Source organism: Manacus candei, unplaced genomic scaffold, assembly GCF_025592945.1.
Source record: "Manacus candei isolate 608988 ecotype Guabito, Panama unplaced genomic scaffold, ASM2559294v1 h1tg000014l, whole genome shotgun sequence".
NCBI lineage: Eukaryota > Metazoa > Chordata > Aves > Passeriformes > Pipridae > Manacus > Manacus candei.
Genome location: NW_026138062.1, coordinates 2,379,887 through 2,668,244, shown reverse-complemented (window position 1 = coordinate 2,668,244; position 288,358 = coordinate 2,379,887). Strand labels below are relative to the sequence as shown.

Here is a 288,358-nt window from a genome sequence, read left to right as displayed (position 1 = left end):
TCCATTTATTACCTTCTTTCCTTTCTCCACTTTCTATTTCAGGCTGTCAAGGAGAAAGCTGAGTCCAACTCCCGCAATGAAATGCTTCACCTGCGGAGCCTGCTGAGAGTGAAATTGCTAAAGGACAGCACCGGCCCAGGCAATTTCACTCACAGCGGGCACTTGCAGGTGAAGCACTACCATAAAATGGAGCAAGGTTACTTGCCCGCTGCCTCCCAGCACAAGTCACCTGCTGATAGCTGCTTCTTTCGTGATCTTTTCACTCATCTCCTGCCAGGCACCTCTTGCTCCGACCCCGGTGCAAGAGGCAGGAATTGGCCACGTAGACCAGCGTTTTTGCTAGTGGGGGCTGAGCCCAAGTAAGTGCTCCAAATGTTGAACATTGGGCTGAAGCGTGGCCTGGCCATAGGATTCCTGAAGGCCTTCTTCAGGCCATCTTCCCACCAGTGGCATCCCAGGGAGGATGCCTGAAGTCCCACCCGCCTCACTGGGTAGGACAACTGCAGGGTTGTCACCACTGCAACCACCTAATAGGACAACGGCAACTTGTAGATGTTTCTGTAACATCTGTATAGGTTACCAATCTGATGCTTGACGCAATTTAGGACAATCCATATATCATTTTAGCTGGTGGCTCCCATCGATTTATTTCAGCACAGGTTTGATCACAAAGGGCAGGGACACTATCAGTCCAGCATCACTCTGCCCCAGTCCTACTCTCTCCACTATTTGAAAAACTCATGTATTAGAGGACACTTTTTGTCCCACATCAGGACTTTTTATTTTGATAGGAATATTCCCCAGAGCCTGACTGACACCAGAGCTGAAGTTTTTCCCTAAGACGGGTTAGTATAAGGAGTAGTCATAAGGGAAATGTAGGGAAACTGGGCTCTGTCATCCACCCCTGTTTTCAATACTAGGAGTAGAGGATGAAGCTTAAAAGCTCCAGATTTGAAACAAATTTTAAAAAAGTACGTAATGCATCAAGTATTTATTAAGGTAATTACACTATTTCATACCCACGACAAAAATATTTTGAAATCTAAAAGGGCTTAAGCCTTTAAGGGGAACAGTCATAGCTGCAGTTAGATCACATGGATAAAGCAGACTTAAAAGTTATGACAAATAACCTTTCTCATACTTCAGGGCATAAAATTCCAGGAACTGAAGGGATTATTGAGAAACTCCCTTTCTAAACAGTCCTTCTTATGGAGTGCTCTATAGTCCTTCCTAGACACCTAAATACCCGGCAGTGACAGACGTGGTAAAGCAATTTCTGCAGCACTGGACAGGAAAAACATTATGACAAATACTCTTTCTATGAGTCAAAAAATACTCAGCATACCATTTACAAAATTCAAGGACTAAAACTAGGACCTAAGGAGCATGGTGCAAACTTAATGTACATGAATATCCAACTCCTAATTTGGCACATAATTCTCAATTGAAATTAGTGGAAAAATAAGTCTCAGAAGAATTTAACTACCTCAATACTGTCATGTCTAGATTTCCAGCAGACGCATCCCAAATGAGCTCTTCAGCCTTTACTGTGTTGTTCCAGCAGGCTTCCCTAAATCTGAATTTCACAAATGTGTTTTGCTTTACAAACGTGCAAGATTCACCACCGGCAACCAGTCTTGGGTAAAGACCTTTATCAATGTGGCTGATTGCAGGTGTTAATATATCATGCCACAGAAGGATACAGGTCTAGGGAAGAATAGTTGAGAAATGTGACCGCAGATTAACTGCTAATAACCAAATGTGTCTGTGTGTATGTGTTTCTCTGTGTGTTCACAAGTATGGGCTAGAAGCAGATGATCACACTTTTTTTTTAAATTATTTTTTCCCCAAAAAATCTAGTTTTACTCTTGTCAAAGATCCCGATCAGTCTCTTCTTGAAGGAAAAAAACCCACAATATATTCTTCTTTTCCCAGTTGATAGAAACAGTGACCACCGGGAGTTATATTTAAGCTTGAAAACTTCAACAAGCTTGGATATTTCAGCTTGCAGTGGAATCATTAATCACCATGCACACTGCTGAACAGATAACCAGCTCAACTGATTTGGGGCTCATAGAGCTATAAAAAGAAGCATTCCTCTTTGTTTTATCAACAAACATATTTCTGTGTAAAGGTTTGTTTCTTTGCAATCCCTATAATTGGTACTGATGTTAAAAACATTTATATTCTTACACTCTGAGGGCTGAACACTCTAATTGGTGCAGCCTGAACCAGACCCAAACATGGGAGACGTGGGCCAGGGAGGCAGCAATCTTCCCACACTTCCTTTTGTGCTGGTTTAAAACCCACCAGGGACCTCACAGAAACCTTACCTATAGCAACTGCTGGAGAGACTCATAAATGTAGCTGCTCCCAAAGCCCTTGGTGCTCAGACCTCACTAGCTGGTGCCATGTGTTCCTTCTCCCTCATGGAGGAGTCTGGTTAGTGTTTGTTGCAAGGCATAGCCATGTCCCTCTCAGCACGCTCATTTCTCCAAAGGCTCTGCCCCATCGCTCGGGCAAAAGAGTCAGCTGAGCTTAATTTAGCCTTAAATATACAGTGATAGTCTCAATATTTTCCTTTAAGATGTAATTCATTAGCTGCTTTTACCTGACAGAGCTCTTTTTTGCCTATTTTATTCAGTAAGTTCCTCTTTTTAATTTGGTGAGTCAGGTATTGGACAGTTGCATATTTCTAGTGCCCTAGGAAACAGAGGGAGAAAAGGACATAGGCCTCTATAGCATACCAAAAGCCTGAAAGAAGTTATGTTAAACATTAATTTGAAGTTGGTCATAAAGTCACAGGAAGTGCTGGATCTAACACCTGAACAAAGATTAAAAAAAAAAAAAAAGGCACAAAACCAGACTTGCAAGTCACAAAAGCCAAACAAAGTCAGCAATGGTACAACGAGATGACGTTCTACACACTCTGTGACTACTCTGAACGCTGCACTATTTACTTAGGTAGTGAATTGGCTGCTGCACTAGAATATATGCTTTTCCTGAAACACTATAGTTCTACTCTGACCTGAAGGAGAAGCACACCTCACATGCCACCAAGCCCTGTAGAATATTCACAGGTTGCAGTCCTGAGCTGCCGGAGGCCAACAACTACCCGCTGGAGGACTGTGCCTTCAGAAAGAGGCAAACCAGCAGGACCTCTGCTCTGGTACCTCACAGATGATGCTGCCATTCATCTGCGTGGGCTGATGATATGATGCCTCCACTCCCCCACGTAACCTGGTCAATCATAAGTTTCTATTGCCATGAAAGCTTTGGATCCACAAAGGACTAGGGCACTCAGTGTGCTCAACTTTGACTTTAGACACAGAACCATAGCTCTCCTGTAACTGTGCTCTGCTGTCATCCCACCGAGGAGGAAAGCAGACCCCTCTGTTTTTAGGCTCAAAGCTCCCTAAAGGTTGTTGTTCAATCACTAGCAGAAGTACCTTATGCTTAGCAGGACGTTTTTGTTCAAATGTCCTCAGGCCAAAGCAGAATGAGCCTTCACAAACCATAATCCTTCACCTGTTTAATCTGTGAGAAGTTCTTTGACACTCTTGATACTCCTGCTGCGGAAGGAACAGAAATTATTATGAGCAATGATTGTTAGCACTGCCATCAGGGACTTTAATTCAGCTTCCACCTCCAGCTGATGAAATCTTCATCCTTACTTCTCATTTTATAGAAAAATGGCCAGTCTACCACTGTAGGGGCTACTCAACAGCAGGGGATTTCCACACAAATATGAAAGACAAATATGAAATTTGTCATTATTATTGCCAGTTGTCTCAGGAGAGAAAAAGACAAAACTTTTTTACAAAACTCTGAATTTTAGTTGGTAGGGGACATTCCGGTTCAAGGCTGCAAATAAATAGTTTATAATAAAAGAAAAAAAAGTTGAAATGACAATTAGCAGCAAAGTGGATGTTAGTTGTATCCAGTTAGCACCCTAAACATTATGCAGCAGACTATTATTTTGCACTTCTGGTACTAAAATTGTAACTGAATTGTAACCTGTGCTTGTAAAACCTGTAGTGGAGGAAACAACTGTGTGCTTGCAGCTGCCGCACCAAGGATTATTGATCTGTTCCACAGCAAGTGGAACAGCCCCACAGCTTGCCTGCTAAGGCGCTATAGTGAGAAAAGCGGGTTACAGTGCCTTCAGGCAGAGGAGGGAATATGCCAGGAGAAGGCATTAGCCCCTGAGCTGTAGGATACAAGGGACTTTTAAGACTTTGAAATGAAGAACTGAACCGTGGGAGCTGTGAATCCTCAAACGAAGGTGGCACCCCTTGGAGACCAGATATGAGCAGCAAAAGGTGGAACCACCGCAAGAATAGCAAAAGTTGTTCACAACAGCTTCTGATAAAAAGAAGGGTAAAACTTTTCAAGGAGTGACACTTACTTTCCCAGCAGTTTCTGGCCTCTATATTCTTATCTTCATATTTTCTTATCACAAGAATTTATCAGGAAAAAAACCCAGGCTGTTCTTTTGCTTTGGCTTCTGTTGGTTCATTAGTGTCTGAAAAAAATATTTTTTTTGTGTGTTTTATTTCACAGTCTCACATAACCTTGGAATTTCTGATGATAAAAACCTGTGGCACTTGTTCTTCCGGTACTAAAACCACACACCCTGACCTGTAACCTATGGCTATAAAACCCATAGCAGGGGAATTTAAGAAGAGAAATTACCAAGCAAAGTACCATTGAAGTTCTCATTAAATTAGAGAAGATGGGTTTTGCCCAGCCCCAAGTTAGATCTCAAGGACCATGGCTATTCCTGGGATTATAACCCACTGTTATAGTTGCTCCAGAATAACACAGCCTACAAATGGTCTTTCCACAACACCTTTGCAGAGTAGAGAGGAGGGAGCATCACAGCATATGGCACCACATCCACTGAAATGCTGTTTGGACCAAGTGGCAGAGCATCCCTTAAAATGGATGTGAGTCAGCAGGTTTGGCAGTCACAAAGGCATAGTAAAAGGAGAGATTTAAGCAGATCACAAAATACACCACAACTCCTACCCATTGTGCAGTTTTTGGAGCGTTCTCAAGGAAGAAGAGGATTAAATGGGCAAATGCTTTTAAATATTCTCTCATGCGAAGGAATGGAATTAGGCCCACAAAAGTAATTTGCTTGGAATATTAACCTGGGAAATGGGAGATATGTTTGAACTCCCTTGTGGCAGAAAAGAAACTGAACTTGGGTCATTTACAACCTGATTATCCTAACCATGAGTAATTTTAAATAAAAAGAGGGAACTGGGATTTCTTCTCCAGCTGTGCTTGTCATAAGGCTTGATCTTATAATTGTGCTCTTAGGATATCTACAGGATGAGACAAGTAGGAATTGGAATGAGAAAGGTAGATGAACAACTTAAATTTTAAATATATGGAGAGTTCAAAAATATCTAATGTATATGCTATAAATTAACATGCATTCATCTCAAACTTGAAGAATGGCTTGTGTAATGTAGAAACTATATGAAAATTTATTACAATTATCTCACCTAAAGACTACATTATGTGGCCTAGGTATTTAGATGCTCAACCCTTTATCTAGTCAGATGCTGTGTGAATTGACCCACCTGAAGCTTCACCCTGCCCTAGACAGGTTGGCCACTGTAGCCTGGTATCTCTCTTTGTGCTTTCTCAGGCACTGGAATATTGTGTTGCAGGACACAGACCTTAGGCAACACCTTAGCTGCCTAAAGACTTTGGCTACATATAGGATCGTGTGAGCAACAGGTGTGTTCCCCCAACCCTGTAGTAAATAGAAGAAAGGAAATAAAACATGTTCTGAGAATCAAGGAAATTAGTGGAAATGCTGCAACATTTATAAATATAGTTTTTCGTGAGAGGGTGTTTCTGAAGCTGCACAAACTCACACTGATGGAAAATATTAGGAAGCAGGGAAAGGTGAAATGAGAATCTGAGCAATGTCCTTTTCTACCTTATCAAAACAGACTTTTTATGTCTGCCCCTTCTATAGGTTTGTTTCTTTTTTTGGTTGGGATTTTTTTCAGTAGATTGTGCCACAGGACGGCAGCCATTGGTGAAATGGAGGTAACATGGACTCGGGTTGTTCTGAACATTCAGTTGACATGGGAGTCAACCACAGCCAACACCTACCTGTCTGTCTGTTTTCTCCCCGGCTCCACTCAGCCAGCAGGTACGTCTCACCTGAGAGCTCAGTTTGAAAACAGTGAAGAGTTGTCCATAGCAAAACCCTTGCGAACTAAAAAAAAAGACAGGGATGTTGTTTGCTCCAAGTCTGTTGTGGGCAATAACCTGCCATGGCCACGCACCACCTGGGTTTGGAGACCATCCTGCCCCCTTGACTACCCAGCCTTCAGGGGCGATTGCTCCCTGCCTAGCTGTGTCAGTCATCATTTCCCCCCAGGGGCCTATGGGAAGAGGAGTGACTAATAGAGACTGGATTATCTATTTGAAAGAGATTGGTTTACATTTTGCATGAAAGTTTTCATATTTTTGTAAAAAATAAGCCTCCTTACCCCTCCCCTTTTCAGACTCCAATCATATTCCACTGAGGAAGCTTGTGTTTTATTTCAGTGCTGTGAAATTAACTTTATATTCAAATAACCCCTTTCACACTTAGAAACTCTTGGATTGCAAACCGTAGGGAACTCAAGGGTGTTGGCATGAGTGGCTGGGTGCGGCAGATCCCTCCTCCCGGTGAAACCCTTGAGAACTAAAAAAAAAAAAACAAAAAAAAACACAAAAAGAACCCAGACAAAATTTATTTTAAAAAAGACAAGATTTATTTTAGAAAGAGCAAGGACCGCTGGACAGGCACAAAGCCAGTGCAGCCTAACCGGGATCAGTGGGCTCAGGCCTTTCTGGGACCGCCCAGGCGAGGAGTCCCAAACAGCTGCTGGATGCTGCTCCTGTCACCTGTGGACATTCACAGAAACACTGAACAGGTCAGGCTGGAAAGGACCTCAGTGGGTCACCTGGGCCAACCTTCCTGCTCAGGCAGGGTCACCCCAGAGCACATGGCACAGGATTGCATCCAGAGGGTTCCTGAGTATCTCCAGTGGGGGAGACTCCATAACCTCTCTGGGCATCTGTTCCAGTGTTCGGTCAACCGCACAGTAAAGATGTTCTTCCTCATATTCAGGTAGAACTTCTTGTGTATCAGTTTCTGCCCGTCGCCTCTTGTGCTATTGCTTGACACCACTGAGAAAAGCCTGGATCCATCCTCTTGGCACCCTCCCTTCAGACACTTATAGTCAGTGTGAGGTCCCCTCTCAGTCATCTCTTCTCAAGGCTGAACAGGCCGTGGTCTCTCAGCCTATCCCTGTAAAAGAGATGCTCCAGTCCCCTCATCATCTTTGTTGCCCTCCACTAGACCCACTCCAGGGGCTCCGCGTCTCTCTTGCACTGAGGAGACCAGAGCTGGACACTGCACTCCAGAAGTGGCCTCACCAGGGCTGAGCAGAGGGGGCAGGATCAGCTCCCTCGGCCTGCTGGCAAGCTGTTGCTAACACATTCCCGGTATCCCTGCCTCCGGGCCGCTCCCGGCGGGACGGCGCCGCGCTGCCATGGCAACAGGGGCCGCCACACCCCGGAAGAGACGGCGCGCGCCGGCCCCGCCCCCCCCCGCCGCTCCGTCGGGCGGCCCCGCGCGCCGAGGGTGACGACGTGTCTCGCGCGCGCGCGAGGGGGAAGCCGGAAGCGGCGCGGCCGCGTCAGGGCGGGCGCGCGCGGGGGGAGAGACGGAGGCGCGGCCCCGCTGCCGCCCTGCACCGCCGGGCCCGGCCCGCCATGGCCCTGCCGCCGATCCTCCTCACGGCCGCCGTGCTGGCGGCCGCCGCCGCGCCCGCCGCCGCCTTCTACCTGCCAGGCCTGGCGCCCGTCAACTTCTGCGAGGCCGGCAAGGAGAAACCCGAGTGCAAGGTGAGCCCGGGAGGCGCCGAGCGGAGGCCCCTGGGGCCGCCCGGGGTGCGGCTCGGCCCCGGTGTTGTTCCCCTGCGCGGGGGCTGCGTGGTGGGTTTTGCCCGGAGCGTTCGCAGCCGCTCCGCGATGCCGCACCGGGGCTCCCGACGGCGCCGGGGCTGCGGGGGCTCGGAGGGTGGTCCAGTTCCCGCTGCGCTCACAGGATAGTTCGGGTTGGGAGAGATCTCTGGAGATCACCCAACCCCTCCGCCAAGGCAGGGTCACCTAGAGCAGGTGACATAGGAACATGTCCAGATGGGCTTGGAATGTCTCCAGAGAGGGCGACTTCACGACCCCCCTGGGCAGTCTGTTCCACTGCTCTGCCACCGTCAATGTAAAGCAGTTCTTCCTCATGTTGAGATGGAACTTCTTGTGTTTTAGTTTACGGCCATTGCTCATTGAAAATGAAATTCATGAGACAGAGGACCTAGGGGAGTGGTAGAGCTGCTGTCCTGACTCCTGGCTCAGCTCCGGCCCTGCTGGAAAGTGCCTGCGGTCCCTCCGAGGGAAGGAGAGAGCTGTCGGCTCACCCCCTGAGTTACGGCCACGTTGGGGAAGTAGGAAGCCCAGGCCGTTCATCTCTCGGGCCCTTTCAGATCCTTATAGGAAAGCTGCAGTGAGTAAGGAAGGTCGTGTCGGGGGGTGTGTGGTTCTTGGCAGGAGCGAGCAGCTGGTGGCTGCGAGCAGCTGGCAAACTAGAGTAAGCATCCAGTGACGCTTTCCTTTGCTCTGTCTTCCGGGCAGCCGGGACCTGAACTGTAGGGGCTTCTAGGCCCCAGAGTCTCAAGTGAAGCTTAAACTTGGTTTTATGCTTGCAGAAGTAAGAAGCAAAGTTCACATAACCCGATTACTTGTTTGGTGGATGTCGGTGGGTCAGGGGTCTGTACTTAAAATAGTCTTTGCTGCCTTGGGGCACGTTTTGAAGTTTTTTGCTGTTGCTGTGATGGAGATTACACCAGACTGTTCTTTAATACTTGAATGAGAAAGTTCAAGACCAGTCAATTTAATGATCCATGGTCTTACTGCTGTGGAAAGTGGCTGTCTTGCACTTTCTGAGCTCTCAGCTCCTGCAGTACATGAAACACTGGTCTGTGATTCTCCAGAATATGAGCCTGTTTAAACTGTATGCTTTTGGTAAATGTGCTTACTTTATCCATTTGCTATCCTGAATCAACAGATTAGGTAATAAGCCAAACATGTAATGAAGGTGCTTTGGTTGTAGTAGTAAAGCATTCTGTGGACATTCTTTTATAGGACCACAGAAATGGTGAGACCTGAGGAGGTCACATATCGCAGCCTCATGCTTGAAGCACAACTGTTGTAAACACTAGGTCTGCTCAGCTCTACCTTTGTTTAAGCCAGCCTTGGAAACATCCAAGCATGGAGCATCCATCTCCTCCCTGGGTGACCTATTATGGTGCTACAGTACCCTCTTAAGGAATGTTTTTTCTTCAAATACAGGCTAAGACTTTCAAGCTGCAGTTTGTATTTTTTCACAACATCCTCGAAAAAACATTGCTATGTTTGGATTATTCCTGTTTTAAGCTTGTAGAAAAAAGATTTATTTTTTTAAGTCAGGTGAGCCACAGTGCCTACTGTCTTTTGTAACCAACCTGAGTCACCTATGGGGTGACCTTTCTCAGATGTCTCTGCATTTTTATTCCTCATATAATGTGTACAAAATGTTTGTCTCCTCCTGAGAATTTATCATTTAATAAATGTGACATGAAGTACTTGGGTAATGTAAATGTGCCATCAGTGGGCAACTGAGCACCCCAACAGGTGTAATATTGCAAATATTGGCCACCTCTTATCAATTTACGTACTAAGTGAAACACAGGCATATGGAGAAGTCTAAATCACTCCTCACATATGGTTCCCTCCACGTAGTCTGCAACAGAATGTAGTCTGGTGAGGAGAAACAATAGATGGTCACATAATTGCTATATCATAATATTTATATAAGTGAATAAAACTGAGCTTTCCTGGACAGCCGTCTTTTTTCACATGTTCTCACGGAGTTCTTGCAGTTGTCACTGTTGATTGCAATGCCAGTAATAGCAGTGAATTTTTCTCTGCCTTGAGGACTTAAATCCACATACCAGATCTCTAAATGATACTCTAGCTATCATGATCCCTGTGGATCTCCTGTCCTGTGTTGGTGAGAAGGGATGGGATGCTGTTAATGGAGCTTGTAGGTAGCAGCACAAGAGTGATGAGACTCATGACTTTTTTCCCTTCTTTCAAGTTGCCTGCTAATCTGCTTGGGCAAACTCAATTTGGCTACTTTCCGTGGTTTTGGTTGGAATATCATCAGAAATGGAATGTGATCTGTGCAGGCTGAAATAGTAATTCTTGCCTGAAGATTAAGAATCCTTACTTAGTTGAAAAAAATACTGATGGCTTCAAAGGATACTTGCTGTTGTATGGGAAATTATCAAATATGCTGATCTGCAGGAATGCATATACTTCTTATGAAAAATTGGAGCATTCAGGTAAATCCTCTCCAATGAAAAACAGCTAATCTGAGGCCATGGTTCTGTGACCAGCTGAGGCAGTCTAATTCCCTGCTGCTGGGAGTGAGAGATTTCATTCCTGTCTTCCCCTGGGCAACGTGTTCCTGCCCTCTGTGCTGACCCAGCTGTGTTACTTGTTATATCCTTTTTTGAGCTTATTAACATGGCAGGAAACTATCCAACTTTTTGCCAGTCCAGCTTTTTGCAGTGTTAGGAAGTTGACGTGGCTCACAGAATTACACCAAGCCTGCATTACCCAGAGGTGAGCAGCAGGTCTGCATGGCTGGGGGGGTGAAAGAGGAGCCCTAAGGTGTGTCTTCACTTAGTCAACCTAAGAGCTCACAGCTGCCTGCCTCTCACAGAGCTGCATCCTGACTTGTACAAGAACAGCTAGGGTATATTGGTAAAATACAGTACCTGACTGAAGTATCTGAGCTACACACAGAGGTGAACAATTCCATTTTTTTTTTTTTTTTTGCTTTCCTCCAGAATTTCTTGGTTTGTCTAAACTTGAGTGAATTTTCATAGGGACGAAAAGCTCTTCTGTTGGTGAGAAAATAGATGACTTCTTATTGAAAGGGAGAGGTCTTGTTCTTGAGGGCACTCATCTTCCTTTTGCTCTTCAGCTCTTGATTACACAGTAAGACAGCTCAACTTCTGTTGTGGTTTAACTCCAGCTGGCAACTAAGAACTTTGCAGCTGCTGTCTCACTCCCCACTGCCCCTGGGGGGATGAGGAGAATCGGGGGAAAAAAAGTAAACACTTGTGGGTTGAAATAAGTAGAGTTTAATAATTGAAACAAAATAAAATATACTGATAATACTAATTATAATAGTATCCATAATAATAACAATAATTACTTTAATGAAAAAGTGAAAGGCAGAGGGAGAGGAATAAAACCCAAGAGAAATAAGTGATGCACAGTACAGTTGCTGACCACCCACTGACCGATGCCCAACCTGTCCCTGAGCAGGGAGCAGTGGCTCCTGGTCAACTCCCCCCAGTTTATATACTGAGCACGATGTTCTATGATATGGAAGAGCCCTTTAGCGAGTGCAGGTCAGCTTTTCCTGGCTTCTTGTGCGTTTCCTCACTGGCAAAGCATGGGAAACTGAAACGTCCTTGACTAGGGTAAGCACTACTTAGCCAAAACTAAAACATCAGTGTGTTATCAACATTATGCTCATACTTAATGAAAAACACAGCACTGTAGCAGTTACTAGGAAGAAAATTAACTATCCCAGCTGAAATGAGGACAACTTGCTGTGCTACTAAGAACTGCTCTTTAAAATTTTTTGGGGTAAGTCTTTTGCTGTTTTAGCCAGTTGAAGTGGTTTACCGTGCAAGCAGATAACTGCCAAAACCAGTGTAAGATAAACACTTGAAATACATTGGGACTGTGGGGCTAGAATAAGGGAAGGGATTTTGAGACTAAGAGGGAAGAGTAAAAGAGCTCTCCCTTTCCATAGCAGCAGGCTTCCCTGTCTGTAATTAATGTGTATAGACCAAAGTAGTCAGAAACAGAGCAGACTGAATTTTGGGTTCTTACTCAAGAGTTGGTAGAGTTACTGAAAAACTTTTATAAGTTAAATCTTTGTCTTCTCTTTGGAAAGAGCTTCTGTTGAAATTTGAAGTAGTGTATCGATCTGAAAAGATTGTTTAAATTCTCATAGGTCAGTTTTCAGCTGGAAAACATAGTTAAAATTATCTACTACATAGATAAAATTGCAGAGTACCTTAATTACAGGAAGAAGTACTGATCTTATCTGTACTTTTATTCGTGTTCTTTTAAGACTTTTATTACACAAAAGTTATGGTGATGACTAATATAGCTCTAACATGGTACGTAAAACTAAAACACTGGCAACTGTACTAACTGTATTATCTTTGTGCATGATTCCTTGCTGTCTTGTAGTTTGAGTGGTTGTTAGCCCTAAAGCAAGTTTGTCATGTGGTCACTGCTTTTGTGATGGTTTTACTTATGTTCTCAGCAGATACAGTTCATTACACTTCCAAGATGTACAATTACATGTCTTACATTTCCAACTTTCCTTTTATCTTATTCAAACAAACCTATTTTTATATATCCCTGAGAATTGAAGGAGTGCTTTAGTATAACTGCTGATTATCTCTACTCTTTCAGTCTGGAATCGAGCTGTTTGTGAACAGGCTTGACTCTGTAGAGTCTGTCCTTCCCTACGAATATACCGCGTAAGTACATTATTCTGTTTGTGTTGTTTTGGTTGTAAGTTATTGCAAAAAGACGGATTTAGTTTATCTAAAAGTTTTATCTGTATCTTGCTACAGTCATTTGCCTCTGAGGAATGCCTATTTATTTTGTTACCATAAGTTTGCAAAAATAGAACTATCAGTGAATAGAGAGGTGTTAATAAGATAAACGGAAATTAGACTTTTTGAAAGAAGTATGATACTGAATTATTAACATCAGTACATTACTTCCTTCTCAGTTGTCTTTGCTCTTAGTTTAGAAGTAGTGCATGGATTCATAGGCCCTCATGTAGGTTGAATCACTGCTTGAGTGTAATTTAAGATTAAAATGTGTGTGTATATATATATATTTATATATAGTATTCACTTTTCTGCATTAGTTGTCATTTTGTAGATCAAAGTATTACTGCTGTCTTTAGTAGCCTATAGCCAGCTGAGTTAAAGTGGTTATGAGGTGTGAACATCCCATCAATTATCTTAATGAGGTGTTAAATGTTTTCTTGGTACACATCATAGGAGCAAACAAAATGTATCAGTGCCTGGTACAACTAGGTAAAGTTTTTGCTTCAAAGAATATTTTGACTGTTAATATTGAAGAGATTAAACACGGATTATATCTATACTTTAGTGAACACAAATGTGATATACTTAAAAATAGACTGGAAAAACTTGGAGGATGTGCTGTGAAATGTGTTGGTGAATAAAACTGCAATAACCTGTTTAATAGTGCTTGTTGTAAGGGAGCTGTCTGTGTGTAGGTTTTTTTGGTGGTTTTTTTTGCTATTATCACGTCCCCTGCCTGCCCCAAGAATCTGGCCTGCATGCTTTTTTCTCACAGTCATCATGAAACTCTATGTAAAGGTTTAAATTTTGGCTGAAATTCCTATTGAAATGGGAAACTTGTAATTACTCAAGGAAACTTTTATGCTACACTATTCTGAAATAGCCGATTATGAGATTTGATTGTTGGTTCTGTTTTGTTTGGTTTACTTTCAAACCGTGCAATTTTCACACTTTGCTTTTACAGTTTAAAGGAGGAAACTGTTGATTACAAGGAAGGCTGTGATGTAGGTGATGATTAGGGAACATTATTTGCAGCTGAGAATATTTTATTAATTTTTGTATCTTTTCTCTAATTCAGGTTTGATTTTTGTCAAGCAGAAGGAAAGAAACGGCCCTCTGAAAACCTTGGCCAAGTATTGTTTGGAGAGAGGATAGAACCGTCTCCTTACAGGGTTTGTTCTCTGTCAGGGGGTGTTTGGTAATGTGTATGTTCAAAGGTAACCAGAGGAGATAAGAATCTTGGAGAACATTTTCAGGAGGGCTTTATCTGAAAGACCTTCAAAATCTGAAATTCCACATAATAGAAATCTCTCAGTTTAATCTAATTGTAACTATATGCTTTGCACCATGGAGTTGTAGGCTGAAATGGTGCAGAGGTTGTCTTTTCTCTTTGGAACTGGACAAAACCTTATTATTGCTCCTCAGCACTGCTGTTTCTTGGAACCATATCTGAAAATACTGGATCCATAAAATGGAAGAATTAGAAATGGTGTTAGCCAGCTTGTCTTATCTGGTGACTGAAGCTCTCAGGTTCAGTCCCACGGGCAGTAGGCGAGAAAGTTATCAGTTGAAGTTGCCTGTGACAGCATTGCTGCTCTGAGGTCAAATGACTTGTGTGGTAAATCATGGCAGAAAACATGTTTTAGTCAGTAACAAGGAACTCTTGGTGCAGGGCTCCTACAATGAGCACAGGAGGGTTTTATATACATCAATATAAAAACCTCCTATGCAGGATTAATATACCTAGTCTTGGTAGTTTGTTAGGTGATTTTATTATAATAGTACAGACAATTAAATGCATAGGGGAAATTGTTAAATACTGAAATAAGACAAAATTTGTTACAACCTTATTGCTTATATGTGTTTCATTCTTCTTAGTTCACATTCAACAAGAAGGAGACATGTAAATCTGTTTGTACAAAAACATATGATACCACAAAGCCAGAAGATAAACAGAAATTAGACTTCTTGAAAAAAAGTATGCTACTGAATTATCAACATCATTGGTAAGTTGGTATCAAAATTCATAGATTGGTTAGTCTAGTATGTTGGTGATAAATTTTTTTAGTTTATAATTTTTTATTTGCAAATTAATACAGATTTAACACTAGATATTTGCACTGAATATATTTCCCCTTCTGGTTTTGCAGATTTTGTTTGTTGCCTTCATAAAAATACTTCTTTTACCTGGAGGATAAACACCAGGCATAATGGAAATTAATCTGTTTCCGAACACAAAGCTTTGTGCTTACTGTAAAATACTATTTCTTTGCACCTGTAAATGTAGAAGTTAGTCCTACCTTAGCTTGAGAAAAGTCTTAAGGGACTTCTATTCTGTTGCTATGTTGTCTTTGGTTTCCTTGAGAACCATTGCACTCCCCTTCAAATATTGTGTCCAGGAAACAGGATCAGTGGTTCTGAAAGAGTTTTATGCAATGTTTGTTTGTCTTCTAGGATATGAAAGGGAAAGGTGGACAATGAAAATTTAATTAATGAAATCATCTTGAGGAACACATAAACGCTTGGTCCTTTCCTATTCTCTGAGTCCCTCTGTAACCATCTGAGTCACCTTGGAGCCTCTTGGGGCTCTGTTTCTGTTTGGACGTTGAGGTCCTCTTCCCATGGTCATTAAGGGTGGGGCAAGGCTGAATGTGTGTGCTGAATCTCATGGAGATTTTCAGTTGGGATGTAGCCATGTGCTCTGCACCCACATCCAAGAGCTGCAAAATGTTTACCAGCAGGCTCGGTCCTGATGTTGGAAATACCCAACCACGCTATCAGTGTTTGTTTAGTGTGTTGCATGTTGGTTTGCTCTGCTAACAGCAGCCTTCAGGTGCAAGGATAAAAGGAACAACCTGGGCATAAGTTCCTGTGGCATGTTTTTGCAAGGAATACATAAGCATCATTAACCAGTGTTTACCATAGGTATACCCCAATTCCAATATGTCCTTCCTGCCTTTCTGGAACAAACATTTCAGTCTTCATCTAATTAGATTAAAACTGTCTGAATATATTAGTAAAAATGCAGGTGAAATGTTGAATATTGCCACTGTCATTAACTGTTTTTCTGTAATGTCACATTCTATTTCCTCAATTTTGTAACAGCCACCCATGCTGGAAAGGCAGCAAGTGCATTTTCTACTGCTCTTGGGAACTGATATGGGATATCCCTTTGTGGGGATAAACTATGGCTCACCAATGTAAATATTTCTGGGAATCTCTTGAAATTAGTCCTGTAGGAAATTGATAGATTAGGTCAGAAGGGTTCACAGGCAATAGCAATATGTTTGGGTAGGTGAGCAAAGAAGTAATAAAAGAAACTCTGAAAGGTAGTTACTGTTGCAGGGATTTGAAGTGTAAATGGCTAATGCTAAAATAAATAGAGCTTCAGACATGCTGGGCTTGGGTTTATATTCCTGTTAAATACTGCATATATTTATAATATTTACACCACTTTGAATTTTAGTGATGCATGTGGGTCTTAAAGCTTAAAGCTTCAACTTTAAAAGTTTGTGTATGTCTTGGTTTATAAATTAAAAATAATTTCCCAAAGCTATGATACTTGAAATAAATTAATTTTTTTAGGAAAACCCATAGCTTAAGCTGATAGAAACTGAAATAGAACTTTGTAAAACTAATCACACAGAAAATTCTTCAGACTGTTTGGGTTTTTTTCCCCCATAGATTAAATTGTTTTACAGATATATTTAGTGTATTTAAGTAATATTTTTAGCCAGTATAGGTAACTTGATATGACTGTTGAGATTTAAGTAAGATATAGTTCTATTTTTCAGTGTGAAACCTTCCCTTGAAATTTAGGGTATTTCTGGTATTCTTAGTCCTTTTAATGGCATTTCTACTATTTTTTTTTTCGCTAGGCCCACTGCCCTAAAATTTTAGAACCAGTGGCATGAAAAATCCCTGTTTATGGCTGTTAGTCCTCCTTAGCCTTAGCTTCACAAAGTGGCAGTGGCTGGATTTTGTGAATAATGATACATGCTCCAGGAGTATGGTACAGAGGTATGTTGAACAGGGATCAACAAGGTAGCATAAGCAAGGATTTAATAGAGGTTTATTATCCAACTTCAATTTATCATGAAATTCCCAGGGAACACAGATGGTGCAAACCTACTTTTAAGGTTTAAAAGCCACTTAATAAGATTAGGAATTGACAGACTGAATTGGACTCAACAGCTATGCTGATATCTTGGCTGACAATGTTCATCACCAGATGTTCTTGAGAGACATATAAGAGCACTGTTGAATAGCATTTTTGCTCCACATGTATAATCTCTTCAAGTCATTTTAAATTTGAAGATTAACTGTGAAAAATGATTTGGTGCTTAAACTATCAATTTGCTCCAGCATTGCTGCTTGAAGGCAGCTCAGTATGTCTTTGCTGCAGAAGATGCAAGGGAAAGCCTTTACCCCAGCCAAACTTACTTGCAATATGTTAATGTTTTACCTGGGTTTGGTTGTGAAATTAAAATACTAACAAAAGCAAAAGTTCTCTCTAGCATACATTATGGAAGTAAAATTTCAAATATATAATCATAGAGTTGTTTAGATTGGAAAAGACCTTTAAGATCATTGAGTCCTGCTGTGCAGTGGGTTGACCCTTGCAGGTTTTTTCCCCCTTCTTAAATCTGTTTCCCAGAGGTGCTGCCATAGTCGCTTAAGGGTAACCCAGAGGTGCTACCACTCGGCCTTGGCCAGTGGTGAGTCTGCCTTGGAGCTGGCTGGCACTGATTCTATCAGACATAGGGAAAGCTTCTGGCAGCTTCTCACTGAAACCTACCTCTGTACCCCCCTGCCAACTAAAATCTTGCCACACAAACCCAATACAAACATTAACCTAACACTGCCAAGTACACCACTAAACCATGTCCCAAAGTGCCACATGTAGATGTCTTTTAAATACTTCCAGGGTTGATGACTCCAGCACTTCACGGGCAGCCTGTTCCAATGCCTGACTACCCTTTCAGTGAAAAAATTTTTCCTAATATCCAATCTGACCTCCCCTGGCACAAATCAAGGCAATTTCCTCTCGTCCTGTCGCTTGTTACCTGGGAGAAGAGACCAACCCCACCTCGAATATCCTTTCAGGTAGTTGTATAGAGGTATAAGGTCTCCCCTGAGTCTTCTTTTCTCCAGATTAAACACCCCCAGCTTTCTCAGCTGCTCCTCCTAAGCCTATGCTTCAGAACCTTCACCAGCTACATTGCCCTTCTCTGGACATGCTCCAGCACCTCAATATCTTTCTTGTAGTGAGGGGCCCGGAACTGGATGCGGGGTTCAAAGGTGTGGCCTCACAAGTGCCAAGTGCAGGGGAAGAATTAATGCCTTAGTCCTGCTGGCCACACTATTTCTGATACAGGGCTAGGATGCCATTGGCCTTTGTGGCCACCTGGGCACACTGCTGTTTTATGTTCGGCCACTGTCAACCAGCACCCCCAGCTCCTTTTTCACCAGGCTGCTTTCCAGCCACTCCGCCCCCAGCCTGGAGGACTGCCTGGGGTTGTTGCGACTGTGGTGGTTTGAAACTCCCAAGAATCCAATTTCTAAGTTCAAGCCCCCTCCCACAATTTGCCCCTGTGAGAGGGTTTAGTGATGGCATGCACTTGATATCTTCCTCACCTCATGTGGAGAGTTTTCAGACAAAACACAACTATTCGATATTGGGGGAAGGGGAAAATATTTACAATGGTTTATTTACATACATATATATATTTACATTAAATTAAATTCCTCTTTTCCTTCAATAAAAGTCTAAGAAGAAAAGAAAAAAGTCTTTCTGTCACTCCTCAGGCCACAGTTCCTTCATTTCAGCTTTTTGTGGCACTGGTTAGTGTCCTTCATTTTTCTGAGGCAGCAGATTTAAGTATGGCAGTCAGGATTTTTGTTCTTACTTTGTGGAAATTCCAACTCCGAGCCCAAGCCTTCGGGGGATTTTCCTTGGAGACCTTCACTTCTCTTGGGCTAGAGCATTTAAGGCAGCTTTCAGTTCAGTCTTACCAGAGCTCCTTTGCTCTGTCTCAGCTTGCCAGTATGGTAGCAGCAGCAGCGGGGTCAAGGCCACCTCCTCCGCATTCCGTCCTGGTTCAGCTCTCAGGACGACTCCGAGTTTTTCAGCTCCTTTCTCCCTCTCTCTCTAGCTGCTGCTGCATTTTGCGACTCCGTAAGGGTTTAGAAGTCCACCCCTCCTCTTCAGGAGGTCTCTGGGTTTTGGGAAAGTGATACAGTCTTACCCCAAAACAGCTCTGTTGAGTTTTCCTCTGTTTTGTTGCCAGCTCTCCCTCCTGCAGGAACATCTCTGCATCTTTCAGCCAGCTTCACGTTATCTCATTGCTACTGACTATCTTTTTGGCTTTTAGCCACCGTTGTCTCTGTTCAGGACTGCTCCGCTGCCGCTTTCAGTGTCTTCTGCTGCTGCTGACAGTAAGGAAACTCTTCCAGCTCTTGATTACGGGACCAGCTTTGACACTATACCAGGTCTCCCGTAGCCTCAGCTGGGGGCTGGGGGCCCTTGGCCCCCAGAGGGGCTCACTGACCCCCTGCTTCCTCCTGGCTCAGATCATGACTACCCACCTTCTAAACGATCTTCACCACCTTCTCTTCCATTTCTGTGGGTATGTAATTTCCACAGGGCGCATGTGGACTATTGATTGGTCCAGAGTTATCAGTGGGACAAACCATTACTACCTCAGAGAGAAGGTTTTTCAAACCACCACGTGCGACCCAGGTGCAGGACCCAGCCCTTGGCCTTGTTGAACCTCATACCGTTGGCCCCATACAGTATGGTCCAAATGTAATCAATCTGCATCTGGAATGGCTCCTAACTAGTACCTTAACTGTACCCTGTAGTAGCATGGTGAAGTTAGGAACTGGTGGGTGCTGCTGCTGCTTGCAGCTGTGATAGTCTATGGAATCTCCTGAGAATCTGGAAACTGTTTTTGTAGGGTATCTTCACCTTTTCTGTTGTGTCAGTATAAGCCAAGAACAGTGCTACCTATTTCTGCTGCGTAGCTAATGGTAGGGATGATGCAGATCTCTCTCTGTTGTGTGAACAAAGGCAGCATGTACCACTCTTTACCCGCATCTGTTGGGGTGCTTTAAAAAGTAGTGCTACTTTAGAGACTGTTCCAATATGCAACAGACTAGATAGTTCTTTGGTTTTGTTGCTTAAAGTCATAATTCCTGTGTTTAATTAGGTATTTGGAAGTATCTAATGAGGTATTATCAGGTAGCTGTTAACATTAATAGCCTAGTGGTTATAATGATGAGTGCCATGAAAAATGTATTTTGCAATGGAAGAGCAATGAGGAAGCTGGACAATGAATAATATGTGATGCACACTTTTTTATTATTTTGTGCTTTGTCTTAAACTTGAAATAAATTTTAGCTGGTTTAGTAATGATTTTGGCCATTTTTTAATGACAAAATAATGAAATGTTAGACTGTTGTGACTTTGGAGTGGGGGACTTTTCTGCCTGGGCTATTTCTGTAAGGGGACTTCAGAAAAGAGTCCAGTGAATAGAATAGATTCAGTTGAAGAGCTACATGCTCGTAACTTGTTTGGAAACTGGATTGGCAATCAGTGGAATTCCATGGGTTAAGATGTGAAAGAAGTATTATTCTTTTAGTTAATTTACGAATAATGAATGTTAGCAGAGTTAGATTAATGTTAATCTGGTGTTGTTTCCGTTACACTGTGTAGTTTAGGAAGAAATTCTTTACAGAGAGGGTAATCAGGCATTGGAATGGGCTGCCCAGGGAAGTGGTGGATTCACCATCCCTGGAGGTTTTTAAGATGAGACTGGATGTGGCACTTAGTGCCATGGTCTAGTAACCATGGTGGTAGTGGATCAAGGGTTGGACTTGATGATCTCAGAGGTCCTTTCCAACCCAACTGATTCTATGATTTTGAAAAATTGTCAAATGTCACTGCCATTTACAGGATTGTGGACAACATGCCTGTGACCTGGTGTTATGATGTGGAAGATGGCCAGAGGTTCTGCAATCCTGGTTTTCCTATTGGCTGTTACATTACTGAAGATGGCCGTCCAAAAGATGCCTGTGTTATTAACGTATGTTTATGCAATTATATATATTTTTAATATCCCATTTTTACTAATTTAAAGACTGGCATTTCTCCTATGTATGTTTCTATGGAAAGTCCTTGCTGTCTTGAGAACCCGTGTGGCCCAAAACCAACTAAGTGTTTTGATATCTCTGCAAGTACCACAATTTGAAATCCTGATCTAAGCCTAAGAACCTTGTCTCTTATGCTGTGGAATACAGAAGGGCTCTGAAAGATCAAGGGATGAACATGCATAGCATATCATTTAGTACATGTGAAGGGTAAAGGTGAAGGAAAGCACGTTATCTTCATTACCAAAGAAGCTGAAATATTTGAGCACTTGAACTTTACATTTCTGTGGGATAGAAGTGTTTTCATGGTATCAGATTTGCATAGGTATGTTTGTAACTGTGCAGAAATTAATACTTTTTGAAGGATTCCTTCCCTAAAACTGGGAACTAATGGAAGAAGGCATAAGGTAAGATTTCTGCATTAACAAAATTCTCCTCTGGTAGATCTATTGGATTAGGTGGTGGAGGTCCGGATAAATGCACTGAAAGCAGGGGATAAGAATGCTGTAGAAAGTCCAGGAGGTCTTTAGATTATCTGAGACCTCCTCCATGGAGAGGTCAATAAGAACTTGGAATAGCGTTTGGTTTTTTCAGAATGGCTGGTTTTACTTAATAGATCTTACCAAAGACAACAGTTTCCGCAATTTCCAGTTTTGTTTCCTTGCCTCCATAATAAATTGGTTTTAGAGGCTCTATATGAATGGATGCATTTATGATCAAATATGTAATCTGTCAGTATTCTTTTAATCTTATTTAAATACTTGCTTTTAATAAAGAGAAAATAAGCCTTGAAGAGGTAACTGAAGGAGATTTATAAAACTATTCTTATAATTAGGGTGGAAAGGGTGGGGATAGAGCCCTTAAGAGGTACTAATTGAGTTTCAGTAGACATAGCTGTTAAATCACAGCTGGTGATTTGAGAACCTCTTTTACTGACTAAATTCCAAAGCAATGTTTCCCTTCACCTGAGGTTTGTATTTAGCATTCCTGGCTGCTGCATGCAGTTCATCCCTGTGCATCTTTGGTTTCAAATGTCAGGGTGGTTCTGTCACAGAGAGCATTTATTTGCGTTGTTTGTCTTGGAAGGTTCTGTTGTCACAGTTATCTATTCAGTTTGCTACTTAAATAAAATAGGACATCTTCAGTTACAGAAATATATTTTATAAATACTTTAAATTCATTTTTCTACTTTTCAGGTATAGTAGACTGTTCTTAGCATTAACTTTTCTAGCTTGTCTTTTTAATGCAGGGATGCACTTTACTGTCTTTGTATTCACAGAATCTCACATTCATACTGTAGGAGAACTTGACAGAAAATGGTATGCAATCTGTGTTATGTAAACTTCTGCCTAAGGCTTTTAGATGTCTATATCTTTTTGATTGTTTAATGTCATCTTTTATCATTGCAGTCAGAATTCCATGATAAAGATACCTTTTATATTTTCAACCATGTTGACATAAAAATATATTACCATGTTGTGGAAAATGAAGCTCTAGGAGCAAGACTAGTTGCTGCTAAACTTGAACCAAAAAGGTTAGTATTCGGAAGTAATTTTTCATCAAAAAGTCATCCATCCCAAGATATTTGCTTTGATCTGGGGACCTCCTGGTAGTCAGAAGTTTTTCAGATATGTGACCTGTAGATTAGATGTAGTGTAGTGTAGGACACTCTAATGTGATTTTGTTATGAATTCAGTGGATCTTGGTGAACTGTTTCCTGTTTGGGCCAAGAAAAGATAAAATAAAACCTGGAAGTATTGGTGGGGTGTGGGGGGTGTGTAGTGCACGTAGAACCCTCACTTCCCAACTGAGGGACATTTGTGTTGTATTGGATGTTCCACCAGTACCTGATGGAAGCGTAATTGAAGTGCAACATTTCATGTCTTCAACAATCAGGATTTGAATAGAATGATTTCACAGATATACTTGTCAGTTGTTTTGGTGTTTTATGTGGCTTTTGCAAAACTGATATCTGTTGTATTATTTCTTAGCATGTTGTTTTTCTTTTCGTCTTATAACTGAACTTGTGGCATCGTTGGTTCAGTTGAAAGTATTCTTTTATTACAGAAGCTAGTAATTCTGGTGTTGTAACTTTTTGAGTGTTTTGGAGTTCTTAGCAGTACTCAGACCTGTTTCATTTCTGGTATGCTGCTTTAGAGACTGTGCTCTCTATATTTTTCATTTTAGAAGAGATAACTCTTGTTTAAAAAGTTCAAGTTTCAAAAAGTCCTGAGCTTATGATACCTTCCTTACGAGTTCTGAAATTTTTGAGACATTAAGAACAATTTCTATATTTAAGGGAAGAATGCTTGATATGCTTTTGTAAGATGAATGAATTCTTTCTTAAGAGTGTTGTCAGTGAAGCAGCTTTCATTTTGTGTGTTTTCTTCCTGCAGTTACAAGCACACTAATCCAGACAACCCCGACTGCTCAGGAGTACCTATGGATATAAATAATAAGGCTAGTGGAGAAGTAAAAATTGCTTATACATACTCAGTTTCTTTTCAAGTGAGTACTAAGATTTCTCTGGTAGTTACCTCTTAAAATCATGCATTAATACTCTGAATTTTAAAGATGGACAACTAAAATTAGCTCAAAATAGTAAATCTGTAGTTTCAAAACTTTATTTGAACTGGAATATCAGCGGTGACTTGGAATTTAACCACATGCTTTACAATTCTGCGTAGCACCACACACAGATTGAGTGAGAAATGTGGTTTTTAAAAGAATCCCATTTGCATGTTTACCTAGGTTTTCTGGTAGATTATTTTTCAATCCAGACTCTTAAGTCTGAGAAACTGTGTGTTTCATCAAATTACTCTTGTACGTAGGTTGAAGCTGATCATTTTGTGCTCTCCTGATGCAAAAGCCGCCTTCTTTCTACGGTCTTAATCCCATGAAAAACGACAGAAGAGTAGGAAGCTGGTATTTTTTGTTCTGCTACTCTTTATTGAAAAGCAGAGGAGCAGTATATCAGGCAACTGCAGGGGAGCAGTGATACTTGAATATGTCTTCTTCTGGTGACAAATAAGACAGGGGTTCTTTGTTGATTTTCTTTTTTTTTTAAATGAGTTTTGCTGAACAAACTGTTTCCCAAAATTTTGTACTCTTAATCTAAGACTAAGTTCAAAATACAATAAATGGTATAAGAAATATACTCTAAAGGGATTATACTATGTATGATGTAATAATTGTATTTTGAGAAATTATGTCAGTTATGATGCTGAAATGAATTTGTATACTGAAAAGCAAGTATTTCTGAAAACCTGTGAGAAGTTAGTAATTAAGAATGACCTTATCTTCATGCTATTATATTGTTCTTCCTTAAAAAAATGACAAGCCCAGCTTATTTGTATGTGTTGCTGTACTGTGCACAATGTTACATCAATTGGAGGTAGTCTTCTGAAATTGTGTTGGCAGATCAGGTCATCTCAGTGAGACAGAAAAAAGACAGTCTAGGTATGATGAAAAATGCAGTTCTATCTTGGAATCATTTATACTGTTTTAGAAACTTGTTGCTGGCTTTGAGACCTAGTTTCATTACCTCAGTGAACCAGATATTTGACCTTGGCTAATTTTTTTAACCCATTGTTTTTTTTTTATTTTCAAAAACTGACTTTTCTGGAAAGCACTCTTGCTCTTGCATAAATTACTGAAATAACATCCCATCAGAAAGACACTTAACCAATCTTATTACTTGATAGTAGTGTTTGTGGTTTGCTTAGTAGCAATCTTCAGGTTAATCAGCACTGTCTATTCCTTTTTTTCACATTTACTGTACAAAATAAAACAAAGAAATGCTCTTCTTGAAGTGTTTCTGATTGATGGTTGAAATGCCTGAAGGAATAATTTGTTTCCCTCTACTAATAGTATAAGTTCTGTAGTATTGTCTCCCCATCTGTCTTGCAGTAAAAGCTGTTTGTAACTGGATTGATAGTTGGTACTGAAATGAGGTTGTATGAAAGCAAAGGATAATTTGGACAGACCACTATCTAGAGAGTGAAGTTTTGTGCTGGAGACTGCATAGCACAGCTTAGTTTCTTTGTGTGGACTTATGTATGCTAAAAAATGCATGTTCTTTTATTATTCTGCTGGTCATTTGAATTCCAGGTGAACTCATATAATTCTTGAATGGAGGAAGCAGAATTAAATTAATTTGATAGGCCTTTATGTCTTAAGAAGACAGGTGCTCAAATTCAGAAAATATTTTGTTTCAATTCTATGGTCAAATCTTATGTTTTCTATAAGGTAGTCATTACTAAACTATTTTAGGCATGGAGCACTAAATTCACTTAGTCACAAGATTTAAGACTGCTTTGCATGAACATCAGCTTGTAAATGTGCAAGTTGGATACTAACTGTATCTGAAACTCATGTGTTTACTCTTTCAGGAAGAAAAAAGTATCAGGTGGGCATCAAGATGGGATTATATTTTGGAATCCATGCCTCACACTCACATCCAATGGTTTAGGTGAGAAGAAAATTTGCCTTCAAGTGTACTGTACTGAAGTGTTTACTGAAGTGTTTACATTGCAGTTTGAATGATGATTTTCTTTTTTTTAATTCAGTATTATGAATTCCTTGGTGATTGTACTCTTTCTGTCTGGAATGGTAGCTATGATTATGCTGAGGACACTGCATAAAGACATTGCAAGATACAATCAGATGGATTCCACTGTAAGTCTAAAATGTACCTCCTAAAAGTTATTCGGAACGTAATTTTTTCAGCTATATGTACAGCTGTAACAGGCTATTTAAATGGCAATCTACTGTGTTAAAATAGGTGTATTTCTTTTATAGGAAGATGCACAAGAAGAATTTGGCTGGAAACTGGTTCATGGTGATATTTTCAGGCCCCCAAGAAAAGGAATGCTGTTGTCTGTTTTTCTAGGCTCTGGCACACAGATCTTAATAATGACTTTTGTTACCCTGTGTAAGTAATTAATCAGTGTAATCAGTTGAATACAGATGATTTTTCACTGCTAGTTGCGTGGTACTAGTAAAAATAGCAGTATAGTTTTTTCTAGAAATTTCTTAAAAGTCATTAAAAACACCTGAGCTGATATAGTAGACATGCAACTTAGTATACACAGATTTTAAGATAACTGATGTACTAGTTTTAAGTTACAGACAGTTTATACAGGTGTGCATCTCTACTTCACAGTTTTTGCCTGCCTGGGATTTTTGTCACCTGCTAACAGGGGAGCTCTAATGACCTGTGCTGTAGTTTTGTGGGTACTGCTTGGAACTCCAGCTGGTTATGTTGCTGCCAGATTCTACAAATGTGAGTAAAAGTTATTGAAAATGACAAGGCTTAAGTTCATTAAAGTAAATTATCATCACAGAACTGATTTTTATTTTGCAGCACTGTTTGTAGTTTCCCTTAGGGCAAATTGGAGAAGTGTGCTTACCGTAAGAACAGAAAATACATATAGAACACTAACATGGTTACACTCATTTGGATGTAAGCATGACCAAAGACCTTGAATTGCTCTTTCTACTATGTATTTGTGAAATTGGGAAGCAAATTTCATTTTGCTAGTACTGAGCTCATTATGTCAGACAGTTTTGTACTTCTGTTTCCTATAGTTGGGGGGATGATGCAAACCTGCATTTAGTTTTAGTGTTGCTTGGTAACACTCACCCTCACCCCCAAGTCATGAACCTCAGTTCTTGCATGCCTGTGACTGTCACCTCCTTTTAGCTAGTTGCTAGGTCTGTAGGAGAGTAGTGCTTATCAGACTGTGGCAGGAAGAAGGATTATTAGGTGTTCTTTAGTTGTAGAAATCAGCCCAACAGTGTTTAGGCCCCTGACAGGAGTTAGTGGATACTGCTTTCCTTCACTGGTCCCAGCTATTGTTTCAAGAACTGTCTACCAGCCTCAAAAGGTTGACTCCTCTACCCTCTGGTTTGTTTCAAGGTGAAGCATGGCATTCTACATACAGCTTGTTTAATTACCTTGCTCAAGGTAAAAGACTCTTTTGACCGAGAGGGGTGAATCTTTTAGACTACTTTAGTTCTGAATATACACAAATAGAGAAGGAGTTTATTTCTGAACTTCAGCCTGGCAGTAGACATTGGAGTTGTTTCTTCTAACTATTTTGTAATTTTCATGTGGGGAGAACCAGTGGGAAAAGTGGGTTTGTATCTTGTAGGGAGTTTTACTGCAGTGGTGGTGATGTGATAACAAGCTATTCCTCTTCCTAATCTCCAAGCCAGTTAGACTTAAACAGAAGGAGATTTTAGTATGAAGAGCATAATTGAGGACAGAATTATTCTTTACATCGTGCTGTATGTTATGTGTTTTGAAGGATATTTTGAAGTGTATTGATGATAAATTGAATCCTGTTTCTTTGGTGGAGATCTGGCTATTAATGATTGTATTTCATATTATACTTACTGGGAATCACTTAGCTGATCTTTGAATGTTGTGTTCAACTTCTAAGATAGTGAGTGACTGATCCGGTGATGTTTTTGTTATAACGTGAGGTGGTTCATACCCTGGATAGACCATGCAAGCATGAATATTTTTCCTTATAGTATACAAATAAAGTAACGTGAGACAAACCAAAACGCAACTGAAATGGATATCCTGTTTTAAAAGTTGGTTTTTTTTTTTCAACATTGCATTTAAAAAATGAAACCTGACTTGAAATTAAATGGTTAATCTTAATAACCGCTACCATGTTCTACCAAGTTTTTATGAAGAAATAGAAACTTAATTAAAATCACTCTAACCATAATCACTTCTGACTCTTGAAATAAAGAAGCATGTCATTATGGCAGTGCTCATATGAAATTATCAGCTTCACTGAATTCCAGCAGGATATTTTCATTTGAAAGTATACTGACTAGAATTTTTATCAGCACAGTGCAAATTCATAAAGATTTTCTTAATAAAGCTATCTTTGGTCTTTTGGTATCACCACTGCTTAATGCTGTTAAGACTCAAGAGAACATCACTGGTTCTGTAAGCATGTTAGTCCTGAGTCTCTTGTAAGATTCACAGGCAAGAATTATTTCAAGAAAACTGTTAAGCTTGCTTTTCACATATTTATGAATCTTTTCCTACTGAAACCTGCAGTCAAATGCTAGAAAGCTTAAACTTCTTAATCACTCCAGGTTTAAGATGTTTTTTAAAGACTTAAAAGAACTCCAAATCTATGTCCTTTTAGCAGATGAACTGGTCAGAGACACAGTTGTAGTTGGATACATTTCCTGACCTTGGTCTGAGACTTTTCTTTGCTTTGAAGCTCTGTGGCTAAGCAATATGATAAGGAAATTTAGTTTTATTACTGAAGGTTTAGTTTACTGTTTTAAATTTGGGCATGATAGCACGTTATTTGAGTATTTGCAAGCTAAGTATAACAGGTAAATGGACTGGAAAATTAATAGTTGTGAGCCTAATGCATGTTTTGATATCTGTCAAATGTTTTAATACAGCATTTGGAGGTGAGAAATGGAAAACAAATGTCCTGCTGACATCATTTCTTTGTCCTGGGTAAGTTGAGAAATACCACCATGATTAACAGAATTAAATTGCGTCTCTGACATGCATAGCTAATTTTTTAAGTTTCAGCTATACAAGTAAATCTTATTACATCGTCCCTTTATTTTGGAAGTTACAAGAGTATCATCACAGTGTTTTTGATAAAGATGAATATGTTAGTGGTATTTATTTTTGTAAGCATTTGTTTACTCTTGCCATATGAAAATGTTGATTAAGAAAAAGCATTTTGATAGTAGAAAGTTTTAGACAGACTAATTTTTCATTGCTTTCTTCTGTTATCTGGGCTCTTTCTCTCACCACACTGTAGTTGGTCTTATATAGTGTCATATACTGTATAACCACTGATAAATTTTTCTACTTAATCACAGCAAGCAGTCGTACCTTTAAGTCTAGTTAAGACAAGCATATATTTGAAATAGCTTAATTGGAACGTCAGCTCCTGCTGGAGTTCAGTCCCACTGGATTAACAAAGAATTTCTTGTTTGACCTCTTTGTTTTGATATTTCGTGTGTCATTTGGTTTTAACAGAGATTTACACTGAAATCTTAGTACAGTGCTATTCTTCTGTTAACATTATAAAATGTTAAGGAGTATTTCTGTGCTCTGTGTATTTTTCAGAATTGTATTTGCGGATTTTTTTATCATGAACCTCATTCTCTGGGGAGAAGGCTCTTCAGCAGCTATTCCATTTGGTACTTTGGTTGCTATTTTGGCACTCTGGTTTTGCATATCTGTACCGCTGACATTTATTGGTGCCTACTTCGGTTTTAAGAAAAATGTAAGTGTTTCTGAGAAGTTGTTTTGTAAGTGTATATACATATATACACACATAAATATTTTTCACTGTATAGGCTATTACCCCTAAGCTAGTTGCATTGTCGGTTTCAGTTCTGTTCAGTTACTTTAGAACTTTTAGATATCTGATCTTGGAAGTCTAAGGCTTTGATATTCAGTTGGTTGTTGGGGGTGATACTTCTCTGCAATAGTTGGGGTATTGTATTTTTTTTTGAGTGACTGCTACAGATTAGTCAGTATTTTTAATTTAATTTTTATTTTAATTAGAATCTTTTTCATTACTGAAAAAATTAGTTGACTCAGCAAACATAAGGGAACGTAGGCATTTGTGGTTTTCCTCATGTATTTTTTGTTCCTGTTTGCCCACTACACTGAGGATATTTTCTGATAAAATTGCTAGAGTTCTCCTGTAAATTATCCTCTTTGCATAAGTGTTCTGTAAATGGTTATCACTGCTTGGCAGACATTGACTGGGATTTACTCCTAAACTGATCAATTTTACTTATTTATATGAGGGCTCTTTGTGCCACTGGTGACCAAACATTTCATAATTGGGTGACCAAATCATTAAATAATGAGATTGGTGGTTCTTTTTTTTTTTCCCTTAAAAACTGGTTTACTATCCCCCACAAACATAAATAGCTCCAAGTTTGCATATTTTTATGGCTTTTTTCCTGTATTGGAAGCCAGAGTTCTATCTTTATAGATCTTGTATAGTACTTTCACAGAATATTACGCTAAAAGGCACTTTTTAAGTCAACTGTGTAGTTATCCTCATTTTCTTAACCAGAATTCAGTGGTTTTTTTCTGATAACCATGTTGAAATTCCAGCAAGTCCCCCTGCACTGTACAGGGGCACTTCCTTTAAGAAAGGATGATTTGATAAACTAATAAGGCAACATGATAGGTGCCACAAAAACGTGAAAATCAAATCAGAAAGCAAGTACCTAGCTAGTATCTATTGATGCTTCTGATGTAATCTTTATGAAAGGGGAAAGATGGAAAAGTATGCATTTATCTGCCTTTAAATTTTTTTCTCCCACCATGCATGCATCTTAAAGTAGGATTTAATTGCTAGGTTGAATCCTCTCCATTTATAAGGATTCACATAAGAATCCTTACGTGATCCTTGAAGTAAATCCTGAAAAACAACATGAAGAGATTTTTAGAAGGGGAAGGCAGGAGTCTGCACCACCACTACTACCAGCTGAAAAGTGATAAATCAGGTCAGGCTCTATAACAGAGGATAGATAAGTAAAAACAAAAAGCAAAGTTCAAAATATCTGTCATGTTTTCAGTAAGAGTTGTCTGTAGCTGAAAGCAAATGTAGGTAGCTGGGTATGCACATGTTCAAAACAAAGTGCAGGCTTTTGTCACCACTCATTTTAAAAAGAAAGCAAAAAGGTAGTCATGTAAGTTGACATTTTATTTATTTAGCAATTTTTTATTTTGTTTAAAGGCTATTGAACATCCCGTTCGCACAAATCAAATTCCTCGTCAGATCCCTGAGCAGTCGTTCTATACGAAGCCATTACCTGGTATTGTCATGGGAGGGATTCTTCCTTTTGGATGTATCTTTATACAGTTGTTCTTTATTCTCAATAGTATTTGGTAAGTTAACCACAACCTATTTGAGTTTTCTCTATCACAAAAAGTGGTAATTTCTTTGTTTACGTTTTTCTTCAAGATGCTTTGCCTGATTCTTGGTGATGCAGGGTTACCATAATATTGGTTCAATAAAAATTTGAATGTTAACATCTTTTAATATTTTGTGAGTTTGAAGATACTCAGTGCCTGTTTTGCTTGTTGGTGTGTGTAGAGAGGTGGCTTAGCAATTTACAGCTGACCTACAATATTCAGATAGTTCATTTTCTCGTGCTACTCCTCTGACTTCATGTGGAAGTGTTTCTGAAGGTGACATAGGGCATATAACTTAAAAGTAGTAAGAATATTAGAATTGACTTGAGGGGTTTTTTTGTAGTTGTTGTTAGGCTAGAAAAGTATTAATACTCTCAGGAGAAAAAAAACAAATTGAGAACAAATTCTTGTGAAATCATTATAAAGGAACGAAGAGAGTAATTATTTTAAAAAATAAAGCACCAAAGACTAGTCCAGTATAAGTGAATTTTGATGTGAGCTCATAGCACACTGACAAACTAATCTACTGTGAGGAATTTGTCTTCCTTCTGGCACAATTTAGTTACTGGATCTTGCTAAACTGCTTCTGAACCTTGAATAGGTGCCTCTACCCAACACAGACAGCTACAGCATTTGACATTTCTTGTTGTTTTGCAGCTCTGCCTCTTTGATTGAAATGTGAGGTGAAATCCAAGTTCTGCTGAAGTCAGTGGAAGAGGTCATGCTGACTTCACTGGAACTATAGTTTCACCATTATGTAATTTCTTTCCTAAAATCCCAACAAGGAGCATACTTTGGGATTGCTTTCTTACTGTTGTCAGACTGAGCTGCCAAGGCACCTCTTCTTTAGTTTGAAAATAAAGTAGTCAATTGTATGGCCACACAACTGACAGTACTTCAGTAGGAAGTGAAGTACTTCATGTGAAGATGATATTACTGCATATGAAGAGATAATATTACCACAGTGACCATTTTAATTTTTTTTAACTCCTTTTTATAGGTCCCACCAGATGTATTACATGTTTGGTTTCCTGTTTCTGGTATTCATTATTTTGGTTATTACATGTTCTGAGGCTACAATATTGCTCTGCTACTTCCATCTATGTGCAGAGGTAAGAAATGCTCTTCAGTATTCAAACTTGATATTGTTTTAAGAATGCTTAAAAAAGAAGTTAACACTTCTGCGATTGAAAATAAGTATTCCAGTATTCAACGTGAACAACATTACTGGATGAGATGTACTTTAGCCATATCTTTCAAAAGCGAAGGGGGCAACTTATGGCAAAACTTGTAACAAATATTAAAAGCCTGCACTAGGTACTGCTAAGTCAGATATCACATCTTAAGGTTCTAACTCCCTGTTTTTTGAACATGCTAAACTAATCCATTAACTTTTTTCAGTCAGAGTGCATTTTGGACATGCCTACCCTTGGGAAAAAAAATCTCAGTGGCTGGAAAAAAGTACATCTGGCTTATTTGGGGGGTTTAGTATTTTGATTATTTGATATTGATCCTTAGGTTTCTTATCTTGAATTGTGAATGGTGTAATAAAAGCAGTATTGATTATATATAGTTCTTTTTCCTGTAGATAGAAAAACCTATAAAACCTCACCTTTGGACAAAGTTATATAGAAAAAGTAGCTCTGCATTGAGTAGTAGAGTCAGTGCATTAGAAGTGCACTATTACTAATACTTCTTTTTTCCTCACTCCTTCTAGGACTATCACTGGCAGTGGCGTTCATTTCTCACTAGTGGTTTCACTGCAGTTTATTTCCTAATATATGCAATACATTATTTTTTTTCTAAACTGCAAATCACAGGAACAGCTAGCACCATTTTGTATTTCGGTTATACCATGATTATGGTTTTGATCTTCTTCCTTTTCACAGGTAAGTATTGAACGTTAACTTTAAATTTTGAGTCTACCTTTAGTTTTGCACAGTAGAATCCTTGGCAAAATTTACCTTGATACAGAATTAAAAATTACGTATGTCTTTGATTTTTTTTTTCCAGGTAGTTATGTGGCATATTGCAACTCTGATCACAAATTTTAGTGAAAGAGATTAAATGAGGATGAGGCAAAACTACTGCTAATTTGAGGTGTGGCCAATAATTAGGTCTTCAAATATGTGATAAATACTTCTCCAGATTTCATTCTTATGTTAGTCATGTGACAAACTCATTTTTTAAAATTAGTTGTCTTCGGAGAAGCACACTTTAAATCACACACAATCAAGTATGTAAGTTACAGTGTCAAGATAAAAATTGCAGCTTTTGTGGAGTAGGAGGAAGGAAAAGAGGAAGAGAGAGGAATAAAAATTGACAGAGAATGCTTTTTTTCTTTATTGCATTGAAGTGACATGAAAAGCAGACAGAATTTCTCTGACATTTTTTGTATCAATCTCGTCAGAACCTTGTAATCCTCATTGTGAGCTTCTGGAAAAACACCTGTCTTAGGTGCTGCCTTTTCATTTCCTCTTCAGTATGTGAGATGAGGCCACAAAATCATCCATTGTCATCTTCAGTACTAAGAAGGAACCTTTAGTCAGACACATATGTCACTTGTTTAGGGTGGAAGAATGGCAGTGAAAATGCAAAAAGTCTCCACTGAAACTGATGCAACCTCCAACTCCTAAAAAATCTCAAGAATTCTGTTTTGCTCCAGCAGAATACAATCTGTCTTTGTATACTTTACCCTATAGAGCAATATTTTTTAAACTATTTTGAACCAATGGTTTAAATAATTTCAAGTTTTACAAGTTTATGATGACATTTAATGATTCTGAAGGCTTTGATGCATATTTATGTATGTACACTATATTTTGAGGCTTCCTAGAATACAAATGGCTTGCCATCAGAGCTTTTAATACAGATCTCACTGTAACTATTAAATAGAATTTTCATTTCCACTTACCACAGGAGAGCAAAAATGGTCTAATGAGAAAAGAACTGACATTTCAGAATGGAGTTCATTTTAAGTATAACTGAATATTATTCAAAGACATTGCCACTTCAGCTAAGGAAATATTGAAGCTGTTTGTGCACCATGACAATGCAGATGATGATGATGAACAGGAGCAATGGCCTGCAAGGATTTTCTTGGGTCATTGCCTGTTAAAAGGAAGGAATGGGACTTAGGTACATTATATAATCTCAAAATGAAATGAAAACTGATCAAGCTGTGTTCCAGAAGGGGTTAGTTTTATCTTCCATCCTTCATTTTAAGTCAGAGATTCTGCCTCCCTTGCTCACTTTGTTTTCCTTCTCACACTGCTTTTCTCTTTAACCGTGATTTCTGTTCTGGGTTTACTGATAGTGTCATTGAACTAAGGAATCAAAGAATGCATGGTTGTTCAACTAGAAATGAATGGGTAGTGCTGTATGTAGATCGATTTTTAAATGCAGTACAAACTAACAAAGTAGCGTGAAAAATAATTAGGCCTTACATAAGTGTAAGGTCAATTAATTTAGTTTCACCAGCTTTTCCCACAGATGATCAGCATGTCTGCCTTTAATAGTAGTTTTGCCCAAAACCAGGACTGTGTTTACCCTTTCTCCTTTGTTCACTCTGTTTACTTTGGATGTGTGTAGTAATTCTGGAGCGCACACATTCAGGGGAATTTACAGTAATTTTCTGTGCAGAGATTTGATCGAGCTGCCTTTCTGCAATTCAGGTACCCATATAATTTCCATCTTTTGCCCATATTCTTTCAAGTCAGTCATGTCACATGACATTGTCTAGAGGCATTAAGATGTGCCTGGTGCATCCCCCTTTTCCTTTGCTCATGTGTTCACTTTCTGTTGACCAAGTGGCTGTGCAGTGCCTGCCAGCAGATTTGGGGAGTCATTTTTAGGGTAGGTTCACAAGCATGCAAAGAGGAGGTAATTTATTCTCAGCCCCCTTAGATGCTTTCTGTGGCAGTCACTTCTTTGTAATTGGGACAGTGGAGATGTGAGTTGTGCTGTGCAAGTTGAACCACGCTTTCAGCGTTTCTATACTCTTGGGTTTTTAAATTTTCAGTTTCTATATTGAAATCGGGAGAACACATATGAAGTTAACCAGATGGTTAGAACTTTGAAACATCATACACTTAATGATTTTTTTTGTCTACTTCCCACAAGGTTAAGTGCAAATTATCTTCTAATTTCGGGGAATAATCCTATTCCTTAAATTTAAGAATAATTTTGTTCATTTAGGTTGATAAGAACTCGAGAGCAGGTATGCTCAGTTCTCTGAGATTTACGGAAGTGCCCTGAGATAAGGTTTTACTGAAGAAGTTAAGACATGGGGTAAAGAGACAAGGAATTCTCCAGTTTCTTAAACAAAAAAGCATATTAGTAGTTTAGCAAAAACTGTTCCCAAAGGCAACTGACTTTTCCCATGTCAGGATGATAAAGAAGCTAAAAGGAAAAAAATCATAATTGTTGTATCAAAACTATTCTGCTGCTGCTTACTCATCTGTTAAAAATTGTCAGTATCAGGAAGGGTTTTGACAGTGCCCTGCTGCTATGTAACACATGCTTCAGGCACTTGCATCCATACTGCATTCCAGGTCATTGATCAGACTCAGCAGGCAAAATACCGGGAGCTACATGACAAACCTTTGATTCACAGCTGGGACCACAACTACGTATCATAGTAAATGAGTCAGTTAAACATCAGTAGTTTAGGAAGCGTAAAGGGAAAACGAAAATTACCATGATATCATTCATGGTTTCTTTCAAGGTTTTATAGCAAGTGAGTTACCACACAAATTTTGTTGTGCCTCTTGCCAGATCTAAAATAAAGGCATCTTTTTCCTTTAAAGAACTTCCTTGGCTCTTGCATAAGTTAAGGCTATGATTTTAGAAGAAGTACTCAGGCAAAAATCAGATAATCTTCAGGGCTTTTTTCTTGTCTTAGTTTTTGTGGGAAATTAAGGTTCCTGTAACAGGTGTTCTGAGCTGCTATTTAGTCCAGTATCATCCTGGTTGAGGCTGAATTTTGAAGTAATCCAGTTAAATTAACAAAGCCCAAGTGCATTAACTATTTCACATCCAGAAAAATATTTTTATTAAAAGCTTCTGTTGGTGTTTCACCAAGAGAACGGATAAAGCTATTTTTATTCTGCTAAGTTATCAGGGAAATGGTTTTCATCCTTAAAGTTCAGTTCAGATTTGTGTATACCCTTTGACTGCCTTAAGTATTTCAGAAGTGTTTATTGCTGAGGTACATTACACGTTTTCAGTAGGAACTACAAGTTGTGTAGTAACTACACTATGGTTTAAAATTTCTATTATCTTGATCTTTGTAGAAATAAAGGTGTAGTGCTCCAATTTTCCGGGACCTTAAAGTATAACTAAGAAATGAGAACTCCCTTTGATGCTGTCAGTTTAATTGGTTTATTAACTCTAATAATATTCTGACAATTGAGTGTGTGTGACTAGTCACTGAAGAAGGGTGAAATGGAGCAATGTGAAGGAGCTGGACTGCAGCATACTGAAACAACAAAGAACGAATATGTAGTAAGACAAATAACACAGAAACATCTTAAAACAAGAATCTTCCACATGATCTGTGATCGTAAAGTTATTGAGATACTTTATATAGAGTAGTTGATGCTTGTAAAGACCAGGTACTGTCTGTAACTTTCCATTATCTTTTCCATTACCTGATCTGATTAATATGAAGACTATGGATAGCAGATCGCATATACGTATGTCCTGATTCATGAAGTACAAGTAGAAATGGGTGTCTCCTGTGTCAGTGTTCCTAACATGTAACTTTTATCTTTTTTTTTTTTTTTTTTTTAGGGACAATTGGATTCTTTGCATGCTTTTGGTTTGTAACCAAAATATACAGCGTAGTGAAAGTTGACTGAAGAAACCAATGTAAAGAATAACACAGAAGAGGTTTAATCTTCATTAACGTAACTTAAAGACCTGGTCTTGCTGATGAACTTGAGCTTTATCAGAAGTATTGGCTTCCTGTTCTTTGAGAATGATACTGAATATGCACCTACTTTTACACTAACACGTTTGTATTGTGACTTAACAACCTGTTTTCATTCAAATCTCAATGAAGATCAGAGTTACAGTATTTATGCATTTGTAAATACAATTATACTTTAAAAGAAACGTTAAATTCTAATTGCAGGGTAGAAGTGGCTGTATTACACAACTTAATGATACTTCTGATCAAAGTACAACTGTAAATAGGTTTTTCTAGCTTGGTAGGTGGGATGAATTATTTTTCTTTGAGGGAAATGAGAACTTTTTATTATGCTGACTTTGAAGGATGACTCTTAAGAAGTGTTGCTTTTAGGCTGGATGTGATTTTTATTTTTTACTGGCATTACATCCATAAATATTCTGATTTTTGTGACTTAATTAGTTTTGGTGTTCTCGGCCTTTTAAACTATGTGCCTCTTGAGTCCTTGAATTTATAAATTCATAATCTAATAAACATTGTAAAAATGTCTTCAGTGGCTTATTACATAAGTTCATTAAAATATGTAAATACAGTTATATTGAAGATAGAGGCTTAAAGATTGCATAGAGTATTTTATGGCATTTTCTATGGTTTAATGTATATTGACACACCCTTAGATCTGCAAGAAATGTTATTTGTGCTACATGGCTATAACACGGAAATATGATTGTGGCGCATGAGAACTAAATTATACACACATTTAAAAAAACCACTTTGCAGCATTAATCCAGTCCTTAACCTAGAAACGTTTCCAGAGTTGCTATGGAATTGTCAGTATGTTGAGAAGATCTTACAATGCATGAGTCAGCATTCTCTGCTGATCTTGCTTTTAGATCTCGATGATGCATATTCTACAGGGCAACTATTGCTGATTGTACTTACTGTAGGTTAAAAAATAAAAGAAAATTACTATTTTTGCCTTATATTAAGAGACTAATGTCGATTTTGGATGACTGGCATTAAACCTATATTTGCTTTTTTTTTGAAATGGAGTATTTTGTTCAAACCTTGTTTGGTAGTTTTAGATTCATAACACGATTTGGCTTTTGGCGTGTTTTCACAAGACTGGTAAAATTTTATTTAAAATTAAACTTCATGTACCAATTGCCATTCATAAGGTTGGGGGGGTTATTCTTATCGGTTTACTTTTCTTAAGAACCTTAACCTGGGCACTTGTGCTCTGCCTGTCCCCAGCCACAACTCTGTTCAGATGTCATGAACAGGTTTTTTCTTGCACCCCTCCCAACATGCAGTCTCTAGGAAATGCTGATTTTAGATAAATCTTCCGTGTTTTATGCTGAAAACAGGAAAAGGGTGAATGTGGTAAGGGTTTGCTCTTTACTAGTGGAGTGAACTGCAGTGTGACTCTTGATTCAAATTTTTAAAACTTATAAAATTGAATATTATTCTTATCCCTGGTTTTGTGATGACCTTCTATATGTAGAGTCACTGCCTGAAATCTTCAGTAGTTATTACACAAATGGGAATACTTAGTTTGAGAAACATGAGATATATAGATATCTATATATGTGAAATATAATGGATGGTCAAGAGTTTTGGTGTGGATATATGAAAACGGATTTTTCTGATGTATTTACAACTGCTGTTTAAAAATCAGATTAATAGAAGTGACACGAAGCCACTGTGGTGTGTTATACGGGTTTTAAACTGATGGGTGTATTTCCCTGGGGTTTTTTTCTTACAGACTAGTTGACGAGTCATGGTAGCTTCTTAAGTATCTTATTTTCCCCTTTAAAGGCAGTTTGTGAAGTGTGTCATTATATTCTGGAATCTAAACCTACTGTATACGCAGTTTTTCAAACAGCCTTGCCTTGTAATAATTGTAGCTGGTTTGCAATTGAAATGTTAAAGTTTCAGCGTGGAGCACTTGAGACAATCCAGAAAGTTATGTGTCATGGTTTTTGCAGAAGACCCGTTCTAAACTTGTCCCTGCCCTTGTAACTCATTATTGCCTTAGATAATTTTAAAAGATTTTCTATAATTTAGGCTTCTGGTGTGTGTTAGGGCATCTAAATTTCTTCTGTATACTGTACCTGTTCTTCAGATCTCTTGGGAGGCCTGTGGTTTTGTCTAAACTTTCAAAATAATGGTCCTTTCCAAAATCTTAGTGTACTACCTGGTATTTTCTTAAAATGGACTTACTGCATGGATATCTGAGAAAATGTGAATTCATAGGAGGGTTAGGAGGTAGGACAAATTGCTGGGCTGCATGAAGACACAGCAAATTTAGACAAAACGTAACAGTTTAGAGAAGTGTCACTTTTTGGTGACACTGATTCTTTGGAATCTGAAAAGAAGTGACCATCACTGACAAATTTAGTCTGAAAGGAATCCTTGGTCCAAATCGCGTTATGAAAAAATGATACAGGAGTTAGTGGCTTGGTTTTCTTTCTCTAAGAAAGAAGAAATAAAAAAGCAGCTTTAGAGCAAGCTGTCTCTCATGGTGAGCTCCCCAGCCCATCTTTAGCCTTGTAGCTTCCCTTCTTATTCAAAAGCTCGGCTGTGTTTGAGCACACATAAGAGTCCTCAGATTTCTGCAGTCATACAAGATCATGTGTGCCCTCAGCTGCTTGGCTGGAGTCTTGCAACCATTACTATAAATATTAGGTGACTGTAAGCTAGTTGTTGACAGTATCTTGATGCTCGTGCAATTCTCAGGTAAAAGGCAGTGAGGGATGGCTTCAGAAAAAGTCTGGAAGTGAGGACGAGAGGTGAAACAGGATGGAATTTAGGCAGGCATCCAGGGCACTCAGTTATACTGATTTGAATATCTATTTTGAAGGAATGGGAAACACCAACCAAGTCCTGTTTGAACTGACTTACAAATCCAAAATGTGAAGTGGTGTGGATGTGAAATACTGTTTTGTTAATACTAGTAAAGGCAAAAATACCAATCTAAGAAGAGTAGGCTGGACAACATCTGTACTTCAGGCAAGACGGGAGAAGTGAGAAACCTTGAAAGGGAGTGGTTTTGGTGTATCTGACTTTGGTCAGTAGAGTTGGAAATTGTGACCAAATTTTTCTGCCAAGCTTTGTGAGATTGTTAGGGAAAGGCTGCTGCAGCCAGTCCTGATGACATGGGTAGTGCAGAGTAAGTAAAACTGAAGTTATGTGAGTTGTTACTCAGCTGATAAGAGATCTGGAGTAACTTACCTGAAATCTTGTAATGGAAGTATGGTAAAACCTTAACAGCTGGTAGATATTTTTGTACTTGATGATTGACTAAACATAGTCCTAAGGATATAATCACAGAATGTTAGAACAGTCCAACTGTTGATTTTTTGGTGTTGTTTGTTTGTTTGTTTGTTGTGTGGGGTTTTTGTTTTGGGTTTTGTTTGGGGTTTTTTCCTTTTGATTGAATGATACTGCACTGTTTGATTTAGTGTTCGTGTTCCAGGAATGCATGAACTAGAACTTTAGTCAGCTTAGCTGGTGTGGGACATATGTGTCCATGAGTTTATGCCATGAAGTTACAGGCCATCCTCTTTCTGTTTGGACAACACCTTTATTTCTGGGGGCAGCTGCATCTCCAGCTCCAACAGCACATGACCATTACATATTTTCTTAAATGAAGGAAGTTTACTTGTGCAGAGATGTTCTAGTCTTCTCCCAGCTATGCTGTTTCCTACTAATTGAATTTTTCATTCTCCATATCCCTCTGTTTCTCCTTATGTCAGACAGTTACTAGTGATCTACTCATTTATGTATCTCCATAAATCTGTGTTCCTCAACAGACTCCTGAAATATTTCTGCTGTTACCTCATATATTGACTTCAGGTACATGTGCCTACACAAGTGAGTGACACTTCAGATTAAAGCACAAACCTTCGGGGACCACTGAGGACTTAATTTATCGGTTGATTACTGTATAACTGCCATCGTGCACTTTCTTTCTTCTTATGGGAAACATCTGTAACTCACTGTTGATGAGATGAAAGTAGTTAACTGCTTGTAAATCAGGTAAGCCAGAAGATTACAAATGAAGCCTGTCATGTTTGGGTGATGGCACATTCTTGCCACTTGACAGGATTGCAGCACTTTCAATGAAAATACAGTTGAAGTTCTTCCCTTGAAGGTATTTGAGCATCGCCTGCTGGCCACAGCACACACACAAGTACAGGGTGCAGGAGCATAGTCAAGGGGATGACAGGAAAGCTTTACCAGAGCAATCTACAGGAGGGGCTTATCCTTGGCATTAGATCTTTAAATGTATGCTCACTTCAAAGTTTCTGGAAGTGGGCAGCCAAAAATCATGGCAAAGAACAATAACAGTAATTATACAAGTAATTTATCAGTGAACGTGCTGACATTGTGTCCTCTCTGTCTGGTATGGGCACGCTGCTAGCAAGGGTCCTTTACAATTCACTGTATTTCAACCTTGCTTTTATTGCTTTTTTCAACCTTACTCAGGAACCTGTTCTGATACCTTCAAACAGTGGTTTTAAGTTCACTAGAAAATGGTGCTCCAGAGGGGGGCCCACAGGGTGTCCTGAGAGGCTAGACAGCCTGGGCAGTGAAAAGGGCCAAATGCCATGTCCCAGCTTCATACATTCAACAGTGTCAACTCCTTGTTTTTGAACAGTTCAGCATGACCGTTGTTTTGCTGCTGCAAAACTTAGTGTGACTTGTGTGGGGTGGTTTTGTTTTGTTTGTTTTGGCTTTGGTTTTTTTGGAGGAGGGGAGAGGGGCTGGAGGGGGCTTTCTTTAGGGTTGGGGTTTTTTTCAGTGATTATATCAAGTCAAAAAGGGCATTTATTTTTAAATTTTGTCTCTATTTTGAGAAATTATTCAGGTAGAGAAGACATTCTTCCTGATATTTTTACCAACTTTCCATGACTGTCTTTTGATTTGTTCACTATTATGCATTTGGTTGAGGTACGTGAAATCATTAAACTGACTCAGCTGTAACTATGCAAAGAAAAAAAAGGTGCCTGTGAGAAGTGTCATCCCAGCAGGGCAGGCACACACACATACACAGTGTGGCCTCTGCTTGCCCTTGGTGTTGCAGATGAGTGAGCTTCTCATTCTCTGAAGGTCGGTAAAGGCAGGTGGGCCATGTTCTGCTCCCGCCTGTTGTACACACTAGGAATCAGTTGCTCTGGGATATTACTGAGAAGGCCAGTGGACTTCCAGGGAGGCTCATTCTCTCTCTTCGTAGCCCAAGGATACAAGAAGTAGTAGGGTTGTGACATTTCTTCTCCAACCTTGCTTAGGAGCGGCAAAATGGAGCAGTCAGAAAGTCAGATGTTTCCTACCCTTTTCTGCAGGTTCTCACAAGGAGTGCTCTCCACTTTTCCACTGGAAACAGCTCCTCTGCCCACTGCAGCAAGGCTAGCAAGACAGCTGAGAGGAAATTAATGTTTTGTTCTGTAACCCTTCTCCCGGTGCCTGCTGGCTGTAGTGACAGCAACAGAGCTAAATCACACAGTTAAGTGTGTTCTGCTGCTGCAGACCAGTGCAACCCTGAGGCAGGTGGAGGGCAAGGCATAGGGGAAGCAGCAGGTGCCCTTAAATTTGCTATTTATCCCAGAAAGCTGGGTGACTGTAGTAACACTGGACAAAAATTACAGAGAGGAAAAAGGTCTTCCTTCCCTTCAAGAAGGACAACATCCATGCCCAGGAGGGCAGAGCCCAAATGAATGTACCAGGACATTGATGGTTTATTAAACCCAAGTCTTTTCTGTCAGTCTGTTACCAGGTTCAAGTGGGAGTTTTTGCTGGAAGAGACATGTTAGGTCCAGAACTGAATTTCTGAATAGACCAAGACAAGCAGATAAATTTAGGCAGATTAAGATGTGACTCTAAATCCCCAGAGATTTTCTTGAGCAGTGGATCATTTTAGGGTTACCATGTCTATCTTTTCTGTCTTTTGAAACAGCTTTACCAACAGGTTTGTGAGGCTGTTTACTGTACAGAATGGGACAGAACTTGGAATCTCAGTGTTTAGTTGGAGAGGACATTGTCTCCTGTTTCACTCATCCCTGACACTTCTGAGGAATGCTGGTAAAATAATCTGAGCAAGCCATCTGCCATATAATATGATGCAGGAAGACACGATTGCTGTAAGTGCACAATGTCCAGATAAACAGATACCCAGCAGAAGCCCCTACAGTCTGATGGGCTGTCTCTGTGCAGGACTGGGAAGGGAAAATTGTAGCCACGGAGTCCTCAGTGAAAACACTGCCAGAGAAAAAGGAGTTAAATAGGAAACAGAAATTGCATGAAAAGTGTTAGAGTTCTAGGGCTGCAAATAGATGACAGCAGAGACAAATACTCTCTCTTACACTTTTTCTCAACTTTGAATTTCACAGCCTGAGCAAATACAGATAAAGCTGCAACACTGCTAGTTCATATACAGTATATAGCATAAATCCATCTAAGTCAGGGCTAGTCACACCAAAAGAAGGTCATGGAAGAATAAATAAATATGCTCTTGCAAGGTTTACAGGAGTCAAGTGCTCTATTTACTGCAGTTAAGCTTCAAAAGAAAATCTGAGCTGTCTGGAATGAAAGGGAAAAGGAACCGGGGTAATTGGAAAATTTAAGATGGTATAAAGTGTAAATTGTATTAAAATGATGTTGCTGCTGCAAAGAATTTGCTGAATATTTTTTCATGGGTCTTGGTAAATTTATTTGGAATATCAAGGAACTGGGCATTTTCAGAAAGTCATGATGCAGAAGTTGATATTGAAGAAGTTTGTTCTTGTTAAAAGGACAGAGTACATGAAGAAAAGTGCTGTCATAACCCATCCTGAGCAAGACCGTTGTCCAGCATGCTGGTACACAGCTCTCATGCCTCCTTGAGTTACAGATCCTTGAGAACTGTAAAAATCTTGAGATCATGCCCTCAGCCCCACCAAGTTCTGCTCTTCTGCAAGGCTGTGATCTGATCATATTTCAGACTTTTTTTTGGCCTCCTCTCTTCCATCACCCAGAGAGGCTGGATTTTCCAGACAGAGCACTAGCCAGAGGGCCCAGTTTGGTAGGGACATGTTCCAGCCCTTTGCATTTATTTGTGTGGGTGCAAACAGGTTTTTTTCTTTTATTTTTTAACACAGCTTCAAAACAGTAGCCACATGTTGATGAGTGAAGGCACGGGAAGAAGCAGGTATGTCTCCTGCCTCCACGCCTTGCTGGCAGTGGCAATATCCACAGCAGGGGCAAAAGACATTTGATAGGGCTAACAAATCAGAGAGCAGTAATTATTACCCACCCCTTTCATTATAACTTTGGGCCATTTGTTCCACTGCCTGTCCTGGCAGTTGAGTGGGGTTTTTTGCTGTTTTTCCCCTCTTTCTGTTGTTCATTGTCACAGAAACTCCTGTAGAAATTTTGGTTAGAATCTGCAGGTCACTGTTAGTAGTTTAACACCTGGAGGTCTTTGGAAAGCAGTGCTGAAGTCTGTAGTAAAGGATCACAGATTGGTATCAGTGAATTGGTAACATTACAAATTAAATTTCTAAAAATTGGCATTTTCGAGGGGCTAGGTTTATTCCTGTAGATGAACACTGACAAGATTTTTACACTTGGAAGAGATTGAATTCATCTTATGGTCACCAAGCATAGCAGTTCTCATTTTCAACTATTCTGTTAAAAAGTGAGTAACTAAAGGCCACTCCTAAATAGCCCAACGCCACGGTGGTTAATCAGGCCAGCCGTCATTATCTGGCAGATACAGAGGCGGCTGTCATAGTAGCTGTCACTCACAGCAGCATTAAGTATAAACCACAGCATTAAAATAACAAAGAGAAGAGGAAAGCTGGGCTGCAGAAGGATTATCCTGGGCCCTGTCCGTACTGAAAACACCACATGACCTTCTTCACAAAATGGTAGTCAATCACTTGGTTGCGTGGCAGTGAGTGATCCCCTGGTGAAACTCTGGAAGGCAGCCTTTTCTCAAAGTTACTCTTGATAGAGATTTTTCTTGTCTGCTTAGAGCACAGATTTGGAAGTATTTTTGAAGATGATGATTTTTTTTTTGATGACTGTGTGCTTCCACCATGGATGACAATGGCTTTCTGCGTGGTGTATGGTCTACATCTACTGGCCAAAATTATTTGCATTTTTACTTTCGGTTTAACTTAGGTTTAATTGTCTTGATTTAAGCCTCTTGCACTAACACTAAGCTGCTTTTGTTTTTACTTTGGATCCAATAATTTTAATGTTTCCTCCATATGGCAGTGGGTTTTCGAAGGAAAAAACAAGGTCTGAGATGGAGTTACTTGAATGGATTGAAATTTGGAAAGTGAAACTAAAAACATAAATAGGAAATACCAAGATATTGTGACATATATGTAGGAATTCCTGTGTGATATAAACATATTCAAAAATTTGACAAAATTTTTCACTTTTATGTTCAATCCTTTTTTATCTACAGTGGGTTTTCTACACCTTCAGCAGCTGGAAAAGCAGCACAGCTACTCCTTTGGGATGAATGCCAGAGAATAACAGTTATAAAATACATTTCAGTGATTCTAAACAATTAATTACACCTCCTTGTCAAAAGCATTTTTGTCAACCATAACTGGCCTGTGGGCTTATTCTTGGAGTGTGGTGTACTTTGTTAGCCAAGTTTCCTTTGTAGTCACTTGGATTATTAGCACAGGGAGAAAATACCGGTTTGTCAACCCAGTTTTTTAGTCTAATAGGTATATTTATTTTCCTTCTGAGAATATTTAACCCTTTGTTAAATTGGTAAACCCAGTATTGCTTCACTGGGGTCTGAAATCTGGGTCCTCTTCCAATTGTGGCTGTGTCCTGTGAGGCCAGACTAGGGGGCTTCACTCCTAAAGGTGGTATGTCAGAGACTATATCTGAAATGCTCATGTGACCACCCTGAACTCATTTCATTTCAAACACGCTTGGTTAGCCAAGGTCTCCTACTTAAACCAGCTGATTTCAACTAAACACCTTGTGGAGTAATCATATGATCCTTTCTCTCAAGTCACCCACCAGGCAGTTCAGGAGGTCCTGCAGGTCATCTCTGCTAGCAGTTACAATCTATGCTTAAGGACGGGTCTAACATAATTATGTCCCACTATTCATCTGATGAAGATTCCGTGGTTTTTGCTGGGATGCACTGGTACCTGAGTTATTTGAGGAATACAAAATAATAAAACTTGATGTTTCACACATTGAAAAACATTCATGAAATCTTATCACGCTTGCCACATCTTTTTGTTCTCTTTATAAAAATGAGAAAATGACCTCATTGAAGTGACGTAAGACACTATCCTTTGGATGTGTAATGGTCTTTGAAAAACTATTTTGTTTTGAGATACGCTGCTTTTTGACATGACAAAAAGCAGTAGCATCAAAATGATGTTTCAGATTCTATAAACAGAATAATATATTCAGAGTATGCACTGTATTCAGAACACGTGTTCTTACCTTCTTGATCTCGGCAAACTTACTGGTTGAGAAAATCTTACTAGCAATCAGTGAAAGCTGTATTTTTGCATTTTCTTTTTCCTACTTTTTACCTTTTGCCATTAAAGAATAATGTACTACATGCAGTCTTTTATATACAGATTTCAGAAATGTTTAAAAATTATGTAAAGTCAGTCAAAGTGGTAGGTAGGCTGGTTATATTTAACTTCTCTATGACTTCTTTAAATGTTTCTTTCATTTACTATTATAGTAGAGCATAACTTCTGAAGCTAGCAAATCCAAATAGCATAAATTCTGAAACTAGTACCACTGCGCTAAGTTATAAAAGACTATTTAACTAAGGAGATGTAAAGGCTAAATTGTACAAACCTTTAGATTAGGATTACACAGAAATTGGACATTCCTTAAATGTTGCCTCCTGGAGAGCTGTGCTGGTAAATCAAGCTCACAACCTTTTTTCTACATATTTTCCCCTCCAGTTTCCCAGAACTGGTTCCTCAGTTCTCTGACCACAACTGCTCTTTCGGAGATGGACTGAAAGGCTGGCAAACATCCTTCTTTTATTTCATGTTGATTCATGTGACACTTTTTAGAATATGAAGGTTACCTGGTCCCTGCTACACTACCCTGTGCATGAGCATCACGGCCTACAAGTGCAATAGTCTTCCTGCTTGCAAGTCACACTTGCTCCCAGAGCAATGCCGCTGTGGATGCCTTGTGCCGACTCCATTTGGCGTGCCCTTCTGAATGAGGTTTCATAAGCTTCTTACAAACCACACCATCATATGCCTTGGGACTGTACGGATATAGGAAGCGGACCTCAAAACTAACAGATAGGATCAGCTGATGGATAGTTTGTGGAAGAGAAATGTCCAGCACCGGCATGCTTGCAAGAGTTTAATTTGCATGATATGAGTGTCTGAACCCCTATTCAGAAATATCCAGACTCCTCTGTAAAGTACAATAGGGACCTGGACTAGCAACAACAGGATTAAAAAAAAAATACCAAACAAAGCCACAGCTAAAACTGGGATTATAAACAATTTGCAGTATAACTGAAATTAAGTATAAACACATTCCACCTTGGGAAAAAAAAATGGCTCTGTTTTACTTGTAAATATCATGATTTCTATACACAATTTTTTCTTTTCATGTTGGCACTTCACTACTAAAATTTTACTTTGCCCACTAGTTTGCCTGAAAACAAGTGTCAAACAGAGTTCAGCTCCCCGTTACACAGAGCGAGCTTTAAAGACAGTGATCCGTGGCAGGCACACAAACAAACACAAGGGTCTCTGCCTTTTAGATAAACCCATTTTCCTCCCCCTTCAGCCAGTAAACAGCTTCTGGCTGCAGATTTGGTCCTATATAGAAGAGATTTTGAAGATGCCAGCTGACCTGTCCAACAGCCTGGTAATCCTCAAATCGTCTGCTCGCCATGCTCACATGGAGATGTCACCAAAAAGACATGTTGACAACCTTGTGTTGCATTAAAGATAAGTCTGTAAAACTGCCACTGTGTTACTCAGTTCAACCTCACCACATGGTTGAATAAAACTTCCCCTTCTGACAAATTCAGAAAGACTGTTGACAAAAGAAGATTGTATGAAAAAAAAACTTTTGATTTCCAGTTCGATTTACATTACATTGACAGTGATCTGTACAACAGCTAGTGAACCCTTTTTACAAAATAAAATAAAAAAAAAAGTTATTATTTCAGAATTCTGAATGTTCTTTCCATGCACATTCTCATGGAACGCACTTTAAACCATCCAAATACCATATTTTATATTAGTATGAAGCTAAACTATTTTAATCAGTAACAGATTTATGTCAGTTATTCAGTTTTTACTTTTGTCACGGAAAGTGACAATTCTCAGGTCTTAATAAGAACTCGTATGGTAAAAAGTCAGTAATTTAGTGATGAAATACAAACTGTGATATTATAAGCATCTATGAATCCTTCAATCAAATTTTGCATTGAGTAATAAATACTAATCTCAGCTAAACTGTTTTGTTACACATACAGCATGCTCTGATCCCAAACAACTCCTTAATCCACTATTTTAATAATAGTCTATGGATTAAGGGATCTATACTGTATACTGATGCAATGTATTGAGTTCAGGTTCTATAGATGAATATTTCTGTGATCCATTTTAATGGCACACAAGCCATGGTAGCATTATGGTGTCAACAAGCCTGCAGATTATCTCCTGACTTTCAAAGCATCTTGCAGGAAAGCGAGTTTAATGGATCTCCAAAAAGGTGAAAACATTATCAAATCTATGGGAGGAGAGGACTTTAAAATGAAAGTTGAGATTCTATAATTACCAACAAGCATTTATATATTACCAGCTATAAGATATACAGAATGTTTTGAGTTTTGAAATCTGTCAAAATAACAATGTTAAGAAGGACAGTCTGCTTTCTTGCCCCCCTCCTCCTCTACACATGCATCACAATTTTCTCCTAGCATCCTCATTTTCTTCTCACAGCTTGCCAGTATTTCATGTAGGAGATCCATCACGATGGACTTTACTCTTTTTTAAAATAAATTTGCTTCAAATAGCTCCATGTCTGTTCTGCTTCTGAACTGTAGTATCACCTGCCTCACATTAAGTAAAACCGCTTGTGCTGGTGGCAGAGGTTTTCCAGCACCACGTAAGGCAGGGAAGTGTCCCCACCACCCAGCTTCACCTGGCAGCCTCACTAGGTGTTTAAGGTTATTTTTCTCAAGCCCTGCCTGTAGTCAGGGAAAGGACACACTCCTGCAGGAGTAGGAGTTGTTGTTGCTCTGAGGTGCCCTCTTCTCCTTGAGCAAGAAGGGTGTTGAGGATGAGCCCAGGCAGGCTGGAGTCAGTGCCCATAGTCAGCACCACATCCTCTGGGAGAGGCATCGGCACTGCTCACAGTCCTCGCTCTGGGCTAAAGTGCTGGGACTCCTTCTCCACAGTGGGCATTGTGTTAGCAAGGCCAAGATAACACATGCAGGGGAGAGCATCTTGAACCATCCCCATGCATCAATCATCAATACATGACCAGCTAATACAGGAAATACAGCCCTGCTCCAGTCCAGTGAAAGCATCTACTCAGTGTACAGCACCAAATGAAATGTGGGGACTTGTGAAGAATGAGGAAGAAACCAAATACAGAAACCACACCACTTTTGTAATAGATCACCGTCTCCCACTTGGAGGATTGTGAAGCACATCCCTCCAAAGTCTCTGAAAAACTGTTATCTCTTTTCCCCAGTTTCATCCCCCCACCCGCTTCTAATCTCCCCCATCTAATGTACAGAGCACATGGGGTGTGTGCTGCTTCCTAGCATGAAAATATTTTGACTTTTCTGAATTCCAGTGATTTCATAGAGCCACTTTTCAATAATCTCCTCCCAAAGTTGCTTAGTACATAACAGCGGCCAAACTGTATGGCAAAACAATTCACTGTAATGTTCTTCTGATGTCGGAAATTCTTCATATCACTTACTGAGCATTTTCTTTAGATTACACCTAGACCTGTTCTTGTAGTTTCTACTCACTGCAGCTTCACCTCAGCTACTGGCCCTTTGTTTTTTCCAGATGCTTCTCCCTTTTTTTTACTTTCTTTTTCCATCTATTTATGATACTTACCAGCATCCCCAGCTTACTGGGGAAGAGTTTAATTTCAAAGGTGGTGAACCAAACTTGGACAAACAACCTCCAGATAACATCTCTGGTGAGGAGGTTGGGACAGGCAAGGGATATTTATCTTTCTTGAGGAGCTTCCTGTAATCTGGGGAGGATCCAAGAGCATAAGGCTGTGGATTTCCTCTGGTTCAAAAGGATGATGGTAGCAGAGGCTCTCTGCCCTCCCCAAGAGGAGGAAACAGCTGCCTGAGTGGTGCTTTGAGATGGCTGAGAAAGGGAAGCTGGGATGCTTTGGGCCCTTCAAGACTGCAGAGAAAACTTTTCTTGACGAAATGATCCTGTCTCGATACACCAGGGCTATTCAATCCGTTTTCATTAAAATCCACTTTCCATCCCACTAAATGCACAGATGTACTCTACGTGGATTTATGGTGGATTAAAACACTACACACTGCAGAAATACAATATGCACTGCACTTGTGGTAAACATAATAGTGCAATGAATAGAGACTGGACAATTTTTCACCCATGAAAGCTATACAGTGTTTGCTGGCTTATATTTAGTCTTGTATAAATAAAGTTTTGCAGGAGGTCCCTAAGATTTTTTTATTGTTGGAAAGCAGGTCCTTCCTTTGGCTCTCCTTCTCCTATGGGAGTAGATGTGTAACTTGAGGGAGTGCTGTGAGCTGCCTGGTGGCATAGGAGGCACTGCAGGAGAAAGCTCCCACTGGGTGACAAGTGGTCTCGGAGCCAGGAGGCAGCAAACACTTGGGCAGGTAGGAGCTCAGGCCCAAGGTAGCATGTTCACCACAGGAGCACTTTAACACTGCTGGCCAGCAAAAATGAGTGCCTGTCAGAAGGAGGCACAGAAATGTCAGCAACAGTGGTGCCAGCAGTTATTTATTTCCCATTCTTGCACAATGAGCTGAGGAGGACACCCCTTGGTGTTCAAAACACCAAGAGGAAGGCACAACATGCCTTGGCTGTTACGATGCTCATTTCTTTCTTGAAAATCAAAGTAAATGAGTGTAAAGAGGACACTGGACACTGACATGCAATAGCTTCAGGCAGCAGCACAGGTCTTTTTTCTGCTCAGATTCCAATAAAAAATTATTTATTTTTATCAGCATGGCTTATTAATAGTTCTACAGTACTCCTGTTCTATACTGCTTCTTTTTTCCTTTCTCATTCAAAAATACTTTCTTTAGTCACTAATCATACCATTAAGAGATCATTAAAGAATTAGAAAATGACTGTAAAAAAATGACCACCACATATTTTTACAAAATATTTGATTTGCACTTTCGTAGCAATCTTATGCTTTCAACATTTCAGAAGATACAAGACCAACATTACAAAAAAGGTGTTTGAAATATGACAGTTGAAAAAAACAGTGTAAATGAAATGTATGTTGCAGCACTGTGGCCGGTGGGATGCTTTGTTGAAATAAGAGAAGGAAAACTGGTAGGCACTTACCTTTTTTTTTTTTAGACTATTTTGCCTAATCCATTATAGTTGCTAAATTATTTTCAACAGCACAGTCTGTGAGTAACTCAACCTTTGTAATTTGTTTTCTATCTGAGAAGATGCAGGATTGCTCTCTAGTTATCTCACATTCAGCTGAAACACTTGTGCAGATGAGTTTTTGCAAGGAAACACAAAATCCAATAGCACCCACAGAAGTATCGTAACACCGATGACCAGCCTCCAACAAGCCCAGTGACCCTTTCCTGCACATATTCTTCATGTATGTATGGTTCCAGGGGTCTTAGCCCCAACCATACTGTTGCTATAAGACTCACATCCTCACAAGCACCTGCTACTTAACTCTTGAAGATGTCAGTGGGAGTTAGGCTCATAAATACTTTCTGAGCATCCTGGAAAATGTTACATTGGCTTGATCCAATTAAGTGAAAACACAGCATCTTTAAAAAGTCTTCCAATTTTAAAAGGGCAAGACAGATGAACGGTATTTTTCCCAGAATACAGAAAGGAAAAGACAGTAATGAGATTTAATTAGTGTCCCTGTGCTCCTATGATCATTTACAAGTCAAAGGGGCATACATCGTTTGGACAACGCTCTCAGGCACATGGTGTAACTCTTGGGGCTGTCCTGAGCAGGGCCAGGAGTTGGACTTTGATGATCCTTGTGAGTCCCTATCCAATATAAGGATATTCTATGATTCTGTGATTTGCATTTTGGGGGCTCTTCCCCTGTCTGGTTGCACCTCTGCTCACATCCTTTCCAGGCTGGCATGGGGGGTCCTAGAGTGACATAAGCCGAGAGGGTCTGCCACGTGCCACACATCTCTTTTTTTCCCCCACTGCAGGCCATCCTTATCAGCAAAGTGGGGAAGGAGAGCATTTTGTACACCTGGGAGTCTTGGAGCTGGAAAGGGAAAAGACAAGTGGGGTGCCAGAAAAGAAATCCCTTGTTCCTACAGAAGTAAGAGAGGGGCAGGAGACAAAGCTCTCCTCCACCACCTCATGCCATATCATCTCTCATGAGGAAGCTCCCCAAGGAGATAAGACTGGTGGGAGCAGGGGGTGAAGGGAAGGAGGCATTAGTGATAGGAGGGAGAAGAAATAGTCTCTGCCACACAGAGTTCACTGGACCTGTGCTGAGAAGGGTTAACCCTGTCATGCTGCTGTTGATGACAAGAAATGTTTTTTTGTTATCATGGTATGTCAGATTCAAGTGGTATCACCCATGACTTGCACGCAAGATTACAGAAGGAAGGGAAGCTGAGTGCAGGTCACATTCATGGTTCAGCACAGCTCTTCAAAACAGCGTATTTCATTTTTGCTAGGAGGGGAAACTCACACTTTGCTGACACCACTTCATACTAAAGTGATTCTAAGCTAAACCGGAAAATTTGTACACAGCCCTCGGACAAAGAAAAGCAAATCATGTCTCGGAGAAAGAATAAAGATATACAGCAAAATTCAGTGACCCTAGGAAATAAAGAAGCTCTTTCATGAAGACCTGAACTTGACCCACATGGATGTGAACCTGGGTTTTCTGAGGGGTGGGGGCTCTGGTTTGGGGTTATTTCATTATCTTTCTCCTGTTTTATAAAAGCAGTAGAATCTGAGTGCCTTTGGGATGTCTCTCACGTGGCCAGACTTGGTCCGAAGTGGGCAATGTGTTCAGCGGTTGTGGGAGGGTGGGGATGGCAGATGACAGGACAGAGAGGGTAGCATGACCCAAGCTCCTGTCTTTAGAAAACCTGGTTGAAATATCGACAGTATTGGAGGAGCTTGCTGGGACTATGCTTTGTGGCCTCCTGCACATTCAAGCACAGCAAGGAAAATGATATTCTCAGTCCAGTTTTGGACTGATGGAAAAGATAATCAGAATCCTTGTTTCATTTTCAGGACCCTCTTCTCAAGTTCATTTCCTTCCTGACCCCTCCGCTGCTACTTCATACATTACCCTTGGTCTCAGCTCTTTATCCTCTGCAAGAACCAACTACTCCCACTCATGGCAGTAATTCCCACACTGAGAGGTACGGAGCTGGAGCATCCCAGCCAGAACTGACCCCTGAAGCTGGGGGCATCTGTGCCAAAGGCCTCTGCTGCAGTCACAGGGCTGACCCACCACTAAGGGTCAGCCAGAATTACCCAAGCATGTGCTGGCTCCAGCAGCCTCACCACAAACACAGTCATAGGTGTAAGTTTTGCTGTGCCAGAGTGCATATCCCGGCGGGCAGCAGACACTGGGCACAGCTGACAGCCTCACCACTTCTGTCCCTGACAGAAGCCAGAAGATAAAGGGCCATTGTGTACATCTCAAATTCCAATAGCTGGATGGCTGTGGAGGCAACCAGGGATGGTTGGTAATAACAGACAAGGTCTGTCGGTAGTAACGCTCCATCAGAAAGAACATAGCCTCACCAAGTCCAGGAGGCACCTCCAGAACTCCAGACATCCCATCACTGAACCAGGACTGGTGATTTCCTTCTTTCCTTCCTTCCTTTCTTTCTCTCTTTCTTTTTCCTTCTTTCTTCCTATCTTTCTTTCCTTTCTTTTTCTTTTCCTTCCTTCCTTCGTTTCCTTCTTTATTTCTTTCCCTCCCTCCCTTTTCAGTTCATCCCTTTCCTTCTCTCTTCCCTTTCACCCTAACCCTCTATCCAAAGCCCACCGCCGTCTGCTTAGATAGCAGCTCAGCGGCACATCAATTTCCATTCCAAGTGGGTAATTTACTAAAAAACTTCGTGGTTTTTTTGCGGACCCTCTGACTTCTGTCGTTCCTTTCCACCACGAGCATTTACGGATCCTGGTTATTCCCTCCCCCTTAAGGGCGCTTCATCACAGGCAGCTGCGGCGGACGCAAGCCCTCCTGCCCTGCCGGCCCGTGGGCTGGTTGCCCTGGAGCAGCGGGGAGAGGTGGGAGCGGTCCCGGTGTCCCCCGGGGGGACGAGAGCGATCCCGACATTCCCGGCGTTCCCGCCAGGAGCGTCCCCGGTCAGCCGCTGTGCACGCCCCGCCCCCTCGGTGACGTCACGAGCGAGCACGTGGGGAGGGGGCGTGGCCATGGGACCGCCCCCGCCGCGGCCAATGGGAGCCTGGGGGCGTGGCCTCGGCGGCGGCGATGGCGGCGGTGTGGCGGGCGCTTTGCCGGGCCGGGCCGCGCGCGGGGAGGCGGAGACTGTGAGTGACGCGGGAGCGCGCGCGGCGGGCGGGGCCGGCGGACCCCCGGACCGCCCCCTCCCCTTCCCGGCTGCAGGCGGCGCTTGGGGGTCTCCCCACGACACCCTCCGACAGCCGAGGGGACCAGGGCGGGGGGGCAGCAGGGCCCGAGGACGCCTCCCTGAGGACTGGGGGGCGGCGGCGACTCCCCACAGCCGGAGCCCCGGGGGCTGCTGGCGGAGGACTTGGCACTCGGGCACGGGGAACGTAGGAATGGAAGTCTGCTTCCTGGTGTGAGCAGTGTCCCTGCCCACGGCAGGGGGGTTGGGACGAGGTGGTCTTTAAGGTCCCTTCTAACCCAGACCATACTGTGGTTCATGCAGCTACACAAAATCCCCCGTGCCTGGTTGTCTGCTTTGGTGCAGCTCCTACATGGGAACTGACCTGGGTCTTTCCCTTTCCTGCAGCCAGCCTTGGATTCTAGTGGGCTCCACGTGGCTACCGTGCCCCATTTTCCGCAGGGCAAAGCGAGGAACCGGACGGGCTGGATCCACACAGTTGGCTTTCCCCTCTCCTTAAGAGCATCCTGTGCTACCTCCTCTATCAATGCCCCGCTCTAGATGGAGCTGAGGATTGCTGAGGATTGGTCGTTGTTTGGGCAGAAGCCAGGCTGTCCCAAGCCCCCTCAGCATCCCTCATACTGGCCTTTGGGAGACCCTTGTGAGTCCAGAGCGGTGCTGAGACCCTGTGCTCCTGCCGTGGCAGTGGTTGGATGAGGGAGGGTTTTGTAGGCAACACATCTGCTTGTCAAGGGACCAAAATCACCAGGTGCTTTCCTACAAGTGGGTGAACAGATGTCAGGGCTTGGACTTTGGGCAGGATGCTAGGAAAACTGTACTGTAAATACTGGATCCCCATGCCAGACAGTGTGCAAGATCAGGCTCTGAGTGCTGTATGCTGTGTAAGATGAAGGCTTCGCCACACCTTCCTCCTGGAGATCTGTGTAGGTTTGATGTCCAGCTTTCTGCCTGAAGTTGTGGGCCTGCATGTTCCCTGTAGACAGAGAGTGACTTCTGCCAGAGTGAGTGATTTAAGGGAAGTTTTCAACAGCACTTAGAGCACTTTTTTTTTTTTAATACTGATGTCAGGAAGGCAATCAAGTGAAGCTTTAAATTCTTGCAGTCTCTGCTGAGACCACAATAGTGTAAATATTTCATAGTTGAGTGACAAAAGCCTAAGCAGTCTATAATAACTGTAACATAGATGTTACCAGGAACATGCAATATTGATGCTGGTGTTCTTGGAGAACCTCAGGGACAGTTGGAATGCCTTGTGTTCTGCTAGAAGCAGCGTGAAGAGCCCAGAAAATCCACATCAGCCATTCCTGCCCACTATGTCCTACATAGTTCCCAGCATATCTCCTTTAGCACAAGATCCAGCCAGTTTCTGAAGACAATACATCCATGTACATGCCTTTTTCTTTCTTACTTTCCCCCTTTTTATCCCCCCACGTTAGTGCAGAATCAGAAATGCTATGCCTTGATATTTCTGATTATGAGGAATTTTGAATATTTATACTGTGAGGAGGAGTCTACGCAGTGTGAGGGCAATTGGATGATCACGTTTATATGTTCATAGCACCTGTTTAGGGCTGGGAGAGGAGGCTGACTGCATGCCCATGGTGAAGCTGCTCTCTTCCAGCTGTGGTCGGAGGGGGCTTCTTTGTCTGGTGGTGCTAAGGAATCACAGTCCCATTGCTAGACTCACAGAAGAAGTGATGGCCTCCCTGCGTTGCCCCTTGTCATCAATGCTTCTGTGGAGCGCAAGAGGCCACTGGGCAGGTGGAGACCACAGAATTTTGGGCATTCAAGCAGCAGAGACCAGGGCAGGATGAGGCATGAGGAGTCCTTGCTTACCTTTAAGCTAGGCATCCATGTGGCTGTGTGCAGTGGGGAGAGAAAATACAGGAACAACTTCAAATGTCAGCAATAGCTGAACATGTTGGTTGGATTTAATTAGCAGCTTCCTGATCTTTAGCAGGAATTGGCAGGTGCCACTGTGTCCAGACCGTGGTGCCTGGGTCCTACAGTGCTCACTGCCATGTTGGGCTGGGACCCTAATTATAGCAGGTACCTCCAATGTAGTGCAGCTGCCCTTTCCAGCCACTGCCATTCTCTCTTCACTTGGATGTTGCTGCCCCTGTGAAATTGCTGGGCAGTGCTGCCCTGGAAATGTGGACCAAGTATTTATGTCATTATCAGGCAGGTGTAGCGTACCTGTTTTTGATTATTTGCAATGTTCCAGAGCCTATTGAAAGGCTCTCCCTGCCTGTGAAAGATTTTTGTCATGTTGGAAAAAGTTAAAAATCCTGCTGTTTTTTAACTTTAACCATCAACTGTTTTTTAATAACAAATGCATCTGTTTTTTTCTGTTGTTGTCAAGAGCTTCCAATGTGTTTTTAAAGACAATGTAAACATTAACTATGAAAACTTCCTTGCTGACAGATCTTTGTGAAGGATTCTCTCTTTGCTTGGCAATTATGCTGCAAGAGAAGAGCATTGCATATTTAAGCATGATCACCTGTGTGCCCTCAGCAAGCCAAGGGCACTTCTGCTACACCCATGTACAAAAGGGGTTTTTACAGGTATTCATTTACATGGCATATTCCAGGCAGATCCATATCCACATGCCTGTACTAAATCTATCAAAAACGGTGTCCACATCTCAGTGGAACGCTACAGAGTATGGAATATACAGTGTGGGCACATAGAGTGTGTTGATATCAGCATGCCTGCTAGGAACAAAGGACCCTGAAAAGAGTAATAACCCCGTGTCAGATCTTGTTTAGGGACTGCGCCGATGTCATTTAAAATTTCTATCATTGGGAGTTTCTTCTCTCATCCCTGATTGCCATCTTCCCTCTGAGGAATCCACCGCTTCTCTTTCTTGTGTTTCATGCTCCAAGTTTGTGTCTGCTTGGCAAATTAGTGAAGACATTTTTCATGAGTTGGACACTGGAGGGTGCTAATGCAATGGGAGCTGAAATTATTCTAGCAAATTAAAGGGTACCCCTTTGTTACTTGTGAAATACTTTTATTTTTTGTTGAAATGTTTAAATGGAAAGACATGAATCGTGGTCCTTACCAGTAGCTGATCCTACTCGGTGTGTGTAGAGCTATGACAAAGAATATCAATAAAGTGATGTGTATGTGAGGCATTTCTTCCCTGAACCTCTATCAAAAAAAATCACTCATTTTATGTTCTACACATTTTTAAGTGTGTCTTTTGAGATTATGGCCTCGGGGTGAAAATTATGTGAAAGTGTGACTTTCTAGTGATAAAACCACTTTATCTGGGAGAATTGTTGAGATGTTTCTACGCAATCTGCTTTTCTACAAGGTCACTTTGGTTCACCTAAACTAATACTGTCGGATTGTTAGTGAGGTGAGAGCCTGATAGTAGCTCACACTGGGGAGGGAGTGGACACCCTGAACACTGCTAATCAAGTCCCTGGCATTGTGATCCTCTCTCTGATAGAGCCTCAGTTTACCTTTCAACCACCATTGCTAGGCCATGTGTGAGGGAGCATGCAGGATGGAGCCTTTTGTCAGCCACCGCTGCTAGGGCAGGCGAAGCACGTTACAAAACTGAGCCCTAGCTCTGGTGTTTCAAATTTGCTCAAACAGTTTTGGCAGGTTAAAATTACACTGGGAGGACTTACAGCAAAGGAGGTATTACCTGTTTGCTCTGCTCCAGCTTTCTGCTGAACCAAGTCTCTGCTCTCCTCTGCCCTTGGCAGAAAGACATGGGGGCAACATAAGCTCCCCATTGTGCACTCTGGCAACTCCATACTCGGCTTTAAGGACTGTGAAACTACTGCCTGAGCCAGTTTTCATCCTGGCAGCAGCAGAGGTATGATGATGGGTAATTAATGCTAATGAGAAGCAGGGTGCAAAGCTGAGCATGTCCAGCTAATCACCACTGGCACCCCAACTAGTCTGCTTAAAGCTTACTCTGTTCTGGACAGTCCTGCAAACTCATTGCCCACATGAAAGTTGGTATTTGTAAAATATGGGAGCAAAACAGAATTGGCTACAAATACATTTTGCTTAGAAGCCTTTCTTGTTCAATATGCATGGGAAATGCATTACTCCTCTATCTCATTCCTTTTGCAAATGGATTGCGCTGTCCTCTCCTGGAAAATGTTTTTATCTTGCTGTGTGATATTGGCCAGGTTTTGTTCTCTCCCGGGTGTTGCAGTTTGCTTACCTATGGCTGCTTCAATTTTTATTTCTTTTAAAAATATACCTTTTTTTTCTGAATTCTTCCTTAAACCGAAGATGTGTAGGAGCATTGGAGAAAGAGCCTGTTGATGAGAAAACCAGAATCTCCTGTTCTGATACCACTGGAGACCTGCTGTTCATCTTGCAAACAGAAGCATGGACAGTTTCACAGCAAAGTTACTTAGGTGTTTATCAGAAGCAGCAAAAACATATCCAACTGAAAGTTTACACTTCTATTGCAAAGAGTTTTAGTAGCTTACCAGAATAGGATTATAAGGAAATGTGAGCCGAAAAGCTTTTAAAAATCATTGTAATATGTGGTGGTATTGAAGACACTCTGCTTAAGGGGAGATAATGTATTTATTCTAAGCAAACAAAAAGAGATCTGCTTGACAGTGTGTTCATCTCGTTTACCAGCTTCTAAGAGAGGTCTGCTTCTTCCATCACACCTCCACTTGCAAGCAGAGAGCCAGGCCACACATCCTGGTGTCATTTCAAGAATGGACATGCTAGCTGTGGTGCCAAAAGGATTTGAATATGTGCATTTTATGTAGGTGGTGCCCTAATTTATCCTGGGAGACCTTTGGGAGAGAGGCTTAACAGACCTTCCACCAAACCTGTGTGTGTGATTGCATTGAGTTAAACGCTGCCAACTGCAGGATGGCATCTTGAGGTCCAATGCCACCCCTGCGTGGTGGCCCTGTATGAAAAAACAGGGCACATGTTCCCTTGGTGGGTGCTTGGTACCTTCCAGCATTGAGCCTTCGCTCACCTGTGCAGTATTTCTTGACTACTCATAAAGGCTGGGTGAGTGGGGTCCCTGGGGTTTTCATACCTTTTGGGGAGATTGGGCTGCTGTACTTGAAGTCTCTTTTCTTAAGAGCCATTCTAGCGGGCAGAAGCCCCTTGATGCTAAGAGCTTTGTAGGGTTTCTGCTGATGAAGCCCTGTGTATCTCCTTGTTTGGAAAGGGGAAATACTCAATTTTCACTTACTTTGTTAGCCGGGCTGTGCATGGAGGTGTTTCTTCAGCCACTGCCTTTTTCACACTTTCCTCTCCTGCCCCATGAGGCCAAGGAGCACATCAAGTCTGCAGAACTTCGACTGCAAATGGGTGTGGAGGTCAGCTGAGTGGTTACTGAGCCCCTGGATGTTGAATAAATCCCCTTCATATTTTTCCCTTATTTTCTCTTTGGACCTATATTTACTTCTCAAGTCTCCCTATGCCCTTTAAATCTCCCGTCATCATTGGTGTAAATAGGATTTGCCTGTCCCTGTGAAATGGGCATCACTGTTGACTGCCTGCCTTGCCTTCTCTAACTCTTCGTGGGCCAGGGTTGTTCAGTTTCATGGGCTGAGGGGCCAAACCTGCTTTCTTCTCTGCCTTTTTAATTAAAACTGGTTGGCATCAGGGACTTTGCAGCAATGAAAGGGAAACGATGGAACTTTGAAGAATTTGAGGCATAAAGTTGATCTCTAAATTTTAATGTACTCATTGCACTTAAACAGTTGATACATTTTATTATTGAGCATTCAGGTGACCTAATTTCCCTTAGTACTGTACTTTTAGCTTTATACATCTGCACCTAATTTGTAAAAAAGGACTTAATGAGAAACTTCAAACAGTTTAAATGTCAATTACAAAGAAAGCGAGGTTTTAAAGTTCCAGTAATCTGTCCATATTGGTCATCGAAACATGATCCCAGGTGGACGTTAATTCAAGACAGATGGCATTCCAAAGGCACAATTACAAAGAGCTTATATATTTTCAACACTAACAAGCTGTCACGCTATGTTGTAGCTACACTTCCAATACTGTATAAGCACAATTGCTGCTTTATCTGCAGTGGACTCAGTAATAAAGGGGTTTGATTCCCCACTCTTGATAGTGTCAGTGGGATTTTGGAGGGGGGCTGAACTGGAGAGCAGGGTTAGTTAGTGTGAATATCTTGCATTTACTCAGTCTGTTGGGTCGGAGGCTTATGTTTGTTTTTATGGTTTTTGTTAAGTTGGTGAAATGCTCTTCAAAGGGGAGGGGAAATATTGAATATGGACATAACACGACTAGCTCATCACAGTTATATTTCTATTTCCTAGATGTTTGCAGTTAAAAAGTCATCTGAAAGCCTTTGGAGTAATGCACATGTTACTTGGAAGACTGAAGTCCGGGGGATTAATAGTGGCTTGAATTGCAATGGTGTAAATGGGCAGCAGCTTGGCTGCAGCCAGGCAGGAGTACTACACCCTGGGTAAAAGGCAGCTTGAATTATTTTCAGTTTCTGAAAGTATTCCTAGGTCCAAAGGCAGAGGTGGAGGAGCTGGATGAAGCATGTTCAAGGTAGGGCTTCCATTAGACTGAAGAATCAACATGTGGTATAGTTGATCTCGTTGAAGTTATCCCTGGCCATGGCAGGGGGGTTGGACTAGCTGGCTTTTAAAAGTCTCTTCCAAAGCAAACTATTCTATGTGGTAGATGGCAAGGATGTTGTAAAAGGATGATGTTTGAGTTGAGCTGAGAAGTGATCCGTGCAGCTGAACAATGAAAGCTAATTTAGCAAAATTTCCACTAATTTTTTGTTTGTTTCTTGAAACCAGGTCACGAAAAAGCAAGACTTGCATGTCTATGACTAGACAATGTTTTAATAAGCTTTAAAAATTCTGTGCTGTTAGCAGCAGGATTAATAATGCTCTCCAGGAATGTTTTTAAGCTCCTATGGGCATGTGTATCCTCTAAGAGATGCTGAGAATGAAGAGCTTATATTTCTGCTCATTTATTTACCTTTCATTGGAAAGTGGAGAAGAAAGCAGAAGGGCTAAGATGTTCATCCTCAGAAGACAGGAATTAAATGGTGAGCTTATACTCTTTAATTTTTGTTTTTCATTAATGAATGTGGTAAATGTGTTTTTGAAAGCATTTTACCTGGCTTGCATTTTTTGATGAAATGTAAGTGCTATTTGAAATATGCAGCTCGCCAACAAGTGAATTGGACTCCTGAGCCGCACTTGAAACAAAATGCCAATTTTACCTACAGTTTTACTAGGTTTCCTGGTTTATGCAGTGGCATTTGAATGGCCTCTAGTAATTGTTTTTAGCAGGAAAAAAAAATCAAACAAAAATGAAAAACACAACCCAAAGCTCATTAGCACTGTATTTGGCATGCCATGAATCGTTAAATCTTTATATAAATGCAGAAGTAATTTGTGACAAACTAAATCCTTTCTTTTTTCGGAAAGACTTTCTTCTGATTTTTTGTTCATACTGCTGAGGTGCAGTGTGTTTTCCAAACATTGGATATTATTACCAGAATTGGGGCGTAACCAATTAATGTTTTAATTAAATATTATCTATAATCCTTGAGTGTCAGGTATGCTTAGTGGTGATAAGTGAATAAAATTAGGTGGAAAACAAAAGGCAATAGATAAATAAATGCTTAGATAGGGTCTTTTTTACCCAAATTTTTTCTAACCTAAATTTGATGCTAGCGTGTGTTGCTCTCAAGTGGTTTCCCCATGGATTTTCCCAGTCCTTATCAGGGTAACATACTGCAGTCTTTTTATTTAGATCAGGCTTCACTTTGAGAGTTAACTAATTGTTGAAGCCCAAGTGGGAAACTTTCTTGCACCTGGAAAATTAGGAAAGCAAAAGATGTCCGCATCCTTTCCCTGGTGGTTCTTCACCTGCAAATTTGAACTGCAGTGGTAATAAAAGTTTTGTGGACCTCATTTTATGTGAGATCATTAAGCGACAGGAGAATTCAGGACTAGTTGCCCTTCATAATTCAGGACACTGAAAGGTGCCATTTATAAGCTCGAAGTGCCTGCAGGAAGGCAAAACAGGCTTGTAAAACCCATACTTGAAACCCTGAAAGGGAACCGGTTTGTACTGCTGGCTGCAGCCTTGGAGTGGCAAAATTGCAAAGGCAGTAGGGATTTGGTTTAAAAAAATGAAAAAACACCTGCCTCTAATAGTTAATCTAACAGCCTGGATTTTCACACTTCTTGTGTTGATATCTCTTTTGTCCAAAATGACCCCAAAACATCCTGAGCAATGATGCCAGTAAAAGCCTTATCAGTTGTACTGCCCAGCTGTTGGGCTTATTATCTTTCTTGCTATAGCCCACTGTTTTGCTGAGCTGTTAATTTGGTGATAAAATAAGTTTTTCCTGACCTTTTAGTAATATTTTGCAACTGGTGACCTTTGCCCCTGATGGAGGCCAGGCATTTTGTAGGGAGAACTCTTGCCACCTTTGCTTGAGAATGAGTAGCAGCATGTGCAACACTTCAAATAAAAGGGGTGATATACCATCATACCCAGTCATAAAAGTGATTGTTACAACTCTAAATGAGCAGTGTAATCTGCAAAATTCACAATATACTGCAGCTTTATGGACTTAGAAAGCCTGAAAGGCAGCTCAAGGAAGCACTGAGCCCAGCGTTCATTTTCAGAACAGGTACTGCTTTCCTTACCTGCTCCTCTGTTACTCCTCAAATAAGAGCTGGAGCCATAATTTCAAAGTTTATGACCAAAGTGTAGCAATTTCTACCCAGAAGGAGGTATCTGTATCTGTGATCTTAAATGGCTGGGGCTCAACTCTCCTAGTCCAGCCAACGTAAGCCAGCTATTTGTGGTCACATTAACGTCCCATGACTGAAGTTACTTGGGTGCCCATTTGTGCCATCAAAGCCTAAATTCCAGTGAAGACAAGAGCTGACTGCTCATCAAGTCTGCCTGTAGCATCTTTGCTTTATTAATCTGTATTAGTTCCATACCTGTGTGCTTATGCACACCAATTTCAGCAGCATCTGGCTATACAGTGTGGTATCCAACCTGTCATCCCTCCTTATGTCAATCGCATAGGAACTGGTGAAGCTCTGGCTATGCTTCAGAAGCGTGTTGGTATTATTCCATGATATTTTCTGATGCTGTTTTTGTTACCTGGATTGATGTGCTCGGGATCCCAGACGCTGCACTGAGCTTAGTATGACCCCAGGACCTTTGCAGGATTGACTGCAGGACTCAAACCTTTATATCCACTATTAAAAGGCAGTTATGTGACTGTTTATGTTAGAACCAGTTGCTTCGTTGACTGTGCACGTGCTGTTCCTTGACAAAATTTAGTATTTTTTTTTAATTTATGGTCAAAATGTGATGCATATACTTACTGGAGTACCTTGCTCTGCATAAATGGCCTGGCTGCCTTCAGTCACCACTCAGATTTCTGTGGGAGAACAGGAGTTAGGGTTTTCTGGCTTTCTGTAGAGATGTGTTCATGGCAGCATTCCTGTTATTTCTATATTTTCTTTGTAAAGGACATAAAGTTTCTAGATGGCATGTTGTCAGTATATTTTTAAATGACATTTTGGGGGTATTTTTCATATAAGTTCTCTAATTTGTAATACATTTCTAGGTTTTGTGGGTTCTTTTATTTAGGCTTTATATATGAATGCGTGCTTTGTGGGCTTATTGCCTTAAACATTCACTGGCTTTTGTTAAATCTCTAGCAATACTAAAGTACCGAAGGTGCTTTGGGCTGAGTCAGTACCAAATAATGTATTTGGCATACTAGAAGTATAAAATTTGTTTTCTTACTGAGTGGGGTTTTTTGAGAAGTTGATAGATGTGAAAACCATTTAACAGCTGGGGTTTTTTCTTCCTTTCCTGTTAAACTAAGCTACTGAGGAAATCTTCTTACTGCTACATGCTGCAATATGTCAGAAACACCGTTATGTTATAGTTCCATCATTATCTAAAGGAAAAATTGAGTGTGGGTTTGAAGTCGACAAGTGATGAAAGTAGCCCTGAGGTTGTCAATTAGAAAGCCAGGGCCTGGAACTGATAAGTTAATGGCTAGTTCCCTTCACACCCCCCTCGCTTTGCTGCCTGCTCCCGCCTCACCCTGCAGCAACTTTACTGCTTGAAACAGAAATAAAAGGCTCCTGTTGCTTTGTGTCCCAAAATTTATCTCACTGATATGATTCACTTAAATTCTTGGCTGGTTGCAATGTTCTTAGTATGAACAGATAGTTAAACAAGGAGAAATGAGATGTAACAGAAAATACAAACTCAAAATCCTCCCACCCCCCCGCTTTTTTTAATTAGTTTGTTTATTTTTGTTTAAATGTTGAACTGTTAACATGGTGGTTTCAGACCATCATCTTGCAGTACACACAGCAAATTTAGCAGCAGTGCAAAATTTTAACTTCTACCATATGTTTGTTTGCAAGTTTTAAAACCTGAAATTTAATGGCAGCCAGTGGGAATCCATGTGTTCCTGTTAAAGGCAGAGGGCAACACATGTGGTTTTTCCTGAAGGGAGATACTGGTTACCAAAGTTTATGATATAATGTAATATAATACAAAGTGTTTCTATTTTGCTTGGGCAGGAGGGAACGAACGTGTTGGCATTTCTCCTAAGGAACACATGGGTTTAGATAAATAGATAAATTATGGAAAATAACAAACGGGATTTATTCAGATTTTAATAATTCTTGGTGTTCTAAGTTGTGAGAACAACAGTAACTTTATGAAAAGAGCTTTAAAGTAGTATTGGAAGTAGATGTAATTCAAAAGGGCATTGTGCAAAACAAAACATGTAATTCATCTTCAGTTTTTTAAACTTTAGGTACAGTGTGAGATTTTAGGGCTTGTAAAAATTTGCAGTTGGGCACCGCCTCTGCAGCCTGAGGTTTCTGCTCATGACCCAGCAGCTTCAGTGACAACAGAAATCCAAGATTTTTTCCACATAGCCCTGTCTCAACCTAGAGCAGATGAATAATAATCATGAGTTTGTGAAGGCAGCTTAATTTGTAAACACAGTCACGTTTTTGACCTTTCTGGTAGTTTCACCATAACCAGCAAACATCTACTGAGTAATAAACAAACTGCAGTTGCTACTTATCCACCACAATCAAATGAAACTGGGTGCTCTGAGCAGGGACTGCTGCTCTCGAGTCCTTCTCTCCTCCAGACAGATTTCAAAACATGAAATAAATATTTTTCTAGCTTCATTCACAGAAAAAGAGGTGTGACATCATATTAAACAACTCAGCATGGGATGACGCTCTCTCCTGATGTGCTAACTTGGCCCAAGACCCATGTGGTTGAGCTTTTCCAGGGCTTCACCAGAGAAGCAGTGTAGAAGAGGTAGCCCATGATTTTCCAAAGACACGTGTTCTATCTGTGCCCTACTTTGACTTACTCCTTGAGATACGTGTTTCACAGTACCCATAAATAATGAAAATATGCAATGACATTTTTAATCAGAGGCTTTGTTTTCTTACACATTGTGACGCTGGTGTTTCTGGTGCTACAGGATAACCTGCTGTGGTTGGCCTGCTGCAGGAGAGGTTGTCTCAAAATGAATGGCATTTTATCTAGTTTAGCTTGGCTTGTTCAGATATCACACCTACCAGAAAGCAGAATTCTGTGGTTTCCTCCTAAACTGATCCTTTCCTTGGATTGCAGTTTTGTCTTTGCAGGAATCTTCTGTAGTTATTTTTTGAATGAGGTTCTGGAAGTTAATGGTGGTGTGTCAACAAAGCTTATCTTCCAGGGGAAAGTCATCTCTATCTGGATTTTTCTTCTCTTGACCTCTTTCATATACTTTTATATACCTGTCGGCCCAGCAGGCTGTTGTGCAAGGTACATTCACATGCTGTATGGAAGCCAGGCAACCAAATTTTGGTTAAGCCAATCACTGCTCTGCAAAAGGCAGATGGATGCCAAAAATCTCCATCTCTTTCAGTGGGTTGCTGCAGGATGCTGATCTCTGCTTTTCCCCCACTTTTGTTTTTGCTGTTGGTTAACTGCATTTTCTCAGTCATGGTACTCTTTCAGTCTGAGAGACACTCTCTTGCCATGTGTTTCTTTACTTTTGTCATGCCTTAAGTACATCCATGTCTTTCAGTGTGGATGACCATTGGACATGTGTGCTGTCTGTCCACCAGTTTACATCAGTTACTTCCTTACTTCCAAAACACATGAAGCAAAGTGTGCTAAACAGTGCCCACTGTTTAGGGTAAAGGCTGTGGTGTTCTACAGAGAGGTTACAGGTTGAACTGGCCTTTTTCCCCCTTTCCCTACCTAAGGAGGAAGAGTCTCATTTTAGGAGGAAAAGTTTCTTTCCTCCCTGCAAGGCTGGGTCCACATAAACTCTTCAACTCTCTAGAAGTTTGGTTGCATTGGATCACTTCTGTCTGCAGGTACAGAAGCCTAGTGCCAGAGCTTTTGATGATGTAGAGCTTTCTAAGGCTAAAAATCAAAGGGGCTCCTTTCCACCCACATACTTTACTTTTTCTGACAAATAGAGCTGGAGCAGTGCTCCTTCCTTCCCGTATGAGCATTCTAAAGCCCAAAATTCTTGCCTTCAAATGAATGTTGGAAAGAAATGAAAATTGCTTACTAAAAAGTGGTGTGGCATTTCCTAGTTGTTTTTCATTCCCATAGGGAACCTTAGAATAGGGAAAAGCTTGTCTAGATTCAGTAATTTGGAATGGATAAACCCATTTCTTATACACAAGGAATTTAAAAAAAAAAAAAAAAGGAAAGGAAAACACAGTGACAGAGTGATTGCACAAAGACATGTTCCAAGTGAGAAAGCTGACTTGGCATTTCCAGATTTTTAATTTCTAAAATAAAATTGAAGTGCTCTATTGTCTTTATGCAGTCATGATAGATTTTCTTTAAGCATATCTGAAATTATATAACAGAGCTCAGTTAAGTCAACTTTGTCTTTAATGACACTGTCATCATCTAAGACATATTTATTAGCAGGATGTCATCCCATAGGAACTCAGCCCACTGAACAAGATAAACCAGAAAAGGAATATGCTATCAAAGGGCTGCATTTCTTTGGGTAGCTGTTGGATTTTTAAAATCAACTTCTTTGACCACTTTTGCCTGGAAAATGGTTTATTAACATTAAAACACAACTGATAAACATCAGAATATAAAAAATTAAAATAAAAGATGTGATGGTTTAGGCTTTTTATTGTATTGTTTATTATTGTGACTGTATAAAATGACATATTCATTATGCAATGGTAGTGGCAAAATTAAATGGTTTCGAACCAAGTGTAAACTTGTTGGGGGAAACCAGCAACAGTTTGGACCATTTTGGTACTGTAGACTGCAGATATGTTGAGAGGCCTTGACTTCAGAGACTGGAATATTCACCCCCTGCCTGATGGATCTGTTGCAATGCATGGTGGGGTCTGCAGTGTGGAGTGTGGTGTCTGCAGGATGTCTTCACCCAACAACCATGAAGGGAATTAGTTTAGAAGAGACAGACACTGAAGATTTTTAACACTTTAGACACTGCCAGTTTCTTTTTCAGACCACTTCCAGCCTGTTTTGCAACTGATAAAAATATATATGTTCTGGCATTTTTATATAAAATATTTGAGATGTAGGTGTTGCTGCTTTCTGCCACTAGTAATGGTAATGCTGGCACATTCCTCAATTTAAAAAAAAATTATTCTGGAACTAAATGATAAGCAAAGAACTGAACCCTGAGTTGATGAGATGGCAAAAACTTTGTGATCAAGAAATAAATAAGAAAAACAGTTTTCAGAATTTATGCTGAGTGTATTTTTTCTTAAAAATTTGTCTATTAAAATTATGCCAAGGCCTAAGCTTATTGTAGTCTGTTTAAGTCATAACACACCCCCCCCCCAAACAAAATAGAAACAGTGCTTCCAGGATGTGGATCAAACCATTCAGCTGATGATAGTCAATGCCTAAACTCTGGAAACCCGAAGTGTTTGAAGTACTGTGTTGGCCTTTGAGATCAATAGCCTCCTCTGCTAGTACCAAGAGAATATTTTCTTCAATATATTCAATTAGCTGAGTTAAATGACTAATTTATTCAAACGTGACCAAATGGGAGTTGAAAGAAGCAGAAAAGCTTGTTCTTCTACACCAATCTGTGAATAAAAGCTAATTATGAGAGGATTAGATTTGCTAACACTATAATATTGAAGGATATTAAGACAAAATACTAGATTGGTGCTAATTCTAGCTAATACAGAGTTATTTTAATAGATCAATTTTTAAATCTAATCACAATTTTTTTAGAAGTCTAGCCTCTTTCAGATAGTGTTATGCAAGTTAAAAACTGTCTCATTATGTTTTAAGTTGCATTTGTTTCCATCCAAAGAAACATAAATCATAAGTAAACACAAAGGGATCAACTAGTAAATAAAAATGGTGCCATACACGATTTTCTAACAAAAACAGTAAAATTAATCTGAAAAAATGTATAATGAGGTATAGAAAAGTTTAAATATATAGCAGCAGAACTACTCTGTCCTTCTGGCTAGCAATAAGAAGTGCCAAATTTAGTGTAAAAGCTATATTTAGTTACAAAGCAACATACTTCAGTGGTTACAAACTGAGAATTAACCTTTCTCCAAGAAAATAACTAAAACCTTTAAATGGGTAAACAAGATTCAAATTAATTATTTAACTCAAAGTTTCCCACTCTGTAGTTTAATTCATTATCTTTAAGATAAGTAGTTTGAAAGATTTAATTCTGCTGAAAGTAATCAATAACTGAGGTACGTACAAGTGAACATAAATATCAGTGCAAGCTTAACATAAGCATTCAGAAATTCAGCCAAGAGCGTGATGTCAAGAAAATGTGAAGATACAATTTTCAATCCTGTCCATAAACATTTGGTATATGGGACACCCCACAATGAAATTTAATTACCTCTTCTGCTGATAGGATCATGAGAAAAACATTGCTTCAGGCACCAGCAGAATGAAGTACGGAGGACAGGATGGAGAGTGTCTCGGTCACTATGTCTTTGCTGCAAAGATTCTGAGTCCTGCTGCTGTTGGTCCTTGGTGTCTCAAACACTGAGACAGACACCATCGTGATTCTTCTCCATCTGCTGGTCATGTTGGAAGCTGTTCCTGTAAATGCCAATTCAGAACCTTTCATCAAATTGCTTAGAAAAAACACTGCTTTCTGTGCTAACTATTTAAAATGACAGTTTGGCAGTTCCCCCACAAACAGTGGTGCTGAGTTTCCGGGAGGTGATCGTTCTCCAACAGTTTACTTGACAGTGGGACTGGCTGACTCTTCTTCTCCTCCTCCTAGCCAGGATGAACAACCAGGGCAGTAGAGACAAGTACTTGGTGCAGGGCTGCCAGACCAAGAAGCAAATCTTGGGTTGCTCCAACACTGTAGTATTTCTGCTGCTGTGTGCTTGGGTAGCTTCTTTAGGTTTTAAGCTCTCATGAACCTGGGTTCCTCATCTTCAGCAGGTCCATAAGACCTGCTGAAGTAACTTAACAGCTGACCTGCTGAAGTAACCTGCTGTGTAACTTAGAAGTCACCTATTAGTAAGTAGAAAAGGAATTTATGATTGAAAGTTTTGCTGGGTATAATGTGCTGTTTCAGCAGATCCCCATTCTCTTCATGGTTATTTCCCAAGGTAGCACTTGTGTTGTCTGTATGTTCTGAGTCTCCAGGAGCCTCCTGCTAAGCACTTGCTTCTCTTGTTGACAAACCCAGGAGAGGATTTCTCTTAACTGACCACCCAACCCACTGCTCACTACTGGAGGCACAGGGATGTAGCAAAGACAGGTGTGTCTTTGGATGAAGAACATAGATGATCACGTTTGTGTCCCCAAAACTAAGATGAACAGGCTGTGTGTTCATCCCAGCCTCAGTTCCTCTCTGCATGATCTGCAGTCTCCCTCATTGGACTCTGGGGTCCACAATCCTGCTTGGGCATTCACCGTGACAGCGATGAGGCTTTATGTGTTTATTGAACTGTAACAGCCAGTATAAAGGATGCTGAGATAAAGGCTACATGTTACCTGCCCTGTTTGTCTCTCCGGGGTCCAGATTTTTAAATATGCTATTTCTATTTCTTTGTAGTACCCTTCAAGTGAAAATCCAGGTTTTGCCATCAGATGCATCCACTGTGAAAGATTAGCACAGTGTTTAGGTTTTCACAGACCAATTTTCAGAGTAACTTGGACCTTTTTTTTTTATGTGATGTTTCTAAAACTGGCAGAAGAAGAACTTTTTTTTAAGCCTGCATATGCCGCAAAAAGTATTTTAAAATACAGATTTTTTTTTTTAAATCTTTAAGCATGTTAAGCATGTTTAATGCTTGTATAAGGTGCCAGATTTTAATTACAGTTGGCATTTATAAGTGTGGTGCTGGCAATGGCAACCATATTGCTGAAAAAAGGCATAAATTTTGACACTGGCAATATGGGAACCCAGCATATGAGACTGTAAACCTCATTGCTTTCTGTTTTAATATGATGGTTTAAGGGAAGGACTTTTAACAGTTAATATTTAACTAGAACATTTAGGGTTTGATATAAAGTTGTTCTAATTTCAAACTATTTACTAATTTAGGTCCTATCAAAGATCAGTTTAGGTAATAACTTTCTATTAAATAGCCTTTAAATAAGCATGCTTAAAGTAGGGAAAATAAGATGCTTCATTACAAGAAATGAGGTTGGCATCTACCAGGTTTTCCATTAAGTTCCAGGTCACAGACAAATAAAGAAAGTATGTTAGGAAAAAAAACCTTTTTAAAAATAATTAGGGAGATGTCTGTTTTGTTCACCAGATGGAAAATCAGTAGTTGTGGGTGGTCTGTGCTGGATGGGGCATCTCACAATTGGCAGAACTATGCCTTTAACTTTTAAAGTCCTGGGACAAAATGTGAAAGTAATTGACTGTTCCGAATGCTCTCTCTCTGGATACCTAGCATGCTTTTAAAACCAAGATTTGGTGAGTTTCTGACTTTTTTTTTGTAAGAACACTCGAGCAGTTGTGTCTGGTATTAGGCCAGTTGGGTATATTTTTGGTAGCTGTTTAGTGGGGCTGTTGTCTTTTGTGTTTACGCCTGCGTGTGCCTGGACCTGCATGCACACAACTGAAATGCCACAGCTTTATAATTCTCCATTTGCACATGAGCTTCATAATATTGTCAGTGTTTGCTGTGTTCAGGGTATATGTAACTGTTGGTTAACATAATTCATTTCTGTCCTTTAGTTCATTCTGGTTTAAGGAATTTAAATCTATCCATTTGCCAATATACTAAAGAATACAAAGTTGCAACCTTATATTCACAAAGAAGAAGAAAATTCCTGTTTTAAAATAATGCAGGTGTTTGCAAAAGTATTAAAAATCCATAGTATTTTTAATCCATTTTTTTTAATGTGAATAAATAAATCCAAATGTGCATGTGTGGATAGTATGTGTACAGATAGGCATATTAAATGTGGTCATTTATGAATGTGTTGGAATCTTCTTAGTGCAGTTTGTAAGTTAGCTTGCTGTTTCAGAACTCATACTTTATAATTTCCAGATTAATTTGAGAAAACAGTATTTCAAGTGTGGAAGATAGGTTAGAAAATCCTTGTATTCACATTAAGAATAACAGATTTTGTTATCTGAGCTGCCATAAGAATGTATTGTGTTCAGTAGTCACCTCTCAAAGAATGAGACAGAGCCCATTTGCAGCATAGGAGGCAATTGCTTTATATTTACCTTACTTTACAGACGATTTTTTTTCAGTTATCTATATGAATGGTCACAAAGAATTGTGTGTGTGTTATATCTATATTGTAGCTTGTGTTAAACTGATCCCCACTCTTACTATGTAGAAGCATTCTTAAAGATAAGTGAGGCACTCAACTTAGTGCCTTCTTTGTAAAATCCCTTTTGCTATGCATGACATGTACTCTGTATTTTTTCCCTTGCAGTAAATTATAAAGCTTTTTTCTTTCCATGAATCTCCTTCCAAGAAAACACATACAGCCTAATAACACTCGCCTTGAGAATGGTGCATTGCCTCCACTACAAAGCTGTGTTTTCATTGAAGAGATAATTATAATATGGTTTAATGTTCTTGTCAACCCTGAAACACTGTCCCTAAAGAGTGCTATTCTGGTGGATGTCTTTTTGAAGAGAGCTGAATGTGGCTAAGAGAACATACACGTAGCCACGCACTTTTCTGATAAACCAGGACAGATTTTTAATACAACAAATGCTCTCTGAAAAGAATTATACATTTTCTAAGGTGCTAATTCAGAGCTGCTTCATCCACCAGATTCCACTTTTAATAATACGGAAAATTTTCTTGAATTTATTTATTTTACTTTCTTCTCTCCTCATCCCCCATTATATTTACAGACTTTAAATCTATATGAGAACATAAACTCACAATAATAATTAGAATGTTTTTAATGCACTTTGAGGCGCACACTTCAGATGAGTAAAAAAGCCCAAACTGGAACACAAATGGTTCTTTCCAGGCAGCAAACACGCTTGGCTGTTGATATGCTGTAATTTTCTGCTTTACTTAGTAAAAACAGCAATTACTTATTTGTTCCGTATCCCCCCCAGCACAGATGCTCCTCAGTCTGTCCATTTTCTGAGCACCAAGCGGGCTGCGGACGCGGGGATGCGTGTGCACGCATTCTAGTGCGAAGCAAGTCGAGTTTTCCCCTTGCACGCTGCACTGTTAACAGCATTTATTTGCCACTGATGCTCCTTTACCACCAGCCCAAGACAATGGTGTGCTGGAAGCAGCCGTGGCTGTGAAGGTCTCGCTTTTAGCTGTCTCTCCTGCTGATGGCAAACATTTCCAGGTGCAGCTTAGCAAAGCATCGAGCTGACCTTACAAAGCAGAGCGAGGAACAGATAAAAGCCAGACGATCGCACCAGTTAAGACTGAAGTCCAGTCAAACAAATCTTTAACATTGTTTTTGCTGTATTGTCTTTTGTGGTGGCCTGGTGGTTGTCAACAGTGCCTGATGCTGCTAAAAGCTATGCAGTCTGAAGCAAAAAGGCTTTCAGGGAAATTAAATCACAGGCTGGCTGAAGGCGATGCAAAATTCCCCTTGGCTTCAGGCCATCTGGGATTTCCCCCTTAGTTGCAAAGCCCAGTTAAAGGCTGCTGCACCACAAAAACTGAATGTGACGAAAAAACCCCCGAAAACCTAAGAACAACCCAACACTTTCACTCCTCCTGCAACTGTTAGCGTATACAAGGAATTGCGTGGCTCAGCACAGTGCAACCTGACGCTGAATCAGGTGCTTGGGATCTTGAATTTAATACCTAGTTATTTTTAAGAGCTACTATTAAATGAGGAATACGAGTAAATATGTTAATTAATGAATGGTATTTTATTATGTATTTAATTAGCATAATTCTGGAGAGAGAGTATAAAAGAAATACAATCCCTGCAAAAGTGTATAATTTGAGTCTTCATTGCCCTCATCATTTGCAATCGATTAGCTTGCTCTGAAGTCAATGGGATTTATTTTTTTTTCTTGAGGAGAAATTACAAATTAAGGCCTTAAATTAATATTGTAAATAATCTCTCTAGAGAAACTTTTCACTGCAAAAACTTCCTCAATAGGCAAGTGTTAAAACATTTCTGGTGCTGCACAGTTTAAAAGTATCCTTGAGATTTTTACCCACAGGTTTATATATTCAAGATAGATAACCAACATTCAAAGAATAAGCAAGAGTTTCTGGCAGAACTGACATTTTACCGTCATGTCAAGTATGTTTCCCCCACCATTTTTCTTTCATTTTTTTAGCCAAAGAAAAAGATAGCCTAAAAATACAAAATCCTAATTAATGAACATAAATCCAAAGTGGCATGAAAAGAAATTAAAAATGCCGGTTTCCCATTGCCCCTTCTTTTCATAGCTTTGAATTTGTTACTACACACACTATTTTAGAGTTTATTATCTTTCTACAAGATATGTGTGTTCCTACCTAACTCAGCACCTAACGTTTTGATGGATATTGCTTACCTTAAGTCTTAGGTTTGGTGTTGTTTGGGTTTTTTTACTAAACTACCACCCACAGTGGTATTAAATATTTGATAAAAACATATTAGACTTTGCCAATAAGTGAATATACATTAGTTTGGTAATTTTATTTCCTCTTTTTTTTTCAGACTATATATTCAATTTATTTTAAAAAATCATTCTTTTGTTTTAGCTATGATGATGTCACATATAAATCCATTGCCACATTAGATGCTGTGGTTATCACAGCTAAGGCTCAGTGATCTCTGTCCAACAGACAGAGAAAGACCCTCCTCTCCTCTCTGACAAAGACTGCGTGGAGGGATACTTCCAGGCAACCCATTTTGTGCAGTCCTCCTCCTGCTGCCCAGAGGCACTCTTGCACACACAAATGTTCCTGCTCTGCTTGTAACATACCCTTAATATTCCACTTGCCTTTTCCATGGACTGTTGCAGATAAGGAATTGTTAAGCTTTAAATATCCTCTCAATGTTTTATTTAAAGTAATCTTGATTTTTAACAACTAATGTTTTTGTAGTCATTTAATTCCCAGTTCACATCCAAATGTTGAGATGGAGAGAGAAATGGCATGGAAGGCTGCATTGTTGAATGTTGTTGACCAAATCTTGTTTAAGTGGGTAAATACTCTCACCCCATTTCCTCTGGAAATTCCCATTGGTTTCATACTATTGTCATGAAATGTAAACTGATTCACTAGTATTTTGTTGCCTTTTAAAAGACTGGAGCAAAATTTTGCTGATGTTCTCTTTTGATATTATTAACATTTTTTTCTTTTATGATTCTGGCATTCTTTCAGCCTCTGTATCTCCCTGCACACAGCATTCTTAGAGGTCTTTTCTTATAGGATGAGACTGCAAAGACTTGCAACAGCTCAAAGCAGCTTCATTAAGGCTGGAAAGTAAAATATTCAGGAGCTGGGAAATGTCAGAATTAAGAAAGCTGATGCAGTTGAAGTTCAGCCCCCTTATACATTTGCTTCATACCACAGTCTTTTAAAATCAGGATCATACATAGGTTTTTCCACAGGACCCCTGCCTCAGTTAGCAAACAGGATGGACGACGCTGAGTTAATGAGCAGTTATTCAATATTTTGTTTTCTCCTAATTTTTCAATGTGTAGCCCTAGGCCTTATTTACTGCACACTATTGAAACCCTGCTGTGAAGACAGAATTGTTAATTTCCTCATGAGCTTTTCTATGGCACTTATTGCTATAAATATCTGAATGCTTAGCAAACATTAATTAATTTATCTTCAGAAAACCCTCATGATGAAAAGGGCTGGTATTACTACTGTTTTACAAATAGGGAGCTAAGGCATAGGGAGATGAGAGTTGTGAATGTCCCATAAATTTAGGTGCTTAGTTGTCAGCTTACAGTTAAGGAAGTAGGGATCTCTTCACTTGCACCCTTTTACTTTTGAATGTTCAAATAATTTTAATTCTGTGCCAATAGAAGCTTCTGAAGAGATCCACAGAGCATCGTGGCTGTTGACTTCACTTGAGAAGAGGTGGGAATGCTTAGAAGATACAGTGAGCAGGGAATCACCTAAACCTAAACAAGGGGAAATACTGCAGAATACCATTCCTTAAATCACAGCCTTTTCATGGATTTAGTATCCTTACTGTGGGTTTCAGGAAAGTGCTGTCTTCCGTTCAAAAAGCTAGAGCTCCTAGCCCTTTATTAGAGTCACTTATCTAAATTCTTGCATCCAAAAGCAGTTTGGAATTTGATTTAATTAGGTAGGACCCTTCCAGAAGAAGACAGAAACAAAGATGTTGACAGGAGTGTCCTCTTACTTTAGAAAATGGACTGTGATAAGAAGCAATGGCATGAGTTCATTCTTATTTTTGAGATGATTCAAGCCTATATTTCCAAAACACTGCTTTAACTAGTAATGAGTTAAACTGTGACTTTCTATCTAGATGAATAGATATAGGAATTCACTTGGTAGGGGGCAGACCCAGTTTCCATCCTTGCTCCAATTAGTTATCAAAGTAGTTGGTATTAATCAAGTGTTGGTTAAAATAAGAAGGTAGTTTTTGGTTGAGTCTCGTAGATTGGCCTTAAAGGTCATGCTTTGTTTGTATTGTCTCCCTCAGAAGCAGTGAATATGTAACTATGCCAGCAAGCAGCACTTCTGCAGTGTGTCCACCAGTAAGGGCAAGACCTTAAAAAGCCTTAAAATGAACTCACAAACAAATAAAAAACCTCTCAGGTTCCTACAGACAATTATCTTCCTTATCCAGTCATGATTAAGGTCTGTCCCATAAAACATCTCTGCGGGAATATATTATTGAAGACAGTTTCATAAACTGTGTGCCCTGAGGGCTGAATTTGGATTACACAGAAAAGTTAAATTGGCTGTTTCCTAACTTTCTATTAGTTTGCCTCGTAGTCTTTGCAGTACTGTTTTAGTAAGGTTTTTGCAGATTGCTAAGAGGACATTTTAACCTGAAATGATACTGGACTACACATAGTTTGTCAGTGTGGCTTGTGAACTGGAGAGCACTGAGTCACAGGGCCAAGGTGCAGGCAGTATTGCAGTATTGCCCTTATTGGTATGCATATGGCACCAAGATATTAGGCACTGATACACTGGCAGTGTCCTCTGCACAGGCATTCTGTCTACTTGGTGTGGCCTGAGGTCACTGAGCCACTGCCCCTGCCACTTTTGTCTCCAGAGCATTGTTGGTCCATGGCGCTGTCCATGGGGTGGGAGGGTGCCATGCTGCTACCTGAGCACACAGCCAGGGCAGGCAGACAGGAGCCTTGTCCACATGAGAGCAGGGGTCAGAGAACAGGACTGCAGGGCGTGGAAGGAAAATGGGGATTGCAGTGCCTTTAGGCCTACTTTCTGCTGCATTTTTTCATCAAAATTTATGATCCCCCACTGTGAGCAAATCACAGGAGCCACACCCTGCCAGAGTCCCATTTATTGTCTAACAACTGAATTATAATTGGTGGTGCTATGACACTTTTTCTGGTTTGGGGTTTTTTTTGGTGGTTTTTGGGGTGGTTTTGGGGGGTTTTTTTGTTTGTTTAGGGTTTTTTTGTGTGTGTTGGGGGGAAATCTCTGCAACTAAAGATGCCCAGGTGCATAGGGGCCATCACAGGTGATGTGATGCTTTCTACTGCCTGTCTCTTCATCAGTACGTTGTTTCAGTCCCATTCCCCATCTGAGGCTTCTCATTTACTTCATCTTTCTTGCTGAGCCAATACTAGCGTTCCTCTTAGTGCTCAGCATTTGGGGGTAAGTTTTGGGGAATACATAAGCAAAATGCCTTCTTCCAAGATTTTCCCAGAACTGCTGGCAGTCACCATCCCAGGGCTAGAGGTTTGGGGTTCGTACTCAAGCTGTGCCATGGAGTTCCCTTGATGGGACAGGGTACTGCACAGTCTGGTCTGACCAAGGGCTGCAAGTGGAAGGAGCACAGCAAAATATTTAGGTTACTACCCTCTTAAATGAAACAAATCTTCCCAGCCTATGCTAAACTGGAATTTTCCAGAGGTTTCTAAATTGGCTAAGTTTGGGTGATATCTAAGGAACATGACAAAGACATACATAAAATAAAAAAGACATCCGGTACTCCTTGCTAAGTTAGAAGTACTTTGAAAAAGAACATTCTTCAAGGTCTTGGTCATTCCAGTATTCAAAAGAACCTCACTCTTTGAAATTTCCTGTTACTACTGTAAAGTTCTCAGAACTTCAGCCTGAAATGGACCTGTAGCCCAGGCAGTTCCTGTCCCTGCTGTCAGCAGAAGAGCGTGCAACTGAAAATGAGGACTATCTGGCAACTAAGGCCATAACATGATCCTACTGTAGATAGCCCACTTCCACGATGTGGAAGGTGGAAGGTGGATGTGGAGAATGATGTTGCTGTATTATTGGAGAAACAAAACTTTCTACAGGGTTCATGGAGAAGAACGACTATTTTTCCAGTCTGCTTAAGTTGCAAATTCCAGAAATTTAGAAGAATAAATTCAAGCTGTAGGCAGGCATATATCCCTCTCCAGTGCTCAGGTGCAGAGCTAACTAAATGTGGATGTTTGAGGGTTTTGTTGACAAAAAGACCAACATGGCTAATGCAGGACCCCTGCTGTTAGAACACCAGCACATTGGACTAACAAATTAGCACACAAGAAATCTGCAATTGTGGAAAAACTCGGGTGTCATGATTGTAACAATCATTTACATCTTTCTACAGCAAAAATGTTTAATCGTGTTGAATTACAACCTCGTGTTCAGATGGTGGGCTTCCACATTATTGTCTTTGTGAAGATGAGTTGTCACTTCTCTGATCTAGGTTGCTCTCACTACAAAGAGGCGGTAAAACTTTTTGTTTGAATTGGAGAAATAGAAAAATTTCATTTGGTTGAGCCTTTACTAATTGGTACTGAAATGAAAATTAATCTGTGTGAGAGAAGGGAATTCACAGCTGAATTCTAATTATTGCAAAGAAAGTAAGCAAAACTGTGCTTGGGCTGCACGAAAGAGCAACTTAGGAGTGAAATCCTCAGCTTGAGCTTATTAACTGGAACTGATGTTCTGAAATAGCAGCTGGTAGCTGGGTCATAGTTGTGCATTTTGAAGCCAGCCGTGGTGGCTGAGAGTGGTGCTGCTTCCCCATCTCACTGCCAGTCCAGGAGCAGCGATTGCTCCCACAGGTCTGCTTTGGAGAAGTTTGATATGCGCTAATGGGGATAACGGGGTTGGGGGCACTCATGCAACCCCTTCCCACCAGTATGGTTGTGGAAGCAATTGCATCCAGCCCGTGGGTGATCCCAAGAACCCCAGGCTGATGCCATCCCAGGTTAGGCTCAGAAGAGGGCATCTACCAGCAGCTTTCAATCACTGAAAGCAGTAGGTGTCCTTCTGGCAGAGGTTTTATGGCTCCTGCTTAGCACAGTGCTCCCTGGAAAGCATTTCATGTCCCTCTTTTCCCTCTCCCCAGCTGAACTGCATAGGCTTTCTTCCCACATGGGTAGTCAGTTAGTGGAAACAGATACCTTACCAATATAATGAAAGTGTTTATTTTTTACATATTCTTCCTGAAGAGTAAACTCATCCTCTGATTGATGTGCTACATCTCTACTAAGCTCCTCTTTAGATAACATTAGAGCTGGTTGAAAAACCTAAAGCAAAATATCCAGAGTTTTGGAAAAGGACACTTTTTTCCTCTTGATATTTCTGTTGTTTAAAGTAAAACTAATGATTTTTCTTTTGGTGTTTCTTTTTTCTTTCTTTTCTCGCTCTCGCTTCCTCTTACCCTTCACTTCTTTTCCTGTTTCTAGTTTGCCTTTTTGAAAATAGAGGGCCAGTAAAATTAAAATACTAGATCAGGCTGTGCCTATATTTCTTTGCCTTCAAATATTTACTGGAATAGCAAAATACCTTTGACGGTGTTTTTGGTGGGGGGTTTTTTGTGGGTTTTTTGGGGGCTTTTTTTGTGGGGTTTTTTTTGGTTGTTTTTTTTTAATTAATTCTTTCTTAATACAAAACAAAAAAAATTCAACCAGCTCTAGTGAGTAGTGGCTTTAGAGTACTCTTGGAGGTTGTTCATAAGCAGCAGTAAGTGGCGATGAAATTCTGAAGCAGCAGTACATAGGCCTGTACTGTTCTGGTTTGTGTAGTGGTCATGTGCTGGCGCCTAAAATCTTTTCTGACACAGCCATGGGGAAACACGATGCTGAACTTGTACCCCCCGTGCATTGTGGAGTTACTGTTATCACCAACTTCAACTGTTACCGTAAGGAGCAAAACCAACCAGAACTAGAACTGTACAGAGTAAGAAAAGATCATGCCTTTTGCAATGTCTTTTCTGAAAGACTTGTAAGATTTGATTTATATTAACAAATGGTGATAAGTGCTGATTTTTACAAAAATGCTTTTTAAAGGACTTAAAAAAACTTGAAAATCTGCTGACAAAAATACAGGTGTCCATCTGTTTCTTCAGCATACACTCATTTCTGCTCTTCTTCTGCTCTGGAACTGTGGCACTGTCTTTGCCCTGCATATTTAGAGGGACTTAGGCAGAAGAAAACAAGAAAGGCTGAACTTCACAAAAGCTGTTCTTGGCAATTATCTTTGGCAATGCTAAAGTCTATTAACTGTTGATTTTTTTTCAATAAAAAGTAGAAATTAAATCCTACTGTGCCCATTGGAGACTTTTTCCAAAGGAAGAGTTACTGATGAGCTATTCTTCCATGATTGTGCTGGTTTCTCCAAATAACAACATCACCGTGTGTTTTTCACAAAGTGAGTAATTTTCATAGCATGCTTTTGGGAGTTTCTGCTGCTGCCAAAGCTAATTTAATACTCATTAAAGTACTGAGCAAGTCTAATCCAAAGCCTTATGGGTCTTCAATGCGGCCTGTAAAATGTGCAGATTTGCACTTGCTGGGCAGCTCCAGGGAAGGCGTACTTTGGGAAGAGGGGGTTCATGTTCATCCTGCTATCATGGAGCTGCCACTGCATAAGGGGGAATTGGGAGAAGATTCCCATCACCGTGGGCAGAGGCATCTGTCCTCTGGTAGCAATCCTAACTGCCAGGGCCACAAATGGAACTAAGGGCCAGCTCTGATGCTGATTGTCCTGTCCCTGCCCAAGCCATGTGGCTGGTTGGTCCTGGAGTTCCATGAGGGATAGCTGGTGCGATGCCACGGCTGCCCTTCGCCTTGTGCCTGCAGAGGGGCTGGGCTGCTCAGCTGTGCCACCCACCAGCCCTGCTTCTTAGTAGTGGGCCTAACGCCTGCTTGCCCACTGACATTTCCATCTCATGAGGAGTCTCTGCAGTGGATGAAATTATGATGCTGTCACTGCTTTACGTGGGGCCAGGGATTTACCCAGCTTGTTGAAGCTGCTGAGCAGCCCAGCTGCCCACACTTACACCAGGGATCAGGAGATCCGCTGCGAGCACAAAGCCAGAGGTGGCACATGCATCGTGCGGGCAAAGCACATGCCTGGGTGATGCCAGCTGTGGCTTCTCCTGCTGGCGTGGAGCCACTCAAGATGAGTGCTGCCAGGAGTACAGAGGGGCCGTGACTGCCATCTCCTACCCCTGCCTGCTGGCAGCTGTGATGCCGATCCCTCTGTTGGCTCGTGTGTGCGCCCCACACCTGGAATAGTGTGAATTAGGACATGGCAGGGCTATAAACACCTGCACAGCTGTGCGGTGACGGGAGGAAGCCAGTGGTTGCTCCAGCTCCTCAGTAGTGGTGGGCTCACTCCTGACAGGGCTCTAACCTTGTCCCGCACCGCACCTGCAGCTTCAGGGTTGTCTTCTCACAACACATGGTTGTTTTCGAGGCTGAGAAACTGGGAGGTGGCCGCAGGATCTGTTCGCGGGCAGCACGGGTGGGTCCGGCCCAGCGCCCCGTCGGGGCCAGGGGGTTGCCGCTAGATGGCAATGCTGTCCCGGCGGAGCCGCCTCGCCCCGGCCAAGTTGCTTCTTAAACCCAGAAGCTCCTTCCATCGCTTTAATGCTATTTTCTGGGGCACAACTGCCGCGAATACTTGCTTTTTATTTTATTTATTTATTTATTTATTTGTTACTACGGTATTGTGAAGCATAGATAAATTGGTCACAGCTAGTCACAGAAACAGCAACAATTCAGGGTCCTTTCTAACCAGCTAGGAGCTTTTAGGTCCCTTTCAACCCAAGCCATTCTATGATTCCATGTAAACATTAATTCCAAGACTATTGGCAGCCAGTTTGGTGGAGAAGCAGAGACAAAATGTCAAGGGATACTGTCTAAATGCCATAGGCCTAAGTGTCTTGTGCTGTAAACTGAGACACTGACATTTAATCCAAAAGAATTACACACATTTATTACATCAGAGATTAGGGCTGGAGAATTCTAAATGCCATCGTAGTCATGTAATATTCAGGAAATTCCAAATTTTCTGTTGGAAATGAAGGAACAAGTCTCTTTAAGCCATCACCTCTGTGAAATGATGGCTGGTTGTCTGAGGCAGCCCTGCTTCTGCTGCTTAGTGAGATGTTCAGAGCCTACATGTGAGAGCGATTAATCTCTGTGCTTCTTGGTTGAGATAACAGCATCACAAACCTGGCTGTTAAGGTTAACCTGTACACTACACAAGGACAACAGATGGAAATTCTGGTTTAGAGCCACTGCAAAAAATAAAAACATGTTCCAAAGGGAAAAGGAGCTTGTATTTCTGTGTTTGAACCTTTGATCTTCAGTCACATCTGAAGGGAAGAGTAGACCTTTTGCTGAAGACACATGGTTTTGCATCTGTGAAAACACAGCTGTATAGAGCAAAACAAAACTGGTGGAAAACACAATGGGTTTGCTGTGTCAGTTTAGCTCGTGGCATTAAAATGCTTTAGAAATAGTGGGGGTTTTTTGAAGAACCTTTCTGAAAGTCTCTGTCTTTACACAATTGTTTGTTGAGATTTTACTCTGTGGATCTTAAAATTTGTCAGTGATCAAGAGACAGCTGCTACCTAAATATTTAAAGCGAAGTCATGGGAAAGTCTGGCAATCTCTCAACAATCCTGATGTAACAGTTTTCTAAAAAAAAATATAAATGAAAGCATCAGAATTTACAGGAAAATCCACACTGGCAAAATCACCCTGATTCAGAAAAAAAATAATCCATGTTTCATTAATGCTGAAATTCTTAACAACGTACATGCAGTATACAGTTATTTTATGCTAACATACTGCTTTATCAGAGTTGCCCCAAAGCATGCCCTCAAAGTGAAGGGACCCAGCGTCCTCAGTCACATCATTTTGCATTTGAGCGTGGTGGCAAAGCCTGCTCCCTTATGCCTGCCTGTTGTCTCCTGCCTCCCCACATTTGCAGTGACACATCACTGTCCCAGCAGTGTCCCCCGCAGCCCTGCTGCCTCGCTGCATAGCCCAGCACTACCTGTCCCCCCCCAGCACCTCTCTGTGTCCACCCCCTTAGCGCTGCCACACGCTCACTTGTGTCAAGAGCCTGGCAGTGTCACTTGTTTTCTGCCTTAAATCCCTACTCACTCCAGTTGGTTTATTACGAAAGACAAAGAGAGGAGCTAGAAATGAGGAAGGCTAAGTGTGAAAATGCAAAACTATTTTTTTGAATTGAAAGAAATATTCCCCTATATCTTAACCAACAGATTTCTTTTGGGGTAGGGAAGGAATCTGGCTTTGTTTTTTAACTCTTGACATCAGCGCAACAGCAGTTTACTCTTAAAATGTATCATTCCTGAAGCCTTGCAATAAATTTTCAATTGTGTTTGGGTTCCTAAACATGCAGCTGGCACTTAATGGGATTTTCAAAAGAGCATAAGCAGGTTAGACGTCCTCCCATCCACTGAAATCAGTGGGATTTAGGTACCTATCTTGCTCAGTTGCTTTTGAAAATCCTACCAGGTGCCTGTTTGCATCTTCAGTTGCCCTGGAAAATCTGGTCCCCATCTACCCCTGTGACCCCCCCCTGCTCCCATCAATATTTGTCTTCTGTCTCTGTCTCCCACACTCTGGCCTGTATTGATGCCAGAGTCTCCTCCTTTGTAGTTCCTAATGTCAGAGACATCCCTCTCCTTTCTCTCTACCAAACTGGGTCTTCAGCTGGTTAAAGGTTCAGTTGAGCAGTTATGACCGTGCCCAGATTTTTCAAATTAGTTTTCCTCTCCTCCTAATGGTTTTTAATTCTATCTTGGTGATGTTTTGACTGTGCAAAGCATTTGGGGTTAAAAGATTGGTGCAAACAGGCATGAATGTGAGGGAGCTCCCTGTTATACCTCTCTGTTAGGTTTTGTGTGTCTCTAAGCTGAATGCAAGATGGGGAATAATTTCCCCATTAGCCTGTGTCTCCCCTTCCCTTGGAAGGGTGAAGTGGTCAATGGGTTGTATATTTAAAGATGAGAAAATTGGCATTTTAATTTCTGTCTCAACCGCAGTGACTCATTGAGTCTCCTTGTGCAAGCAGTTCCCCATCTGTAAAATGGATCCCCGGGTCCCCGTTTGCACAGATATGGAGCACGAATAATTAATTAATGTTTGTGCAGCCCTTTGAAAATCCTCAGACAGAAGGTGCTGGAAGGTGCTGTGGGTTGGCCTGGGGCTGAAGAGGCTCACCCCGGAGCCCTGCTGCCATCAGAGCCCCACGGGCCGAGCATGGGAGCTGGGGATGCAGAGAGAGCTGCTGGCCAATTCCTTTGCTGGAGATATTTTCCATTTTTTTCAGGGGAAAACAAATTGGAAAGGGAGTTATCCGTGAGCACGCCTCCCTCACTGCGTGTTCCCTTCTCCTTTCCCAGGAATAACAACAGCTTCATTAGCAAGCTGACAAAAAAAAAGAAGAACAGAGCAAAAAGAACGGAGAAGAACGAGAGTATTGAAATATTAATAATAATAACAGTCCGGGTAATGGAGAGACACAACAACTCTTGTCTTTGCCTCATGCAGAAAGTGTCCTCTTTGAAGTGATTGCTTCCCTCCTCACCCCACTAGGAGGGAAGGGGGAACAATTGTGGAGAACTAAAGCCAGCCAGGAATGCCGAGCTGATGGTTTTCCTGCCTGCCCCCTGCCCGCACCCCTGCACACATTCCTCTCTGCCCCAACCCGCACTCTGCCCGAATCCCAGCCTGCGCGATCCACATTTCTGCCCGCCCCTTCCCTACCCTCTCCAAGCGCTCTGCCTGCCACAGCCCACACCCCTGCCTGCCACTGCCCGCATTTCTGCCCGCATCCCTGCTTGCCTCCTTGCCTGAATCCCTGCCCGCATCCCTGCCCGGCCGCTGCCCGTCGAGACTGGCGGCCGGAGCTGCACTTCCCGGCGCTGCCGGAGGGTGTCACCGCAGCCCCTGCTTTCCCGGCCCGGCGGGACCGGGGCGCCGGACGCCCGGAGTGGGGGGGGGTTACCCCAAAGCGAAGGGTGACGACCCCAGCCCCACGGAGTGTCCGAAAACAGGCATTTCCATATAGACATATCAGGGGTTTAAAGGGTCGGATGGTTTGCTTTTGGTTTTTGTTCTTTGGGGTTGTTTTTTGGGTGTTTTGTGGTTTTTTTTTGGGGGGAAGGGGGTTATTGCTTGTTTGTTTGGGGTTTTTTTTTTGTTTTATTTGCCGAGGGGATTGTCGAGCTTTCCCTCGCATGGAGAGGATTCCCCTCCCTTTTGCTGAGCATGACGGGCTCCCTCCGACTTGCGCTGCCAAACCGGCTGCTCTTGAAGGGCGCGATTCCCGTCTTGCTGCTTTCTGTAGCAGCTATAGATGCCACTGGTAACAGTGAAAAAGGGATTTTTTTCCCTTTCGATGTGCAGGTTTGCAGGTGTCTGCCTGCCATCGGCAGCGAGGACAAGAAATACTTCCTTTGGCTGAAGATCATCAATGCACATGAGCGAGAACTCCCTGTCTGACTTTGACCAGCCAGTGAGATAAATGAATATTTGTTCTTTTACAAAATATAAACTAAACCATTTTTATCCCATGAAGTTTCTTGCATATCTCACGGGCACAGTTTCCTCGCAATCCAGGATTATTTTCCTGGAGGGTATGATTTCTCTCTCTCCTTTTCCTTATGAAAAAAACCCAAACCAAACCAAACCAAAACACCACCCCCCTCAAAGATATATACTTTAAAACATCTTCTAATGTTATGGGCTATCCACATTTTGCAATGTATTCCCAGTAATTTGCAACTTTTGAAAGCCGAGCATTGTTTCTCTCAACTTATTGAAATGCACAGATATGTTAAATAGAAGGGGGGGGGAATCCCAACCCCAATGACTTCTGTTTGGCTGCATATGCAAAGAGGGGGCAGCTTGACTCTTCCCTCGGCGTTTGTTAGTCACATCCTCTTGGCCATTGTTTTGCTGTTTGCGCTGGGAATCCAATTTATTTAATGGTAAAGAGCCAAGGCTCGGTTGCGGTTTTTTTCTTATTCCACTCATTCTGAGCTGATCTGAGAAAGCCAAAAAAAAAATAAATAATTAGCAGTGCCAAGGGGTAACCCCCCAAAAAAGCTCCAGTCTCCTTGAGGGAGGGATGAGGATGTCCCAAGTGACTGGATACAAAATATACAGAGTTATTACACTTTCTTAGTGATTTTTGGTTGCATATTTAATTTCTGAAGATCTTAAAACACATCTCATGGATAGGTGGTAAAAACTTGGTCGTTTATTTCAGACCCTGGGCTGCATATACGGTACTTCTCCCCTTTTAGTAATCCTTAGAAGGTGGTCCCCTGGCTGCTGTAGGTTGCCTGTTTCTTGAAAATCCAAGTCCCCCAGAAAAATTGTTTATAGCAACAGGCCTGTTTCCAAAGTTAAGGGGGGGAAGGAGGGGGCATCGTTTTCAAATTACCTTTTCTTTCTTTTTTTTTTTTTTTTTTTTCCGGGAAACAGAAACAAATAGGTTCCTTTTGAGAAAGGTGTGAGCTGCCTAAATTGAGAAACTGTCCCGCCTTTGAAAGCTCCCAAGTCCCAAAATTATTTTATTAAAAAGGGCATCGAGGACCAAATTTCTGATGTTGTTATGGCAACAGAAATAGTTGGGCGGCAATGTGGGTATCCAGAACATCAAGATTGTAAGAAACTAGCAAAATAAGCGCACTGTTGTATTTGGAAAAACAAACTGAACGGTGGTGGCCAAATCTTACACTTCTTTCATTCGGTGTAATCCCCATTTTCATCTGTTCAGCCATGCCGACAGTGCCTTAACGAAGGTGCCAGCAAGTCATCACAGTATTTATTGCCCTTAAATGCGACCTAGGATTTCAGTTTGTTATTTTCCCGGTTGACATACTAGAAGGAGAATCTTTCCTTATGTTTTTTATTTACTCCTTCTTCAGTGCCTCCAACTTCTTTTTTTTTGCTGCCTTTCTGTAGTGACACGTGCTCCAATCCCTTTTTGTCCCTGTGCTCCCTACCTCGCCTGCCACAGGACCGTCGGCAGTCCCCCTGTAAAAACAGCCAGACGTACTCCTCTTAAACCTCCGCGATATTAAAATTTCACCACCGCTTTCATTTCGTTCTAGCTGAGGGAGCCCTGAAACCGCAGCCCCGTATTCCCTAGTTTAGAAACAGCCAAAGTATTTGGGAAGCTCACGGGTCTCTACTGTAACACGCTTCAGGGACCTTTTGTATAGCAGCCGAATGAGATGAATTTGCCAAGTTTCAAATTTCAGGGGCAGGAAAGACATTTGTAAATCGGTGGTTTTGTTATTCTGGAAAAGTTCTTTGATTTGCAGGCTTTTTTTTTCTTTTACCTTACTTTTAATAAAAAAGAGATGGAGTGTGACATTAAGCAATTTTACAGCATTAGCAGCTTTGGGATGTAAACAAAGACAAACGAATCCCGCTTACTTTAAGTCTCAGAAGTTTGCTGTCAGTCGGTCCTAAACTGGGGACTCGATCCTACGGGACATTATTCAAGCAAAACACGGCTTGAGGTCTCGGAGATTTGTGTCTGAGTAAGTACCCTGGAATCAGCCCCTCTGTCTGCTGGAAAAGAGAAGTGCTGATTATATGCTTTTAAAGTTCTTTTCTGCGGTTGCAGACTTCATCCTAAAGCTTTTGATTTGCTTCGAGATTGCCTTGCTAAGGCAGCGTTCTTGATGCACAGACTGAAGAGCAAAAGAGAAATCGTTGTTTTTTGAGTAAGGCTGGGGTTTTTTCTTTGTTAGATTTTTTTTTTTCTACTTGAAAAAATCTCCCCCTCCAAATAAAACAAACCAAAAAAGACTTTTATCGAAGCATCTGATTTTAATTTGACATGAATTTTGTTTCGAGGTCCCTGAAAAAAATTAAAACATATTCCCTTCAATGAGTTGAGCTTCAATTTCAGCATTTTACAATGTAAGATTACTTGACATTATTTAATTGGACATGAGGGTGTAATACAGGAATTTCCGTTATGTGATGGATTAATTGTTTTCCTAATACTTTAAAGGCTGAGATCCAAACATTTTTCCATTCTATTGCAAAATTAACTGCAATAAATCTGTCAGACCCAATTATTCATTTAAAACATTCCACACTGATTAAATCTGCACATTTGCCTGCGTGCAAGCGCGAGCGAGGGAGAGGAGGTGTGCACGGAGGGGGGAGTCCAGGTTTATTCCCTCTCCTTCTCAAAACGGCAGTGGTGTTAGAAACGAGTCCTTGAAATTTAACCTGGAAAATGTGAATAGCTCAATAGTCTAACGAGAGGGTGAAGAATATGTGGACACATGTCCCTGAGCCTCCCTGCCATCCTTCCTCCTCGGTACCAGGTCCGAACACGCAGAAGCGTCACGTTTGGATGTTTGATGCTGTTTGAAAAGATCGTATTTTACTTCTAGTGGGGGTGGAGTTCTTGATTTTTTTTGTTTTGTTTTGTTTTTTCTTTAGTTTGTTGATGTTTTCAAAGTCTCTAAACAAAGTCAGATGTGTTAACAGTCTTATTAACAATGTTAAAATGGAATTAACAGCTTGTGGATACCTCTGGAGTACAATAGCATGTCAGCCTACCCTGCCCCCTTATAAATCGCGTCCCGCTGTCTTTCTTTTGTTTCGTGCCCAATCAGCAAACTAAAGTTTTGTTGAGACAGAAGGGCAGTTCAAGTGTTCCTGCTTCGGCGGAGGGAGGAGCGGCGGTGGGGTTTCTCCCTGGCCCCGGCGAGGCCCCCATGTGAGCGAGCGACTGAGGAGGGACACGGAGCAACCCCCAAACCTGCAGGCAGGGCTTTGCTGACCCGCCTGCCTCCCTGACCTCTGCCGTCCTGTTTTGTCAGTTTAAAAGGCTTTGCCGAGGTTGTAGTTTACTTTTATGGGCCTTTCAACGCGGCTACAAAAGCTTTTGTTTATTTTAGATGTAGCGTGGTTCAGATTTCTATTAATCTTCATATAATTTCGGTGGCTTTGCCGCTTCTGTAAAGGTTCGTCGCCGAAATGGTGCCGTGCCTGCTCTGAGGCAGCCAACATCGGCTGGGTAATCACAGCGAGTTCAAGGAATTTCAGAAATAATTTGTCTCTGAGAGTTGAAATTAGCACCAACACATGCTGTTGTTTAACTCGATTTCACCATAATTTGGGTTCAGCACTAAGGACCGACTTTTATTTTGCCTTTTACTCCCTTAAGTTTTACTTCTTGCATGCAAACTCTTCAGAAACGTCACCCAGCCAATTTCAGTGTACAATGCAAAGCAAACATTTAATGAGATCTAATTTTTTTAACGTGGCTAGAATCATTTCGAGTTAATTTGTATAGAAAATTTATGTAAAACAAGAGACATTCCCCATAAGGAAAATTCTTATGTGTTTTACTTTATGGTAATTATATTTTTAATCCTTTCATCCAAGAATTTCCAAGTATTTACAATTTCTCCTAGAAGTACCGAGCACTATCAGGCGGATGTGCACTTCAAGCCCTTTTACCACTCAAAAAACTGCAAGGCACAGACAGGTTGCAGTTCACCCAAGGGCTGCAAAACATTCTCACACCCAAAGTAGAAAATGGCATCCCTTTTTCGGGAGGACTCAGGCCCCGTGTGCTCCCGGCTGGCTCCACAGGCTGCCCCAGCATTGTCTGTCCCACCCAACTCTGGCTCCCTGGCCCCACAGCTGCCCTCTGGACAGGGATCGTGCCCGCTGGAGACGCAACTGCCCACTATGGCACCCAGGCAGTCTCTGTGTCCAAAGCCTGCTATCTGGAGCAATGGTTTTGTCTCTGGCAGCCCATTGGGCTGTGTCCTCTCTGAAATAATTTGGCCAGGCTAGGCTACACTCTTCCCCTGCTTTCCCCAGGCTTCCCAATGCTGGCTCCTGCTGTGTCCCCATGTGCATCCCACAGCCCAAACGCTTTGCTTTTGCTTTCCGTGGGGTTAGCAGAGGGATGCTTGTTGTCCAGTGTCAGAGCTGCAGCTGGACTGCCTGGCCTTTCTTTCCTCTGTCCCCTCTGATGTGTGTTCACCCCCTCAAACCCCAGACTAAATCCCTGCTGCCTTCCCTTCCCTTCTCTTCCCTTCCCTTCAGTTTACACAGCTGTTCTGTAAAGGGAGGAGATGATACCAAATGCATTGCAAATGGATCAGTAGCCCATGGGCCATATGACTCCACTCTGATCGGCATCAAGCATAGCTTGCCCTCGCCACCACAACACAATCTGAAAATGTTTACCCTTTCTGTGGACCATGTTCCCAAGAAGGTGTGTAGTGATGAGGATTGAGTTCATTATTTTCTTACCTAGCTGGTACAAAAACTCTCTCGCAGGGAAACTTGTACCAGCTTTCCACATATAAACCCCAATATATGGTCTTAATAATGAAAGAACCAGGATGATAAACACCAAATTATAGAGAAATAAAATGTATGTTATTTATAGTATAGCTTACTTTACCATATTGTAAAAATATTAAATATTTTCTTTCAGCTTATTTGAAATGCTCTGTGCCTATGTTTGCACTCTAAGGGTTTTGCAACACTTCAAAATTCTACAGATAAAAAGATATATTTTCATCTTATTTTAAGGCTGATGAAACTGATAAAACAAAGAAAAATTTGTAAGCATGTCCTGGTTTATTTTTAGAGAAAAAATAGATGCCCATTTTTGGGATGTGTATTCATTTTTATGGAACATCTGCTGAGGGAACAAAAACATCTTTTGTCTGTCTACTAGAAAATTCATAAATAGTGTTTATTGAGAAAATATTTGTTGCTGATTGAAACTGTGCACTACAATAACTATGACAGTACTTTGCATTTGTTGTCATCTTCCAAAAACAGGGATTCTCAAAGGGTCTCAGATAAACAGTCCTTCCGGGAAGGATGCATAGGAATGTCAAGGTGAGCTGTGCTGGTCACCCGCTAGCCATCAGCCATCCCCATCACCTGGGGCATAGCCCTCCCATTAGTCACTGTGCTTCTGTTATTATGGCTGTAAATGTCATTTATTTCAGTAGCAGATCAACAGCAATGGAGGAGTGCAGAGTAGCAGGGCAGTTCTTGCCAGCTCACCTTTACAGGGCCCCAGAGCCCAACCATCAGAGGTGCTGAGACCTTCCCGTGGAGCAGCTTCAATGGAGCAGCGGCTGCTCCCTGCTACTTCCCAGCATCAGGCCCTGGCATCATTTTGTTGTACAGAAGCTTGCTCTTGTGTGTGATTTTTCCAGATTCCTTCATTTCTGTGGTTATGCAGAGATCATCTTTCTGTTAGACATCTCCTGAGAGAAGATTTAAGAATAATCACATTTCCTCCTTTTTATTTCTATTCTTTGTAATGTGTAGCGAATTCCTAACGAAGATTTTATGGAAAATCTGCAACAGTTTTGTATATAGAGCTGTATGGAAACTCCTCATATTTATCATAGTCTTGGTGAGTTCTCGGTGATGCCTGCAGGAGTTTGCAGGAGTTTTCTGAAAGGAGAGCCCCACAAACTACACAACAAATTTTAAAAAAAAGGAAATAATAAACAAACTTAATGCCATTGATTTAAACCAGTTTTAAGTGACAGAATATATTACCTATTTGCTCACCCATTTGGGTCCAAGTAACTCTCATTTGTTCAGCAGAAATTGAAGCATGAGAACAGGGCCAAAGCAGCGTTACACTATTAATGAAAAATGTACCCACATATTCAATATTGCAAATGCAAAGAGATCTATTGAAGGTAAAATCTGAAAAAAAATCTTTCCAGGATTAAGCCTTCATACGAATGTCTCTATTTGAAAGAAGCTGTAATATTATACAGTATAATGATATCTGTTATTTAAGTCTAAAAATACTAAATAGTACTTTTTGGACATATTTCCTTCTGATTCATCTGAGGAGTTTCTTCAAGCTCCTGGAGGTAGGCAGAATGAGAAGGAGGATTCAGTTTTAGTGAAAAGTGGCTGTGCAAGAGAGGTGGTGGTCGCTTGTTGGCTGGAGAAGAGGTTGAGGCATAGTCAAACCCCTTGGAGAAGCCTCTTCCCCAAGACCTCAGAAAAGTCCCACAGATGTCTGTGGCAATATGTCCTTTGCCTTTATCTGCAGGAAAAGTGAGCCTTGGCTTTGGAGCAGGAGAAGAGAGTGTGGCTTCAATGGGTGCCAATTTTGTGGTTTCTCTTCCTTTGGGTGAGCTACATATGAGCTGAGATAATGTGAGGGTCAGGGTACATGCCAAGGGCAGAAGCTGCCAAGGATGGAGAGTCCCATCTTTCCTGCAAAGCAAGAAGAGGCTCCTTGACACAGAAAGCACTGTCCTGAGGGCTGGGGCACAAAGGTGCTTGAGAACCAGACATTGTCCATTCAGTCAGCCTAATGCTCATTCAGGTGGAGAGAGGCACTTGGACCAGACTCCTGGGAACTACACCAGAGTATTCCTGGGGTTCACCTCTGTGCTTAACCCCCACCTGGCTAAGCTTTTCTGAGGCAAATAGTTGTGTTCATATTCTGTGTTCATCTGTCTTGAATGATTTATTTATTTCCCTTTCCCATGCCAGGCAAGTTTTATTGAAGAAATCCTGCAGGTTAACTAGTTGCAGGTGACTTTAGTTTGTGTGGCTTCTGCCCTTGCAGCGAGGTGGCCAGAGGGAGGTCTCTTGGGAACCGAGGAGGCTGCATTCCATCCACAGGCAGAGCTGGCATGGGGTGGGTGCAAGTGAGCAGTGCCTTGGGGAAGGAGCTAAGAGAGTTTGTGGGTGCCAGAAAGGAATTTTGAATTCCCCAAATCAATGGAAGAGTCTTATCACGCTGATTCTTTACTAGCATTATATTTTTATGAAAACATACTTTTAGTAGGAAATGCTGTCTCAACTCAAAATGTGTCATCTATATAGGTATACCTATATAGAGGTTTTTCTGTAGAGTTATAATACATTAAAAATATATGTAAAAGGCATAAGACACATTTTGAAGATGTAATACCTTTAATTTTTTATTCTTTCCTATTGCAAGTTGATTTTTAAATAGGGAAACTTGGGAAAACCTTGTAAATGAGGCTGCCGGTTTATTTATTTATTTGTTTCGTTTCAGCTGAGACAGATGGGATTCTCGGATCATGCACTGGTAAGCCTTCCTTTGGAATTCGCGCCACTGTGGCCACAGAGCCCAGATGGTGCTTAAATCTGTCATTTTTTAACAACCCGACTTTCTTAATTTTATATCCAAACACATTGAGCATTCAGAGTGATTAATTACTGTCCAGATATGTCTGTGCTGCAGCAATTTACTCGTGTGTGCCAAAGATCATTTTGTTTTGGAGTAGGTAGTTTGGTGAGGGCTGAGTGGGTGGCAAGAGACTCACCAGAAAATACTTTATGTTGGAGGTAGTAGCAGCATGGGGCTCCTTGTATCGCCTTCCCACAGCAGTGGCTGAGCAAAAAGTTTCAGTAAGTAAAACAGAATTTTGGTGCACATGGACTTTTTACAGTTTCCACGGGGAGTTTTCGCTATTGCATATATGCTTCATTTTCACCAAATCTTCCATTTCACATCAAAAAAGAGGTTTTTGATGCATGACAAGTACCAACATTATCCTTTCAGGATTTTATATCCAGACACCAGTGGCATGGCCAAGATTATAATGGCCAGGTATTTGGTAAGAGAAAGCAGAAGAGTTTTTGTCAAGAAGCAGAGCTTGCTCCCAGAGGTTTCAAGAACTAAATTAATAGATTACTGTAATTCTTCGGAATCAGATGTTTCTCTGAGTCTTCTCCTCAATTTTGGGAGTTTTTTTAAGTGGCCATTTTTCTGGAGGAGTTTAAATATTATTTGCAAGTCCAACACTTGCATTAATTTTCATGCTTGCGGCAGGCTACCATCAGTTCCTCAGTTTTGGAAATGAGGGAAGGGCTGATGCTGCATAGTTCATGCAGCTCTAACTCTAGCTTCACAGTGGACATGAACATAGTCCATCAAAATCCTTGAACTGCTGCTGCTGTTCCTTTGACCAAGAACCATCAGACAACCACCTGAAGATTATTCTTGGATGTTACTGCATATTGTTTATTTGGTTACTTAGATTTGATGCAGGTGGAAGTGTGGCTTTCAAAAACCCAGAGAAGTGGGAGCTTCCTCCAACCAAGAGTCAACCAGGGTTTCTAGGACTTCCATCCCCTCTGTGAAGGAATTGTATTGCTCGTGGTATGTTTAACACCAGCAATGCAAATGTCTAACTCTTTTCGTTACTGGGGGACACCGGGCAGAGTCAGGCTGTGTCACACCTTCTTCATACAGTCTTTATACCTTGTACAGTCTTAACTGTTAGCACCACTGTTTCATGTTTTACCCACTATGCACACCACTGCTGAGGACCAGTTCATGCTCAAGAACAATTTGCACTAAGGAGTAGAAGTTTAGCAGTGATAAATCTGGGTTCTTCTTAAAAACCTAGAGAAGGGACTATTCCTCACCATATGAGCACACTTTAGAAGGAGTCTGAATGTTCCCATTTTTGAATGTACTGTTATTTAACACTCTGCTGTAGAAGGGTTTTGTTCCGTGAGTGCTACATCTTCATGTAGACATTTCCCTTGTTAAACTTCAGTAGAATTGTTACTATTAGTAATTACTGACTGGTAGTCACTATTGCAAAATTGATAATATTAAATGTACAGGATTTTTAAAAACTAATCTACAGGATTTTTTTTAAAAAACCTTTTGAGCAGGGAGGCACCGAAGCCCAGTGCTGTATCCCAGCATTGCTTCTAGAGCAGTGAACGTTACCTCTTTCACATCCAAATTTTGCTCCCATCTTCCAACGCAGTCTAGGAGGTCTTAGAGTAATTATATGAAGTTGCAGCAATGCTTTGATGTTTGTTTGTGCTTTATGATTTAATAAGGCAGTAGAAGACTGAGAGAGCTCTGGTTTTTAGAAGGAGAGATTAATTTCTTTCTGGGGAGGGAGTTTGAGTTACTGTGTGTTTCTTCACTCTTTTAGTGGCGATATTGGTATCTAGGATGACATTTTTCAGACAGGCTAAGAGTTAGAAAGGAGTTTTTCTGTCCTTTCTGATTTGTACTTTACTGTATACTAAGAGCTCCTTACAATGTCACCTTATATAGCATTGAATGTTCAGTTAATTTTAATGTAAGTTATGAATCTGAAGTTTATATAAAAAGGACTGATAAACCCTTAACCTGTGTACCAGTATAAAAAAACCTAACTGCTCTGCATTGCTAGTGTTAGATTAGAAGAAGCCTGGTTAGTATTTATTTTCTTTTTTTTCCTTTGATAAATAATTCATCTTGGTAGAAACTCTATAAACTGTTAATAAAATCAAACTAATCAAATCAAATAAAATCGAATAATAAAATCTTAAGCTTTCATTAAAATGGATCCTGGTGGTGTGGTGGGAATTCATTCCTTCACTAAGGAGGTTCAGTTCTCTCCTCACCTTGTTCCTGGGTATCATAATAGCTTTGGTAGCCCATTTAGTGCCTTTACTAAGCATCAGCACTTTCTAGGTGCCCCTAAAATGTAATAATTGTACTTTCTTAGACAATGAAAGTGATAGTTTGGTGGCTTTTTTCACTGCCTTTATTAAATACCAATAAAGGCAGATTTACATCTGTAGCTCCAACTCTATGTTGTCTTTCCTGTATAAAGAAAATGGCCTAAATTCTGGTCCTGTTTTCCATTCACTTTATTTCCAGGGAGACATAGAAAATGATGGTACTATAGAAAAAGTGCTACTTGGTTTGCACTTTTCAAAATACTTCAGGGCAGTTTCACCCTTGCGGAAATTACTGCTGTTGCCACGTTAGTATTGCATGTTTGCCTTTGGAGCAGAGATTACTTGGAATATCTTTGCACCATCTTCCTTAAATCTTGTTAGCCACAGAAATACCTGGCACTTCTCACCACCTTCTGACACCTGACTGTGTCTTCTCCTTGGAGTGTGCTCCTTAGGAAATCCAGGGGTTTGATTTGACTACTCAAAATATAGAAATGAGTAAAAGTTAAACTAGGTTATCTGATCAAAATCCCAAAACACACTCAAAAGGATGAAACTCCCAAGATCTTGGTTCTTATTCACCTTTAAAAACCAGTGTACTTCATAGACGCATAGAATCACAAAATGGTTTGTGTTGGAAGGGACCTTAGTTCTAACCCCTGCCGTGGGCAGGAACACCTTCCACTAGAACAAGTTGCTCAAAACCCCATCTAATCTGGCCTTGAACACTTCCAGGGATGGGGCATCCACAGCCTCTTTGGGCAACCTGTCCCAGTACCTCACCACTCTCACAGTAAAGAATCGTCAGATTCATCCGATTTCAAATCTATATTCCTAGTAAAATATATGTTTTTAGGCTATCTGGCCATTTTCACCGGCTGTCCTCTATCAGGGCAGGATAAAAAATTTAATGGAAAAAACTGCAAAACAATTCCTTTTTTCTGGAATATACTTTTGTCATGGACTCAAAGCATGATGAGTTTGGTACCCACCCTTCCTAGGACTCCTCTCTCCTTTCTGCAGGAGCACTTCTTCCTAACACCCCAAATGCTGGACTCTCCAGGATGCTGCTCTAATCACACAAAAAAAAGCCGTCTTTCACAACTGAATCTTTTTAACCTTTTCCTAATGAGTTCCCAAGTGCTTTTTGGCCATAGATATTAAAGCTTGTGTGTTTGCGATTTCCCTGGCAAGCTGCCGTTCGTAAAAAGGATATAGTGTTTTCTTGGTCCTTTGCCCAAAGTAATTTTGCAAGGAACTGTAAGTGCATTTAGTACATGTCATTCATTGGAGAGAAGTCATTGTAATTGCATTTGATCACAATCAGTTTATGGCTCTTTTATCATGTTTTCATGCTGCATATCTACTCAAACATTATAGCAAAACTTAATGGCTACTGTTTTACTTCTGCATAAAACATTTTATGGCCTTTTTGTGCAGCAGACATTAGGTTTCAATCACCGTTGCCCCATAGAGAGAGAAAAAAGTTGGATGAAGAACTATCAAAAGTCCTTAACTACATAAAATTTTATTTCAGGTCAACTTCCCATAAAAGATATTAAATGTATTTTGTGGTTTATTCTGCACGTTAACAATTCTAGAGGAGCTGCAATATTTGGGGGAAAGCAGTATGAAAGGGGGAAGTTAATTCACAGAAGATGTTTTACATTTGGGGTAGTTTTCCTTTGTAAAAGGATGGATTTGAATGTGGAAGGGGTGGCTGGAGAGTGCTGCCAACATATTTGAAGCAGCTTTAAAAGCTCACTGTTGCCTCCACAAAATTCAGATTTCTGACCTTCTGCTCAACCTTTTTAATCATTGCTTTAAATTTTTGATGTTCCATTCATAAAACCTAGCACAATTCATGTGCCTTAAATTATATATTTTGCTGCCTGAGCGCTGCCGAAGTTCCCAGCTGAAAAGTTTAATTAAAAGGGAAACTTTGACATGCTGCTGAGAAGATTAGTTCGCATTAGAGTGTTGAGATAAAAGAAAATTTACTTCTAATCTAATTAACACCAATTAAAAGATGTGAAAGAATTTGCATTGACCAATTGTTAATTATGCATCAATTTGCCTTTCCTGTGACAAAAAAAGCAAAATGTGACCTGTTTTGTTTTAGGATACCTATAGTGTGATGATATTGCCACAGTCATTTTTCATGTGAATTGGTTAAGATGGTAACACTTGCTTTGCATCAACCCAGTGCTTTGGTTTGTGTTCAAGACTTTAGCACAAGGTTATTTCAGCCTAATTGGTCTGTAACTTGACAACTCTACGTAGGGATGATGGAAACACAAACAAAACCTCCAGTTTTACAGAAACCATTGCTTGCATGTATATGCTTCTCCTTAAATCTGTGTATGTAATAGCTTGGAGGCATTAGAGGGGCATGCTTGTCCATTTCAGAGTTTGTCTGTGTATTTACACATGCTTATATTTTTCTGATTCATGCTTTTTAGGCTATAGCTGGGATTATCTGGTAATAAATATGGGTTTATTCCACATGCCTTGGCAGAGGTTTTATGCAGGATGTAGTATTTTGGGAGAATTGGTGTGGCTAGTGAGCTTCTCAGTTTGCTTCTAGGTGGAAGGCTGAAGATATTTCATCAGTGTATGGTAGACACTGCATGCTTAAAATGTTCTTTATTGGTTTTATGTGCATTGGCTTTTTTTTCTAGTTTTGCTTTTCAGCTTTGGAATTTAAACATGAGATGTTTAGTTCAGTATGAAGAAAGGACCCAGGGAAGACTAGGGTCTAGAGAGTAAGTACTATCAGAAGCAGCTGAGGGAGCTGGGGTTGTTTAGCCTGGAGAAAAGGAGGCTCAGGGGTGACTTTATCACTCTACAGCTACCCGAAAGGAGGTTGTAGCCAGGTGGGGGTTGGCCTCTTCTCCCAGGCAACCAGCAATAGGACGAGAGGAAATGGCCTCATGCTGCGTCAGGGGAGATTCAAGTTGAACATCAGGAGAAAGTTCTTCACAGAAAGAATTGTTAAACATTGGAATGGACTGCCCAGGGAGGTGCTGGAGTCACCATGCCTGGAGGTGCTCAGGAAATGACTGGACTTGGCACCACTTGGTGGTGATGAGTCAAAGACTGTACTCAATGATCTCAGAGGTCTTTTCCAAACTAAGTGATTCTGTGTCATTTGGAGATTCTGTGACTGTGCTGTCTCTATGTTCTCTTAAGCACTTTTATTTTTATTGAGATTATTATATTACTAGATGATTTTGTATATAAATACCATTTTTTTTGTAACACCACCAAATGAACAATTAGTTTATGATGTTGGTTGCTGCTTGTGCCTTCAAAAACATGAAGCGAAATTCAGTACAAGTTTCCTGAATTCATGTTTACTTCATCATCTTTCCTAGTGCTTTCACTCACTGTCTGTACAGCTGATAGTGTAGATACAGTTTGCCTTCAATGTGGCAAATCTAATGGGTTTATGAGGATGTCAAAGCTCTAAGCAGAAAGAAGGTTGTGTGTTTCCAGTAACCCTCTACAGAGGAGAGGAGGTGCATGCTGAGGTCTGAAAGAGCAGTTATGTCAACCCCACTTTAGGCAAGAAATATGGAAATGGAGTTTTATGGCCACATTGTAAATTATGGGGACAAAAGAGAACAGAGAACATATGAAAGGGAATAAAAATATTTGTGTTATAGTATTGCTTGCAATCAAATAGTATAGAGTTGCAACAATGTCTTAATTAAGAATTGCCCTGAATTTGATCACCATATTCAAAAACATAAGTAACTCTTTACCACTGTAAACATGTATCAAGTAGCTCTTCTGTATGTCTTCGTGTTATACCTTGCTGAGCTCTTCTTTATGCTTTATATTGCCTTTTGTGAAAAGCATCACAAAGGTTCTTTCTAAAGAAAACAAACCAGGAGCTAGAACATTAAGAGTATATTATATATTTGACCAATCACTTTTATAAAGTCTGATGCAAGTCTTTAATCTGAGATCCTTGGAGAATGCTTTAGTTTTTAATATTTCTATGACCTTCTCCAGGGGACTGAAAAATTACTTTGAAGTATCAAAGTGGTGCATGGAGTTTTAGCTGTGTGATTCCCATTAAAGTCAGTAGGAGCCAGGTAGCTAAAACTCAACACAACTATGAAAACACACTCCTTGTGCAGTGTTAAGTAGTTAAGCAATTCTGTGACATGGCAGTGACATTTTACTGCATTTGCTGGCTTTATAGGTCCACTCAAGGCTTGTATTTTTACTGGAGTTTTACTGTTCAGTGAAAATAGTAAAGAATTATTCAAAAGCAGGTGTAGGCTATTCTACTAAAAGGCACAGCTGTTGGGAAAAGCTGGAAAATTACCTATATTTTTAATGTGAAATGGCAACATCTGTTTTGCAAACTCTGAGCTCATCACTTGCAGACTGGCCATACTGTAAGCATTTGTTTGAGGTGCCTGGAACTATTTTGCGTACTCTCAGCCCAGGACCAAAATCAGCCCTTGGTAACCCATGGTGCTGGCAGGTGATTGGTAATTCTCAGCTCAGCCATGCTCCTGTCAATAAGAAAGATGAACCAGTGCTTCCCAGAGGTACTGACAGGCAAAGCAACCATCCAGAAGAGAAGCCTGATCTAATTAATACAGTTTCTTTTTGAAATATCTCTACATTTGTCTACATGTGTCTATGAAGTTTGATTTACACCGATGTGAGGCAAGAAATCAGCTGTTCTGTTCAGCTTGCCTAAAATCAGAAAGGAGGATTTAAAGCTTCCAAACTTTGCATTTCACAGCAATGTTCAGTAGCCATCTGGACAGCCTTCTACTGACATTCCTACCTAGGCCTGCCACGCCCTCACAAGCAAGGACCAGAGCTGTCTACCAGTGCTGCTGTCTGGTACGTGCTCCTCCCTACAGTAGCGGCTCACAGATGTAGCTTCTGAGAGGACTCCAAGTTGCAAGAGATGAGTAGAATCCCCGATGAGGTGTATTGTCATATAAGGTTCTTGAGGAAGTAAACTTAAAGCTATCCTATCTGTTTCATAGGCAGCACTGAAAAATCAAAATTAATTACTCCAGCGTATTGGGGCCTGAGTTCATCACCAATATGACACAGCCTACAATACTCAAAAGATAAATCTAGACATTAATATCTGACTGCAGCTTCTTGATATGGCAAATGATATGCAGACATTTACCTTTTCACCAAAAAATCGTGAGATGCATATAGTGCATCACATTACCTGAATAATACCGCAACTTTTATGCAGCTGGGAAAGTATATTTATAGTATCCAAGTTAAAGCATATCACATTTCGTAGCAACAAGTGCTTCATCATTAATGTGGTCATTTCAGTTTTTCTCAAGCTGACTGAAAATTTTCAAGAATTAAGTAACATAGAAAGATAGCGGGTAGTGTCCACGGACTAATATGTCCTTAATTCCCAAATTTTTGTTATGTGAGTCTCAGCACAGTTTACCAGGATCTCCCCTAGTACTAAACAGGGATTTCAGTGGTAAAAGTAGTGTTAATTCATCTTTCATATGGGCATATAGCTCCCAGAAGCTACAGGCTTCAGGATATAAAATGACAAAGCAGAAACTGCAGAGATAAAAAATCCGTATCAAAGAGGAGTTCTGCAGCCCTTCTGTTTTGAAACAGGGCGCTGCATTTGGAAGTCATAGTGTTGACTTCCTTGGGTCCATCATTTATATGACATAGATGTTCTGAGCTTCCTTGGGTTCTTTCTAAATACCATTTTCAAACCCTTTGAGAAGACCATAGTGATGGTCTGACCTATACTATAAGATGCAGGCACAAGGCCAAACACTTGCTCGGTTTTCCTCCTCTGCTACCCCATGCATGTTTATACTGAACTGTTGGGAAATGTATAGTGATATTTATTGCTACATGACAACAGCGAGTAACTCTTCTCATATGGTTAATGTAAAATTTTGTTTCTGAAATTTTTTAACAACACAGTGCATGAGTGTGCATCTGTATTTGCATATTCAGTTCAATTACTAAAAAAATCTTGCCTTTGACTTGCAAAACATAGCAAACATTTGAAAAACAGAAGAAATAATAGTATCATTACGTTAGCTTTATTAGACTTTTCAGGCCTACAGATGTAAATAGAATATGATTTTATTTAATAGATTATTATTTTATTATTAATTTCTCTTTAATTGAGAAATTTTTTGTAGTATGCAGGGACTGAATTGAATTTTCATTACGTACCTAGTCAGGGACCAGTCCAAATAATTCTTTAAGCAGTTTAGAAAAAAAAAAAATGCTCATTGAAGACTTGTTAAGTCGTGTGAGAATATGCATTAAATGCTTATCTCTCCTGTGGGTATGTAGGTATCAGCTACTTGGTTTACTGTGTGAGGTTTAATGCTTTTCTTCTAATTTCTAATGAACTTTACCACCAGACTACTTGATCATGACTAAGCCTATGAACAATGCAAATGGAATTGCCCCCTGATGGTGAGGAATGGGGCCCAGATGGCCCTTAAAAGGTGATAATTAGGAAATATAGCATATCTGAGTAGCTAGAAAGAGAGAAATTTGTTGAAGACAGTCAATCTGTTTGAAGCAATGGTCTTTCCCTTAATTATATAGATTTTCATTTAAGGCTGCTTTCAAGTAAATTTTCCCAGAAAATTTTATTTGCAACTGGAAACTAGAAACCACTGATTCTGCTTCTCTCTGTTTCAAATTCTCTGTGGAAACTTTTTGTGTCATATTGTCTTCAAAATATGAGTGACAGGCTGGCTGTATATATTGTCATAGTATTTTGGGTTGTAGGTATCCTTCTGCTGCAAAATGGCAGCAAAATGAGAAGCATGAGAGATATAGATATTAGTACATTGTAAAACATATGTATTACCAGAATTCAACTGTAAATTCTGCTGGATGAGGATTTGCTTGCTTCTAGAAAGATTTGCCACTGTTCTGAGCATTTCTTTGCCTTTTGGGGGTTTCATGAAAGCTCAGATTTTTATTTCTCTATTTAATTTTATAACTTTATTAAAACACTGTAATTTGGAAATATATTGTTTCTTTATATTATAGATCAGATGGTAATGAAATAGTACACAGGTCATTGAAGGCTTTCCAGTGTAGCTCTCCCTTTACAGCTGCCTTATGAAATGAGGTTTTATGTTGATTACATTTGCTGTGTTGTGAGAAAATTGCCAGTGGGGAAAGGACATCCTTCTGGGAGGATGTTACAGGGGGAAGAGACAAGTTACTGGTAAATCCACTACTATTAATTTTGTAAATTTAGTAAACTGTGTCCCTGAGAGTAATGTGACTCAAGCAGATATCAGAGTTTCAGACAACAGGTAGATAGATGTAAAAGGAGAGCCATATCACAGATATTAGTTTTTTGAATATGAAATTTTGACTTGAATTCAAGTGTTGAACACAAGCCTGTGACAGGTATTTAGCAGTAAAATCTGTTGTGATGGCCTGCTTGCCTTAAGCTTACATCATGATTCACCCCATCAGAAATAATTCTCCAAAACACGGGTTTGAAGCCTTGCAGACTGTGTTTTATCACTGTAAAAGAGGATAGACTTGCTGACAAACTAGGGAAGGTCCTCCAGGAGGACTTTTTGTCCCATAAAATATTTAATTTTTTCTCATATTCTGTCTTTTAGGAGACAGTACAATGTTCTTATCCTGTCACATTGAAATGGAAATATAGGGCTCAGCAGCCACTGTATTGCCTGGGCCCAAAAGTGCTCTGATTGTCATTGTCTGTGTTAGCCTCCACCTTATGTTATGTATTGTCCTCAGTTCTAAATGCATTTTCCTCAACTTCTCCTTGGCTGAATTGGGATCATTAAAAGGTCAAGTTTCCAGATCTTTAAATATCAATGCGTTACTGGTTTCTCTTTTGCTTGACCATCCTCTTCTTGCTAGGAACTAAAATCTAGTGCTAAAGGAAAGTCAGCCTGCTGAGAGGGAAGCTACAGGAAAATGTTTTTTCCATAATGTCTTTTGATTTTTTTTCTTCCAAGTCTAAGGTACTCTAGTGAATAGGATGATATCTATTCAGCTGTTGCTTCTATGTCTAGAAGTCTTATTGCAGAAAGTAAAAATATTTTCAGGACTTTGAATACACTTATCTTGTTTGATGATGCAGCTAATATTAATGCTAGTACTAATAGGATGTGTAATTAAAAAGTAGTCTTTTTTGTCGGTTTGCTATAGGTTGATCTGACACTGTTGTAATATATCTGTAAATTGCTCCTCAGGCAGATAGTGGTTTGTCCAATTTTTTTTTTTTTAGTTAAGAGTTTTTTTAGTTAAGAGTTAAGAGTTTTGAAGCATGAAAGCAAAGTTTATGAAATTCTCACATTTTTAGGAGAGTTTTAAAACTATTAGCTATTACATAGAAAAAAATCTAAATTGTTAAGAATAGCTCTGACTGACAGTATTTAAATTCAAATCAGTATAACTTTAGGAGACGTGTGACTACTGAAGTGCCAAAAAAATACCAGCTGTAAGTGTGTGTGTGTGGGCGGAAATAGTAAATAAACACAGCAGATTTTGTCCTCCCCACCTCACATATCAGAGCATACTGTAAATAAAAACGTAACTTCAGCAAGGCCTGTGGGATTCACCATGTGCCTGATTCAGGAGTGATCCAGACACAGACCCCACCAATCAGCATCCATGTCTACAGCCAGATCCAGCGTGCAAGTGAGAGCAGTCACGATTAGAATTGTCTGTGGCCCTTGCATAATTTAGATGATTTTCTGAGTATTGGAATAGCACTGCATATTTGGATAAAAGTAGTTTAGCACACACACAAAAGAGGATGTTTTTCTTCTCAATTGTGAGTTTTCCATGTGCTCAGCTTTACACCCATCTGAAGCAACTAGCACGTCCAAATGGATGGAGTTAAAGGTGTGTAAAGAGAAAGCAAAGGAGACAGACAGTTGTTTGCACGTAAGAAGCTGTTTGCCTGTTCATCACTTCCAGAAGTGACTTTCCATTTGTCAAGCCACATGGTTGCCTTCCAGGAGGCTCCCACCTTTCCTTCCTTCTGTGCTACCTACTCCAGGAGGCTGTGCTCCCTTTCTTGCCATAAGGGAAGGCTTTGCTGCCACCCCATTTTATCTCCCAAGTCTCCCATGTGCTGCATTTCTTTTTGTTCTGTCTGCTTTTAGCCAAATAAGCAAATCTCACCTGCTAGGCATGATGGCACTGCTTCCCAGCATTTCTGTAGGGTCAACATTTTGGGTTCCCTTCTGCTTTGAATGGAATAGTTGGAGTTATTCTGCTGCTCTTTTGCAGCTGGTTAAAAAAAAAAAATAGAAAGACTCTTACTGCCATTAATGTTGTATGTTATTCAAAAAGTTGTTGTAGTCTCTCTATCCATCCCAGCCTACCAAAAACCTTCCAGAACATTCCAGATTCTGTCATTTTACAAGTAATTTATTGCAAGGTTAATTTTAAATGGCAGGAAGGAAAAGTTGGAGGTGGAGGGTTACTGCATGGCACTCTGATGCAATTCAGTGTGCTTGCTCTGTTTATTATAATTGATTGGGAATGGTTAAAGTACCTAACAGCTGCCTACTATATTGTGCTGATATTTATATGGTACTTTTATATTCTGTCTGAAACCATAAGCACAAAGGGTTTCTAAAGATTTAATATAAAACTTGCTTGTAAAATTCCAAAGTTTATAGCACAATTCATTTGATGCAGACCTGTTTGGTTTATGTGGGTGGATGCTACTTAACTCAGCGCGATCCTTTTCCATCTTTCTCTCACACAGAAAAACTCCACATTTTGAAAAGCTTAAAACCTTTTATCTTACTGAGACAAGCTTAACATCTCTTTGTAAGGAATTATTTCTAGAGTAGGTGACAGGTATACATGCAAGATTAATGTGGCATAGATATCCTGAAGTACTTTAAGTCACTTGGATAACCAGTGGCCGCTTTTCCTTAGCACTTGAAACCTTTTGTTTAGGATTAACTCTTTAGTAGTTAACTTTTCCCCCCTTTCAAACAGACAGCCTATGGCTTGATCTAGGCCATGAAACCGGTGCAAACTTGCTCAGGACCATCTTTTCCCTTTATCCAGTGACCACACTTGCCACGAGATGGGCCTCTTCTGATACTTTCTCCAAAGTTGAATTTATAGTTTCATGTGTTTTACACCTAACCTTGGGTTTGTGGCTCGTGGTTTCCTGCTCTAGTTGGGGTAAACCATAAGCCCTTTTCCTCCTAAGCCTGTGACCATTGGAAGGCTTTGTACCACCTTCATTCAGCTGCGCTGGCCTGTCAGTGAAGGAACATAATAAGTTGGGGGAAAATTTACAGCTCTCTCTAGTTATTGGCAAACATGAATGTCTCAAATGCTTGCTCTGGAGCCTCTTCCACTACTACTGTGGTTGCTTCTACAATTTCAATGACTTCCTGGGAGTCACTGTATTTCAGTCCCATAAATAACATTATTCTAATGCTGCCTTCTGCTCTGCATATATTCTGATTAACTCAACTGGGAGCGCACAGAAGCTGAGCTGGTTGGGATAAACTGAAGGGACTGGGAGAAAGAAAGCAAGTGTATTAGTCCAAAATCAGTGGCTTTGCTAAGGGCAAAGAAGGTGTGATGTGAATTTTTTCCAAGTCATTTCTGACTGCAGATGGTGGTGAGAGTGTCCTGGACATCTCCACCTCCCGGGACACTGGTCTTTCCCCAGCCCATAGCGTCTTGGGACTTGCCTTGCCTTCAGACTTAGTGTTTGTCTGTGGAAGAACACCTTGCAACAGGTGGGCCAGCCCTGTCCCATGACAAACTGATTATGGCTGGGAAGCAAGTTTTCTTGGAGCAGTGTCAGCTGTGTATTGCACTGAGCATTAGTCCTACCTGATGCTATAACCTCACCCAGTTGCCTTGCTTTCGTGTTGTGCCTGCTGGGGCACCTGAGTCTCTAATTCCCTCCCTGAATGAGGTTTCAATGAATTTACACCTGAAACATTAAAACCCACAAAGTTTTAACATGTATGGTAATAATGCTTAGAGTATTCTGGTTTTGAACAGTGTGGTTTCCACATTTCTAGACTTTTCTGTGCTAGCAGATGGCCTTGAGATTTAGCATTTTTTAAAAGTTGTCATGTAGGTCTATGACTCTCAGAAAGTCAGGGTGAACAAAAGACAGCATACCATGTTTTATAATGCTGATAAATCCCAAGGCCACAGTTAGCATACTGAGTGTTAACAAAAATGAGAAGAGGCAAATGCCTCTATGAGTGTGGTTATTTGTGCTCATTTTTTTTCATGGGCTGGATTTAGCTTTAATGAATGCATCAGTGTGGCAGGAGCATCAGAGGCACTCCCTGCCCCTTCCCACCCCTGGTCCGGATGTTATTACACAATGTTAAGCATATTCTTTCATGGGCATTTGCAAAAGAATAGGAAGATTACCTTATTTTCATGTCTATAGCCTGCATCACAGATAACTTGTGACCTGCTAGAAGTACTTATACTTGAAAATACGGCTGTGGTTAATCTGCACCCGCAGAAAAACCTGTATTAAATAAGGAGTCAGAAGCAGGGTGGGATTAGAGAGATAAAAAACTAGTTGGTCACATAGAAGGAGCTCTTGGGCCACTGGAAGAAGAGTAAACTCCCTATCACATGCATTCTCCTTATTTTGTTTCGATTTGTATTTGAACAGTTAAACTGTGGATTGCATATATGAAAAGAGGAAACTAGGAATTCATGGTTTGGGAAAGGAGTAAAGCTGCTCGCTTTAACACTGTGCTTCGTAGTGGGATATAAGGATTGCCTTCACTTTGCAAAGCAGTTATGAGTTCAGGTAGCTAATATACATCTGCTGAGCTCAGGTAAAAACACAGTGAAGAGGAGGCACTTCAGTTTTGTTCTGAGGTCATACCCTGACTCTACATGGAGTTAACCTTCTGACAAAAATGAAGTACCTAGTTTCCAGTGTCATTCTACCTGCCAATATCTGCCATGCACAAGTTATTTCAGTGGGGAAAAAAAAAAAAAGAGCAAGCTGCTTTTTTATCAGGGAGAAGCCTGAGGTGATGGAATCCTCAGCCTTACAAAAATATAAATGACCAGGCTTTGATTCCTGCAGCAGGTTTAAGGCTGATTATTTTAAGAACCATTGAAACCTGAAGCCGCAGCCCTCTGATTACAGTCCTAGTCTATATTTGACATAGTGCAGTAATGATTTCTAACATCTATTTTAGTTTGGATTTAGAGAGAGAGAGGCAACCTACACTGAAGTATATTACCATGCTCTGACTTGTGAGCATTGTGTAGGAGGTTTAAGTCAGATTATTTTAAGAACTCAACAAGCCTGAAACAGCGTTTTTATGATTATAGCTTTTCCCCCCCTATCCTTTCCACCCAGAGCAGTAGTGAATTCTAACATCTCTTTTAGCTGGCTTTAGAGCGGAGCCAGCCTACACTGAATTGGCCTCTTTTGATGCTACAGTATTGACTGAGGGGAGGGACAGATGGAACAAAAATCCTAATTGCCCAAACTTACAATAGGTTCCCAGCAGCAGCCATCACAAAAGAAATGTTAATGCAGTAAAAGGTAAATGGAAGGAAGCTAAACCCAACTTGTGGACAATTCAAAACCTACATCAATTTATTTTAAACTGCTTCCTGCAGTTTGTGAACACCTTCCTTGTCATAGTAGAATTGTATTTGTTTTTACATTAGTCACTGCTCTGCAGAAGTCTTATCATGTTTCTGCATGATTTGTAAAGTAACTGGAAAATACCATCTTGGGATGAGGAACAAATTACTTCCTATGGTCCAGGCCAACTCTGTTGAAGTTATTTGTTGCAAATGGTCAACTTGCCCTGCATAGTTTTCACAGCTGCAGCTGAACACTATCTTTTCTAGTAGTGAGACTTGAGGGTATCTGCAAGCACAACAGATGGCAGCAGTATTTTGATGTTTCAGCCTCAAAATGAGGGGGCAAAATGTCATTACTCATCCATCCATCCGTCCGTCCATCCGCCTGTCCATCTCACAACAATTCTGTTAATGTGTCATTCATCACATTTATATTTGCTGTGTTTTCTGTTCCATTTCTGTTTTTTGATTCCCTTACCTATATGTCTGCCTTTTAAAATGTAGCTCCTGTGGATGATGCTACAACTAATTAAGAGCATGCTGTAAACTGAAGAGTGCATTGCAAGAATACTTGATCCATGCCATGAAAAACTCCCCCTCATTAAACAGATTTTAATAGTTAGTTTCTTTGACTGACCATCACTACGTTTTCTAATAATGGGTACAGCTCAGGATTGGTTTGCCAGTTCTCAGACTTCCAAAGTAGGCATTAATTCAAGATACAAGTTTAACATACTTTTAACCAGTGTAAAGAATCTGTAATGACAGAGCAAACCCTCTTGTGTTAGACCAAATAGTTGCTATTTGGGAAAAGAATCCATTCTCTAAAGAAACATCAGTCATAAGTAATTAATATCTAATTTTCTAACTTTTTGAGGGATGATTTTCATAGTCTGTTTGGAGTCCACTGTTCTCCAGCTGATGGATACCTGCAATTACACTCCCAGGAGAAGCAAATACAACTGTCCTTTAAAATTAAAGTAAGGTGGGAACTGCTCCATATTTAGCCTAGAAGATTTCAATTTTTTTTCTACTGTGTTAATAAAAAAATCATTAACAGTAAGTTGACAAGGACCATGCCTGGAAACTAAATCCTGTCATGACTGGCTTAGTACCTTATTGAATTTGGCAGTCAGGTTCCTCCCTGGCATTCTCATGACCATACGTCACACCAACAAAATCTCTCACGTGGACGAGAGCTGCACAGGACAACATCTTCAGCCAGTGGGCTGAAGGAAGTATTTCTGCGATTGTGTGTTTAATCAGAAGCTTTCTTAGTCTCTATATATACAATTTAAAGTACTCTACCATCGAGATAGTTTTATAAAGAAAAACAAAGTTCTCAGATGCAACTGCATTTGTCCAGCCATGGAGTCATATTCAGTGACCTGCTCCTCTGCACCCAGAAGGAGGCAGTCAGGGTGGCTATTAATCAGAAAATGCTTACATGAACATACTTGTAGGATGATCTGTGATGCTTCTGTTGTGCAAAAAAACCTCCGAAGTTATCTATATGGTTTGACATTATTCTGACATATTTTGGCAAAAAACATGGAAGTTCCAAGTGCCCAAGTCAGACGCAGAATTGGGCTTTGGGGCTTACCTGTACGTGCCTTGTCAATAGTAAAAATGCTAAGTAATAAAGCTTCTAGAATTTCCTGCAGAAAACCATGCTGCAGCTCCCTGCAAGGCTCCTACCCTCCCTCCCAAGGTGCCAAGGTACAGCTGGTGTTTGCCACTCTTGCTTTTACCTTGCTACTCCAAAAGCCCCCCTCCACTCACATTACAAAATTGATGTTCATTTTGGCTCAGAAACCTTTGATGGGATCATGGTCAGTTGCTGCAACCAACATTTGTGACCATCGCTTTTGTTCTGGAAAACCTTCTAATTTCCCTCTCCATCCGCAGCATGGTCTCAAGGGGGTGGATGGAGGAGGGCAGCTGCCAGGTCCCTCCCTCCCGTCCCTCATCCAGCTCCAGCTGGGTTCAAGATTTAGCTTTTAATTATAAAGTGCTTTTTCCCACCTCTGCCTGATTATTAACCCCTTCTTTACCTGACATGCGCATCACTTGTGGGAATGCTGTAAAAACACCAGCCTAGGGTCCCTAGGGAGATGTATCTGGCGGTGCTCAGCAGAGGGGTTTTCGTTAGCAGAAACATCTCCCCTTCTCCTGTTTCGCTTTCTGCCTCCTTTTCCAGGTGACAAGGAGTGAAACTTGGGTTCTTGTGAGCCCAATTACTTCCATCCTGTAGCCACCCTCTACTGTGGGGCACTTGGCTTCAACGCCTGGCAGCAGTGTCGCTTGCTGTTCCCGTCCACAGTAACAATTCAGGGTCTGTATGTTTAGTTATAAAAGTCAAAGGTTAAGTGATTTGGGAATAAAATGTCACTTAATGCGACAGAAACGCGACAGAACTGAACCCGCTGATGCTTGCATTACTCCTGGGGTTTTCTTTTCGCTTGCAGGCTCAATGTTAAGTAATTTTATTAACTGAGGAGGGGGAAACAAATTATTTGCTAACATTTTTATCCTATTGTGAAATTTATTGCGTGTTGCTTCATAAGGTTTTGAAAGCAACACAGTTGTGAAGACAAGGAAGGTAAAAATGGAACATGTTTGGGTTTTTTTCTTTTGGAGGTGTTATTTAAAACATTGTGCAATTAGTCAAAAAGATTAATTGTTGCTTGTGGCTAAACAGATGATAAATTTTAAAATTATATTATTACAGTGTGTCAGCATAAAAGCTCTGTGTCCCAAGTGTGTCGCCTTTTTATGTTTCTGTTGACAAGGTTCACATTTTATAGCACGCTACCAGAAAGTGTTGACACATATTCAGATCACTGATTAAATGTTTTTAAAACGTGCCACTCAGAAACTAACCCTGATGGTCTTGGAGACAGGCATTTTAGAAGTCTGAATGCATTTCTCTTCATCAGTTAGGTTGTAACACAGTGAGCAGTATTAATTAACGATTCTCTTTTTTTTCTTAAATTTTAGTACATTACTTAGGAACAGAGCTATTTATAATATATTTTTAGGCACATATTTTTAAGGTTGTCTTCAATATCGTGTCACAAGTGTACGTTAAATAGTTACTTAGATGCTGAAATGGGCAAAAAATCATTTTCTCATGTAGCAGTTTGTGGACGTGTTTTTTGCTTTTGCTTGTTGTTAACATTTTGATTTGTCTGTCTCGAGACCATTGGATGATGTTAAAAAGCACAAGGCGGTGTGTTTATAATTTCAAGCTGAGGTGCTCTCCTTACTTTGGAGAGCACTCATTACGTGAGCATTTCACTCATTACGTGTTCCAAGTCCTGCAGTGTGATTTTTCCAACTCAGACATTTTCTCCTGCATGGAATTGCCTGGAGATGGATAAGCGTCCTCCCGACCCACCATTCAGGTTTACTCAACCACTTTTTATTGTCTGGTGTCACAGGTTTCTGGGCAGTTCCCATTGCCTCTGCTTTCACAGAAGGGCTGCTTCTTCCCTCAGAAAACTCATAGGATAAAAAGCAAAACCAGTCCTGAAAGCACAGGTGGTTCCTCCCCAGACCTGCTCACTTTTGCAAATTCAGGCATCTTTGTAGTTTCTGCTCTCATCTATCTTCTTTTCTTGGAAACCAAACGGCCCATTTGCAGGGATAACCATAGATGTAGTATTACTTGGTTGTAAAAATCCCTCCTGTGAGCTGTCATGTGTTTCAGCCTCCTGAGCCTGAGCTTAGCATGAGTATCCCAGCTCTTGCTCTGGGCAGTAGCTGCTGGGCAGCTCCTTCACAGACTGAAAATAATTAACTCTCATTAGAAAAATATTACTTTTCATTGGAGATATGCTGTGAAGCTTAACTTGATATTTTCCACTGGGTTTGAGGTTTTTTTAGAGAGAAGATGTTACTGAAATATGAAACATGCCATCTATTAGTGTCCTTTCTCAGCATTTGTGACTCCAGCCTGAGTGAAGCTGTAGTATTTCTGGAGTGAAAAGTTTAGTCAAGTAGGAGTATCAGGTTTACAAATTACCTTGCTATTTCATGGAATAAAAATGTTTAAAACACTGTAAATGTATCTATAATTATCTCATCTCTTAGTTCACTGGTAGATTTTATTGTCTGTCAAACTCTACTCATATTATGAGTGCTGTCTCTATTCTGTTTTTTGTCTTGCAATACAACTATTCAGAGAAATTATTTTTTTTTCCTGGAAAACACTACTAAAATTTTGGGCTAACGGGGAAGCTGACTGAGTGGAGAAGGAATTTTTAATTGCACTATTTAAAACCTTTTGCATACTTCGTTTCATCCATCATTAAAAAAAAATGTGGGGCTTCAGGTTCCGTTTCTAGTGAAAACTCCCTGTAAACATTTTTAAATAAAAAATATTTGAAAGAAGACTTCCTCCCATCTTTATGAATTGAAATAACCTGTTGAGGGGGAAATAAGTCCTGTTTTATGTCTGTAAGTCCTGGAAAGCATCACATATATGCTCAAATAGAGCAGATGAAAGAGACCTATCAATCTCCCTTCTGCTGTCGTGGTGATGTTGACTCATCTCTTGTTTTCCTTTCCTGTTAGGCTACAGAGGAGCATTTTTCTAGTGTCTGGACTGTGAAACAAACCTGTCCATGCGGCTGTGGTGCAGCCACGTGAACAGCAAGTCCCTCCAGTTGCCGCCTCACCTGGGAGCCACCCTTCTTGTTTTGCTCCTGCCATCTGGGGCTGCCACGCTTACGCTTGTCCTCTCTGCCAGCTGGAAAGTTGGTAGAGCTTGTACAACCCAGGGTGGTAGGAGTGTACTAAAGAGAGATAAATCGTGATTTTACTCAAGAAGGTAGTTCAGCCCATCCTTGAGACAGCAGTGATGAACCATCCCATAGGGAGATGCCTCTTTCTCCACAGGTTTCCGAAAGGAAACAGGTAACTTATGTGGGCTTGAGACCTTATATGTAGTTGACTAAAGAATTTTAGAAGGCACACTAGCAAAATTCCTGGTCTGTTAAATCAGTGACTTTTTATTTCATTGAATTCAGTAGTGCCAATATAATTCACACAGAGTGCTCCAGAAAATTCCTCTCTGGCAGTCAGGTGAATGGCCAAGCACAGGGCACCTGAAACTGAACCTCCCATTTGGTGAAATGACATGGCTGACACAGAAATGCAGGATCAGTGACCTCAGCTTGGGGTTCCCCAAGATAAACAAGAAAGAATTACCTCAATATTGGCTTAATTTATATTCTTGAAAAATAAAATACCTTCCAAGCAGTAACAAATGGAGCCTTCACAGCACAAACAGACGTGAAAATGCATCCATTGCTCTGCTTATGCTACAAAAAAGCCTGCACCCAAACTCCCAGTTGGGTATTATTTCCTGGATTTACTACAAAAAGAACAATGCATGTTTATTAAAAACAGAGTGGCTTTTAGCAGCAGCAGTAGCACCGCACACAATACACCAAAGCACAACAGGGGCCTTCTCCCGGCAATTGATGTGGAGAAGACCTTTGGCAGAGCAATATGGAAATTCACATTCAGTGGCTTGATTAATTTGGAGTTTGGAAGCCACCTTCCCGAGATGGATGACAGTAGCTTATTAAATAAATAAATAAGGAGCAAGCTGAAGTCGTGCTGGCGTTATAGCATCAGATTTATGTCATCTGCGCAGGCAGAAAAGGCCTTTGTGGCCGCTATTGTTCGGGCTGTCAGCAGAGGCCTTGGCAGCAGCCTTTTGTCGGGCCTTGTGTCGGGGGTAATAACAGGGAGATGATGGCGGTTGGTCTGTTTGATGTAACCCAGTTTTATGGATGCCGGGCTTGGCATCCGCACACGCAGGCGGAAGAAAATAAGCGTGCCGGGGCGCCGGGCCTGCCTGCCCTCAGCTCCCCTCTGCAGCGGCTGGCTGAGGTAGGCACCGGCTGGGGTTCCCGGGGTTCAGCTCATGGCCTCGGGCTGTCACCCAGGGAGTTGAACCGGGAGGAAAGGTGTCCCTTGAGATGGCTTGGGTCTGCTCCCCACCACCACAGTTCCCTCCTCCCCAGGCTCCAGAGCTGGGGAGCCTGCACGGGTGCTGCGGGAGTATCAGAAACAAGTGATGGCTTTTGGAGTACGTGTACCTAAATTTGCGTGGAAGTGATTAAGAGTTGTTTGGTACAAACCAGAATAACATGATATATAATAGTAATCTGGCACACTCAGGCTAGAAGTGGATAGGAACATAAGAAAAAAATGCTGCACCACAGGTTACTTACTAAGTGACGTTTTTAGAAGGGTGAAGGAACCCTGATTTAACATCTTTTCTGGAGATGCAATCTGCAATCCATTGGTTTTTGCTAAGGTCTTTGTAATTCTTTTCAATCTGATATTTTAATGTCTTATCCTAAAAAGCAGAAGATTTTAAAAAACAAAATGCTCTTTGGAGTGCTGTGTGATTCATTTTCTCTACAGAAACATAAAAGAGGTTTATGCTGCTCACGTCGGAGTCACTTAGCTCTTCCACACTAAACATGAAAAGTAGATAGATCACTGCAAGTCATCAAAAAATGTAAGCACACTTGAGCTGAAGGTGGAAGATAAAAAAGAAGACTCTCAGTTTAGAACCAACTCTAAGAGCAACCCACTTTATTATGCCACAAAGCCAATATCATTGGGTAAAAAATTAAAGAATATTTGGTACCCACTGAGAGTACCTGTCCAGTCTGAGCTCTGTGGCTGCAGATGAGTTTGTGTGAGGACTGAACAGTTGCCATTCACATTGGAGGTCTCAGTTTTCAATTTGCAGGTAGAACGTGAAAGTCATTTAAACTCCACTAATGCAGAACTGAATAATAGTGAATTTATTATAAAGACTTCTTGAACTTCCTACTTTGGCATTGCTTCACAGGAAAGTAATTAAAAGTGAACTGAGTTTGAAATCTGTGAACCCAATGAGAAAGACTCTTCATCTAGAAACTTTTTTTGGTGGGGGGGTGGGCAAGGACATTAAGAACAAAGTCATCAAGTTTCCTACTTTTTTGAGGAGTAGATTTTACACACGTATAAATTTTATGGTACACAAGTAAGAGGTTCACAGTATTCAAACAAACAAACAAACAATAACCCTGGACAAACTCAGGTCTTAGTGCATCTTGTGTCATTGCTAACTACATGCTAAAGAGATTTGCCAGGGTGGAATTACAGCACAGGAGTTTGCTATAAAATCCACAGAATTTAATCTCCTTTGTGTAATAAAAAAAATCTGTAAAAATACTGGCCATTATTCTGGATTATGCCCAAATTTCAGTCTTTTTGGAAACAGGGGTGTTAATTCTTTGTGTATGCATGTAATGGAGAAAAGTGTTTTCTTGAACCAACTTATTCACTCTTAAATTTGAGGGGGAGCTGAATGTAAAGAAGTACATTTTACTGGCTAATACTGTCTCATTAGCTATACGTATACTCCAACTGGGCCACTTTGAATGAAGATTTCAGTGTTTGATATGGTCAGTGATGTTATTGAGATTGCACGGCATTGATTTGGTAAGAACTGAGATCTGTAATAATGTGATTTCATTTAAGAAACTGTACATTCTGTTCACCTTTATGTGGCTGGCTGAGCTCAGTGTAAGCAATGCAAATTTGCTTTGAAAAACTATGTAGATTGGTAGAACAGAACTGCTGTGGTAAGCTAAGAAGGTCCATACTACATGAAACATTTAAAATTTAAGGGCTAAATATTATAGGTAACCATACAAGTCAATTTAACCTGAATCTTGTAAATTCGAGTTATATATCTGTAACTTTGGAATGTATTTTATTAGTATTACATATATCCTTACATGGCTTTTCATTAACTCCTGCACACACACCACTTCTTAAAGTGGTTGATTGTGGCCTTGATGCACTGAACACTGCATTGGCAACTTTAGTGGGGACAAGTTTTCATCCCCAGTAACCTTCTAGAAACAGAAAATCCTGTTTCTAAGAGGTTTTCTTCACTTCTGCGTGACTTCAGTTGGTGAATTGAGAGCTTCAAATATTTCAAAAGAAGCAGACCTCATTTTGCAGGATTTATCTACCCTAAATTACCCATGTAAAAAAACCCACAAAAACAACAAGAACCCCAAATTTGTTTTTGAAACATCCTTTTGCTGTACATTGTGTGACTTCTTATCTCTGGAGATACTCTTTTGTGCACTCAGTTGTGAGTGCAAATTAACATTAGACAATGTCTTTAGGTGGTATTCAAAGTATTTTAAAGATATTATGGCATTTATCAAAAGTAGGACACCCTGCTATGGTTTGGACTAACAGAAAATAATACACCAAAACCTGAAATGCTTTTTGAAGTGAAACAAAGCACATAGTTTTATCTTGCAAAAGTATCAAGAGCACTTTCTAACCCATTCAAATATTACTCATCTACTGCTGCTGTAAAGATGAATATAGGCCAGACAATCCCTCTTATTACCAGTGTAACTGTCAAACACCTGCACGCGTGAGAGATTTAGCTTGAGTTTGGCGGGCTTTGGATATACCATTTTCTGAAAGTCTGATTATCACTGATTTAGCCATGCAGTCTCATAGATAGAAAATGTATTTAAACAAGGTGCTTCTCTTTAAATGCATACCAGAAGTTAACTGGTAGTATTTTGCTTTTTCCTGTTTAGTCATGGAAAGCAGTGGGGTTTTTACCAGAGCAGCGGTTTACCAAGAATGGTGGGTATGCGGATTTCTAAAATGTTCTCCTTTGATAAAATGTTCAGCTTTGTTTTCTGCTCTTATATTAACTGTATGGCTCTGGCGTCCTTCCATCAATCTTTTCAAATCTCCTTTTTTTCTCTCTATTTGACTGCATTTCCTTTTATACCATTTAATTTGGTAGGATTTACTTCTATCTTGTTTGCTTGTTCATAGTAAATAATTCCAGTTACATTTCTTAGGGGAGAGCAAATATTTTTGGGTGAGGATCTGATCCCCAAAGTATTGAGATCACCATTTCAGTTAAAGCCTGCATTCTTAAGCAACCCTTAGAGTGTGGTCAGATATATATTTCAGGAAACTGAGTTTGTTCCACTAGTTGGATGCAAAAAGAGAGCAAAGCTGTTACCTTGACATTTCCTTTGTAGTTTCCTGCACCCCTCTCATCTGGCCAATCTGACTGAGTTTTATTAGGAAGAAAAATTTAGCAGCTACGAATTAGTATTAAAATGTTTTTGCTAAAACTGTGTTCCAGGTCCTTGATGTTAAGGGACTAGAAGAAAAATTAAATTCCAAAACTCCTCTTTGACCCATACATTAAGATACCTGAAGACCCAAGCAACCCATAATTCATGGGGAACTAGTCTGAGAAGTAATGACCTCTGCAGGTGTGTACACCAACTGTTAAAATGTAGCTCTGAATCAGAAAACTGTGGTTAAAACAATACATTTGGAGATCTTTCCACCACTGTTTTGTAATGTGCTGAAGTGTTTTTTGCTTATTTCTGAGCTAAGTTTCTGGATCCTAACCAGATCTTCCAAAAGAGAATGAAAAAGAGAGAAACCTTTTCGGAGTTTGCCCTGACCTATAAAAGCACTGCTCTGCAGGAGTTACAAATGGCTTTCTGGCTAAGTTCAGCTGAAAGGGCCTCTACTTTTGTCTCCAGCTCTGACAATAGCTGTGGAGAAGAATGTCTTCTTTAAAAGTTCTGGGGATCAAGCTGAACCTTCAGCTGCCAGAGTTTTGTCTTTCCTCTTCCCTGCAACACCCCCCCCCAAATGTTAAAGGGCCTAATCCTGCTGCCATTGAAATTGATGTAACTTTGTCTCTTTTCAGTACTTTTTTTTGGTAGACTCCTCTTTTGGGCTGCTGGAAGTATTTTTTAGGTTACTTTTTAGTATATTTTTAGGTTAAAACCAGGTTTCATATTTTACAATATAATATAAGAACAGGTAAGCAAAGGAGACAAGATTTAATTTCTGAAAAAAAACCTGTTTGGGTTTGATAATAAACAGTAGGAAGCTGGTGTTTTCTACATGGTTGCAGATGGTGTGAGCTCTCCTGGTTGCAAGGTTCTGGGCAGCTGTCCCCCAGTACTCAGGATCCAACACCAGTAGGCTCTCTGGAGTCAGGTAAGTAAAGCAGTTATTCCAAGAAATAGCTGAGTTGTCAGCAGGTGTCCTTGTTTATTTCTTTAAAAAGGAGTTCTTTGGTGCCTACAGTCTTTCTGATATTCCAGTGCTGCCCTACCTGCCCTGACAGTGAGAGCTGGGCTCATTTTACTTATAAGAGTCCCACCATCACCCTGACCAGGTTCAGACTCCAAAAATGCTAAAGTCATCCAGCCACTTGCTGTTTTGGTGGAGGATCCCTTATTCCTCCTTTGGAAGCTGAGCAAGAAAGAAATACCAATCACTTTTTATATAGCAAAAATGTACCTATCCCTCAGTCTTCCCCAAAACAGCGGGTATCCTGGAAAGCAGGATCTCTTGGACAGCATGGATAATAGGGGGGACTCAGGCTCCCCTTTCCTAGGACAGACTCTTATACACAGTGACCTGCCCCTCCTTTTGTACAGCGATGTTTTAGGACAAAGAAGTACTTGTGAGGGAGCTTATGCTGGACTGGAGATGTTCTGCAGCAGGGTGAGGGCCTGTCAGAGCACACTTTGTTTCTCAGTCCCTGGTCCTCACAAAGAGCTGCTGAGGACTGAGGACAGGGCAATACAATAGGAAGGGTTAAAAGCCTCCTTAATTGCAATTATCTTAAATTGCTAAGACAGAAGCCTTGTGATGTAGCTGCAGCTTTTAAAGTGCAAGTTGTTTGGGCAACTTCTGCAGTCAGTAAAGGGAGAGAGGCGCATTGGGAGGGCAGGTCCTGCAACCCCAAGATACCAGGCTTATTCTTTGGAAATATCTCATTCTCTTGGTTCATAGTAGTGATCATCTACACAAGAGATGCTTTAGATTCCAATGTGAGATGAGATTACATCTACTCCTGAACTGGGAAATTATTTAAATTGAAAAAGTTGTGATACCACTGAAGAAGTTTCAGTCCCAAAGCAGCTAGGGAAGCAGAAAAATCATTCTGCACCCAAAATAAGCCTCACAGTTAGCTGATGAAAAAAAAGACAAATGATCCTAAAATATGTGGATTTCCAAAGGACTATTTCTCTGAATATGTATTTGTGAACTTGTAGAACCATTACAAAAATATATTATGCTTCGCAAAGGAATGTAAAACCGGCATTAAATTGACAAAATAAGATTTTGAGACAATCATTACAATGCCTTCTTCCTTTTCATTATTTGGATTTTTCATATGGAAAGCACGTATCTTCAGTTTAACATCTTCTGGGGTTTTGCTTAAAATGGAAAAAGTACACATAGAGACTTCCAAGATACTTACACTGTAGCAACAACCATTTTGAGCGGAGGCTGTATTTGCTGGATACAATGCAATGTCACATAGAAATGCTTAAATTACTTCTGAGTGAGCTGGCTCAGGAAGTCAGAGCAACGTAATTACATTAAGTGCTCTACTCAACCTAATGTTTTTTTCTGCTTGTACCAGAACAGCTTTGGTATGTCTGATGGTATTACATTAGGTGTGTCAACTTTCTAATGCACAGAGTAATGCACAGTGCTAAAGAACGGGAAGACCAACATAGATGTCATGAAAAGAAGAAACTCAGTGCTTCTGACACTGCATGATAAACTACAGCAGGGAAACATCATGTGTGTGTTTGTGGGTGCTGTATAAAATCTATATGATCTATTTCATATATTGTCAGGCATAAAGAAGGGCCTTAGAGTAGGATTAAATCAGAAAGAAAAAGGAACAAATGTGGGATCATTTGGCCTCCTAAGGCCCTTAAGAGAACGGAAAACAAGTGTAACAATGTGATGATTGTAGCTCCAAGTTGTCTCCTTGGTGCGACACTGTTGTAGGGCTCCCTGGTGTACCTACAAACTGTGGGATTTGCCTTTGCACCCCACTGAAGGCAGCCTTGGATGCACCTAGCAGCACTCCAAAATCACAGCTCACTGAAATGAAATGGAGACTAGTGCATTTCTTTAAGGGTAGAGAAGCCCAGAGGATAATGCACTCGTTTAACTGCCTTGCCTGACTTGATGTATGAAGTAGATTCACAAGTAGTTCCCATAACATTTTGCTGGTGGTTTAATCATTACCAAGAAAAAAGCCTAAAGAATGCAGAGAACAGGACACTGTGCTTGTGGGTTTTTTCAGGAGCAGTGTTTTCTTCTGTTTCTAAGAAATGCATGTCTTTGATGAGATATGGCTGCAGGCTACCATTTTACATTTTATGGCTGCAGGCTACCATTTTACATTTTATGTCGGCTACCTTTTGTCAGCAGCTCATTATTGATGCTGTATTCTGTTTTAATTCACACTCCTCTGCTAATCAATTACAGCATTTATCCATTAATCAGGTATTCTGACAGGGTCAATAACCGCTTTGCAGTTTTGTGGGATGTTGCACATTATCAAGCAGGTAGCAATAGTCGGTGGATTAGTTTAGCATGGTGTTGTTTTCTCAGGCTGGTGGACCTTCAGGGGAGTAAACACTTAGTGAGGCTTCTGGCAATTATTTGGGTTTTTTTGATTCCTTGTCGAAAACCTCATCTGTTTGCAAAATACATCTTCACTGGTGGGTGTGCGAGAGCATGTGCATGAATGCGTGCACTCACGCATGTGAGCCTGCATGCACCCATGTGTGCCTGCCTTCCCCCATCTGTGTGTGTGCAAATAGACGTAGGTACCCTATAGCCTAAATAGCCACCTTATAAAACGTGCCAGTTCAGCTGTGTGGCTTGCAACAGCTAAACTGGTGGTAAATCGCCACCAACATTAAAGGTGTTTTTTTTTCATTTTAGCAAGTGGTATAGATAACAGAGGGGGCAACACTTAATTGGACAGTTACAGTTTTGGTAGTTAAGTTACCATCTATAATGATGGTAACAGGTTTCAATTATCTTTTTTATGACAGATGTACCAACATTTAATTGTTTCTCGTCAAGTGTGGAAAGAAAAGACACTTCTGTAGATTTTTCAATTCTTCTACATGTCACTTAGCTGTCTGCACCATTGTTTGAGCTCCTTTCTCTCATCCTTTTTGCAGCAATGAGTTGTGTCATTCCCTCATGATCAGCACTTTTGTTGTCTTTGTTTTTTGCTGTACCTCAGAAGTCCATCTTTTCTTTCATCTCCTTCCCATTCATGCATGAGGGAACAGTTGTGCTCTGTTGTGGGGATGTTCCGCTGGATTTCAAACAGTAGGGTTTCTTTTTATTCTCTTCTAAGAAGTACAATGGGGCTGAATGTCTGTTGCAGAATGCACACACTAATATGCCAGGTTATTTGGTTTCTAAGAAGTCAATAAAAATGCTACATTTAGGTTCAGTACTTGGCTTGCTTTTTTTTTTGCTGTTTGCCTTTCGGTCTTCAGTTATAAATCTGTTTGTTTGTTTCTGGTTATAAAATATAATCCTCGATATTAAATCCAGGCATGGAATCAACAAACACTTAGGAAAAAATGTTACTGGAGATGGAGTATTTTCACACTAGCAGATTTGGCAGACTCTATCTTCCCTGATAAGGAAGGGAAAATTGCCGCCAAATCTAATTAATGGGTTCTATAATGGGGAAGGAGAGAGAGGGAGTACAGGGCAGGGGTTAGATGCAATCATGAGTTCACCTTGGCAAAACTTTCTTGTTTCTTGGAGACTTAGCTAGTCTTTGCATTTAAGAAAAGGAAGCTTTAGTATATTTCATTTTTAAGGACTTTTTTTGCTTATGCGTATACTTAGTTTATAAACACTTGTTCAAAATCCGTTTCAATGGCAAAAGGCTAAAGACATAAAAAGCTAGAGATATCTTCAGACACTTTGTTCTCATACTCAGGAACAATCTTCAAAATCCTTCTTAATGAGGTCATAAAAGAAAAAAAATCGAACAAGTGGTACTTGTGTACCTCTCTAGGATGTGTCATCAGGGTCACTTGCCACTAGGTTATCCTATTTAAAAAGGGATTGGGATAGTTCAATCAAGCATTGCATTAAGAGAGAGACTTTGATTAATTCCTTCTCTTCTCTATTGTGCTATAGATAATTTCAGTAAATTTGTGATACTTTCTTCTTAGCCAGTGTTGAGGCTTAGCGTTCTCGATGCGTCATGCTGAGTATTAGCATTTATTGGGCCTATTTGGCTGAAGTAAAGAGGAGTGTAGGCTGCAGACAGCCCTCTAATCTTTGACAAGTGAGGCCATTCTTTCAACATTACCGTTATCTCAGGTCATAGAGAGAAAGTGTTCTCTTACAGGTTTGCTGCAGGAACAAATATGGCATGTAAAGGAAGGGGAAGAAGAAAAAGTAAGTAGGCTGATGATTTATTGCAGATTTTGGAAAAAATAGAGGTGACTTTTACAGAGAAAATCGCTGTCTCGAATAACTTGTTCATTTTGTGACACAATGGGAGAGAATTAAAGGAAAGCAAAGCTGAGCTGTGTTACTAACTTGTGCTGTGGCTGGAGACTTGAAATGCAGCAGAACTGCAACTCAGAACCCAGCTGTGATTGCATTATTTCTATATTTTGTGAAACCTAACTTGTTTTTTTAAAACTGATTGGTTTTGGTGGGAAATTTCCTTTTTCACTTAATTGTCATTTAAAGAAAAAAAAAAAGGAAAAACCTAAAAGGACCTGTTTTGACAATGAAGGAATCGCATTACATCCTATTTCTCAACTTAACATGCACTTTTTTTTCCATTTAAATATAAGTCTTTAGAATTTGCATGATATGTCTTTTATTCATTGTAAAAAATTTCTGTCTTTATGTTGTTTGGTGTAATCTCCCTTCCCTTCCCTAGCTCATTTTGAAAATGTGTGTGATAGTTGCTTTGGAAACTCAAGGCCCTGTTGGGTATACACATATTTAGGCGCTCTTTAAAAAGTGGATTTTTGACCTGATAGACCGTAACGGCTCCCAGGGAGCCACTATGGTCATTGTGTAAATCCTTCTTAGTTTTCGGTTTACTCACTTGATATACCGTAACGGCTCTTAGGGCCGTTATGGTCTTTTGTGATAATCCAGCTGCTGCACATGCGTGTGAAGCTTTTGTGCCTAAAAATCCTGGGGAAGTTTTGTTAGAAGCGTAGCGGGCACATCCAGAATTGCTTCCTTTCTGCTGCGGGGGGATGAAATGGCTGGAGGAAAAAGTGGTGGCTCTTCTTCCTTTCCCTCTGGCAGCAGCCAAAAATACTGGGGCACCTGAAAGACTAAACAACCTGCCAAAAAACATATATACAAAAGATCCACAAAACCTACTGTTGGATGCTCAAAATATCATCTGGAAAGACTGATTTGATTCAAAATGTTTACAAGTGTGAAACGACTGATTTTTATTTCATTTATGCAGTTGTTTAATGTATGTCTAAGATGTGTCAGGCTTCTGCCCAGTGGGATTTTTGACAACTGAGTTATTGACCCTTGAAAACAGGGAGTTGTAAGTGAAAGTCTGATATAGTCGTAACTATAGCAACACTGTCAGTGTTCCTGTAATTATTAACTTTTTTTTAATAAAAAAATTAAGAAGCTGCTTCTTTTCTTAAAGAAAGCTTTATTAGAAGCTGATGATGCCACCATGGAGATGTGATATGTTGAAATAATGTGTGTCAGCTAATTACTAAAATAATTAAAGTACCAGAAAGTATGGAAAAGAACCAAACATCACTTGCATGTACAAGTAAGGCCTGTTGGTTCGAACGGTTTGTATGAGGCAGTGATGGTAGACAGGTTTAGCCATAATTTTGTTCTGTGTAAAGATGATAGAAGGCTACGTTTTCATTACTTTGCAACTTTTCATGGGGTGCTGCCCTGAGAGAGTCCATGTTTGTACTGAGGCTTCAGGCAGAGATTCAGACATTTATTTGGATCTAATTCTCTGTTGTTGGGGACCAGGTGATTTAACTACAATGTGTGTGCCTGCTCTCAGCATGGAAGAGCGGCTGCGACTCCCACAGATGGAGTTTTACGTGGGCTTCATGGCAGAGAATGCTGCAGAATGTGATGCCAGTGGGCTGTCCGAGCCACACTAGCCTGTGCTACACCCTCCCTCTACTAAGAGTTACCAGAGGTTGCAGGTTCTTATCCTGGCATGTCTCTAAGCACGTGTAAGACATATCTCCGTTGTACCACTTCCCATGCTTTTCTTCCAGCTCTTGCTCCATGGTGGCTGTCAGCTGATGTGGTGCAGGTCGGGCACCTTCAGAAAATGATGCTGTTTTTCTGGAGTAACCCTTCACCCACATGGGGACACAGCCAAAGCCTTCTCATTTGAGTATGGTTTTCCAGGACCATATGTATTCATGTTTTAAGGGGGAATCAAGAGGGGAGGAAAACACTTCAACAGAATATCCTAAGCATCAGATCACTTGCAGAACCCTTTTATGGTTTCCTAAGATTGGCAAGTCACTAAAGCTTTTATTATTGGCCTAGAGTTTGCATTTTATAGCTCATCTTCTCAGAAGGATAGGAAATGTCCATTCTGTATAAAACTTGTGCATCTTAATATTTAATGTGAGAACAGCAAGTATTTAATACTGCCACAAATGGCAGCAAGTCCTCCATTTTCTTATTCCTTAGAATCCAAACTATTGATTGTACTATATTTAATTGAGTTCTTTAATTCCTTCTGTTAAACAATCAGTTGCTAAGCTTTCCTTAGCCAGGTTTTAGATAATGGCTTTTGTTTTTGCTTAGCCATCTGTTCCTGTATTAATTGTCCTTTTCCCCTAGCATTCACCCATAATTTTGGCAAACTGGTTCCCAAGGTTGGTCTGAATTCCTTTTGCCTCACTGTCTGTTGTTGGACACTGTTACCTTTAGCATTTCACACATTTAATGGATGCAGTTCTGGCTACTGAAAGAAAGTTCAGTCACTCGAACTATATTGCAGGGAGCTGAAGTTTCTTTGTTTTTGTGCAACATCAAGTGCTGGCAAAACAATGTAGAGGCTAAATTAAAATGATCACTTGTGTGCAGCAAATCTGTGTGTAGGTCAGGTAAAAACATCTTTCTGCTTTCACTGTGAAGTGAGGTGACAGGTCACAGAGGGTTTCAGAACAACTTCTGGGGTTAGCATTGAAGTACCCATTTCATTTCCATTCTGTGTGTTGAACCATTTGTTCTGTGTGTTTTACACATCTTCTTTCCCAGTCTGTCGCTGGAAGGCTCCTGAACCAGGCCCTGATTCAGAATGGTGCCTAGTCAAGTGATATTATTAGAGTACTCAGACTCTTCACATTGAACTCAGCTACTTGGCTGAATCAAAACCCCAATGTCTCATTTTTGCTTCCTCCTCCTCCCTTGTACTCCCATCCTTGACTGCCTTTTTACTACCTCATCCTTAAAGATTTGTGTCAGGCTACCCTTGTTTTCCTTAAGTGACACAGCTGGCCGCCCTGAGTTAATACATTTTCTCTGTCTGTGGTGTTGCATCAAGAGATTCCTCAGTCCCTGCTTCATTGATGCTTCCCTCACCAAAATCTCCACTGACCTCATCCTCTTCTTTTTTCTTCCCCCCTTTTTTTTTAATTACATCTTCACCCTACTCCTTTAATCTTGCCTTTGACGTTGTTTTCTTCTGACTTTCCAAGTGAATACCTACCATGTCTCCCTGGTTGACAGTGTGGTTTCTGTTCCACAGTCTCATCTCTTGTCCTTGTGCAGCTCTTCCACAGTCCTCCTGTGTCTTCTCCTGTGGTGGCTCGGTGTGAGTTATATCCCAGCACTGTCTGCCTTGCCACTGGCATGAAACCAAAACCCATTCCTCCCTTTCATGCCTGTGGGCCATCTCACCAAGACCCTATGCATTTGTCACCCCTCTCCTGGTCAACTGGGCCATCCTGCCTTGCTGTGTGCTGGCTGTTCAGAATCACCTCTCTTGCTTTGGCTCACCTGTAGAGCTGCCTGTTCCATGAAGCTGCCAGCTTCAGTTTTCATGTGTATAGTGCCCAAGTTCTGGGTTTTCCTCACTCTGTCAGACCAGGCTTCTTGCAGCCTACAATTACCCTTTCATTCTCTTCTTCCTGTAGACACTTTTTAGTCTTCTTCCTTACTGGCCCTCAGACTTGAGCAGTCTTACGAAAGTCCTCCATCTTCCCTGCATTCAAAATGACCCTAGTATTCCTTATGCTAGGTTAAGCATCAGTTGTTTGATTGCTGTTTCCAAGCAATGGAAAAGGTGTATAGAGTAATAAAAGTATATTTTTAATCAAGAGGTGCACATCGTCTAGTTAAATAACAGGGTAACAAACATACTGCAGCCACTTGAAGCCTTAATTATCTCTTCAGCCTCTTTTGTCTTCACTTCTCTGTTATTCGATTGATCCTGGTCTAGAATCTGTCTGCTGTTTTCTTTTTTGCAGAGGCTAGAAGATAGAATATTTGAAGGTTACTATAACTATAACCACATAGACTTAAGTACTGGTTATTTATTTTTTAAACTAATAAGGTCCTGAGGCATGAATAAATGTACTTACTAATATTTATAATAACCTTTTTGTGGATTGAAATCTAGCAATACCTTCAAAATGCTCGAATCAGCAAGCTTGTCTGTTATCATGGTGGGAAAACAATTTACATTATATCTGCATAGGGCAAGAACAGAGGCAGTCTATCTTTAAAAGACCCCAAAACATAGCTCTATTTTATTAAAGAAAAAGCAAGGTTTCAGACCAGATTGCACCAGTTTTTTTAAATTGAGCATGCTGAATGCTGGGACACATTTTGTAGAACATCAGGAATGTCCAGCAATGGAACAACATTTCCTCTGATGAAGTGAATGCTTTAATACATAGTGGAAGAAATTATTTAAACTCAGCACTAGCACTGGTAGTGGTGGTAATTACCTTTCAGCGCTTTTAAAGCTATACAAAACAGCTAAATACATATCCTTTCAGATTCAGGTATCTAAGATAGTCTGTCTTCACTGTTTCCACAGGGATCTCAAGTCTGTTTTGCAAACAGCTCAGCTGTGGTTTTCACAGCCCAGCCTGGGTACAGGAACCGTGCAGCTTCAGGAGAGGGATGAAGAACATCATTTAGATTGGAAAAGACCCTTAAGATCATCATGGCAAGGGTATGCCCATCCTTCTCCTGGTGCTTCTCAAAAGAGAAGAAAGAATTTTTGTTTATTCTCACCAGTCCACCCCTCTTTTGTGGTGTGGTTTAGTAGCTCTGAGTACTGCTGTAAATGGCTGTTTTAGCTGTTAGTCTTTTTCCCTGCCTATTAATGTGTACTGGTAGAGTAGTGGTGAAACAACCCCTCAGTTCCCTCCTTGCCCTCCAAAATAGTCTGAGCTGGGTCAAGGAAAATACGATATGAGATTGTTCGCTTACCTTTTTGTCTAAAAATGTTGATCTCCAAGAGCTCAAGTGTCACTTGTGGGAAATAGTATGTTGCTTACTTTGTTCTGGCAAGAATTTGGCAAAGACAGAAAGCAGTAACGGTGAAGGGAGAGCTGCTTTGGGTCACTGAGAGATAACTTCAGTCTACAGAAGCTGTAAACCAGCAGGGTCACACCTGAACTTGTGAGATACGTGGGATGCCCACAGCGTGTGGATGCAAAGTGTGTGCAAAGACCACAATCCTTCCAAAAGCAAGGCAGTGTCATTGATAACTAATGGTGGAACGGCCTTTGGTCTAGTATCCATGAGGGCCTGGGCAGACTTCATATTCCACTGGAAAATTCCCACTCTAATGCCATTGCTGGAGATGCAGGAACAAGCAGTTTATTTCAGCAAAATATGAGGAATATTCAAGACTAAAAGTTGTGGACAAACCAGCTTTATTATTTCTTGGATTTATGGAATTTAATTCTTTTTTCTGCTTTCCATCATTCAGTGCCGCTATTGTACTACACCACATTGGGTCTTTTCATACACATACATGTGTACATATATGCACATTTATATATGCACATTTATATGTGCATAAATAAATAAATGGATAGATTGTATATGTGGATATATATACAGGCACATAAAGATGTAAACATAAGCATGCACACATATAAATGATGTTCACCCTTGATTATTGTGGTTAAAAGCCAAAAGAAAATCTTGACTTTAAGAATGGGCATATTGTAATGTCTGTTCAGAGTCTCACATTTTTTCCTTGCTTGTACCCAGGACTAGTGAGGTTATTGTTTTGCATTTTGTCTTTTAACGCAAATGACACAAAAAAGGAGGAAAGACTTTCCCTGCTGGATACGTGCTAGAGAATAGAGTGGATATGCCACAATTTATTTTTTTTTCCAGTGCATCTGAAGACAGTCTCTGGCAACAAATCTTACCATTACTGAGACACTAGGTCAACTAAACTGTTATTTGGGAAAATTAAAATTGAAATACCCGTTACATTCTTCCTATCAGCAAGGAAACAGATGATGACAAACAAGGGGCCATGTGAGACTAAAACTGATGGTTCAAACCGTCCAAGTTCCTTATATATAATATTGACTTTGGTAGGTACTGTGTTTCTTATTATTAGTACAGAACTGACATGTACTGCAGAATTAAAATGTATCTCAAGGATATTATTTCCCCTTTGTGCTAAAGTATATCTAAAATGTTACCCAAGCAAAAAAATGGTAGGCAGATTCAGTAATGGAATATTTTTTCTCTTTATCCAGTAGAGGATAAATGACATGACAACTAATTGTCTTATTTCCTTAAGTCTAAACTTTTTTCATGATATAGGTTGTTGAAGAACACTCAGAGGTAAGCCAAGTGGTGCCTTTATGTATTTTCAGAGGAAAGTTTTTTCCTCATAAGGTTATATATCAGCGAGTTCAAAGAGTCTGTGTGCTTTCAGGTTTTATACAAATGTGGAGTGCTATAACACTTACTTAGAGAAACACAGCTGCTCATTTAAATGTCATAAAAGCTGTTATATAGAGGTAGACTTAATCCTATTTCTCCTTAGAGATTTTATTTGCTGTAGTCCAGGACTTTTGCTTATCTACTACATATCATCATTATGAACTAAAAGCCATTTTATTTGTGCAGATTGCAAAGGAGGCAGTGTATTTTTCTTCTTCACTTATTTTTAAATAAATATTGAACAGTCTTTGTCAAGAATTTAGCTGGAAAAAATTCCTCACCCTTAAACTGGGGCAGTCAGAAGAATTTCTTTTTTCTGGCTCTCCCAAGAGTGCTGTGTGCTTGGTGACATCTTCTCCTGCCTCTCTCTTCCCTTCCCTTCTCTTCCCTCCCCTCTAGGTAATCAGGGACAGGTCTGTTTTCTAAAATTTAGTTTTAAGAGAACAGGACCGATGATGATGATGTGTGTTATGATACAGTGAGGTAGGAAATCCACATTTAACAAAACTGAGGTGTTTGGGAGAAAAGGGGTATCCTGTGAAACAGGGCCATTGGCGAGGAGAGCAACTTTGATTCTAGAGCTTTACCTAAGTTTTAGTTGGCTTTTTTATGTGTTCACTAGCCACAGTAAATATATGCTGTAGCAACACAAGGAATCTCACCTGGGAAATACAGATAAGAAACTCCCACAGAGCGTGTAATAAGAGTGCTTGCACTTGCACAGGCCCATCAGGTGCTCTCGTTGCCCCAAAAGGGGTTGCTAGCTGATAATTCAACCTTTTTTTTTTTTTTTACGAAAATAAAATCATACTAATTTGCAGGGAAGTTGATTTTCACCCCATCTCACTTTCAGTCTTGATGATGATGATTTTTTAAAATGTCCATGTTGGTAACTAACTGACTATCAAATGGGATGGGACTTACCAGGTGGAGGGTCTGCAGCGGGGACCTGGGGGCCATGATCTTATGGCCGGTTTCTAAGTTTCCTGGGATGTGGCAAAGCTGATCTGAAGAGTTCTGTGAAAATGTTTAGATAATTAAATAATAAAAGTGGCTTAGGAATGGGATTTTCTACAGAAATCTTCTGATTGTCTCTTGGCCAACATTTTTCTTCCATCACACGTTCATATTATCTGCCTGGTAGATCCGGCACCTTTATGGTCTTTGAGCTTGCCTACACAGCAAAGTTCATCCTTGGTAAGACAGGCTGTGATGATACTGTGATGATATGACCAATGTGTTCCATGAAATTAGTTTCCTGCTGTGGACACCCCTGGGTGCGGTTCATCTGCCCCAGGCAGATTACCTCCTCAAGGCACTTAATGAACTGCCTGAGTCAAGAAGAGGGTTATGGCTGAATTCCCACTTGGAAAGTGCACCCAGGGCTTTGACCACATACCCCAAATATGCACTCATGGGGGTGGCAGGACCTGACCCACCATCTCAGTAGAGTGAGGGATTTGTCCCTTTCAGGGCAGCAAAAGCTTATTACTCACCAAGGAGAACTCAGTGGCTAGAGAGATGCTGAGCCTGAAGAGACTGGTGGGTGCTAAATTTACCATTTTTAGTTTACTGACCTTACTAAGGAGATGATTTTGGAGAACCATTGTTGAATTAGGGTTTGTTACGACTATTCCTATGTGATAAATTTATCCTTCAGCTGCTTAATGTGAAAGATCAAAATGAACTACCAACTACCACTTATTTATCAATTATGTCCCAATATTTGCTAATTCATTTAAGCCTGGATTCCTAAAATCTCACTTTTAATTTTTTTATATTTTTTTAAGAAATTTTTTGTCTTTGGAAAAGCTTGAAAATACAAAGCCAGGAACACAGAACCAGAAAATAGTGTTTCAATGTGCACTTTAAAAAGTTGCAGTTTTTAATGCATCATGTTGTTATGATTTTTTGAATTCTTGGTGGTGTTAACAAACAAAAAATGAACAGCTTTTTTTCAAGCAATGTATGGAGTAATGGGCAGATGCAGGACAAATACTGAAAAAAATGTAGGTGTTTCATTTTCATCTGTGCCAAAACAGTAATAATGTTAACTTTTGTAATGTACTGAAAAAGGCAGAAGAAAAATGATGTTTTATTATTGGATAATAAAGCTTTTCCAGGCGTTTATTTACTAGAGATCATGAAAGTTCTGTCTTCGTAAGGTTGTTTAATCCAACCACTGCTACTATGAAAATATGGAAGTCAGAATTTTGGGGCATTCCCTGCTATCTTTTGAATTTAATAAAGTAATAATCTGGTTTTCAACTGATGTCATTCTCAAAGGAAACATTTTGCTAACACTGAGTAGTGATAGCATAGAAAATTCATTTGATCTTATATAATGTTTTCATGGTTAATAAGATTTGCATATGACATTTTTACATGATTAAAAGTCCTGGAATTTCATTGCAATAGGCATTAACTTCTGTGATTGAAGTTAAGGGAGATTTTTTTTTATTATTTTTTTTTAATAGGTAATCAAGAGTTTAACTGCCTCTGGGGCATTTTAAGAAAATGTTATACAGTACTTAACGAACATTATACTACAAATAAGAGTGATATTCCTGTAATTAAAACAGTCTGGATATTGCTTAATGAATGTTTTTCTTATCTTAATGCATAGGCAGTAAGGATTCATGTAGTTGCCTTTATTAACTTGTGGAGTTAGTTAAAAAGCTGGTTAAAACAGTAAGTCCATATCAGGTCAATATAAAATGCTTCTGTAGGGATTTCATTGCTCTTATAAATCTGACTAGTTAAAAAATAAACACAGATGCTTGTTTGTGCCATCCTGAGCCATGTTGCAGGGTAGTATTTCTGCCTGTAGACATTTCTAAAGTTAAATGTTGCCTGGAGCACTACAGGATTTGCAAGAGTTTGTCTTTATCCTCTGTTTAGGAAATATTTTAAAATTTCCACCAGGCTTGTATTCAAAAGCAGAGAGCAGTTGGTTTTCAATTAGTGTAGCCACAATTGCTGTTGTGCATTCGTTCTTTTTTTCTGTCATATTGCATCAGCTCTGATGTAATTACAACACTTTCTCTTTTTTTGTGTAATTGCAGTGCATTGTAGTTTTATAGTTCTGTTCTTCAGCGGTTTAATATTTACTAAGTGCTCGCTAAATTGTTCTTCGCTGCTCAGTTGTTTGGCACAGAAACCATTCTGAGTAAGTTCAGCTTAAAACAAAAAAATTCTTTGATGTAATTATTCCTCTGCATAATAATAATTCTTCAAAATAATGCTTGACTGAACATAAATCATATTTTTACTTTTAATCTTTTTGTGAAAATATCATGCAGGGGTTTTTTTCTCTATCTGAGGTTGAGCATCTTTTGTTTGAAAGATACTCGCCAGCTGGATCGCATCTGCATACATCTAAGACTCAATTTTGCACAAGTGTCTGTGCCAAAACCTGAAAATAGCAGGTTGACCCACGTGTAGCCTAAGAATGCATGGAAATAGAATAGTTTCATAATCCAAAATTAATCACTGGTCCTGCAGGTCCTTAAGTACGTGGTTAACTGTGTTTGACTAGTCCTTGATTTCTCTGGGCTAAGCACATGCTCCAGTGGATTTACAGGAAAAATCTCAAAATGCAGAGAAGACTGCAATATTATTTTCTTTTTCCTATGTGGTAAAAATGTCTATGCTTTATTTAGTAGTATAATTTATCTACATTTCTAAGTACAGGGATCATCAAGATGATTGTGCTTTTGGTAAATGTAGACTGCCATAAATTGCAAATTGAGATAAAATATGGTCTATTTAGTGAAAAATTCTTAGAAGTGTGAAGGGACCCTCAGTTTGTAAAATATCCCCACCATGACCAAAACCATAAAGATGACAGTTTGTAATAAAAAAATCAGAAATTCTGGAAGACCAAAAGTGCATGACAAATTTCTTCTTTCTTCTGATTTCTGCAGCACCAGTATATTGATACTCCATTCATTTCCTTCTGGTAAATATTCTCAGGCACATCTTTAATGTGATTTAATTTTAACTCAGATGTAAATCAGAAGTGATTTTAAGGACTGTTTTCCTTTTCTCTGACACCGTGCAGACATGGATATCTAACCTGTGCAGGCTCTGGTGAACATAGAGGCTCTCTGTTACGGCAGGGTCATTTTAACAGGCAGGAATGGCACTTTATTGATTCTGACTTTATCAAGTGCCTGTTTCTTATTTTACATATAACTCGTTAGCAGCCTGCTCCTAAACTGCTGAGGAGTCTTTGGCTGTTTGGGACTCAGACTTTAATCACAGTAATTAGCGTGGAATTTTTGAGTTCTGGTCTCGATCTTGACCTTGTAGCATTTAGCCAATGCGCACACAGCTGGACTGGTGGCAGGAGCTGCAAGAGCTCAGTAGTGGGGATGCTCCTTGTGTCCTGGTGTGGGAACTGACGCGGGGGGAATAGAGGGGAGTGGGAAGAGGGGGAAAGCGTGTTCAGTAAGAAAAGAAGTTCTGTCCAAACGTTCTTACCAATTTTTGTGTGTGAACATAGAGATGTGGGTGGGTGTGTGAAAACGTAGGGGCAGAATTAGGAGGAAGGGAAGTACCTGATGGTGAGCCAGAGGGGAGAACTGGAAGAGGCAAGAGTGGTTTTGCAGTGAAATAGAGAATCTCTTCAAAGTTCAGCTTTTCTGCAGAGGCTACCAGAATGGGTTTGACTATATAAACAATTACAGATTTGTGGGTTTTATAATATTCACTTCCTAAGACAGATTTTGGCATCGGATGTTCCAGGATATCTTATTGGTGATATGTACTTCATCCTCCTCTTGAACTGGAAGATACTTGACCCCCAAAGACATGCTTTTTCCTTTGTGCCGTGACAACACTTTGTGCATATTTGTTTGTACATAAAACCCAAAACCAAATAAACCAAACCTAATCATACATCAATGGCATACATCCAAAGAAATATCTTCTTACTTCTCAATGTGCATCTTAAAAAAAGCTAATATATGTAAAGTGTTTTCTGAATCTCTCAATATTGATATTTGATCTTCATCTTTATTGTGTGATGTTTTTGTTATTTAAAATGTCTTGTAATTTTCCGTCGCAGCTGCAAATTTAATTCTGTAAAAAAATATATAATGCAAAAGCTTCTCTTGGGAAGATGTATAACTAAACAGAATTTTACACGATCTCTTTAAAAATGGAAATTAGAAACATCACTAATTAAATAAATGAAAGCACTTAAAATTTACTTATAAAAACTAAAACTTACAAACTGTTTATATTTAGTGTTTGTTTATGTCTATGTCTTCATATTTAGGAAAACAGGGAAATGAATTGTTATCTTAACTACAATGTTCCCTAGGTTTAAGTGGCAAAGTGAACATGTCACAGGCAGGCAGAGTGCTTTTCCATTACCCTGCAGTGCTGTGGGTTTGATTTAGCAGCAGAAAGCATCCCAAGGAGTCAGACACTTTGTTAATGGTAAAAGCAAAGCGAGGAACAACTCAGCTCGAGAATACTTTATGGGCATGAGGAGTTATCCAGAGTTATCCACACCGTAAGGAAGGGAGCGAATCCTCAACTGTATGTCACATATGTTAAAGCTCCCCAAGACAGGACACCAATTAACCTTGAATGATAGCAAACACACACACACAGGCTGCCTGAGAGAAGCAGCCTGTTGCCATTAGTAGGAAGCAGCAACCCTTGTCACCCTGAGCCATTATTTAAATTTCTTTTAAAATTCACTTATTAATTCAAAGAACAGTAGCACTCTCCTCTTCCTCACAAACAGACTACTTTTGCTGCCCTGAAAACAGGAGACGTTAGTAACATGAGAAGCCAGTGGTCCTTTTATTTTTATCCTTGCTGTCTAATTTGGCCATTTTGAATTGAGAAGAAAAAAACCCCTGATCTTCAGTCAAAGCAATTTAAGGCATGATGGAGCTCAGAGTGAACCAAAACAACAGGGTCAAATGTAGTTGAAAGAACATGGTGGGGTAAATAAAAGGTCTTTTTTTTTTTTTACATTTAGTGCTGGTGGGAGGAGAAAGTTTGGTTAACTATTTAACCTATGATAGCCTTTTATCATTTTATGACTTAGAGGTCCGTGATTTTAAGCCTTTGTCAGTAAGTTCCTGGTTTCTATTCGATCTTTTCTCTAGTGTCTAGTTATATGACTTAAATTGATTTACTGGAGATAGGAAAAAGCTATAAATAGCAGACAGACACATATTTTTCCTAAAATTACTTTCCAGCAACTTTAGATTTGGTGCTCAGTTTCCATTTAAATCCTAAACTGCTTTCTTCCACTCAAACTTCCCTCTATCATGATTTTTTTTGATCAGTGGGGCTCTCCTTCCCCATTTGATTCACCTCTCTATTTTTTGGCTAAAATGCTATGTGTCCTGGTCAGTTGGAGCAAGTGCTTGTGAAAGGTCACTTGGAAGCCCCCTTTTCATTTCTCCCCACTACAGTTTTTCCAGCAGGCAAGCATTCTCAGGAGCAACCCCCTCCAATCTGTCCCTTTTGATATCCAAAGCTGGTTGTTACGGGGGTTAAATTTCTTAATTCACTGAGTTTTTGTGAGCACTTCTTCAACCCACCACGCTCAATGCCCGCAGCTGGGTGCAGACTGCCTGTCTCCCTTAGGATGCTGTGAAAGTGTTAGGGTTTATTCTTTCACCTTCTCCAGACTTTTGGGGGGCCAATTCTACACCTGTGTACCTTCCATCAGCTTCAGGGGAATTAATCTTCATGTTACATCTGTGCTAGATAATATCAGCCTTATGGTGAGAAGTTTAAAATCAGACAAAGCCTCCTCTGGTAAGGAAAACTGCTTGTCAAGAGATCTCAAACCATGAGAGCTGGTGGCTTCTGCCTGCCCTGACAGGGGGTTAGGTTAGGTTAGGTTTTTAAACTTAATTAGTTTTTTGAAGGTCAGGGAAATGACCGTACTGAGTCTGGAACAAAGGGAGAAATCAAAATGTAAAGCTGAATGCTCAGTATGTTGATAACCTCCCAGTTTTAATTTCAACATAATTGGATCAGAGTTAGTGGCAGTTGTTATGTAAAGTTCCTTCCCTTACTTTTAATTCAAAAGTAAATATCATAGTTCTTCACTTTTAACCAAAGTATTTTTCTTTGTTTTCTTTTTTTCTTTTTTTTTTTTTCCCAAAGAAGAGTTGCTCAGTTTACCTCAGATTTCTTTCTACTAGGAAAGCACTAAGATTCGGGGACCTGTATTTTGATGGTAAATCTTGTGACATGACCTTTTGTTTTCCATGTGAGGAAACGTTAGCATTTTTTCACATGTTAACTTCTAAACAATTACGGGGAATTTCTTTTCCTTGAAAACTGCTATCCTTTTCTTTTTCCTCCCCTTTTCTCTCTTCTTGATATTTTTATTTCCCTTTTATATGGAGACTTGTAGATTTTGTCACTTCAAACGTTAGCTGTTCCTCCTCTTTTCTTTCGCTTTACAATACACACTAGGAGATTTTTTTTTTTTTGCATATTCCTCCCCTTTCTCTGTGAGATATTGTAGTTCACCAAATTTAAAACACTACAGTATTTAGAATCCCCGCAGTGCCATTTTAAGTATTTGGACCTGGAAAATGCCCCAAGCAATAACTACCTGAATTGCTTTTAATTACACAATATAGCTGCATCATTTTACTTCAGATTCTTTTTGATTGATGCTGTAAGGCAATTGTAACCATGGATGATGGGATTAAGTGCCTCTTGAAGTGACTTTAGCTTCTTGTGGGAACAAAGGGAAAGAAGAGAACACTTAGTCCCTTTTTGAGTGAACAGCTTTTTTTCACTTGCTATATAAAGAAATACAATTAACAAACATTATCCCCAGAGGTGAATTGAAATGTACATGCGGACAATAACCGCTCTTGACTGCAATTAGACATATATGATCCGAGGTATTTTGGCCATTCATTAGTGCTAATTGTTTGAGAAACAAGCCCAGAGAACAAATGATTAAAATGTTAGTGCCATAACCAGGATTATTAGCATGTGTGATAAAATGCATGCGCCGCAGCTGTACCAATAAAACTCTCCGGCGAGTCGCTTTGATTCGACAACTACTCAGCTCGGCTGTGAGCCCTTGGTATTTGCACAGGGCCTGCTGATGTTTATAACAAACAACTTGTATCTTCTTTTCTTAATTAGAAAGAATTACTATGCAAATTGCGGGGCTGTGTAATTCCATAGAAGTTTCTTTGTCTTTGGCAGATTATTTGTGTGTGGCTGTGTGCTACTGCCTAGTGACTTCAACATATGAAAACCATTATATTTACTCTGGAGTGGGGTGGTTTTTTGCACATATCAGAGAAACAATTTGTAGATTTTTGCTGCATTAGCTGGGTCTTGTTCAGGAGGCATTGTGGGTCTTGGGTCACTTCTGTCCTTCTCCCACAGCACCACAGACATCCAGGATTGTGACTGGTATGCATGGAGATCGTAAACTCATGCATAGATATCAGAAATACATGTTGTGGCAATTATCCAGCTTTTTTAATGGTTTTAATCAAATGCCTAAAAATGCGCTTCAGAAACACTTGGCCAACACTGTGCCGAAGATTGTAGAAGAAGAGATTTGGCCTTTTGAGCAATGTTTTAGGCAGTTCCCAATGTAGCATCTCTTCCAGAGGTAATTTGATTTAGCAAATAAACAGGGAACAGAGGAACAGGTTAAAGTGCTGAATATCACTTGTGGGAGTACTTTACTTCATGAGCTATATGTTGTTGACTCCAATGAGACCGCACAGGTGTGTGCAGTTAAGTATATGTGTGAGTATGAGCAACACTGGAATGTGAAAATGCAGTTTATAGCAGGGAAATTTGCATAATTGGGAGTAATTTCACTGGCTGCAGTCACAGTGTACGGCTGCCATTGCAAAATGCAATGTCTCTTAGTAATCAAAAAGGTTTTCTTTTCTCATTCCCAAGGATGAACTATTCACTCTTGGGTGAAACGGTTCTCAGAGGACCATGAGTAACTTTAACTTGCCAGCTACTTTTACATATTTGATGAAGACTTTAGTAGAGTGTTATGTTTGCTGAAGAAATCTAGTTTTATTTCCAAGACCCAAGAGCACTCAGTATGCTGTTAAATGCTATGAATGAAAATATGCTGCTGTAAAACAATTTAATGAGCATTACCCAATAGCCTAGTCCTTATTTTAACTCACAGTGCTTAAAGGAAGAAACATTGTCTTAGCAAATTCACTTGGCTTTTGTCCATGTGTTTAGTTTAAACCATAGTCAAGCTTAGTTTGAATCATTAAAATGCTTGGAGTCAGGAAACATATGTAAGATTTTCTTCCGCTTTATGGCGCAGGGTTAACAATATAATCGAGATCACAGTGCTGTGTGGGTTTTTTGTCCTAAAAAAGTAACTGCTGGGGAGTTTTTAATTCTATCAAAAGAACAGAAGTCAAGATAATCAGGATAATGTTTCCTACCAGAGTGGCTAACTGCTCATATATACAGCACCCCAGGCCTTGCCACTGCTTTAAAAAGGTCTATAGGCAGATGGATTTCTTAATAAATCCATGTCTTCCTCTACTTTTCATTTTATTGTAGAACATAAAATACGACTATGCAAGGAAAATGCACAGTAATGATTTAAAAATATATATCAAAACAATAGCATGTGAAAACATTTACTGCAGTCATACCTAAGCATAATTGTTGAAAACTCCTTTTTTACACAAGCATTTCTAGAGCTCTTTGTTTTGAAAGGAGAAGGGTTCTGTGCTGGTCCACTGACACCAATTCTTCCTGCACATTTTTTTTTTCTGACCATACCTCTTGAAAAAGTTGTTGCTTCTTAAACTTGCTAAAATGTCCCATAAGACTAATAATTTGCCATATTTACAGTATATTTCTTCTAATAATTTTTGTCCTGAGAAACCTGTGTTTTGAGCCTACATGGCTACAAAGTTGGTTAGCTTAGGAGAAGATACCAATAGTCAGCAGGCAGTGGTTTTTCTAACATTGAGCCTATTAAGTGATGGTATTTCAATGGATTAAATCTATCACTTCTTTAGAGTCAGGTGGTCTGCTTTGGAAGCTGTACTGTTCCATCTAAACACAAGTTCACAGACCTCAGTAGTGACACCTGACTATATCTGGCCTTCAAGTACTGATGCTTTTACCTACACAATACTACACGCTGTTGTGTGTGGTATGCAGAGCAGGGCTGCCTTTGTGGGGCTAGCAGCAGTGAGAGGGAAACTGGCTGGTCATACAGTCCTTCGCTTGATGACAGCCCAGAAGAAATTCCGGGAAACATGTGTGACAGGAGATACATCTCATCTCAGCATGCTCTGAGATTATGGTGTTAGCCATGTCTATCAGGTTTCTGGCATGTTGGAGGGTTGGTGAGAGGCAATCATTAAGAGTGCTTCAGGGGCTGCTTGGCTCTAGTCTGGAGTTAACTATTAATGGGCTGAGCTCTTTGACTCCTTTGTGCCATCGGGAACCACAAGATTGAAGCCATCAGAGAAAGCGAATAGAAATTAATCACTTTTGTCCCCTCATATATGTTTAGCAAAGGACAGCAGACCTCTTTACTGACCTCTATGTCACACTGAAAAAAGACTCTCCTCTTTCCATTTGAGGTAAACCACTCTTCCACCTCCTCCTTGCTCTTCCAAAGTGTACTACTGCAAGAAAATGTGATTAAGTGGATTTAACTAGCAGGCACTTGAGTTACAACAAGTTTTTTTACCATCCCCACTTCAACCTGAAGCAGGGGACATGAAGTGGTTTGTGGGAGAGGGGCGAAGAGAGTACTTGGGATACACTCAGTGGATGTCAATGGCGTGTCTCCAAGTGTTGTTAAAACCTCCACCACCTGAGTCTTGATGTTATTGCACTTCGAGATGAAAAAGACTTATCAACTTATCAAGGGTAACACTTGCACTTGTAATAAAATAATTTCTGTTAAACAGCCAAGCTACCCCATTTCTTAGGCTGCAGGAAGCATTACCAGGCATGTTACAAAGAAGAGTGGGTTTTTGAGGGCTCATAAAGTCACTTCAACCAGGATGTGCAGAAACACAGCAGTGGAGATAGCGAAATAGTTTTCTTTTTCCGTTTTGTTTACTGAGGTAAAATATGATAAAAGCTTTCTTCATCTTTTTAACCCAAGGCTTATATTCAGCTTTTAGGGTGCACAGTCCAGAAGAGAGGGTTCTTCGACAGATTCAGCTTAGAAAGGCAAGCATTATAGCTGCCCATCAGTGACATACCATCTTGGCTCTGATTTAGATTGACTGAACTCATTTCCAAGCATTTGAGAGCTTTAGTCACGTTCACTTTGAAGAAAACCCATGTGCACGTGTAGCCACGTGTCATCCAAGTGTAGCAACTTGGGAAGCATTATTAAGAGGGGCATAGGAAAATGCATGGATCCCTGATATAACGCCATGACATGTTCAGCATGGTGCTAGAAAAACCATACATTATTCAAAGTGGCGAATAATATACAAGATAATGCATAATGGTGTTATATGGTAGGATTATTCTGTGGCATAAGTGCCTTGTGCTGAGTATGAAGGCGAATTGTATTATTTTGTCCTCATTTTTGGTGTAGCAGAATAGACCTGGGGGTTACAGCATGAAATGGGGAGAAACAGGAGCAGGCAAGGAGTTTTTTTGGAAGGCCATGAATCACAGTGGCACCCTCTGCAATTTATTTCTCAGTGCTTGTAATTGCGGAGCAAAGCAAGCTCCCCACCACCCTTGAGAGCAGCCTCACCCAGCAGTCCTAGTGCCTCCAAGTGCACTAACCCAGCTCATGCCTGAGGTAGGTTAGCTGGGTCCTCACCAGCACTATGTGCACAAGGTGGAGACCACCACAAACCTGATGCCTGTGGGCCACATATGTCACTCGCTCAAGCCATGTGACACCACTGAAATGTGGTGCACAAAGCATTTATAAATTTTAAAAGGCACCACAGCCAATGACCTGCTGATGATGTTGGTGGGTTTTTAAGCTCTGTCAGTGGAAGTCTGTGCTGTGGATCTGAAGGTCTGAAGGCTTCTGAGAGAACGTTAGGATTAGTGAAGTTCCACATTACATGGGGTTTTCATTCCTGTTTTCCTCATTTCCCCCTCCATCCATTTTGCTTATTTAAAATTTGCATGCAAATATGTTTGTTGATATAATGCCAAGGTTGCAAAATCAACTTCACAAGCCCTTGTTTGTTTTAGTCAGCACCCCTGCTTCATTCCTAGCATGACGTCCAGCTCCTGGAGAAAATAGCAGCAGATAGCAGCCTCCTCTCTAAAGCAGTCCTGATCTGTTCCCAGCACAGTTTTCATCCTACGGAGTCCTATGACAGCAGAAAAGCCAAGCACCACCCTTCTGTATTTCATGCTTGCCATAGCACCCAGAATGGCCAGCATAATTAAGGCTGAATGGATAACCTCAGCCTTGGCAGGTCTTCAGTTGTGACTGTTTATGTTTGCAGCTTCTGTTGAACATAGTAGTTTCAGAGTTTTATACTGTAATTAACTGTAATACAGGTATATCCTTACCTTAACTCTTCCTAAGGTGGGAAATATAGGTAACCAAAAACCAGCCACTATCTACTTAGAAATGTTTCACTTTTAAAATATAGTCAAATAATATTTATAGCATTGTAGCCAAAAGTCTAATTTTAACAATATCGTTTACAGGGTGAATTCTCCTCTGCCAGCTGGTGTTCCTAAGCTTAGTTATCACTTTGCATCATCTCACAAGTATGTTCCCAGACGAGCTGTCCTGTATGTACCTGCGGATGATGAAAAAAAGATACGAAAAATCCCATCACTGAATGTAGATTGTGCAGTGCTGGACTGTGAAGATGGTGTGGCTCTGAACAGAAAGGTAACTAAAAATTATCTGTGTGATACAATCAGCACTAAGGAGAACTTGTGGGAAAACATTGCCTTTGCCTTGGGGAAGTGACAACCAGAGAGACAAAGATCTTAATCTCAAGATATACAAAGTAATGTCACAGTGATAGGCTTTGTGAAGGTGTTGGGAAAGTCTGGTTACCCAGAACTCAAAGACGTTCCGTGTGAGTAAGTGAGGAGGGAGTTTTGAAGTAATACAGAACTGGGTGTAAGCTCCCATCACAGAAGAGTGGAAGATTCTGTCATTCTTAGGGAAGAGGACAAAAGAGTTTGTAAGAAGAGAAGCGGGAAAGGAAGAGTTAGTTTGGAACCACCAGGTGGCCAGTTTATTGTTGAAATGAGAGCAGCTTCAGATTGCAAGCAAACCAGCGTGGGCCTGGGTTTGAGCCTTGGAGTGTTTGGAAATATTTATTTCCTGAGATTTTGGGAAAAAATGCTGTTAGGAATGCTTTTCAAGGAGAGAGAAGATAGATTCTGGCTGTACTAGTGTTTGGAACAAGAATGCAGAGCAGAGTGGGAGATAGATGTAGATGTGTAAAGTACCTATGCCAAGTTTTCATTAAAATTGAATTGTGAAAGAAGAATGATCTAGCATGCATTCAATTTCACTTGCAAGCAATTTTTTTTAATATATGTAAATAACCATTTTAAAATGTTTCACATCTTAGAATCATAGAATCATTTAGGTTGGAAAACACCTTTAAGATCATTGAGTCCAGCCTTAAGTGTAACTGCCAAGTCAGACGTCTTAAACAACGTATACAAGACATTAGTGTAAATGTTTCCTAATTAAAGCTATTTCTGAACAGGAATGTAAGTTTGCTGTCACATCATTTTCATATTTGCCAGTTTTCCTAACCGTGTTTCAGTGCTTCAGACTACAGCAAACAGTGTTTAGGAATTGAGTATGAATGTGTTGTCCAGGGAGTTAGGAAAATAGGTGTGAGAAGTTTCCTGTGTCATCTTAAAAATGTGGATGAAATTTTATTCTTTTTTTTTTCTTGTGAGTTAATGCTTTCCAGAAGGACTTTCTTGGATAGTGCTCTCTTTAACCTTCAGCTCTTTACAGGTATGTTGGAAAGGAAGAAGTTTACAGAGTTTGCATATGTCTATTTTAGTTCTGAAAAGGGAAAATAGTATGTTCCTGTGTACTGCTGAAGATTATTGGAAAACATTTTTCAGTTGCTAAAATTCTGTGTTGTAAGACTAGGATTATATCTGCTGTCACAGTGAATTAGTACTGTTTCATCCTATTTGGGAGGCTGCTGCTGTAAAATGACACAAACGTATTAAACTGTAGTTTTTTTAGATGCAGCTTAATTAGATCAAAAAATAATTTATAGCGGAAGCATCTATTTGTAATAGAGGATAACAGCAAAACAAAAAGTTATGATCAAGATGACAAATTTGACAGTAATAATTTCCGAAGGGTGGTAAAACTCTAGCTCTGTTGAAGTGAAGTTATGCCACTGAATATAAGATTTCAAATAAATTAGGGGAAAAATGGGTGATAGAAACTTGAGACAACAGATGAACCCCTGACTGAGCTAAATACAAAAAGAAAGCAGACTGGAGGTAGAAATGGGGACAGGCTACCAAGGAGCAACACAGAAGTGTGGTCCAGGCATGTATGGGCAGAATGAGGAAGGTTAAAACTTGGCTGAAATCAAAACTGGTGAGGGATGAGCAGAACAATAAGAATGGCTATTATAAGTGCATCAGTAGTAAAAATGAGAAGGAAAACCAGTAAAAGTGTGGATGCACTGCTCCATGAAGCCTCAGGCTTTACTGTCAGAATCTGCCTGCCATCAGACCTGCTAGGTTGTCTGCTAGAAGCAAAGCTTGGGGAAAAGAGATAGCAGCCACAGTAGGGGAGGATGGAGTTAGGGTCTATTTAAATAAGCTGGTCTATGGGATCAGACAGGACATACTGAAGGCCTCTGAGGGAGCTGACTAGTGTCATCATGAAGCTGCTGTCTGTCATCACTGAAAGGTCAAGGTGGCTGGGAGATGTTCCTGACGCCTGGAGAAAGGCACCTCTGCCAAAAAGGCAGTGAGTGCTGTTGGACAACAAGCCGAACGGGGTCAGCAGTGCGCCCTGGCAGCAAAGGTGGCAAACCACCTCCAGGGCTGAGCTGGCACAGGTGCAGCCAGCAGGTCCAGGGAAGGGGTCTCTCCCCCCTACTTGGTTTGGAGGGTCTCCTTGTGGGGTGGCTGTGCTCAGCTGTGGATACCAGGATAAGAGAGAGGCTGACCAATGGGAAGGTGCCTGATAAGCACCATCAGGGTGGTCATGGCACAGGAGGAGAGGCTGAGGAGCTGGGTTTGTTCATCCTGGAGACGAGATGGCTGAGTTGGATCTTGATGGAGACTTTGCTTCCTGAGGGGAGCTGAATGGGAGGCAGAGCCAGACGCTTCTCAGAGGAGCTCAGAAACGGGACAAGAGCAATGGCCACAGGTTGCATGAAGGGAGATGCTGACTAGAGACTTGGGGAAAATGAGTTCCTCGTGCAGGTGAACCTATTAATCAGGCGGAAAAGTTTCCTCTTCATGTTGGAGTAAGGAATATTTCCATGCCAGTGCTTTCATTTTCCAAGGGTATAGTGAGCTGAGATTTTCTAGTTAGTTCCCATGTGTCATGCAAGGTTACCACCCTTACAAGAGAGTGTTCTAGAATGGCATTTTTTCTATTTCTGATCTTGTCTTAGCACTTCTATTCTTCAGAGCCTCAGGAGGTGTTAGCTGCCAGGTCAGCCTAGCAAGAGAAAAGTTGGTGTTGCTACTGTAGTGTTTATGTCTCTCTCTGAGTCCTTGACAAGAGTTTTGGAGACTTTTGTTGCCTCCAGACCAATGCTGTTAGTGGCTTTATCTTCACTGTGGTCCATATGATGGTTTTGAAGAATTGAGATATACAGCACCTTACTTTGTAGCTCCCTTCAGTGTGCAGTCAGACCAGGAAGGGCACAGTCCCTTCTGCGAAAGGTGATCTTTGAAAATTATCTCAGGCAAATTTTGAAAGTGCTAGGATTTGGCCTTTTCTTTGCATGGGGAATGCCAGTGATATAATTAAGAATCAAAACAAAGCCCCATGTTCCCTCTCCTCATGTGTTTTGTATCAGAGGTATAAAAGCAATCCCTTGGAGTCTACATATGGCTGAGAAATGTCTGTGCACTACTCTAACATAAACCATTTGAAAATAGGAAATTTTGCTATTGTTCCTCTGAAATAAAATAGACCTCATTCATCCAGTTAAAGATTATTGATATTCAGGGCTGCACTGTAAAATGATGTAGGACTGATTAGGGTTTAAGCTCCTAAGCCCTATTTGCTGTGAATCGTGATCGTATCGCTCTGTCTCTTTTAGAAAAAAGTTGGTCTCTCCTCCAGCACTTGAACAAGAGAAGTTAGGGAAGAGGAAGCCTCAGCTCTCTCCTTTTCCTTCCTGAAGAGAGGAAGCGGTGGCCCCTGAGCCTTTCCTCTTCTCCCCACTCCCCTCAGCAGTGACAGGATATTTGGTTGTGTTAAGAGGATGGATAGAGAAGGACCTATTTTGCTTATCTGCAGCATGGCATCTTGAAATCATAGCATAAATTTGTTCCTACTTAATATCTTGGAGCTACTTAAAAGATCATTGCTGTGCTGTATCATGGAAGAAAAAAAATCTGTTAATTCTTTTGAATCATCTGTTTTGAAAAATAGGATTAGAGTCCGACCACTTTTCCATGTTCCATTATGAATAACACATACGTAAGAGATGACTCCGAGTTCATTACAGTTAAGAGCAGATCATCCACATACATGCTGATTTTATGGAGATTTCTCTCTGTGAGAATGCCTCCTCCATCTCTCTAGTGACCTGATCCTGGGGCCAGAACAAACAGCACACCAAAGAGAGAGCATCTTTGCCTGCCATTTTTCCCCTAATCTGAGACCTTCGGACCCTTTTATTCCTTAACACTGATGAGAAGAGGCTCTTGCATATAAAACAACACTTCAACTAAATTTGGGGGTGGAGATAAATACATAAAATAGGTCAGCGTGGTATACAAAAAGAAAATTCAAGGCTTTCTTTGTTGAAATGCATTTCCTTTTTGATCTTACTGAAGGATTTTACAGTATTAGTGGAAGAAAGCTCCAGTTGGTTTCTATAAATCTCTAGCTACTTCAATTAAAACCAACAGGTTTTCTGTATTATATGATGATAATTTTTTTTTTAATAAACCCATGTTGGTTAGGATTTATCAATGCTGCAGGTATATCTCTAGGCTCATAGTGAGAATGTTAGCTAGTACTTCATAGGCACAGTTGCATGAAACATTGATAACTAGGTTATTTTACCAGGTCTTTGCTTTATTTATAATAAATTAGTACTGTACCTAATTGTATTGGTCCTACAGGGAGAAGGCTCGCTGATAAAGTGTGTAGAGAATGATTAAATGTACACAGGCGCATAGTAGGGTGACTTCTCTTCAAAAGATGCACAAAATTAAAATGGGAATGCTGCTTTCCCCAGTGGCTTGCCATTATTAAAAGTCTCAGTAGCATGGGAAATTTCTTCTGTAGGAATTGGGAAGTCCAAAAGTCTCTCTGGTTTATTGTAGGGAAGCTGAACTGTACAGTGAAACTCTGCAAGGCCTTTTTGATCCTTGAAGAGTTCGATGAATATACATTTTTATGAAAGTTGTAAAGTGTTTTCATTTCCTCATTAATCCCACCATGGTCCTGGAAGAACTGCCACTCCTGAGTACTAACTGTGACAATAAAAGTTTTTGTTCTTATTGTTTTACTCTACAAGCCAATCATCTTCCTTACATAAAGATTTGAGGATTCATAAGGAGATCACAATATTCAGCAATTTTCTTCTTAATGAGCTCAGTAATGCCTGTGTCTCTTCGAGCAGAGCCTTTGAATTGCCAGTTATTTCTTTTCCACTGATTCAGATGTATCCAATTAAATTTGACTTGGACGTTATCTGATATAACCATTACTACTGACAGAATGGTGTCTAGAAACGTAAGGAAAATGTCTTGGCTCAATATTAACAGGGATTTCAGGCAGGAATACAATAATAGACCTGGGAAAATATTTTAAAACATAGTTAATGTTTGTATAGACTTGTAATTCACAGTACTTCAGTTCTTCATTTGCAATCTATTGTTCACAGGCACACAGCATACCTGGGTACTGAAGGCTAAATGCAGGAGTGGGATGTGTTGCTACACATTTCTAGGCCAGTTTTCAATATTTCATCTGTTCTCCTAGCAGGAAGGACCTGGCTACACAGCCATTGAGCATCCAACACTTAGTTTGAAGGGAGATGTTATGTTTCAAGTATGCTACAGAAAAATCAAGCTTATACAAAAAGTTCAGTATACACATGTACCTTAGAAACAACATGTGGGATGAAATTTAGGCAGTTTTGTTTGCATGCAGAGCCATGTGTTGGGTTGGGCTGTCATGGCTGCAATGGTACCAGGGGTGAGGAAAACATAAAGATATTGCCCAGATCACAGTCACAGGGGTACTCAGCACTTAATACCATTTGCTCCAGGTCTCCCTTGCTTTCTTCATTGGCAATGAGCAGGCAGAGGAACATGTTCGTGTGCCCAGGTTTCTATTGCAATTATCTTGAAACCTAGTCTTGAACCTAAGATTCCATTGTGCTTGTGGTGGTGCACCCTGCTTCTTCTTCCTCATTGCAAAGGGCCACACTTCGAAAACAGAGAGACAGGTGAAGTGTGAGAAAACCCACAGATCCCATCTACAGGGACATGGATCAGACAATGGTAGGACACACAGACAATACAGCCCTTGCTCTCTTTGATAAAGTTTTCCAAAAGGTATCTCTATGGTCACAGTCAAGGTAGTGGTCTAGTGGACCTACAGTCTGATGTGGATAAGTTAAGTAGGGAAGGGAAGGTGGAAATGCATGGTACTTTTCCCAGCACATTATTGCCGTCAAAGCTGGACATGTCCCAGGATGGTGTGGAGTGGAAAGAACCTTAGAGATGCTCAGAAGATTATGAGCAAAATCTGTGGTTTATTTTACCAAACTGTTTAAACATTACCTGTTTACCTGGGGCTTAGTAGTATTATTAGGTAGCAAAACAAGGAAATGTGGTAAGATGCTGGGTAAGAGAAAAGAATTTCTGATGTCGGGTGGAGAAACAGCATAGCCATAAACATGGAAGTTGCTGATGAGGTTGAGGATGTGTGTGACCATGGCTAGGCCTGGGAACCTTGTCATGTGTCATCTGAATGCATGATATTTTACATCAGTACCTTTGGGTTCATCTATTATTATTCTTCTGGAAACCAGATAAAAGGATCCTAGCACTCAGTAGTGGGAACTAAGCCACCAGTACCCACGCAAAAGCATGATTTCCTTGCCATCTCTGACCAGTTAACAGAAGTCCACAATACTTACAAAGGATTCTGCAATCCTTGTTCAGATAACATGTCACAATGAATTAAGGATATTTGTGTCTAAATTAGTGATTCAGAATTAAACCCTTCGGGAGCTTGAGCTTCTTCCTCATATACACCACCATATATTGAATTGAAGGCATATGTACTGTGCTAGTTGCAAAATAAGCACAGAACCATCTAAAACCAGTCTTTTATTTCCATCATGAACTAAACCCATGCGATGACATCCCTTTAACTTAGAGTGGAAGAATTTATCTCTGTTCAACAGAAGACAAAACGCATGGATTACGATTGCCTAAAGCCCTGGTTTTTACATATTCTGTGAATTACTTTCCTCTCCGAATTGTGAAAGACTGTATGTTAAGCTGTGCTTCATACACCAAAAGAATACACTTTCATGGAAAAAGCTGATACCCAAAATCTTTAGCTTACTTATAGTGGAGAGCATCCAAAGCCATGAATTTATTGTGCAGTTACATACCAGAATAGAACACAATACGCAACTCTTGCAACTTTTCTAGGCCGTGTCATAAAAGCCATAATAAACAGGGACAGAACATTAGGAATAATATTTGTTTATTTCTTTATTCCCTAAATGTATAAACATGTATAAACTCTGCTGGCTACGTTGTATGCAGTAGGCTCAAGGGGCACAAAAGCTCTTAATGCATCCCCAGGTTACACATGCCACGTCCAGAGTTTGGGCTTCTAAGCAAGGAATTCTTTTGCAAATAAGCAAAAATCTTGCCAAATTTATTTCTTCATTATGAGTAAGCCAAAGCATGTAGCTGCATTTGAATGTTGCTCTTTGACAGTGGTTTTTATATCTGTATGGAGCATGTGCAGTTGTTAGCACATCTAAATGTACTGACTGGAGTATATTAGGTAACTCCAAAATAAAATGCACACGTCTCCAAATCTGGCCTGCTACAGATTTTGGTGTTAATGTCAGCTGCTCTGCTAAGGTTGTCCTTCTTTCCTTTTGACTATCATATCACAATATGATCTGTCTTCTTATTTATCAGTAAGGAAAGTGATAAGCTGACTGTGGAGTCTGATCAGCACTTTGCATCTTTTTTGAAAGCATAAATGAAATTTTAGTGTTTTCTGAGTTTGACTAATGATTTCTATCTTTAAGACAGCTTGGTTGCTCTGAGATAGCTGTTTTAACTCCTGCATAACATAGTGCTGCCTGTGGATCACTGTAATGGCTCTTTTGCTATCCATCTCTCACTGCAGTGCATTAGGGCTACCCTCTTCAGAACAACGTACTTACCAGTTATTTCAAGACTGGGAGAAAATAATTATAAATATTTTTCTTTATTCTGATCACTGAGCTCTAGAAGACCATAAATCCTTGTGTTGTTCCTCATTTGGGAGCAAATGGTTATAAGGATATGCATGGTTATAAAGATCCTGGCTGTTCATTTTAGGATGGTTATAAACCATGGCTTGCTCGTTCTTTCCTTCTTACTTGTTACAGTCACTTTCTAGATTGCCTCAAACTAACTGCTCCTAAGCCAGACTTAAGATAACTTCATCTTCTAAGGTTCTGCAATATAATTGTGCGTTAAAAGACGCTATGTTGAACAAATTGGTATTTTCTTCCAGCTTAGCCAGGTTATTTGGTTACATTTTAAGCTGTGATTCCACACAGACCTAGTCTTCCACTTGTTAACCAATTATTTTTAAATAGGATAATTATAGATCATAATTTAGTATGCATTTTCTTGAGAAAAAGGGCAAATTAATAAGTGTAAACATGGATTAATCTATTTAAATACACTGTCCACAAAATCCTTACAATATGTAAACAACATTTGTTATGCCTTGGAGATACCATATGATTGGACTCATGAGACCCTGTTTATCCTACTGAACAGTTTCTTTTATAACTTCAAAGGGAATTTTATATATTTATGGCAATAGCAGGGTGTTAAGTGCAGCTATTTAGTTAATGCCAATAGGGATTAAATTAGATTTTATAGCTGTTAGTAGAAGTCTGTTTTGTAACTAACAAGTGGGATTTTTAAATCCTGGAAAGCATAATCCTATTATAAAACTGGCAGCTGAATTAACATTATCTAGGAAGCATGTCTTCACAGATTAACATTTTTTGACATTAACAAAGAAAAACTAGTGCTACAGGGATATTAGATGCTTTTCCCAAAAGTAGGAAAAAAAGAAAGTGAATATAGGACAAGATAAATGGCACAAATACTGCAGGAAGGAAAAATGGATTGAAATATGCATGAGGTGAAATCTGGGAGTGGTCATGTTCTGCCTCAAATACAAAGGAAACACACTGAGTAGGAAAAGATTCCACAACTGATAATTCGTAAGTTATCCACATATTGATTTATATGTGCCTTGTGACTAATTCCCAGTCATCCAAATGAGCATGGGATAGCCACCAAGACCTTCTCCTGTCCTGAGGGGCTGAGATCTCTGCATTCCAGCTATAGGAGCCAAAGACTGGCACCAGTGCAGAAGAAACACTAATCCCTTTACTGAACAGACCCATAAAAATGTTCCACAGAGACCCTGATAAAGTTCCTCTTACATACCTTGAAGAACAGTTCTGGGACAGCTGCTGTAGGCAGTGGTACAGGAAATGAGCGGGACACTGAACTTGCTTGGACTGCAATACCTTATTCTAAGCATTGATGGACTGAATAGCTGTAAGAGTATATACCATGTCATATTTCAATTAAAACATCTTTGTCCGCATCACAGTTGCAGAATAAGCCTTTTGTTACTTGAAATTGTAAAGTATGCGTCTCCTGTATATTATTTTAAAATCTCTGTGTTTAGAATCCGAGGCTTTGCTTATTCACAGTTGCAGCATTGAAATAATGAAATGAGTATTTTATTGTGTGGTGGGTTAAGAGGAATCCACTTCATAAACTTACCAGTTGGGTTAAGAGGAATCCACTTAATAAACTTACCAGTCACAAAAACATGATGATCAATTTCTTTTAGATTTTACAACATCATATTCAGTGTTGTTGACCCAGTACAGATTTTACAGTAACTGTGTCTTTTGGCTACCATGTTGTCTCACAAATTTCTTCCTTTTTATCAAATAGAGAATTTCATTAATTACAAATGGGAGCTAAACTGAAACAAATTATTTTAACTTTGCCTTCCACCCTCCCAATTTCTTGATTCAAGTAAAGCAGAACTTTCATACTGTCATACTGGGGTCATACTGGGGTTTTGTTGTCAGATTTGCAAAGCTGTGGCTTTGCAAACCTACTACGTGACTTCACAGGTTGATTCTTGGCTTGGTGCTTTTGAAATGCTGCATTTTTCCTCCTTGTGGGTTGCTACTTCAACCATTATTACTCAGTGGCTTTCATTTTTACTGAGCATGTTTTCTTCCAGAGCATGCATGTGTAGCAGTCATTGCTCTGGTTAAATCTGTTACCAGGGATGTGGCCACAGCTGCCTCAATGGCTTTCTTAAATCATGACTGCATAGCATAGACCTTACCTTGCAAAGCATATAACAACATCTAAGCTGTGGAAAGAATGTGAAATCTCTAAATTACCAAACTATCCCCCTCTGAAGTCAGTGCCATGAGGAAGGACCTTGGCACCGTTATGTCAGTGGGAAAACTCATCCTGTGCCTGCTATGACTGGCTGCTGCTTGACTGTGAAATATGTCATTGAATGTGGAGGGAGGGATGAAGGATGCTTGGCTCTGCCACTGAGCACTCTTTCATCTAAGTATATGTTTTTCTGCAGTAGATGCTTTGTAGAAGCTCGTTCAGGGCCAGCATGTGGCAAACAACAGCAGCACCACTTGACCATTGCCAGCCAGGGCACCTGATCTCAGAATTTGGCTTCATGATGACAAATTTGCTTATAATCCATGAGGTACAGTGGAAGTGCTGAGAAGAAAAAGAAATGCCCAGAAACGTGAAGGTAGGTTGTGGGTTTCAGTGCTTGAATGTTGTTACAAGTAGCCCTGCACACACATGCTCGATTTTGTAGCTGGACGTGATTCATACACTGAGCAACCTCTGAGTAGTGCTTGATGTGAACTGACAGAAACTAGCAGAAAGAGCAACTGGCTCCTAGTCTGTGACAGCAATCCTGATTCCTGGTCAGCAGATGCCACCTCTTCCTACATCCACCTCTTCACAGAGGTGTGGTGCTACACAGCAAAGCATTGCATGGGTCATGCCTCCATGGCCGTGACATTTCCTGCAAGAAGAGGGGCAACTCTTTGCCATAAACACAACCAGCAGGTTAAAGAGCTCTCAGGGACCTTCCCTTTCTTTTTGCCATGGAAGCTCTGAGCTTTCTCTCTGCTGCTACTGCTGGTGAACAGACCCACAAGTCTCACCTTTCCAAGCCATAGTCTTGGCAAGCAGCCTCCTGCTGTCCTGACCAGGGTCAAAAAATAGTACATATTGTGCATATTTAGCAGGCAGTGGCAGGAAGTCCAGGTAGTGGCAGAGGGGACCTCTGTGAGCTTGTTGTGGCATGCAGCAGCTGGAGCTGGAGGTAAGGGAGCTCTTCTACAGTGCGGTTCAGGAGTTGGTAAGTGGAAGACAGGGTGTGAGGAAATGCTAATGAAGCAAAAATAAGGCACTGCTGAAGAACAGTGGAACAAAACAGCAGCTTCTCAGCTCAATGAAATCTTGCCTGGGGTTTCACATGGGGCTACCTTAGGCCCTTTTTTTACTCTCACTGTTCAAGAAAAGAGAACTTGTGCTACCTTTTAAATGGGCAAGTTACGCACAGGAAGTTCCCAACTTGTCAGCCAGACAAGTGGCTTTCTTACATCCAGAACTTCACAAGCGCTTAGTAAAGTTGGTGTGTGTAGTAAATCTGTCATGGCTATCAAACCCAATTTCTTGAGTGCAACAGAGCATTTATAGAATTGTGTCCTTTTTTGTTTTACTGACAAATTTATCTGGCAGGGGAAACTAGAACCTCCATTTGGGGTAATTTGTCACATTAGCACATTTCCTTTGAAGCTGCTTTGTGGAGCATCCGTCAAAAGTTTTCTCACATCTTGACCACTCTCCACAGTTTCTTAACACCTCTCTTGAAGTGGCCAAAACTGGAGATCGTATTCCAGGCGCAGTGTCACCAGTGCTGAGTAAAAGGGGATAATAACCTCCTTAGTCTTCTGAATATGCAGGTTGTTTTGTTTGCAATGAGACCACATTGTTCCCTTGCTGTCCCTCTTTCAGACATCCACCTAAGTCCCAGGCCCCTTTTAGCAGCTTCATCCTGTAACCTGTCACCTCTGGCCAGGCAGACATGGGATCATCCTGCTGTACAATTTTTTGCTTCTCCTTCCTGAACTTTCTGGGGCTCCGTTGGCCCAGTACTGGAGTTTCTCATGGTGCCTCTGGACTGAATCACAGAATCACAAATTATGCTGAGCTGGAAGGGACCCACAAGGATCATCAAGTCCAACCCTTAGCCCTGCACAGGACCATCTCCAAGAGTCCTATCATGTGCCTGAGAGTATCATCCAAACACTTCTTTAACTCTGTCAGGCTTGGTGCTGTGACCACTGCCCTGGAGAGCCTGTTCCAGTGCCCAACCACCCTCTGGGTAAAAAACTTTTTTCTGATATACAACGTAAACCTCCCCTGACACAACTTCAGGTTGTTCACTTGGGTCCCATCACTGATCACCACAGAGAAGAGATCAGTGTTTGACCTTCCTTTTCCCCTCACGAGGAAGTTGTAACTGCAATGAGGTTTCCCCTCAGTTGAACAGACCAAGTGCCCTCAGCAGCTCCTCATATGGCTTCTCCTCAAGGCCCTTCACTGTCTTTGTTGCCCTCCTTTGGACACTCTCTAAGTGCTTAATATCTTCCTTATATTGCAGTGGCCAAAACTGCACACCTTGTTCAAGGTGAGGCCTCACCAGTGCAGAGCAGAGCGGGACAATCCCCTCCCTCAGCCAGCTGGCGACGCTTTGCCTGATGCCCCCATGACACAGTTGGCCCTCCTGGCTGCCAGGGCACTGCTGACTCAGATTCAACTTGCCATCAACCAGGAACCCCAGGTCCCTTTCCGTGGCACTGCTTTCCAACACCTCATTCCCCAGCCTGTCTGTACATCCGGGGTTGCCCCATCCCAGGTGCAGAATCCTGCACTTTCCCTTGTTGAACTTCATATGGTTGGTGATTGCCCAGTCCTCTAATTTGTCCAGGTCTCCCTGCAGGGTCTTCCTGCCTACGAGTCAACAGCTCCTCCCAGTTTTGTGTCATCTGCAAAATTGCTTAGTATCCCTTTCAGTCCTGCATCCAAGTCTTTGATGAAGATGTCGAAGAGCACAGGGCCTAAGATGGAGCTCTGTGGAACTCCACTAGTGAGAGGTCACCAGTGTGATGTTACCCCATTCACTATTACCCTCTGTGCTCCACCCATGACCAATTGCTCACACACCACATGATGTGTTTATCCAGCTGTGTGCTGGACATTTTGTCCAGATGGATCCTGTGAGAGACAGTATCGAAAGCTTTACTGAAATCCAAAGAGATTACATCAACTGGCTTCCTTTGATCAGCTAGGTGGGTTACCTTGTCATAAAAGGAAATTAGGTTGGATAAGCAGGATTTTCCTTTCCTGAAGCTGTGCTGACTGTAACCAATGACAGTGCTGTCTTTCAGGTGTTTTTCAATACCTCCCAGAATAATCTTTTCCATAACTTCACCAGGAACTGAAGTGAGACTGACAGGCCTGTAGTTTCCAGGGTCCTCCTTCTTGCCCTTCTTGAAAATCAGGACAACATTCACCAGCTTCCAGTCAACTGGGATCTCTCTGGATTCCCAAGACTGCTCAAAAATCATCAAGAGTGGTTTTGCAATGACATCAGCAGCTCTTTGAAGATTCGGGGATGAATCCCATCAGGCCCCATAGATTTGTAGGGATACAGCCGAAACAGCAGATCCCACACAGTTTCAGGGTTGACTGGGAGTTGATCATTCTCACCATCATGGTCCTCCAAGCTGAGGGCACTTAGACCCCTTTGACCTGTCATCCATGTTGAAGACAGAGGCAAGGAAAGTGTTAAACACCTCTGCCTTGTCTCTGTCCCTGTTTGTGAGGTGACCATCCTCATACTATAATGTGCCTATACTGCCTTTTGCCATTAATATACTTGAAGAAACTCCTTTTATTGTCCCCCACATTTCTGGCAGCTTCAACTCCAGTTGAGTTTTGGCTGCATGAATTTTCTCCCTACAGTGGCAAGTAGCATCTCTGACTTTTGTCACTTGATCTTGCTTCCCTTGGGCATACATGTTCCTTTTTTGCCTTATTTCCAAGAGAAGATCCCTGTTCAGCCAAGCTGGCCTTCTGCCTCCCCTGCTTGACTTCTGACATTTGGGAAGTGCCTGCTCCTGCCCCCTTAGGAGGTGATGTTTGAAGAGTGACCAGGACTGATGGACCCCACCACTTATAAAAACATTTTCCTTGGGAACCTTACTTACTAATTCCCTCATCAGCCTGAAGTCTTCTCTCCTCATGTCCAGAGTCGAGGTTTTGCTGGTACTTTTCCTCCTGTCAACAGATTATAGACTTGATTTCTTTGTGGTCACTGTGCCCAAGACAGCCACCAATCTCTGCTTCATTCATGAGATCCACTCTGTTGACAAGCAGAAGATCAAGGAGTGCATCTTTTCAAGTCAGCTTTCTTAGTCCCTCTCGTTTGGCGTCATTGGAAAATTTGCTGAGGATTCACTCTGTGTCATCACTGAGGTTCATGTGGAAGATGCTGGATAAAACTGGCTCCAGTATCAGCGCCTGGGGTTCTCCACTTGCTACCAGCTGCCAACTAGGCAATTCTTCAAACTTAGCTGTCCAACCAGTTTTCAACCCATCATTTTGAACCCAATATTGTCAACCCAATACTTCTAGCCCATATCTTCTCAGCTTCCAGGTAAAAATGCCGTGCCCTCTAAAGTCAGGGTGTATTACATCTGCTGCTCTCTGTCATATAACCAGTCATTTTGTCATAAAAGACCACCAGATTGGTCAAGCAGAGATGTCCTCCTCCTGCCTCCAACCCACATGAACTTACCCATTTTCTTCCCTCATTTGGTTGCCTGTGGTTATCATGAGATCATGAGTGCAACTTGTTCTATCCTCTTTTCATTTTTACCCATCTAGAATCAATAGATATAATGAGCAAGAGACTTTGTTCTTACTTTGCCATACAACTTCACAGTGTCAGGTACTTTGAAGCATCCTTGGCACTGGAGCATGTTACAGTTGCCTTGAGTTGACTTTAGACACATTCACCCAAGAATGCAATTCCCAGCCATACTGCTAACACCTGCATGTGCTCTTAAGTGCTTGAAATTCTGCTTTTGGGCATATTTAGAAACGTTTCTGTCCTCTTCTGTCAGCTTGTCTCTCTCATGCTAAGGATATCAGAAAGGTCCTTGAGCAATCAAAATTTGCCTAGCAGACTCTAACAAGAGACACATGCAAAGCACAGAAGCTATAGCATTTTTATTTTAAAATGGCTAGGATAGGAAAGAGGAAATAACAGTCAGGTCCACGGTTGCATGGGTAACAGGCTGATGGATCAGGGTCAGAGGGGAAGCCAGAACGGGGGAATGTCATGGTGGTGAATGATCAAGGAGAGACTGTGGACGAAGATTTTTTAAACAACTGAAAGAAGATTCTCAAATTCTTCTTGACTCTCATGGAGAAGTTTAACCATGCCAGAATTTACTGAGAGAACAGTGTGATGGGTTGCAAAGCAATCCGGATTTCTAGAGTTCAGGGAAGACAATTTTTTGATACAAGTGCTGAGCAACTGACCAGGGGAGATGCTTTACTGGAATCCTGAATGAAAATGAGCTGTCAGTCAGTCAGTAACACTCTTTACTGCAGGAGCTGTCAGATGCTGGATTTTATGATCCTGAAGGCAGCGAGGAAGGCAAGGACACAAGACTTCAGCTGGTACGGAGAATTGATCCCGTGTTAGGCTTCCCCTGAAGGCAAGGGAGCTCATAAGGGCTAGTCAGACTTCAGTGACAGCCTGCACAAAATGCAAAAAAAATCATCTGAAGGGTGGTAGAACAGGCAGGCAGGGCAGGAGGCCAGCTTGCTGAACAGGGAACTCTTGATTTAACTCAAACATAAGAAGGAAGTATACAGGAAATGGACACAGGAATAGCTACTGAGGAGGAATAGAGGCATATTACCTGAGTCTGTAAGCACAGAGTGAGGAAGGCCAAAGACTGGCTGGAATCAATGACCACAGAGTACATGAAGGAAGATGCTGACTGGAGACAAAGGGAAAAAAGTTTTCCCCAGGCAGGTAGTCAGATACTGGAAGAGGTTGTCCAGAGCACTAGTATATCCTTCCTCCATGGGGGTATCCAAGCCTTGGCTGGGTGAGTCAAGGGGTAGTTAACCCTGCTTTGAGGAGGCAGATGGATGAGGTGGTCTCCTGAGGTCCCTTCCAACCTGAATTAGACTGTGTGATTGCATGATTTTCCTAGTGTTTAGAAAACTTGTCAAGGAAGTCAGGAATGTGGGTCTATTTGTCCTTATCTGAAGTGATGACAGCATCCTGCTTGCTCAATAAAACTGATATCCATCTGTATGTATGCACTCCTGTGGTAGAAACATCTTCCACCTTGCTTTAAGTACATATTAACTGGGCAGAGACCAAAGCTAGGCCTGAAACTGACTTTCTAGTTCAGTGATTAGGACATGAACCTAAGACAAGGAAGACCTAGATTTATATCTGTGCTCCAGGGACAGCTTATACATTTTAGTCTATGGCTTTTTTTTCAAGTATCACAGTGTATGTGTCCCTGTGTGGTTCTAGTCCTAGTTTACTAACCTAATCAAGAAATCAGATCCTCGACAGACATGAAACTGGTACCATCATTAGGAAAATTTTCATTTATGCTTTTTCTTAACAGACTGCCAGCTCCTGTTTAAAGACTTCAAAAAAATTCATGTAGTTTTTACTGCTTTTCTAGTTGTATCTGGGAAATTGTGTATTTTATTTTTAATTGCTGACAGCTAATTTTTCCCTCCTCTGTCCTCTTCCCTCACCTGTTGCAGTCTGATAAAGAATTCAGCACAGTTCCTCCTTTTGTTGGAAGTGCTTGGATAAAATCTGCAAGGGTCAGGAAAAGAAAAAACTATGTGCTAAAGGCTGCTGAATCCAGCATCCCATTAGTACAGTTCCACCATCAGTGAGGCTGAGCAAGTGTTCCCGATATGTATGCATACACATATTCTGATATATGTGCGCATATAAGCCAAGATTTCTCAAAGTCAGAGATTAATGGCAAGAAACTTGCTGTTGCCTTTTTTTTCCAATAGAAATCAGATGTTAAACTGTTTTTGCAAATCCTGTTTATCTATAGATGTAGCTATGAAATGAACAACTGTAAGTGTGGTGTGCTTGAGCATCCTAAAGAATTAGGAAGGAGACTTCACAGAACTGATGCATGTTTTATTTGCAATCAAAAATTCAAAGCACTGTATCACTTAGCTGTGCTGACCCACATGTGAGGGTGTGTACGTGCAGCATGTTTTAGCGATCCATTTGTAGAAGGTGATGGAGGAGGAGGAGCAGCTCAACTAGGTTAAGCACAGTAGATGGTATAGATAGGAGCTTCTGGCTACCCTGCTGCTCTTGCAGTTGATTAGCTGTTTTCAGTAATTATGCATTTCCATCAGGGGTGCAATGGTTATCACCTCTGGTAATGAGATTACTCCCATTTCATACAAGTGTAATGTTCTGCCGGTTCCCTTTTGGCACTTTACACATTTCCTTGACTCGCGCTTTCCACACTTGCCAAGGTTGCACACCATATTCTCTCCTATGGACTCACCGAACCATGCAAATGTGTTCCCCAGCATTTGTCAGTCTCGTGGTAGCAACCTATAGGCCTGCCAAGGTAGCCTCACAGCACGTACAGTAAAGAGCTTGCTTTGAACTAGTTCAATTTTTTTTGTTGTTGCTTTTTTTCCAAGTGGCTGCACTGGGCTGTCAGAGAATGGGAATTACGTGTTTTTCACTTATGTGAAAGCATCTCTGTAACCCATGACATAGCATCCAAAAATATGGGTTTGTACCCCATTCACCACAGAAGGAAAGGCACTAACCTTTCATTACAATATTGAAAAACTTGCAGATTTTGCTGGGATTTCCCGAATGCAGAGTACTCCAAGCACTTGTGAAAATCATTATTGCCAATTATAGGACAAGCCAGAGAAGTAGATGCTGGTGTTACATCTGCTTTACACAAATTGTCTGGTAGAAATTTCCCTGGAAATTTTTTGAATAGTAAAAAAAGAGAGATAGCCCAGCAAAGGTCAAGAAAGTCATTGAAGAAGGTACAAAATCGTAACACATGCTTCTGGAGCTTAACAAAGAGGAAAGAGTATGCAGTGAAATTTTATACTGCACAGAGCTGCAGATTCCAGGCATTCCTTTTGATGGAGCCTCTGAAGGAAGTATAGAGGCTGTGTACTCTTTTTGAGGCAGCTTTACAGGTCACAGATCTGGCCTAAACAAAAGTATTTTTTTCTAAACTATTCCTTTCATTTTCCTCCTCCTCATGTCAGGACTCCAGCAGAGTTTTGTAAGCAATCCGAGGGCTATCCTGGCAGCATCTACCTCCCTGCCTCTGGGGACTGATTCCAGGTCATAGATCAGAGGGAAGGTATACTTCACAGAGTAACTTGGTGTGAGCACACCTCCTTTCATAGTTATTTTTTTTCTTCCAGAGTGTGGCATGAAAAGGGCAACACCGTAGGCCACCAATCAACCAGCACCTTAAAATAAACCCCATCATCACACTAACTTTCATGTAGACATCCCAGGGAGTAAGCTGCATGGTGCAAAGAAGGGCATCTGGTTTTCACCCTGTTCTGGAAATCAAGTGAGTTCATAAATGTGGTTTTTGCCAAGAAATAGAAATGCAAGTGCTTGAGCGGCAGCCTTGGAGCATGGAGACATCCTTGACTCTCCATGTGGTTCCAGAAGCCATGTGACAAGTTCCTTTAATGCTTTTTCCCATTAAAATTGATCCAAGATTCCAAAAGATAAGCTATGATATTCCCCCTATGTGTGAAGCTGCTATATTTCCTAAAGATTCCTGTCAAGAGACCAGAAAACAATGCTACCTCTGTGGAAAGACTCTCCTTATCACTTCAGAGAAAGGTCTTTATCCTGAAGGTGCTGCTTAAACCAAGTGCTTCCAAGCAATGGCATTTAGGGGAAAAGAGATTAAAGGTGCCTCTCTTAAGAATGGGAGGATCCGAGACTCCACGTCAAGAGGAGGTACAAAGGAGCTGTCAGATGAAGCCTGCCACTCAAGGAAATGGTCTCCTCCCTTCCTGTTTTTCCATATATCCTTTCTTGCCCGTGGCCCTTGTTTTAATGTGCTAAAATGAGACAGGGTGGTGTTCAATATAGTTGCTTTCTCTGGGCTTTAGAGAGTCAGGCTTTTGGAGGCCAGGCATGAACTGTGAAGTTAAGTTGATAAGATCTACATTTCAACAAAATATGACATAATTCACCCTTGGAAAGTCAGAGGCCTTATTTCTGAGAAACTGCTACTTAAGAGAAGATTTGACTCTACCCTTTAATTCAATCTGATCTACCCAGTCTAATTATATACTCATTTCTCCTCTAGTTTTGAATAACAGTAATATAAAAAAAATAATATAAAATTCAGGATCTTTTTCAGCATTGCATGAGGTCACTAAGATTGGGTCATGTAATTGTTGTGAAGGGAACACCAGAGTTTTCATTGAAAGGGTTTGATAAGGGACTTGTGTTGAGGAAAACATACTTGGATAATTTGTTGAACTTATTACTTCATGTAAAGCAGTAGCTGCAATAATAAGAAAAAAAATCCCATCTAATTTCCTGGAAAAGTGGGAAGTGGAGAGAATATATTTCAATAGCAGTCATACTATTAACTCTTTAAGATTCCAGTATATTTTGGTGATCTCTAAACACAGCTGTACAGTAGAAGTGCCAGTGCTGGCACAAGCTGCATCTGAGAAAGTTCCCTGTTGTGCCAAGACTGTGACATTGCGTTCTGCTGGAGATCTCTTTGGCTTCGTTTCATGCATACCTAGCAGATTTAGCAGATTGTGAAAATGAATGTTTTCCATTCTCATGGCTGATTTTTGCATGCATCTGTTCACTCATCTAAACCTTAGTTACATGCTGCTATGAGAATGAAAGGCTATAATTTTTTCCTTGGAAATTGGGATTGTTTCATGCACCACAATTTCTGCTCAAGGATCCTGCACAGAAATTGTGAAACACATGTCTCACTAATGTCGTAGAAAAAATTGTAGCTACAGGGATGCATTTTTCTCTCTTTCTGCATGCGTATCTGGGCTTCATGTAGTAGGAATTATGTGCATAAATCAAGAGAAAAGTACTCCCCCTAGAATGGAAAATACCTGTTGGCAGGTACCAAAAGATAAATATTTAAACATGGCATTTGCATATAACATTAATAAACCCACGCTGATTGTGTCACAAATTCTATATTGTAATTCATAGTGCTTACTTCATATACCAGGTTGCAAGTTATTGTGAGTGCACAGAATTTGCCAAATTGTTTGAATATTGTAGCTGTGCTATATTACAGGGCATACACAGGCATTTATATGCTGAATATTCCTCTTTTTATTTTTTTTTGAAAAAACATAACCTGGCAATTAGCTCGATACAATGAGCTTGAATAGGGTTATGAAAGAAAACTGATGTATGTGACACTTCAGAATTAACAATGTTTATACTCTCACTTTTTAAAAATTACATTTCTTGTATGTTAGATTTTTATGGTGTAATTTCACTGGGTTAACCATTCTAAATACCCTTTAATATTATTTTTTTCCACAACGGAGAGGTTTAAATGGCTTAACCACATTCTCATAAGATATCTAGGCAAAGACAAAGGCTGAGATTCAGATTGCTCTCAGCTTACCCAACCTTTGCAACCGTTGCTAGTAAATAGCACAAGTCTGGGGTTTTTCTTCAAAACTATTTGTGCTCTGCAGATTTGTATTCCTTTTGTTGCAGAGATGTACTTTTCTGGCCTTATCCCTGTGCCACCAAAACTAACATGCACCATCTAAAAGGTAAAGACAAGGATACAAAGGCAAAAAAGCCATCAGCAGAAGCATTGTGCTCCACAGTACTCTTAAAACACTTGCTTCTTGTGCATCCAAATCACCCATTAAACCTTTATATCACTCTTCAGAGACTGTCATTTCTTTTTCCACAGCATAAAGTTTACTGGTTCTTCTCTTTTCTAAGGCACCCTCTTTGCTGAGTAGTCACACAAAAGGAACAGAGCTAAAAAGTGAGTCACATTAGTCATGCTGCGTAAGGTCCAGTGAAGTGGATTTCCAATTATTGCTAATTTATTCAAGGGTAAATTGTTGCACTGCGAGGGGGCTAGCAGTAGGGGTGGGTGCAGAGCCACGCTGGCCCAGCGGGTGCCTGGCAGGGCACATCGTGCAGAGGCTGTCATGGTTGCTGCATCTCCCAGGGCCTGGCTTCAAAACGCAAGCACGCACGTGCAGGGGTCCCTCTGCCGTCTAGTGGAAGGACAAAAGAAACCTTGGTTTTCATTGTCCCCTTGCTCCTCTGTGCTGTCGCTGGGGGCCCAGATTGCACAGAGAGGCTGAGCTAGACCTGAGTATGGCCGGCCACAGGAACATCAGGTCTGCCCTTGTGGCTGGCTCCTACCAGGGGCTGGAGTCCAGCGCTTCTCCTGTGAGGATGGGGTGCTTCCTGCTCATCTATGTCACCAGAACTTCATGTCCCTTCTGCTTTGGGAGTATTTCATGGTGGGAAAGGAGAGTACCATGACCCAGGGCTATTGTGTGACAGTGCTGCAGGCAGCATCCAGGGCCCTAGGAGGTCTCAGGGCGAGTTCCCACTGCCACACGTGCTTGGCTGTGCCCAGCCACAGAGATAAATGAGCAAGAGTGGCAATCAGCAGCTGTGTGCTTCAGCTGGCACCTTGTAGTCCAGGGAGCTCCTTGTTGAACACATCCCTCCTGCCTTGTGCCCAGACACAGTGTTGCTCCTTCAGCTCTGTCATAAGTATGGGTTCCAAAACATTGCACACCAGGCACTGCTCAGCTCTCCATTATCTTCTAACCAGCACCCATGGCTTCACTAAGGATATGTAGGAGAATTTGTATTTTGTTTTCAAGAACCCATCCTCTGCAAGCTAGTACATATGCTGGCCATGTTCTGGCAATGCAGGGTAGGAAATGACACCACTCACCTCACAGAGCAACTAATCAGTGCTGTCTTAATGTAACTGGAAAGCTCATGTGTGGTCACCTTAGCTAGAATGATGACAGCACTGGATAAAGACAACTTTGCAATTATTAGCTATATAGCCTTGTGGTTGAGAACAGCTGGTTTGGTGTTAGTGGCAAGCAGTGTGTTTCTTGCTGGGCAAAGGAGCTGCCCATGGGAGCCAAGTCCATCTGGGCCCTTCCCCAAGGGCCACTCTCTCTGCTATAACTAAAGGGTATTTCCCAGTCAAGTTTGCCAGCCTTTCTCTGCAAAGGAGCTAGCTACTAATTTTCACATGCTGTGTCTTAGTGAACTTTTGAGGACCTTCTGAAAAGCTGAGGATGTTTTCAATGGAGTTTAGACATGCTGCTTTAAAAGTCTCATTTAGCCCATTCAAACCTCTGAGTCAAAGACACAAAGTATTGTTTCATAGCAATTTCTTCTGCTCAGGGATTACGGTGGTACTTGCAGAGCCAGAAAGGCTGTGTTTTCCTTCTAGGTTAGGAAGAAATACAGTAAAACAGGTGGGGTTTGGAGCTTTACAGGTTGGATGTAATCCTGCTGTCTCTTGCACTATTAATTTAAAATTTCTATTCTGTTAAACTCAAAGGAAAATCAGAACACAATGTGTTTCTTCAAAGAAACAAAGGGCCCTTAGACTTTTAAGACCACACGTGCTATGTAATAAATAGCAACAGTAAGAATAACCAGTCTTATTTTTACTAATTCCTATTTAGTCTATGACGCTTTGCAAATTTTTCCTGCACATTTTTAATATGTGTGCTAAATTGTTGTGGAATTACAGGTGTTGGGTTTGGGGAGAAGGTAGTAAAGTGTTTACATTTGTGAAGATTTTGTTAAACTGGAATGCTATCATATTCTACACTTATCTGATATTTTACATAATGGAGATATAAGTTTGCTTGCCTTCCTCTTTTTTCTTTTTCCATTATAAATGTAACAGCTGAGAAGGAATTAGAAATAGTGATTTTCTTTTGGCAACTAAAAACTGTTAATAGTCGGAAAGTTATGTTTGCAACATGGATTGCTAATAAAATGCGCCTCTTCCTGCCAAAATCAGAGAGTCCAATTTTCAACATCTCTCTGGTCTCTCTCTTTGCACGAGCCATTCACACCGAACTCGCTGCACTTCTGGCTGTTTTGCTCGTGCACTCTGTCAAAAAATATTTTCTGCATCTCTAATTTCATCAAGATATGCTTGACTGCGAGTGTCAGCATCGCTGAGCAGTAGTGTTTAATTCAAAATTCGCTGTGTCTGTGGCTGCGGCAGCTGAACAACTGAAATATCAGTGAGGAACCAGACCACCGAGGTGCCATGGTTTGTCGGCATGTTTGTGCGATTAGGTGGGAAACATCACTCTTGTGTGACTGCCTGTGCTTCAGCAGTGCTCCACTGACCATATATTATCCATTTCTAATATTTACGTCAGCAAAGGTCTACATGTAAAAACTCTAGATTTAATGACTGTGTTATAGAGGTGTATGCCACATTATGAGAAATAAAAAATACTCTTTTTTCTTCTCCCATTAGTCATAGTAACACATTTTTAAATAGCAATCTGCAGTGATATTTATCTCCTTTGTGCAATTTTAAGGTATTTCTTGCACTGAGATACAGTCAGCGGTGTTCAGGCTTTGGTAGTCCTGAAGGGGTAGGATGGCAAAGGCTGTCAAGAACAAAGACTTGAAGAAAATAGATGGAAAAATTTGGGGTGTCTGCCTGTCTCTTAACTGTGGTTTGTTTTGGGGAACATCAGTCTTTTTTGGAGTCAAACTGTAGTCTTCATGTTTGATGTGCCCTCACTTTCACTGTTGATTGTGATCTACCTTGCACACAATGGTGATTATCTGCTATCCTGGCTATTTTATTGCCCTTATTTTATTGCCCTGCACAGATAGGGTTCTTTTGAGCACTGGTACACCAGGAGAAGTAGATGTCCAGGATACCAAGTAAGTGATGTTAAGGCATTGCGCTTCTATTCAGGAACAAGGCATTTGTACGGTGAGGGGTCATGTGTTGGGAATGGGCAGCTGTCTGGACTCTCAGAGGTGTGGGGTACAGCTGCGTTGGAGTGGTCCAACATGGAAAACTGGCCAGTGAACTCAACTCACATCACGTGTAAATCCAACCATTGCTGATCTTCCCCTGAATATATTTAGCTAGGGAATTGGGTTTAGTGGTGAGTGTTTTGAATGATGAGCTGCTCATTACATCTGTTTTCCTTGACTGCTGATGTGAAATAATTGACAGATGAAATGTGAGAGGATAATTTCATGTTTCACACCAGTGAGTCCATTTTATTTGGTACCCTTCTCACATGATTGCGGAAGACTAGTGTCATATGAATCCTTTGCCTAACTGAATGGTGAATCAGCAGGTCAGTGATGAGGTCATACCAAGACCTCCCGAAAAGCTCTTTGTTCTTGTTTTGGTTGGATTGGGTTTTGTGTAGGCTTCTGAATAGGTTGCGTGATGCAGCATGCAGTTTAAGTACTTGTCCCTTGGTTCAGATTTATTACTGGTTGGCGCTGTCAAAGATCTGAACTCTCTGACAGCAACAAGACTTGGTAGCAGCCCCTTTTCTGGCAGGTTTAGCAAAGTCACCAGTGGTTGGTCAGACAGTGATACTGGCCTGTGCTTTCAGTCCGGGGATAATATCTTTATCTTAAGGATCAACAGTACTTGCATGAGCTTGTGTGATACCTTATTAGGGAAAATGGTGCCTAGACTCTGCTTGCATCAGGCAAACTTAATAAATCATAGGATTTAATCAGAAGAGAAGGGCCAGACACAGGTGAAACAAAACCTGTGGTAGGTTTTATCCTGGTAGACAAACCTGAAGCTTCCTTAACTGCTTGCTTTGCTTCAGATGCCACTGGCTCATAGCAGAGGGCAGCCCCGTGTGCTGTGAAACCAAGTGACTGATCCAAACCACAGCAGGTAATCACAGTGGAAATGAGACCTTAGTTGCAAGGAATAACTCCCCAGAGCAGTCACCAGAGCTTCCGGCCTGCTGCCTAGGAGAAGAGTTTGCACAGCAAAGCAAAGATGCAGGAATCCCCTCACCTTTTCCCAGTACTTCACAGAGGTCTATAAAATAGTATTTGTCCCATGTTTGTAGGTTACAGTCGACAATGTAAACATTTCCTCCTGCTGCCCCCCTGATGGAAGAGGATGGGGGGCTCAGAGCACAGCTGCTTACGTGACACAACATTGGTGACACCATCCTGGCATTCAGAGTGTTAATCCTTTCCATATTTCTGAACTGCCCATCAGTAGGGTTTTCCGATGCACCAGTGCTCTGGGAATAGAGCTGATTTCCAACTTACAGAGGACTCCTCACAATACCCACCTTACAAACTCCTAGTGCAAGATAAATAATTGTTTGGTGCTTATGCTTCCTATCAATGGTGCTGTTATTGTGACCATTCCCAGTCCCGATGTTCAGTGTCCCAGTCAGCAGGTGCAGGAAGCTCAGTGAGGGTGGTCCAGGCTTGGGAGGGTATCCTGTGTTTCTCAGTAACAGCCTCTCCAACCAGCGGATGAGCCCCAGAGGGAGTCCTGGACAGTCCCGCATTGGGCAGAAGAAGTTGGCAGCAACACAGGGCCTCAAGGATGTAGTTTAGAAAGCCAGGAAAAAAATCCCCTCCTGTGGCACAGTACTCCTTGCCAAGGCCATCATCGTCCCAGCCAAGGCGGGCTGGATGGGTCTCCTGTAAGAGCCTGTCAGCCCCTTTCATTAGGCAGCCGGAGGGGCTGCTGCTGAGTGATGCACGGCACCTCCTTCCACCCTGTGCGTGCTTCCTGCCAGCCGGGGCAACGAGAGGCTGGGATTAGAAATCAAACTCTGAGTTTTCTGCATGACTGTGCAGGGTATATTAACATTAGAAACCCCCCACACACACCTTTATTTATTTATTTATTTATTTTAAATAATTAGTTTTTATTTGTTTTTTCCCAGCATCAGTGGTTTTGTTCTCACCTCCCCATACCCTCAGCCAGAGGCATGGATACACTGGGGATTGTTCTGGATGTGAGTTTTGGGGGTTTGTCTGTCTCATTACAGCAAATGCATCACCTGCGTGACTCAGTCATTCTTTGGCTGCCTGGGGAGAGAGGCCTTCAAGAGCAGTTGCAACAATAATCCTGTCTCATTACTGCACATGGCACTGCCGCTGTGAAAGTAGGCAAGCTAGCAGATCTCCTTCTTAGAAAATACCAGTCTAACCATGTGGAAAAACTACCTTCTATTACTGGGTAGTGAATGCTATATTGTGGTCTTCTGTAGATGGGGTAATTTAAATCACAATAATTAAAATGAAAAAATTATGTCAGAATGGTGCAGTATCCTTTTCCTTCGTCTGATATCTGTTATGGAAGAAGAAATAGCAAAAATCTCTGTTGATAAGAAAAAAAATCAAAATAGATTCTGCAGCCTGTGGGTATACTAAATATTTGTAAAAAGCAAATGTACAAAACCCTCATATTTCTCTGTGTTTGCTTGATGATTTTTTTCCCCTGCATTTGGGAAAGGATGCTGCAACTGGATGCAGTCATGGGTCCTCCTTTAAATCACTAGCTCAGTTTGCCACTGTCGTGGTCTGCCATACTCTTCCAAAACACAGCCCATTCTCTGGAATTTACTTTATGCTGCGCTTCTTCTAGTGAACATCCACCCTTCGAGTACAAGGGCTGATTTGGGTAAAGGTTTAGAAAATTCCCTCTGCAAGGAAGAACTGTGAACTGTCTCTTCCTAGGAATCCTTCTCTTCCTATAAATCCATCTATAAATCCATCTGGGACCACTGGGAAATGTATCATCCAGTTATAGCCTTTGTCCTGCTATAGCCACCATCATGGGGCAGCATAAAGCTGCTTCCCTCTACCCACCCAGTACCACTGGCCTCCCCAACAGCTTTCCCCTGTGCCTGCTCCCAGGCATGGTCATGGAACTCCCTGGGGCTGCATGGGGTCCTCCAAATGAGGGCTGCAGGAGCTGGAGTTTGGCTCACACCCGCTCCCACGCAGCGGCCAGAATGGCAGCGCCATATTTTAGAGAATTCACTGCAGGAACATCCTCCCAAACTGTAGACGTCCTTGCCAAAGAAGGGTAGTCAAGCTTACATTTTCTATAAGAACGATGTTTCCTGAATGATTATATTTTTTACTCTGACTCTCTGTATTAAAATATTTTTTAAAAGGACAAAGTATTATTTTGCGCATGTGACTGTGTGGTTTAAATATAATTAAAGGGAAACTAGTCCTTTTTCTCCATCTGAACAGTTGAATTTATACATTTTAATATGAAGATATGCTCAGTAGGGAGCAGAAGCCTATCATTGGCTCCTACTACAGGCAACACAAACTGCAAATCTAAAAGAAAGGGCTACGACACAGAAAGGAGAAAGCGAATTTTAGATACAGAGGGAGAATACAAGTATTTAGACCATATTTGTAGCTATAAAGCTAGAGATAAAAGGCTTTTTCCTTTATATTTTCTTTTTATTGTTTTTTATAGCACAGTACAATACAAACATTACAACCTGGCTGACTCCTGCAGAGATGCCAGGCACTAGCATCGTGTCCAAAAATTAGCTTTATACATATGCTAAATTAAAGATTGGCAGCCGCAGCAGCACAAATCCCATATTGGCAGCAGTTTGCAAATCCCACGTTGGCAGTCTTCTCCACATGAAAGAAGAGAGGAAATACAAAGGGCAAAAAGCCCAAGAGTCTTTCTCTAGCAAATAGCAGTGAGTAGAACACAGAAACTATCTGCAGGGAAAAAAAATCTCCAGATTACTGAAGATAAAAGAATATAGCTGAATCTGTGATGAGCTCAAACAAGAGCCCATTTACGCCTTTTGGAGAAAGAACCATTAGTAAGCAAATGTTATTTTGGTGGGAAGGGTGGGAGTCCAGTGACAGGCAGAGGACAGTACTAGCCCCTGCATGGTCTGGAATCAAGGGGGCTGGGTTCCTAACCAACACCTATGTAAAGCTCCATTTAAATCGCTTAAATTTGGCTGTTGATAAATATAGTATATTTGGGTTCTCCTTTAAAACTGTGTATACTGATCTATCTGCAGAAAAAAAATCAATTACATTTTTTATGAACCAATCAAAATTGTTGTTGATTTTAATTCATTCATCTGAACATCTGTATTTTCACATCAATTCTGTTTATAATTGTATTCAGGGTGCATTTTACAACAAGTAGTTTCTATTATGGGTATGGTTGGCAGCAGTTCCTTCTAGGTCTGCCCAGTTAGGATGGATTAGTTAGCTCCTTGAACCTACCTACCCATGTTATTTTCACCTGGCATTGCTTCCTTCTTAAGAAGTTACTGCAACTGGTAGTTTACCACGAGCAGTAAATCCTTACAATTGTTTGACTTGCCTGGATTTTAGAAGTCATGGATACTGTTTTAAGGACAGATACCTGTATTTGAACCAAGTTATGCATTAGTAAGTGGCTGAGTGAAGGTAGAAGAAGAGTCACAAGTTGTGGTTTCACCTACTGCTTGGCTGTACCAAAAGGTGGGATCCCAAAATGGATGTGCAGAGAGGTAGAATATTGATTTCTCCAGAGCTTTTGATTTTGCTTGGTCTTTAAGTCCCTATAGGAACTGAAGTATTTCATGATCTTCCGAACCCAGATCTTCATTCTACAAGACATGATTTTTTTTTTCCTTCCCCAGAAAGGAATTTGCAGTGAATCAAATAGAAGCAGATGACAGAGATTTAGTTTTTTTCCATCTGTGTGCCACCTGTCAGGTCTCACCACTCCAGTAGCCAGCTCTTTTCCCAGCCAGTCAGTTCCAGGCTGGTGCTGCATGATCTGATGCATTGCTTAGTCAGTGGATGTGGCTCAGAACCAGGTACCTCCACTGAGCAGGTGAGGGCATGTGGAACACTGGTTTTGCCCATGTGGGACATGGGTCTGGTGCACGACATTCCCTGCCCTGTTGCATTTGGCTTTCCCACTTCCTGCAGTGCGGGGCACTGGACACCACATCAGATAACCTGCCACAGAAACTCTGTGCCATTTCCATGATGCCCTTTGCTTTTCAGCAGCTCACACAACACAGAAGCATGTGACAGGGGACAGCAAAGACCCCATAGGGGTTATCAGAACTGTGCTGAGAGTCTCCAGCTTCATGTACCATCTCCCATGCCATCCAGACCATGCACAGGGAAAGCCAGGGTGCCGGTGGATCTGGGCTTACAGAGCACTCCAGTGTCTGTCCTGCAGGAGGGGGAAAGGACAAGAGGTCCAGCAGCAGAACAGTGAAGGCTCAGCAACAGAGGAAGAGCTGCTGGATGAGAAGGACCATTTTTATAGCTGATGAATCCCCTTGCAAACAGGAAACAAAACCACTGCCACAGCCACCTGGAAGTTGGTGATTGCGTAACCTTCTCTGCTACACTACCGAGTGTTTGGGGCTGCAAAGTGAAAGCTAGCAAAGTTCTTGACCCTCTTTTCCCACAGGTGATGGACACATGGGTTGTCAAAGCAGTCTTTGCTGCATTGGGCTTTCCAGCTGTATCAAGAGATGGGATGTCAAGGCTGGACATGGATTTAGAGGAGGAGAAAGCGTTGTTACTGTATTATTCATTAGCTGACCTCTGCTAATCATGTTCTGGACAAAGGCCCTTATGTTTCCACTGAGGCACCCACTGAAACCTGGCTGTGTTCCATACTCATGGTGGCTTTCTCTGCCAAGTCTGATTTTGCATGTTCACTCTGTGGAGTCTTCTCTCAACTCTGCAGCCCTGGTTTTGTTCCCAGGGTTTCTCTAGAGCCTGTAGGACCAGCTATGTCCTTGAGTTGTCTGCCTTTGGCTGCAGATGCCAATATGCTTCAAACAAGAAAAATTATCAAGTGGCACGTTCCAAGCAAATTGAAAAGCAGTTCTGTTTCAGACAAGATATAGTTGGGCTCTTTTCCCTCTTGATAGTGTAGAAATGAACATCGGTCCAAAAGAAACAGAGTATATTCATTAAATAATCCAGTCAAGGACTATTAAACACAAAGAGAGAACCTTTTGTTCCAAGGATCCCTGATCCAGTGTAGGTAAAAGAGGAAAGTTATTTTCTTCTTACTCCTGGGAACAGAGAATTTTTGACAAAGTCAGTGAAATATGAATGCATCAAGACCAACTTCCAAAATACAAGAGAGTGAGGAGAAGGAGCTTAGATTGCCTTTTTGGTGATCACTCTGACCATTTGAAGGCACCACACAGACTGGAGGATGTGACTTGGATCCATGCTATTCCAGGGTGATGAATGCACATCTTTGCTCATGCCAAGCATACCCTTATTCTGTGATTGCATACTGTGCCTGCAGTACATTAAACCATAAGAGAAAAGTTCTGGGCAGGTTTGTCTGGAAAAGCTTGCTGTGCTGGGAATCCTTTTTGTTATCTCAAGTCCAAGTTTGATTTTTATAAATTCCAATACATTAGATGAAGTTCAGAGGAAGATCTGTAATTATGTATGGTTTTCGCTATATGAAATTCCTGACTCTCACAAAATCAATGCCTTGTGATTCGTGGCCATTAATCCTAGAGTGCTCAAGCTTACATGGAGAAAGGCCTGAGGCCATGGAAAGCTTAGACCCTGTGTTAGGGCCTGGGCTGTTTGAGATATGCAAGACTGAGGCAGCTATGTAGGTGTGTATATGTGTGTGAGGCAGAATGGAGCTCAAAAAGTTACCCTTTTGCCCAGTACTTCTCAGCATGCCCAGAAAAAAGTATGAAACAAAGAGCCTCCAAACATTGCTTGCACACTGAGAGACATGGAAGTCAAGCCACTTTATGGTCATCTTTGGAAATCAGTGCTTCAAAGAGGTTCCCTCCAGTCATCTCTTCTCCATCTATGGTCATTAACTTTTTTTTGGAAAGAGCTGAGTTGTCCTTAGCCAAAGAAGCAATGGCTTCTCCAGGGAATCTCCTGTTGCATTTACAGTTGTTTCTGTGTCCTTCTTTGGATGCAGGCAAGTTTCTTGTACAGCTGACCTTGAATTTCTGTCATTGCCATTGACCATGTCATAGGTTTAGCTCAGAGCTTTCTCTTGACTGTCTACTCCTCCATGGCATATGCATATCCGCATGGCATATGCATGGTGATGTCCAGAGCTCTCCTTGGTTGCCCCTGCGTGGCCACTGCCTTGACAACACCAGTGCATTCGGTGCCATGACCAAATCATGGTGTTTGGTTGGGGCCACCAGCTCAGCCCCAACACTGGTGATCAGCAGCACTGTGCTACTGTTTGGTGTGGTCTGGGGAGCAATTCAGTCAGTTCAGTTGTTTTGTAGAGGGCAAAAAAGCATCAAAGTTAAGCCAACATCTTCATGAATCATCACGGCTCTGCACATAAGGGAGGGTAACCACATCCAGGGGACAACCAGGTGGCTTTGGAGGACTGGGAATGGGAAGGGGGTAAGAAGGAATGCATGATAAATCCATGGTTAGTTGAGGGAAGTCCGGTCATTTTTATGCACATCCACAGTCACTGTCTGGGCCAAAGTTACCCTTCTAGAAACTATGAACAGCCTTCATCTGGTAGAGGGACCTTATGCTGTGTCAGCGCCTCACATCCTGTGGTTGAAATTGTTTTTAAATTTTGGATTAGGTGCTTTAATCATTAGGTACACTTCTGCACTGAAAACAGCTTTAATTTTTATAACTTCTTCACGGTACTCAACCAAAATGCTAGTGATGCTTCTCTTTTACTATGTTCAAGAACTTATCACTTTTAGTGAAGTGTTCACATGCTAAAATTATTTGTACATACCTTGCATCTTGATTGTAGTTAAACCAAAAAATATGTATTTATCTCTTTTAATCTCTTTTTTACTTTGCTCCTTAGGAATTTATTTATTATTTATTATGATTTTTCTGATGACAAAGTGACCAGAATTGGAAATAAAGTCTGTCAGTGCTGTTGTTGCTGAACTGTGCAGAGGTGGAGGTGACACAATACAGCTCTATTAGCTGGGTTTTTTATTACTGCACCGTCACGTAGCACATCCCTTTCTCGTTTGCCATCCCTCATTTGCCACACTGCCACTTCAGCTTCGTCTTTCTCACTGATGGTCTGTGGTTTTGAATTTTGTTTTTATCCTTATCTCTTTTTTATTTAATTCTCATCCTTTTGCACTGCTTTTATTTGGGTTTTTTTAATGTTAGGGTTGCTAGAAATTTTCTGTACAGTGATGTTCACCTTTTCTCCAGGACCATCGGCGTAGATACCAATTAGGAAAAAAATCCAACAGGAGTACCCTGGACACTTTTTTTAGCTCAATCTGATTATTTTACTGTTTATTTCAGCTTATGATCTGTTTAACAATCTTTTTCAGGAATGCATCTTTTTCCCCTTGAACATTAATTTTGAGTGCTCGTATCTCAGTGGTAAAATATGTAAATTGCACTGAAATTGTGAGAAAGTCTAGAACAGTAAAATGCTGCTGCAATTCATAATTGTTTGAATTGTCCTCCTCACTTCACTACGTTATTTTCCTTCTATTGTATCACAATGGCATGAGCACATATATCAAAAAGCTGAAACAAGCTGGAATCATGACCATCTACTCCTCCCCCATGTCCTGTCAGTTTCTTCATCCCAGATTAGTGTCTGTTGGCTTGGTAAGCAAAGAGGGAGCAGATGGACCACAAAATGAGATTCTGTAACCTTCTTACCCAATAGATCTGCTTTCTGCATGTATTCAGACATATTTACTTACTGTAGTGACAATTATCAGTTTTATTTCTTTTAAGAAAACCAAACAACTTCAGCTCAGTACGAAAGAGCACACTAAATTGTCTTCTGGCACCGTTACCATCCATATAATTTCAAATCAATTAGGAGTTTTGTGGCTGGATTCCGATCTGCATGATACCTGAATATGCCCATTAAATTCATAGGCATGCCCATTAAATGCATAGGTATAAGGGGACAGACACAGTATGTACAGCCTGTGGACTCTTAGGTGACTTTTTATTGTTCATAATGCAGGTCAGAAGAACACAGTTGTTTATTTCCTGGGATATTTTGTTTGAATATATTATTTGGATGGCCAGATGAAGCCATATTTGTTTGTGAATGAAGGGAGTTGGATACAAAAGTAATGAAATAATAATAATAACTACAAAGTTTCAAAACCATGTGATTCTATGAAAATGCATCAAGTGAAGAATTCCTTTTATTCAGAAACTTGCGTGTTTCCTGTCTCATTCAAGATGCACCCATTCAGAGCACTAGATGTATTTTAAATGAGGGGAAACAAATGTAGTTGACTAGTGTTTGGTTAAGGTATAGCTGTGAATGGAAGCATGTCCTTGCCCTCAGCCATGCAGCATGTCGATATAACCACACGTTGAGCTCAGATCCACTGTTAGTGTAATATTCTTATAGCAGCAGAGGTCTCTAGTTAGACCTTTCATATCAGCTAAATGTTGTGTGTCTCATCTGGAATAGGAGACACCAGCCCTGAAAACACTGAGGTGAGACTCAGCTTGCCTCAGCTCTTTAGGAAGAAGGTGCTTCAGCCAAGGGAGCTGAGTGCCTCCAAATAACGTATAATCTCTATGTCTTAGGCAGCTGCTCTAGAAGATAAATCTCCTTCCAGAAATACTGACCTCTCACTATTGACTGTAAAAAAGCTCTAGTAAAATCCTTAGAACAGATACCTAACTTTTAAGATGACTCAGGCTGGATGCAAAGAATTCAAGTATATTGTGACAACAGATTTGGCCAGATACATTGCGAAAGCTCCTGAAATAAAAATAAGTGCCTTCACTCTCATGCTGAGCAAATGGGACTTGTCCAACAAGTGTATGGCACACATATGGCCATGCACTGGAAGCACTGTGTATCTTCCTTAGGAGAAAAAAGGAACATGTCAAACCTAGTGATTAGGACCTGGAGTTTTAGGAGTTTTTGGTAATGGGGGAAATAAAATGGAGAGGTAAAGCCTCTGTGTACAAGAATTGCCTGGCTGCCTTATATACACAAGTGCATTGCCAAGAGCTGCAGGTGTTCAATCAGACTACTTTTATTTGAGATGCCTAACATGGATTTTGAAACCACCATGTATGGAACCCGGCTTGAAAATTGACCTTAATTTCTTCTAATTACATGTCTTATTCTTCATTATTTTTCTTGTTAGAGACTGAATTTTGAAAGGTGATTCACTAGTGCAGCTATTTTTGACTCATCGCTGACTTTGTCTTACTTTGTGTTATTTAATGGATTCCAGTGGCCATATGCTGCAGAGAATCCTGGAACAAAGTGAGTAAACTGGGAGGCATTGCTCAGAAGGATAAATTTCACAGTTGGAAACACACTTAATACTAAGCTTTCTAACCAGTTTTTCCAGAAATCACAAGCTTGATTGCCATGATATCCGAACATGGCATTAGCTACTCTAATGAGGAAAATAATTGATATGCTATGGAAATGAGGTCTAATTAGATCTTGTTAAGATAAATATCTCAGTTTAGCTGAAGACTCGAAGAGATACATTTTGCAGCATTCCAGATTATAAATATGACCCTTGTTCTTCACCCCCCTCTGCGTCCGGTTACTACTTTGTAGAAATGGATGTGAAAAGCCTCCTTATCAGAATCACTGCAGTCTGTACCCACTTGACATGGAATAAGTGACAAAGATGCTGGATAGTTTAAGCCTTACATAGCTTAAAACACATTTATTTTTTACATCAGCTTTAGACAAAGATCCTAATTTCAGAACCGTGCAACAAAATGTGTCCCGCCTATTAATTTTCTAAATTTATAAATTTTCAGATCTACAGCAAATAATGTTCTTCAGAGCTCTTTACTGCTGTTTTCGCTGACTTTAGAACAACATGCATGCCAAATTATGTCAATACTGTCTTGATGAAGGACAAATATTGAATGCAAACTATAACAAAGTTCCTTTTAAATCTAAAAGGAAAAAAAAATTTAAAAAAAAAGTCACCAAAAGGTGACTAAACTTCAATAGTATTTAGACAAAGCAGATGATTTATATCTAGATGGATACCTTGCAAGGTACTGCCAAGCAATGAGCCAAACTCATCTTCCCTCTTCACTGGTGGAGTTGCCATGGGACTCAGAGCAGAATGAAACCTTATTGCAGCTGTTTTGTTTTCTTCCATCTTCCAAAAACACAGGTCCAAAATATTTACTGTCCCAATGAGTTTGAGTTTCCAGCTTGCACGTTGATACCCCTTCTGCACTGCAAAAGAGAGGGGAATCAGTGTTCTGCAATAATTTTAGTTTGATATTTTTGCATTTTCACAGAATAAGCTATTTAAAGTGAACCCTTTAAAAGTGTGTCTTCAGATATTACTTTTTCAGAGCCTCTGAGCTAATGACCTACAAGCCCTAAAACAGCTATATGCACCCTTTAACATCACAGACCATTTAAAAGACATAACATGTTAAGGAGCCAATTTCCATTATTTGCTGTAATTCCTATGCCATCAACCTGGCAGAGCTGGCAGCTTTAGCCAGTTGTTTCTGTTCCCCATAGACTCCAGCTTGCCTTCTGGGGAGAGGGTTGTGCTGGGGGGTGTCTCTGTAGAGCAGTGGGGACAACTCCTTGGTGCACCAGTGCCACTGGGAGCCAAGGGCATGAAGAAAGCACAGGGGACCAGCCTGGGCTGGGGGATTTGTCCATAAGGACCAGTGCTCCAGGAAGTGGGTCCACCAAGTGGTCCCTGCAACAAGGAGAGTTTGATGGCAGAAGGCACAAAGGCTTATTTTAGACAATGTCTCTGTGTCTTGAGAAATACATACCTCTCTCCACTGACATTTTTTCTTACAAAATAAGTGTGGGGGAAGCTAGCTTGCAGGGTAAACTACTGTATAATTTCCCTGGATGAAGGAGAATAATAAGTGAGTAAAACAAGATGACTCTTCCTATGACCTTTAAATATTAATAAATTAAGTATCCATTTGCATTACTCATTTTCTATTATTAATGCATTTCTCTTCTGTTTTTCTTGGTCTGTGTGGTCATTACCACTATTCTGCATCTTCTGTTTCAGAAAATACTTGCAAGCGTTGAGATGATTCCCAAATATTCTGTCCATGTATACACATATATACTCCATGTATATATGCACAGTCAGTGAATGAGATACCATGCAGACCAGCAGCAGATTTCTTCAGCAGAAGTCTATTGCAACAGTCTATTCACTGTTTAAGTCACATAGCATGAAGGCAGCAGTTGTTGGGGTTTTTTTAAATCTATTTACTCTTTTTGTGACAAACCTAATGATTGCAGAAACGAGAAATCAGCCTGCAAACAGTCCAAATTTAAATAAAATCAACCCCACACTAGACTATAACAGTGGCAGATGGACAGAGGAAGAAAGTGTATATAGTCATGTTTTTTGCCATTATAGTATAGACCCTTTCAGATTGCAGCAAACAACTTGCCATCTGCAAATCTGAATCTTTCCTTTTCTGCTGAGGCACTGATTCAAGAATCATGATTTGTGAAGTTTGAGTTAAAGCATTAAGCAGTTTTTCTCTCATTTTAAAGGCATACTGATCTCCTGATTTTACTTCAAACACATGGGAAAGGCATCCTGAAAATTTCCCTCAAAATTCTTCTCAAAGAAAAACCCAAAGCCACTGGCTCACACTTAGGTATGTGGTGAGGTAATGGGTTCCTACATGAATAGCTTTTTGTCAAATAGTCTCATATTGCTGTTGTTTTCCAGCTTTCGTTCGGTTTACTCATTGAGGAAGTGATTTGCCCTATGCCTATATGATATGTGGGTCACACTGGGCACCTTCCTTACTGCAGCACACGTACTCAATAGCAGCAATGAGCATTTGGTTTTAACATATTGACCCTCTGAAGAGAGAAGAATCTGATCACTACATAAATGTCACTGATTTTTTAGGGCTAAATCTTCATTTAAATGGCTGTTGATTTAGTGGGAGTGTCAATTTAATACAGATTTGCAAACAAAATCTGGGCACATTTTGACCTCTCAGTGTGTGAACCCACTGCTGTTTTCTACAGTTTTATCTTACTAGGTTTGCAAGGGAATGTGACCATCACAGACCTCAGACAAACATATGCAAGTTGCAGCCTGACAAGGTTTCTGATACTTTCACATTACGGGCAGGGAATTACTTAATCTAAGGGTGAGGTTTACATAGGGGTTTTTTTACATAGGTTTAATTTTACAGTAACCAAAAAAATCTCTTCTAGGTATGAAATCCTATTTCGAACTTGTTTAAATAGAAGAGGATGCAATTCAATTCTGGCAATTCCCTTTCAAGCAGTGCTGCAGTGTGCTTTGCACTCTGGTATTTCTAATTTTCACCAAATCAGGGTTGCTCTCTGTGAGGCAAAAAAAAAGGTTAATTTTGTTAACCATACATGCAAGAGTTATGTACAAAATAAAATATCAAATACAGTAATTACAGTAATTTTTGTTAAAATATTTCTACACAATAAACATGGGACTTTGAAAACTCTACCAGAAGCAAAAGAAAAACAAACTGTAATGAAAAAAATTGAACTCAGAAACCACTAATAACACTAAAGGGAGCCCAGAAGCCAAATTAATGTTTCTACAAAGAAATACTTTCCTACAGCAGGCAAATTCCTACTAAGACTCTTACCTGGGTCTTTACAGACAGGATTCAGATTTCATTTTGAAGCATGTTTTTCACAAACTGTTTAGTGTTCATATGTCATTACCACTGTTGGGCCAGATTGCACCTGGCATCGATATAAACAAAGCTTTGGCAAGAATTCTTTCCTTTGGGATGGAGACATCTGATTTTCAAGCTGAAAACATGTCAGTGTTGCAAGACACTCCAAATAGCCTGTTTTACCAGTGCAGTAAATTAACCCGCCTGGTGTAGTGTTAAATGCTTTACAAACATCGACTGAAGGCGAGGGAGGGAAACAGCAAAAAACAAACAAAAACATTTCAATAACTTGTTTGACTGGGAGCGGTGAAAAAAGTACAAGCAAATCTCAAAGGGATGAGGGGATTCCTTGGGAGACAGAGGGGATCCTTGGGAGATAAGGCAGCAGCAGAATAAAGTTTCAGAATTTTGTCTTGTATTGAACCCAGAAATTGTCCCATGGTGTGGGAAGACACAGAAAGAGCAGAACAAGTTATATAGGTGATAGAAAAGGCGTATTCATTTGAAAAGCAGATCAAGATAGCAGCAAACAGTGACTCTAACTCATCATTGCCTTGTCTAGAGGAAGAAGGCTTTTAGAAAGCTATTGCATGAAAGAGGTTTGCCTTTAATGCTGCAAAACGCTGGTGGACAAAGACTACGTAGGCAAAACAGAAGATAAAATATTAGGCTATCCCCCTTGCTTCCCCATTGTTCAGGATGAAAAAGCTGAGCTGAACTTCTGGGCACGCAGAATTGGCTGAGTGAAAGCTCTCGTTGCTAGATCGTGCATTTGTGCTAAGCTTGAATGGTCTAGAGGACAATGGGGTTCAACATGCCTGTGGCTCTACAGTGATTCTGCAATATAGATGTGAAACAAGAATAGCTGGAAAGTAGGTCCACATGCGTATGAAGCTGAACAACGATCTGTCCCGAGAAACACAGGCAGAAAGTATTCCTAAATATATATATTTATATAGCTGCTAGTCTGAAGCCATTTTGCTACTCTTGTCTTGCTATTTTAATTATCCTGATAGCCATCTATTTGCAAACATGCATGGAAGTAGGATAGAATAATTAATTAATATTCCTAATTATTCATAAAATGTGACAAAATTTATGTTAGGGTAGATATTAATTCCCAAGAGAATTACATTTCTATTAAGTGTAGATTTATATTAGTAAGATCCAGCATGATTGATTCTCACTTGGCCAGCAATAGAAGACTTAGCATCCATACTGGCAGAGATTATATCTGGTCAACAGGAAAGGAAAACTGTCCAAGAAACTGCCAACACAGAATCTGAAGCTGTGAAACCTGGTCAAGAAGAAATAAAGCCAAATAAGCAACAGATGAAAAATTGTCTTAAAGCAAAGATCAAATCACTCAGTTGGAAATTAGAATTGTATTGGAAAAGGTGATGCTGAGAGCATGGAGGGACACGGGAATTTAAAAAAATAATATTAATAAATAAAGTGAAGTGCTGGATACTAGTACTTTTTTTTAAATGAACCTTAACATTTTTCAAAAATTAAAAAGAAGTAGACAGTTTTAATATGGTCAAAGACTTCTGACAAATAGCAGAGAGGACTTCTAAACCTTGCAAATAATTTGGAAGAGAAGGCCAGAGGTCTCAGTGTGGTAGAGCTATGGACATAGTGGGGAGACCTTAGGAACGGGCTCTGAAGATGATGAAGGAACTGGAGTCTCTCTCCTATGAGAAGAGGCTAAGAGAGCTGGGACTGTTCAGCCTGGAGAAGGGAAGGCTCAGGGGGAACTCATCAATGTATATAAAGACTTAAAGGAAGGGTGGAAGCCAGGTCCTTCTCAGTGGTGCCTCATGACAGGAGCAGAGGCAACGTGCACAAGCTGACACTTGGGAGGTTCCCTCTGAACATCAGGAAACACTTTTTCAATGTGAGGGTGACCGAGCACTGGCAAGATTCCCAAAGGTTGTGGTGTCTCCAGCCTTCGAGATATTCAAAACCTATCTGGACGTGGTCTCAGGTGAGCAGCTCTGGGTATCCCTGCTTCAGCAGGAGAATTGGACAGATGACTCCCAGAGGTCCCTCCCAACCTCAGCCATTCTGGGATTCTTTGACTCTGTCTGAAGCCCACTGAGGAAGGTGATAGATGGAATGAAGAACCAGAAAAGAAAGAGGCTTTGGTAAGATACAGGCTTTACAACAGTTTCCTGTACTGTTGTACCTGGTACAGCACCCTCAGACACTGGAGTGGTCTAGTGGGCTCAAGAAGGACAACAGCCTCTTTCCTGCACCTGTGCTGCAGAAATCTTCTGCCTCCAAAGAGAATTCCTAGGAAGTTTACTGATGATTGCATGTCAAATCAAAGAGTAGGGAAAGAAATGGGTAGAGAACTTGTCAACAGATAAAGCCAAAGAACACTGATATCACTGTGTGTTTTGTCCTCAGAAAATTCTCTAGTGAAGTTCTCTAGATGCAGAGCAACCAGCAGGACCACTTTGGACTGTATTGGCTACAGCCCCATCCTGAGCAAAAGCAAAGACACCTTAACTAGCGAAGGACCCAAACAACCTTCTGTATCCAGCAGCATAACCACACACCAGCGCAAGCACTGTGAACACAGTGCTTGGGGACAGTGCCTTGGTGCCCAGCTGGAATGAGCCAGGGAGCTTCCGGAGGTTACAGTGGCAGCTGCCAAACAGACATGATGCTTGGTGGCAGTCTGGCAGCAGAGGGAGCAGCCACAGCCAAGAAAAGGGAAGGGAGTATCACCTGAGTCCCACCAGGGTTAACCTGCACCTGATGCAGGGGATGGGAGAGGGGATTCTGGATGCAGAAGATGTCTCTGAACACTCTGGGGGAAAAACTACCTTCTGTTCTCAATACCAAACACATTATTACTGGGGCAATCAAAAAGTGTAAACAGGTTTAGCAAGTAAAGCAGAACAGTTTCCCATAAAAAACATTTGTTAGATAAGTAGAACATATTTACTTGACTCTCTTTTGTCAGTCCTTCATTCAGATCAAGAAGGAGAATTATATCAAGTCAAAGGGACAAATAAAATTGCTAAATACATACTTAGTCCAGACAGTTACCCAATAATAAAGCAAATTGGGCAAAAATGCGAGAGGAAAGAAAAAAGTGAGGAAAAAAAAGCAGTTTAATGGGTGTGAAACTTGTGAATACTGAATTCCATTTTATCACTCTTGGCTTAAAATTAATATAAGATAAACAAAGTAGCAGTACTGTATGAATGCAATTATGTTGCTGTAAAATCCTTATTGTCCAGGAATTTCATTCACACAGGAAAATAAATTATACTGCTAGTAGCATTTTAGCAAACAGTTTCATGCCAGAGCTTTGCATCAACTTAATGTTATTGGTCTCAAATAAATCTGAAGTAGTTCCATCAGTACAGAAGCAAAGTCCAGGCTGACCCCAGCATCCACTCTATGTGTTCAGAAATGGTCCAAAGCCAAGCCCATCTTTTTATTAGTCTTTTACTGACTCTGCATTTGGCAGAATCATTGTCCAGGAAGTGACAGAAAATACCTGTTAAACCATATGTAAAGAATTTGAGCTCAAAACCTGACAGTCTACTTGAAGTGAATGAAATCCATGTTGGATTTGGATCGATATAAGAGTAGGTAACAAAGGCATAGGTGAAGAAGCCCCACATATTCAGAGTAACATTGTGAAGGGAACAATGTAAGTGAAGGCAAAAGTTGTGTTAGTCAAGTGATCAACAACTTAACAAGGTGCTCTGCTTCCAGATGCCCAGGTCGGTTATTATGCCTAGGTATGTATATGGATTATGGATAAATACATATGGATGTAAGAATGGGAGCTTGTAGTGTTGGTTGTTAAGGGATGCAAGCATTTTTTTGGATCCTACCTACTACTCTCCTTATTGGCACGAAACAAGTGAAATGATGGGTGCTTAGCTGGCTGACTGGTGGAAGCAAAAACAGCTCAAGAAGTTCCTATTTCCATGCTGCCCTTCCTAGCTACTTATTGTCACCCTTTGCCCTTGCTTGCAGAAATGCAATTGTTTGTATGACCAGCCTGTAAACAGGACTGCTTAAATGGTCTGAAATAAAAACAATTCTACTCTCCCACCCAGAAAAGCCTGAGTTTCTCTAATGGGATTGCTCCAGTGATTCAGTTTGCATCTTGGCTCAAGAAACAGTCGCATTGGAAATGCTTGCATGGGGAAGAAGTGGGGCATGGAGTGGGAATAAGCAGAAGAGGGTAGGAACTGCTTAGATCTTGCAGAAATAATCCCATGTTGATTTATTTTATCCTTTTATTGGGGAATATGCACCAACCTTACTTCAAACTTCATAGGTATTCCAGAAGCCACACTAAGGAGGACCTTCTCAGTCAACCTAGCATTTAAAAATAATTAATTTCATCAAAAAGTTGAAGAAAAGCTTAGGGAAAGAAATGTCACAAGTTCCAGTAACTTGTTCCACTGCTGTCAGGCATATCTAAATGAGGAACTTAATGAGGTTTTGAAGAAAACCAGTAATCAATTAAGGGTTCCACTCCACATGTCTATAAGGGTATGTATTTTATTATATCAGTACATCTATCGGTGGTGTACAAATACCATCCTACAACTGTAGGATTAACACGGGTGAGATTTGACCCAGAAAATAACCATGTTCTCAGGTCCCATTTTCAAACTGGAGAAAAAAATCTCAGTTCCTTTGACACCAATCACAGGTCTAGGCAGGGAAAAATTCACATTGTCAGGTTTGGTTTAGACCACAGAAAACAAGTGAAGTCATTTCTAAAAGGTTCTTACTCCTTGTCATGAATGCATGAGTCATGGAGGGTTTTTTTAATATTTTATTTTATATCAGGGATCAGTCTCTGCCTCAGCTAGTCACTGCTGATGCAAGGATATGTGGGACATGGCATTCTAGTGCTGTTTCCTCTCTCCCACTTCTGGGATGTGGGGGTGGAAAGAAGGGAGTGCAGTTGCTTTTGTACTAGTGCCCATGCTTCCAGGACTCTGCCAAGAGTGAACAGCTAGCTGTAACAGGCTTTATATCATCAGCAGGAGCATCTGAGAATATGTTGCCTGCAGGAGGTGCTAAAACCTGCATTTGGGGTGGAGTGGGATGCATGGGTTCCTTGACTCATCCCAGTCACCCATCCAAGTGAGCTCTCTATCAGAAGGAAGCCCTTCTGGTAGAGAAAGAAGAAGGATTTCTGGCAAAATACGGTATAGTGAGGTGGGGTTTTGTTGACATAAGCACTGGCTGTGAAACACATCTATAAAACCAGTTTGCTTTGTAGGAAGGCAAGAGTTGTGTCAATTTAGCGAGAAGCTTGTTAGATCAAAGTTTCCCATGGAATTACTGCAATTACAGGCTACTTCTACAATGCTAAATGCATCTGATCCAAGGAGAGATCCCTGCTGCCCTCACTAGTGCAACAGAGGGGTTTGAGCCCACGGCATAGGGGCAAATCTCTAGAGCAGACTAAGTGCAGTGATGGATAAGTAGCATACGAGTGCCCTGTGTCTCCACGTGGGGATTTGATGGACCTGTAGTATGATCATTTTTCTAGGTGTTTTTTCTTAATTTCCATCAGATGAGCAGGGTGGCATATCAGTGGGGGGGTTGTTAAACTTCATCCAAGGATATGTGCTGCATACCCTGGGGCATGGCAAGATGGCTTATGGGAGTGTTTGAGGGATCACAGGTTGTGTCACAGGACTGAGCAGGATGGAGGCAGTTGAACTTGGTACAGTCCTCCTCAAGCCACTCTTTGGGCATGATGCCTGGAGAGATCCATCTCTGAAACCACACCTGTGTTGTGATTTGGAAGAAACAGATGATTCAGTCCTCCAAAGGAGAGTCTGAATGTACATGAGCAGTTGTGCCTTGTGGGCAGCTGGGGTCCAAGACCTTCAGGTGAAGCTGGGAGCTATGTTATCCAATGGTACAGATTTTCTCAGAAGGTCTATAAATGGAAATTGATACTAATGGCATGATCTCACAAGGGCATACAGGACCACATAAAGTAATCTCTGCTTTAAAAAGTGCCTGTGAGATAAGGTGGTTTCAGAAGTCCTCTTCTAGATGGCTCAAGACCCCACCTGGTGCAAGGACTTCCTGGGAGCGCCTTACCCAGCATAAAATACCTGAGTGACCAGTTAGGGCCATGAATCCCCTACTAAACCCGTTGCATGGAAACATATGCATCTACAAGGTGACACCACTTAACGAAATATAAGTTGAAAATGAAGAGTTGAGAGGTTTTTTCGTACAATTACAATTTTACTATTAACATGACCTGTAAACACTTGGACTTAGGGCATTCAATGGGGTTTTGATCACATTACAGAATATTAACTTGCTAATTTACCAACACAGATTAGGCACGTTGTGAAAACTGAGATAAGAGCTGTTAATCAGTATTTGCACAACCAGAAAACATGCTCAGTTGTTCCAAGCTTTCTCATTGAAACACCTAGTTTTATTGAGACTGTAGGTAGACTGGGAAGAGTTTCTTCCAGGAAAGAGAAAGGATGAAAAATGCCATGGTACAGCTGACCTGACTTTCCTTAATGCTTTCTTCATTCCTAGGGGCTTCTAAGCTGCTTGGAGCAGACACTAGTTCCTTCAGTACAAGCAGACATAAGCCTCTGGTCAGTTGTTTTTTTTTTCTGAAAACCATTGTTTACTTCTCTTGGCTTTAAGTATTTTTTTCAATTAATTTATTAAATAATTGAGGCAGTAATTAAACAGTGCCTCTGACAGTACCCATTTGATGATCTTCAAAACGTTTGATCCATATCTCACTTGAATCATCGCACTTGAAATCAGCTGTTGAACAGGGATTGATAGTTTGCTAAAGTAGATGTACTTTTGACAGACATTAATGTATTTCACTATCAGCATTAACAAAAAGATGCATTTATAAAATTAAAAATGGATAGTTAAATGTACACATTTTCCATAATTATCCATTACATACTGCCAAGTAAATATATCTTAGACTGTTTTCAATTTTTTTTAATTTTTAAATAAAAAATAATCATAACATACAGTTCAGTTCATGTGCCAGATAAAAGAAAAGTATAACCTTTTCTTTTCTTTATTGATACATCAGATTGTGTATTTTGTGGCCTTATTTCATCATGCAGCAGCTCATTTGGACTGTTCAGGAAGACTAATTAACACTAATGCGTCTAAAGAATTTTCATTTGTGATGCTAATCTGTCACAAAACCAAAAGTACCCTCAGAAAGCCAGGGAAAAAAGTAATGAGACTACATCTTGCAGCCAGCTTAAATTACTGTTATCTGGATTTGTCATAATTGAAAGGTTGTTTACATCTCTTTTGTAAGTGTTTATAAAAGTTGGCAGACAGAAGGATAGCTGCCTACTTACATGAACAAAATTTTCATTTATTGAAGCTGTTGTATATAGTGCTGTCATTAAAAACCTCTTGAAATATTTCTGTACACATAGTTGTAAGGTATAATCCTGTCTGTGTTTATGAACACACACATGCACACATACCACACTGTATTATTTTTACTACTGACATATTTATACTCAGAACTCATATTATGTGAATATTTCTATGTGCCAGTTCATTTTAGCATCCTACTGGCCTCTGTTTAAATTTCTATGAGATATGTGCAAGTCAGAAAAATATCTTGATGACAACTTGTGAAAATGTCTTGCTATTGTACTAATATACACATCCTTGGATACTTAGGCTCAGAAGAAATGTATTGCTTACATAGCTAAGCACCCCTAAAGGTTTATAAGGATTCATGAGCCTTGGGTTGTGGACTGCTACCTGGGTGGACCTTGAGCTCTTGTTCTCTAGTTCTCCACATTCACAGCAGCTCAGGAGAGCCACCTGATCAGCATATAGGGAAATTGTCCAACTGTGATGATGTTGGATAGGCCCCCACCTAATATCTCCAGGATCCACATTGACCATGCTGGTAGAGGAGGGGAGAGGCTAAAGTTACATGGCGGCAAGCTGCTCCCAGCTGTTCCTAGACAGCTTAAGAGATCGTGTCTTTTAAAACCACAGGATATATATTGTTGATAGGTGCACTGATGTGTTCCTAAACCTTAAATGAAACTTCTAAGAAAATGGGCAAAGAAATTAGGTTTCCTCAGCAGAGCATAATTAAATTGTTGCTTAGTTCACAATGCTGATTATCGACGTTTGTGTCATTTTAGTGTTGCTAGACCATATACTGCATGTAAAGACAATTAGCAGAGCAGACAGAAAAGCAGCAGATGCTAGAGATGCACAGAGTTAGATACGTCATTATGTCATGAAGAATCTTTTTCAGACAAGAGAAAAGGTTGGTATAAAAAAAAAAAGAAAAGGCTTGAATAGACCAAATAATTATTAAAGAAATAATTTAAAGATTTCAGGAAAGAGTAGCAAAAAAATCAGTGTCTTGCATTACCCTAAAGCATGTGTTTGCCTGAACACATGAAAAACAGAGGAGAAACACTGACATACATGATGGAGACCCTACTCCCCCTCTTCTTCCCCACTGCTGCTCCTTCTTTCATTTAGGATAAGTTACATGGTGAGTTTGGTGTATTCCATGTTGAACCAAAAGAAAATGTGTTTTAAAATTTCCTAAGTCTTTAAAAACTCATTAACTGATTACCTGCTCAAGGATAACAATAAGAAAATATTTAATAACCACTTCCAGGAGACTTTGTGATGTATGCATATTTTACAACAGTTTTTCAGTCTAACAAGGCTAACTAGAAATAAGTATTTGCCATTTCAAAGATTTTTTTCCTCACAAGTACCTGATGCATGTAAGGTACAAGGCAAGTCTCATGAGACAAGCACCTCCTGCTCTCAGAAATGCTCTGCCCCACAGTTAAGAGTTCTCTTTGTTTCCTTAAAAACAAATGTAATTTGTCTTTTTGCTTGACAACCTCATTTGTGAATTTGAAACTAAATGAAATATCATTCTGTACGGCATCACTTCACTGATGGAAAATTAAGCATGCAAAAAATGTCAGGCTTTCCTCCTGCAGAAACTCAATTCCGCACAAAAGCCACTATGGGTATATAATATATATGTGCACTTCTGCGAAATCTTATTTGAAAGGCACATTCGTAGGGCAGGCACTAATATAAGTGACAAAAGATTCAGCAATGTCAAGTCCTGTAAACAAACCGCTCCAAGGAATTAACATTAACACATAATTGTATGTTTTTATCATGTCAGACCTGTCACAAAAAAAGAACTTCAATTGTGATTATAGTAATTAATTTTTCCTCTCCCATTTGAAATATGCCAACTTATTATGGCAATGGGGATGATAGATCCTGGCCCGCCATTTCAGCGCATCACATATTTATATTTCCATATGAAGAATTATTACCAAAAGATTTTAACAGGGTGAGATCTATACATAAACATATCTTTAAGTATGACCACTATCTTTATAATTAAGACCTGAAGGTCTTTAGAAAAAAAGAGGGTACAACTAGGCAAGAATGTTAAAGCAAAACGGAAATTTTGTCCTCAAAATCAGGTAGGTCTAGAAATCACAGTGCTGGAAAACTGATTTCTAGGGTATCATACCAGTTTGAAAAGAAAGAAGAAAATGTAATTTTTCCATCTGCTGTTAATCTGACCATCTTTGCTTCATTTTTGCTGTATTAACAGTGTGTCCAGAGTGAGTGGGTGGCTGAGCTTCCAGCTCATTGGCATTCCTTCTGTTTTGAAGCAGAAATTTCTATTTCATGACATATAACTTAAAGGAAAAATCAGGGGAAATAAAGAAAAGAAGGAAAAATGAAAAGGTACTGATTCAGCCGATAGGAAACTGTTTCTAATACTGTTAACCAAAAGCACCTATTTAGGTGCGCTTATACTGTGTAGTTTTATAAATAAGCCCAAAGGGCTCCTTCTTTAGCACCACCCCCTTCCTCAAGTCTCGCGCTCTGCCTGCCTGATCCCATCCAACAGTAGAGCTGATACCGCACTAATCCCCGCAAGTTTGGGACTAATGAACTAACTGCTGGGCTGCCGCCACGGAGCTTGGTCCCAAACTATACTGTACTTCACACTCGATTTATTCTCCAGATGGCGAGACCGCGCAGCCCTGCCGCGAGGGACCACCTCTTCCACTGGAGTGTAAAAGTGGACGGATGTTGTTTTCTTTGCAGATTTGATAATTCAGAGCTAGAAACTCTCGAGAATGGTTAGTTATTAGGTTTAATGGGTGCCAGTCGAGCCAGCAATACGCGTATTCCCAATTTTTATTTCAGGGTTTGTGTGTCTGGGTAGCAGTGGATTTGTCAGCAATGCTGTGTCACCAAAATCTTTATCTTCTCCAGTTGGCGTAGCTGCACGTGGTAATGAATATCTTCCTGTGTCCTCCTCAGAGTCAAACAGAAGGGATACTAAAGTAGCCACCCTGAACAACTTTTTTTCCCAGTGGGCTTTCCAACACAGGTTGCAAATTTAATATCTTTAGTAGTACCACAGTTTACCATGAAGCTCTCTGTTGTCTTTCTCCCTAGTTCAGTTAAGAACCCTACTCATGCAGGACCCAATGAGGATACCATCATCCCAACCTGGGCATGGAATAGTTTACTTAACAATCAAGTTTATTTCTTTCTTAACTATTCTTTCATGACCAAGTATTATCTGATGTTGTAGTTCTTGTGTGAAGAACAGGGCAAATAACTTCTTTCACCATTCCTTAAAAATTCTCATTTGCTCATTCTTGGCAGTGTCTGAAAAATGTGTTTATTTCTGCATCTACTTCTGTAAATATGTTATTATGTCAAGGACTACTTTTTTCTCTGTTTTATGTTAAAGTAGTTTACCTAGCTTAGAATTTTCGCTTTTTCATTAATCCTACCATAAGAGTAGCACCTACATTTCCCTGTGTAACAAGGCAGAAAGGGCTCTCCTTTCCTCCATGGTTTTAGATTTAGTCAGAGGTTTTAGCATATTTTTTTTTATTTACCCATGAAATGTTTTATTGGAAACCTGCGTGGAGAGCTGATACACCCCACGAACATCAATGGGATTTTCTCCATTGTAGGAAGGGTCGGCACTGAGTCAGCCCCATCATGAGCTCTGGCTTTGGCAGCCAGGTGCCCTCAGTTTGTTCCACAATTAAAAACATAAATTGAATCTTGATGTGGAAACTGCAGTGATAGAAGTACTATATCACGGAAGGGAAATGTTTCCATTCCTGGAGTATCTAGGCAGGCAGATCTAAAATGTAGCGGTTCTAAGAAAATGCATCAATTCTCAACCTAACAGATGGCATGGGTGTGTTAACTAACATAACAACATATTTTCTATTAAAATATGGGGAAAAAACAACAACCCCCTCCCCATGTTTGTTGGTTGGTATAAATTCAGTGAAGTTGTTGGTTATTTTTGGGATATGTACCAGAGGGATGCACATTTAGTTTATGTAAATTGATAACAGCAACAGCCTGTTAATAAGTGTTTTGTATGGAAATATACCTAGAAAGACATGATCTGTCTTTTTTGGGAAGGGAGTTTGCAGACTGAGGAGAAAAAGAGATATGAGACGATCTATTACTTGTTATTATATTCTGGGGAAAAAAAAATCACAACAAATTAGTTTGCAAGTTTGCTAGAGATGTGCCTTCATTTGGAATTGGATGCTGCCTTAGTGGATACTTTGGAGAGATCTCTCTTTTGTAAATTGGATCGGTGTGTGCTGAAACAGTGATAATCTGACTTTAATTAAAAGCATAAATTGGCTTGGAGTGTGTTTTTAAGCATCATATCCAGAAGCTTTCAGCCCAGCCCTAGAAACCCATTACCTCTGGTTAGAGAAGGAAAACATAGGGGACTTGTATTACCCGGTATTAGCATCATATGGTTCGGTTTACCTAATTTGGAAGAGTCATTTTAGACAGCTATGCACCAGAGCTGTCTTCCAGCTGGACATGTTTGTACTAAACTGCATACATCTTTATGTGGCTTCCCTAATGGCCCCAGACAAAGTCCATTCACAGCAGTTCAAATGTTTTGGGTTTCATTTTCCAAAGATTACATCTGAACGTGCCCCCTGATCGCAACACAGGGATACATTCATGGGCTCCTTGTGCCTGTCTGTCCGATTAACGGGCATATGCTCCCAACCTCGGGAGAAGCATGGCTAGTAGCCCCAAGCTGAAGGCTGTTCACTTCAGATTTCATTAGCTTTCTGCTTCATTATTCCTTCCTTTTAACCAGTTAGAGCCATCAACTGCTTTGCTCTAAACTTACCCTAATTATCAGGGGTCCCAGCCCTGTAAATCAGTACGCTGCAGAGCTGTCTTAAACTGGCCTGGGAGACGCTGTTCTCATCGGGCCTGACAACTGTAAGCTACTGTTCCCTCACACTGTTTAACTCAGACCACACTGGGAAACCACCTCTGCTCCTCTCACTGGCAGAGATTTGTATCCGTCTGGTTTAAATCTACTGTCATGTGCTCTCTTGCTGATTGGTATTAGCCTGGATATTAACTTTGATGATTTTTTTTTTTATTATTATTTTTTCCCCTTGAGTTTGCCTGTTTTCTTGAAAAGCTTCCCTATTCAGCGACTGCATATTGTTAAAGTCATTACTGAACCTCCATGAGTCAGGAGCTTTAAAGTTTTATTAGCCCCATAAAAACTCTTCACAAATGAAATGACTTTTGATAAGTGTGCATTTTGACAATGCGAATTTGTTAGGGGCTGTTGGTGAGTGGAAGGAATTTGGGGTTGAAACTGTAGTTGGCAGGAAGCAGGGAGCCCAGCACCCTCCTTCCACCCCTACCCCTTTCTCAAGGCCAAGAAATTCACTTGATTTCAGAAAAGCATGCAAGTATTCTTCATGGAAATCAACTGTTTAACGGATTTGTAAATCTGCATTCACAAAGCAAGCTACCAGGAGAAGCATGTGTTTTTGGAGATTTTGTTTTTTGCCAGCAGAATATCTTTTTATGAGGTTTAAGAAAAATCTCCAAGTTATTTCAGTGTTGTTTTCACATGCGAGTTGTAAACTCTACTACTGGCTTTAATACACTTTGAATACATGCAGAAAAGGAAAACCAAAGATGCATATGTACATCTGTGCTTATTGATGTCCAGGCAATACAGAGATGAATTACAAAAATTAGTTGTTTTATGCAGATTTAATAACATTCCATTTTTTGAGACAGTAGATAGTTAGTGCAACACATTTTCTTAGTGTAAAGATTTGCGTTTGTTAGTCATGTTCAGCAGTAGCAGACACAAAAGTCTTGTTTTGGTAGAAACCCTAAGCATTTAATTTACCAGTTATAAAGAAACAGTAAAGTGGAAGGTAAAATTGCAAGGTGCTGGTGACGACTGCTCCAAGAGTGACAGTCATTTGAGAGACACCAGTATACTGGCTGTCCAGCTTTTTCCCTATGTATTTCAACAAGTTTTCTTCTCAGTGACTTTTTCTGTCAATAGAAAATATTCTTTATTTTTCTTTTCTTGTGCCTCTAAACTCATATATATTGTAGAAAGAAGCAAGACTGGCCATTGTGAAAACCCTTGAAGAGTTTGACTTTGGCCATGCCGAAAAATGTGTCAGGATAAACTCTGTGTCCAGCGGCCATGCAGAAGAAGATCTAGAGGTACTTTTGCAGTCCAAGACCCTTCCTTCAAGCATGATGCTGCCAAAGGTTGAAAATGCTGAAGAAATAAGATGGGTGAGTACCAACAACACAGTAGTTTTTGACTGAAGCTCTTGGGCCAAGTTCACACAGGCACAGACATGAATGACTCTAAGTTAAGGGGAAGGCTGCAAATATACCATATAATGTTGTTGCTTGGCTAAGTTAGTTGGGAAATGCATCCACTTAAATGTGTGTGTGATGTGTTGTATAAAAAACATATATGGACCATGTTGCATTAATAAAGAAAACCAGGTTTATTTCTCCCACGGTCAACCAAGAACCAATATTGCTGTCAGAGTTCATGATCAAAAATAGAAGAGTAAGTGCCTGATGCTTCTCTAACTATTCTAAAAAGCAAAATTAGTGTCTGTCCATGAGCCTTAGTTACGTGCATTGGAAGCAGAAGATGGGAAACCATGTTAGCGACATATGAAAAAATGGGTTTGGGGGGAAGGTCACTCCTTGGGGCAACTGGAGGAACAAACAGGAAGCTTTTAACTAGTGTTTTTAATTAGCACAGATATTATTTCCTGAACAGTTCTCTATTTCTTCCTTTTTAATTGCTGACAGGTGTGTTTGTTTCACAACTGACTTTTCAGCCAATAAAAACCTGAAATGTAAATGGTTAGCATGTCAAATTACTTAAGAAAACTTTGAAATAGGCCTAATTATGCTATAATTGTTTTAATTGTCAAAAAAGAGGGACACTTTTTTAGATATACCATTATTGCTGCAACATGACAGTAAAGGAATAATGCTTAATTATTCACTTTATATTTTTGCAAACCATTAGACAAGCAACTAGCAAGTGTGCAAGCTGTGATGAAAGGCAGACAGGCATATTAGGATCTATTTTAATCTCAGCATCTAACCTTGATCAAACCATGGAGATCAGGCATGAACGTACAGCTGAGCACAGCCCGATATGCTGAGGGTGTGACAAGCCCCATCCGTTCTGTGGCGCTGCCCCTTTGGCCTCTGCTGCTCATGATGGAAGGCACACCATCCCCTTCCACCAACATTTAATTAAATTAACCAGAGTATACCTCTCAGGGTTTACAGCCATGTAAGTGTTAGACGTAACTTGTCAGTAATGAATATTAATGATACCAAAATGGCAGAGCCCTTGCTGCCACCAAGTAGGTTTTGCAGGGAGGTGGGATACCAGGGCTCTTTGTCCCCTCATCCTCTTCCACCTTCCCTCTCACTAACTTTTATTTCCATCATGGAAAACAAGCCAATCCCAGCAGCTTCTGCCTCATTGTCCTCCTTTCGCTTCCCTCTCCCTTTGCCCAACCTTTGCACACAAAGAACACACTCTGCTTAACGCCACTACCTTCTTTTTCCAATCTACCCAAAATTCACTCTGGCATGATTTTTCAGCCTCCCAGAAGCTGTTTCTTTCCCTCCACCCGCTCCCCTCCCTTCATTTTTATTTATGTGCAGCAGAAAACCTGGAGGCTGATGCACAACTAAAAGATGGGCTTACTTGTTTTCTTTTGTGTGAGAATCTCTTGCTTTCCTTTTGTCCCTAGTGTGGGTACTTGTTTGACTGGCATGGCTTATTGGACTATAACAAGCGTAACTCTCCCTCCTTTGTAGCGGGACAATTCTCCCACAAATCCTGACCAGTGTGCATTCTTCCCAACACACTATTGGGTGTGCACTGGAATTGAAAGAATTGCTGAGGCCTTGCTACTTCATCCCCTCCCCAAGCTTTGTGGTTTTTTTTTTTCCTCCGCCTTCTTTTTTTTTTTTCCCCTTTCTCCCTGAAATGAACACTTTACCAGGCCGGAAACATTTAATCGTCTCCTTTGGAAAAAAAAAAAAAAAATTAATTGAAACTTCTCCACTCGTTACCTTTTGTATTGGTGCTTATTGCAAATCTTTTACAAGGGAGAGGAAGGGAGGCAATATTTAATTAAATGTACTTTTTTTCTTTTTTTTGCTTTACCTTCAAAACAAAAGATAGCAAAAATCCCAGGAGCATGACTTTTAAAATACTGTAAAATAAAACAAACCCTAACTTGCACCTAAAATATACACACAGTAGCACTTTACAATTTTTTTTCTCTTAAAAAAATAAAAAACAGATAGGAATTGTAAAAATATATGCTGATACCATTATATTACCTCATTTTTTGCATTTGCCTGGGTCAACTTTACTGTTTTCTGTCACTGTAGTACCTGCCATACTGTACAGAGTGAATTGCACTGATTTTTTTTTTTATCTCCTTGCACATTTTTGAGTGGAATTCTCTTCTCCAAAGAAAAGTTACAGAGAGGGCCAGAGTGACGATGAAAGCAGGAATGGGAAGGGCAGAATTCTTCATGGAAGAAAGCTGTGATTTATTTTGGCCTAATTGTAAAGTTACTGCAAATCGCTGCAAAGCTTTTTTTTTTCTCAAGATCTGGGTGATTAGATTTTTCCTTCTTTTGGGGAGGGGTGGTGGGGGGAAGCTAAAAGGGGAAATAACACCTCTAATCCAGCTTCTGGTAAATAGGCTGCCAGCTTTTAAAATGAGTTTCCTTTCTATTAGTCAGAATATTATGCTAAGCCTTAAGCATTAGTTTTTTATGTTGCCATAGCAGCCTTATTCCTGCAGGGTTGTGACCTGCGATGATTACAGTACAAAGCTTATAGGGTCTTGAAACCCCCTTTGAAGATGAAAAGTCTTTGATGGTTTATATTTATGCAAATCTCTTAGATATGATTTACCCAACTGAGACTGAATGGAGAGATGATTAAAATTCCCTTTCCTTTGATATCCATTAATAGTCGAATATTCCTTAAATTTAAAATATATGCATGTTATTTCTGTCTTTATTTACTTACATTTTTGCAGTACCTGCAATATGTTTATCTTGACACAAATTACGCGATCTGGACAGATATAATAGATTTACAATATAGGGCTGAAGGTTCCCCCCCCCCTTTTTTTTTTCCTTTTGAAAGGGGAAAAATCTGTGCAAGAGCTTTTGTATGTTTCCAGATGATAGATTTTGGAATTTGGGCTACCCCACTGGCAGCTCAGAGCTAGCTGTGAACTGGTCTCATGGAAAAAATTGGCAAGCTTTGGTCTTCAAAGAATTAAACTTCCTTTTTAAGGCCTTCCTAGGTAAGCTAAAAAATTATGAAGAAAAGCCTATTGAACAAAAGGGTAATGGTGCCGTAATGAATAATACGGATGCCACTTAGAAGGCTGGGGAGTACTTCCAGTGCTGGCAGTGCTGGACCTGAAACAAAACCGGACCTCAGGTACAGCAGCACTTCATTGTTTTCCAGGGCCCGCGGATTTGCATTGCACTAAGCCAGGGTGAGAGGTGCTAAGCCTAGATTTTTTTTTTTCTTGCAAACCAACCTCCAAATGTATGGGAATGCTGCAGTTTCAAATCACAGACCTTGTTAAAAGCTGCTTTAGTTTTTTTAATTATCAGATTTTGGGGTGGAGAGAGGTGTTCGTTATAGTCAGGTGAATATTTAACGTGTTATATATACAAGTAGACTGTTCTTTTTTTCCTCTCTGATAGCTCATTCTGTCTAGTTTTAGTTTTCAGACAAATTCTTACATCATCTAAAAGGCCGAACACTTGTAGAGCCAATGAATTTTATCCCCTTTGTGGAAACTGCAATGGGCTTGCTCAATTTCAAGGTAAGCCAGTCTTGAAGTGTTCATATTTTGCCATCTCAGCAAACTAGGATAAGCAGAATACTCCTCAGCCTCTCCCTAATTTCACCAAGGAAGAGAGGTTAAAAAATACTAAACATATTGTTCAATCTCCAGAAACATTTGCACGTTGAACTCTGATGTTTGTATTGTAAAGGCCTTCATAAATTCAAAATATTCCAGTGACAGAACAGTTCCAGACAGTCCATGCCAAATAACAAAACCTCTCTGCATTCCTGTTATTGTTTTGAACACACTTGGAGTGGAAACAGGCTTCTCCAAATATTTGGAATACTCAGTGTTACAGTACACTTGGCTATTTAGTAGCTGTCAGACTCAACTTCTGTATAACATTTAATTAGATAAAAGAGTTAATCGTCCTTTCACTATTGCTAAACTTGGATCTTTATAATGGTTTCTACTGATAACATTACAACCAAATTCCATGGTATAGTTTCTTTGTGCATATGATGGAGTGTTTAATGCTAATATTAGAACTATAATTAACTTTGAAAATATCTGAAAAACATGCTCATTTTTTAGAGTAATTTATAAATTTCATTTTAATATAAATCACTCCCCCACCTTTACTATTGAGTCCAGATTTTTCAGAAAGGCAAGGCAGCATGGTAATGAAAGCGAAAGACCGTGTGCATGGACAAGAAACTCTGTGTTCCCCTCCCATGCTCTAAGGGAAAAGTTTCAGACCAGCTGAGGACACACAGATCAGAAGTACCTCCAGAAGTACCGGCAGGCCTCACAGGCAGCCTGCTCATTTGATACAGCCATTTATCTTACAGCACACGCTAACCTATCTAGGGGCATAATAAAGCAGTAACCAAACGGACACGCTCCTGTCCAGTGTACAAACAAAGAATTAAATCATATTTTGAACCATCTGAGGTTTTTCTTCACCTACAGTATTTCATAGTGGAGGTTTAATATTGCAGTTCCTGATGTTGGCAGGAGAGTTGCCTTTTAAAGCACTCTGTTAAAGAACAATTTTGTGTCCCACCAGCTACCTTAGAAGAACACCCATTAGTAGAGCTGGTAATGACATCTGTCTCTCTCCAAGTACCTTAGCCTTAAAAAATACTTATATTATCCAAACATCGATATAAAATAGCACTGTTACTCTCTTCTTAGAGTAATATTTTTCTTACTTTTATTTTAATGCTTTTCTGCAGCACTTGTTGCATTTTTAACTTCCGTAGCTAATTATTAGTTATATGTAGCAGAAGACTTTAAATTGGCAATCCTATAAGAAATCCTTATATCCTATAAGGAATCTACAATAATTCTAAACCATTCATATTTATTTCATAAAAGAGATTCTCATCTTTAATGATGTTTGTCATGCAGATATATTGCATGTCAAACTAATCAAATTTAATACTTTTTGCTTGCTTTTAGGCAGTATTTGCCAAATGTTTTGTTTCTTATTGCTACGTAGATATCTGAAGTAGTGATCACAGTAATACCCAGGGCATTACGTTAACCAGAAGGTGGGGAACCTGATATGTTGTCCTGTATTTATGTTGTCCAGTCTAGGGACAGAGGTGCTCAGGGAAAGAAAAATACTTTTTCTCTTTTGCTGAGTCATTTTAAAACAGTGTGCATAGTCAAGCACCTACCACGGCTTTGCTTAATAGGACCAAATTTCGCTGAAGTATTTCAGTAACACTGAGTTGCAGTAATATCCTCTGTAGTCTCTCCATCCTGCATTTCTGTAGAAATTAATACTCTGTTCTCATTTGAAGGCTGTCTGTGAAGAAGCACTGAAAAAAGGATCCCAGGTTGGCTTTCATTTGGACGCAGTTGTCTTTGGAGGAGAGGATTTCCGTGCCAGCATAGGTTGTTACTTGTCTCTTTACTATAAATGTTTATGTATGGCATTTGCATTGGAGGAGCCCATGGCATATCCAACAGCAACAATGACAACACTTGATTCTGCATTTTATGTTTTCACTTTTCTCATTAATTTTTTTCAGTGCAGAATGTATCATTGGCAAATTAAAACATGTAAAACATGGTCCCTGGGTTTTACAGGGCACTGATACTTACTTGTGCTTCTTGCCATTCAGCACCAAAAATTAATGAGAAAAAAAACCTGTTGAGTCACTGAAATAATTTTAAAATATTATATAAATAAGCAATATGCACATGCTTTTTAGAACTACATTTAAAAGTTCTAAAATTCTGGTGTCTGCTTCATCACTTCTTCATAGACAACTGTCAGTCAGGCTTTTGATATCATGCACAAATAGTCTTCTCTCCATTTTGCTTTCATAAATGTACTTAAATATGTCACATGTCAATATAGCCACATATTCACATGAAAGCACTATTAGCCTTCCTAAAAAATAAAAAGTGCTTCACCATTTCTTTTATAAGAGACCACTTAGCTTCTGATTCAGTTTAAAAATAAATATAAAAGCACAGAGCTATCAACTTCTAAATTAAAAATAAGTATGTTAATGTAAAAATTAGCATTGCTTTATAAAATATTCCTTACAAACTGGAAATCTGTGTCTAAATAGTGACATTATTATTATTATTTTTTTACCACTAGTCTTCACATGAGCATGTTGATTAGCTGGTGCCCTGTGAGCACACGAATTCTCATGAATACTTTTGCTTCTTCTCAGAAGTCATCTACCGTCATTTTTTCATTCAAATACTAAAGCTTAAATATTCAGCTTAGGACATCAGTTGTGACAAGAATCAGAACGAAGGAAAGTGCAATTCTATTCACAGTGTGAATTTTTTAACCATTTAGTTGGACCCAGTATATCAATTTTTGTAGAGCTTCTCTTGCTGTAATGCTTCTCCCTGTATATGCAGTAAATACTAAAATCAAATAATTACTTCATTTTAGTTCCAAATCAGCAGTCCTCACCAGAGAAAGCTTACACTGAATTCAGTCTTACAACTTCTAATTTAAACCAAATCAAAATGTGAATTTATGAGCTAGTGTTTCAAGAGATGGCTTTTTTTTTTTTTTATTTTTGATAAAGCAGCATTTTTTTTCCTCAGAAGAGTATCATTGTGGCTATATAGCCTTACACCCCTCTTCTGTTTTCTAAATTCGTTAAATAGCATCTCAAACTTTACTGTTTTTTTTTTTAAACAGGAAATATTTAAAGCAGAAAGGTTTAAAAGACTCTTGTCAGCTGTTCTTTGTTTTCATTATTTTCATAGGTGCAACAAGCAGTAAGGAAACTCACGATATTCTGTATGCCAGGCAAAAAATAATAGTCACGGCAAAGGCATTTGGCCTTCAAGCAATAGACCTTGTTTACATCGATTTCCATGATGAAGAGGGGCTCCGCAGGCAATCAAGAGAAGGTGCCTCAATGGGATTCACCGGTATGACTTTCTGCCCATGTCTTAAAATAACGCGTATCTTCTTCATTTTAAATATATTGCTACATTTACTGTAGCTTAGACAAATAACTTGATTTTTATTTCAGGTCGTTTATTGAAAAACTCATTATACCAAGCTCTTCTATGTTTATTAGTATCTTAAAAATTGCAGATGGAAATTTTACCTGAAAAGTCACAGGCTGCTTTTTAAAACCACATCCCATGAAGCGTGTGACTGGTTTTGAAGAGAAGTTGGGGTAGAGGCTGTGCAGTGATTCATCCCATCACAGAGCATGGGAAAGGTGATACTGTACTCTGCAATGGCCACTCAACAATTGCAGCCTTTTCTCTTTGTTGTAACTATGGCAGTTGTTGAAAAATACTTTTTAGGCAAAGGAGGAGAGAAGCAAATGTCGTATGCTAACTGTTAGGAGAAAGTTATTTTCTTGTTATTTTCTTTGATTTCTTTCTCATCCCCTGCCAGTAAGTGCTGGTGACACCTATGGGTATTGGCAGACAGCAAGAGCAGCAGGTTCCTTGCCCCAGAGTCCTGTAATGCAGCCTGTTACACTGTGATTGGTGTACCAGGTCACTCAGACACCCTGTTGGGACGGTGCAGCCACCAAAGTTTGTGGTTCTGCAATAGCAAATAGCCATGTAACACGTCCATTAGAGAATTCTAACATACAGGATGAACATTACATTATCTTTTCTCTAACCATCACTTAGAATATACATACAGTACTAGTACATCCCTTAGGTTTTTATTAACAAAAGCATGGGTCCTGGTAATGCTACCTAGCAAACTCTGTTTTTACAGTTAGCTTTACATGATATCTTAAAGCACCAAGCAAAAAACCCAAGTGTTATTTTAAGTGACTTCGGCATGCCAGTGAAAGAATAGCAATCAATGCTCTTCAGCACAAACTCTGCTTTACTGTCTGTTGAGCTTTGCAAAACCAAATATTGTTTCAGAGGTGAAATGGCTAGCTCCTCACAGCTACATTATCCACGGCCATGTGGACTTCCACCCCTCACTCATCTGCCTTTGAAGTTGGAAAAATAATAGAGCTGCTGAATGGTAGCACCTGCTGACGGCTACCTACTCTCAAGCAATATTTCCTAGCTTAAGGAAAGGCTTGATTTTTGAAAAAACATAGGTATCTGAACCTCCTGTTGACAGAAGATGGAGTTGCAGATGCCTAGCACCTTTGAGAGCACTCTTTTTGAATGCTTAATGTGCATTTAAATACTTAACTCAGGCTGCCAATTTAGGAAATTTAGAAATGCTCAGCACAACTAGTGTTGATGGTGGTTTGGACTCCACTGACTTTACGGTGGAAGTTGTCTGACATTGTCTGACAGGGTTCAGACAGGAGAAAAATAAAAAGGTCACATGTGGAGTGTAAAGTGACTTTCTAACTTGGCCATAGATGCGTCTTGCCTTTCCATACAAGGAGTAAAGGTCTGTAAAAGGTACAGACTTCATTAAGGTGAACTCACTGCTCCTGCTCTTTGCCTCCTGCTCTTTGCCTCCTGCCTTTCTGCAGGAAAAAAACACATTTCCAAAATCCAGCAAACAACCTGACCATAATATCATAATATCATAATTAGAGACAGGCAATACTGACTTTTCTGATTTGGTGGTGGGGGGAAATTTAAAAATCTGTTTAACCTAAAACAAAACAGCATTTTTTCATTTTATTTTGTAAAAAAAGAACAAAAATATTTTAGGTCAATCTAAAACCTTTCACTTGTTCTTTGTTTCTTTTGCTTGCAGTTTATCTAATGCTTTTATAATTTTTCTTGTTTGTTTTGATTAAAATAAAATGTAATTTCAAAACTGAAAAAAAAATCTTTTTTCCCAAACCTATATAAATGAAACATTTTAACATTTCCAATTTCATTCATCACAGAAAATTACAAATGGGTCTTAGCTTAATCCATGACCTTGTATAAAGCAGAAGTATGTACATCGTATTTGTCACTGATGTAAGGGTAAAGTACTGAAATGTCACCTTAATAACAAGTCCAAAACGTGCAATTCTTCTAATTTTTAAATATATAAGGTCCTTTTCTGCTACTTTTTCACAAAGAATGAGATGACCTGAGGCTTCCAAATTGCTCTCTTAGCTGGAGAACACTCATTCATTTGTATGCACAGGGCTGAATTCACCACCCTCAAAAGCAATGCAAATCTAAAATATTCTCTAAAGGTATATATCCTTAGATATCCCCATATTACACCAGTAGAATTTACCTTAGTGTAATCAAATATGTTCACTCAAGATTAAACAAGTGAAATAATATAACAATATAATAATAATATAACAAAGAATTTACCAGATATGTAATTACTGTTGTGGACCTCACTGTTTATTGTAACTAAGTTTTCTTTTCCAGTTATCTTAAAAGCAGCCTGGTTTTCCTTCAGCGAGTATATTAACATGAAATCAAATGTTTTCAAATGTAATTTAGCCAAATTAATAGTCCTTTCATATGTATATGTATATATATTTATTTATATACATATATAGCCATAGACACACAGCAAGATGTTTTACAATGCCAGTACCTGTGGACTTTAAAACAGTGTGTTGCCTATATAAACAGGCATAGGTTTTAGAAATGTTTATGTAAAAAATTAGGTAAACCTTGCCATACACTTTAACAGACAACTTAGTTATTATATAAAGTCCTGTGCTACAGGCTGAGAAGCCAGATATAAATACAAAACTGTAGAGGTTTCCTCTCTTTTGCAGTCTTTTGTAGAAGACTAAAATGACACCATCATACAGTTACCTCAAAGACTTGACAGGTATTGATTTAAAGCACGATATATCAAGTGGTACTGTAAAAAGGATTTCATGGTCATAAATTTTAATGTCTTCCAATTTTGCACTCTCTCAGTAACTTGTCAATAACAACAATTCTGTTTAAAATATTTGCTTCGTTCCTGCATGGCATTATGTCTGTTATACAGTTATTTGGATACGTAGTCTGTGACAAAAATCAACCAAATTCTATAAATCAAAAGTTAGATTATATTCTCTGTAAATTTTTCAGTAGTGTTTTAATGATAAAATGCATAGCTTACTGCTACAGGTATCTTTAAAAAAGCAAATTTTTTTACAAAAATGTTTTACACTTTAAAAATCATATTTATGTATTTTTAATTTTGTTATAATTATAGACTGACTTTAAATATAATTTAAAATATAGTCAATATTTTCCCCAGAAAGTTAAGCTCCTTAGGATTTTTCAAGAATTGTTGGTACACATTTCAATTTTAGAATTAGTAGCTTACCTAGTGAGAATTTGTTACATTACAAAGAAGGAACATCATTATCTTAATAATGATGTCATTTTATTAAATTGACTAAAAAAACCTTTAAGTAGACTTCATGTAAAAAGTGTTGGCTTTAAAAAAAATCTCTGTGTAATTTCTTTCAAAAAATATAGTTCTTAGGGTTTTAAGTTTTTACCTATTCTTAAACTATTTTTAAAATAGTTATGGAATTGAAATTTCAAACTGAGTATTTTTTTGCTTGTAAAATCATAAACTAAACGTTATTTAATAGGAAATAAAATTGAGCCACTTATGGCTTTTTAGCAAAGGAACACAGCAACACTGAAAGACTATTTCTTTGCTCATTTAATTAAGTAGATTTACTTTGTACTCCAGGTTATCACCCACATGCACTGTAGTCTGATAAAAGCAATCCCAGGGTTTTTTTGCCGTGGTTATTTCATTGAAAATACGTGTATTTCTGCAGTACACGCATGAGGCTTCTCAGATCAAGTGGTGGGCTGATTTCTAAAGTACAGCTGGCTTAATGTCCGTGAGAACAGAGGAGCAGACCCCGTTGTGCAGGAAACCTCCGCAGGTCCTGACACTCCAAACTTTTCCTTGCGTGCAGGTCTCGCTCCCGCGAGAGGCTGCAGCGGGCGGGCGGACGGCAGGGATGTGGGACCCGTGGTCTGCAGGGCACTGCTCACTTGCTGGCAGGTTGGCAGGATCAGGCTCATCCCTCTAACTAGTTTTGTTATCTGGCACCGAGGAGGGTTATTAATTCCACGGGAAACTGGGAATTACGGTAGCCTCTCTTTATTAAAATACTTTGAAAGCAAACTGCAGAAATCACACCGGTCTGTGAAATTCACATAGAAATGAACTAATAATGTCAAAAGTTGCACTTTTAAAATTAGCAAACAAATTAGACATGTATTTGTTTTAAGGTAGCTAAATACAGTCACGGATTAAAATTGATTATGTGGCTGTCTATTCATGTTTGAAAATCTCTAGTTAAAAAAAGGCAACATCTATTTTTATTTTTTTAATTTACGTTTATACAAGAAACGATTAAAAAAACCCTGCTTCATAAAACCTCAGGGCACTGCTGGTAGTTGTTTAGCGTACTGGTGACTAAATAAATATTGCAGCCTACCTGCAACTGCCAACAATTGCAACAACAACAGTTTAAACACCATTGAAGATTTTATGATACTAAGCCAATACTGAGAATTTAGGGCATGATCCTTAGGTCACTGGTAACTTTTCAGTCCTACAAATCTCTCACCATCTTCTTCAGATCTCATTTTCTGAACACACTTTAATACAACTTATTTAAGAGTGTCTGGAGCTGCTATTTATATAGTTAATTCAGAGATGCATTATACTTAAGTGTTATTGGCTGCCCCAGACAAACAATTGCACCTGAAATGACTGAGAGAAGAAGTATGGATCAAAATGGGGAGGGAGGAGAAAGAATCATGAGTTCTTTTAAACTATACTGAATGCAAGCATAGCACAAGATATTTTTATTCTTAAAAAATTCTGGCAAAAAGCTATCTACCTCTTTTCCAGTTTTAAAAATAAAAAAAGAAATCAAGTAAAATAATTAGTTAAAGAGCAAGAAAGTCTGCAAGGCATATGAGAGCCTCAAGTGGTTGGAACATTTTGCTTGAACATCTGTTTGTCGATGCATGATTCTGGTGTTATTAATCTTCTTTGTAGGTAAGCAGGTGATTCACCCCAACCAAATTGCTGTTGTCCAGGAACAGTTCTCTCCGAGCCCTGAAAAAATAAAGTGGGCGCAAGAACTGATTTCTGCTTTTGAAGAACATCAGCAATTAGGCAAGGTAAATATTCTGTTAATATACCATAGTGGAAAGCAAATCTGAATAATATTTAAGATTTAGAAAGGCTGGGGATGGCTCTTTGCATTTATCTTATGAAGTGTGCTGTAACTGAGAGGAATGCTTATGAAATCTGTCTCCGAATAGACTATAGACTATATTTATTATAAATGTCTCACTTCCCAATATATTTAGAAATAGAACTACTATCTTTTCTTTCCCCCCATTTTAACTTTAATTTTTTGATTACACAGCCTTTTGAGTACCTGCATATCTCTACGGCTTCAGTGAATTAAAACTGATTCTCCATTATGCCGGAGAATCACAGTGTTACTGTCAGATGAAAATATTTGCGACCAAAAGACAGGTAGCCTGGCAGACAACTCGGACTGCTTGTGCACAGACATCATTTATGGAAATAAATAAATGGATTAAGAAGCCTTGGATTTCTTAAAAAATCTGTGTCAGTAGACCTGTTTCACTTTTGGGGGTTTGATCCTGCAAATGTGCTCAGTAGTGAGTGAAGGTACTTTTGAGAACAACTGCTTGCAGATTGTGGTTCTTAATCGTTAAAAATGGGAATGTTTTCTGTGCCTTTGTACCAATTGCTGGACCTGAATTTTGGATAGAGGAGAAAGCAAATTAACACTAGAATATGATTGTTCCTAATTTAGTGCATCATTGAGTCTCACGTTTCCTGCTCTGTGGGTTTCTGCTATGTAAATATTGCGGTGGTGATGCACAATCTGTCTCCACTTTGTGCCAGTAATACTTAAATTAGGGGTCGCCTGAAGGAAGATTTTATGCTAGTTGCAGCATTGTCAGTTAATTATCTTAAAGGTTATTTGCTATAATCCAGTTTGCCTCTTTTTGAAAGAAAAAAAAAGTTGCAGCCAAATGTATTTATCTTAGTTGCAGCCAAGCCTGGGCTAGTTAAAAAACGAAGTCCCAAATCAGAACAGGGACTGCAGATGAGCGGGAATAGTTCACATGTGCTTGTGTGACATTCAAGCAGGAGACAAATCCCCCCAGTCGTGAAGTTCATCTATACGATTGTGCATAGGGTCTCTCTTTCTCTGGTGCCATATAAATGTTTTCTGTACATTTTTTTTTCTGCTTTCTGATGGGTAGAAAAAGATTGGGATGTGTGCCTTCCATGTTCCCCTGCATTTCTGATACTACAGATGTTGTACATTAAAAATGCTGTAAAGGTCAGAACAGAAATTATGCTTTCTTCTCAGTAAAAGTCTGACAAGGTATTTGCTATTGCTCTGCCCTTCTCTTCAGTAGGCTATCGCATCCCCTTTGTGGTTTCCAGTACAACCATGACTGTGATATTCGGGTGCTGTCCTGAGCAGTGATTTCAGGGTCACTATAAGGATGCTGTATGACTGTATCTCTTTGTTCTGTTCCCCTTGGCTTTGAAATGTAGCTTTCTACACGCAAACAATATAGAAGTAAAAAATGTGTGACTGGTTTTGCCCATTATTCCGACTTACAAAGCTTGGCTCCCTTACAAAAGGCTCATTATAAACATACTGCTAGTGCAAATGTGTAGGCAGGTAGATGCAGAAAGAAGAAAGTCAAACAACATACTCAGCCAAATATTGTTTATGTTTCTCATGTGTTCAATACTATTCATTCAGCTGCATTTAATGTCAGAAACTCATCTAAGGAATACCCCTGTCATATGAACAGTCAGTTAGGAGACTGAACTAAATTTAACTCTAGTCCCAGTATTACATTATCTCTGAGCCAAACATTTAATGTTGAATAATTTTGTATTTGGTAAGCATTAGTCTTTGGATTTGTTTTGAAGCTGCTATTTTACTGAAATAATACTGGGGGGGGGGTTGTCTCTATCAGCCATTTGGGTGGGGTGAGGGGCTTTTGCGTTTGGGGGATTTTTTTCTCTTCATAAATGTTTTTTAAATAGGTTATAAAGTCCTGTAGTTAGCTACCAGAGCAAATTTGCTGAGGGTTTGTGGTTTGGGCTATTTTTTTAATCAGCCAGGTTGCATGCTTCATATATTTTTGCACGCAGCCATCTATCAATAAAAAAGGACAGGCAGGTTAATATGTGAATTTCTGGATCTTGTAGCACTGTTATATTACCAGACTTTATAACAAAATTGGAAAAATAGTTTTCCATGTAATGCTGACAACTCCTTAAGCGAGTTTATAATTTGCTATTATGATTGTGTCAATAAGAAGAGCTTGGACCATCTGATTACTTAATATTTTTTTCAAAGCAAACATATCTCACTGAGGGATCCTCTCACTCTGCATCCTAGTGACATGCTAAAATGTAAGTAATAACTCTTCCCCTACCACCTCCTGGCAAATACTCCACGCAGCGGTTTTAGTAATCCTCATGTCCTAATGAAACACCTCTTCTGTTTTCCTTTCCCTTTTATTATATTAAAGTGTTCATGTCAGTAAGACTAAAAATATAGCTGTGATTAATATGGTTGAGACTTGCATGGGTTTGCCATGTTATTAATGAAAGTTGAAAGCCTGGAAAAAATAAATGTGAGGGATTTGTGCAGCTGTTTGTGCGGTAGATAAGTTACTAGTCTGCAGTCTCTGGGATCATAGTGTACTATTAATTTGGTTTAAAGTTTGATGCCCTTAGTTAACAATATTTTATATTAAAATACAGTAATAAGCTTTTATAATCTATTCCAATTTGAGACCTACATTTGTCATAATAATCTGCTTTTGAAAGAAGACTGAACCAGGCTACTTCATCCTGGAGGCTGAAAAGCTTTGACATAGTAGCCCCCAAATATGAGTACTGAGGTCAGGAAAAATTAGGATCTCAGATGAGCACTGCAGAATTAGAAGTGCTGTGGCAGTGTCCAAACAGAAAAAAATTAGAGAGCTAGCCAGCAAGCCAGAAGGATTAGGGCTTACCTTATGGAGATAGTCCTGTTTGAGGGATTGCTTTGGTTTGGTTTCTAGGTTGTTTTGGTTGTGGGGCTGTTTTTTACATTTCTAATCCAACTGAAAAATAGCATATCTAGGAAGTAAACGGTAACATGGTAGTTTGGACAAGTAGAAGACAAATGTTGAAAAAGTACCTTTTGTATTTTATTCAGCTATTCATTAAGTGCTCTCTTTTGTCTAGAACTTTGAGATCTAAAACTGAAAAGCGCTTAAAAAGATTTCTATATATTTCCAGTAGAACTGCATTAGTAAGGAATATGATTTTCAAAATAAAAATATTCATCCTAAAGAAAGCAGGCATAGCTGTTGGGGAGGTCTAAATATAAGATAAATGTCAGTGTGTTCAAAAATTAAAAAGAAGAGTAATAAGCATCATTCCGGCAGTCTAAAGGACAATTTCTTTTAGAAATTTCTGAAGCATTTGTACCACATTAAACAGGGAAGTGATCTTATAAATACCGATTAACTGAATTCAAGTGGGTAGAGTTAGCAGGAGAAGTTATTAGCCTATTTTAAGAAAAAGATCTGATTTCTAACAATGAGGGTACATAGTCTTTACTATTTAAGTAACTCCTACATTTACATTACCAATATACTGGATACAGGACTGTGATCTCTTCTATATGTAGTGAGGGTTCATATATGACAAAAAAGTAAGACATTAAAAATGCATTTTTAATCCATTTGACTTATAAATACATCTGGCACAATATCATTATCAAAATTGGGATCTTCCTGAATTGTCTTGTTTTTAAATAAAATTCAAATATAAAGTAAAGCAGAAGAATAAAGTAAAAGGTTGATTACACATTTATCTCACGTACTAATTTATAATGCTTTCAAAGCACCCACACATTAAACCAGGGAATAACTAAATGCTGCCACCAAAGTCACTTGTCAAGTAAGGATTATTTAGAGTTAAGGTAAGTAATTCACAAACCCAAGTTGTAATATGGGTTGAATATTTTAGATCCCATAGAGCAAAACAAAAGAAATATCTGTACATGCCACATACAAATGCACAGAGTGCTTCTAAGAAGACTTTTAGCATATGTTTCTTGCATTATATTCTGTGCCATTGTATATCATGTTCCCGGCAGCTGAGGAATAATATATATGAACTCCAGTGATTTGGCAAACTATACAATTTCATTTACGGACCTTTCCAGGATTATGAAAAATCTTAGGACTGCATTTATTTACACAGCATCAACCCAACAAAGGAATGGAAATTTCCAGCAGTGGCTCCTTTATAATGCTCTTTGTTTAGGAAAAGCTACCCCAAGCCACTGTATCTTGGAGACGATGCGCCCTCGTGCTTGGGCCAGGTCCAGCTCCCACTGCCTCACAGGGCGGTCTCTCCACGCTTCCCTCCCTCTTCCGGCCATGCTGCAGACCCCGTGAGGGCTCTCCGTGTACGGCCCCAGCCACACGGGATCCAACCCGTCCCAGTCCAGCCCCTGGTTGCTAGGAAAGCAGGACCATGTCCCAGGGGTGCCAGGCTTAGGCTGCCTCTTGGAAGGGTTGCCCTGGAGCATTCCTCTGCCATAGGGCTGTATGGGACCTCATCGATCCCCAGGGATTATATTGAACTTTATAGGGCATTATATCTCAGGGCTTTATGAGGAGCTGGGAGTGAGGGAGCAGCCCAGCTCCCCACTCTCCTTGCCCAGGACAGACTGCAGAGCTTTGAGGTGCCACCACCTAAGCTGGATCCCATTCCAGGGTGACAATGGCAGCACAGGGTGCTGCCATGCCTCTGTGCATACTGAACTGCAGTGCTGTTAGCCCTCCCTCCGAGAACACAAGGCATTTGCTGTCGTTTCTGTTAATTAGGCAATGTATATTTCTTCCACTGCAGAGCGAAGGATTCAGGAATTTATGGTAAATTGCCACCTTTTTGGAGCTTCAGCCTTAATATAGGCTCAGATGCATCTCTATGCAAAGGTGAAGAGTGCTGATGGGCCACTGCTATGTTGTTTATCTTTTTAAAGAGTGGCCAAGTGAAATTTTAATGTGAAAACTGATGAATAAATAGAGGTCAAGAGAGCTTATATTAGTACTCAAAGTTTCTCTATACAGTTTTAGTATTTGAAAGATACTTTAGAAATGTGTTATGTGTCACAGTTGAAGGCTTTTCTCTTAGAAGGATCCATCTGGGGGCAAATTTTGAACCTTTACAATGGAGCAGAAGGGGCTGCATTGGCTAATTGCTTGTGCTATACTGGTTCCTATCTGGTGAAATCAGTCCTGAGGGAGTTATGCCAGGTGGGGAGAGAAGGAGACAGATTTTACTACACAGGGCTGCAAAAGCTTCTAAGCAGGGCAGAAACTCATACAAAATATTTTCTTGCCAACTTCTCCCCCTCCCACTCCCCAGCAGGCATTTGGTGGCTCTTAATCTGTTTTCCGCCACTCATTAAAGACCTGTGTCCAAAATGTGGAGGGAGAGAGACTCGGGTGGCACTTTGATATTTCCCACAGGGAGAAGTTTCTCCATGAGCCTGGAGCAGGACAGATGCTGTGCCCCTCCATAGCCTTTCCACCGGGAGGTAGTTCCTAGAGGAGGAGGCTCCTCCTGTCCCAGGGGGCATGAGCCCTGTAGAGGGATGGCACCTCTCTGAGTTCTTTCTCAGCAAGGCACAAGCCCTCTCTCTCCTTGTTGGCTCAAGGAGATACATGCAGGGTGAGTGCCCTTGCTTTTGGAAGGGCCATGCTGTGTCGGCACATTCCCAGTCAGTCAGTGCTTTGTTATGGGCATGGAGCAGGAAGACACCCATTGCTGCAGACACCTGCCTGCCATCGTGCCAAAACCTGCTCTGCACCAAGCGACCCACCGAGGCAACTACCTACCTCCAAAATCCCTTTCTAAAAAGCATTAACAAGAACTCACGAGCCTCATTTCAATTTCCAAAGCAGTATCTAACTAGAGATGTAATGTTCTGACCAGATGGCTCTTTTAAAGGCTTACTGAGGGAATTCAGAAGCCTGTACAGCCAAAATATTGTTTCAGTTAATTTAAGTAGCAGCGGTCTTGCTGCCTTTTCACTCCTCTCTGTGCTAGCCAGCTTTTTCAGGGACCTGGAGAGGCTCTCTGCAACAGCTCTCTCAGCTGAAATAGAGAATCACAGTAAAATATGGCTGTTCAATCCTATTCAGAAAATGAACCTAAAATTAGAAAAAACAGAGAACACAAAAATACAGGCAATTCCCTTCTTGTTGGCAGAACGAGCTTCGCTATTATTATTTTTTCTCAACTGTGTTGTATTTTACAGCTACCTTTCCCCTCAGTATCAAATGCCTTTTGTGTGTCCTGTAATCAGTCATTTACTTTCAGATTGAATTTTCTATTTTATGTTTAAATTGCATCCATGACCATAAACCTCAAGTTAATTCCAAATTACTTAATTAAGGGTATCTGAGGATACTAAGGCCTTAATATTAGTTACTTTTCACTTTTCCATATAATAACCATGATGCTCACTAGGGGGAAAAAATGCATCATTGGATAGGGTTTGTCCAGGAAGCTGCTTTTGTGCTATAAAATGAAGATTTGCCTGGCAACAGCAAGCGTACTCTCTAGGATTCTTCCGTTCACGATACGTTATAAGACAGAGAATGAAAACCAGTGGAGAATATTTCCAACTTCTAAAACTTCCCTCAGTTTCTTTAATTTTATTCTTTCCTACTCAAGAGGAGCAGACGGGAAGGCAACAACTACAATGAGAAGGTAACTAAAGAAAGTGCAAAGACAGCAATAAAAATCTCCTCATGTCTGCCCTGCATTCACGGATCTTAAATAGGTTGTTTGCTCAGTGAGAGGGAGAGACTTGGGGGGCCTGAAGGAGTCTCTGGTGTTGGACCAAGCAGGATTCCCAGGCCCATCCCAGCTGAAAGGGCTGTCCCCAGTGGTTCAGGCAGCTTGGGGGACTGTTAGAGGGAAAAACAGCTTGTCTGGCTCACACAGCAGGGCAAGACCCTTATATATGTGTGAGGGTTCGAACCATACTGAATCTTGAAAACCATGACACCGTTGCAAGCTCAACAAAACTGATATTTATTAACAAGAGGTGGCCAACAAAACGAACAAACCCAAAAGGGAGGAAGGAGGAGAGAAATAAGCCCCCAGCACGACCTCCCCAGTTACCCAGCTGTTGCCCATAAAGTTATCTTACCGACCTAGCATGCCTATAATTACCCATAGCAGAAGCTGCATCCTTGGAGAGTCAGTAAGTTCACAAACTGGCAGGCGTCCCTGCCAAAGGCAACGTTGTCCTTGAGGTAAAACTAGGTTCCCCAAGAAAGAGCTATCTGCTTTTTATACAACTAATTGAGTGACCTCAACCTCTGCAGGTGTGGCCATCACCGCCAGCCAGAGGCCCTCAGTCCCAGCCCCTATTATGCAAGTGCATCCCTTCAGCGCATGCGTGGGAATTTTGGAATTCCCCGTACACATGCGCACTATGTTTCAGGGGTCTTCCCTAATTGAGTCGGGGGTCGTGACTTCCTCCCTTCTTCTTCAGTTTCTCCTTCAAATGTCCTTGGCAGACGATGAACCAATCACAGAACACCAATTAATACAGTTTATACAAGAAGCTCTCTCCCCAAGGACAAAGCTACCGTTTTATCAGTGAACTTGGCAGGGAAAGAACAAAACTTTTACAGTTGTCTGGGCCAAACACAGACCAAAAGTGTCAGCGTAAATTCACCCTGATACAATATGGGCTGGGAAAATAGTATCAGGTGGAGAAGAAGTGAAGGACCTTGTAGGTCCTTGATCTTTATCTTTCCTGCCCTACTGTGGACTTGAAGGCTCACAAAGTCCTTCCTACCTGTTGAGCTTTAGAAAGGGCTTCTTCTGCCAGAGTTCTTGTACTGCTGCTTCGGAGTTATTTGAGGCAAAAATCAGTCTCTATTTCATGTGGTTGTTGCTCTTTCTTTCTCGACCTTTTGTGTCCTTCCATATGCTCCTAGAGGTAGAAGTCTATCTCATACAAACAGGCCTGCTTCTGGCGTTACAAACTGATTTATCCTCTGAACTCACTGACTACTTCTACTCAGGTAGAAGTTTACATTGACAAAAAGAAACAAAAGGTAGTGATATTTAATGTTTTCTTCATATCAACAAAATGGCTACAGAAATTTACTGGTGTTGCTACCTGGCAGAATTCCCTCCCTGTCCATCCTTCAACAGATCACAGAGACCCACTGAGCATCTCCTCTTGCCAAAAAGATATCTTTGACAAACCTTTTCAGGGATCATTTATTTTCCTCAAAGATTTTATGTACAAGTGTCTTTCAACCCATAATACTGCTACAGAAAAGGAGCAAATGTGAAAGTGTTCAAAGGAAAGGATATGGAAATATGTAGCTCAAAAAACTCTGTCCATATAGCTTGCTGTGTGTGAAGTCTTCAGTTTGTCATATGTGACTACACTAGTTATTTGGGCATTTCCTACCTATTGCAAACGTGATTAAAAAAGGCCACAGTTGTCTGTCAGCTTGCCCTGGAGGCAGGACAGGCCTGACCAGAGAGGAGGGAGAGACTTTATCTTGTTATAGTCTGGAAAACATGCTCAGTTGACCTAGATATCATTGAACACCTCCTAGCAGCTCTCTAACCTTTGGAAGTTCATTACGAGAAGGTTCAGTCATGACCCAGCTCTTTATGACAGCTCTTTGGCTAAAACTTGCAGAAGAAAAAAATTAATTAAACCTGCATTCAGCACCATCACAGCTGTTAGCTTATTTCCTGCTCTTGACTTCCCCAAAAATATGGTCTCAACCTTCTGTTTCAAGAGAAATCATTCCTTTGTACTCAGGATAATCACTCCTCCCCCAGGCACCGACCCAATGTCATTTGCTGCAACCAGAACTCTTTTCTCTTTTGTTCATTACCTGTAAGCAAACCCAAGCATTCTTTTTAAGCCCCAAAGCAAAGATTCCAAATTTCCTCTGCAGGGAGTCACTTAAACAATGTGTGTTTTCATTAATCCCAGGGGAATTATCTTCCTGAATGCCATGCTTTTTATGGGGAGCCTTTGCCATCCACCTGCTCTCTTCCCTCCTTGGAAGAGCAAATCTGCCCTTCTTGCAGAACACAAAACTCTTATTTCCTTATAACAGCTAATATAGTGCAGGATTAGAGGTAATGTTTTCAGAACCAAGCACAGTTTAGTGGGTTTATTCCTTGTATTCTATAAAACCTTTGGGTTTCAGAAGTGGGCAAGCCACTGAATTACCTTGGAAAGAATTAGTGTTTCTCAGATAACTGTGGATCAAAGATTCATCTTTGGACTTCAGGGTGCTTGTCTATATTGGTTCTCTGTTTCTCCTAGCAGGAGGTATGCAAGGTTTGCCCTGGCCAGCTGGCATCACCCATCCTGCTCGTTTCCATTTAGCCTGGCATCTGCCCACAAGTGCTGACACAGGTCACAGGGGTTGGAAAGGGACTTACATAATTACTTATTTACACAATGGCTGTATTCACACACAGGCTCTGGCCCATGCTACCAGAGCAGTGTGGGAGCTCTGTTTGACTCACAACATCTCCTAATGATGAAGGGGGTGGAGGAGAAAAGCGTGACTGGCTAGTTGGCCCCCATATGTCCATTTCCCCCAGGTCCTAGTTGCACATCCCCTCAAAAGGCAGCCAGGTAGGACAAGAAGATAACCCGACTGCTACACACTCTTTGCAGGGATTTGATCTGCAAAGGAAAGTATTGCTAGCTAAACTGTTGAGCAAAGTATTTGGAAAAAAACCCAAATCTTTATCAGTGAGGCACTATTTCTAACCCTGTCACAGCAGAGTGCTGTCAAAGGACCTCCCCTCACTTGTGAGATTGCTTGTCTTCCACTCAATAGTCTCCTAACTAGTGGCAGAGGGGTTTTTTGGCAATTTCATGAGCATTAGATAACACATATCTTGGACCTATACTTAATTCAAAATTCAGCAGCAGGTGCTTTCTTGTCCATGTTGAGGTTTCTTGGAACATTACCTTGTCTTTCTTTTCCGTTTCTTCCACTGGCCTGACTAACCAGAGTCTCCTCCATTCCAAAGCCTTACCTACTCAACAGGATCCCCTAGCACCTCCAAGCCTGCCATCTAAACATAGCCTGACTAGATTCCCAAAATAAACTGCTTTTGAAAAAGTTGGCCGTCTTTAAACAGTGGCCTAGGACAGCCCATATACTGACACACATAACAAACTAACATAGCACTATTGGCTGTATTTTTTCATCTGATGCAAGATAATAGCTCTTTTTTATTTGTGCTGTAGACAAGCCACGGGCTTAATGTAAGCTCTTGTAATCTTTAAGAAAATCCTGGCCACTGTGACATGGGAGTTAAAGTTGTTGGCTACATGTATGATGGGATCTGGTAGAACAAGACACCAAAGGTTTGTTAGCAAAGGCTTGCCAGTGACTGAGGTAATGAATAACAACAGCAGTTGTACTGAAGGTCTGCAGTAACGCCCTTAGTGAGCTCATTGCAGTCATCAGGATGGATGTGGTTAGAGGTACAGATAACCACAGATGGAGCAAATGCTGAGGAAAAAGCCACAAGCATTCCCAGGTGCGGGAGTACATCTAATTCTTCTGTCTTGTCAGCCAGTGGGGACTAGCTCGTCTGATCATTGTCCCATATGTCCCAGAACAATTATTATTTTACTTTAATTAACTCAAATACTTTAATCCACAGCTCAGAGATAATTGTGTCACATAACTTGAGGTGCCTTAAATGTTCTGTATCTTGATGGTTTTTATCCTGCTTATTCCACTCCTTAACCCAGTGGTTTATAAGGAAACAAAAGATGGTGAAAGTAAAACCCCATGTAACACTGTCTATTATATAAAAAGGTTTCAGGACAGAAGAAGTAGTATAAAACTTTACATTCCCTGATCTTCTGGAAAAACATGAAGAGTATCTCATTTGTCATCCTATACCTCACCTGTTGTAGTCAACATCAACACAATTCCATATATAACACAATTCCATTATACCCATGATAAACACTAGCAATAAAATTACCTGTATCATTTCTTCCCCTCTCCTTGTTCCATCAGAACATATTGATCCCCAGACAACACAGAAATCATGGACCCTGAATCCTGTCCATTTAACTTCTAGAAAGCTTCTTGCCACTAAAAAGATTATGCTCTGTTTATGAGATGGTCTTATAGATTTACCAAGCTCTTAACTACTCTCAAAAGTTTCACAAAGCAAATGTTCCTGGATGCTGTCACACATAGACACACACAAAAAGAGGAGGTCTTCATGTTCCAGGAAACACTGCATTAATGTGTTCATCTTTTGACCAAGGCAAATAACAGACAAATAACAGGCTCTTTCTGTGACTTGATAAGTGTCATTTCTTAGAGGTAAAGGAAATCTTTAAGGATGACATAGAGATATGACAAGAGACATGTCCAAGTTCCATGACCAGAGTTGTCTTCTAAGATGTCAAAGATGATCCCTCAATTACATGTTGAACTTCGCTAGATCTGAGCTGGGTTTGGTAGTGGCTGCATTTATCCAAAAGGAAGCTCATAGGATACAAGCATAAAGTCTGCCAAACTGATGTGTTACAAAGTTTGGTTCTGCACCTCTTAAGTCTCTCCACAGCTACCTGGAAATTTTTTGCATTAGTTATTCTTACTGCACAGCTGGATTTGCCTCCCTTTTTCATGAGCCTATATCTTCATCTCCTGACCTGTGAAAATGAGTGTTCTCTGTCAACTCCACCTTATCGCTTCTCTTGTCTGTAGATTGGATCTTTTTATCAGTTGGGGCTGACCATTCTCAATTCTATTTTTATCAAGACTATAACTCTTTGCCATTTCCTTCTGAAAAAAAAAAAACAAACCAAAAAAAAACAACCAACAAAGAACAAAAAACAAACAAAACAAAACAAAACAAAACCCAGCAGCTTTCTATAATTTTAATTCCCTTACAGCTATTTTCTGTATTTGCCAAGTCTTCTCTATTCCATTCTCAAAGTGCTTTAGGGCATACTGAAATTCAAAATAGAGCTGTTAAGACCGTACTCAGCATGGCCTGCATCTTGCATAAATTGCTGTTACTTTTTAAAAATGCTACTACTGCTTTAACAGAGCATTAAAAGTCACTGTGAATAATACTACATGGTTCCTGGGGGGAGCAGCAGTACTGATCCTGCATCATCCAGCCTGGAGAATGTGGTCTGATACAAGAGACGGAGGTGGGGAACGGATGACTTGGTGGGCTCTGTGGGCAGCTGCAGTAGGCAGACTGAGAGAAGAGGAGCTAGATGAGTCTGCTGCCTTTCTCTTCCTCTGCCCTTACAGAGCTATCCAGAAGAAAATACCTTGAGTCTTTCCTTGCTCGTCAGTCAGTTAGAAGGACTCTTAGCTAGTCTGCACCATGACCCAAATGGGAAATGCTGCCCATTCAGTTTCTTCCTCAATTCCTCCCTAACAATCTGCCCTGACAGAAGCATAGAGTGATCAGGCTGAAGGAGCAGAGAGACTGTACAAATACAGACCCTTCTGCTGTGTTGTACTGATTTCACAGCTGTACAGTGTGGACCAGCCAAAGCGCCCTCACAGCTCCCATACGCTACAGACTGATGAGTGCCAAAAGTCACCCTATTTCTCACAGGGCTTTGCCTTCAGCACATTCACTGTGTGGTTGCATGAAGGATAGCACTGGATAGGTACAACAGAATACACACTGCATTGCTTAAAATAGGGCAGAGTCTTTGGTCCACAAAGCCACTCCTTCTCATAAGGGCAGCACTTTCATATGCTGTTTGGTGAGTGCTGCAGTTGTCCTCCATTCCCTAACTTCTCTTCCAACTCGAGTTACTTGCACCCATGCACCATTACCCAGAGACTGCACCCACCACCTTTGACACTGCCTCCTAGCTGCTCCTTCTCCCAGGTTCTCCATCAGCTTTTACCTGGAGGGACTGTCTCTTCCCAGGGCTGGTCTGACACATTTGATTAGCCTGATTGGAGGGTCCCTCTACAGGTTCCTGAAAAGGCTCCCACGGAATGATTTATATGGTGACATGGCAAGCAAGGGCTACAGCCACCAAACACAATGGATGCAAACCTCAGCCTTGCACTACCCACCTGCCATTGTTCCCATTCATGCTGCAAGCTTCCTTACGAACAGACCCTTGGTCCCATAGTTGAACTACTGGAAATCTAAGTACAGGCTGGAAGTGTGAGATTGTTAAGAAAATTAGCCAAAAAGACAATTTAGATCTATGACTAAATTAATCCCCAGATTAATGCTATCAAAGCAAATGGTGTTTATAGGAAGTCTTGTTTTCTTTATATTCATGCGAGAGAAAATCAAAAGAATGCTAAAGGCAAATTTCATCTAGCAGAATTGGAAAAGAGAGCATGGGGACAAAGCTGTAATTACTGGTATTTCCTATCTGTTGAAACCTGTGGGTGGAAAGAGAGTCAGTGAATAGAGTATATTCAATAGCATTAAAATCGGTTTCTTTTTCTGGACTTTAGCTCAACACTGCAAATTAGCAGGGAGAAAATAAGCCTCAGAGTGAACAGGCAGAGAAGCCAACTTCATGTTACCCTTTACTGTTAGAAAAGAAAAAAAAAAAGAGGGGGGCATTTTTTCCTTCAAGAATTCAAATCCTAGCAACCCGAAGTACAGCTGCACACTGACAAGCAGGGAACATACAGCAGTTCTCAAGTGGTTCAGTGTTCATGTGTCCACATACACAGTTATCCTGGTTTCCTTTCTAAACATGTTATTTTAATGAAGAGAGAACAAGCATGCTGTTTAATTAACTCTTCCTTTGTAAAAAAGACATACTGACCTAGATTCATTGTGCTACAACTTAGGCACCTTGCAGAGGTATCTGACTTCAAATCATCCTGTATCCAGTCAGTAGAAGGGATAAGACCCTCCCAGTCATGATTTGGACTACCAGAGATCAGAACTGATATTGCTAGGCACCCATCTCTTTCTGAAAACTATTGCTGGTACTTAGGATAACTGAGCTCCTTTCACAAAACTGAGAAGGCTAATGCCAGACCTCAACATATTTCTACCTGTCACTGTCATCCGCATGCAAATTTCTCCTGCAAGCCATAGCTGTTACTGAATTACCTTTCTCTTTACTTTGCTACTGAACTGGCTGTTACTGAATAGGCATTACTGAATGGTTGTAGAAAAAAGGCATAATTAAAATATGTTTTTCTTACAGTTAAAAAAATGTATCTTGCAGTTTGAGATCACTGTGTAGACCTGATTATCCTGAATAAATCCTATGTCATAAAATATTTACTTAGTTCCTAATTTATTTTCACAATAGCTCATAAATTGAATAGTTTGAGGCTGCATTTTCTGTAAAGGTTTAAAAGTGAAAATGACTGATATGTAGCTAAAATAAATTATTAATTTACTAATGTAAATTAGTAAATAATAATATTAATGTTGGTGTTGTTGGGGTAAGGTAGGATTAGTTGTTTGCTTTGTAAACAAAAAAATTCAGTTTGAAGCATCAACCTTTGAGTATTTCTGTCATTCCAGTTATTCTCCAAATCTACCTAAAATATTGCACACAATAGTAGGAAAATCTACTGTAGTTTTTACTATTAGGTTTTCAATGGCTTTAATACACTGTTCTAACACACAACAATATTGATTTGTATTAGATTACTGTTTAAGGTGGATTTTTGTCTTAAATATTCCAGAATGTGATTTAGTATTTAATTAATACTTCAGTCAAACTAGATATGCCACTGGAGCAACACATTTCCTAAACATTTTTGTGAAAGGATTATATTTTCATCTTACTTACTGCAGTCCTCTACTTAATGATTATCAAGTCTCAAATGAAAACCAGAAAACAATAAATGGCTTGTTCTCCTCTGCATTTCTCTCACTACGCGTTCACAGGCACACATGCTGCTATCATTCTTACCCTGTTCTTGGTCAGCCTCGCTCACTGTCAAATCTAGGACCAGCCTGTGATCCCGTATGGATTGCAGCAGGGCATTAAAAGTGTGCACAGCACTTCACAGAGACGCCTATGCAAAGTTGGGGCCAGCCCCTCAGTTCTGAATTCTTCAGGGTCGGGGTTTCGTATTTGTATTTGGTTTTTTGGGGTTTGTTGGGTTTTGTGTGTTTATTCAAATGTGCCAAAGTACTGTTAGAATTGCAAATAAGTTGGGGTTTTTTGTCTACTGAACTTCAGCACATTTTAATGCAGTGTTTTGTCTTCCAAATCCTACCTCAGCAACACGTGTAGATTAAAGCATCCAAAGAAATAAGTCAGGTTTGGCCCTATTTAAAACATATGTCTTCTGTTTAAATTTTAACTATGATTCCCAATTAATTGTTTTAAACTTGTCACCATGGTACCAACAAAAAATTCTTAGGAATACAAAGTGACTTTTGAAACCTGTCCTGGCTCTCAGATCACCACCGCTGAGACACAGAGTAGTCTGCATCCATTTGGGGAAATTCCCTATATGTGGTGCTCAGGTGGGCTTTACCTTGGCTCCAGAACAGATTTGGGCAATATTATTGTGCCATCCACTTTTTTTTTTCAGCTTTCATCCCAGTTCCTGGCTTTCAGCACAGGCCCGGCCTATCTTAACACCAGAGACCTAATGGAGAGGCGCAACAGCAGCACAGCCTAGCAAACCCCCAAGTAAAGAAAACTTCCCTCCATCCCCACAAACACCCATTGCTGTTTCCTGACAAAGATAACTTTTCTGGCTTTTCCTTCTGTCTGTAGGCAGTTTCGTGCTGACCCTGTGGCACAGTCCCGGATCAATGCTGGAGGTGGGGAGCAGAGCTGCCCCCCAGGTGCTGTGTCTGCCAGCCCCTCTCTCCAGCTGGCATGCACAGCCTTGCTGCTCTTGGCCTCAGTGTCTGCCAGCTAGAGAGGCTGAAACAGGCTGGCTGCACACTGGGTTTCTCTTTTCTCTCTCTTTTTACCTCCTCTTTGGAGCACTTCTTGCTCTCCGCATTTCTTTAAATGCACTTGCCCCGTCTCGGTTAGTTTGTCTCCTAAAACTTGTTCAGGATTATTGTGGGAGCTGCTGTTTCTTGGCAAACAAATGTGTCTTTAAAGAATAAGACAAGCCAACTACAATTTCCAGAGGTCTCTCAGGAAGTTTATATTCTCTCTTTTCCAGGGAGCGTTTACTTTCCACGGGAGCATGATCGACATGCCATTACTGAAGCAGGCACAGAACATTGTTACGCTTGCCACAGCGATCAAGAAAAAATGAGCTGGTAAATGAAGCTCTCGCCATGGGGCCCCAGTAGCTGTTTTTAAAGATGACTATAATACTTGGAGGGTGTGGGGGGGAAATTAAAGATGTCAAGCTTAAGCAGAAATTCATTTCCATTTTGCAGATCTGTCATAGTTTGCTTGCCAGAATAGCTAATTACTAAAATTATTCCTGACTCAAACCACTGCTCGCTCCTGCATGGCCCATGTTCTACTCATAGCCTGTGACAAAGTTACATCACCAACTGTGTGACATCACGATAATTACTACAAATGTAGGATTATGACTTCACTGAAGGAGAAAGGTGAAACAAACTCTGAGCTCTGTTGAAAGAGCAGACAAAAACTGATTCAATTGCTTCTATTTCTATCTGTGCTTCTTCCCACTCTGCTGCGGAACTCCTGGCAGAAAGGGCAAAACCTCAAATGATTAGGCATCAGTTGAAATAATTGCAATGAAAATCTTTACCTTGTGTGAGCTTTGCATCCCCCACACACCACCCTTCTGTAAATGTGCAACAGCCATTAAAAATATTGCTCCAACAGTGCAGGACTCTTGACTTTTTTCTCTTTTTTTAAGTGGTCTCTATTCAGAGAGTTTCCTCCTGGAAGCATCCAGCCCGAGAAAGGTTGGACGGCAATAAACTTGTAGTTTTCGGAGACACAATGCAGCAGAACTCGTGCATATGGTCTCGAGTCAGATTTACATCACATTAGGGATACGGCTACAGATCATGTGGGCTGTGTGGTTAACGGGCTTAGTAAAGCTGTTTTGAAGAGGTTAACCCAGCTTGTAGTAAGGGTAAATAAACATAACAACCAGGCATTGTCCTCTATTCAGCATGTACTCTTATATGGAGGGCTAAAGGGTATTGAAGCTGCAGAGGATCAACTTGTGGTTGCCAGAGGACTCCAATGAAGTTTGAAACACCAACAATCAGAGATTTTGTTTCTGTTCCTCATTAAATCATGAGCTTTTGTGCTCAGACTATGAACGACTGTTCTTTAAGAAATTAACAGAATGGGAAGTTTTAAACTATGCACCAACCTTTTCATGACCTACACAGCAGCAATGCTGCTGCACTTAGACAAACACTGCGGGGAAGGCTGTTCTGTTTCTTTAAAACTGTAAATAGAAAACAGTTGTTTTTTAGTTTCATTTCTCACTACCTCCATGGCCTCACGTATGGAGCCACAGTGCCTTACTCCTCCCGTCTCCTCGCTTAGCATGTTTCCCCTCCGTCTCCGAGCAGCGATTTCAATCATTTTGGGTTATTTTTGGTTTAATTGAGGGAGAGGAAAGGGGAGGAGGAAGAATCCCACCGACAGGCCCGCGTGGAAGCAGCGAGGGAAGGGAGCGCGGGGGCGGCGGGAGCGCCTCTCCGCGGCCCCCCCGGGAACGGCGGGGACCGGGCGGAGACCGGCCCGGGAGCGGCGTAAGAGCGGAGCGGAGGGCGGCCCCCCCGGGATTGGACCATGGAGCCCGCCTCCCCGCTCCTCCGGGAGGCTCCGGGCGGCAGAGACCCCCGTCGCAGCCCTCCGCGGAGTCTGGGGATGAGCAGCGTGGGCCGACCCCCCTCTCCCTCCCTCCACCCGAGTCCCGTCCGAGGGCGCTGCGCCGGCGGATCCCTTACAGCGCGGGGACCTCCGGGCTAATCTGATTAATTAAAGACTAACTGCTTATATTGCAGCTCCCCCCCATCCCCGTGCGTTTCAGGACACCCTCCGTTATTAATTCCAGGCTGACTAAATTATGGGCAGCACTATTAAAACATTATCAGAACTAATGAGAAACAATTACTTAGGAGATGAGCTGGGACGAGCCGGAGCCGGGCACGCGTGTCGTTATCCCTGCAGATTGCGTTAATAAATCATCAGGTGCACGGCAAGGCGGCGGCGAGGCCCGGCGCGGGGGACGGAGGATAAGATATACGAGATAATGGTTGTTTGGGGTTGGGGGTTTTTGGTTGGTGGTTTGTTGCGGTTAATTTTTTTCTGCTTTTTTGGCATATTTTTTTCATTAATCTCAATAGGACGCGTGTGGTGTAGATGGTTTTATTCCCTTAATATCGCGCCGGAAGGTGGGGGGGGGGGGGTGTCGAGGAAGGAGGATTTCAAAAAATAATGTCTTCATTGTTTTACTGAAGTCTTAATGACAAGGCGTGACAAGCCCGCGGGAGCTGCGCGGTCGCGCAGGCCACCGAGGGGGCAGCGGAGGAACCCCCGTACCCCCCCCTTCCCGAGCTCGCCACCTCCTCTCCCTCGTCAGACTGAAGGAATATGAATATTCCCTCCCGAGGTGTTTCCGCGCACCCTCCCGCCTTCGCCGCTGAGTGCTTAAAGAACTTCATGACCCGTACGCGGACAAATCGAATATGCAAATAAAATGCTGGATATATTCAGATTTTTCCTTAAAATTCCCTGACACCCACCCCTCCATCGGAAAATCCTACTTCCATTTAACAGCCTTAACGATTTTTGCTTTATCAAAAATAAAATCCGATTTATTTGGCTTTTCCGTTTACTTTCCAAAGCTTTCCGTGATTTTCCGGCTTTATTCTTCTCCTCTTTCTTTCTTTTTCTTTCTCTCTTTTTCTTTCCCGCCTGGTGCTAGGCAAGCAATTGATGAAACAAAACAGATTATAAGATTAGCAGCAGGATTTTATGCATATTAATGATAGGGAAGGGCACCGAATGGGTTTGTAATTGCAGATCTTGCGCTTGGGATTGGGAACTGTAGCCCTGCTACAGCAAAGACCCCCCTGTGAGGTTTTCACATTGGAACTTAGGGGAAAAGTGAAAAAGTAATTACCAGAGCACAACACTGAAATGTTAAAGCACTTATTCTTTCTTTCAGCGTTCTGTTTTAAAGGGGGAAAACGGGCAAAATGGAAAATAAATTACTTTCAAATAAGTAGGTTAGCACCTGAATGCTGGTGCGCATTTTCCCGGCTTTTTTTTTTTTTTCCCTTCTCTTTCTCTCCTTTTTTTTTTTTTCAAATTCTAGCCATTATTTAGCAAGACATTTGTTTCTGAACCGACCATCCAAGCAGTAGAAAAGGGGGAAGGGAAGGCAGAGAGACCTCGGGAACACAAGGGCACTGCGCCTGTAAGGTTTGAAACAAATATCACTAGGAAAGCTGTTCACAACCGGGGATGGAAATTTAGAGGGATTTTTGGGGTGGCTTTTTGGTTTGGTTTGGTTTTTTTGGTTACTTGGGTTTGGGTTTGGTTTGATTTGAAATCGGGGCTTAAAAGAAAAAGATTATTTTGGTTTCCTCTTCGACACGAGCATCAAACGGTATTTTAGCAATGGATGTATTTCAGAATCACAAAGCCCTTCCAGGAACGACGTATTCCTTGCCATATCGAGAAGTAACCTCACACTGAATTTTAACTCTTAATAAGAGTTTTGCCTTGTTTCTTGACTTGCTTCAGTCCGTCTCCTCTGAGCTTAAGTCTTCCTAAACTCTGGATTTTTGCGCTTCAAACCCAGTGCTCCTTTACTGACTTTCCTAATACTTCTTTCCCGTGATTAACAGCCAAAGATGGCTTAGCTTTAATGGCACCTACCCGCGCTTATTGTTTTAATTCTGTTTTCAACGGAAAATCAATGTATCTGGTGGAAATTAGACTTTGAAAACTTTTTTTTAACGAGCCAATAAAACGAAGTATCTGCTCCTCGGGCAGTAATTTCTGATTACGAATTGGAGGGGGAAAGGAGGCCGGGGCGGGGGGGGAACTAACTTGGACCACATTTCATTCATCCCATCCCTCCAACTCTCTTCTGCCACTTTCACCTCCCTCAAGTTCAGATCGTGGCAAAGCCCCGAGACAGGGCTAGCTTACAACGACTATTTTGAAGATAAAAAAGTGGGAAGAAGGGAATAAAAGCCCGTACGGGCAAGTATACCATTTGCTATTTTTCCCCGTTGCTGGGGCTGGGGAGCCGCCCATCCCGCGGAGGGCAGCCCCGGGGAGCAGCGCCCGGAGAGGAGGGCGGCTGCGGGTCGGTTCGGAGTGCTGGCATTTGCACGAGGCGCCCGAAGACGGGAGGGGTGTCCTCCCCACCCAGGGTCGAGAAGCTGCCAGCAGCGCCCGGGGCGGCAGAAGTGAGACCCCTGCAGCGCTCCGCACTGCCGCAGGACCGCCGGGATGCAGCCGCGACACCGGTGGGTGGGGATGGAGGGATGGGTGGAGGGCGGTCCCTGGCCCCGCAGGGATCAAGACAGCCCCACGCCTTCCTGGGCTTCTGCCAGGAGCCCTGGACACCAAGGAGAAAGGGAAGGAAGCAAGGGGAGGGGGAAGGAAGGAGGAAGAAGAATGAGGTCCTTCAATGACACTCATTACTCTGCCACCAGAATGGTCTCCTCCAGCCACTGTCATGCCCACAACACCCCTTCAATCAGGACCAGGGTGCCCATGAAAAGGCCAGCTGCAGAGTGGTACAAACACACCATCCTGGCACCAATGGTGCCTGCAAGGGACAGTGAAGAAATTAGTGCCCTCTATTTCCATCACACATTCCCTCCCCCCACTCAGTCTTCTTGTCCTCTTGGTGCACCCCAAAACTCCCTTCGACTCCCAGGACTGGATGTCCCTCACTGGGAACAGAATGGGGTCTTTTCTCCTCACATTGGGATGTAGGTAATGGAATGCAGAGCAGAAATGTCCTACATGTGCCCACACTGCAAGCAGGGGAGAGATCAGACAGCCTCACTATGTTTAGGGTTATTGCTTCTCCAATTAAGTCTGAAGCTCCCAATCTATGATAGCAAAGCCAATAACATGAAGTGCTGCTCAGAATGATGTCTTCAGAAATGCAAGAGGTGCTGTTCCTAAGCTGTTGTAGGTGCCCACTGCCTGCTGGCATTATTTGAAGCTGATCATCCTGATGAGAATGAGGAGTGATAAATGCTTATACTACCTTCTTGGGCCTCTGTAGTTTAAAGTCTGGCTCCATGTAGCTTTGTGTCTTATGTTTAGAATTTTATTCCTACTTCTTCCAGTGCTGTTAATGTTATTAAAGCTGTGCTATCAAGCACACATACCAGTTTAGAATTTTCTGAAGTGAAGCTTGCTGAAGGTAAAAAGCCTTGTCTCTGTGTGAGAAATGCCTGCAAAAGCCTAGAATTTATGGCAGACCGTCATGCTGGGAAGACCTGGTGTAGTCTTCCTGATAAGTATTTTAATTCCTAGCTTGCTTTTGCAGTAGTCCCTAATATATAGTAGAGTTTTTGTAGGTCTGGTACTCTATGGGATGCCACTGGAAATGCTGCATGTTAACTCTGCATGCTCTGTCCTGTGTAAAAATGCAGCTCAGTCAGCAGTGCACATATCACTGCAAATCTGACCATCACTGACAGACTTGCCTCCAGATTTCTCACCAAGAGGTCTATGTTTGTATAACACAGAATTAAACACTTGTAAGTGAAGGAGAAACCAGTGGCAGTGGATGTGCAAGGGCTGCCTGGTCACATCACTAGTGTTGCTGTTTGAGAGCACAGGCTGGGGAACAAAATCACTTCCACCCTCTTCAATCATCAGCACTTGGGTCCCCAGTGAAGAATCTGTGTTTTACTTTGAACTACTGAGAGAAGGTGCCCCAGGTCTATGGTACTTGGTGGGAGTTCAGGGAAGGGCTATGGTCTCTTGCCCACGAGATGCCCAAGAAGGAGCTCACCCTGCAGAGGCTGCCCGTCCCTGCCTGCCCTGAGGCAGTGCCGTCAGTGCCTCAACCTCACACTCAGAAGCCAACCAGTGGCTTCTGGGGTACATATGAAAGCATACCTGCTCATTTGAAAGCATTCATGCACTTTCAACATCATGACTTCACTCAGAGACCACTTAAAATATGTAGTAGGTAGAGACATCTATTGCTTTCTTTACAATCAGTTTTGAAAAAAACAGCTCCTCCTGAAAGAAAAGGCCAGTTCTGTGCTGATGGCAAAATCTCTGTTGAGGTAGTTCTAAGGTTTTGCAAAGAGTTACAAAATCCAGAGACAAACTGGGTTAACTGACCACTATGTGGATTAATTGGCGTCTAATATTTTGTTGAATTTTAAGGATATGCCTTAATTTACAGAAAAAGGCACATAGTAAGTTCAGTAATAAAAGGTAACTATGTCTCTACATTGTTGCTATATTAGGCAATTCTTTGGTCAATATTTAACTAGCATTTGTTAAAGCGGGTGTGTGAGAACAATATGTACAGTGCATATTTACTGTCAAAGCCTGAGGAAGTAAGTGTGACTTTGCGCCTAGATTTTCCTACAGTGTACACACTCCCAAATATAGGCAGACAGAGAAAACTGGAAGGTTGTCCCATTTCACATGGAGAAGAGATGTAAAGACCTGTGCTTGGTTCCTGGCCTTGCTCCCTCATCACTGACATCAGTTTGTGTCAAGCTTACCAAAAAACCCTGCTGCTGCAACACTCCATTTGAGAGCCAGGGGGGAAAGGATAATAAACTTTTTTTAATTGCTTCCCTGGCTATAAATTAGCATGCGTTGGGCTAATTTTTTTTCCTGTGAACAAAAGCACAATTGACAGCAAGGCTTAGGGAAAGTAGGAAGGGAGCTCTGAGCCTCAAGGCTCCCCTGCGTATTGAATCTGAGCAGGAGGAGGCCTTTTCTGTGCCCAGAAGGAGAAGGACACCAAAAACTATAACAAAACAATACGGATTTTTATCTTTCACTGACTGTTTTTGCAGCTGCATCTTCCCCTCCGTCTTCCCCTCCCCCCATTATTTTATGTGAGAACCAAGTATGAAAAGAGAAGCCACGGCTTTCCCTCCTGATACAGTCAGTGTGCATAAAAACAGGGAAGAAATCAGCAGAGATCTGAGGTTAGTTTTAAGTACTGTTACGGACAAAAGCAGAAATTGGTTTTTTGCTTCTACACCATATTTCATGTCAGTTGTCCCAAAAGTAAACACAGGGCTGAAGTCCACCAACTGCACTGTGGGTTCAGTGTGCTCCTCTTTGCATCCCTGAGGCTCCTGATGGCATTTGAAGAGGAGCTGGCAGAACCCACTCAGTTCTGCCTTTGCAGCTCCCCTTCCATGCATGCTTCCATTCAGTTCTAGAACATCTGATAAACCATTTCTCTCCATGGTAAAAAATCATCTAAAGTGACCTTTCTCTGGAGTTGTCTGTGGAAGCCCTTATGCTGCTTCTCCTCTGGTGCATACAGTTACCAACCTGAACAAAGAACCAACTACAAGTAAGAAGTAGATGGGCATGGACCATAACTTTCAAAACAAATGTTAACAGAGATGTGACCTAAGAGATGGAGAAATACTGCTGGAGAGTGGCTGAGAAAGGGCTGAGGGATGGGGATGGAGAAGATAGATGCGTGACTATTCTCCCACGCTCCACAGTGGATTCATCACTTGCTCTCAGGATCCATAGGCATAAGGATAGGCTGAAATAATGTTTAAATTGCAGCAAAGGAAAGTGTGAATATCTTCGCTATTTGTAAAACAAAAAAAAAATAATCTAATTGAAGATTAGATGCACACTGAGATGAGTCACTAAAGGAAAGGGATGAGATTACTTTAAGAGCAGGCCAGGCAAGTATCTGCTACAGGGCCTTCATGAAAGAGTGGACTAGGTGCACTCTGAGGTCTTTTATAGTCTATGCTATAAAAAATTTTTAATGCTATAAAATGTATAGAGATGCAACAAAAAACAGAGGAGAAAGAGGAATCTTATAAAATTAAAAAGGGAAGAATAGGAAACTTACTTTCCTAACTTTTTTGCCTAAACATCTACATCAATTAACAGTCGTGTATCAGTGACACAGCAGTGAATCCAGAGCATCAACTCTTTCAAGTTAAAGCACACTCCTCCTACTGCCACTCAGGTTCTGACAATGTTTATATTCTTTAAAATGTGAGGGAGTTTAGTTTGCATCTTATTTTAAAATAAATTTATCCCAAAGGCAATGTCATTTCCAAGCACCAAATCATTCTTTTCCTCTTGTATTATAGAATGGAGTATTTCCAAAAGTCATTACAACTCTCATATCTGAATCAATTTCAGACTAATGTCCTGTTATCCAAGGCTGTCAGTTATTTTTTGGAATTATTTTGGGTGATTTTTAAATTGGTGTGTTCTTTGCTGTTACTGTTAGAATTATATGAAACATCTTGTTTGCAGAGCTGTGAAATGCTTTAAAGGCAGCAATTGAAATGACGAGGCATTGTCCAAACTGAAATTTATTTATTTCAAAACAGTGTCCTGAACATCCAGGTGGTATTAAACATTTTTCAACTGCATACAAACTGTGAACTGTATTTGAAATTAAATCTCCACATTAAAATCTGCATTGCTGAGCCTCCTGCTGGCAGCCACCGTTCTTCTGAAAAGTGACATCATCTCTGGCACTGGTGGGGTGGGAGTTCTTGCACGGATGTCACCAAATGATTTTCTACTGCTCTTCAGATATTGAGACTTTATAGCCATGTACGCCTAAAAAGTACAAAGGATGCAAGGTGTGTGAGGGGACAACATCAGATTTAGTAAGTATAGATGGTTTTGTCCTGACACACAAGGGTGGAAGCCATTTTATAAACCTCTATTAAAGTAGCATATTGCTGATGTCACAAATTATGTCATTTTTCAGCAAGCTGTTAGGTAGCAGCAGGATACTTAGAGGTCCCAATCTGAGTTCACAGCTTGAGGCCCCATCATCCATTGAAGTCAAGGAAATACTCCAGTCCCCTGGCCTTCTGTTTACAAATAATATATCAAAATCAGGATACCCACAACTGAACTTTCAGGCACTGAGCTAAAGGAAATATATTCGCATGTGTGTATTTCTATACATATATATATAAGCATACAAAATATTAATTTATTTGTATATGTGCATGTGTGTATTTGTGAGTAACGCAACTGAAGTCTGCAGTTTGACATTAGACTTTCTATAAACAAACATTTTTCATTATTCCTTGATATATAGAGCTGATCCTTCATGACCAATTTCACATACAGAACCCCCACCAAAGTTAGAGATATTCACGTCAAAAAGGGGTACAAAGTACTCCCATTTATTTTTCCTTTTAAAAATAATGAGGGTATAAAAGAGATCTGATTTAATAAAATGTACATAGGAAGAGATTTATCTATAATGGAGTTGAGAGGATCGTGCAAAATAAAATAACACAAATGTCTATACACATACTCGTTAGTACAGCAGAGCAGCTTGTTGGAGGCTCTCCTCATCTGCTGGACAAACCATATTTACTCAAATATGTGTTTTTCCCCCGATTAGAGTTGCATATGCCATTGTATGTACTTGGGAGACAACAGCCTATATTAAAAGACATAAAATACATACTATGTGGCCTGAGGTTGTGAAACAGCTGAAGAGAAGGAATTAAATTCAAAGCTAGCAGTGCCAAACTCATCAGTGGGTGCTTTTACCCCCCCTCCCCACGTATTAGTGGGAGACAAAGATGGAGTGTCAAGGCACAGCTTTGAATTTCCTGACTTTTGCCAGCATGTTAACATCACTCCCCTAGCAAAAATGAGGGTCCTGGCAGGGAGATGGATTAGATGGCCAAACATGACATTTTTATCCCCACAGTCTCTCCCTCCACCAATTCCAGTACTTTGCTACTTATTTACTGACTTAGTTGGCTGTAACTTGCTCTACTGGAAATATTACAGGGTTGGATTAGCTTTTCCTCTATAGTATATCCCTGATTTAATTACCACTGCAGCTATTCCCCACTATCTGCACCATAAATGCTGTTGCTTACAGAAACATGATTACAGGATTAGAGTTATTGGGCCCTCGCCCAAATGAACACAGTGACACAGCATAGCACTGGCACCTCTGAAAGCTACACTGACCTCAGGCATCTCTACATCAAAGGCCATGGCCACAATCTGAGCTTCATTAGCTTTCAAGGCTGAAGCTACAGGAGTACTACTTCCTCAGCCACTAATGGGAAACACTCTCCTCCATTTGCTGTTGAGGTGTTAAAAGTTCCTCTTAACATCAGTTACTGAGCTACAGCTTCACTGGTATCCCAGTAAAATAAAAATGAGTTGTGGAGTGGGAGCTGAGTTCAAATTGAAAAGCTATGTTGGACGTCCCTTACTCAAGCAAAAGGCAGTCACGAGAGCAGGAATACTTTGTGAGGAAGGACTACAGGGGGAGGTGCAGCCCAAATCCCAGACTGGGAGCCATAGGGAAATTCCCACAGCTCCTGAAGGGTTTCATATGGTTGTAACCAACTGTTTAATGACTGAGGTATCTGAAGGATGCTCTGGTTTTCATTTGTAGGATGTGATGCAGTTGATTATGCAAACAGGGAGAGCTTGGCAGCTAGAGCTAGCTGCAACTCAGAGCACAAGCATCACTGGGTCCACATTCACCACAAGAAATCTATGAACTGTGGTGATAACCCCTCTAGCCCCCCTGCCCGATCTGCACCTACAAAGAGCAAACCTGGAAGATAACATTTAATTCCACAGAGAGAAAAACTAGTCAGAGAGAGAACCACAAGGTGACAAAGCACTGGGTAGGACCAAACTGAATTTTTGCTCCTAGCATACACTTTCTACGTGGAAATGTTTCTTAAGTTTTGCTGTGCATTGGTTCCTCTTTGCACAGCTGGAACATTAGTATTTCCTGTCTTGTTTATATGCATTCTGGGACATAAGTCACCTCTTATCGTGTTTGCATAGTTCTAGCAAAGTCATTTGGGGCTTGCAGTCATTATCCTAACTGAAGAAACCAGATAAGTGTCTAGATGATGTGAAAGAAGCCCCAAAGTTTCATGACTCTCTATCCAGAAGGGGGAAGAAATACTTATTCCACAAAAATACTTGAGAGTGGTAGGACATAGTCCACCACAGCAGTGAGCACAGAAAAGCAGAAACCGGTTTTGTATGAGAATTAAAAGGTTGAAATAATTTGTATTAAAAGACCTCAATAAGAATTTTAAAAAAAAAAAGTTTATAAAAGGAGTAAAATAGAAGCTAGAGGATTTACACCCAAGGGCTTGCTTTTCTTTCTTCAGCCCAACTAGCCTTCTCTGGTGCTTTGCCTATGATATTGTAGTTTCTACTTTTTGAGCTGGTGCTGAATAAAGTGACTTGCCCATGAGCCTCCCAGCTGGGTCAGCTGGATAAGGTGGGCTGGTCAGGTGACACCAGAGCTAAGGACTACAAAATTACCCAACTAGCCTCTGGAACTAAGCTGCTCCTTCTCTTCAGGAGGTAGGAGACTTACCCAGGTCTGAGGAGCTCCTTGTGGCTGGAAGATTTTGCAGAAGATATTAGCAGGCTCACGTGCTGGCTCCAGAGTTTTCTTCAGCTTGCATGTTTGATAAAGCTCAGAGGCTTGCTTCAGCTGGCAAGTTTAACTTAATCTCTTGGGTTTGTTCTGCCCTAAGCATTCTGTTCATGTTATCGGAGCTCATTTCAGTTTCCCAAGCTTTGGGCTGGTTTAGAAACTGAGCCACAATTAGAAACTAGAGTAAGAAGAATTCAGTTGATTTTCAGCTAAGCACCTTTTCACCACAGAGATTTACAATACAGCATTTATTTCCTGGGAAGTTGTCACTGGATTTCCTTTTAAATTAAATTACCAGCAATCAAAGAAATAGGAAATTCCTCCTTATGTGTACATTTTTCATGAACTACTGATTCTTTCCAGGCTTTCCCTTTGGAGGCTGGTGACCCCCAGCTCAAGCACTGCAACAGCTCTCTGACCAGAGATGGTTTAAATATTGCAGCAGCAGCTACTCCTGTTACAGCAGAAATCCAAGCCCTTTGCTTTGCACATTCGGGGTGTATGTGATTTAATTAGAAGCACTCACTCCCTTTACTGAGTCGGGGTAGTGTGTAGGCATAGGTTGACCCAGGGAGAGTCAAGAGGGCTTTTCTCCCTGTCAGCACCAGAAGCTGCAGCCCTGTCATTACACATGACACAGATATAGCTCTACAGTTGTTTTCATTTTCATTACCTTAATTATTGTCATTCATCATTTTTATAATTTTCATCATTTTCTCACTTTTGGACAGGGCAGCACATGAAGCATGGTAGGGTAAGTGGACACAAAAGATGACAGTGGTAACGTGGTGCAGGTGAGAGTATGGCTCTTTAGAGCTGGCATGTTTTCCAGAGGTGATGTACACCAGTCTTTGGTGTGACTCCCCTTTGTCACTAATGATTATTGCTGTAATGATTTTAACGTACTCAAAGCTCTGTGGAAGGGTCTAATCCAAAGCCTAAAAAGGTTGACAGGAATTTTGTATTGAGGGGAAGCCCAGATAATACAATGCTTAAAAGATCCAGAATTAAGGTTTCTAAGATTATCTTTATGTAAGAAAATAAAATGGGAGAAGAAAACAGTTTCTCTCTTCCTCTGACTTGACAGCATGCTTTGATGGAAAACAGGGGGGTGATCTCAGGAACACTTGCTCCAACCTCCTGTTCATAAGTAGCAGGAAGGCCTGTCAAACCTGTCAAACTCCTTGAGCTCCTGGGGTTTACAGACTTCTTTCAGCTACCCCAAGCAAAACCACAATCCCATAAAGAAGCCTTTTCAGCAAAACCTTCTGCCATTTGCCTGAAGCCAACAAATCACTCATTTAAAAAAACGCAGCTATTTCTCATTCGGAAACATCCCTTCCTCCTGTGCTCGCTCTCTCCTGGTGAAGCCCCGAGCAATGGCCTTGCAGCACCAGTTTTTTGCAGAAACCTGCCACCACAGAGCCCAAAATCTGTAGTCCATACAGGGACCAAAGTCTTGCTGGTCCAAGGAGAGCCTGGCTTGAGTAAGGACTGCAGAAATGACCACCTGGCTTCTGTCAGAGTGCAAGGATGTCTTGCATCCATTCCTGTCCCTTGTCTCTTGGTGAATTTCTCTGAGCTCCTTGGCCCCAAACAGCTGCCAAGATGCATGTCCCACACTGTTTGCTGAGAGGTCTAGAAGAGATGTCCATGCTGTCTGGTCTTTGTCATCCTTTCATTCCATATATCGCCCCATCCTTTCCCTGAAAGGTGCTGTGAAAACAAAAGCTCTTAGATCATTGACACCAGTCCCAGCCTTTGTCTTCATGCTACACCCCCTGGCTGCCAGTCTCCAAACTCACCTCTGTCCCTGCCCTGCCAGCATATGGATGATGGAAAGCTTCAGTGCCACAGATCAAAGACTCCAGTCGGCCACAGAACAAATCTTTGCAATTCTCAGTACCATGGCTCTGTTATGGTGTCTAATGCAGTGACAGAAAAAAGTAGTCCCAAAAGAAGAGGGAAGGCATGAAGCAACAGTCACTTTTGGAGGCATTATTGGATTTAACTGAATGAAGTTGTAAGGGCACATTCTGCCCTGAGTGATCATGGCTATTTTTCATCATCATTTTGGTCTTGTCCCAACTGGCATATGTCTTTGGCAACCCTTGGACTAGCTATATGTCAAATCACGTTCTTTGATGTATAGGTGGCAGATAGAGGACAAGACACCATGATTTTTTCATGGACTTGCTGAAAGTAACAGAATCACACTCAAAGTCCATCGTGGCAGAACCATAACACCACCAAAATAAATAAAACAGTGATTCTGTGGCAACTTCAAGCTGCAATTTATTCACAATATGGGAGACACACTCTGGTAAGAGTTAAGCAGTCATCAGTACATGTATCATAAGGGCAGAGGTATAGCAGAAGCAAATCTGTTGACAACACAGTAAACAATGATATCATAAAAACTGAAGCAAAACTTAAAACATACCCTGAAATACAGGTTTTGGAAGCTGGCACTTAGCCTATGCTAGGAGCTGAAATCTTGTTTCATTTTACATCTGTTCTAACTTAGCACGCAAAAATCCACCTATGACCACCTGATTCAATACTTGAAAAACGCAAACCATATTTAAGGTCTAGTTTTTAAAGGTATTCATGTGAAACAGAAAGGGGGTGGTTTTTTCTATAACCTTAGAAACAGCTAAAAACTATTCAGCAGAGGCTGCAATGCTCATACTATGTGACGAAGGAACAGTATATGGACAGTTTCATACTTGTTGTTCTCCAGAGTGCAAAATATGAAATCAAAAGGGAGATTGATTTGAAAAGGAGAGAGAACCAATCTAACATACTTCCTTAGGACCTAGAGCTACTGACTCCAATTAAGCCCCTTAATAGACATAAGCAGATATATGATGGAAAACATGAACTAATCTCCAGTTCATTACCCAAGTTCTCATGGCAAAGGGATTTCTCCATGGCAAAGGGACACACATGTTTCAAGATAATATCCATCCACAACAACAGACTTTTCCAGAAGCAGTGCATAGCCCTATATATTAACAAGCACATGCAACTACTATACTTGTTCATTTTATAAATGTATTTATATGAAAGAAGATGAATGTAACAAGAACAACTGACAGAAATATTTAAGATGAACTGACAAGAGAAACCTGCGTGTCTTGAAACTCTTTTCCCTAATGCTTCATGTTTTCCTTAAGAACCATTGTAGTTCAGGATGGATAATGGCCACCAAGCCAGGAATCCTATCTCTAAGGGTGCGTGTGCTGGGTGCCTAACAAAAAGGATAATGGTATGCATTGACACCTCCAGTACACTTCTACAACCCACTCACCTCCTCCATCTGTAAAGGACAGCAAGATACACCAGCTCATCACACTGTCTCATACCTTGCAACAACAGCCATCTGTATTTTGTACAGGCCAAAGTCCTTATCAAAAGTTCACACAATGAGCAATTAGGACAAATGATCCATTTATCCGAAACTTGAGCAACTAAGAGTAGTCACTCAGATACAATCATGTGAAAGTCTGTGCTTTGGGTGTTACATCACATTTTTTAGTAATAGCAAGGCTTGAAAAGGTACAGGGAAAAGTCAGAAAAGGGTTCATAGTTCTGATAAAACAAGCAGTGTCCTCAAAATCATATTTACAAGAAAAAAGTACCCAGTACTTTGCCTCAGGTTCATGCACGATGCACTAAAACCAAGGGTTGACGCACGAGGGGGTTAGAGGGAGACAGAACAGATCTTGGGACTGTTCACTTTGTCTCAGAAAGTGTTGACAGGATACACAAAACCCATGCATGCTCGAGGCAGCCATGTTGGCTTCTGCTCCACTGGAAAGAGAAATGTTTGCCACATGGAAGCAGAAAACATTGGCAGGAAAATAACTATAATTTCTAAATTTGACAAGAGTATTGCAAGCAGAAAAAAATAAAGGAGGAAAAGAGGGGAATAACATTCACCTAGACTCTGATTTCACCTTTAGGCTCTGACCCTATGATGGGTATGTTAGAAAGTACTTAATTTGTGAAAGAGAGCCTAAAGGTAACTTCCGAATGCAACATAGGAGAAAAGCGTGTGTATCCATCACCTGTGGGTTGGGATGAGGATGAACAAGTACTCCTTGGAGGAAGGCAAGGCACCTCCCCCATACCAGTTACCAGAGCAGAGACTTGGCTGATGTTATAGATGTATATGATGTGCATATGTAGTTATATTCATACTTACTGGGAAAAGGCAGTGGCAAAAGCCCCAGCTGTAACATGCACTCTGCAAATGTTGATCCTTCTGCATTTCTCCTCATTTACACCTTGTATCAGCTTAGGACTCAGAAGAAAGAAAAAAAGGCATATTTATTTGTAGCCAGTGCCATCAGAGAGTGACAAAACCTTATGAGACATTTTGTCTCGTCTACAGCCTTCCACACCTGTTGTTATTTGCCTCCTGAGCCTAAGGGAAACCTGCCCTTGGTGGTATGTTCTTTGTTATTCTTTCAATTTCCTTGTCTTTTATTTATTTCCCTTGCCTCTAAAGAGCCGTTCAGGGGTCCCATTACTTCCTGCTGACCAGGGAAGGCTATGAGAACAAATAGTTATATTGGATTAAAATACACATACTATCACAAGAAAAACAGAGGGAAGGGGGCAGGGGACTTGCTTAGCAAAGGGTGGTGGAAGTCATGAGACAGAGAGCTGCCAGAAATATTCAAGTGAGGTTTTATGTCAAGACTTGTTTTAGACATGAACTCTGTGAGGAACAGAGCATCTGAATTCTTACCATGGTGGTAAGAATTTGAACCTGCAAATAAGCAATGTTTTCTTTGGATTTTAAATAAAAGCTTGTTTGAAATAATGCAAATTATAATTCTTGGTAGTGTGGATTCTCCTGCCCGTAGTGGTGGTGGTGGAGCTGGGAGCTGTTAGAGTAGAAAGAGGAGAGCTTACACGCAGCCTACTTCCCCTCTGCAGCAAAGGTGCTGCATTGACCATCATCTTCAAGAAAGACAACATAATTGCTAAAACAATGGACATCATTAGCTCCCCATCTCTAGGGCAAGTGAACCCTGTGGTCCATGCTTGAGCCAGGCTACAGCAGATTGTATCTGCTGTATTTGGAAATTTTCCTTTCTATCATCTGTTAAAAAATTATTAGCAGGTGCTGAAGACTGTGACCTCCAACCTGGAGACCTAGAGCCAAAATACCAGAGGGGAAAAAGTCAGTTCTTGACAACCACCTGACTCCAGGGTTGGATGAGCCAGCAATACAATCTGCTGCTATGGGAGATGCCACATCAGAGGAGGGAAGTGGTAGCACCTCATGCAATTAGTCTTAATTTTATTTTTTTTCTTTTTTGAAGCTACAAGTGGCAAGAGCCAATTCCCTGCTTCTGTGAAATTATAAGCCTGGTGATCCTTTCTGGTGCCATAAAAGAGTTAGACCAGTTTGCAGCTGATCAAAAAAGGTTAGGCTACCTGTGTACCACACAGAATAACAAACTAAAGTCATTTAACATTTGCTGTGTAAATGGCACACTGCTATGAATGGATATCCCAGTGAACACAGGAGAATAAATTCTTACATGCCATGCAATTATGCACACACTAGTGTAAAAATGAGCTGATATAAAATAAATATGCATATAGCTATGCCTTTGCCTATTCCAGCCCCTGGGTTATAGCATTGCCAATGTGTTGACATAAAAATGCAGTTTTATGGATTATATCTAAGTAGGAATGTGTGAAAAGGGATTTTGTTTTGGCTACAGCCCAGTTTCTTAATATAATTATAATTACTATTTTTACTACTACTGCTCCTACTACTACCACAGTGAATTGGAAGCCCCCTTGGTTCTACTTAAGGTACACATAACACGAACAAGCCTGATCTAAAAAACAGGAGAAATGAAAGAGGGACAGATGCAACGTGGTATCTCCAACATGGAGTAACAGGACAGGAGGTGGATGTAGGCTTCAGCGCTCTTAAATTCCAGTCCCTGGTGTGGCCTGGTCCCTCTCTGCCATGACAGGGCTTTCTCAGGGAAAAAAAGAGGGGGGAAGAGTACTTTACTGATGCAATAGGAAGAGTAGCTTTTGGTGTGATCAGTGTGGCCCTGCTCGGCGTTTTACAGAGTTAAGCATCGGTACAGGTTGTACTGTGTGTCCAGGGCTGGTGGCCTTGGTTGCATCTGGACAGTTTCCCCGTGACACTGCAGGCCACTGTGGTGGCAGCTGTGCAGCAGAGGCATCAGCTTGCTCAGGTCACAGACACACTGCAGAAAGTGTGGAGGCAAGAGCTGAGCAAGTGCTTGTTTTCCCTTGTCTCTTTTCACCTTTATTACAGCCATAGCACGAGTTGTTGCACTATGTTTCAGCCTGAAAATCAGAAATATTTCTCCTGTTCACTCCTTGACAGTGTGTCAATATAGAAGAGTTTTCTAAAAATCTCTCCTAGGACAAAAAAATGCACTTAGAGCGCCGTTTTGGCATTTTCGAGATCTCTTGTCGCTTCACGCTGGGGTCTGTTGGCTGCTTTACGAAGAACCCTCTTAAAACCAACCTTAATCATGAGTGTACAGCCCATGCAGCCAGGAATCATAGAATCATAGAATCAGCTGGGTTGGAAGGGACCTCAGAGATCATCAACTCCAACCCTTGATCCACTACTGCTGCGGTTGCTAGACCATGGCACTGAGTGCCACATCCAGTCTCATCTTAAAAACCTCCAAGGATGGAGAATCCACTACTTCCCTGGGCAGCCCATTCCAATGTCTGATTACCCTCTCTGGAAAGAAATTCTTTCTAATATCTAACCTAAACCTCCCCTGGCACAACTTGAGACCATGCCCTCTTGTCTTGCTGATAGTTGCCTGGGAAAAGAGACCAACCCCCACCTGGCTACAACCTCCTTTCAGGGAGTTGTAGAGAGTGATGAGGTCTCCCCTGAGCCTCCTCTTCTCCAGGCTGAACAGCCCCAGCTCCCTCAGCCTCTCCTCATAGGACTTGTGGTCAAGTCCTTTCACCAGCCTCGTTGCTCTTCTCTGCACCTGCTCCAGGACCTCAATATCCTTCCTGAACTGAGGGGTCCAGAACTGGACACAGTATTTCAGGTGTGGCCTCACCAGCACTGAGTACAGGGGAAGAATCACTTCCTTGGACCTGTTGGCCACACTGTTCCTGATACAGGCCAGGATGCCATTGGCTTTCTTGGCCACCTGGGCACACTGCTGGCTCATGTTCATCCCCCCATGGCCTTTGCTCTATATCAGCCATGCTTATTCAGAGGTATTTTCTGCCAGTTCTGAGGCTCGAAAAATGAAATAAAACAAGAGCACACCCTCTCCCCCTCCCCTCTGCAAAAGAAACATTTTGAGAGAAAGGGGTAGAAAACACAATGTGAGCCTACCCAGCAAAGGGCAGTGGGCTCATGAGGACTAGGAAAGCTGTTTGCCAGGAGGCCAAATGGTTTGCCTGCAGCTCCAGAAAAAGACATGTTATTTGGTGCTGGAAATCATTTAAAGAAAACAAAGGATGACTGCTACATGCCTGCCCATGATCGTCTGGAGCACTGTGCTGTTGTGGGATATCTATGCCAACCAAATGGCAACAAAATACCAGCGCGTAGATCAGGGCTAGCTGGTTGTACACAGGCACGCCTGCGAGACCAGCTTCCAGCAGCTCGGCACATGTTAGCTAGCGCCTCGAACTCGAGGAAGGGGGGCTGTCGTTCTCATTATCTGCATTTTACAGGTGTTGAAAGGGAGGCTGGGGAGATTTGCTGCCAAGGAGGTCTGTCAGACCTGGGATTAGTGGTTATGTGTCCCAGCTCTCAGCCTCGTGCATTGACCGTGTCTCTTGGAAGAGATTTGGGGGAAGATTTTTATTTCTCTGACACAAGACAGACAAAAAATACCTTTCAGCTTTCACTAAGGGAATTATTTCTTCCTACCAATGCCACGTTGATTTGTCTTAAGGGCACCCTTAGGATTAGCTGAGTTAGAAATCTATATTGTCGATTAAAATTTAATACCATCCCGAAGAGATCCAAAAGAAGATAGCCTTTTAGAACCAAGAACAACCAAGTTTGCACAATGGTGTTCGGCAACAGTTTAGACTTGGGATTTGGGAAAACAATTTAGACTTGGATAGATTTGGGAAAACCTGTAACGATCCTGCTCTGCTTGCTGTCCATGTAGTCACATATATCAAATGATTTGCGCATATATCACACAAAAAGAATTACTTTGTCTACATGAGCCCCAAATATCGCTCCTGTTTTGGACTCTCTCTTTCCAGCCATCCAGCATCAATCCAGCTCTGAAACCCTTCAACACCAAAAGGAGCGTGAAGATTTCCGACCTCATTACTGCCTTTCAAAGACAGCCACAACCACAAAAAATAGACCTCAGGGAAGGGGGAGAAAATCTCTGCATGCTCAAGCAGAGCCCCACCTGCCAGTTATCCCCTCTCCTTTATGCTTTGAAGAAGCATCTCACTTCTTACAAGGCAAACAAGTTTGTCATGGAGGGAGATGTGGTTAGTAATTCTGTCTGTGTTTCCCTCACCTCCTCTGAGCTGATGATGCCGTGGGCCCGGCACTCCCTCCTGTGCTACAAAAAGAAAGAGTCAGTCTTGAACCAGACTGACTTCCCTGGCATCCCTGCTTCCTCCCAAACCACACATTTCCCAAACTGCCCTTTAAAAATGCAGTGCTGGTGCCTGAAGAGAGGGTTAGGCAGCAGCGACTGGACCATGACAGAATTCCAAGCTCATAACCTGGCAACATAGTTTTGGCTCTGAAATGTAATAGATCCCATTATGAACTCCTCACTCAAAGACTGGAGTTTCAAATAACTTTTCATTCCAAGATAATGTCCTCTGTATTTCAACATTAGTGAAGTTTAGTATGTGATCTGTTCCTGGCCCTTCTCAGCTATCAGAGATATTCTCCCAGTGCCCCGTTTGCCACTTTAATGCTGCCTCAGTTAATAACACCTGCTGGAGAGACAGCAGCATCTCTTGGCAAACTAAACGTGCACAGTCTCAGGAGTCAAAATCTGAATATGTATAGAGCACACAAGTATTCATTAATGCATAGCATGTCCCCTCTGGTCATTGAAATAAATTACTGACATCAACATCACCAAGAAACAAACCAGGTGCCACCCTAATGGTTGAGACTCTATAGGTAAGTGTAAATTATCAGAGCGCTTCAAAATTTCTAAACCTCCTGAAAACAAAGGAATAATCACACAGTGCCAGCTGTAAAGATGTGTGTGTGCACATATATGTCTGTTTATGCATGTGCATGTATGCACACTTTAATGTTTGCACACCATCACGTCGTGACCTTAATCTTTTTTTTTAAATGGCTGCTGGAGGATCCCGATAGCATCTATATATGGATAGCCAAATTTCACATTTGCCATGCCAATTCTTATTGCCACAGAGTCTACAAACTGCTTCTTAAAAAGTGTAATCCTGGTTTTACCTCTGTATTTTAAAAATCATTTTCCCGTGTATTATCTCTTCACAGCTTTATACATTTACATTTTCATTCTCCAGTTGCCTTGAGTAGAATGCTATATCCCTGAACAGAAAAATATTCCCCCCTGCAGGAGCCTGGTTCATTCAGAAACAAGGAAAAAAATACGAATTATTGTTTTTAAATTCCCCAACGTGTAGAGCTCAGACAAGCCACAGATGCAACTGTGGAAAGCAAGTGTAGTGCTGGCATTGGGAAATGGTTGGGTTCACTGCACTTGTAAGCAAGCACCTTTATTTAGGCATGGTTGTAACCTGCCATTTTGATATAATCCCTGGTTTTCTGGACTGGTACACAGAAGCTGGCACAACATATCTACCATAGTCCCCCGTAGCTCCCAGCCATCAATCAAGCACCTTCTGCCAGCACTGATCTACACTCACTCCCAGAGCTGGCAGCCACGGACAAGCCTGCACATCCATGTCACCAGCAGTTCACGTATCCATCCCTTTTGTCACTGGGGAGCATCTGGGCCCCATGCTAGCACAGAAAATGGTACTACTGCCCTCCGTGAATCAGAAGTTCGGTGTTGCCATGGGGAATCCTGAGCTAGAAGGTGGTGTGTCGTGTCAGAGCACAGGAGCTGCCCAGGTAGTGCAAAGGTAGAGGGTGGGATCCTTTTCCCAGGAGGTGAAGGTGGCCCTCCTTGAAGGAGCAGACAGAGGTGGTATACAAAATGTGAATGTCCCTCTCTCCTGGGGACCAGCACAGGCTCTCTGCCCATTCATTTCAGCACCACCCTTTCCAGTCCCACATCTGGGCTGACTAGCTGCCCAGTCAGAGGATGGGACACATGTTCCTCTCCACCCCTGCCCCTACCAGCTTATCAGACTCACAGGTGCTTTGGGGAGAGTGAAAGCTGCAAGTTATGTTTCTGACAGGGCAGCAGGTAAGATAGACTTGACCATGATTTGGCTCTATCTTTTCTGACACTAAGAACAATTTTTTTAAAACAAAAGCCTCCACACTGACACTTTTAATTTGATTTCGATATAATAAATGAGTTTTGTAAAATTCTTAGTTCCTCAACAGATATGCAACTGAGAAAGGGAGGGAGCAATGCCTTGATCCCTACGAAAGCTGGGTCTCTGCTTTTTATGTGGCAAGGTAATAAAAATAAAGCAAACACTACAAAACAGGACGCTCATATAAAGCCACATCTGCCATTAAAGGGGATCTTGCTGTCACTCTGTGCCCTATGCTCTGCACAGTGGTAAGGGGTTGACTGTGTCCTTGGAGAGCTCAGGGCAGAAGGCGGCTGAATGCCAGCAGTATCGCCTTCCTTTCAAGGTTGTTTTTCTTTCCCCTATATCCTGGGAAAATCCCTGTGGATTTTACTCTCCTAATGAACATGATCTGAGGGTATTTTGGTGAGATCAGTGCCTGCACGGAAGGGAGGGCTGGGAACCAGGTGTGTGTACATGTATGTGTTATCTGTGTCTAGAGGGGTTTTAGTTGCAATTGCAGAAATAGTCTCTGTTTGGGGACAACACAAAGCAGAACTGGAGCAGCCAAGAGGCAGATAGACTCCTGCTTTATCGTACCTTACAAAACAATGAATAGCTCTATTTACACGGCTATAAAGTGCTTCTAAATCCTTAGCTTGCCAGCTCATTACCATCTTGGGGAACCGGGGCTACTCACCTGCTTTGCTGCCCCATTGGAAGAGCTCAATGCCCACAGTTCATTTTTGTATTTGGGCTTAAGATCTTCCCATTTTCCCTGTTTTCTATTTAAGAGCAGTCTGGTGCAAGATTGCATGCACCCAGCCCAAAGCTTTCTCTCCAAGCACTACCCAGCAGGCTCATACCCCTGGGAAGATCCCAGGTTCCACCTGCAAGCATTGAACCCAATAGCTATGCTCCCAGTGATTGGGGCAGGTTAATCTCATCGCTGGGTTATATTTCTCTAGTCCCTGAAGGATGCGCTACATGGCAAATGCATCTGGCATATGAACGTTTCCAAACAGTGAATAGAAACCTAAGTACTGATGAAGTAAAAGTTGAAAAAATCTTGGGAAGATTGTCCTGAGCCCTAGACCAGGTGATGGTACAGCATAAAATAATCCAAGGTTCCCAGGAAGTGCATTATCAACAGTTTCAAGGGAAGCTTTCTTTCTTTTCTGTGCTAGAGAAGAGGGGGAAAAAGGATCAAGGACTATCCCCGACAGTTAGGCACACTTCGGCACTGCTGTTGAAGCCAGTGTCTGGTGCTACCCTGGCTTGCCACCAGCAAACCTGGAATCTGAAAAAGTGCTCTGGGCCAAGCCAGCCTCCCTGTCCTGCAAGAAATGAGAACATAAAAGTCAAAAGGAGGCTCCCCACCGTGAGAGTATCTGGGCTGAGGTAGAGTCAAGGCAGCAGGCTGCTCTCTTTGGCCTGCCCTGGCCCTTGGCAAGTTGGGACTGGGACCGACATGTGCCTAAACTTGGTCTGAGCTGGGTTAGTTTGTAATTGGCTATGCCTTTAAAAGAGCAGTTTTATATCACCACGGAGAGTCTGCATTCTTGTGGAATTAAAATATTCCTTAATTAGGTGTTGTCTCTTAGTAGAATGAAGAGGGGGTTTGTTTCATTTTACTGTGCCATTTTAATTTACTCCCATTTCTGTTTAATAACTGGGTAAGGGAATGTTAAACAGCTGGAGTAAAATATTTGATAGCATGGTCCCAACTTTCAAATACTATCTGCAATCCAAGTTGGTGATGGTAGCTGTCTGGGAGCCACTTCCAGGTTTCAGATAGCGGATCGCTAACTGGATTTGCCCTGTTGAACCTCCTTTCCTCACCCATTTTCCACGGAAGGCAGCTTTCCTCCTCCTTATTGCAGATGAGAGGGTTGGCTGCGAGACGGTGCAGCCCCCAATAATTGTACATGAGCTGCCTGCCAGCGATGAAAAGCACCAGCTTCAGAGGCTGAGGATTGCTAGTCCGGGGGGCACGCCGGGGAGGTGCGAGCTGGGCAAGGCATGGACGGGCAAAGAAACAGGACCAAGCAGGACGGACAGAAAGGGCAGGCACGGGCAGGACGGACAAGCATAAGTAGGCACAAGTGGGGCAGGCCAGGCAGGACGAGCCATGGAGCAGCAGGAGAGGGAGCCGGGGAGTGCTGGTCGCCCGCCACGGGCAGTGTCCGTGACTCCGCGTGGGGCCGGGCTCCCCTCGGGACAATCCTCCCCATGCGGCCTCGCCACGGCGCAGCGGCAGCACCTCCCGCCCCCCCAAACAGAGCTTAGAATTTAAAACACGTCCGGGCTGCTCCCTGTTTCGTAAAACTCACGGCCACGGCCGCGGGCAGGACCCGCTCCTGGCCACCGGCAGGTGCCTCTGCTCCAGGCTACCTACGTTCCTCGGATCCGCGCACAGCGGGAGCGCGCACCACGGCGCCTGTCCGGCGAATTCAGGCTCTGGGTTGGAGGGGGAGAGTGGATGGCGGGCGGTCCTTCTTTCTTTCTCCCTCCACCCACGAGCAACTCGTGTCATCCGCGGATCAGACGTGCTGACTCCCCCAGCTGCAGCCTGCGCTGCTTTCTCCACCTGCACCTCTCCCGCTCTGCAAAGCCCAGGGTTGCCCCACCACTCCCAGCCCCACGCCCTAAAAATAGCCCCCCGCAGCATGTGCCAGCTCCCGCGACTCTGCGTGAGCACTCCTCGGGGACGAAGCCGCCCCGGGGATTTGCGGATGGGGAGGGGATGACGACGACACAGGTTTCCTTCCCCCAGAAAACGCCTTTGTATTGTTTGGGCTCTGTCCCTGTCTCCTGCTCGGCAAGAAGAAAGGTGCCGCGCTGGGAGCGCCCTCGGCAGCCGCACAACCTCCGCGACCGCGCAGCCTCGCTCACCGCCTCCCCGGTGCCATCTCGGGGAACTCCCATTTATCCTAACCCCGGCGACAAACCCGTCGCTCTCGGCTTCTCGGGTGGCCGTTTTCGGACAGAAGAGATTGGATATGTTCGATGTACTCTAACATTAAAAATGCGTAGCAATTAAAATCACACCTCGTGCCGGCTGCTCTGCGCAAGTAAAGAACGTCTGTCCCCTCAGACTCCCGTATAGTATTTAGGAGGTTTTTTCCATGCTATGTGGGTGACTTTGGGAACCTCCTGAAACCCCCAGCACTTGCACGAATCCCGAGCAGTGTTTTCGCGAGGGTTTTTTCCGCCCCCCTTGCCTCCCCGCCTGTTTTATCACCCGTATGCGAACGGCGTCGCAGCCGCCCCGGCGGTCCTGCACGGCGGCCTCTGTCCTGCCAAAGCCATCAGCCCCCCCCCCGCTTCGGCCCTTGCTGTTGGGGGCCTCCGAGCCTCGCTCCCCCATGGCCCAAGCCGGGGCCTACGGAGACCCACAGTCCCCGACGAGATGCCCGACGGCACCATGAGGGACGGCTCCATCGCGAATGACATCTACACCCTCCCCTGCACTTGCCTTGCCTCGGACGAGGGTGGAAATTAAGGATCATCCCCACCCCCTCAGCCGGGAGGCGCCGGCCCAGGCAAGTACTGGCTGTTCGTCTTGTTCTCCTCGCCGGGTTTCCGTGAGGAAGATCCGGGGCGGCAGCGGGGCAAGAGGGCCCCTCTGCAGGTGAACTGCCGAAATGTGGGCAGCGCCTGAGGACCAAGAGTCGGGGTGCCTCCAGGGCCGAACACAGTACTCTTTCCGTACAGGCGTACATATAGCATGACCCGCTCTCCTTCGTTTTGTTTCACTCATGGGTCCTTGCACCAGTGCCCACCCGTGACTGCCTAAGGGTGGGGTGCATAAGCCCGTGAGCTTGCGGGTGTGCTGCCGCCTCTAACGGGACTTCAGCTTCCCCCCCCCCCCCACCTCCCGCCTAGCACCGGGAAGGAAGTGAGAGGGCGGCAGACAGACAGCCCAAAACAGTCCCCATTCTCCAGACCCCAGCCCGCCAGGAGGGCGCCTTTCTGGGGGCCAGCACAGCCCGAGGAGGGAGGGGCCTACAAAGCCCCTCTCCCCTTGGGTTCGCTTGGCATCCCTGTCCTTCATCGCGCCGGCGGGCCCCGCAGCAGGCCCGGCCGGGATGCACAGCGATTCGGCTGCGGCAGCCTCTGCGGTGGGAGAAAAGGGCAGGCGCTGTCGCCTGGGGGCGGCCGTGGGGCGCCCCACGCGTGGAGCCGCCTCCCTGTGGGAGCCGCGATGGCAAGATGCTGGCTGCGGGAGAAGCGAGGAGGCCTGGCTGGTTACGTGGTTATGCTTCTTCCCCCTATTCCTCACCCTCCCCAACAACGGTCACGTCCACTCCACGTCCGAGGAGGCCTTCCCTGCCCCTACCCATCCCTTTCCTGCCCCGCAATCCCCAAAACGAGAGCCGCCTCGCTGTGCCCCCCAGCGCTGAGGCCCGCTGGTTCCCCCCTGACACACACGCCCACGCTCTGCCGGGCCGCGGGCAGCCGATTCGCAGCTGCAACCCTTATTTCATGCCCTTCAAGGCACCGCGCTGCTCCCTTTTGTCCTGGCTGCGGATGACCCATTTCCTCCCTTTCCCCCCCTTCGGCCCCGGCCTCCGTCCCACCCTCCCGTCCCTCCTCCCGGCCGCACGCCCCGGGAGCCGCCGCCGCACCGCGCCCGGCTGCGCGCAGTGGGGCCGACAGCCCGGGGCGGGGGGGGGCATGGAGATGGGGAACCGGTGCCTCGTCCGTGCCATGTTTGTTTTCCTTTCCCCCCTGAACGCTAGATTAAGACGTGAAGATTACACTTTTATTGTTGCGGCCGAATAATACCACGAGTCAACACACACAGCAAACAAAAGTGCTTGTAGTACATGGCCAACCCCGCTGGGAACCGGGCTGTGGGCTGCTGCAAAAATCAAGCTCTTCAGTGCTAATTACAAATAAATGATGATGTGCTCACTAAGTAATTGATTTAATGAAGTTCCTATGAAACTATTAAAACCGGGTAGAGGTCAGGCTGGAGACGCCCCAGAGCGCCCATTGTGGGATGTTTAACTCCGCCAATCTCCTCGGAAAGACATCGGGGCTAATAGGTGAAGTCACAGCTGGGTCGGGCTGACTTTTGCAGCACCGGCACTAGCCTCCCCGGACTCGCACCGCAACTTTGGGGAGGCGAGTCCCCCAGGCACACCACCGGCCCACTGCTCCGACCCTCAACCCCCCCCCCGCATCCCTTCCCCGGGGGGCGGCTGCTCGCCCCCTCTCCTCTCAGTCCGGAGGCCCCCGGCGCGGCTCCCCCCCGGCGCCCATCCCCGTCCCGTCGGGGCTGCGCTGGGTACTCACTCGCTCGTCCCGGCCGCCTCGCTTGCACCTCAACCAGGCGCCTCCGCGGCTCTCCCCAGCCTAATTAAAGAGGGGGGAAGTGGAGCTCTGAACTTGTGTCTACCACTACAGGACGGCTGTAATTCCACCTCCCCGGCCCCGAACCTCCACCCCCCCCCCCATCGCATATTCAGACACACACACACTTCTTGAAGAAACTTAGGCTAGGATGCCAGGTAGGGTGCTTGGGAGATTTTGGCAAGGTGCCTGGAGGGGGATGTGTGCCCATTTGTCCTTCAAGGGTTTTCTTGTTTGAAAGGCCATTTGGAACGCTTTAGACGGGCTTGCTGAGTGAAAGGAAGAGGAGGAGGAGAGGGGGAACATAGAGATTAAAAAAAAAAAAAAGTAGAAGAAGACGAACAAAATCCGGCTACTGGGTTTCCTAGCTCCACGTTTAACTTTCCCCTCCTCGCCCCTCGGGCAGGGCAGAGCCGAAGTGACCCATTTCCCCCCCCCGCCGCCTCCAATTAAGGGGGCCCCTAACCCGACCTCAGCTCTGAGTGCACTATGGGGGCAGTGGGTCCCCGCTGACCCCAGAAGGAACGGGGGCACACGCCCCTCCACACCTTCGAAGGATTCCTCTGCGCCTCCTTGCTTTTAACGCCCGGTACGTTTGGCAGGTTGCAAAGTAGTCGGGGGGAAAAGCGGAGCCGCCCCCCAATTTGCGCCGCCGCTGTTGGTATTTGCGGAGCGCGGAGGCGATACCCCCCACGGGCAGAGCCCCTCTCTACCTCCAGTGTTTCCGGGGAGGGAGGGGCGAGCCGCTCCACCGCGGTTCGAGCTGCGCCCACGACGGCCCGGGCGCAGGGATTGGGGCCAGGAACAGCTTCTCCTCGAAATGCGGGGTGGCTCAGTCCTCCCGGCAGACAGGGGAGCGGCGAGTCTCTAAGTGCGAGAAGATAAATGCAGGGTGAGGCGCCCCGACGGATGTCCCCAAGCCTGTGTCCCCCCCCACTCCCATGGCTGCCGGGGGCTCTGCCATCTCCCACCCCGCTGCCCAGCGCACACTCGGGGCTGTCCCACACAGGGGGACGAACGCGTTTAGGGGGCCCGCCAACAGAAGCGGCAGCATCTGCCTGCATGCGACCGGGGTACAGCCAGGAAGGTGCACAGGCACTTGCCACGGCTCCCCACGCAGGCATGCATGGGCTCGCACACGGGGCTGCCGCGGGACTTGAGGCGGTTCCTCCTGTTCGCTTGCAGGATTTTGAAGAGGGCTGTTTGACGCGTGGTTTTACTTTCTTTTCTCTTTTTTTTTCTTTTTTTTTTTTTTTTCCGTGGAAAACGACTAATTTGAAACAAATTAAGCTCGCCAGCGTCTTGTTTGCCAAACAGGCTGTTGGCAATGTGCAAACAGGCTTTCACCCCGGCGCCGTGCCCCCGCTCTGCTCCCTGCTGCCCTGCTCCAGCCCTGGCCGCACATCCTCCTCCTCCTGCCCCTGCCCCGCCGCGCCTCCCCACCCCAACCCGACAATACTGCTTGATTACTATCTCCCCTTTGCCCTTAATGCACGATCCGGGTTTCTCTTCAGCCTCGAAATAAGAAGTGACACATGCACCACTAAACCAACGTGTGGGGAAAGCCCGCAGTTGAGAGGGGCTATTGACGGGAACGCTGCAAAGAGACAAAGCTGGGGGCTAGTGGAATCAGATGCAGCCCTTAATTAACACCATCTTAAATAGTCCAACAGGCACTGAAGACAAAGTTGAAGAAAGACTTTAAGGCTGAGTGCCCCTCGACAAGTTCTTTTTTTTTCCTCGTGTCATTCAATATTTAATGCACTGTGCTTGTAATGCTACTACTGGTGCTCCTTTCTCAGCAAGTACATTATTTTTTCACGGTGCCCATGGCCAGGGAAAACCCTTTAGGCAAAGAAAATCAAAATGTTTGTTGTTTTGGATGACTTATAACTCTTGTTTAACACAAGCACTTTCAAGAAAGTATAACAGGCGCAGCCTCTAAAGCAAACAACGAAATCCTTGTGACAGAGTCGGACACAAAAAGCACATTGTGTTATGGACTATCCCTTTTCTCTCCTGCTAGATGGGTGCCTGTCTGAGGCTGAACACCACGATGCCATTTTACTTTTGAACTATTGTTTTTGAGTTATCCCATGTGGTCAAAAGGAGAAGAAGGGAGGTTGTTTCCAAGCTCATAAGACAAACGAGTTGCCTTTCATTGAACTACGCCAGAGCTCCTTTAAAACGAGGTTTAAATGTCACCTCCATGTTTTTAATGGACACAGGGCTTCAGGGGCGACCCTTCAAAGCGCCTTCGTAATAAACGACCCTTATTAAATATGTCTCTGCCTGGGAAAATCACTTGGTAGACTAGAAAAAAGGGGGAGCGGGGGTGGGGGAAGGAGAGACACGGTGCTGCCGGAGGAGCTCGCCGCCCCCCTGCTCCCGCCGGGGCCGGGACCGAGCGGAGGACTGTCCCGCTCCGGGTGCTCTGCCGCCGGGCGGGGCGGGCCGGGCCGGGGGGGGGTCGGGGGCTGGAGGGGTGGGGAGTGTTTGTTACACGGATACATTGGCCTCTCCCCCTCCTCCCAAACCCTCTTTTTTCCTCCGTCCCCCGCACCCCCCAAAGTAAGAGGCTGAGTGAAAGGTTGGGGTGTTTTCCTCCTGACTTTATTTTGTCCTTAGGAGAGCGGCGTCTGCGAGTCTGAGCTGCGAAGTTACTGATTTGCAGGCTGCATGTTAAGGCAGCCCATGTAAGTAATTTCTGCGGGCATCCCGGCAAAGGAGAACAAATCGTTGACAAAGGCGAGCCCTTTCAATTCAGCAGCGTCGTTAGGGAAACCAAAAAGTATTCTTCCTATAATAAGTTCCACTTCAAAGGATTTCTCATTCAACGGTGACTGCTTCGCACTTTTATTAAGTCCGGGCTTTTTCACTTGGCGGAATCATCTGTTTGGTTATTTTTCATCGTGTTTATTTTTCACCATTCACACAGTACTTGTATTAAATAAACAAAGAACAATCGCTCTGCAAATAAAAGTGCTTAGGTGTGAGGAAAAAAAAAAAGAGAGAGAGAGAAGACAAGAAGAGCTGGAGATGGAGCTTCTTCGCCGCTTATTTGTTTGTTTATCTGCTGAAGTTGGGAGGGGGTCCTAAAAAAAGGGGGGAGGGGAGGGGGTGTTGGGAGAGAGGCCAAAAAATATGAGACGTTCTGATGAAGTGAAAATTGACTGCGCTAACACGGCATGAAACTAAAGGTCAATGCAACTGTATCTTAATAGAGTGTCTCGAATCGAGGTGGACTATTTTAAATGCAGCTTGCTTTTGCTGCGCTCATTGCCATAGCAATCCTAACGCTCCATGTTGATGTACCATAAAAGCAGTAGTTTGAATTTCAAAGAACCTGCCTTTGAACTTCTCCCTGCCTGATTAGGCACTTGCGTGGTGTGTGTGTGAATGCGGGAGCGTGGTTGTGTGTGCTGGCGGTACGCGGGATGCGGGGGGGAGCTGGGACAGCGCCCCGCCGGCGTTTGGGTGTCCGAGCCAGGGGGGAGCGTCTGTGTCCCTGTGTGAGTTCAGTGTGTGTGCCAGCACACTCCCTGCCTGATCCCTCCCGGTCCGCTCTACCTGGAAATATTTTCCCGATGGGGGAGGGGAAGGGGAAAAGTGCGTGACAGTCCATCCTTCCCAGCACTTCACAACTCCCTGGCGACACCCCTAGAAGCACGAAACACGCGGAGAAAAACGCTAAAAATCCTCGGTTCTCCCACCACCCACCTCTTGTAAGGCAAAGAAAAAGCCTCTCCCGGCCCCGCTGCGTCCCGCACCCTGCCCGTGGCGGGTGCGTTCAGGGGCGCTGCCCCGTGGCTCTCCGCCGAGAACTCCCCCGCTTATCCATATCCACAGCCCCCCTCCCCGCAATGCCATTTCCCACACTCCCGAAATTTCTTAGCCCCTTCAAACTTCGCGACCGCCGCTCTCGCCTTTAAAGGGCCGAGCGCCAGCAATAGTGTGTGGCGAGATGTCTCCCAGCCGCGACTACAAAGGTAGATGATTTAAACAGTGTTTGCTAGGACCACGTTTCGCCTAGGAAAAGATGAAGTCTTTGATGATGGCCAACTCGGTGTCAATAAGTGGCTTTCTTTGAGCCATATTCAGATGGGAACGTCTTGCTTGCCAATTGCCATAGAAATCCTAACACACCATGAAGATTGTCCAAGCGCCAAGCCTTCCGTTCTGGGCTAAATTACTTTGAAGTGGGGCAGGACGTGCACTGGTCAATGTTAACTCTATAGGGCGGGCAAGGAACACTAGGAGAGGGAGATTGGAGGGGGGGAAGCAGAAAATAAGAAGGGGAAACTTGTTTTAGACACTCTATACAAGGTTCTGCTCATTGTCAGATATCTTTTATCTTTTATATTTCCCATGAATGATTCATGTCTCGGTGGCTTTGTGTCGCCTTCCTTTTCACAAGAAACTTCATTAGGGAGCTATAAGTTTTCCCATTGATTGGAGCCCTCATTTATGAGTGTTTTTCTGCTTCGTATGTTGGTTATTGTCATTCTGCTTGAAACAACTCTTTGCAACCTGTTTCACCTTTACCACATTTAACAAAACTGACTTAAAAAACACTCTAACCTTTTGGTGAAACTGTTCTTGACATTTTGACCAGTCATTTTCGAGCACTGCTAAATTACAGGACTGGGAGTGCAATCACCCTGGGCTAGTTTTATTTAATTGATTTTATTTTTAAAAATTAAAAAATAATCCTGAAGGATGCTGACACACTATTCTGTCCGGATTTTTTCACGCATTTCTTTCAGTTTTCCTCTCTAGAAACGAGAAACCTGTGTCCTTGCTCCTCAGCTCCAGAAAACTACTTTTTTTTTTCTCCTTCATTCCAGTGATCTCCTGGCGTTATTTCTTGCCTGACCTGACTCTGTTTCAGAATCATGTTCTGGCATACCGTTTTGCTTCTGTGTCTACTACTGAAGAGTAGTGCTATTTAACTCACGAGTATCTGAGAGAGGAGACTGCCAGGAACATCTCTTTTCTTTTTTTTTAATTCCCAACAGAAATACTAGCATTTTAATTGATTTGATTTGATACTCTGATTAGCTGTCCTTGAGAGAAATGAAGAATGTCGTGTGTATGAATGTCAGACTTTGTCCGTGTCTTATCTGTCTGTCTATCCCTCTCTTTCCCCTGTGCCCGGGAAGCCAGCAGCAGATCACCAACTGCTCCATCATGAGAAGGCACCCCCCAATCCCGTGCCCCCATGCCCCCACCCTTAGCCCGGCTCAGGGGCAAACCCCCCCAGGAGCAAGGCCTGCAGCCGCGGGGGGGACGCAGGGGTAGCTCGGCCCAGAGCATCCCTCCTCTGCCTGGCTGCAAACCCAAACGTAAATCCAAAGGAGAACCGTATTTACTCACACGTTTCTCTGCGGAAAGCCGGGGCATCTCAGCCACCCCCAAAATCTCCCGGTGCTGCTCCTGCTGCGCTATGAGGCTATGGCTATATCTGACTCTACCTACTGACCCTCGGGGGGAAAAGGGAATGTTTTGGTCTGTCTCTGCCCCTCGTCTGTCAGTAAGGCACATGCAATACATAGGAATAATATTTTTATTCATTTGCATGATAATTTTTTTTTTTTGCTTTTTATGGGGTTTACATAGATGAAAAATTTTAAATTAGCATTTTTTATTTAGGAGGTATCATGTGTCATAAAATTGTTGGGGAATTGTGTAACCCTACGTGTAGCAAGTACATAAAAATAGTGATATATCCCCCCGAGCCACAGTTTATAAACCCTGCCATGTCGTAATGTATAGTGCAATCTGTTGTTAAAAAAATGCATAAATTAAAAAGTTCGTTTATAAATCAGCACCAATATATCTCTAATAAGATTACATTACATAAATTAATCTTTAAAAAGTTCATACCTTCCTTTATTATTTTCTATTTATTCAAATGGGCTTTGAAAAACGAATAAAAAGCAAATCGAATGAACTTTAAAAAATTATTTTCTATTCAAGTTTTCAGTTTGTTTTTAAAGTAACATCTGCTTCTTTAGATCCAACACAACAATATGAAGACAACGTTTAAAGGCTTCCAGAGTGACAGCACCATGCACTGTACTAATAATATAATATCTCTATGAACTATACATATATATATCAGCACCAACACACCGCACGGAGCACATGCAGGAAGAGTCTGTTTCACATTACATCAGTCATTCAAGTAAGCTGAAAAATATAATTTTTTTTTTTTTTTTTTACAAACCACAGCATCATAAACAACAATCTATCACCAAAATTAATAAGAAAATTCTTTGGTGTGCTCTGTACTGTTCCAGGGGAGGAAAAAAAAAAAAAGAAAGAAAAAGGGTGATGTCAGAAAATAAATTAATTCGACTGTACAAAATAATCGCGTTCACATACACGTTATTAACAATGACAAGACGACATCTACCATTCACGGCACACAAAACACATTTCCACGAGCCCTGGGGGAGGGGAGGGAGGCTGCCGCTTCTCCTCTCAGGGTCTCTGAGGAGGAATTAGTGCTCTTTACTTCATTTGCGCCCTGCTCCTGGCTCCTGACGGATGGGCGACAGGCCGGGGTGTCCCCGCGCCCCGCAGCCCCCTCGGCCGCTGGGCTGGGCAGCTGGGGGGTGGGGGGCGGTTGGCACCCCGACGGCAGCCTGCTTCCCCACCCCTCGCTTCTTTCCCAGCAGCTCCTGTCCCCTCCTCCCAGGTGACTCTGCCGAGCCACTTCAGGGGGATGGTGAAAAGCGCGCAGGCATCGGCTCGGTTGGAGAGAGGAAATAATATATATAAAAATAATAATAAAAAGACAATCCCTCTGTCCCTGCCCCCTACTCCAGGACTCGCTGGGCCTGGGGGGCTGCTCCCCTTCCCAATCCCTGAAGGGGCTGGAGGGAGGATGAGACAAAGTCTTCCTCTGCGAGACAAACTTTAAAAAAAAATAATAACCAGAGTAATAATAATACCAAGCCCGAGAAAAGGGAAATTCGCTGTCAGTTTTCGTGTTTAAAAAAAAATATATCCAAAATGTATCACAGTATCACAGTTGTCAAATAGCAGCGGGTTTCTCTTATTCTCTGGCTGCATTTTAGGAGCCATATACGTACAAACTATGGAGGAGTGATAAACGAGTCCTGCATCTTTTGTCTTTCCTTCCCTAAATCGTTCGCACATGGTTAGGGCTAAGGGAGAAAGAAAGAAGGTTGGAGAGAAAACGCCGGGTGCAGGTGGGACCCACTGACTCGGGAGAGAAACCATCAATTACAAAGGAGCTGAACTTCAAGAGGGGTAGGAAAATGCATTTATTTAATTTTATTTTAAGGGATGCATAACCTGTCCTCGATTGGCTGGATTTTAGCAGGTGCTGCTTTACAGTCAGGAGGCTGCTGCTGATCTGGGGCTTTACCGAGACCAAAGAGGAGGTGCTGAGTGGCAGCTAAGGTATTTAAGAGCCACTCCAGAGAGAGGCTGGGCTCTGCCAGCTCGCAGCCTTCACCAGCAAACTCTCTTGATAAGAGCAATGGGCACGGGCAGGATGGGAGAAAGATATCTCCCTTGGCACTGTCCCCCTGCACACCGTGCAGTGTGGGTGGCTGAGATGGCCCAGCCTGGCATTACAATGCTTTTTCTTACCAAAAGGGAAAAAAAAAAAGGTCCAAGTCTCTTTAATTAAATTAGTTACCGTATAAACACCATAGGGTTTCGTACATGGAATAAATAGCGCGAGTCAAACCTGATGACACTTCCAGAGCAACCCCCATGCCAGGTGGCTGTTGCAGCCCAGGCCACTGTGGTGGGGCTGGGGCCACCGGCGGCAGCTCGGCACGGCTCAGCACGGCCCTAGGGAGCAGTTCTGCCCCCCGAGGTCCTATGGGGCTCGTCCTCCTCGGAAGCCGGGGAGGTGTCGCGGCTGGAAGGGGTGCGGGGCCGGCGGGGAGCCCCCCCGGCCTGGCAGACGTACCACTCGCTGAGGTTGGTGACCGGCGGGGACAGGGCGGCGGCGCGGCCGCGGGGCGCCTCGGCGGCCGGGTCGGCCTCGGGGGGCAGCGGACCGTCGGGGGGCCCCGCCGCCGCATAGCCCTGTGAGCCTGGCGGCGGGGAGGGCGGCGGGGACTTGCAGTGGATCTTCATGTGCTTCCGCAGGGAACTGGGGTGGGTGTAGGACTTGTCGCAGCCGCGAATCTTGCAGTAGTAGGGCTTGTCCGAGGTGTGGACGTGGGAGTGCTTCTTGCGGTCGCTGCTGTTGGCGAACTTCCTCTCGCAGCCGTCAAACTCGCACTTGAAAGGCTTCTCCCCTGCCGGGACACAGCAACGGCACCGTTACCGGCGGGCGGGGGCTCGGCCCTGCCCGCAGCCCGCCCGCCGCACCGCAGCCCCTCCGCAGCGCGGCCTCCGGGGACGAGCGGCAGGGCAAAGCTTCCCCTTCCCTCCTTCTCCTCCCCTTTCCCCTTTTTGCTCCCCCCTCACGACAGTCGTGACATGCCCGAGGCTTCCGACCTCTTCCTCGTGTTTTGCTGCCTGTGACACGCTGCTGGCAGCCCCCAGACCCGAAGCCCCGGGCTGGCGGCGGCAGGGCCCCCCCGGCCTTGTTTGCCCTCTGCGGCGCTCCCCTCGCACACGAGAAACCTTCATTACCGCTCTAATGACCGAGCCCAAACAAAACCTTTCAATGCCTTTGCCTGCGAGGGCTGGCGTTTGCCGGCAGCCTGGCTCGGCTGGCACGTCTCCTGCGTAATCCGTTCCCAATGGGCACTGCGCTGGGGGAATAATTAGTTTGAGGGAAATAAAAGTAACACCTGTTTAAGCATCCCGATGTAAAGACGAAGTACCCAGCAGCTCAGATTGAGAACCTGCAAGCTGGGGGGACCAACCCGAACACTGGAGATGAGGGTAGCAAACTGCTGTTACTGTAGCTGTTTACCTCGGACGAATTTGGATTTAAAAATGTCTGGATTCTCTATTTTAAGTTTTACACACTGCTTAACAGTTAAAGGGGTTGTGAAAATCACACCCTCTTCTCCACACATAACTTACCCTGGAATATATGTGTTCTGGTACATATAGCCGTGTCCCAGACCGACCCTTCCCCATGGTTCCTGAATGGGGCTGGGTAAATGCTTGTTGACCAGAGGGAAAAATAAAAAGTGGCCGAACCCTGTACTGAAGTTTCTTACAGCAACTTTTTCTTCCCCTGCCATGCACACGTGAGTCTGAGACAGACCTGCACTGATAATCCTTGTCATGTCTATTGCAACTCTTGAATCGGTTTAGGAATGACTGATGTGTATATTTTCAGATCTGTTTTGCTCTGAATTCTCAGAAATAACAACCCAACAGCTCTCTCGGTGGACATTTGCTCATTATCACCAAGCAATTTTTACTGCCCCTCACATTTGTAAAATCATATCGCGTTTAGCAAAATAACAATGGAGATAAGAAAACTATTTTTATTTTCCGAAGCTGCTTCTCGGCTGTTACTATAGAAACATACACCTCCACAGCCTATTTACGCATCAATTTTTTTCAGTTAAAATCGTCTCAGCCACCACCAATGTGGTACCACTAGAAAGTGCAAGGTAATCTTTAAAAAAAAAAAAGGGAGAGAGGAGGAAAAAAGGAATTTGAATTGTACCTCGTGGGTTTTAAGTGCACGAAAACCCCTGCACACCCCCGAGACAAATTTCCAGTCACTTCGTTTGTTCATTAATTACTATTATCTTTTCTGGTAAAACAAAGTGAATCTACCAAAGGTTTTGCCTGGTTTCTATCTGTGTTACTCCAAGGATGCAGGCTCACACATCCTGCTGCTGGCAGTGGCCTGCAGAGCCCCAAGTCAAGCTGCCCTGAGATGCTCCCTGAGATGCTCCGACCAGTCGGACCAAATTGCATCCACTTATTCGGGGCTTTAGGGAAGTGTCTTTCCACATGGGTTCACATGTGGCACCCTCACCAGTCTCCAGATCTCGATGATCCAACTCCCCATAAATCCAGGAGTGGGGAAGGTCCCGGTGTGTCCCCATTATGCTGACGAGGGAATAACGTCAGAGTTTAACTATTTGTAGGTGGTTTCAACCCAAGGAAGGGGGCGAGATGCCAGGTGCCATCCCATAACTCCTCCCAGCAGTAGCAGTGCCGGTGGTAGGGAGGGACACAGAAGGGGTTTGGGGTCACTTTTTTTAGAGGGTGGCAGAGTGTGGAACTCATCGGAAGGAAGCCTCATCTTCGGTGAGGGGGTAGCGAAGTTGCAGGAGGGAGGGGATCACCATTTCTGTTAGGACACACCAGGGGTGGCAACAGCAATTTGTCCCCAAAACGGGAGAGGAGCTGCAGAGTGGGGTGTGCAGCTTCCAGGGTAATGCTTTTGAGGGAAAAGGACAAAAAAAAAAAAAAAAAAAAACACAAAACAAGCAAGCAAACTGCTCCTGAATTTACCAACATACTCTTCTTCCTGCAGAATCACCAGAAACACATAAAATCTCCTAATGATACAATTATGGTGTTATTATTCCCCCACATACACCCCTGAATGCCCATAATAAACGAATAGTTTGTAAATCTCTCCTGCTCCCAAGCTGCACATGACTAAATTAAAGTTGAGGAAGCAAAATTACAGCAATTAATCTGATAGGCACGGGCAGAAGGTTTGGGATCCCTCGTCCACTCGAAGGTTCTGCGTGGGGAACGACTCATGACCTCTTTGTTCTCCCGTGGGCCCAAGCTTTCATTTTAGGTGGGCTGTTGCCCCGAGCCCCGAGGGTTGCTTTGTTGTAACGACCCCTTCTGAGTGGATATAGCCTTTCCCCGTGGGCCCACGCGTGGGCACCCTCCCAGGGACTGCAAACTGAAAACTCCAAATTTCCTTTGCAAAGGGCCATGTCCCATGCAGGGCCTCGGGCCAATGGTCGACCTCAGCTTAGAGCTGCAAACTGTGACCAATATATATTTGGGTTATTGGGGGGGGGGTGTCTTTTTCCCGCTGAATCTCTCTGACCGCTCCCAAGCCTCTCCCGGACTCGTTCCCACTTTCCCCCCCTCAGCCCCCTCCTTGGAGCTGAGATGGGTAAGGAATTGAGAAGCCTAGGAAAGTCTGCAGTGAAGTTTTGTTTTTCAAACCAAGGCAGATGGAGAAGGCTATAGATGACAAAACCACGGGCCTCCAGCACTTAACTCATCCCACGGTGCCATTAATACAACAAGAATAACAACAGAAAGTGTCAGACCCCCCAGGAGAAAACTTCCTCCCCCACCCGCGGCTCTGGGTGCAGAGCGCCGGGCACCCTCAAGGCTCCGCTGCTACCTACGGGCTCATGCCTGACATATTCTGCAGATAAAAATCTATAATCCTTTCAGCCATGGGCCATTTGGTTTTACATCAGAACAACACGTTGCACGGTCGCCGCTTTTCTCTTCCCGAGCAGCACACAATAAATCAAGAAAGCAATTACGGCAACTCCACTTCCTTAAGTATCCTCCGAGGAATAATATTTATCTGCCACTATAAATCCCGGCTTCGTTCGTTTTCGGCAGAGTTTTTACACCCACATGGAAATGCGTATTTCGGGGGTGGCGACAAATGAGGAGAAAGTAAAAAAGAAAAAAAAAAAAAAAGAAAAAAAGAAGGAAAAAAAAAGAAGAAAAAAACCCAAAACAAACGCAGAAAGAAAAAATACTCAAGGGCTCATACACAGCCCGAGCCTCTCCAGGGCATCTCCCCCGGGTGCCGCTTCCTCCTCCCGCAGCCCCGCCGGGCAGTCGGAGCAACTTTGAAGTTTCCTTCTCACATCACCAAAGGGAGTGAGGCGTCCTCCGGTGAGAGCCTTCCCCCGCCTTGCTCCGTGCTCTCCGGCTCCGCGGACACCGCCGCGGGCGGGAGGAGCCCGGGCAGCACCAGCAGCCTCGGGACAGGGGTCAGTACCCGTACCCAGCGTCACGAGCAGCCCCGGCAGGGCCGCCGGCATCCCCAGCAGTTACGGCAGTATCGTTAGGTCAGGCAGGGGGTACCCCCGGTAGTATCGGTGGTCCCAACAGAAGGGACAGCTCCGGAGGGAGGGTAGCCCCAGGAGCGGTGGTCACAGGGGCAGCCCGGTACCCCGGTAGTACCGGCAGCCCCGAGCGCTGCCGCCGCCCGCAGCGCAGGGGAACTGCGCCCCCAAGAGCCCCCGCGGCCCCATCTCGGCCGGGCGAAGCGTCCTCCGTCCGGCTTCGTCCCGCCGGCAGAACCGGCAGGAAAAGCAGAATCGCCGTTCCTCGGCGCGGGGAGGGAGGTGGCAAAGCGGAGCGCTCCCTAGACACGGGGTGAGCCCCCCGGGGTGCCCTGGACAGGGGCGGAGGGAGCCGGGACGGGCGAGTGCTCGTCCTCTTCCCGCTCTTCCGCAGGGGCTGCTGCTCATCTTCCCCCAGCTCTGCGTTATTTATTAATCGATGTATTTATCCGGTGGTGCCGGGATGTGGGGAGGTGGGTGGCGGAGGGGGTGGGGAGGGAGCTGCCCAAGGTGCAGGGGGGGCTGGGGGGGGCGACGGGACACGTGTGTGCAGGGTAGAGGGGCCGGGTGCGTGTGCGTAGCTGTGTGTGCGTGGCCCGTGTGCTGCCGAATTACTTATTCATGAAAAAGTCACATGTCCGGCGGTGCGCAGGAGAGGAGGAAAAGAGGAGGAAAGGGAGGGGGGGGAAAGAAGAAAGAAGGAAACCCTTGCAGGGGCGGGGGAGGGGGGAAGAACAACCTACCTGTATGAGTCCGCTTGTGGATCTTGAGGTTTTCGGAACGAGCGAAGACCTTCCCGCAGCCGGGGAAGGGGCAGGGGAAGGGCTTCTCTCCCGTGTGCACTCGGATGTGGTTGATGAGTTTGTATTTCGCTTTGAAGGGCTTGCCTTCGCGGGGACACTCCTCCCAGTAGCACACGTGGCTGCTCTGCTCGGGCCCGCCGACGTGCTCCACGGTGACATGGCTCACCAGCTCCTGCATCGTGCTGAAAGTTTTGGAGCAAGGCTTCCTACCGCCCGGTGGCGGCGGCGGAGGCGGCGGAGGCGGATCCCGGTCGATCCATTTGCAGATCAGCTCTTGCTTGATGGGCTGTCGCATGTACCGCAGGAAGGCCCCGGCCGCCGCCGCCGCCGCCGCCCCGACGTGGGCATGGTGGTGGTGGTGATGGTGGTGGTGGTGGGGATGGGGATGGTGCGGGTGCCCGTGGCCGGCCGCCGCCAGGTTGAGGTTGACGGAGCCGTAGCCTTGCAACGCCGAGGAGGAGGAAGCGGCGGCAGCCCCGTAGTGCGCCTCGGCGCGCCCGTAGAGCTCCCCGGCGGCGGCCGCCAGCCCCAGGCGCATCTGCCCGTTGAGCGGCGGGTGGCGGCCGGCCGGTGCGCCTTGCTCGCCGGCCGGCGGCGGCGGGAAGGCGGCGTGCGCCCCGTCGGCTGCGCCGTAGGTGCCCGCGGCCGAGATGAAGACGCCGTGGGGCGGCGGGTGCGGAAGGTGGGGGGAGCCGACGGGCGGGTGCTGCTCTCCCAGCGCCCCGTGCACGGCGGCGGCGGCGGCAGCGGGAAGCTCCCGCCGCAGGAGGAAGTCCCGGCCCGCCGCCCCCCCCGACGGGTATCCCGGGAGGGCGGCGGCGGGCGGCGCGTAGGCGGCGGCGGTGGTGGCGGCGGCGGCGGTGGTGGCGGCGGCGGTGGCGGCGGTGGTGGTGGCGGCGGGCGCGGCGAAGGCGGCGGCGGTGAGCGCCTCGGGTGTGAGCTTGAGGGCGGCGGGCTGCGCCATGTGCTCGGGTCCGAGCGGCGTGAGGGCGCCGCCGGGGTCGCCGCCCGCGTCCCCGGGGTGGAGGTGGGCCGCGTGGTGGGGGTGGACGTGGTGGTTCCCCAGCCCCGGGAAGCCTGTCATGTTCTGGTGAGGATGGGGCTGAGACGCTGCCAAATCCGCTAATCTCAGTGTCGGGTTCCTCTTGCTCAAAGGGGGCTCCATAACGACACAGCCAAGCCCATCTACGCTCGCTGTTGTTATTTTTTTCCCTTTACCCGCCTTCAAAAACATGTATATATTAAGCGGCTCTTTAACTTCTTTTGTCTGCGCTCCGAGCCCCGCGCATCCCTGGCCCCGCTCTGCCCGCCCGCGATTGGCAGAGCCCTCACCACACTCCGGCGGCGCGCTGGGGAATACGGCTCGGACACCGCGCCGGAGGGATTGGACGGATCTCGATGATTGGCAGCGGCCGGGGCCGCGCGATTGGCTTCCTTTCAGGCCGCGGGCGCAGCGGGGATCCGCCCCGCCGCCCCCCGCGCCCCCCCCGCGCCGCCCCCCGAAGTTGCACTTGCAAAACTTCGCGCGGGGCCCGACGGGGCGCACCCGCCGCCTCCCCCCGCCGCCCCCCGCCGGCGGCACCGGGCAGCACCGGGCGGCAGCTGCCTCTGCTCCCCCGGCACCGGACGGGGCGCCCTGCTCGCAGGCGCCGCCGCGTTTACGTTTGCGGGGCCGTGGGGTTTCTCTGCTCGCCTGGAAGGAGCCCACGCCCGGGGCTGCTTCCCAGGTCCACACTCGGTTTCTTTTTCTTTTTTTCTTTTTTTTGGAGGGCCACTTCATTCATGGATGAGGGGGGAAAGCACGCCCTCATACAACGTACCAGCCCCACACCCACGCGAGGCCGAGGCTGTGTGTACTCACGCCTGAGGTAACACTAGGGGAAGGCAGCCAAAGTTTTCCTAAAAAGAAAACGGCGGGGGTTGGGATTCCTTTCCTTTAGAAAATAAACGAGTAAGCAGGGAGGGAAGGAGGAGGGGGGCAAGTGGCACATGTTAGGGCCAAGTTTTGGGAGCCTGCGCTCGCCGCCTCTTTGGGGCTTCCTCCTCCCGCAGCCCCTTGCCGCGGCGCCCCTTGACCCTCAGGGGGCCGCCAGCCGTACCCCAAGCAGCTGCCTCCACCTCAGCCTTAATTCTGCAACGGCGAAATAGAGATGGAACTGCCGTAATGACACCGGCCCGGAGCATAAACGCCCCTCGACGCTTTGGGATGTAGGGGACAGAGGGGGGGAGGTAGGATGGGAAATGGGGGAGTCTCCGCCTAGGGACTGTCGGCCCTGAGCTGCTGCCCTAGACGAAAGGGGAGGAAGAGTGGGAGCTCTCCTAAAAGGGGGCAGAGGTGGGGAACGGGCGGGGAAAGCGATGGGACCGCCCCTGGGGTGTGGGGTGTGGTAGTCCTCGAAAGTGGAGCTCTTTGTGGAGCGCCGAAGCTGCCCCGTCGACACAAAGGATGCTGTCGTTCGAGGGGGACGACTAGGCAGTGCTGGGATTTCCCTGCCGAGCCAAAAGGGGGAGAGGAGCATTGTCGTGGATTTTCTGTAGGACTGAGGGAGGAGAAGTAGCTTTTATTGATATATCATCTGCTTTCTTTAGGCTACTGGCCCCCCTGGGAATGCCTTGAGCTCCTGCTCTCCTTGGAAAGCGCAGGCAGGCTACCTGCCCTTCCTTACCTATGAGGCAGTGAGGGACGCTCCTCCGCCATCCCAGGAGAGGAAGAGGTGTGGGGGATGCCAGTGGACGCCCATACACACACACCCTGGCCCTCCCCGGCAACCTAATCCCCTTGACCAAACTACATCTGCTCGTCTTGTCCTTTTTCCTATGCTGAGCCATGTTTAAAGGAAGCTCCGTGCTGGTCCGGCATTTCCTGGGCCAGGCTCCAGCACCCCCTCCTCCCTCCCTCCCACCGCTACTCACGCGAGGAAAACTCGCAGGATTTGGCCCACGGCTGCCGAAGGGGTGGGACAGGCTATAGGGAATGCTCAAGGGGGAACGAGACCCGCCGGTTCCCTCTTTCCCCCCCCCCGAGCCGAACCGTTGTTCCCAGCTCTAGTGGCCACGGTGGGGGTTTCAGTGATTCTGCAAGGCAAGAAACTGGAATAAATGATCCCCGGGTTTTAAAAGGGACTGCTTGATGGTTTTATTGCACAGTAAAAACTTCTCGCTAACTAGCCGTACGTCTGTATGGGTATTTATATACGTATGTTTTCTATACGTCCGTCCAAACAGTGCCTTCCCTCCCTAAATTCTGGGCACGTGTCTGGACTGAGGTTCAGAATGGTTTGACAGGAGATGCTGTGGAGATGAAGAACAGCATCACGGCTCCTCATCCCTCTCCTGTTAAAAGCAGCGTGATATGTATCTGTCATCGATTTAATACGTCTTAACTCAAATATATCCCCCGATCAATTTCTTTTTATGAGAGGCTATAAAACAATGAAAATATTTTATAGGTGGCTAATAGGCAGCTGACCTGTGACTGTGGGGAGGGAGGGGTTGATCGAGACTCAGGTGGAAACTAGCCCATTTTTAGGACTGGCTGCAAACGCCAGAAAGCAAAGGTGACTGCCAGGGCCAGGACAGTTTTGGACATTTCCATCTCCAAAAGTGCCATGAAGAATTTAAAGCCCATTGACTCACCGATACCAGCTCAGGCCCAGGCTGCTACAGCCCTCTGGACCTGCAACACAGGGAGGCGAACTGTGCTATCCCCACAGCCCCCCAAAAACCTCAGCAGCGCCCGTCGGGGGTCGGAACGCACCCTGTTCCCGCGGCGGAGCCAGCTGCGAAACTCTCCCACAGTGCCCCGCTCGCCGGCAAATCTGCTAAGGGACATGGGGGGGGGCTGCAGAGGCAGGGTGAAGCCTGGAAGCCTTCAGATTTGTTTCGTAAAGCTTCCTCTATAAACCGAGCTCGGGCTATCGGCTTTAGAAGGTATTTAACTAAAACGTTGTGCTGTGAGCTGCGTTATGTAAATGTATGCTAATGATCATGAACACCATTTACAAACAATCGTCTTTAATGCACGTCTTATTGATAGTTAGGGAGCAGGGAGCAATATTTTATAACTTGTAAAGCATTCTTCTGGGGAAGCATTAGAAAGGGAGCGCGATTGCCGTTTTCCTTGGCAAGACCTCCAAATCTCCCCCAAATCTGCGGAATAAGCCTACCCTCCCGACCCGTCGCGAGTGGCTTGCTTTGCTCCTGGGGCTGCCTTGCGGCATGGGGGAGCCCGTGGCGCGGTGCCCTCCGCGAACATGCTTGATTGGAGATGGATTCCGCCCGTACCAGGAGGGAGCGCCCCGAGTCATAGCCCCGTGGGGACCGACACGGGCAGGGAGTAACCACGGTATCCTCCTCACCATCCCATCGGAGGAATAACATGGAGGCACTGGGAGCTCGGGTGGGAGCGGGTGGCTGCCCAGGGGCACGAAAGGGAAAGAGAGAGCCATGTGGCAGTGAGACTCCACATCCCTCCTTTATTGAGGGGCTCAGCGGATGGATATTTTATACCCTTAAAAATTAAACTTCTCCTGAGTCAAATGTCGTCGCTCTGTGCACCCAAGTGGGAACCCGAGGGCTGGCACCCGGACACGAGTGGGGGCCGGCACCGTGCCCGACGTCGGGTTGCCGGGGCCGAGACCCGCCACATCTTTGGGACAGGGATTTTCGAGTAAAAGTTTCGGAGCTGCTGTTTTCAGTGAGCGCCTCGCCAGGGAAAGAAGGATCCCTTCGGGGTTTGCTCAAATAGGGACAAAATAAGGAAAAAAAATTCCATCCTTCAGTCTCTCTCTCTCTCTCTCTCTCTCTCTCTTTCTGTCTGTCTATCTATCTGTCTATCTATTTATCTTTCTATTTATCTATGCCTACAGAGAAATAAAGAGATAAAGAGAGAGGCGGTCTCAGGAAACCCAGGCCAAATTTTGCTCTGATCTCTCTCTCCCCCTTCCCCTCTCTCTGTAGCTGAACGTCACCGTTGGAAGAAGCTGTTGAGATAAATCAAATAGTGACACTTTGACGGCTTTACTTGTATAAGCAATATGGTTACCATATGGCATTGTTATTTATGAATGACGGCATAAATTGTATTACAAAGTCCATCGCCCTTTATTGGGACGCTTCTTCCATGCCTCTAACGTTTATGTGGGCATCTCCAGATGGAAGAAGGTGCATATAATAAAGCCCGGCCGTGCGGCCGCAGACCCCATTTTGGGGGCGTTGCACCGGGTCTACGCTGGCTGCAGAATGAGGCGCGCAGCAGGGAAGGGCGCGGGGTGCGCGAAGTACGCGGCTCTGCGCGTCCCTCGGCCGCAGCTGGGCAGGGCAGAGGCACCGGCTGCCACTCGGCCAAGGTTCCCGTCCTGGAAAAAAACGCTACACTGCTCCTCGCCCCCGCCGCCTCACGCCATTACTGCCGAGAGAGGGGTTTTATACAGCAACTTCTTTTATACATACATATATATAAGTGCAACTGAAGAAACAATAAATATTAATGGCACGAAAGCAGCGTGCTCCTTCCTCCTGCCCCTGCTCTGCCTAGCGTGGGTTTGTTTTGATTTTTTTGTTGTTGTTTTGCTTTGGCTTGTGGGTTTTTTTTTAAGAAGTATTTGAAGGTTACAGCTTTGGCTGAGATTTTCATTATTTCCCCTTTTTCTTTTACATTACACTGCCGGTAGAGCCTGACAAAGAACTTTTGTCCCGAAACGTGTGTTTTACAGAGGGAGGCTACAGCACAACACATGTGGTCTTCACGGGTCATAGGTCGAACGGCCTAGAAGTGGCTCGAATCGGCACCATCAAAGGTAACCTGCAACTTAATATCCTGTTGATGAGCTTGTTGAATTTATGAGTGTCTGTGATACAGACAACGGTGCAAGTGATGCCGCTCAACTGGCCTCTTCTTCCCAGGCTACCGGCCAACCGCACGCCCCCTCCTCGGCCCGCACCTCATCCCTGTTACTCTGTGGGAAGGATGAATTTTGGGGGAAAGACCCTCTCTTCCCCCTTTCCCTATCCCTCCTTCCCCACGGTGGGTCCTTCAACTTCTTTTTCTCCGTCGCCAGCCGCATCCTCCACAGCCTGCACCCCCACCGCGGTACCTACGGCTACCGAGGAGGGGGCGATGGAAGGAGGGGGCGCGGATACTCCCCAGAGGGCGCTGACACCTCCCGGGAAAAGTGGCTAGCAGGCGAAGACGGTAGGTACAGTCCAGGGGAAGCAAGAAATTGCTTTCCCTCGCCCCGACCCCCCCACTAGCTCTCTCCACATCACCAGCCGGCAAGAAAAAGAGCAGAGCAGTTTTAAAGAGAATTTCGGAAAACTTACAAAGACATGAGCGGTTTCCCGGGGAAGCCGACGTTTGCTCTGCAGGTCTGGCACCTCCAGAAACCTGTTGAAAAACTTCTTTCAATAAACCGATTTAGCACCGACTTTGGGTGACCGCTTGCTTTCCTCCCTCGAAAGCTGCTGTAAGCCGCAGGCTGCGTTTGTGGCGGTGGCCCGACGAGAGATTGCGGGGCTGGCTGCCGGTGCCTCTGCTCCCCCTCCTTCCTCCCTCGCTCCCTTCCCTTGTTACCCTGTGACACGGGGGAAAGAGGTTTTGCGGTTCAGAGGGAAATAAAGCACTTCTTAGGAGGGACGGCGACGTGACTTTGAACTTGGATCAGCTCCTCTGTTTCCTGCAGAGAGAGTAGGGCTGGAGCCCTGAAAGAATAGCAGAGCGCGGCCAGCCTACGGGGGCTCCGGATGGAATTCACCGCGTCCCCCTGAAAGCGCCCCGGTGTCGGCGCCGCTGAGCGGGCAGAGCGAGGGGTGAGGGGAGGGGGCGCAAGAAAAGAAGGGAAGGAAAGAAAAAGGAGAGAAAGGAATAAAGAAAGAGAATAAAGAAATAAAAGAGAAAGGAAAAGAAAGGGAGGAAAAGGAGAGGAAGGAAGGGAGGAAGGAAAAGAGAAGATGAGGGAAAATAAAGGAGGAAAGAGAGAGAAAAAGAGGAGTAGAGAAAGAAAAAGAAAGAAAGAAAGAAAGAAAGAAAGAAAGAAAGAAAGAAAGAAAGAAAGAAAGAAAGAAAGAAAGAAAGAAAGAAAGAAAGAAAGAAAGAGAAAGAAAGAAAGAAAGAAAGAAAGAAAGAAAGAAAGAAAAGAAAGAAAGAAAGAAAGAAAGAAAGAAAGAAAGAAAGAAAGAAAGAAAGAAAGAATAATCCAGAGGTAGGTATTTGTATGAATATTCACCTTTGTTATTTTTTTTAATCAGTGTTTTAACTGCGAATTTTCTTGGACATATTTGTTCTTTTTCTGATCTCAGATGTAGTAACTTCTTTTAAATCGGTAAAAAAAAAAAAAAGTGTATTCAAGCGTTTAGTTGTCCGTATGATTTTTTCACTAATCTGGAGGCAGACTACGCAGGAGACCAAACTTTCCTCTCCAACTAGTGCTCTCGAAATCCCCAGCAACGGTGAAGGACTACTCTCAGACCTCCTCCTCGGGAACCTTTCAGAGAAGGAAAATAGAATTTGTTCGAGGTCTGTCCCTGGGAGCCTGGGGAGTCAGAACAAGGACAGCATATGCTCCCAAGCTGCAGCCTGGGAAGGCAATATATGGGGAGCAGACACCCCTGCCTGCAAAGACGGGACCGAATGACGGAGTGGCGAACAGAGAAGAGCTGTTGGCATCAAAGGTGCAGCTCTGCATTAATATTCAGTTTATCTTCTAATGCTCATTTCAGATTAGAAGAAATCCCACTTCTCCCCAGTTTAAATCCTCACCTTGTTCACAGAGTAATGTCCAGTACTGGTACATTTCAACCACTTTTGGACAGTCTTGGAAATATTTTAACCATTTAATGACAATGATGGGGAAGACCTTAGTTGGTGTGCAGTGCCTTTGCCTGCCTGCCTGCCTTCCTTCCTCCCTTCCTTCCATCTATCTATCTATCTATATCTATCTGTCTATCATCTCTCACTGTAAAACCCCTGCTCGGACACTGGATCCAGGTTTGAGCCTGCCTATGCCTAATGCGGGATTTAATGTCATGAGGAGTCACAGGAGAAATGTCAAGGGGAGAATTTCAAAAAGCCCCCCCTCAAACCACACAAACCACTATATTTTGGGTCACTTCTCTGCCAAGCACAGAACTGATGGGGACTGATACGCCAAGGTTAAGTGCAGGACGGTTAAGAAGACAATTGTTATGCCGGGTTTTGATTTTTACAGAGCCTTATTTATTGGTGAGCTGCTGGCCCCGAGATGATTATTTTCCAGCCACTACAAAACAAACCGAAGCAGGGGCCAGACGTGTATTTACTGGAGGGGGAGGGGAAGGGGACTTGTTTGCTCTGTGTGTGTCTGCGGGTGCGTGTGTGTGTGTGTGCCGGCTTTATGCTTTTTTATTCCTGCCATGCAAGAATCCGGTTTCCAAATAACAATGGCAGGGTGGATTTTGGGGTTGGGATTTTTTTGCGGTTTTGTTTTTGTTTCTTTTTCAAGGAAGGGAAGAGACAAGGAAAACTCCTAAAGCATCTACTCTCAGATGCACATTCACAACACATGCAGATCGCAGATCGACTCCTCTGCTCCCACATAAATGGTTTAAAAGCCCAAACGACCAGGGCGACCGTTGCCTGTTTTATTTAAATTTTTATTTTATTTAATTTTTTTTGTCCCAGCCACCGTCGCCCCGCCAACGTGACTTTTATGTGATTCCCCCCTCGGTCCCGTTATCGACCACGGGATTCATCTGCTTTAGCCGAAATGGGGAAAGGGGCTGCAGGGGTTATATTTTTAAGACCCTCGCTTTGTTTGTTTGCCTCCCGAGGCAGTATCACATGCCCAAGCGTACATCGATATTTTCCGAGATCGCTGCGCCTCTCTCCACACCACCCCTTCCCCTCGCCGCAGGGGAGGGGGGGGGGAGAGAGTGGAGGAGTGACTCCCCCAAAAAATGAAGAAGCCACCGGCAGTGCGGGGCTGAAGGCGGCCCCTGGCGCGGCGCGGGGCTTTGCGGTGCGGTGCCAGGCGGGGGCCGCACGGCCGCGGGGCGCTCGGCGGCGGCGCGGCGGGGCGCGGGGCGGGCAGGGCGCGGGGCGGCCGCGCCGCCATTAGCCGGTGGCCGAGGACGCCCGGATGGACGGGGCGGCTCGGGCCAATGAGCGGGAGCCGGGAGAGCGGCCGGGCGGCGGGTGAAGGCGGCGTCGGGAGAGGAGCCGCCAGTGCGGGCGGGGATAAGGAGAGAGGCCGGGGGAGGGAGGGAAGAGAAAGGGGGGGGGGAGGGGGGCAATAAAAAGCCGCCGCCTCAGTAGCGCCCACCGAAATAAACAGAGGAGCGAGAGGCAGCGAGGGCGCGGGCGGAGCGGGGCTGCAACTCCACCGCCCCGGCCGCGCCGCTCCGGCTCCGGCACTCGCCGGCCCCTTCCCGCCCCCCGCCTCCCCTCCCCACCCCCACCGCCGCCCTTATTGTTTTTAATCCGCCTCCGGCACCCCCCTCCTCAGCCCCCTCCCCACGCCCCTCAGCCGAGGCGGTCGAGGGAGGCGCGGGGCACCCCCGGGGTCTCTTCGCTCCGTGGGAACCCGCGGCTGCAAGTTTTTCTCCGTGAGAGACACCGCTAATGCCCGGCGGAGGATAAAACGAGAAGCGGAGGCCCGGGAGCGGCGGGGGGCCCGAGGCGGCGGGAAGGGCTGCGGCCCACGCGGGGAGCGGCGCGGGGCCGGGCGGGCGGGGGTCGGCGGCTCTGACATCCCGGTGGCGGCGGAGGAAGGGGGGGGGCGGCGGCGGCGTGTGCGCGGGTCTGTGTGTGTGAGTGTGTGTGTGCGTGCGTGTGTGCCGCAGGGAACGGCGAGGCGAGCCTTGCCCCCCCGCCCCGTCCCCAGCCCCGTCCCTCCCCTGCTCCCCCTCCCCTCCCCTGCCCGCCCCCGCCTCAGCTCCTTTAATACACTTTGGTTCTCCGCTCGCTTTTGGACTCTGCTCTGCCTGGCTCAGGATACGGCTCCGCCGGCGGCGACAGCGGCGGCATCGGGCCGGTGCGGGCGCGGGCGGCGGCGGAGGCGGGGGGACGCGGCGGCTGCCGGGGGGAAGCGGAGCGGCGGCGGCCCCGCGCCCGGCTGGGCGGGCGGCGGCAGCCCGGCGGCGGTAGCGGGGAGGCGGCAGCGGCGGCGGCGGCTGCGTCCCCGGAGCGGCGCGGACCATGCTGCTGGACGCCGGCCCGCAGTTCCCGGCCCTCGGCGTGGGCACCTTCGCCCGGCACCACCACTCGGCCGCGGCGGAGATGCAGGACCGGGAGCTGAGCCTGGCGGCGCAGAACAGCTTCGTGGACTCGGCAGCGGCGCACATGGGCGCCTTCAAGCTCAACGCCGGCGCCCACGACCTCTCCCCCGGGCAGAGCTCGGCGTTCACCTCGCAGGCGCCCGGTTATCCCGCCGCCGCCCTGGGGCCCCACGCCGCCCATGTCGGCTCCTACTCCGGGGCGCCCTTCAACTCCACACGGGACTTCTTGTTTCGCAGCCGGGGCTTCGGGGACTCGTCGCCGGCCGGCGGACAGCACGGCATCTTCGGCCCTGCGGCCGGCAGCCTGCACCACCCGCACACGGACGCTCAGAGCCACCTCCTCTTCCCGGGCATCCACGACCAGCACGGCCCCCACGCCTCCCAAAACGTCCTCAACGGACAGATGCGACTGGGCTTGCCGGGGGAGGTATTCGCCCGCTCGGATCAGTACCGCCAGGTTTCCAGCCCCAGGACTGACCCTTACTCGGCGGCTCAGCTGCACAACCAGTACGGCCCCATGAATATGAATATGGGCATGAACATGGCAGCCCACCACCACCACCACCCAGGTGCCTTTTTCCGATACATGCGGCAGCAGTGCATCAAGCAAGAGCTCATCTGTAAGTGGATCGACCCCGAGCAGCTGAACAACCCCAAAAAAAGTTGCAATAAAACTTTCAGCACCATGCACGAGTTGGTCACCCACGTCTCGGTGGAGCACGTTGGGGGACCCGAGCAGAGCAACCATGTCTGCTACTGGGAGGAGTGTCCCCGCGAAGGCAAGCCCTTCAAAGCGAAATACAAACTGGTCAATCATATCCGAGTGCACACGGGAGAGAAACCCTTCCCCTGCCCCTTCCCTGGCTGCGGAAAAGTTTTCGCCAGATCAGAAAATCTCAAAATTCACAAAAGGACGCACACAGGTAATTCGGGTTTCGTTCGGCAGATTTCCCCCCTCTGCCCGTGTATATATATGTATATATATGTATAAACCGATAGAGACTCAGACAGTGATGTAAAATGATGAGAGATAAAATAAGCTTCCAGTTTAATTTCCCACATATACACACTCTATCACACAGCTGCTTTTGTTTTGGTTTCCTCCCCACCAGAATACACTTCCCTCCATCCCAGATTTCGAAAGGATATTTTACTGATTTGTTTTAATTTGCGGGTGAGAGGTGTAGATTCGTGCCGAGTCTCAGCGGGATCTTTCCGCAGAAACGCGGAATACAGCGCAAACTAAATTCTGCCGTCCTGCTAAAATCCGGGAAGACACCTATCTATCTTTTTATCTGTCTATCCATCCATCCACCCATCCATCCACATGAGACGCCTTATACATTTGCTATACGCAACGTATTTGCATACAATTCAGCGCTTGTGAGCACGGCTTTTATGTATGGATACCGAGAGAGAGAAACTATATAAATACGTGCAAAATCCGTCATTAGTCCCAAATCCCGTTGGAAGTGCCAAAAGTCCCTTTCTGGAAATGCTTTCCATTAAATTTAAATGCTGTGAGCAAGGCAATAAAATTTTCTCATTTAAAAAAAAATGTTTTTAAAGTCTCACTCGATGTGATTTAAGGTGTTTTTGCAACAGTTTATTAAATTATGTAATAAGGAACAGAGGATTTGAGGCTCGGAAACTTCCACCCCAATCAGGTGGAAGAGGGTCGAGGGAGCCCTGGCTTTCCCGATGGAAAATAGCCTGAGCCGAAGGGTAACAAAAATTAACGCATCCTCCCGCCTCATCTATTATTCATTTACTACTCCTGCCGGCTCAAACCGTGCCAGACTATTTCATAAAAGACAGCCAAATATTTTAGCGACTTGCACTCCAAATATTTACCCGGAGAAAGGCTAAAAATCTCGAGGCCTATTGTTTTCTCAAGTGCTAAGCCCGATGTGAGGTGCGAGACGAGCTTTAACAAGGTTTAAAATTTGAGAAATGTATTTGCATGAGATGCCCGCACTGAAGTCATTGTGTCTGAGCGGATGTCTTTAAGAAACAATTTGGGTGCTAATGGAATTTAATGTTAAATGCTTCCCCCCTCCAAAGGCGGGGGGATGTGGAGTTCTCACCTCCAAATTACTCCCCGGCATTTGGAGTCCTGGCAGCCGGGTGAGAGGAATCCCTATGAAAATTAGATGAAGTATTTTACAGACGTTTAGTTTTCCCAGCGGATGTGCATTTATCTCGAATATCCATACACGAAACAATATGCCCGGCCTTAAATCTGTCGGTAATGGTTTCCAGTTTAACAGGATAGCGGATTTGGTACCGAGGCGAAACGTCTCGATGCTGCTCGCTTTTTTTTTTTTTTTTTTTTTTTTTTAAATCATCGCCTTTCTTCTTCAATCTCTTTCGGGGCTGACTGTGTGTGTCGGCACTGGTCGAACTAAAATCGGGCAAAATGCCGGGACGGGGGTGCCCGGGGTGTTTTGGTAGGAAAACCAGGTGGGGGACGGGGGTTGCCTCCCTGCAGGGCAAAAAGAGTGAGCAGCACGGCCCTTCCGCGCTGCGGGTACCGGGACAGAACCGGCCTCTTGCTTTGGGAAACTGCTGGACGAAGTGACTGGGTGAGGGGGGGGGAAGTGGGGAGGAAAGTTGGCCCGAGGCTGCGCGGGGTTTGAGTGGGGGCGATCGCGCTCACCTCGCAGCTGCGCCACTCTCTTACAGGGGAGAAGCCCTTCCAGTGCGAGTTCGAAGGCTGCGACCGTCGCTTCGCCAACAGCAGCGACCGCAAGAAGCACATGCACGTCCACACCTCGGATAAGCCCTACCTGTGCAAGATGTGCGACAAGTCCTACACGCACCCCAGCTCCCTGCGGAAACATATGAAGGTACCCGGCCCCGCAGGAGGCGGCGGGAGGCGGGAGGGCGGCCGCGCCGCGCCGGGCGCCCCGACGGGGCGGCGGGCGGCGGGCGCGGGGCCCAGGGGCGGCGGCGGGCCGGGCCGGCGGCGGGGGGCGCGCCCGGGGGGCGGCCGCGGCCTCCCCATCCCTCCTCCACACGGCCGTGTTGCCTTTGCCCCCCAGGTGCACGAGTCGTCCCCGCAAGGTTCCGAATCCTCCCCGGCCGCCAGCTCCGGCTACGAGTCCTCCACCCCGCCGGGGCTGGTGTCCCCTAGCGCCGAGTCGCAGAACACCAGCAACCTCTCCCCGGCGGCGGCGGCAGCGGCAGCGGCGGCGGCCGTGTCCGCCGTGCACCGGGGCGGCGGCGGCGGCAGCGGCGGCGGCGGCGGCCACAGCGGCCTCTCCTCCAACTTCAATGAGTGGTACGTGTAGGGCCCCGCCGGACTGCTCTGCACGGCCCCGCAGCGCCCTCCCCGCCCCGGCGGCGGCGGGCAGGAGGGAGCGAGCGAGCCCGCCGGAGACGCACCGGGAGGTGCCGCCGCACCCGCCAGCAGCGAAATGACGGCCGAACAGGATGGGGACGGGGGACCTTCATCTCCCCACACCCTCCCGCCTTCGCGTCTTTTTTTTGTTGGATTTTTTTCTTTTTTGTTTCTTTTTGAGAACGTTTCGAACCAGCAAAAAATATTCTAAAAAGTACGTGCCGAAAAACATAAAAGAATGGGTAAATCTATAGAGGAACGGAAAGGGGAGAGAGAGAGAGAGAGGGGAAAAGACCAACCCCAAACGCCACCAACACATCACCCAATAAAAAGCTTCCCAAGCCGGTGGAAAGAAACTCTCCCTCCAGAGCCTTCAGACAAAAGATCAGAGACTCAAACTCCTCCGGCCCCTGCGCCTCCCCGCCCGGAGCAGCCAGCGCCCTCCCGCCCTACGAACTGTGTATATAGCGGCCCTCTCCTTCCTCCGGCGAGGTGGGGAACGAGATTTTCCTGGATTCTCGGTGTATAGAAGTTCGTCCCGTTTGTAAACCGCGGATTGGTCCCTTTCTTCTTCCTTTTTTTTTTTCTTTTTTTTTTAAGTCTTTTTTTTTTTCCCATCTTCCTCCCTCCCTGAGAAAGTGAAGGACTTGTTTTCTTTTGTCCTGGTCTCCTTCCCCACCTCCCTCTTTTCTTCCTTTTTAGTTCACCCTTTTAAAAAAAGTAACATGGAAGAAAAAAATTGTTTCTTTTGTAATTGTGATATCTTGAATATTGTGTTCCTTTTTAAGAGGCAACTTGATTGTAAACTGTATTTCAACTATAGACTGGGGAAGAAATACCGTGCCAAAGTCTCCATTCTGTTACTTACAGACACTCACACAAACAACAACGCTTGTGAATGTATTTTTCTGTTAGCTGGGTTTATATGTGATGTTTTAGTGCTTTTGCAAGTTCAATTTGTTAGTTCCTGTTCGGAAGATTGTGAGGAAAAATAAACGTTGTGCCGTTAGCTTTTCTGTAATAACACCCTTCCTCCTGTAAATACCTGTTACCATATTTATCCATTTGTAATTAAATTATGGTATTAACTTGCTACAGAGGAAACAGTATTTATAAAGAATGTTTCTTAACTATAAATATGTACAATTGTGAGCATAAACTGTTTCAGATTTTTTATTTGAAGGTTTAAGTGGTTTCATCATTTCTTGTGATATGTTTTGAGAGTAATGCATACAGAAATATAATAAAACGTGTTGAAACTGCACGAGCTGTTTCCTTTTTATGCCAAGGGCTTTCTGAAACCTGCTGTAACTCATGTGATGGGCTGAGTGGCGACTGCAAAACAAATGCTTTTAAAACATCCGCGAGTTACTGGACCAGGAGGATATCTTCCAGCTGGGCTCCCCCGTACAGAAAAAAAAACCAAACTAAAACATCAGAAAAAAAGCTACAAAGCCACCCAACACTTTAGGAAGCCTCTGAGCTGAAAGAAAAGGGTGAAGATGTGCATATTCCCCAAATAACTTGCAAGGCAGGATCTCCTTTAGTAAGAGTTACACGGCGAGATCACAGCTTCCTCCGCCTCCTGCCTTACTCGGGCTCACCCTTCTCTCTCCGGTGCGTGTCTGACTGGAAGCTCATTACAGGGTGACAAAACGGGGCGTTTCGGTACGGAGGTGGAGGCGCAATGACTAGGAGCTGAGCTCCGCTGCTTTGAGCCGTAGATCGTGTCCTTCTGCGCCTCCCGTCTTTTTAGCAGCCTCCATTCAACCCTGGAGAGGAGAAAGTTGTGATACCCGAGAGCTTACACTTCTCCTTCGAGGTTTTTTTCCCCCCTCTCTTTCTCCTTTTTTTTTTTTTTTTAATTTTATTTTATTTTCATCCCAGGGAGCGGTTTGGGCTGTCAGATGTGTTCAGGGAGGGACTGAGAGCCGCCGGGAGATGACTTTCCCGAGATGCTGACCCAGAGTTTTGCTCCGCGCGGGCCGTCGGAGCCACCCGTGTGGGGCCGGTGGACAGCAGCTCTCCGGGCACAGCTCGCCAAACCGGGACAGCCAAGGCGAGTGTGTCAGCAGCCAGGATGTAGTGGAAAAAAGTAAAAAAGTTCGGCCTTGTCAAGCCACCGAAATACGCCTTGCGAAGAGGCAGCGCTGCGAGTCGGGCTCCGAGCGCCCTGCGGTGGCTGCGCTGCCTTCAGCGACGGCTTCTGCAGTCGGGGAGAGCCCTCTGCTCCTCACACCCGGCGAGCCCATCGCTTACGCCCCCCAGGGCCACTCGTCGGTTTGGGTTTTTCGGGCTTTGTCCTGCGTATTCAAATATCAATACAGATGTCTCGAGTCGGTATGAGGTAGTTGGGGGGGGAGAGGAGGGTACACGGGGCCTTGATCACTTCTGGGGTGAAGTGGGGGTTACCCGCACCCAGGAGAAGGGGAGGAGGGAGGGAAAGACACTCTGCTCCGTCCCGTTGCTGACAAGGAAGTTTAGATGGGAAGCGGAGCCGAAGCTTCCTCGGCGGCTGTGCTCCTCCCAGCGCGGCCATCCACGCGCACACGGCAGCTCTTCGGGTAATCAAACGACTATTAAAACCTAATTTATGTTCCGTAATAATATTACGTAAAAAAATATTTATTAAAATCATTGGCATATGCCGCCTGCCCCTTGGAGACATCTGTGGGAAATGCAGCTGCGAGGATCCCTCCTTGTCCTACCGGCCTCCTCTCAGCCGAAAAACCAAACGGGGATCCCGCTTCATAGCCAGTCCCTGCCAGCCACCGTCTGCCCAAATTCCCTCCCGGGCCCGGGGGCGCACGGGTAGCCCTGCCCAAGGGTGACCAAACCCGCTCTGCTGTCTTCCGCCCCGGTGGGCTAGCTCCGGCTGGAGAGAAGCTCTCCGGATCTGGGTTCCCCTTCTCCCTTCTCTCGGAGCCGTTCTGGCTTAAGGAGACCCCAGGGGTGATCCTCCCCTCGACCCCTGATAGCGAGGGTGCGCGGGGCAAGCAACCTCCCTGGCCAAAGGGCAGGTCGTGTCTCTCGGGCAGGGATGCCTCTCCTCCGGCAGGCCCAGCGATGGGACCGTGGTGGCCGTGGCCGTGAGTAAGCTCCCCCCCTTCCCTGTCCTACCCGGGCTGGCCTTGAACTTGACCCTGGCCTTGGCGCATCCAGCACTCCGCCCGCCTCCCCCGGGGCCCTGACCCCGGCCCATCCCCGTCACTCTTAAGGGAGAGCGGTAATTCATCGGGTTCAGGGTTTGGTTTTTTTTCCGGGGGGGGGAAGAGCATCAAGATTTGCCTCGCAGCCTTGTGCGCGGGTGGCCTGGGCTCAGGGACCGCGCTTAAGTCCTCCTCTGTGCCCTTCCTGTCCCCTCTCCTTCCTCCACCTCGCTTCTCTCACCCCAACCCCCTCCCCCCCGCCCCCCCAGTTTGTCTCCCGCACTAAACCTGAGCTAGCCAAACCTCCCTGCCCTGGCCCTCAAGGCAACTTGGGCACCAAACTGGAGGGAGGCCGGGGGCTTCCCTGGCACTCCTCCATCCCCCCGTGCCCAGCCGCAGAGGGCGGGTGGCCCGGCTGATATCCCGTACGCCCCGACGGCTCTGCCCCGACGGCTCCCGTGTCGTCTCGGCCTCACGGCCCCCGCCGCCGGTGGGCAGCGGGGTGCACGGCGCTGCCCCTCCGTCAGCACCCCGTGCCCGGCTGTGGCAGCCCCAGTTGGCCAGCTCTCCCGCGGCGGCGTGATTCTTCCTTTATACCGTGAAAAGCAGTGCGGAGCAGTGGCTTTAATTTTTATTGTTATTGTTAGTATTACTATTAATAATAAAATTCTCTCCTAAGTCTTCCTGGAGACACTCTGAAAAGGTGGATTGATTTCCCTGGGAATTGTTCGTTCCTCATGCGCTCCTCTTCAAGCCAGAAAAATTCAGGCTCCGTCCATAGAACAGGTTGTGCTTTCCCCCTTCAGCTGCAATTGGAAGGTAGCTCAGGGCTCTGCCTTCACCTGCCCCCGCTGCCGATACCGAATAAAATCCTCTGCTTCACCTGGTTTGGCTGCTCTAGTGGCTTTGTGTTGCAGCTGGTGGTGCCAAAAAAACCCCTCAACCAAACCCAAAGGCAAACCAACCGCCCAACAAACAGACAGAGATGACAACAGCCCAAACCGAAATAGAATAAAATGCAGGAACTCACGCCCGAACCCGAGCGCGAAACGGCTGCCGAGCCCGGCGGTGCCGCTGACGCTGCCGGTCCTGGCGGGGCTCCGCAGCAGGCAAGGAGCTGCCCCTGCCCGGCCAAACCCCGGCCGGGGGTGCCCGGGGGCAGTAGCCCGGGTTGCACCCCCTTCGTTTGGCTCTGGGTAGTGTCCCCCAAACCCCTATCAGCCTTTTAAGTTTCCTCTTTGTTTTCAGAAACTCGTACGCATTTCCTGCCCGCTATGAAGACATAGCAGGCTTCCCCAAACATCTCCCCAGCCGCACGTGCACGCTAGACGTGCTCCCAGCATAACGAAGTATGTATATTTTTTATTTTTCATCTTATTATTATTTCATCTTTTCACGGTTGTATTTTTGGTTTTGGTTGGTGTTGTTTGATCTCGTGAGTCGCTTTTTTCCCCCCCCCCATCTCTTTTCTTTTTCCCCCTCTCCTTTTTTTCTCTCTTTCTTTTTTCTTTCTTTTTTTTTTTTAATTTTTTAAATTTTTTTTTCCTTTACCCCCGAGCCAGACGGATAGGGAAGGAGCTGCATATTACCAGTAGAGCAAGCAAGAACTATTGTCCCACTCTGCAGGGCACGGTGCCCCCCTCTGTCCTAAAGTGCAAGTCTTTCCCAGTGCATTGGGTTTTCTCTTTTTTTATTATTTCCTTTCTTTTCTTTTTCTTTTTTTTTTTTTAAATTTTCTGGAGGGTTTCTCTGCCTTTATTACTTGTGAGGAAAAGAAAAAAGAAAAAAGAAAAAAGAAAAGAAAAAAGAAAAGAAAAAAGAAAAGAAAAGAAAAGAAAAGAAAAGAAAAGAAAAGAAAAGAAAAGAAAAGAAAAGAAAAGAAAAGAAAAGAAAAGAAAAGAAAAGAAAAGAAAAGAAAAGAGGAGAAGAAGAGAGGACCTTCACCAGAGTTTTCATTCCTTTAATAATACTTCAAAGAGGTTGCCTAACTGCTGTCCCCAGAAGAGGATGCGCGGCACCAAACGGACCGCCGATCCAACTTCCTCGCAGGTCAGGAAACACGAGCAGGTTCTCCCGTGTCTCTCGCCCGTTATCCCAGGCGCTTTTCAATGACGAGCACGGGGGGAACCGGCAGGGACGAGCGGCGGGACCCGTAGCTGAGTGAGAACTCCTCCAGCGGCCCCCACGCCGCACCGCGGCCCCAGCGCGGGATCAGCTGTTGTGTCCTGAAGGGGGAAGGACGCTCTTTTGGTGTTAAAAAGGAAATAATCGGCAATTGAAGCGGGGGAGGGGGGTGGGAAGTAACTCAAGCGCCAGTAAATGATTGCGTGGGTGTTTTATACGCGCGGTATCTCTCCTCACAGAGGGCTGGGGGCGGCCGTAGGGCCCGCGGGGAGTACCCGGCCCGAGGCAGGCAGGGTTGGTGGCCACGGGTGGGGGACTCCCCGACACCTCTCGGCGGGGGTCCTTCGGGCGCGAGTGACTTGGGGCCCCGCTCCGTTCCCCGGCCGCCGCAGGTCCGTGGGTGGCCACGGCCGGGGCGTCCCAGGGGCAGGGGGGCCGGCCCGAAGGGGCGGCGGAGCTCGGCTCGAGCTGCTGCCTGGCAGCGCTCCTGGCCGCAGAGCCCCCGCAGGAGACTGGGTCTATGCGCGCGTTCGGGCTGGATCTCGGTGAACAGCAGTTTGCGGCCGGGAAAAAAAAAAAAAAAAAAAAAAAAAAAGAGCAATTTTCCTTCCAACTTTTTTTTTTTTTCCTTCTTCTTCCTAGACTACTAATTCCTCGGTGTGGGCAAACACCCCTTCTCCTTTGATATCTAGTCACAGCGCCTATATTAAATACCAGTTTTAATGAGAGCCGTGGCTGTGGCTGAATTAGGTGATGATAGTTATGAAGACGATCTGACCTGTTTTGATGAAGATGATCTGACCTGTAGGGAGAGAGGGAAAGGTCAGCCACATGCAGTGGCCAGATTTCTGCTTGTTCCCGGCACATGCTGCTACAATATTGATCCGCGGAGAAAGATAAACATAAAAGCTAGATCCTATGTGCTGAATACTAATGAACGTGGCTTCCAGATTTTAATTGTTGCTGACTTCTTATTTCCACTGCGAACATTTGCCGACCTCTATAGGGCATTTTTCCCAGGTTTATTTTATTTTATTTTGTCTTATTTTGCTTTTTTTTTCCCCCCAAATCACTCAATGTCTCTCCCGTTGGAAATCTTCCTAACAAGTTACTTTCCCCATCAGACAAGGCGCAACCACCCGAAAGTCACGGCCAGCATCTCCTTTTCAGCGAAGGCAACCGCCGCTGGAAACGGAGAAAGCTCTTCTGAAAGGCAACATTTCGACCTGGGAAGCACCTTTCGGATTCCTGCTTCGTTACTCGCTCCATTCTTCCGCAACTAGAGATGACACCGAAGTTGGGGGTTATTTTTTTTTTCGCTCTCCTCCCGGACCGGACTGCTGCAAACCAAGCAGTTAGACTGGAAGAGAGATCTGCGTTCAAAGCCTCTCCAGCTTCTCAGCTGTTGCCAGACTAGATACACCTACGTGAGGCAAAGAGAGATGGAAACATGCCGTGTCTCGGCGTGTATCGGGGAGAGAGGCATGTCAGAGGCGCTTTGCCCTCGACTGCTCGACTATGCGGGCAAAGGAGGCTCTTTTCGGAGGGTTTTCGCTGCGGTACTGAATGATTACGAAACACTCACTCTCGGATTTTTTTTTCTCTTTTAGATGGTCAAAATTAACTGTAAATCGGGTAAAGCAGTCAATGAAACCGTTATCCCCAAACAAGTTTCTGCTGCCTCGCGAGCGACCGAGAGTATACAGCATCGGCTATATAGGGGCAATTAACTGTATCAGACATTTAAGAAAATGTGGGAAATATTAAACTCCTAATTCCCATCATTGTAAATAATTTTCATGAAGGGAACTTCTGAAAGATTTTCTTTCCTCTCTTACACTTTCCAGTCTATTTTTTAACCCCTGAATGATTTACTACGTAAGTAATTTTAGAGGATACAGTTTACAACTTGAGTTATTAGACTGAACACCTCTGGCTGACACCACAACACCTTTTTTTTCTGCCTGCAGCTGTGAGTCACAACCCCATTTTCATACCAAACTGCTGCGCATTCCTTTACAATATAGACTTCCTTCTTGCAAAGATCAAACACGTTGCAGCCAACGTGCTTATTTTAAAATACAGGAAAATTAAAACTAAACATGGACTTAAAAGAAGAAAACCCAAATGCATCATTTCTTTCTCTGTTGTCTCTCCTATTAAAATAAATTAAAATAAAATTAGGAGGGAACGACGTAGGCTGCTCCAACAAAATAATACAGTGACAGAGCCAAAACAGTTGATTTCGACTGGAACAGGAACGGATCCTTCTGTTTGCTGTTATTTATTTATGTATTATTGTAGCTATGGTTTTAATTATATGTGGGAATGTCAGGCCAAGATGCTGTAACCGTAGCCTCCCTTTAACACACTTTTCCTATTTGTTTAATGCCAGAGCTACAAGGCAAGAACAGGCACCAAAAGCAAAATTGTTTCAATATTCTGTTTAAGAGCTTACAACAGGGAATCCCAGAAGCACAGGAAAACCTGTAGGCCTGCTCCGTGGAGGTGCATGTCAGTACCAGGCCGATTTTGTGCTCCTCGGCAGGTTTCGACGTGCAGGAGGGGAGAGGAGGGGGAGAAATTGAGGGAGGTAGAGATGCCCGGAGTAATTTTTACCCAGTAAAGGGGTATCTTGAAAGTCTCCTTACTGTTCGGTGGCACAGATTCTGGGATGCTTCTTAGTTTTGAGTAGGGTAAAGGAAGACTTAATCTCTACTCCTCCCGGTAACCTACTGACTACTCCTCCCCTGGGGCTTGAGATAGGGGCTTTGCTGTAAGTCCTTCTTTTTTCCATCCCCTGTTTTTTTGGTTGTTGTTTTTTTTCCCCCGGTGGAGTTCGTATTGCCCGCTCCTTTGCCAGTCTTTCCCCACGTCATCGGAGTGATTGGTCAGGCGGGGGAAGCAGGATGTACCTGCCCGCATTTATTTGTCTTGAGTACTCGTTTTGAATAAAAGATTACTTTAGAGAACAAAGAAAAAAAAATAAAGGAAAGAAAAAGCAAAGCGAAGGATCATTCGCTTTAGGAAATAGATCAAATAACTCCTCCTCTCGTTCCTCCAACTTATCCCCCATCCAAGCGGCTCCGAAGACCTCAGCGAAGCAAGCAGCAAGCCTGCACCGTGCTCCAGACTGTGTTTGAGCAGTGAGGGTAAGCAGGCCCAGCGCTTGCCAAGCGGGGCCACGGCACGTCCCCCGTGACTCCAGGCTCACCCCCAGCTCGAGGGCTCCCTGATCGCTCGCCGTCGCGGCCCGATGTGCTCCCAACAGCAAAGGGGAGCGGCAGGGGCTTTCCCCGCTGCAGAACCCTCCCAGTGCCGCAGGTACCGCCGCTGCCCTACCAGGGCCCTCGCTATCTGCACTGTCCGCACCTGCCCGAGCGCTGCCCGCCCTGCGCTACCGCTGCCCGCCCGTCGCCGCGGCCGCTTTCTGCTCGCTGCCTGCGCGCTGCCTGCGCGCTCGCTGCGCGCACCGCGGGGACGACAGTGCCGGGACGGGCAGCAGCGGGGCGCAGGGGCTTCCTCGTCTTGGCCATACTACACCCGCTAAGACTCAGGGCTGTGGCCATCAACCTTCCTCCCCATCACCCCCACCCGCCCTCCCCCTCTCCCCTCCCCGAAAAAAGGAGGAGGCGAGTTTCTCGTTTTCAGATCTTTATTAAATAAACTCCTGGGACTTTGTAAAGACAGTGCAGACATCCACGGAGGACCCGTTCCGCCCGTGGAGGCTACCGGACCCGCACGAAGGCGTTTTGCTAACGTGAATTCCCCAGCGGGGTGTCCCGCAGAGCCCCGCGGGAAGCTGCGGAGTGTCCCTTCGCCCGCGCTCCCCAGCCCAGAGGGGAACGTCGCTGCGATCCTCGACGGCACGTGTGCCGTAGTTGCCCGGGGCAGCGGCCTCACACACCCCTGCCCCTCGTGAGCCCCTTCCCTGCTCTCTCGTCAAGGGTCGGCCTCTGCACCCCCTCCTCGCTTTCTGCACAGCAGCCGCGCGGGTGCCTCGATAAAGTTGGGGTGTCTGCAGGAGGTGGGCTGTCGGTCCCGGAGAGGGGTCCAGATCCTGTCCCCCGTGTCTTTCCTTTAATGGATTGATAACAAACTGGCGCGATACCCCCACGTCTCTCCCTGTCAAGACGCTTCGTGCCTACAGATCTGGCAGGGGTGCACTTAGAGACTGCCTGCTCCGGTCGGAGAGTCTGATGCTCAGCGGCAAACACACACCGTCTGCCTCCCGAGAAGTAAAAACCTAACCCTTCTCGGCAGGGTTTTAACAAAAAGGGTTAGCTGCGTTTAATTAAAAGCATCGACGGTTCACCGAGGCCACGGGAACTCGCGTTCAGGCGGTGCTCTCGCGGCTGAGAGGGATTTGACTGGCAAGTCCTTCGGGCTGCTCCCGCTCGCCTGAGGGTTCTCTGTTTTCGCGGCATTAGGGGGAATGACTGGTAAAAAGCAGAGACGATTCTTGCCGCAAAACCCGATGAACGCAATTTTGCAACGCGACGAGGAGATTTTTTTTTTTCCGGTTTGTCTTACCCGGGGAAACACTGAAAGCGGCTCCCTTCGGCCAGTGCACCTGGCACTTCCAGGCTTCGATCACTGACCCCGGCGACACACAGACCCGCAGACGCGGGAACAGTCTCCGCAGAGCGCCCAGGCTCCACGGCGAGGGGCTCGGAACCTCCCCCGGCACGGCTGCCCGTCCTGTCCTCCGCTTCTCCCGTGGCAAGGACAGCGGGATGCCTTCTCCCTACCCGGGCAGTGCAACCTGCTGCCCCGAATTTCACTGCCGGGCGAAATGCTGGACTCCCACCAGCGGGGTCACAGAGTGATGGGTTCCTGAGTCCGCTTCGGTGCACCGAGAGAGTTTCGAGTCGCTTTTCCCCGTGCCCGTCAACTTAGCATTTCAGCAAAAGCCCACCCGTGGTGATCTTTAAACGAGTCCGCCGCGCCAGGGACATAAGGTGTTCTCGGGCTTTTGGGAAGGTTGTCCCCGCCGCCGGGGATACTCCAGCAACGAGGGGCGAAGTCCCCGTGGAATGCCCCAGCGCCAGTTCTCGGGAGGGACACGGGGGACACAGGCACACGCTGTGCCATCACTTTGTGAAATTTGCCTGCCGGGCTCCGGAGCCTCGGAGTAACCTCCCACAGTTAATCCCGGCCGCTCGCCACCCCCGTCCAGCTCTTGCAGCCGGAGGGACATGGAGGAACAGGGCTGCGGCTCCCTCCCGGTCCCTAGTATCCCCCAGAGCCCGCTCCGCAGTGCCCCCGGTGCTGGATGCTCCTTGGGGCGCCTGTGTGTCGCCGCACCGCCGGGCGGGATCCTGTACGCGCCGTCGGAAGAAGCAGCGGCCAAGAAACCTCAGGGAGGTTCGGGGAGGGTGCTCTGCGGTGTCGAAGCGGTGTGTCCCGCCTCGGGGAACTGTGTGGGGGGCGGTGTTTGCAAACACCACGCCAAGAAGCGGCGCGGATGGGGCAGCAGTGGGAGTTGTCAAGGCTCAGCCTCACTCCCAGGCACCGCCAATTTTGAGAGGCCGTGCTAGTGGCTGGAGACCGGGACCACGGAAACTAAACCTCGATACCTCGACGTCTGTGAAACAGCGGGAGAAGGGAAGACATCTTTGTTAAACTATATTTTTTTTTTTTGTGGGATAGATAACATTCACGAGCTCTTTCACATTAATGCCCTTTATCTTTGGTTTCCACGGCTTACATTTTCAAGGTTTTCTAATGGCACCCACGCGGGACCAACCCACAGCTTGAGGGCTCCTCTGCTGCCAGCTCAGCAGAGGCTATGGCAGCCCAGCCCGCTGGCTTGCTGGCCCTGCCTGCCCTCAAGCACCCACATCTGCTGGAGACACGAATAAGATTGAAAAAAGACGCTCCACTGCACAAAAGGTAATGTAACTATAACGATAATCTGGTATTGGAACAGTTACATGGGAAAAATCCTATGTTTTCTTTGTCTATACAGTGGCAACAGGAATAACAAGCAGCAGGGACAGGTGGAGGTGCAAAAAACAGCTTCAGGGTCAGATTCTTGTTTCCCAAGCAAAACCAACCAACCACCACCAGCAGCCAAAAGAAAACTCATATGTTTTATTTGCCTTCCATGGACTTGTATATTTAGCACATCTTTTATTGTCCCACTGTGCTTCCAGAAAGTTGCTATACCTTAGCCTGAAATCACAGGCTACGGCATGAGCTTTTGGCAACCTCCCTTCTGCTACAGCTGTGAAAGGAGATTTAGCCTCCAGCAGCATTCATTCATCCCACCACTCATGCCAGATATTAAGTGACTAAATTAGCTGTTGGGGTGGTTCCTCATGCAACCAAAATGATCAACTCCCATGTGCAGCACACTAGAGATATCACCACCTAAGCCAGAGCAACACTGACATACAAAAAACCTCCCAACCAATTATAATAAGCAGTGATTACGTCATATATGGCTCACACCAGTTTTGCTATTACCAAAGAATGGCAAAGTTAGGGGCTTGAGCCCTTGAAATGAACAGGTACATTAATCTTTCATCTTAATTTCTGCAGGAAATGAAGCAATAGAAGTCATGTAGGGATTTTTGTCTTTAAAATATGTTCCTTTAATACTCTCAGATAATAATCCTTAAATGCATTACTTCTTGCCTTCATGGGGTTTAAGTGGATTTTAAATAATTCCTAGACCTCGCACAGTCCTTTCATGGATAAATACCTTTTATCCTCTGTACCTGCATGTATTTTGCTAAGCAAGTCTCATGGTGGGGTGTATTAGAAATATCCAGATGGGCAATGCCAACTTCTGTGGTACTATCAGGAGTTGCTGAAGATATAATTGAGGTGTCAAGAGGCTGCACTGGGGACTGAGTAGCAAGAACTGATGAACTTACAGAGCAAACAGGCCATTTTAATTCAATATTCCAGAAAGGGAAAGACAAATAGAGACACCCCAGCAGAACTCTTTTCAAAGAATGTTTTCTATAAAATCTCAATGGTGTTATGGGCATATCCCATTTGCTTGAGAATATTTACTTTTCTGTTGGTTATTTGAGAGTCTTTGATGTTTACTCAGCTGACCCATCCTGATTTCTTGCCCTTTGCTTCCCGTAGGCACCTTTTGTCACTGCATGCCTACATGCTTTATATTCAGTCTCCATATGGATCAGAGTTGTCTCTTGGGCAAGCCAGACAAAATGAAACCTCCAGGTTTATTTCAGCTGATTTGAACTGCTGCCAAGGCAAGGACCACACTCTGTCTCAAGGACTGAGTTTTAAAAACCAAGTAAAGAACAGAATACTCAATTTCTACTTATTTCCGAAAGGTATTCCTGCATCTTCTTAAGGTTGAATTTTACGAAGACTCATCCCATCAAATTCTAGCCCCAAGCTGTGGTTTGGTTTAACACATCTGTAAGGCAGTTTTCCTTCTATTAAAAAAATGGTTTTAAATCTAGCATAATTAAATGTTTGATTGTGATCATGGTGAAAGGGACCTGGAGCTTAGCAGAGAAGTAGGCAATCAACATTTTTTTTTCTTTTTAGAATATATCTTAGTGAAATGGAAATATGTAAAACAAGGACATTGGTACTCTTTTAGAAATCTATATAAAGTACTGAATTTTATAAGGCTAATTCAGCTCTATGCAAAATTATTCTTTGAGACATATCCTAATTTCTAGTATGCTCAAGAAAACTGAATTTTAGGCTTTTGTGTCTATAGAATTAACAGATTAGTAA

At 42.8% G+C, this 288,358-nt stretch overlaps 4 protein-coding genes and 1 long non-coding RNA gene across 8 annotated transcripts; 3 read left to right on the top strand and 2 right to left on the bottom strand.

The window, feature by feature from the left end:
• The first annotated feature begins 7,688 nt into the window (after nucleotides 1-7,688).
• On the top strand, nucleotides 7,689-37,826 carry TM9SF2 (transmembrane 9 superfamily member 2). Its single transcript, XM_051780614.1, has 17 exons — nucleotides 7,689-7,926; nucleotides 12,625-12,692; nucleotides 13,852-13,945; nucleotides 14,652-14,779; nucleotides 20,731-20,860; nucleotides 22,334-22,458; nucleotides 23,321-23,432; nucleotides 25,316-25,395; nucleotides 25,493-25,601; nucleotides 25,725-25,857; nucleotides 26,089-26,208; nucleotides 28,368-28,425; nucleotides 29,053-29,212; nucleotides 30,689-30,840; nucleotides 31,868-31,979; nucleotides 32,585-32,756; nucleotides 36,661-37,826. The coding sequence occupies exons 1-17, from the start codon at nucleotides 7,795-7,797 to the stop codon at nucleotides 36,726-36,728; spliced, it is 1,953 nt and encodes a 650-aa protein (XP_051636574.1). The 5' UTR covers nucleotides 7,689-7,794; the 3' UTR covers nucleotides 36,729-37,826.
• A 16,608-nt stretch (nucleotides 37,827-54,434) lies between these two features.
• On the top strand, nucleotides 54,435-222,383 carry CLYBL (citramalyl-CoA lyase). 4 transcript variants are annotated; one of them, XM_051780643.1, is made up of 9 exons: nucleotides 114,395-114,513; nucleotides 142,144-142,333; nucleotides 193,301-193,489; nucleotides 197,008-197,109; nucleotides 198,885-198,978; nucleotides 200,326-200,493; nucleotides 205,508-205,632; nucleotides 207,882-207,937; nucleotides 221,743-222,383. In XM_051780643.1, the coding sequence occupies exons 1-8, from the start codon at nucleotides 114,410-114,412 to the stop codon at nucleotides 207,921-207,923; spliced, it is 1,014 nt and encodes a 337-aa protein (XP_051636603.1). In that variant the 5' UTR covers nucleotides 114,395-114,409; the 3' UTR covers nucleotides 207,924-207,937; nucleotides 221,743-222,383. The 4 variants fall into 4 exon arrangements, with proteins under 4 accessions (XP_051636602.1, XP_051636604.1, XP_051636603.1 ...); XM_051780642.1 differs by lacking the exons at nucleotides 114,395-114,513; nucleotides 207,882-207,937 and adding an exon at nucleotides 54,435-54,531; XM_051780644.1 differs by lacking the exons at nucleotides 114,395-114,513; nucleotides 207,882-207,937 and adding an exon at nucleotides 93,576-93,598.
• Nucleotides 222,384-230,046: 7,663 nt separating this feature from the next.
• LOC127468005 (uncharacterized) lies at nucleotides 230,047-233,231 on the bottom strand. The gene is made up of 2 exons (XR_007903389.1): nucleotides 233,092-233,231; nucleotides 230,047-230,315 (listed from the first exon to the last, which is right to left on the bottom strand). It is a non-coding gene; the product is annotated as an uncharacterized LOC127468005 (long non-coding RNA).
• A 21,341-nt stretch (nucleotides 233,232-254,572) lies between these two features.
• ZIC5 (Zic family member 5) lies at nucleotides 254,573-263,112 on the bottom strand. The gene is given in 4 exon segments (XM_051780617.1): nucleotides 254,573-257,270; nucleotides 261,701-262,589; nucleotides 262,592-262,661; nucleotides 262,663-263,112. Coding segments are annotated over 4 exon segments (1,746 nt in total). The 5' UTR covers nucleotides 262,995-263,112; the 3' UTR covers nucleotides 254,573-256,815.
• Nucleotides 263,113-271,931: 8,819 nt separating this feature from the next.
• On the top strand, nucleotides 271,932-276,615 carry ZIC2 (Zic family member 2). The gene is made up of 3 exons (XM_051780621.1): nucleotides 271,932-272,934; nucleotides 274,697-274,860; nucleotides 275,056-276,615. Exons 1-3 carry the CDS (start codon nucleotides 271,932-271,934, stop codon nucleotides 275,302-275,304), a joined length of 1,416 nt encoding a protein of 471 aa, XP_051636581.1. The 3' UTR covers nucleotides 275,305-276,615.
• Nucleotides 276,616-288,358: the final 11,743 nt, after the last annotated feature.

Excerpts from the sequence above, each read along its gene's own strand:
- TM9SF2 (XM_051780614.1), top strand. The coding sequence starts at position 7,795 with ATGGCCCTGCCGCCGATCCTCCTCACGGCCGCCGTGCTGGCGGCCGCC. Across the intron at positions 25,396-25,492 it reads ACTCACATCCAATGGTTTAG|TATTATGAATTCCTTGGTGA; the intron begins GTGAGAAGAAAA and ends TTTTTAATTCAG. Across the intron at positions 29,213-30,688 it reads ACTTCGGTTTTAAGAAAAAT|GCTATTGAACATCCCGTTCG; the intron begins GTAAGTGTTTCT and ends TTTTGTTTAAAG.
- CLYBL (XM_051780641.1), top strand. The coding sequence starts at position 114,410 with ATGGATGCCGGGCTTGGCATCCGCACACGCAGGCGGAAGAAAATAAGC. Across the intron at positions 114,514-142,143 it reads CTCTGCAGCGGCTGGCTGAG|GGTGAATTCTCCTCTGCCAG; the intron begins GTAGGCACCGGC and ends TATCGTTTACAG. Across the intron at positions 198,979-200,325 it reads GGATTTCCGTGCCAGCATAG|GTGCAACAAGCAGTAAGGAA; the intron begins GTTGTTACTTGT and ends TTATTTTCATAG.
- ZIC2 (XM_051780621.1), top strand. The coding sequence starts at position 271,932 with ATGCTGCTGGACGCCGGCCCGCAGTTCCCGGCCCTCGGCGTGGGCACC. Across the intron at positions 272,935-274,696 it reads TCACAAAAGGACGCACACAG|GGGAGAAGCCCTTCCAGTGC; the intron begins GTAATTCGGGTT and ends ACTCTCTTACAG. Across the intron at positions 274,861-275,055 it reads CCCTGCGGAAACATATGAAG|GTGCACGAGTCGTCCCCGCA; the intron begins GTACCCGGCCCC and ends TTTGCCCCCCAG.